Source organism: Callithrix jacchus, chromosome 11, assembly GCF_049354715.1.
Source record: "Callithrix jacchus isolate 240 chromosome 11, calJac240_pri, whole genome shotgun sequence".
NCBI classification, from domain to species: domain Eukaryota; kingdom Metazoa; phylum Chordata; class Mammalia; order Primates; family Cebidae; genus Callithrix; species Callithrix jacchus.
In genome coordinates, this window is record NC_133512.1 from 109,940,646 (window position 1) to 110,229,003 (window position 288,358).

At 37.4% G+C, this 288,358-nt stretch overlaps 1 protein-coding gene, 1 non-coding gene and 1 pseudogene across 9 annotated transcripts; 2 read left to right on the plus strand and 1 right to left on the minus strand.

Annotated features, from left to right (window-relative positions):
- Positions 1-1,327: 1,327 nt before the first annotated feature.
- LOC144578289 (keratin, type II cytoskeletal 8 pseudogene) lies at positions 1,328-26,478 on the plus strand (annotated as a pseudogene). 2 transcript variants are annotated; one of them, XR_013523773.1, is made up of 2 exons: positions 1,328-20,116; positions 20,508-26,478. The product of XR_013523773.1 is annotated as a keratin, type II cytoskeletal 8 pseudogene, transcript variant X1 (transcript). The 2 variants fall into 2 exon arrangements; XR_013523774.1 differs by having other exon boundaries at positions 21,821-26,478.
- A 12,812-nt stretch (positions 26,479-39,290) lies between these two features.
- Positions 39,291-151,216, plus strand: PTN (pleiotrophin). Of its 6 annotated transcripts, none has more exons than XM_054237664.2 (6): positions 39,291-39,478; positions 54,013-54,102; positions 124,988-125,103; positions 126,318-126,491; positions 128,559-128,720; positions 150,485-151,216. In XM_054237664.2, exons 2-6 carry the CDS (start codon positions 54,014-54,016, stop codon positions 150,538-150,540), a joined length of 597 nt encoding a protein of 198 aa, XP_054093639.1. In that variant the 5' UTR covers positions 39,291-39,478; position 54,013; the 3' UTR covers positions 150,541-151,216. The 6 variants fall into 6 exon arrangements, with proteins under 6 accessions (XP_054093639.1, XP_054093640.1, XP_078198243.1 ...); XM_054237665.2 differs by having other exon boundaries at positions 150,488-151,216; XM_078342117.1 differs by lacking the exon at positions 54,013-54,102 and adding an exon at positions 72,594-72,662.
- Positions 97,428-97,503, minus strand: LOC118143976 (small nucleolar RNA SNORD81). The gene has a single exon (XR_004728450.1). It is a non-coding gene; the product is annotated as a small nucleolar RNA SNORD81 (small nucleolar RNA).
- Positions 151,217-288,358: the final 137,142 nt, after the last annotated feature.

Genomic DNA, 288,358 nt, shown 5'->3' on the forward strand with positions numbered 1-288,358 from the left:
GTACAGAGTTTTGAAAACAGCAACAACAATAAAAAAAATGACTTGTCACATACAAAGGATCTTTAATGAGATTAATAGCTGATTTCTCATCAGAAACCATGGAGTCCAGAAGGCAGCAGGATGATAAAGTGCTGAGGAAACAACAACCAAGAGCCTGTCAACCAAGAAGTTTGTATCTGGCAAAGTTACTGTATCCTTTAAGAATGAGGGTAATATTAAGACAGTGCTAGATGCACAAAAGTTAAGAGGTTTTGTTACCAGTATACCTATCCTACAAGAAATCCTAAAGGCAGTCTTGCAGGCTGAAAATCAAGAACAACCAACAGTAACTCAAAGCTATATGAAGAAACAGAGAACACTAGTAAAAGTAAATATGTGGATAAATACAAAAGCTAGTATCATTGTACTTTGGGTTTATAATCCCTATTTTTTTTCCAATATGATTTAAGAGGCAAATGCATAAAACAACAATTATAAATCTATGTTAATGACCACACAATGTATAAATATGTAGTATGTGACAATTACAATATAAAGGGAGAAGGACACAGATGATAGAAGCAGAGTGTTTAAATACTATTGAAATATAGTTGGTATTATTCATTACTTTAATGATGGTTTCCTGAGTTATAAATATGTAAAAACTGATTAATTTCACCCTGTATTATGTGCAGATTTTTTGAATGTCAATTATGCCTTCATAAACTTGTTGTAAAAAATCAATTGACTTTGTGTTGAAATACAATAAATTTATTGGCATTACCCACTTTAGAGATGGCTTTGGTTTATGAAACAGAAACATCTTTTGTTGATAAGATTATAAACCACAGTCTGCCTTAGCAGCAATCCTGAAAAAGGCTGTCAACCCTCATACAAACAAGCAGTGAAGTTCAAGTAAGGAATAAGTGTTATCCAACATTAAACCATAATGCAACTCAGATTTGAGGAGAATACCTGGCCATCACATTTTAGACCTAATTAAATACCATAAAATAAATATAAATGTTCATTTATTAAGAGTGCAGAAAAGTTTGGAATCTGTTTCTTCATTTAATAATAACTTATCAAAAGGTTAATTCTAGGATCAAATAATAAAATTATCTTTTAAAAATCTTTTTTTTTTTTTTTTTTTGAGACGGAGTTTCGCTCTTGTTACCCAGGCTGGAGTGCAATGGCACAAACTTGGCTCACCGCAACCTCTGCCTCCTGGGTTCAGGCAATTCTCCTGCCTCAGCCTCCTGAGTAGCTGGGATTACAGGCACGTGCCACTATGCCCAGCTAATTTTTTGTATTTTTAGTAGGGATGGGGTTTCACCACGTTGACCAGGATGGTCTCGATCTCTTGACCTCATGATCCACCCGCCTCAGCCTCCCAAAGTGCTGGGATTACAGGCTTGAGCCACTGTGCCTGGCCTAAAAAATCTTTATGAGGGTCTGTAATCCCAGCACTTTGGGAGGCCAAGGCAGGGGGATCATGAGGTCAAGAGATCAAGACCATCCTGGTCAACGTGGTGAAACTCTGTCTCTACTAAAAATAAAAAAAATTAACTGGGCATGGTGGCGTGTGCCTGTAGTCCCAGCTACTCGGGAGGCTGAGACAGGAGAATTGCTCGAACCCAGGAGGTGGAGGTTGCGGTGAGCCAAGATTGCGCCATTGCACTCCAGCCTGGACAACAAGAATGAAAGTCCATCTCAAAAAAAAAAAAAAATTCTTATGAGAAGAAGAATGTTTCTCTTTAAATGGACCTTCATATAGTTAATGATTTTCTTGGCTCATACCAAAATTCATGCTTAGTGAGATTTTCCTTTGTATCTATATGATCAGGATTTGAAATCAGTGATGTGCTATTTTATTCTCAAAAATCATACACAAAGTCTTATTCAGATATCTTTACGCATTCAGTTAGGGAAATGGCTTGAGAATATAAAACATGCAATAAGTTACCTCTTCCAAAATGTAGACCCAAACTCCAGGTTGTAGGTGCTTAGAGAAAGAGCAGTGAGCAGTGCCATATTTTGGCCCTCACTTAAAATTAAAAATATATGTCCTTGACTAAAGTTTCTAAAGCTACACAAAAGAAGTAAAAATTACTTATTTAGGTAGAATAATTATTTGTTTCATATTTTCTTCCCAAGAACATTTAGATCACATTTTTAAAAAGTCTTGAGTTTCTTAAGTTGCAAAGTACTAAAGAATAGATCAGCAAAACAAACTTTATTTATATAGTGTTTGTGTGTACACACACATTTATATATTATTTCTATTTATGTATCTATAAACCCATATGGTTGCATGCGCACACACACACAAATGCAACCACATGTAAAAGGTCATCAACTATACTGAGTCCTACTGGATCTCTCCATGAAGCCTGGCTGCCCAATGGTTATTGGAAGGCTATGGAAATTTGAAGCTTGAAGAATTTTTCTCTCTTAAATGTCAGTCATATTAGGATTTAAATACTAAACTGGTTTATTTTAGGTTAATGTAGCCCCGTCTTTTAGAGACAGGAATCCTCCAGAAACTCATTTAGCAGAACGTGATTAAGCCACCCAGGCATTCCTTAGGTCAGAGATTTTTGAATGGGGTCTTGGGACTAGCAATATCAGCATCATCCGGGAATTAATAGAAATGTAGATTCTCTGGTCATATTCTAGACCTGCTGAATGAGATACCCTGGAAGTGAGCCCCAGCAATCTGTGTTATAACAAGTCTTCCAGGTAATTCTGATGGACTCTGAAGTTTGAGAACCTATATCTAAAACAAAGAAATGCAGATGAAATCGTTCAGTAGACCATTGAAAAATGTTAGCCTATTTCTAGTTAAAAAACTGATGTTATGGTCAGTATGATTCATTGGTAAAGACTCAGAAAACAAAGAGGTAAGAGAAGCCTGTGAATGAAGGCATGCACGTAGTCATGTCACCCCACTTTGATATTATGTGGTGCCTGCTTACTCCTGTTTGTTTCCCCATTATTTAATTCCTTTGGTACTACTTCATTTATAGCCCTACAATCTATGCAGACTCACAGACTTTTACTTATTAATCGATTATTACAATTTCTGTGTTGCATTTCCTCCACACTCTCTGTTCACAGAAGCAATCACTATGAAGGTTGTGTGTGAATCTTACTCTTAGAATAAAAAAAAAAAAAAATAGGGCCAGGCACAGTGCTACAGCTGGGAATAGTGCTACTTTGGGGCCCTTCAGTACTTTGGAAGGCCAAGGTGGGGTGGATCACCTGAAGCCATGAGTTGGAGAGCAGTCTGGCCAACGTGGTGAAACCCCATCTCTACTAAAAATACAAAAATTAGAAGGGCATGGTGGTGGGAACCTGTAATCTCAGCTACTTGGGAGGCTGAGGCAGGAGAATCACTTGAACCTGGGAGGCAGAGGTTGCAGTGAGCCAAGATTGCAACGCTGCCCTCCAGCCTGAGCTGGAGCAAAACGCTATCTCAAGAAAATAAATAAATAAATACATAAAACAAGTGACAACATGTAGAACTTTTAATATTGCTACCAAATAGATTAAAAATTTACAACTGTAACAAAGAATATAATTAATAGAAACTGTGCAGAAGGGAGAAGAGAAGATGAGGAGGAAATGCTGAACTGAAAATCAAGAACATGAAATTTCATTAGCATGGTATGTTAATAATGTATGGTGCAGAGCTAAGCAGTATGCTAAGATTACATCTTTTTTTTTCTGAAATATTTCAAGGCCATGACCCCAATGCAAAGGAAATGCAGTGTTCCTCTCATCCAGGTCAAATAATTTCTCTTACATTTTTTGATAGCTCTAAATTATATCATGTTATTGTTTCCTTTATATTTGAACTCTTTGATATTGTTTTTAATGAGTTTTTTCCTCTGGGTGTTTGTTATTGCCTCTTTGTTCTTGTTAAAAGTTAAAAAACACATATATGCAAACTTTTTTTTTTCTACACGTGACTGATACCATTTAGCTTCCTATTTATTTTTGGAATCAATTCCATTCTTTCTTCTGAAAGCACTGGCATATTGTTCTAATTTTGGTGAATTGTTTCATAGGGATGCTATATACTCATCACTCTAGGATTCTCTTATCACCTTTTGACTCACATATTTCTTAGCTTCTTTATTTGCTGGTGGATAGCCATAAATTACTTCTTAAAACTAGGCACTAGGGAAATAAATTTTCTGAGTTCTTTCATGTCTGAAAATGTCTCTTTTGCCCTTAGAGTTTGTCTGTCTTAAAATTATGGTTTCAACATCATTTTTTTTTTTATCAGCAAACCAGAGAATTTTAATGAAGGAAAAGAGGGCCCTTGTGCTTTGTGAAAAGTACAAGTAAATTCACAAATATATCAGATTAAAATCAAAGAGTCACATGTCATGGAGCAAAATGATTCTAAAAACCATGTTGTACAACTTCACGTTACAGAGGAGAAAACTGTGATTCAAAAAGATTAAGACATTTCCCACATTTCCCAAGACTACTCAGCCAGCGAGTGATAGGGAGACTTTACCAAAGCCCAAGGACTCCTCATCTGCACCTTGTATCATAATGCCGTGTTCAGATGCTTTGGATTCCACCTGAAGGCACTATTAAGATTAATCAAAGAGATATTTCTCATCAAAGAGAATACACTGAGCCAGAGGAAACCTGAATTTCAATTCCAACTCCACTCCTGGGAAGTTGGACATGTTTCTTCCTTTGCTTGGACCCAAATTGCCTTATGTGCAGAATAAGAAGATAGCTTTTTTTTTTTTTTTTTTGAGACAGAGTTTTGCTCTTGTTACCCAGACTGGAGTGCAATGGCACGATCTTGGCTCACCGCAACCTCCGCCTTCTGGGTTCAGGCAATTCTCCTGCCTCAGCCTCCTGAGTAGCTGGGACTACAGGCGCGCACCACCATGCCCAGCTAATTTTTGTATTCTTAGTGGAGACGGGGTTTCACCTTGTTGACCAGGATGGTCTCAATCTCTTGATCTTGTGATCTACCTGCCTCAGCCTCCCAAAGTGCTGGGATTATTGGTGTGAACCACCACGCCCAGCCTAAGAATGTGGCATTAATTGTCTCAGGAACTCTCTCTTCTCTCAAGTGGAGTTCTCTGAAGGGGCTCTTTTAATAGAAAACTCATTATGAAAAAGGGAAAACCTTTAAAATTATCTATATTCAAGGCCCTCTCTTTGGAAATCTCCACTAACACCACCCCTCAAAATGTATTGTTTGAATGATATTTGTCATAGCATTCATAATTGGTTGGAATTAAAAAGGCAAAATTAAAAAATAATATATCTACAGTGTACAAGGGTTAAAGCCCATAACACTTATAGACGGCAATCTGCTTGAGAATGTTTTTGTGTGTATTTATGTTCAGATATCAGCAGAGTCAGTCCCATGATGCTGGTTTATTGATTCTATAGGTGATCACTTCAAATGCTTAAAAATAATTACCTCAGTTTCATACAGATGGAAAGGACCAGAATTTACACAGAACACAGGTGCCTAATAACTGTTACGTATTACAACTACATTGAGGATTTCATAATGATAGGAGGAAAAAGGTTTCTCCTTCTCTAATCAGTCTAATTAGGTAGTGAATCAGTTTGGACAGACCTGGGTATGGCACCTGCATGGCTATTACTAACTGGGTGATCTTGGTGATGAAACATTCTTTTTCTCTCTGAGCCTCATTTTCATCATCTGGAATACAGAAAACAATAACACCAACCAAACGAAGTTGTAGACATGAAATATTAGCTAGAAAAATACTGAGAACAATGCTGAGCTCATAGTAAATGTCTGATAAATTGTAACTGTGAAAATATGCTGGAGATGACATTGAAAGGCTTATGATATTTCTAGAGCACTGTTCTTTATGCTGTGAAGAAGAGGACAGGCAAAAGGAGAGGGGCCTGAATGCTTTTGCCTTGGATGTCTTAGTTAGTTTACCTAATTCTGTTTGTTCTGATGTTGAAATCCTAACCTGCAGTTTGCCTCAATCTTTTCTTTCCCCTCTATCTTTTAAAAAGTCTTCAAAATGAAAGATGTATAGATTTTGACAGTAACAAATAAGGTACAATTCTGAAAATTTACATTGAGAGAAAATGTGGAATAAACGTACCCAAATTTTGAAAAGGAAATTGAAGAAAAAAAAATCATCAGTTTGTCCTTAACCTAGTTTCACATTATGTCAGTTTGTGGACATCGTCGCTTTAAAAGGAAACCACTGTGCTGTCTCTTTCAAAATGCAGGGACACACATTCCATGTTGACAATTTCGTTTTCAAGTCTTTGAATAGCTTTCTTATTCTAAATTTGCCTGTTTTAATGTTTACAATTTCAAGTCTTTGAATAGCTTTCTTATTCTAAATTTGCCTATTTTAAAACTATCTTCATTCTTCAGAGAACCATCAGATTTCTAAACTCAGATGGCCTACAGCCAAACTTCTGAAGATTGTTTTATAACATTAAAGCCTCTGACAATATTCAAGTTGTGGTGATATTGTTTAGGTACTCCAGATATCCCACAGGGTTCAGGTTCAGTTTCTGTCTTGTCACAGTACTTGAAACCTATCTTTACGTTTTCTCTATCCATCACTTTTCGTCTCAGCTCTAGAATTACATATGGCCTGTCTCCTCTGAATTTAGTTTCCTTGTACTTCCACAGAAAGAAAAATGCCTTCTTAGCCCAAAGCTAAAGTTTTAAAGGAGGGCTATGACATATTTACATGAAGTAAGACCCTTCCTCTGTCACTGATGATGGGTATGAAGTACAGGCTTTTATGGTGGTTTTCAATGATCTGTACAGAAAAATCAATGGCAGTATCTTGTGCTGGCTCAGTGAGCTGTTGGCTGACTGCAAGGAGAGGTTACAGATGTTCTGTCTCCCAATGACACCATCATTCCTCCAACAGAGGCCATTAGGAGTGAGCTTCTCAACTCCTTTGGCAGTTGCCTCTGTTAAAAAGTACATACTTAATCACCAAATGTGAGATGATTGTTTAGGTTGTCAAGAGAATGCTTATACTGAAAGAATGGAATCTTCTAACGATAACCCAAACTCAACTCATATCTTCCATTCTATTTATGAATGAACAATAATATTAACTATCATTAGAGTGTTCCATAGTAGTGCTAGTCATTTGATTTAATAAATCCACTCAAGAAAATGGATTTCTCTATTGTAAGTTTTATTTTCAAAGGACTAAACAAGCTGTAGTTGCCTGGGTCATAAGCTGGTTTAGTGTTCTCAGTGATATAAATTGTTTAAACTAGAAACCCCAAACGAGTGTCTCCGGTTCACTCTTATTTTATGCCTCCAGTGAATTCTGACCCTTGGTATTAATGTCCTACATAGTCCCCTCTCACACTGACTTTGATTTGTTGCTTTTGCTCGTCACTGGGACCTGTCCTTTGGGTATGCACCTTCTTATAACCCAGCACCATGATGAGAAAGCCCAAACTAGCCATATGGAGAGACGTGCAGAGAAAGATGCCCATAACTGGGCTGGCCATGGCATCACCAGACAGTTAATTGAAGATGCCATCTTGAATATCCCAGTCATAGCATGTAGGAGGGTAGAGCTGCCCTGACAAGTCCTGTCCAAACTGCAGAATCATAAACAAATAAATCACTACTGAATTCTAAAGCCACCAAGTTTTTGGTGATTTGTAATAGCAATAGATAATTGATTCAGAGTCTCAATATCTGAAAAGAGACAGCCCAATAGATTTGACCACTTGTGATCTATTCATTTACGTTAGAGGGTCAATTTATTCTGCATTGCCATAGTCCCTGTTTTGAAAATTAAAAGAACAAAAACAAAAGAAAACAACTAGAGACCAGACAAGTTAAGCTAGAAATAGAATTTAAGTCTCATAGTTCCTTTCAATATCTGCTTTATGTTAACTCTAGCGGTCTCTAACACTTTCATGGAAGTAGGTCATGATGAACAACATCTGAAACATAGTACATGCTAAGTTAGTATGAATTTATTATCATTACTTTTTCTTCTAATGTTCATACAGAGTCATCAGATCCATGATTATATCCACATCAGAGCACATAGTATGTGCTGATAAAGTCTTTGAGAAGAAAAGGGTGAGGGGAAGGACTGAAAATATATGAGTAGGTTGATGGCTTCAGACACTTTCTTTCCTCATCAAATCAACAACTGATGGAAATGAATAGTAAAATAACAACTTTTCCATCACAGCAACTTTTTATTATAAAAGGAAATTGCTGAAACTCAGTACAGAGGAAGTACTGAAATTCAGCATTAAGTAAAAAAACAGGCTGGGCGCGGTGGCTCAAGCCTGTAGTCCCAGCACTTTGGGAGGCTGAGGCGGGTGGATCACGAGGTCAAGAGATCGAGATTGTCCTGGTCAACATGGTAAAACCCTGTCTCTACTAAAAATACAAAAAATTATCTTGGTATGGTGGCACATGCCTGTAATCCCAGCTACTCAGGAGGCTGAGGCGGGAGAATTGCCTGAACCCAGGAGGCGGAGGTTGCGGTGAGCCGAGGTCATGCCATTGCACTCCAGCCTGGGTAACAAGAGCGAAAAACTCCATCTCAAAAAAAAAACTTCCAGTTGGTACCAAAGACTACTTGATTTTTTGGGGAAGAAATCATAAGATAATTACAATTTTTCCATCATACTGAAGGCAGAGATATCTGTATGTGCCATGCAATCATATAGCAGATGTGTTCGTTGGCTGCCCAAAGCCTTATTACATTCTCCAGCCCCATTCATTTGCCTGGCTCTCATTACAGAGGCTGAAACAAATTCTATCTTCAGTTTATTTAACTTTCTTTCCAGGTCAGCTCACATACAGAAGGAGGGTCTCCTAGGAGCTTTTGGGAGGATTTATCCTTTTTCCATTAGAAAGAGATACTCAAGAAGGAGCACTCTTCTTAGTACTATCTCCTGAGACACAGCCATCGTGAAACCCTAAGGAACAGAACAGCAGGGAACCGACACCAAATAAGCTGTGAAATCTTTGAGACACTGAGCCAATGCAGTGACCGCTTATTTCCAAAAGTCTTGCTATGTGAAGCATCATTGTTAGGTTTTTCTGTTATTTGAAGCTGAAAGTGTTTCTATTTCTGTAAGTAGAGGTCACATTTTAAAATGAAACTTACCATCTGAATTCCATCATGCCTTTTTTCTGTTTCAAAAGGTAGATAATCATAATGATTTATTTCCCATAGATCGAAATGTTACATGATACGGCAAATGTAATGAAAAATTGGGGAAGATGACTAAAACAAACTGGAGTATATTCTAGGTCTATCTGAACTCCAAGTTGACTTCTTCTAGCTGTTTGACCTTATCTGAAAGTTAGTAATAATAAGAGTCATTTGCATCATAGGATTATTGTGAGAATTACATGTGATATTTAAAAATTGCTAGCCCTCATGCCTGGGAGATTACAATGATTGCAACCTGTTATTTTATACCCTAGAATTAATTTTCAAAATAAATGTTCAATTTTATAGTCATTTTCTTTATATCAAATTGTATTTTTCCAGTTTTCCAGGAAGCCTTTATTTCCTTCTTAAATATGCTAATTTTCCCTTTCTTGACAAAATTTCCATTGGTGCCCCATTTTTTTCTGAGTAGTTACCAAATGCTTTAGAAACAATCATTGTGGTCTTTTTACCTCTCTCCAACTCACCTACCTAGGATGAGACCAAATTAGTATAAGGGAAGTGGGGTGAAGGGTGCGTGATGGGGATATAACTTAACTGGAGGCAGGTATCCAGCCCTGCATATGTAAAAACAATTCCAAAGAGATATCAAGTAGCTGGGTTGCGGAGATTTCAGCAGGGGTGTGAAAATGGAGCAGAAGTCAGCGCACCAGTGACCTTCTCACACATATAAACACAGGGCCAAAACAAAAACCAACCAATACACAGCACTGGAAAGGAACTGACATATGTAAGACAAAAAAAAAAAATACAAAGCAGAATTTGAGATTTGAGATATTGAAATTACTGGCCTAGGGCAATAGAAAAAATCTGCTGCATGCTAACTAAATATTCATTAGAAAAATTGTTAAGATGGTTTAGAGAAGGGCACAGACAGTGTAAGTGATAAGAGTGGAGAATGATTGGGGTGGGAAAAAGGATTAGTTAAGCTACCAACTTCATCACTTAAGTAAAGAAGATTTTTTGGTTAACAAAGACATGGCTTCCCTTTTCTCTAGTATACTTTGATGTAAGGAACCACCAAAATATGGTTACTTCCCAGAATGTGGGAGAAATTAAAGAATTAGCCATTAGTAAAGTTTCTCTTTTTCACTTTGGATGTAGAACAGAAGCATCAAAAAGCAACCCATTTAATATGGCAAACTCTAGTTTGGAAACATTTTTATTACGGAGTTGGGAGCTTCTTGTATGAATTGATTTAAAGAGGCATTATAAATGAGCTGACTAAATAAATTGGTTCATGGTTTTGGATCGTTCATTGGAAACACACATAAAAGTTGAATTTAAAATTGTTAATTTGTGCCATAGTATATACTTCTAAATTTTTCTGAAATACTGCCTTCTCCGCTTGGATCTCACACAAATCTCTGAACTCAACATTTCTAAAAGTGGACTCATTTCTAATTTTTCAATTCTGTTTCCTGGCTCAAAGGTTGGCACCCTCAGTCACAAAGCTGGAGTCACAGGGGTTATTCTTGATAATTTTGCTCTTTCAGCACTCATAGACAATCATTCACTGTTTCTTTTCAATTCCTTTCTCTCTCTTCTGTTGTCCCTCCATCAGCATTTCTGGTTTACTTATTTAGATCCCCATTATTTCCCACCTGGATTATTTCAACTGGCACCCATGAGATAAGAGGCTGGTGGGACTTGTTTCCTGGTCATGACCCCACTAATAGAAGCAGGATCTGGTCAAAACAGATGCAGTAAAGAAGTCAAGGCCGGGTACAGTGGCTCACACCTGTAATCCCAGCACTTTGGGAGGCTGAGGTGGGCAGATCACCTGAGGTCAGGAGTTTGAGACCAGCCTGGCCATTATGGTGAAACCCCATCTCTACTAAAAGTACAACAATTAGCTGGGTGTGGTGGCATGCACTTGTAGTCCCAGCTACTCAGGAGGCTGAGGCAAGAGAATCGCTTGAACCTGGGAGGTGCAGTTGCAGTGAGCCAAGACAGTGCCATTGTACACCCGCCTGGGTGACAGAGTGAGACTCCATCTCAAAAAAAAAAAAAAAAGTCAGCCAAAACAAGCAGATGGCGGTAATCTCTAGTTGTCATCACTGCTCATTAGGATAAAGACACTCCCACCAGTACCATGACAGTTTACTAATACCATGGCAGTGGCCTGGAAGTTACCTTATATGGTTCTGGAAACTCTCTGTTCCTTTTCCAGAAAGTTGTGAATAACCTGCCTCTTAATTAACATATGATTAAAAGTGGGTATAAATGTAGTGGCCAACAGCCCATACACTGACAATGCAGCCCACACTCCGTATGGGTTAGCTTTGCTCCATGAGTAGCAGTACTGGTACAAGAGTTGCTTTCTCTTACCACTGTCTAGCCCTTGAATTCTTTCCTTAGTGAAGCCAAAAACTCTTCTGGGCTAAGCCCCATTGCCTGCTCTGCATCATCATGCTGACAATGAAGGGAAGAGATGAGATGGCAAGGTGGCAGGACACCTATTGGTGATTGGAAAGTTGGTGAGACAGCGATCAGCAGTTGGCAGTCAGCAAGGAGACAAGATGGTAAGATGGTGATCAGTGATTTATGAAGCAACAAGTAGCCAGCAAGTGATGATGAGACAGTGAGTGTCTGGCAAGAGATGGCAAGGCCAATGACTGAAGCCGCAGAGCTCTAATATAGAGCCTGTAGCACTGCAGAGCTGTAATGCTACCCAAAGGCTTTTCTCAGAGCCATTGTCTTTTCTGGGAGGTGGTAGCAGCAGAGCAGAGTGAACAGGCAAGCAGCCACAGTGCTGCCTCACACCATATTCACCACTTTGGCCAGCTGATCATATGCCCTGGTTCCCTCACAGCAGCCAAACCTGTCCAAACCAAGGAAACCTGGGGAGGAGACTTTCACCTGAGCTCCACACTGGAGACTGGTGGAGCAATTTTGGCTCATGTGGATTAGTACATGACCCCTCTGCCCTTCCTTCAATATTGGGTGAGCCAGGAAATAAGACCTTGGACTAGGTAGTTAATTTGAAGCCACCTGCCATTTGGAGGCCCTGGACAGAAGCAAAACTAATCAGCTATGACAATTGATCATTTATCCTCTAATGCCATTTTATTTTTCCATAAGCTATTTTCCACCCTGAAATATATGTTTTGTTTCTAGTTTTTCTTTGGCTCCCTGGTCCTATGTTTGGACAGTTGTTTAAGACAGTATACTTGATTGTGAGAGTGTTCACTCTAGGATTGTGGGTTAGATGCCTACTTTGGGATTGTGGGTTAAAGGCCTACCTTCACTGTTGGCCACCTTGTACATGTTCTGAAGATTTTGGTGTTTTGAGTTAGAGACCTACTTTAAGGAGGCATTGTGCATTTGAGGATGTCCACACTAGAGGAATTTTTGTTCTTGCTTTTTTCTGTTTCCTGCCCTAAAGTCCAAAATGATTAATCCTGTCACTGTGTTTTTCTTTTCTCCTTCTATGTTTTGCTTAATAAAAATACTTCTTTTTCCATGTTTCATGGAGCACACTGTAGTATTCTACTTCCCACTCATATTTCATAATCCACTTTCTTAATGCTTTGTTATCTATATTTACACCTTCTGTACAGGAAGTGGGAATTTGAAACAGAAAATAATGAGAGCTCATTTATTTTCCTTTTCATTGGACTTAAAAAGCTTCTGTGTCTAGTAGAGATGCTTGTCAGACAAGGAAACAACAGTGAGCATCCTGAAGGACCCGTTGCTAGGATGCCTTTTAGACAACTGGAGAAATTTAAAATTAGAAGGTAATATGGTTTGCTCTTTGTTCCCACCCAAATCTCACCTTGAATTGGAATAATCCCTCTGTGTCAAGGGTGAGACTGGGTGGAGATAATTGAATTATGGGGGTGGTTTCCCCCATACTGTTGTCATGATAGTGAGTTCTCACAAGATCTGATGGCTTTATAAGGAATGGCCCTTTACCAGACAACTGTAGGATGTTTGGCTCATGTTATGTTCAGGTGACCCCCTCCTAGTTATTCCCCCTAGATGGCCCATGCTCCCCTGAAGCTTCTTCAGTCTCCAAATTCTAAGGGGAGGCCCACCAGTTTTCTAGTGTAGTATTCCACCACAAGGTAATCAGGCAGCCCTCCCCTATAGTTATCCAACTAGCCCCAGCATATACCTCTCTTTGCCTGAGGAAGTAAGCCCTACCAGTACCACCAGGAGGGGAACCCTATATCAGCCCCTAAAATCAAACCTGTGTCCATTGTGGGAGGTAGCTGATGAAGATGTCAGGGAGAGGGACAATCAGAATACATGTGTCTTTTTTTGTGTGTGATTTGGCTTTATGCAAGGAGAACTTTGGCCAGATTTTGGAGAATCAAGGGAAGTTCATTGAGGAGTTTGTTAAGTTGACCCTGTCTTTTGACTTAATTTCACATGATTTGCAAAAAATTATTGTCCATCTACTGTACCATAGATAAGAAACAGAGGGTTCTGAGTGTTGTCCATAAATATGCAAATGGAGTGACCACACATAACTTAGACCATGCCAGTTAACATGCGGAAGGAGATACAGTCCAGATATGGACCCTTGGTGGGATTACCAGAGGGCTTCCAAGATCTCACATGCAAAAATCACATGGTAAGTTGCTTAGTAAAAGAAGTGAAAAGATGTATAGTTAAGCCAGTTAATCATGACAAGATTAAAGAAGTAATACAAAGAAAGGTTGAAATTCCTGCTGTATTTCAAGGCCATTTGGTTGAGGCACTCAGGGAATATACCAATAAAGAATTCCCAAGAACAGCAAACTCTCCTGTGTATGGATTTTACTACTCAATCTGCCTCTGAAATTAGGAAGAAGATATAAAAGGCAGAAATGGGACCTCAAATCCTATGAGGCAATTCTTCAACATGGCCTTTAGAATTTACATTAGGGACAGGATAGAGGCAGAGGGAAAAATCAAAAGAAATAGCCAAAAAGTACAATTGTTAGTGGCTGTTTTAAGTCCCCTGACATCTCAGGATAAATCAATCCAAATAAGTGTCCCAAGATAGATATCTGCGATGTTCAGACAAGAACCCCTAACTCATCAGCCCTTCGGCCAGAATCAGTATTGTCTTCTGTAAACAAGAGGGCCATTGGAAAAGGGACTGCCCCAGTTTCCATAGGGAGCTTTGACTACCCAAACACATCATTTGCGAGAGAACAGAGGATTTACACAGCCCAATATCTCCCATGACTCCCATTAGATACCTTACCATCTCTACAGAGGAGCCTTGAGTAACTCTTGATGTGGCAGGCAAAAATACTAAGTTATGATGTACTCTTAAAGGTTAATTCAAATTATGGACTCAAGAAGGCAACTTATGAAATAAGAGAGAAAGTAACCAGTAAGTAGGAGAGAGATATATATGAAGATAGATAAGGATATGAAAGTGTATTTTTGGTAAAGAATGATATAAATGTAAAAGAATTTTGTATGAGAAAAGATCTTGTATGATAAATTATTGTCCTACCAAAAAGTTACTGCTTTTGTTATGAAAGAGGTGGTATAGGACTAGTCAGAAAATTCAAGCATGTTGTACATGGTCTGTGTAAGTCATGCTGAGGTACATGAAGAGGAATTTATGAAGAAATTTTGTGTATGATTAAGGTGGCTGTCATTCAAAGGGAATTGTTTATAATAGTCTTTCTAGAAGATGATCTCCTATGTTAAAATAAGGTTTTCTTAAGTTATAGATTTGCTGTTAATACAATTTCAAGAAATTTTGCTTTTCAATACTATAACCTTTCTTTTAATATTTCTCAGATTCATATCTCAGAAATTCAACTGTCATGTCTTACTATTCTCGGCAATTTTTTTCCTTTTGAGAAGGCCTAAAATAATAACTGTCTTTAGCTTTTTCATTGGCTTTTGTAATTTTTCTACTCCAGTTCTAACTGTTGTCATGTCTTGATGCTAAAATATTTTGTCTTAGAGGACTATGAAAGCAAAGTTTTCCTTCAGTATAACTTGATTCTATACTCTTGTTTTCTCTTAATATAGAACTTTATTTTTGGCTGTTGTTTTTTATTTATAATACTCAAAACAGTTTTAAGGGCAAATTAGTACCTGCCTATCTCCATTCCTGTTTGACCAAAAACATTTAATTGGTTATAAGAAACTTGAAAAATTAATTCAGTCTATGACAAGAAATAGTGTTGGACATTCCTAACTATGCCTCCCATTAGAATTTAGGTAAAGTTCAAAAATATTGCCCTTTCCCACAAAGGAAAAAATTAGCCCCTGCTCAACAAGGAGATCTAGTACCAATAAAAACCTGGAAAGAAGGATTTACTGAGGATCAATTACAACTAAAATGAAAGGGCCTATGTCAGGTGTTGTTAAACACCTCTACTGCTGTTAAACTTCAGAGAATCACTAGCTAGGTACACCTGTCCCAGATCAAGACTCTTTCCTATGAGTCTCCCCCACCAAGTTCAAGAGAAGGATCATGACCTACATTAATAAATGAATATCTGGGCATGGTGGCTTAAGCCTGTAATCCCAGCACTTTGGGAAGCCAAGGCAGGTGGGTCATCTGAGGTCAGGAGTTTGAAAACAGCCTGACCAACATGATGACACCCTGTCTCTAGTGAAAATACAAAAATTAACTTGGCATGGTGATGCCTGCCTGAACTCCCAGCACTTGGGAGGGTGAGGCAGGAGAATCACTTGAACCTGGGAGGTAGAGGCTATAGTGAGTCAAGATTGTGCCATTGCACTCCAGTCTGTGAGACAGAATGAAACTCACATCTAAAAATAAATAAATTAAAAAAATAATAACTGAACAAATAGATATTAACATTCAAAAAATATATGAACAAGCTTCCTGGATACGTAACTGAACAAATGGAGATTAACATTCAAAAAATATATGAACAAGCTTCCTGGATACATAGATATAACCAGGACACTGATCCCCACTATATCTGGTCAACTATCAAAATTGCCTTTCCATGTCTTACCTGGTTTTGACCTTTCCTAAGACCCTTGTTATCTATTGTGCTACTACTAATTTTTGGCCCTTGCTTGTTTAACCTCTTTGTAAAGTTTGTGTCTTCCAGATTACAACAATTCCATGTAAAGTCAAATCTGGCAAAAGGTTTCCAACCCATACCATCTTCTGACCTGGAAAAATGAAAACATTCTGCCTTTGGTCCCCTTAAGTCAGGTATCTAGAAATTTTTGCTCCTCCAACCTAGGCAGGGCCTATGCCCATGAAATAAGCAAGAAGCAGTTACAGAAGATGGACTTCTGTCCTTCTGAAACCCCCTAAATATTAAAGAAGAGTGTATAATTTCTGAGAGAAGGAATGAGATAGAAGGCTAGCAGGACTAGTTTTCTAGTCAAGACCCTACTGATGGAAGCAGATTCTGGTCAAAACAGATGCAGCGAAGAACCCAGCCCAAACCAGCAAATGGCAATGAAAGCAACCTCTAGTTGCCCCACTGGTCATTAGCATAAAGATACTCTTACAGGCACCATAACAGTTTACAAATGCCATGACTGTGGGCCATGGCAATGGCCTGGAAGTTATCTTATATAGTTCTGGAATCTCCTTTTCCAGAAAATTCTGAATAACCTGCACCTTAATCAACATATGATTAAAAGTGGGGATACCTTAGCCAATATTATACTGAATGGGCAAAAGATGGAAGCATTCCCCTTGAAAACCAGCACAAGACAAGGATACCCTCTCTCATCACTCCTATTCAACATAGTATTGGAAGTTCTGGCCAGGGCAAACAGTCAAGAAAAAGAAATAAAGGCTACTCAAACAAGAAGAGAGGAAGTCAAACTGTCTCTATTTGCAGATGACATGTTTCTATATCTAGTAAACACCATCATCACCAAGAAGTAGCTTCTCTGCTCCTTCTGGAATCTCTGCCTGGTTTAGCCCATCTGCCTCCACTCTTGCCTCCACCATGTCCATCAGGGTGATCCAGAAGTTCTACAAGGTGTTCACCTCTGGCCCCCAGGCCTTCAGTGACTGCTCCTATGCAAGTGGGCCTGGTGCCTGCATCAGCTCTTTGAGCTTCTACAGAGTGGCAAGCAGCATCTTCTGTGGTGGCCTGGGCAGAGGGTATGGTGGGGCCAGTGGCATAGGAGGCATCACTGCCATCATGGTCAACCAGAGCCTGCTGAGCCCCCTTAACCTGGAGGTGGATCCCAACATCCAGGCCATGCACACCCAGGAGAAGGAGCAGATCAAGACCCTAAACAATGAGTTTGCCTCCTTCATTGACAAGGTACAGTTCCTAGAGCAGCAGAACAAGATGCTGGGGACCAAATGGAGCCTCTTGCAGCAGCAGAAGATAGCTCAGAGTAACATGCACAACATGTTTGAGAGCTACATCAGAAACCTTAGGTGGCAACTAGAGACTCTAGGCCAGGAGAAGCTGAAGCCGGAGGTGGAGACTGGCAACATGCAGGGGCTGGTGGAGGAGTTCAAGAACATGAGGTTGAGATCAATAAGCATACAGAGATGGAGAATGAATTTGTCTTAATTAAGAAGGATGTGGATGAAGCTTACATGAACAAGGTAGAGCTGGAGTCTCATATGGAAGGGCTGACTGATGAGATCAACTTCCTCAGGCAGCTATATGAAGAGGAGATCCAGCAGCTGCAGTCTTAGATCTCAGACACAAGAGCTGCTCCCTGGACATGGACTGCATCACTGCTAAGGTCACAGCACAGTACGAGGAGATTGCCAACCACAGCAAGGCTGAGGCTCAGAGCATGTACCAGATCAAGTATGAGAAGCTGCAGATACTGGCTGCAGTACATAGCCACAGGCAATAATCTCATGATGAAAACATCAAAAGCAATTGCAATGAAAGTGAAGATTGACAAATGGGATCTAAGTAAACTAAAGAGCTTCTGCACAGCAAAATAAACTATCATGAGTCAACAGACGACCTATGGATTGGGAGAAAATTTGTGCAATCTATCCATCTGACAAAGGTCTAATACTGAGTCCACAAAAAACTTAAACTAATTTACAAGAAAACAAACAACTCCATCAAAAAGTGGGCAAAGGACACGAACAGACACTTCTCAAAAGAAGACATTTATGGTGGCCAAGAAACATGAAAAAAAAATCACTAATCATTAGAGAAATGCACATTAAAACCACAATGAGATACCATCTCACACTAGTCAGAAGGGTGATTATTAAAAAGTCAAGAAATAGCACATGCTGGTGAGGCTGTGAAGAAATAGGTATGCTTTACACTGTTGGTGGGAATGAAAATTAGGTCATCCATTGTGGAAGATAGTGTGGTGATTCCTCAAAGATCTAGAACCAGAACTATCATTTGTCCCAGCAATCCTATTACTGGCTATATGCCCAAAAGAATATAAATCATTCCGTTATAAAGATTCATGCACACATATGTTTATTGAAGCACTATCCACAGTAGCAAAGACATGGAATCAACCCAAATGCCCATCAATGATAGACTAAATAAAGAAAATGTGGTATGTACATATCATGGAATACTAGGCAGCCATAAAAAGGAATGAGATTATTTCTTTTGCAGAGACATGGATGGAGCTGGAAGCCATTATCCTCAGCAAACTAACACAGGAACAGAGAACCAAGCACCACATGTTCTCACTTAATGAATGCAGGGAGGGGAACAACACACATTGGAGCCTGTCCAGGGAGTGGGGGAGGGAGAGCATCAGGATAAATAGCTAATGCATGTGGGGCTTAATACCTAGGTGATGGTTTTATAGGTATGGCAAACCACCATGGCATACACTTACCTATGTAACAAACCTGTATGTCTTGCACATGTATTCTGGAACATTAAATAAAATAAAATAAAAGCCACCAATGGCCCATACGCTGTAGACTGTGGGCACACTGCCTCTGGGTTAGCCCTGGACCACAAGGAGCAGCACTGGTTCAATAAGTGTTGCTTTCTCTCAGCACTGGCTAGCCCTGAGTTTTTCCTGGGTGAAGTCAAGAACCCTCACTTGCTCTGCTTCATCTGGGCTTTATTGTTTCCTTCTACTTTATCTACACAGTGCAGCCAGAATGAGACTTTTTAAAAATGCAAATCTGATATAAAGATATCAAAGCATTCCTATAACTATAAAATTAAGTCTAACTTTTTAAATAATACTGGCAAGGTTATCCATGCTTATCTTTTCAGATTCATCCCCTACAGTCTCTTGCTATGCATGTTATATAATGGAAAAAAAAAATGGCAAATCTATAAGGAGTTAGTTGTCTTGTTTCATCTTTGACTGCTTTTTCACACATGCTAAGATAGAAAGGAATATATATGCCTGTATGTATACTGACTTCTTCTTTCAATTCATCCTTTTGTTTTCTTGACTAGATTTCCACTGTAATCTCTATCAGTGTCAGTTGAAGATGTCAATCCATTTCATATAAATCAATTAGTTGGCAAGTTAATATGAGTGCTAGGAATTTAACTTCTTATGACAATTATTATTCATTTGCAGCTTGAAAAAATGCAAAAATCTGAAAATTACATGCCAGAATATATTATGACAAGATTTAGACCTGAGAACAAGTTGTAATTAAATGAGGTATTTACAATACTTTAAACTTTTATTATACTAAGCTTTACTTTGCATACTGGATATGTACTATATTCATCCAAATTCTTTGAAAGCTTTATTCAAGCTATTCAGAATTAAGATAAACAAGTTTCAAATTGTGCATGCTCTGTTTTCAAGAGAAAAAAGCTTCAATACAAACTGAATGTGAGTGGTTACTGAAAGGTAACCCTCAGAAAGCAGCTGATTGGGGCACTCAGTTACCACTAAATAATTCAGCATCTCTAATGGAAATCAGATCCAATGTTTCCCCAGTGAAGGAACAGCCTTTCTTGGTTACCCAATACTCAGCTACTCAAGAGCTTTGGAGAACAACAATAAAGTAAAAGGTAAGAAATATTTTAATGGTGTTCACATTCTCTTGGGTGCTTTCTTGGCAAGAAATTCCCAGCTTCCTAGCAGCTGCTGCCATTATGGAGAGACAGAGAGAGTGAGAGAAAGAAATCAATATTTAAATCTGAAACAGCCAGAAAGTTCAAGGAGGGGTGCCGTATTAACTGGTTTGTATATGTGTTTGGCCTTTCAAAAAAACCCAGTCTTAAGAGGAGAGAAGACATTTTAAGTAAACAACTCATTAAGAATCACATAGAAAGGTTTGGTTAGCTCATTACAAACACATTTTAAGGAATAATATTCATGTGAGACTTTTGTCTAGAAATTTCAATAATAGAATGAACTGATGCATAATGTGCTTTTTTCTCTCTCTCTCTCTCAAAACAGGAAGAGAATATTGATTTCTCAGTCCTGTCCACCAGCCCCACCTATTCTCACTATAAGTATTGAGATGAATGAATTTGTCTCTAAAAGCACTAAGCAATCTTCAAGAGAGTACTGCTTTATAAATAAAAAAGCTTTAGTATTATTGGGTAGAAATGTTAGAGAGAAAGTTGGAACTCCTGTCAAAGGGTGTTGGTGCCCTGACATTTGCTGTCAGCTCTGAAAAGGTGGCTGTGAAACTCATTGTATCCAATCCTGGTTGGCTTGGGGCCCAGTATACAGTGGGATTTCTGGCCAATGGCCCTGTACAGTGGGATGGCTGGAGCCTGGCCCAGGGATTAGAGAGCTTTCATTTCTTTGTCTCATTGATATTAGTCACAGAATCTCCCTTTTCATTTACAACCCAAACCCCCATCCCATGCAGGCAAGGGACAGGGGCTGCAGAAGCAGAAATTGCTGTAAATTCTGAGCTTTTGTACCCCAAGAGAAAGAAGAAAATGTACACTTTCGACTCAGCTATCCAACATCTGTATGTATTTTGTTATGCACATTTACCAGGAAGTGGATAGTCTGATATGTCCTTGAAGGGAGAATTGCCCTAAAAATATAAGATATTGCAAGTTAACCTTAGATAAACAAGGTATGCAATATCTCAAGCCTTCTTTTTATTTCCCCCTTTCTCTTTTTTTCTCCTCTTTTTCCCTCTCTAATGAACTAATGACTATTTTGAAATTCCATCTGCAAGAACAATTTGGTGAACACAGTTTGTGGGCACGTTTTCTTCAATTCCTAGTTGTGTGTGTGTGTGTGTGTATGTGTGTGTGTGTGTGTGTGTGTGTGTCTACCCTTTAGAAAAAGCCATATATATCATTTGTTGTTAACTGTCCTTTGATTCTTTACATGTGCATGTGTAATTGTCTATTTATGTGCATGTATGTTGTGTATGCTTTGCAAAATCCATCAGTAATAATATGTCCTACAGCCACATTCCTCTTGAGTCTTAGAAAATGCTCTGCTGAGTTCTATAGGATAAACTTTGGTCTTGAATAATAATAATAATAATCTTGTCTTAGATATTTATACCCAGAAACTGAAAGTAATTTCCAAAATAAAACCAAGAAATGTATTGATAAATATCAACTGATCTTAAAATAAACCACAGAGCTCCAATATATCATAACAAAGTGACTGACCTTTTGTCTCTTTGCCTAATTCCCTTAAAAATCAATTTATATAAAAATAGAAATATTAATGTCTTAAAGAAGGTCTGAATTGAATACATGTGCATAACCTTGTTCCTTTTCATTATATTGCAGAGTTGCCATTAGTGAGAAACCAGTTAATCCCAGCTACAAAATATGCTCATTTTCTGGAACTAGCTGAGAGGTAGAATGAAAGAAGGTAAGAACCCTTAGATGATACATAAATGCCCTGATGAAAAGTTGTCACCCTCTTCATTAGAGGATTAAACTTCAGCTTCTTCAACTATGTAGCAGTGATAATGATATCTGTCCTTAAAGGGTTCATGATGTGCATTAAATGATACAACGTATGTGAAAGACATTGCAGAATTTACATTATTCAAGAAGGCATTGTTGTTGCAGTATTTGAAGATGTCAGTATCTAAGGGGGTGTGTTTCTGCGACTACATCTTTGAGGGCTTCTAAGTTCCTAAAATTGTAATGAAGTCTCTAGTTCCATACTTAGAACAGCAGGAATTTTAAATATTGCTTCTCTGTCATCTTTTAGCGATAAGAAAATGAAAGTCAAGAGCCATTAGTGATTTATCCACAGTCAGAAAACAACTTAACAGTAGATCAAGGGAATCCTACTTCACCTCATTTTTTTTTAACTCCAGATTCTTGTATCTACATTCCTTTCAAAGGACAACTCACTGTTTTCTTTTAATAAACAGTGAGCATTGAGAGAGGTAGCGCCATAGTGGGCAGCTCAGTATGGCCAAGTAATCCTAGAAAGGCTTTATAGTTTAGGGGGAACTTGACTGAAGGGTAGGGTTTATGTACATGTAGCAGATCAGGAAGATCCATACCTTATAGGTATGGAAAATAGCAGGAACCTTTGAGGCCTGCAAAAGCATGTTGTGAATAGAGGCCACTGGGGAGTTACCCGGCTGTGAGAAATAATGCACTGGAGATTGTACCAAAAAAACATGTGCATTATTAGTAAAGGCCAAATTTTAGATGATGCCTTTCTAGTAAGTTTTGCCTAATGCTATAAAAGTTTAGACTTTTGACAGAAAGACTGACAGGTTCTTAATGGATTTCTTTTCTTTTAGTCTGTCTCCATGCTTTATACATCTGCCAAATTAATCTTCCTAAATAGAATTTGCATTATGTTAGTCTGTTTCAGAACACTCCCATGTCACTGCAGTGTCTATAATAAAAGCAAATTCAAGATCTCCCACAAGGTAAACCTCCAGCCCGCCTCAGGTTTGCTTCTTGACCTGATACCTCTCTTTCAGCCAAAATATTCTATGAACCATTTCCAGAATTCCTCCTGGACTTCTGGGGCTTCCTAGTCTAGAATAATACCCATCCCTGACTCCACTCATCACATTTTTTCTAAACCCATTTTTCAAAACCCACTATAAACTATTCTATTTCTTTTGAGTCTTCTTTCATCTTCTCTAATCTGTACGGTGGAAGTTTTTTCTTTTGGACCAAGAAAACAACTTTTCACTGTAAATTCATATGCATTTGTCAGTAGTGCCTTGGACATAATCTCTTTGAGGACAGAGCACATGCTACCCTGGGTAAGCTAGTCTTGAAGCAGAACCTCAGAGGGCTGACTCACCAGGCACTTACACACTGCAGACATCCTTCTTGATTGACTACCAATTGAATATCTATTAATAATAAAAGTTCAGAATCTACTTTGAGAAATGAACAAATAAAATCTATTTCTTAAAAATGAAGAAGCTACTTTTGAAAGTCCCAGGATACAACTTCTCCTTAACAGAATGTATGTTTAAAGGATTTGTTATTGCACAATATGTATTTTTTTCCTCTCACATTAATGGAGTCCCAAGTTAATGCAATATCTGGTCAGAGTTTAATGTGGTATTTGTAAATATTCTTTGTTAATTTGATAGGTGATAATACAGTGTTTATTAATTACCAAGCAGCATTCTAAATGTGTTAGATGTTTAATTTTTGGCAAACTTACAAGACAAGGAGTGTTATTATTCTTTACAAATGCTAACCCAAAACACAGAGGGGTTAAGTAATGTACCAAAAGTCACACAGATAGTGTGAGTAAAAGGCTTAGGTTTTGAAATCAGGCAATCTTACTTCGTGGTCAATACTGTTAACCATTACACCATATTATCTCTTTATTTAATTAATTAATTATTTAAGAAACAGAGTCCTGCTATGTTGCCTAGGCTGGCCTTGAATACCTGGACTCAAGCAATCCTCCTACCTCAGTGTCCCCAGTGACTGGGACTATAGTCATAGGCCATAGTGCCCAGCTTATTTTATTTCTTAAATAAATTTTATTAAGATACAGTCAACAATTTTAGTTATACACAATAAAATGCACTCATTTTAAATGTGTGGTTTGATGACTTTGACAAGTGTATATTCCATGTAATCACCATATTAGAGTATTTGGTGGTTCCATCAACTTCTCTCCCTATCCCCAACTTGCAGTCCCAGGCAACCAATGACGTATGTTTTGCCAGTGTACATTAGATTTGCTTTTTTCTGGAAATTCATGTCATGAAATCGGCATATACAGTATGTGTTCCTAAGTGTCTGGCTGTTTTGCTCAGTGCAAGATTTTTGAATTTAATCCATCTTTTTTCATTTATCAGTAGTTTATTCTTTTATTGATGAATAGTATCTCATTGAATGGCTCTAGTAAATTTTATTAACATACTCATCAATTGATGGATTTCTAATTTGGAACTATTATGAAAGCTATGGGTGTCTATGTACAAACCTCTGTTTGGACCACATTTATCTAGAGCAAATATCCAAGAGTGAACAGTCTAAATATATCCAGGAAAGTCTAATCATATGGTAGGTGTATGTTTAATTTATAAGAAGCTGTCAAATGGTTTTCCAAAGTGGTTGTACTATTTTACATTTCTACCAACACTTGAGATTTTCAGTCTTTTTAATTTTAGCTCTTTGAGTACATGGGTAGGTAGCAGCTCATTGAGGTTTTAATTTGCTTTTGTTGGACAGGGCAAATGAAGGTAAACATTTCTCATATGCTGATTGGCATTTACATATTTTCTTTGCCTATTTTTTGTTGGATTGATTGGCTTTTGATTATTGGGTTATATGAGATCTTCAAATACCCCGAATCACAATTTTTGTCAGATATGTATTTTGAGAATATTTACTTGCATTCTCTGGATTGCTTTATTATCATTATTAATTAATTAATGCATTTTTTCCTTTTTTTTTTTTTTGACATGGGGTCTTGCTTTGTCCCTCAGATTGGAGTGCAGTGGTGTGATCATAGCTCGCTACAGCTTTGATGTCATTGGCTTCTTACCCTCCCACCACAGCCTTCCTAGCAGCTTGGACTACAGGCATCTATCAGAACACTTGGCTAATTTTTTTCAAAAAATTATTATTATTATTTTTTGTAGAGATGAGGTCTTGCTGTGTTGCCAAGGCTGGTCTCCAATTCTCAGTCTCAAATGGACTCCCAGAGTGCTGGGATTACAGGTGTGAGCCACTGTGCCTGGACTATTATGTTTAATGATGGCTTTCAAAGAGTAAATTTTAATTTTGATGAAGTCCAATTTATCAGTATTTTAATAACAGTTTGTACTTTTTACATGCTAGCTAAGAAATCTTTGTCTATCCCAAAATAACAAAGATTTTATCTCATTATGTCATAGAAATGTTACAGCATTTGCTTTTCTGTTTAGGCCTTTGATCCATTTTGAGTTAATTTTTCTCTATGGTCGCAGAGTTTATGTCTTTCAATATGGGTGTCTAGTTCTTTCAGCACTATTTGCTGGACAAGCTATCCTTTCCCCATTGAAAATTGTTTGATTCCATTTGTGAATTGACCATCGTTTCCCATTGTTCTATAAATCTATCTTTATGCCAGTACTGTACAATAATCTTGATTATTGTAGGTTTATAGTAAGACCAAGTAGAATCCTCTGTTTTTTTTTTTAATTTCACAAATAGTGTGGCTAGTCTATGTTCTTTGTACTTCCATACACATTTTGGTTTCAGATTGTCAATTTCTATAAAGGCACTTATTGGGATTTGGCTTTAATGATATTTAATCTATAGACAAATATAGAAAGAATATATGTCATAACAATCTTAAATTTTCAAATTGCTGAACATGATAAATCTCTCTATTTATTTAAGTGTTCTATAACTTGTCCTAGAAATGTTCTGTGGGTTTTCAATGAGTAAGTCTTGAAAATATTTTGCTAAAGTTATCCCTAAGTATTTTATATTTTATAATTGTTCATTGTTAGAAATTGAAATAAAATTGATCTGTAGTAATAACTTGTATCCAGCTAAAGTCACAAATTAGTTCTAGAAGATTTTCTATGCATTTTTTGATCAATGTCTATGCATATACTCCAGTTATCTAAAGCCAACTTCATCTCTCCTTTTCATTTTTTCTTCTTCAGGACTTTTATTGGCTAAGATTCTTATATAATATAGAATAAAAGTGGTAAATATGGCTATTCTTGCCTTTTTCTTGACTGTAGTTGGAAAGTGTTGACGTTTTCTATTAAGTACCCTTTAGCTGGAGGGGTTCTGTGGATACCTCTTATCCGAACAGGAGTAGTCATTCATATTCTCAAGCTGATGAACTTTTAAATTATGAATCGGTGTTGAATTTTGTCAGATGCTTTTCCTGTGTTTTAACGTATTCCCTTTTCTCCTTGCTTAATCTGTAAATATGACGAATTTAGATTTTTCATGTAAAACCAAACTTGCATTTCTGAAATAAATACCCAATATGATGCACAGTATTATACTTATTTATTTATTTATTTATTGCATTTTAGGTTTTGAAGTACATGTGCAGAACATGCAAGATAGTTGCATAGGTACACACACGGCAGTGTGTTTTGCTGCCTTCCTCCCCTTCACCCACATTTGGCATTTCTCCCCAGGCTATCCCTCCCCAGCTCCCCACCAGGCTGTCCCTCCCCTATTTCCCCCAATAGACCCCAGTGTGTAGTACACCCTTCCCCATGTCCATGTGTTCTCATTTTTCCTCACCCGCCTATGAGTGAGAATATGTGGTATTTCATTTTCTGTTCATGTGTCAGTTTGCTGAGAATGATATTCTCCAGGTTCATCCATGTCCCTAAAAGAACACGAACTCATCATTTTTGATTGCTGCATTATATTCCATGGTGTATATGTGCCACATTTTCCCTGTCCAGTCTATCATCGATGGGCATTTGGGTTGGTTCCAGGTCTTTGCTATTGTAAACAGTGCTGCAATGAACATTTGTGTGCATGTGTCCTTATAGTGGAATGATTTATAGTCCTTTGGATATATACCCAGTAATGGGATTGCTGGGTCAAATGGAATTTCTATTTCTAAGGCCTTGAGGAATCACCACACTGTCTTCCACAATGGTTGAACTAATTTACACTCCCACCAACAGTGTAAAAGTGTTCCTATTTCTCCACATCCTCTCCAGCATCTGCTGCCTCCAGATTTTTTAATGATCGCCATTCTGACTGATGTGAGATGGTATCTCAATGTGGTTTTGATTTGCATCTCTCTGATGACCAGTGATGATGAGCATTTTTTCATATGATTGTTGGCCTCATGTATGTCTTCTTTTGTAAAGTGTCTGTTCATAACCTTTGCCCATTTTTGAATGGGGTTGTTTGTTTTTTTCCTGTAAATCCGTTTGAGTTCTTTGTAAATTCTGCATATCAGCCCTTTGTCAGATGGGTAAACTGCAAAAATTTTTTCCCATTCTGTTGGTTGCAGATTTACTCTAATGACTGTTTCTTTTGCCGTGCAGAAGCTGTGGAGTTTGATTAGGTCCCATTTGTCTATTTTGGCTTTTGTTGCCAGTGCTTTTGATGTTTTGGTCATGAAGTCCTTGCCTACTCCTATGTCCTGGATAGTTTTGCCTAGATTTTCTTCTAGGGTTTTTATGGTGCCAGGTCTTATGTTTAAGTCTTTAATCCATCTGGAGTTAATTTTAGTGAAGGTGTCAGGAAGCGGTCCAGTTTCTGCTTTCTGCACATGGCTAGCCAGTTTTCCCAACACCATTTATTAAACAGGGAATCCTTTCCCCATTGCTTGTTTTTGTCAGATTTATTCAAGATTGTATGGCTGTAGATATGTAGTGTTGCCTCTGTTGCCTCTGTTTTGTTCCATTGGTCTACATCTCTGTTTTGGTACCAGGACCATGCTGTTTTGATTACTGTAGCCTTGTAGTATAGTTTGAAGTCCAATAGTGTGATGCCTCCCGCTGTGTTCTTTTTGCTTAGAATTGACTTGGCTATGTGGGCTCTCTTTTGGTTCCATATGAAGTTCATGGTGGTTTTTTCCAGTTCTGTGAAGAAAGTCAATGGTAGCTTGATGGGGATAACGTTGATTCTGTAAATTACTTTGGGCAGTATAGCCATTTTCACGATATTAATTCTTCCTAACCATGAACATGGACTGTTTCTCCATCTGCTTGTGTCCTCTCTTATTTCGTTGAGCAGTGGTTTGTAGTTTTCCTTGAAGAGGTCCCTTACGTTTTTTGTGAGTTGTATTCCTAGGTATTTTATTCTTTTCGTAGCAATTGTGAATGGCAGTTCATTCTTGATTTGGCTCTCTTTCAGTCTGTTATTGGTGTATAGGAATGCTTGTGATTTTTGCACATTGATTTTATATCCTGAGACTTTGCTGAAGTTGCTTATCAGTTTCAGGAGTTTTTGGGCTGAGGCGATGGGGTCTTCTAGGTATACTATCATGTCGTCTGCAAATAGAGCCAATTTGGCTTCCACCTTTCCTATTTGAATACACTTTATTTCTTTTTCTTGCCTGATTGCTCTGGCTAGAACTTCCAGTACTATATTGAATAGGAGTGGTGAGAGAGGGCAACCTTGTCTAGTGCTGGATTTCAAAGGGAATGCTTTCAGTTTTTGCCCATTCAGTATGATATTGGCTGTTGGTTTGTCATAAATAGCTTTTATTACTTTGAGATGAGTTCCATCAATACCGAGTTTATTGACGGTTTTTAGCATAAAGCGCTGTTGAATTTTGTCAAAGACCTTCTCTGCATCAATTGAGATAATCATGTGGTTTTTGTTTTTGGTTCTGTTTATGTGGTGAATTACGTTTATAGACTTGCGTATGTTGAACCAGCTTTGCATCCCGGGGATGAATCCTACTTGATCATGATGGATAAGTTTTTTGATGTGCTGTTGCAATCGGTTTGCCAGTATTTTATTGAAGATTTTTGCATCTATGTTCATCATGGATATTGGCCTGAAGTTTTCTTATCTTGTTGAGTCTCTGCCGGGTTTTGGTATCAGGATGATGTTGGTCTCATAAAATGATTTGGGAAGGATTCCCTCTTTTTGGATTATTTGGAATAGTTTCAGAAGGAATGGTACCAGCTCCTCTTTGTGTGTATGGTAGAATTTGGCTGTGAACCCATCTGGACCTGGGCTTTTTTTGTGTGGTAGGCTCTTAATTGCTGCCTCGACTTCTGACCTTGTTATTGGTCTATTCATAGTTTCAGCTTCCTCCTGGTTTAGGCTTGGGAGGACACAGGTGTCCAGAAATTTATCCATTTCTTCCAGGTTTACTAGTTTATGTGCATAAAGTTGTTTGTAGTATTCTCTGATGATGGTTTGAATTTCTGTGGAATCTGTGGTGATTTCCCCTTTATCATTTTTTATTGCATCTATTTGGTTGTTCTCTCTTTTCTTTTTTATCAGTCTGGCTAGTGGTCTATTTTCTTGATCTTTTCAAAAAACCAGCTCTTGGATTTATTTATTTTTTGAAGGGTTTTTCGTGTCTCTATCTCCTTCAGTTCTGCTCTGATTTTAGTTATTTCTTGTCTTCTGCTAGGGTTTGAGTTATTTTTTGATCTTGCTCTTCTAGCTCTTTTAATTTTGATGATAGGGTGTCAATTTTGGATCTCTCCGCTCTTCTTATGTGGGCACTTATTGCTATATATTTTCCTCTGGAGACTGCTTTAAATGTGTCCCAGAGATTCTGGTATGTTGTGTCTTCGTTCTCATTGGTTTCGAAGAACTTCTTTATTTCTGCCTTTATTTCATTGTTTATCCAATCAACATTCAAGAGCCAGTTGTTCAGTTTCCATGAAGCTGTGCAGTTCTGAGTTAATTTCTGAATTCTGGGTTATAACTTGATTGCACTATGGTCTGAGAGACTGTTTGTTATTATTTCAGTTGTTTTGCATTTGCTGAGGAGTGCTTTACTTCCAATTATGTGGTCGATTTTGGAGTAGGTGTGATGTGGTGCTGAGAAGAATGTATATTCTGTGGATTTGGGGTGGAGAGTTCTGTAGATGTCTATCAGGTTTACTTGTTCCAGATCTGAGTTCAAGCCCTGGATATCCTTGTTAATTTTCTGTCTCGTTGATCTGTCTAATAATGACAGTGGAGTGTTAAAGTCTCCCACTATTTTTGTTTTGGAGTCTACGTCTCTTTGTAAGTCATTAAGAACTTGCCTTATATATCTGGGTGCTTCTGTATTGGGTCCATATATATTTAGGATCGTTAGCTCTTCTTGTTGTATTGATCCTTTTATCCTTATGTAATGACCTTCTTCGTCTCTTTTGATCTTTGTTGCTTTAAAGTCTATTTTATCAGAGATGAGAATTGCAACTCCTGGTTTTTTTTTGCTCTCCATCTGCTTGGTAAATCTTCTTCCATCCCTTTATTTTGAGCCTTTGTGTATCCTTGCATGTGAGATGGGTTTCCTGGATACAGCACACTGATGGGTTTTGGTTTTTTATCCAATTTGCCAGTCTGTGTCTTTTGATTGGTGCATTTAGCCCATTTACATTTAGGGTTAATATTATTATATGTGAATTTGATACTGCCATTTTGATGCTAGCTGTCTGTTTTGCCCATTAGTTGATGCAGATTCTTCATTTTGGTGATGTTCTTTAGCATTTGGTATGTTTTTAGAGTGGCTGGTACTGGTTGTTCCTTTCTATGTATTGTGCCTCTTTCAGGAGCTCTTGTAAAGCAGGCCTGGTGGTGACAAAATATCTGAGGACCAGCTTGTTTGCGAAGAATTTTATTTTTCCTTCACTTATGAAGCTCAGTTTGGCTGGATATGAAATTCTGGGTTGAAATTTTTTTGTTTTAATGATGTTGAATATTGACCCCCACTCTCTTCTGGCTTGTAGAGTTTCTGCCAAGAGATCTGCTGTGAGTCTGATGGGCTTCCCTTTGTGGGTGACCCGACCTTTCTCTCTGGCTGCCCTTAGTATTCTCTCCATCATTTCAAACCTAGTGAATCTGGCAATTATGTGCCTTGGGGTTGCTCTTCTTGCGGAATATCTTTGTGGTGTTCTCTGTATTTCTTGGACTTGAATATTGGCCTGCCTTGCTAGGTTGGGCAAATTTTCCTGAATAATATCCTGAAGAGTATTTTCCAGCTTGGCTTCATTCTGTTCATCACATTCAGGTACACCTATCAAATGTAGGTTAGGTCTCTTCACATAGTCCCACATTTCTTGGAGACTTTGTTCATTTCTTTTTGCGCTTTTTTCTCTAATCTTGGCTTCTCGTTTTATTTCATTGAGTTGATCTTCAACGTCTGATATCCTTTTTTCTGCTTGGTCAATTCGGCTGATAAACTTGTGCATGCTTTGCGAAGTTCTCGTGTTGTGTTTTTCAGCTGCTTCAATTCATTCATATTCCTCTCTAAGTTATCCATTCTTGTTATCATTTCCTCGAATCTTTTTTCAAGGTTCTTAGTTTCTTTCCAATGATTTAGAACATGTTCTTTTAGCTCACGGAAGTTTCTCATTATCCACCTTCTGAAGTCTGATTCCGTCATTTCATCACACTCATTCTCCGTCCAGCTTTGCTCCCTTGTTGGTGAGGAGTTTTGGTCCTTTGTAGGAGGCGAGATGTTTTGGTTTCTGGTGTTTTCCTCCTTTTTGTGCTGGTTTCTTCCTATCTTTGTGGATTTATCAACCTGTCGTCTGAGTAGTTGCTGACTTTTTGATTGGATCTCTGAGTGGACACCCAGATTGTTGATGATGAAGTATTTCTGTTACTTAGTTTTCCTTCTAACAGTCTAGCCCTTCTCCTGTACAACTGCTGAGGTCCACTCCAGGCCCTGCTTGTCTGGGGTACACCTGTAGCAGCTGCAGAACAGTGAGGGATGCTACCAGTTTCTTCTTCTGCTATCTTTGTCCCAGATTGATGCCCGCTAAATGTCAGTCTGATCAGTTCTTTTTGAGGTGACTCTTTGGATATACAGGGGTCAGGGAGTTGCTTGAGGAGATGGACTGTACTTTATAGGAGCTCAAGTACTGAGCTGTGAGCTCCGTTGTTCATTCAGGGCTGTTAGGCAGGTGTGTTTAAGTCTGCTGCAGCAGAACTTATAAATCCCCCCTTTTTTTTTCCTCAGACGGTCTGTCTCGGGGAGTTAGGGCTTTCTTTATGAGTATCTGTTGCACTGTCCTCCCCAGCTAGGAGGCAGTCTAGTCACTATTTGCCTGCCGAGGCTCTGCCCTGCTACCGTGGGGTCCGCCCTGTTGCCGTGAGCTTTGCCCTGCTGCTGTGGGCTCCACCCTACCATCATGGGTTCCACCCTGTTGCCGTGCGCTCCACCCTACTGTCGTGGGCCTCGCTCTTTTGCTGTGGGCTCCGCCCTGCTGTTGTGGGCTCTGCCCTGTTGGCGGAGTCTCTCTGTTATGGTGTGTTGCCTCGGCAATGGCAGGCTGTGTCAGCAATGGGAGTGTACCTCAGTAGGTGTGGAATGCCTCAGTAGTGGCGGATGCCCCTCCCCCACTGAGCTGCACTGTCCTGGATTCAACTGTGCCCACAGTGAAACTCTCAACTCCGAGCGTTTCAAATAACTGTTTTGTTTTTCCCTGTCAGGGTGGGACCCGCCGAACCTGATCACCTGGCTCCCTACCTCAGAGCCCTTTCTCTCTCTCTCTTTTTTTTTAAGTTGAATGGTTGACTCTCTCTTAGGTGTTTTAGTCGCCTGCTGAAAGGGCACCAGGATGTGTGTGATTTTCCGTGCAGCGACCCACTGCACTGGCTCAAATGTCACTTCCGGGAATCTCCTGGTCTGGCTCTCTGTCCAAGTCCCGTTTAATCAGATGGATATGCTAATCTGCCCTCCCAAATCTCAGATTGCTGGTTTAACAGGGCACCCAGACCAGAGCGTTTTGTGCAGGGTGCCGCTGCGCTGCAGTGCTGGCCGAAACAGCATCGCAAGCTGAGAGGGCTGCGCTGGCGTCCCGTGTCTCTCCTACTCCTGGGAATTTCCCTGTTCTGTTGGCAACAAAGATCCGTCTGAAAATGCGTCTTCATTGAGAGCTGCAATCCTGAGTTGTTCCTACCGCACCATCTTGGAAATCCCCCCAGTATTATACTTTTTATACATTAATGGCATTGATATGATGATATTTGTTAGAGACTTTTGCATCCATGTTCATTTTATACTTTGCTCTGTATATTTTGTTTTCTTGTAATGTCTGATCACACTTCTTTGGCTATTTCATGTCTAATTTTCTGTGTAAGTCTGAGTGAGGTCATTGTCCATGACCTGCTCTTTCAGAACCTTGATTTTAGCAGTTCTTGACAAAAAACACAAGATTGAGGGGCTTAAGTCAAGCTCCTTAGATTCATAAGACACTGATAAAGTCCAAATTTATAATTTTTAGGGAGAAATTGAAGCAAGCATTGTTGTTTTCTTCCCAAATTCTGTTTGCCTCTTTCTTGTGCTGACATAGTCTGTGTGGCTATGTGACTAGAGATGCTGACCTATTGTGCACTAGAGTTTGGGTCTATTTTAAATTTTTTAAGCCAAATGTGCTTGAAGCTCCTTGTAACCATATTGAAGAGCATTGGGTTGCAAATTTGAAAATGCAGAGTCAAAAGATAGAAGGATTACAGTTCTTGAAGACTTTGAAGCATTGACTTTATCAACTTGTGTTGTTTGTGAGATAAATTCTTGAAACTTCTAAGCCATTTTTATTTGCTTTATGTTTTTTAATAAAAACATAATAATTATTACAAAAATATATCTAATATAGAAGTAAATTTTATAATCTTGCCACAGCAATAAAAAACAAAGTAAAAGGTTTGTTTTTATTGCCTTTCAAATATTTCAGAGAGGGAGAGAGATGTATTAATGGGGCTTCTGGCACACTGTGAAAGTTTGATGAATTGTCCTTTTACATTCTAGGGATATTGAGGAACCTGGAGTGGTAATCAAGAATCTAAACATCCTGTCAAGTAGGCAATCCAAGAGACAAGCTGACACATTTTTCATCAGGTTCCTTCACCTTTTTAAACTTCATGCTGATCACATTCTTGCATTTGTCACTGTAGAATCAGCAGCCTCATTTTCAAAATACTCTTAGGTCATGTTATAATTTCCATGATTTCAAATCACCTTGCATTAGTTAGATTTTGGCCTGGTAACACTCATGCAAGGGGCATGTTCATTACACCTGGAGAGGCTGAGAATTGGCATCAGTAAGCCAAAGTCACTGCTGACAGGAGTTTGTGTGGTCAGAAAAAGTGTTAAAGGGCAAGTTTGGAGTTAATTATTTTGCATAAGAAACAGGAACAAGGGAAAGACTTTTGGGGAGTAGGTTAGTGCAGTAGCCTCCTACTGAGTGCTCTGCTTCCACCCTCATCCTCCTGTCTATTCAACACTGCAGAAAGGACTTTATAAATCAGAGTCAGATTTAGTCACTCTTCTTGGCTTTCCACCTTATTCAGAGAAAAAGGGAATTCCTTACAATGGACAAAGGCCTTAGGTGATCTGGCTCCTTACTTCCCTTAATGCCTCTACCTCCTCTCACTTCCTGCCATAGTGGCCTCCTTTTCTTCCCCAAAAAGCTTGGCATGAGGTCAGAGCTCAGAGTTTTTGCCTTTGTTGATGCCTTTGCCTACAGGCTCTTCCCTCAAATATTTGCTTGGCCAGCATCCTCAATTCTTTAAAGTCTCTGTCAAATATCATCCCAAGAAAACTTTTCTCCTCCAAATTCACACTTTTTCTTCCATAATTGTCTTATTTTTTTAATTTTTAAATTAAATTTTTAATTAAAATTAAAATCTGTAAGCTGTTTTTTTAATAGAGAAGTGAGGTGATTACCAAAAGAAGCATAAAAATATATTACAATAGGATATGGTTTGGCTGGGCAAGTGAAGTGGAAATACAAGTTCAACTAGAAAAAAGAATAATATAAAACTTCCAATAATTTTATTATTATTATTTTTAAATTTATTTATTATACTTTAAGTTCTGGGGTACATGTGCAGAATGTGCAGGTTTGTTACACAGGTATATATGTGCCATGGTGGTTTGCTGCATCCATCACCCCGTCATCTACATTAGGTATTTGTCCTAATGCTAAACTTCCCCAATCCCCCCATCCTCTGCTATCCTTCCCCATGCCCCCCCTCGCAAGCCCCCACCTCCTGACAGGCCCTGGTGTGTGATGTTCCCTTCCCTGTGTCCATGTGTTCTCATTGTTCAACATTCACTTATGAGTGAGAACATGTGGTGTTTGGTTTTCTGTTCTTGTGTCAGTTTGCTGAGAATGATGGTTTCCAGATTCATCCATCTCCCTGCAAAGGACATGAAGTCATCCTGTTTTATGGTTGCAGAGTATTCCATGGCGTATATGTGCCACATTTTCTTTACCCAGTCTGTCATTGATGGGCATTTGGGTTGGTTCCAAGTCTTTGCTATTGTGAACCGTGCCACAATAAAAATATGTGTTCATATGTCTTTATAATAGAATGATTTATAGTCCTTTGGGTATGTACCCAGAAATGGGATTGGTGGATAAAATGGTATTTCTAGTTCTATATCCTTGAGGAATCACCACACTGTCTTCCACAATGGCTGAACTAATTTATACTCCCACCAATAGTATAAAAGCATTCCTATTTTTCCACATCCTCTCCAGCATCTCTTGTCTCCTGATTTTTTAATGATCACCATTGTAACTGGCATGAGATCATATCTCAATGTGGTTTTGATTTGAATCTCTTTAATGACCAGTGATGATGAGGTTTTTTTCATGTGTCTTCTTTTGAAAAGTGTCTGTTCATATCCTTTGCCCACTTTTGATGGGGTTATTTGTTTTTTTCTTATACATTTGTTTAAATTCTTTGTAGATTCTGGATATTAGCCCTTTGTCAGTTGGGTAGATTACAAAAATTTGTCACTTTTCACATCTATTAAAAACTTTTAATTGACTCATTAAGAACGACAACATAGGCTGTCTGAGAGTAGGAACTGTCAACAGTTTTTCTTCATGGCTCTATTAACCTAAAGACTTAAGTGTTTCAGTGCTTAAAGAGTATTAGCCTAATGAAGTAAATGACTCAGAATCTCGAATGGACAGACTCTTGACTATGCCCTAGGATGAAGTTTGGATTTGAGATTGAATATTTCAGTATGTATTAAAGAACGTACTCTACTTCAACTTTGAGGTAAATGCTGGATTGAACTAAATTGTGACTAATCTCTATCTCATAAAGTTATATTTATTAACAAAACAGGCTCTCTTTAATCTTTCTTTGCATTTTTAAAATGCCGTGGTAAAAACTCTTAGGTTTTCTTAACCTCAGCCCTGTTAACATTTTGGGCTAAATAATTCTTTGTTGTGGAAGTGTCAGAGCCCTTGAACCAGAACATCTCCATCTTGAATAGGGGCTGGGTAAATAAGGCTGAGTCCTACTGGGCTTCATTCCCAGGAGGTTAGGCATTCTAAGTCACAGGATCAGGTATGAGGTCATCACAAGATATGGCTCATAAAGAACTTGCTGATAAAACAGCTTGTTTTAAGGAAACCAGCCAAAACCCACCAAAAGAAAGATGGCCATGAGAATGACCTCTGGTCATCCTCACTGCTCATTATATGCTAATTATAACACATTAGCATGCCAAAAGTCACTCCCACCAGCACCATGATCATTTACAAATACCATGGCAATATCAGGAAGTTATCATATATGGTCTAAAAAGGGGAGGAACCCTCAGTTCTGGGAGCTGCCCACTCCTTTCCAGGAAAATTTATGAGTAATCTACCCTTTGTTTAACATATAATCAGAAAATGACCAGAAAAGTGGACAGCCAGCAGCCATTGGGGTTGCTTTACTTATGGAGTAACTGTTATCCCTTTACTTCTTGAACAAACTTGCTTTCACTTTGCTCTATAGACTTTCCCTGAATTCTTTCTTGCAACTGAGATCCAAGAACTCTCTCTTTGGTTCTGGACCAGGACCCCTTTCTGGTAACAAAGGCTGTCCTATTCATTGTAAGATGTTAAACAGCATCCCTGGCCTCTATGTACTAGATGCCAGAGCAACCCCTTCCCCCAAGCTGTGACAACTAAAACTACCTCCAGACATTATTCACTTTTCCTGGAGGGCAAAATTGCTCCCAATGGATAACCACTGATGTATGCAATTTTAGTATATCCCTATCTGAATAAAGGGTGATATTTCTGATATAACATATGTAATTGAGTAGAAATCATGGGAATCTCATGCTTACTTTGTCAACCCTATAGAGAGCACCTCAATCAAGTCAGCATTGTTCACCTAACTGGTAGCAGCAGTATGTTACATTTGTATATGTTAAGATAAAGCTGAAGAACAGAAAGAAAATGGATAACTCTTTGTTCAATGGCTTGGAAATTTTGCTCCTGTTAACAAAATGCTGAGACATCTTTTTCAGTAAAGGGACCGGGGAAAACGCTAATAAAAATGATAATGTGCATTCCTCCACACTTTATACAAATGAAATCTGATTAAAACAAACACTGCTTGCTTCATGGGGAAGTGGAATTACAAAAGGAAAATAGGTAACTTGAGGCCTGTGTGTAGGAGAAAGGAACACAGCTTCCTTATTTAGTTATTTCATTTGAGAATTGTTTATGGTATGTGTATGAAGAGTTTGGGAAGGGGGATAAGCTGTAAGTGTGTAAGTGCATGTCTGATGCCATTTCTTTTGAATAGTTTGACTACTTGATTAAATTTATAGAGCTACCTCTTTGGTTCCAGCTGACTCCTCCATGGGATATTTCTCCAGGTAGCAGTCAATATAAGATCCCCAAATCCCTAAAAACTACTTGCCACCACAATGCTTCTAATTTAGGGGTTTGGGGATAGCTCTAAGTAAATAAGTTGCTTAATAAATATTTGTCAAATTGAAACGAAGGGATGTAACCTCAGAACTATGAAAAATGCAAGTCTATTTTACTATCAATTTGGGAGGACACCATCAAATGATAAGCTGAGCGGTAAAAGTAAGTGAAAGGAACTAGCCAAGGAGCAGGAAAAGCTGGTAAGTAGCAGAAAATCTCGAGATTTACATTTTGAAAATGTTTGGGTAAATTTGTGTAATGCATCTTAATCTTAATACAATACTTGTATCTCATCTGTATCATGAATACTTACCTCTGCATTGACTTAGCATCTTTCCTCAACTGAATGAAATGAAAATTTCAGAGAGACACAAAGCCCAGCCTCCAACTTTTACAAACCTCAGCATTTGAGCTACATTGACACATCCTCTAAATTCTTGGGTGTCAAAGGCATGTTACTAAATAGGTCACTAAAGGCACCAAGGAAACCAAAAAAGGAGAGAGCTCTCCCTAAAGGTAAGTAGTACTTAATTGGGAGTTTTCAGACGTCTGTCACTCTTTGTGACAATCGAGAAAAAGTACTTTGTACATTTTGTGCTTTGCAGATGAGATGTGACTCACAGCTGGGTAACTGCCTCTGTGTATAGGGAGGGCTTTGGCGGGTGGGAAAGAAGAGGCTGGTTTGAAGAGAATGCTTTTTCTATTTTTTTTTTTTTTTTTTTTTTTTAGACAGACTTTCCCTCTTGTTACCCAGGCTGGAGTGCAATGGCGCGATCTCGGCTCACTGCAACCTCCACCTCCTGGGTTCAGTCAATTCTCCTGCCTCAGCCTCCTGAGTAGCTGGGATTACAGGCACGTGCCACCATGCCCAGCTAATTTGTTGTATTTTTAGTAGAGACGGGGTTTCACCATGTTGACCAGGATGGTCTCGATTTCTTGACCTTGTGATCCACCCGCCTCAGCCTCCCAAAGTGCTGGGATTACAGGCTTGAGCCACCGCGCCCAGCGAGAGTGCTTTTTCATCCTGAATATCATTAAAGAATTGTGTGGGGCCAAAACTGTAACCTAAAATGCAGTCAATTGTTCATTTAAAATATCCCAGTTGGCAAAGTGGCTTTGCACCATCTGAAGACTTGATAATGCATGGAGTTTGGAAGAGAAATACTGTGTTTGGTCTCTGCTAAAAACAAAACAAAATGCCATCTCCTGGCCTCTTAGTTCAAATCCCTTTTCTTGCTCCATGGGGAGAGACTGCCCCTGGAGTATTCTGCTTTTAATAAGCTTCCCAATCAGCTCTGGAGCGCAAAGCGCTCTCCCTCCCTCGCCCAGCCTGCGTCCTCCTGGCCCGCTCCTCTCATCACTCCCATTCTCCATTTCCCTTCCGTTCCCTCCCTGTTGGGGCGTAATTGAGTCAAAGGCAGGATCAGGTTCCCCGCCTTCCAGTCCAAAAATCCCGCCAAGAGAGCCCCAGAGCAGAGGAAAATCCAAAGTGGGGAGAGGGGAAGAAAGAGACCAGTGACTCATCCGTCCAGAAGGCGTGGAGAGCCGCAGCCACCCAGAGCTGCAGCGAGCCGCCCATACCTGGACTCGGCAGTAGCAACCTCGCCCCTCGCAACAAAGGCAGCCTGAGCGCCAGAGCGGACATTTGCAACTCAAAGTAAGTGAGAAGAACGCACGATTTCTCGGAGGGCTCTTCGAGTTTGCCTTCACCCTGTGCCACTTTTCTGGGTGCCAGCCGATGATGGTGGTAGGAGTGAGAGAGGCTGCCTGGTGTCGTTGCTGATAGGACCGCTTTCAAAACTGACTTGCTTCAGGGACGAAGGGAGGCATATTTTGGGGGAGTGAGGTTAGGTTCGTCAGGGAGTGCTTAGGTAAGTGTGAGAAGTTTTTGTGATGTTAAGCGTGCATTTGGACCCTGTTCCAGCTGCCAGCTGGAGAGCAGGCCAGGGCGGGAGAGTGCATCTTTGCTTTTTGTAAAACCGGGAGCTTTAGTAGGTGTGTCTGTGGCTGGGTAGTTGAAGAGAAAGTAAGGCAGCCTGAACAAGCAGCTCTCATTTTCCAATCCTCTCTCTGATTCTCTGATTGCCCCAGGGCCGGCCAGCCCATGACTCTTAGCTGGCATTTCTAGGTAAACTGTGGGGGCTTGTTCCTCCCAATGCTAGCTGACATGGAACGTCTCTCACAGAACCACTGGCACCCTTATTCCCACCTGACAGCCCAGGAATGGTTCCAGAAATGGTTAGACCCAAAGCTTAGAAGATGCCCCCTGAGTCCCATATAAAGAACTGCCCTGTACATAGACCCTTAAACTTTTAATTTGACCCATATGAACCTAGGGTGTATTTGTTACTAATCGACTAGATATTGAGAGTTTCTAAGTTGATGTTTCTAATAAGTTATGAAATTTTTTTGAGAGGAATATATTCAACTCCTTTCTTACTTAATAGACTGAACGTGAAGCCTTCTCTCTCTTCTCCATACACACACACACCCCTTTTTCCATGACATAACACGACACAACACACACGCGCTCATACAAGAACACATACATGCCGTATAGATCCGCTTTATTGTTAACTCACCCTTGTGTCTATTAAGAGCTGCTTTGTAAGTTTGGGAATACATTCAGAAAATAGGAGGGGTGGGGGTCCTAAGAGGAGAGAATAGTAAAGTTCCCATCCTTGAGCATTTTAAGAGTTATCAAGCATTTTGCTTTAGCAGCTTGAGAAAGGGGTGGGGTGTATGTGTGTGCGTGCGTGTCTGTATGTGTGTGTGTGCGCGTGCGCGCACTGGAGTAAGGGATCTGGGAGAAGACTTGGTAAATTACCAAAAAGAGCTTTTGAACTAATAACATAATGAAGCAATTTTATGATCCAAGGCAAACATGGAATTGATGAAACAGCAGAGCCCATTTTAGCCCCTTAATTATCTAGGAATGCATTGATATGTAGAAATATTAACAGGTAATGAGAATGAAACAAAAGAGAAGTCTCCCAACGCAGAAAATAAAGCTTGTATTTTCCATCTTCATTATGTTTCTTTTTAAGTAAATTATGCATTTTAAAGGCCAAATCATTAAGGAATATGTAGTCCAGTTAAATTCAGAGGAAATTAGAATGAATATTATCTTTTTTTTTTCTCCCTTTGGGACATGAGTTATTTCAGACTGGCAATATTTATACGTTTTCATTTAAATTAGATGAGATTTTTAAAAATTATATATTTTTTCAAAAATACTCTAATGCCATTCTTTTGTGCTTTAAGAAACTTGGGCCTTAAATTCTCTAATTGTGCTCTAAATACATAGAAGATGATCTTTTTTCCTGCCACTGCTCACTGATTCCCTTTGGGACATCTTTTTCTTCATTTAGTGAAAAGCCACTATAAGGAACTCCCATCTGAAGCCACATGTAACAGCATTATTAGTTGCTGTGTTCCAGCTGTTTGCTTCTGGATGCAAATGCATTATGTTCTCAAAGGTAGAGCTTGAGATATACACAAGTACTATTTAATACATGACTTTTAAATTATCTGACTTTAAATGAGATATTACAGAGAATTAGAGTAATAAAGTATACCTAACTATATTTATAGTCTAATGTATTGTATGTATTATATATAATTCTCTGTTTTTTTTAGACTTCTTTTCATGAGATCATGAGATTTGGAATCATGAACTTCCTAATTTATTGACATTTTCCATGTGCCTTATTTGGGCTTCACATATAGCAATGTGTAGCAAGACCTACATTTCTTTTTAATGAGCATTTTCATTTTTTGAAAGATTTCAGTAAAGCTAATGGCCCTTTTATAAATATAAAATTATAAAATTTTATAAATTTTAAACCTGAAACAACGGAAAACAACAGAGAGAAATAAGATTTCCAGATAGTTGAATCATTTTTATTCAATAAAATTAATCTTTGATGTCAAATATTTTAACTTTAAATCTTTTATTTTTTCTTTGACAATACCCTTGCTTTCTCACCTACATGACATCCTCACATGAATTCTAATCGTATTCCTATTTGTGACATTGTGTTTTCAATTACTATTCAAAAATATCCTAGGAAACTGAGTTTAGTTGGCTTGTTCATAATGATGTGATAAATTTAACAATAGATTGAGGGCCAGAAGTCAGAATTCAGATACGAATTCCCTTTCTCTAAACAATTATGTTTTTTAATATGGCGGTATAATGATAAGGGGAGTTGTTCTTGACTTCTCTCCTGAAGGAGGTGTCCAAACTGGACCACCCAATGTGATGAGAGTTCAGATGTGCTCCACACCTGAGTGCATCTCAGCCCAGTTTGAGGTCAACTTTTCTCAGGAGCATGAGGCTATGTGGGAACTCTCCAATGGTCTTTGTTCCGTGGCTTTGCTAGTGATGTTGAGTTGGGCTTCTCCAGAAGGGTGAGGAATGTTTTCTCCTCTGGCTTCTGTTCTAAATGAGTAATCGAAGAGATTTGTCTCCTTCTTACACAAGGTCATGTCGTTGCTGTTGGAGGGGAGGTAAAATAATACTCAGGTATGAACCTTCTTTTTATGAGCTGGGCTTGCTTTTTTCCATCCAGAGTCAATTGGCTTAAGTGGAATTTGGAGTATGGCCTCAAGGAAAGTTGTCTTTCGCTCTGGTGTTTATGGACAATTGAAGTTTCCACTCGCTGGGCTATTTTTCCATCCACTTTAAGCCAGCCTAGTATTTGGCATAGTTATCATGGTGTCATTACAATATTTCTAGACTGTAAAATATAACAAGCCTCCTTTTCTTTCTATTTTGGCATTTAGTAAATAAGAAATTAAAACAGAAGTTTAGAAGGGTAACTATGATGAAACATTATCAGAGGGTATTATAAATATGGTAATATTTTGGATTTAATTATGTAGATCACATTCAGCACAAATCCCTATTTCTTCAGGGTGGGCAGGGAATACAGTGACTCCTTCATGTTTGAGACACTTTTAGAAATAAAGTTTAATTCATTTTTTGGGCTTTATTTATTGAGCCTCTTTTTCATAGTGAGTTTAGATAAAGTGATATCTCAAATAGAAAAGACAATCATATCCTTTCTAAAAATAGAACTCTTAAATTTTTTTTCATACAGAGTATAACAAAAAATCAACTGATGTATATTAATCTTGAAAAAAGTGAGTCATAGTAACTAATAATCGGGCCCTTCATTTTAAGAATTGTTCTTAGCAAAAGCCAAAACATCATTTTAAAACACAAATAACATTCTGTGTCTCTAACCCTTTGTTCTCTTTTCTTCCTGCCTTTACATTTACCTGTTTCTCCCTTTTATCTCATTTATCTATTAATTTGGTTGACACTATCTCCATCCAATAGGTCCCAGAATGTGTTACCCAATTCCCTCTTCTTATGATAGCATACATTTCTCTATGAACAGACGTGCTAGGAATGTCTTCCCATATCTTGGCATTCTTGAAAACTTGGACCTTCCTAGCTGATATTTTGACATTCTTTTGGACCTGATCTGCTCCCAATCTGTTTTCAGTACCAATGCCCTCCCACTGATTCAATGGTATTTTCCTTTTTGTTGTTGTTGATTCAAGACCTTGGCTAAGGGTCAGCCAACACTTTCATCACTGCAATGTGTTGACCTCCTTCTCTTCTCAGCTTCCCAACATCAGTGTAAGGGCGCAGCTGGAGTTACATGTCTCTATCGCATCCTCCTGGGGTCTTACTCCAACAATACAATTTTTCTTGCTCCTATGGCCAGCCAGCTTAACGATATTTATTGTGTGTATGTTGCATGCCTAATACAACATTGTGCTAGACAATGTAGCATGTTTAAGAAATAGAACATGGTGTTTGTCTCTACGTTCTCACAACATATCTAATACTTTGTGTTTGGTAAGTGATGCAAACTTGTGAAATTCTTTATTATAAATGTCTTTAAAGAAGATTTCAATTAAAATCCATTATACCCTCACTCATCTCTGGACGAGATGCTTTAAGAGTCACAGGTTACTAATCCCAACCTTTTATGATCATCTTGTACTGTACCATACTTGATATGTTATCATCTTAGTATTTTCCTAATTTCTTTGGACACCCTCTTTTTCACTTTTTGTTTTGCTTTTTTTCCTCATCTTTTCCAAATGTTTCAGTCCCCCCCATCCTCCCTTTCTCTCTCCTCTCCAAATGCTTCAGTATCGTCCCAACTCTCTTTCAGCTTTAAGTCCAACTTTCACTAGGAACATTCTCAAACCTCTTCATTCTCCCTAATGAGATCTAGACTCAAATTTAAAATTTTTTTTTCAATGAATACCAAAGGAAATCATTTGGGCACAGTTCTATTTGGAGGAGGAGATTGAAGTAAAGGGCTTATTATTTTATTTTTATCCCTACCAGAATTTTATGGATCACGACTGCCCTACTTTATGGTAGATACTGTGATGAGGGACACAGGACAAATAAATATGTCTTCAAACAGCTAATGATCTACTCAATGTTTACATAAGAACATTAGAACACTAATTACTACAACACAAGTTAGAGTAAGGTATGTACGATTTTTGCCCTAAGCAGTTCCAACAACAAAGGGATCACATTTTTATGAGAAAAAGAAAAATGGAGCTCACAAAAGGCTAAATGGTACTCAACATCTATTTCAAAAGCGTGATGTCTGTTTGTTCCTTTAGTGCTTCTTATTCTGGAAGAGAAATTGAACTCCCAATTCCTTCATGTTTTCATTTTACATTTGCCACGTAACATGGCAGAAGCAGATTATTGGAAGTGTTTATCTTATGAAATCAAACTGAGTTTATTTAGAATCAATGTAATTTTTAAGACATGGCACTCACTCTGGATGTCCTTTTCAGGAAAATTTAAACCAGAAGAGAAGAGAGTCCTTTAATGAAAACATATATATGAAAGGAAAGAAGGCAAATCCTTATACTTTAGCTGTGAATTTGGGTGAAATCCTGAGTCAGAAATTGAAGGCACCGAAGGTTTTCCGAGCAAATGCCCCCTCTAGTGGAGCTGTACTTCTCCCCTTCTCTTTTCTTCAAAGTCTTCCCATCACCCCTTTCACTGTCTCACCAGTTGACACCAGCCCCACCCCACCCAACTTGTGCACCCTATTAAAGCAGAAACTCTCTAATTCTCTCAAGAACCTTAGCATATTTAGCATAGAACCATTGAAGATGGCAAATGACTGAGAAAATAGATAGCTCTAAATACCAGTCATCCTCTTTGCCCATGTTGATCCACTCACCTTGACCGTCTATGTTCCACGCCCAATCTTCCTTGCCTTACCAAACAACCTGGCACCAATTTGCCGTTTAAGCCCAGGCATTCCCATTCTCGACTTCGAACCTCCAGAAACCTCTCCCACTCTCTTTCCCTTACTCCCTTCATTCCACATGTCGTACTGGCCTGCCAGTTCTCCGGAGTGTCTTCCTAATCATATTTCACCTTGATAATTTTAAACTTTTCATAGTTTCTGACCCAAGACTACCTCCAGAATGGAGAAACACTCACCTCTTCTTTAACAAACCATATTACTAAAAGTGACGAAACTAGTCATTTGAAGCATTATTTTCAGTATAACTTCTATGTAGGTCTTTTTTTCGGAATATTTCACATTTATTTTTTCATTATATTTCTGCAACTCTACTCAGGTATATTGAGTGGGATTTTAAAAAATGATTCAGAATTGTAGGCATAGAGAAGTTAAGGGGACCACATTTAATGACATACAGATATGAAAACGAAAGTCTTAAAATTCCTAGCTTGAGTTTATTCCTCTGTAATATAATGCCCTCTCTTTCTTAGGCTAATAAATTACCCATCTGTGTCTCATGTCAAACCCCAAATCCAATGTATGTACTGTTAGCAGTCAAATAACCTAAAGCAGCAGTTCCCTGTCTTCAGTGTTTATCAGATTAACTAGAGTCATGTGTAGGTGCCAGATGCCTGGAGCCCATCTTCAGCAGTTCTGATTTAAGAGGTGGAATTGAGGAACCTGGACTTATGATAGGGCATGTGGATGCAGATGATACATTAAAAAACAGTAACCATAATGGCTCAACCTTTGAGCTCCAAGGTCCAAAATGTTGAGGTATAAATGACACTTCTTAGTAGCTCTGTGACGAGGAGCAAATATTGTGGTCTTCCTTACTTCAGTGTTCTTATCTCTAACATGGGAGCACAGACTTATATTTCAGGACTGACATATCAGGGTCAATTGAGAAAATCAGTGCGAAGTACTGAACATAGAGTCTGATTGCTGGGAGTGTTTGAGGAGGTGGTGAAAACAATGATCATGGTGAAGCAGCACCAGATGCAAGTCCCCACTTCTTCCTCCTCCTGAATTGCTTTTCTTTCTCATGCCAACTTGGCATCTGCAACAAACATTCAAGCAGAAACCTGGGTGGAATTACCTGCTTCTTGAAAGGCCTCACCCTTCCACATGCTCAGACCATTCTCTTCCTTCTCTCCAAATGCAGATTGAAAATCCCTTTCTTCTGGAAGGAAACATACTGAGCATATGATCATGATGAAGGCCTGGGAGTTTGGCATGCAAAGTGTCCAGTATAGACTCTTTGATCTGATCCTTTCCCATAAAGTCTAGGAGAGCATTTTGCAAACAGGAGACTTCCAATCCAAGAGACAGTTACCTTATTGCTGACCTTAGTGATGCTCACAACCACACCCTGTCTCACCCCTGTTGATGGAGGCTTCAGTCCAGGGAAGGAGTTAAGGTTTGGGTTCAGGAACCAGCATTTCACCACAGTCTGCCTATTGTTTGATATGGGCTGCTGCGTGTGTCACTGAATTTCCTGGAATCTTAGGTTTTTGAGCTCTAAGTGGGAAATGATGATGATATTACTTGGTTTGCCAACCCCACAGGTTGGTGGTAAAGGTCACTGGTCCTGATGGAACATCTGTAACCTCTAAACTGTTACACTGAACATGAACTTAATAAAGTCAGTGGGGCAAGTTCTGCCTTTCTGGTTCCCCAAGCCTGCTATTGTCATTTTCATTTTCTCAGGAGACCCAGAAATTGCCTAAGATGCCTGAAGGTAAGTTTGACAGACAAAGTGAGGAGGAGGTAAGATGTGTGACAGGAATGAAGAAAAAGAAATGAGTCATATTAAAAAAAAAGTGAGAAGACATCTTAAATGAGGCTAAACTGAAACAGGCATGGTTTCTTTTACTTCAGATTGTGTTATATTTTCTTCTGAAGTGTCTTAAAAGCTACATGTCACATTTTCTAAATTGGTTATTCTCACTAAATATAAGCCTTAGTAATTGGCTAGCAGCAGTGTATTTACAGGATGGCTGGGTAGCTGTGCTTCTCAAACTTTCATGTGCATACCAGTCACCCAAGGTTCTTGCCAAAATTCAGTAGGTCTCCAGTGAACTCTCAGAGTATGCTTTTCTACCCAGCTCCCAGGTGACAGCAGTGCTGCTAGCCTGGGGACCTCTTTCTGGGTAGCAAACCGCAATAGTTTCATTTAACAAACTTGAGGGAACAGGAGACAAATCAGAACTCTCCAGTCATGATGGCCATAGCTTAATAAAAATGATGAGGATCATTGTCAGTAGTGCTTCTTGCTATATGTAAAAACTTCTAAAACTTACATCTTTGTGACCAAATAATACTTACAATGTATGATTATTTATGAAAGAAAATTGCAGACACCACCTGATTTGCTACTGACCTGGCCAGATGTTGCCCTTGGGTCCTTACCAGTGCTTCTGCTGGGGTCCTTCTCTGGAAAAGGCATAAGTGATCCAAAAGTGGCCTGCTTCATTTGCCTTAAAAGCTAATGTGGCTGGCCAGGTGTGGTGGCTCACTCCTGTAAGCCAAAGTCTTTAGGAGGACTTTAGGAGGCTGAGGCAGATGGATCACGAGGTCAAGTGATTGAGACCATCCTGGCCAACATGGTGAAACCCCGTCTCTACTAAATGTACAAAAATTAGCTGGGCGTGGTTGTGTGTGCCTGTAGTCCCAGCTACTGAGGAGGCTGAGACAGGAGAATTGCTTGAACCTGGGAGGCAGATATTGCAGTAAGCCAAGATAGTGCCATTGCACTTCAGCCTGGCGAAAGAGTGAGACTCTGTCTCAAGAAATCTTGTTTGAATACTTCATTCTTAATATGAAAAAGATATACTGTAATATGTTTATTACAGTCTTCCCTTCTTTAGAGTTCTAACATCTGTAGCTGCATTAGACAGACTCTTTCCTTCCATACCATAATGAAACTAGAGCAGGAATCATCCATGTTTGTGACTTCCTCGAAAACACTGGGATGCCCAGAGAGAGCCGGCGCTTTTTGCTTTGGAGTCCAGATTTAATCAATAAGGAACATATTGTGGTAAGAGTCTTGGGTAACAGAGGAAAAATAGAAGCTGTCTAAGTCTGTTTTGTGTTGCTATAAAGGAATACCTAAGGCTGGGTAATTTATAAAGAAAAAGAGTTTATTTGGCTCATGATTCTGATGGCTGAAAGTTTCCAGACTGGGCGTCTAGTGAAGGCCTCTGACTGCATGTACCCATGGTGGAAGATGAAGGGGCACAGGCAAAACACAGGAGGAGAGGAAGCAAAAAAGACAGGAAGGTACCAGGCTCATTTTTAACAATCCATTCCCAGGGGAACTAAGAGTGGGAACTCCCTCACCCACCCTTCCAAACTCCAAGAGGGAGGGCGTGAATCTACTCATGAGGGATCCACTCCCATGACCCAGACGCTTCCCATTTGGCACCACCTCCAACACTGGGAAATCAAATTTCGACATAAGATTCGGTGGGGACAAACATCCAAACCTATAGCAGAAACTATACAAAACTTTAGAATGGTGTTTTCATGGCGGCTTTTCTATTTGATGTGCATATGGCATTTTTCAAGACCTAGCCATGGGATCATTGTACACAGTAGCGGAATTGTCTCTGAGGTTTTAACATATGGTGGCCTTCATTCATGAGCTTACGAACATCAGATCGTTGACTTAAAAAATATACCTTGCATCTTGAAAGAACCTGATTTCAAGGGTCAAGTTAGTGCCTCAATAAATATGTATTACAAAAAAATTGCCCTCTGTGTGCAAGGTATTTCTTTAGATATGTTTCAAGGGATTCAAATGAGCAAAACTGAAGCTACTAGAGGAGAGAAAACAGGTAGTTTATTAGATTATTTTTAAGAGGTATCTGTGCTGAAATCTTGAAACAATAAAATAAAGCCTTTCTTCCCATTCCCATTTAAAATAAAGTATTTTTATTTATAATATACTTTTTTATTGAACAATGTCTCTGGAATATGCAGAATCTCAAATACAGCACAATGCAGGTCAAATATTTGAAAAGTTTGGTTAATTTTAACCATGTGAAAAATAATGAAAGATTGTTTTTCTCCTTACGATGTTTCTTATTAGGAAAACACAAATGTACCTGAAGAAATAGATTATTTTTTCCCATTCTAGAAAAATATATGTTCGTGGTACAAGATATGCAAATTTTATGGAAAAAACTTACTTATAATTATTAAAACAGGAACCACTGTTAGCACTTTGATATACCTTTACAGTTTTTCTGATGTAACTTTTAAAAATACTTAGATGCATAATGGGGTTTCCTGCTTTCTATCAGTGTTATTGATGCATGCAATATTTTCTAACAGCTATGCACGTGTTAACATGTGCACTTGATTCTACCAAATGAGCCAATTAAGATGGAAATTCAATTTATTTAGCTTGATATGGGTAAATTAGAATCATAAAAAATGCTAAGTAAATTAATGTTATGAAGGCTTATAAAAGAGCCAGCGCTAGAAAAATGCAAACAAACAAACATCTCATAAAGCAAGCAAACAAATAAAGTCTTTGTCCTTGCAAAGGATGTGCTGTTTATATGGGAACAAATAATCCTGGGGAACTTAGTGTGTGCCAATTAAAGGTCAAGCTGAGTACACATTGTCTTTCATTCTTACCCTAAAGGACCCTTCCATATATCCAAGGGTAAAAGTCTCCCCAGGGAAGACACAGCTGCCTGGTCCCACCCAGGTTGGATCTAACCCCTTAGTGCTTCTCAAGAGCCTGAGAAACTTTGGAGTAGCTGTGGGGCCCAAGGGAGTGGGCCTGATGCACTGCAGGTGGGTAAACTGCAAGATCAGCAAATCTCTTTGATGCACGTCGCTCCAGGGCTTGGCATCCTTTAGGGAGTTACTTATTTGCTCTGCTATTATTTGGAATGACTAGAGAACCATTGGCTCGACTTTAAAGTGAGTCAGATCAAATTTGGGTCTGACTACCACATTCCCAATCGCAGACAAGGAGTGAAAGTCAAATGCATTTAGTATCTCTGTCAGTGTTGGGATCCCCACCAACTTTGGCCTGAAGTGATTTTTAGCCTTTTTAAATTGCGGCTTTATTCTGATGGCTTGGGAATTACAATTGGCCTTCTGATACTTGATATCTGGGGATTTGAAGATGTACTCAAGTCTGTCATAAATGAATTTGGTTTGGAGAAGTAGACTAAAAGCAATTCAGCAGGAATAAGTGGGTAGTGTGGATTTCTACCAAGTTTTCTCTAAACAGATCCACATTTCCTAAAAGCAGGCTAACTCTGTGGATTTCTAATGTCTCATCCAGTGACCTTTTTTCACAAGATATTAAATGGAAGCCCTTTTGTCAAAGGCAGCAAGACCAATAAGACAAAAGAAACAGCATTGGACTTGAACTGAGGCTGTAGAGAAAACATCGAAGAATCCCACAGATAGAAGGCCTATACCCGGCGAGAGGAACGTCAGACCTCATAGGAAATTCTATTAGATAGCATCGAGGCTTCTGCCGCTAAGGAGGAAGTACTGAGCATGCCATAGGGTCCTTACAGCCCATCTGGCTGTGATGGTGCTCCTGAGGAGATTCCTCTCGGGTGGATTTGCCTTGTTTGTTTTCCACATCTCCTTGGCTCCAGGTGCTTCTTGCCATAAAAGTCCCAGCACGTCACTCCAGCTCTGTGGAGCAAACCTGGCCCTCTTCTTGTTCTTCTCAGAGGAAGTGTTTGATGACAAAGCAGTATATGCTGTTCTAGTAAAGAGCTCCTTCCCAAAACCAGACCTGAGGAATCTTGGGTACAGAGCCTGGAGTTGGACAGTCTGGTCCCTGAAGCGAACTCTTCCATAGACCTGTCCTCTAACCCGTTATTTTCATTCATGTCCTCCCCACCTTTAGTGAGGGATCATGAAAGCAGGAGACTGAAATGTGCTTTTTGTAGGCTGGAGCACATCAGTGTTCCTTCAGCCAGGGCTTTGCTGCACACGTGCCTTCTAGATTTGAGGGCTGGTTTTCTGCCTTGATTGCTATTTGCTGTCATGTGTCATGTTCAACATTCTGTTTCAATTCAGAACAAGTTTAGGTTGGGTATTTCTTTTCTTCCTCTTCTCCTTCTTCTTCTTACTTTTTTTTTTTTTTTAGATAGGGTCTTTCTCTGTTGCCCAGGCTAATGTGCAAAGGCACGATTCTCTTGCTTCAGCCTCCCAAACAGCTGGGATTACAGGAGCACATCACCATGCTGTCTAATTTTTGTATTTTTAGTAGAGACAGGGTGTCAACATGTTGGCCAGGATGGTCTCAAACTCCTGACCCCCCAGGTGGTCCACCTGCCTCTGCCTCCCGAAGTGCTGGGATTACAGGTATGTCACTGCGCCTGGCCAAATGGCATTATTTTCATTTGGAGGTTTCCATAGGAAACTACTTCAATTGCTAATCTTGCATCACTGTCTTTTATATTTAAAGGATGTCACTATATTATGAGTTTCACGGGCTATGTTTCTTGTTGCTGAACCTCATTGTTTGTCCCTACAATTGTGTCTAGGTCTTTCACTTTATCGCTTCCTGAATGGGCATTGAGTATGAATATTCATGAACATGATCGAGTACCCACTATATGCCAGTTGTGTATAGTACTCCATCCATGCTTATTGTTGCATAGAATTGGAGTAACCTTTTACTAGTTTCTAGTCCTCTCTTGTCCCATGTCTGGATCTCCAAAAACTCTGGCAAGAATTAATAGTAATCGGCTGTGACATGAGTAATCATTTTCTTTGGCATCTCCAGCTTTTTTTTCTTCTCTGTCCTTTGCACTCATCAGTGCTCAGGTACCTGGAGCCCAGTTCCTGCTTTGTCTGAAGGCATACCTTGTCCTTACCTTCACCCTGAATGGTGGCATCCGTAACTTCCCTTCCTGTGCTCTGAGGACGCATGGCAATAAGTCAAAATCAAGACCTGCCAGCACCTCTAAGACGTTGTTCCTAGGAACTACCAAGAACAAGGAGACTTGCTCCCTTATCACCAGCTAGTTCTAGAAACCAAAGACCTTGCTTTCTGTTCTTATGATTTCTCATCACTTTTTTTATTTCTGAGCACAGTTCACCAGCATTAATAATACTGTAATAATAGCTGATACTTACTGAGTGCTTTTTATACAGTGGGGAGTTGAATACTAGAACTTTACATTCAGTGCTGGGTTAAATGCTCCCAAAAACCCTATGGGGTAAAGACAAGTTTTCTTGCTAAATGAGGGAACTGTGTCTCAGAACTAACTTATCCAAGATCAAAACATAGTCCAAAATAGAATTGATCATATAGTCCAAATAGTTCTAAGCACAAAATTCTTAAACGTCGTACTCTTCTAGCTCCATTCCCCTATTCAATGTCAAGGGCCCAGAGAGTATTTGAAAAGATATTTTGGTTCACTATTCCTTTCTTCCCTCTAGCCAGTATCCAGGAATGTTTATTCACCTTATGTCATTTGTTTCACCTCCTTATAATCAAGAGAGCCCTGTGCCTTGGATAAGGAATGTTGCCATTAGATTACCCTTCTTTTTTTTTTTTTTTTTTGAGACGGAGTTTTGCTGTTGTTACCCAGACTGGAGTGCAATGGCACGATCTCGGCTCACTGTAACCTCCACCTCCTGGGTTCAAGCAATTCTCCTGCCTCAGCCTCCCGAGTAGCTGGGACTACGGGAGCGCATCACCATGCCCTTCTTGATTGCATATGATTGCACATTGTTTCATTCCCATTGTTTTCTCAAACACCGATTTGCCCAGCATGGTGTTTCAACATGTCTGCGCTGAGGAAGGGGACGGGCAAGAGTACAAGCAGGAGGGTGTCTAGGAGCTGCTCAGTCTGTTTCTCCAGCCTGCCATCACCTGACTAAATTATTTGTTGGATTGCTATGTTCTCTCCCTGGGGGAGGCCACAGTGCCGGGTTTGTTTGTGTATGAGAGTCTCTGGCTTTGATTAGCAGCTAGCTCCAGTGCAGCTGAACATACAATAGGACCAAAGGATGGGGAAAAAAAATCCTGCTACAGTTTCCCATTGGAAAGCATTCACTGTCAAGCTTGGACATCCAGCAGTGGGACACAGATGAACAGAGGCTGGGAAAGGTTAGCTGATGGATTCTCCATGCCCTGCAGCCTGTTGTGTGTGATAGGTCATTCCTTTACATGAGCGTTGAGCCTCTATTTCTCTAAAATGTCTTTTATGATTCAGGTTTGAGATTGGTATTGTAGTTTGACAAGGGGCAAAACCTGGAAAGCTGCAAAGCATGAAGGGATGCTAGGATTCCAAGAGCTAGGGCAAAAGCAGTAAAAATGATGCATCTATCTTAAAGGGCTAGTTACACAGTAAACATTTTAAAAAAGGTCTTTAATCTGGCAGCATTGAAGAAGTTAAAGTAACTATAATTCTACAGCTGAAACAAGGAAGACATTTTTCTTTTATAATATAGTCAGTGATTTCCTTACCACACTTATAATTTTTATTTCTTCTCACTGAATTAAATATTAAATCTACAGCAAGTACCCACACCCATCATCTAGCAGCTGAATAACAAGGTGTCCACCTGAGGCCAAGAGCCTCCCATGTATCCTTAGAGGGCTGCTTCAGTTTCCAAGGATTTTTAATCAATAGACTATCTGTCTGAGACACTGCGCATATTCCAACAAGACACTGTTCATGATCCTGGCCTGTAGGGATCTTAGTTGCAGCCTCATAAAAGGGACAAAGCAGACTTAGAGCTAGAAAATCAAATATAAAATGAAATGATAAAAGAGTGGTTTGGTGGTTTTTTTTTCAGAGAAGGAAGACATTCTTGTGGTTTGGAGTGGAAAAGTGGGGCTGCATGGAGGTGATAGAATTTTCTTTTCTTTTTCTTTTAGTATGGGGTCTCGCTACGTTACCCAAGCTGGTCTTGAACTCCTGACTTCAAGCAGTCCTCCTCCTGTCGCATCCCAAAGTGCTGGGAAAGGGTAGGATTTTCAAAGGAGGCTTTGCATTGTGTATGGCAGAAATACATGGGGAAAGCATCCTAGGTAATGCCTGAAGAAAGAGGAAAGCCAAAGGGATGATCCAAGGCAAGACCTAAGAGGCAGAAAACAGAGGGGCTTGATTTGTACAGAGAGTAAGTGGCCAAGAGTGGAAGCGAGGATTAGAAGAAAAATGTTAGGAATGACAGCAAGACCCTTCAAGTGAAAGTTAACCTGCCTGAATCATATCGTGTTAGATAGTCAGGAATCAGTGAAAGTTCTCCACAACAGAGAAGAAAAGAATTGGTAAAAGTATGGCATAAAAAGATTGTTTTTAAAGAAGTCACAGATTAGAGATGGAGAGAATCAATTGGGTTTTGAAAAAGAATGCTTTGTGTACCACCCCTCACCCCAAGTCCTTGATGCATTCTGGAAATCCTGGGCACACTTCAATGCTTTGCTTAAATACTACCACCTCTGTGAAAATTTTATCTTTATTCCCCTAGTTAAAATGATTACTTGCCCCTTTCTCTGTTTCACAACTTCCTATGGTTTTCCTTTTATAGTCAATCATTCATTCATATATTGATTTAAAAATATGCAATGAAACAATGAGCTGGGCTCTATGTTAAGTATCAGGAATACAGAGATGAATATGACACAGACCGTGTTTTCAATTGGACAACCTAACTGGGAAGAGCAGGCAGGCACATAAATAGCTCATCAGTACAATTTCAGTGCAATGAACTAGATATGCATTTGTGAAAACCTACTGGAGAGACATTTTACCCAGGTGAAGGTGGATTCAGGGGAGGCTTCCAGGAGGTAGTGTTTCCTGACTTGTGTTTAAAGATTAGAAAATATAAAGAAGAAAGTGTGAGTTCCGGTAGAGGCAATGGTGTGAATGCTTGCTCATTCTTGTCATATAACAGTTAGTTTAAATAACGATCACTCCCCACTTCACTATAGATCTTTTAGCCAATAGTTTATACAATAACAAATGAATGAATAAACAAATGAATTGCTGATGCCTTGGCATAAGTAGATTGTTAAGATGAATTCTTTCTAGACACACCATGAGGTAAAATAAAGGCTGTCTGTAGTCTAGACATTATGATGGAAGGTGAATACATGAAGGGTGAGTAAAAAAATGAGACGTTGAAACTGATCAATTTGGGAGAATATTAGTGCCATTGATAGAAAGAGGAAATCTAGAAGAAGAGCTGATTTGGGGCAAGACAATGTTCCAGGCCTGAAGGGATTGTGGAGAAGCAGGATTATCCCAAGAACTGAGCATGAACAAGGTGCAGGCTCCTGAGGTCTCTGAATTGTGGACACCCTCAATGCCTGGGAGGCCTTTTAACAAGAAGTAGCCTCAGGCTTGTAGCAAGCACTTGGTAACTGGTGACTAGACGCCCAGCTAAGCTGTAAGTTTCTAGTCTCATGACTATACCTTCCTCCTCTTGAGCATTCACACCATACTTTCACTAGGAAATGCGGTGAGACCATAATTAACAATTTTATTTTCTGAGAACAATTTTTTATTACTTTACTTCTTACTTTAAATGATGCATTAGCTTTCAAGAAAATTCTATAATCATGTCTAGACATTTCACATGCACATGGAGTAGTTTGAGGCCATGTCTTCCAAAAGAGGCCCACTGGCCAAGGAGAGCCTTCTGTAATTTCAGTGACTGCATTTTAGATTCGCACTGATTTGCCCATGCAGAGATGCCAGCTCTTTTCTTGAAACAGCTCATTTTCCTATGCTCAAATGAATGACCTTCTGCCAATTGTGCATGGAGTCATTATTTTGGCAGCCAGTGGAAAAGGTAGTTACTCATGAAACTCAATGCCAGGGTGATAGTGAAAGCCAGATTGCTAAGGCTTGGTAAATATTGATTAAAATATGTGAAGAAAACCAAAATACTGGGCTGCTATCAGAGGCAGAAACAGTCTCTTATGCTCCTTGTTGAAAGCGCCCCTGTCCTGGGTGGGTGTTTTGTGATGGTGGCGTTGGTCCTGGGTGGGTGTTTTGTGATGGTGGCATTGCTTCTTGCTGTACATAGTCAGCACCTTTTCTTCCTCCACATGCCCTGATAGGATGTGAAGACACTCCCTTCCTTTTCTGTATTTTCTTTATCCCACTCCAGGGGTCCTTCTTCCTAGGGAGGGCAGAGTCAGGGGTAAATGGATCATTTTCAGTTTTCTTCCTTTAAATTATTTTTTCAGCTTTGCTAAAAGAAAAGAACACTCAGGAAGTAAATATTGTCTGGTTTCCAATCCCCAATTTAATTGTCAGTCAGAAGAGGCAGGAAATGTCCTAGGGACAGAGATCAGACAAGATCTTTTCTAAGAAAGTCATTTAACACAGGGCATATTATATTTAATGTTGTTCCAGATTCAGATTTAGTCAGCAATTCCTGGTCCAGATAATTTGGGGCCTGGGAGAGTAAAATCTTGCAATTTCACTGAGACTTTGCCTTATCTGTTTCACTTGGCCAATCAGGAAGCTTCTGCAGGATGAGCTTATTACAGTACAATTAAAACTCTTTTATCTGCAGATGTCCCAACTGATATTTCATACTCTGAAACAATTCATACTCTGTTTTAGCTTTCCATTAACAGCTAACATTCATGTAATATTTTACTACTCGCAAATTTCTTTCCTATATCTCATCTCGTTTTATCCTCTAAACAATTCCAGGAGATCCATTTTAGGATTATTACCCTCTCCATAGGTAAGAAGAAGGAGGCTTTCAGAATGGAGACTTCTCCAAGATTTCTTCAAAAAGGGAGTGTGACAGTTGCCTCATTGACCTTACAGGATCTTTGGAGGGAATTATCATAGCCTGTGAAAGCATTTTGCATATTTTTTTTAAGTTGCCATTTTGTTATTTTCTATGTATAGATCATTTGGCTTAAAACATCAACTTACCACTTTGGGAGGCCGAGGCGGGTGGATCATGAGGTCAAGAGATCGAGACCATCTTGGTCAACATGGTGAAACCCCGACTCTACTAAAAATACAAAAACTTAGCTGGGCCCGGTGGCGCGTGCCTGTAAGCCCAGCTACTCAGGAGGCTGAGGCAGGAGAATTGCCTGAACCCAGGAGGCGGAGGTTGCGGTGAGCCAAGATCGAGCCACTGCACTCCAGCCTGGGTAACAAGAGCGAAACTCTGTCTCAATAATAAAACAAACAAACAAAAAAACATCAACTTACACAATCGTTGAACATTCTCTCTTAAAGAACACTTTACCTGTTCTTTAGAATCTCATGGGGCTGTGGTCTCAAAGTGCACCATACTTCATCTATGATTCAGAATTTTTAGGTGAGGGCTTAGGAAGGTTATTTTTTTTCTGTTTTTTTTTTTTTTTTTCTTCTTTTCCTTTCCCTTTCTCCTTCCTTCCTTCCTTCCTTCCTTCCTTCCTTCCTTCCTTCCTTCCTTCCTTCCTTCCTTTCCACCCTCCCTCCTTCCTTCCTTCTCTTTCTTTCTCTCTTTCTTTCTTTTTGACATGGTCTCATTGTGCTGCCCAGGCTGGAGGGCAGTTGTTATTCACAGGCATAATCGTTGCACACTACAGTTTTGAACTCCTGGGCTCAAGCTATCCTGCTTTCTCCACCTCCCGAGTAGCTGAGACTATAGGCATGCACCACAGTGCCCAACTTAAGAATGTTAATTTTTAGCCAGGCCACAGGACTACTTTCAGACACACTAAAGTTTGGGAACCATTTGATGTGTGTGTAATGTATTTGGCATATATCTCTTGAAAATAGGACTGAGTATTGCACTAGCAGTCTTCCAGAATTTGTTGGAATATAATAGATTCTATGTTCTAGACCAGCCTCTATAACTGGCTAATTTTGTATTAAACCACCTGAATTTTTCAGGCTTCTATTTCTTCATTTGTAAACAAGGGACCTACCCTAAAGGATCTCTAAGATCCCACTAAACTCTTTGATTCAGTGTTGATGTGCTTTGAGATTATGATCTATGGATTCTCTTCTTCTCCCTATGGAATACTCTTCTGATTGTGTTTAAGTTGGTGGCTCTGCAGCATCAAGATCACCCAAGAACTCATTAGAAATGCAGATTCTCAGCTAGTACCCCAAACTCTGAGGGTGGGGCCAGCCATCTGGCCGTTTAGTAAGCCCTCCTTGTGATTCTAACACATGATAAAGTTTGAGACCATTGAGATAATCCTGATTAGTACATTCGAGCATATAACTACACAATTATAACATGTTGTTTTCTTAAACTTAGGCTATGGTTGTGACTAAAAATCTTCTGCTGTGTATCTTATAGGGAAAGACATTAAGAAAGCATAATCCTTCTCGGTTTTTAATATGTGACTTCCAAGGGTAAAAACTCAACTCTCCATGTTTTGAAAGGAGCTTCTCTCATACATGAAGGTATTCAGACATCATTTGAAAGTTTGGCAGAGAAATGAAGTTTTAAGTTACTGTCAGTCTTCACTTTACCACAGTAAAATTAATTCATATCAGTCCCCCAATGACATGAATCACTTGTATATTAACTGAAAGTATATATATAATACTTAAATGGCATAAATACAAATTTCACTGCTAGCTACTCTCTCTACAAGTCACCACATGTGTAACAAATGTGCTTTATAGTTAGTGCCTGGTTGCATCCCTTCTTTCATAGTCTATCTGTAACTGGTCACTGTGAATCTATTATTCACTTTAGGCACAGGCAGCAAAGCATGTACTTTTGTTGCCTCATCTCACAATGATAGATTCACAAGATATTTTTCAAAAATTGGTAATCCAAAGAAGAAATTGGCCAACAACGATGAAAGTACAGGCAAGAAATGAGAAATAATTTAACACTGAAAGTGAAACTCAAATCAAACATACGTGGAGTTACAGCAGTAACTGAAGGTGGGAACATTGATGCTGCTGCCACTTGACAGACTCTCCATGTGCAGCCAAAGGCACTTAGTAAAGGCAAATTAATAGTTATAAATAAGGAAATATAATATGACTAAGAGGATGAAGCTTTCCCGGGGGAATTGTTGTTGGCAGTAACTCACTTTAATGGATTCTTGGATTTATTTTATGACACTGAAAAAGTAAATAATAAAACATTGGAAGCTAATCTAAATCTAATAAGATGTGTGATGATTTGCCAAGGCTCACAAAAAAATGCTTATTCTGTATTGTAATGTGTAACACAAGAAAAGGAAAACAAGCTGTTCTAATGACTCTTGATAAGCATTTTACAAAAACAAAACACTTTACATCTCAAATTTATAATGATTTATGTGGCAATATTCTAAATAAATATCAATTTTACTATATTTTAATTTTTCTATAATTTATAAATAACAGTTTTTAATGATAGATCATAGGAAAAGCATAATTTTCCTATTGACAATTAAAGTTGATCTTAAAACAAGGTCCCTTTTATGGTTCTAAACTACTGTGAGTAGCAAGGACCGCTGGTGTATCTCAAGTTTCAAATAGAAACCCTTTGAAAGCAAGCGTTTGTGTTGCCCCAGAACTCATATGCTACTCCTGAAAAATAACTGTCTGAAATAACATGTTTTATATTTTTAAAATAGGCTATTGATGTCACCAGTTGAAAACATCCATCCATTTATTCCCTCAATTATATATTTATTGAATGCCCACATATTATTCTTCTAAGCCCTGAAAGCACAGGAGTGAACACCTATTAGGTGTCTGCTTTCATTCTCAGTTAATGAGAAGCAAATATGTGGCCAAAATTTCAGTAAGTAATAAGAAAATAAAAGAGGATAATGAGATGGAAAATGACTGTATGTGTGAAGGAAGGAGGGTGGTGTCAGCAGGCCTCTAAGTCTCAACCAAACATGTTTCTGTTGCTGGGCTGAGATAAAATAAGTGTTTCAGTGATTAAGTCCGAACTTCTTACTTTGTAATACAATGTATTTTTGAAAATTAGTTATCGATATTAAATATATTGTTTTACTTATCCTAGTCACATACAGCCTATTTTAAGTAAAACAAATTTAAAAACTAGTAATTAATTCATAAATAGAACATGAATTCTAGGCTATGATAACTTTCCACAATTTAAGCATTAAATAATATTTTATTTTTGCTGATTACATATGTTTAAATCTGGAACCACATATTTGAATTCCAAAGACTGTGTCCATAGCTCGATTATTAGTGTTGGGATAAGGAGAAGAAACTTTTTTCTGGTAGTGATTAAACAGGAGAAAAGCCACCCAATCTTTAATTAACATCAAGCAAAAGTCACATTGTTATAGAGTAATTATAAACCTACATATAAAATATCTCTGAGCATCTATCATCTAAGAACTTGGCATCAATGATAAACACTATTAATGCCAGCAGAAATATTGCCACTAATTTTGCAATTAGCACATGAGCATGAATAAAGACACTGAATTATCTTTTTTAGGTGATGAAATCCGAAATATGAACTGTGAGAGGGAGAAATCAATATAAAAGATGTGGTTAAAAATGATATTTTAAAGCCAAAGAAAGATCCAAACTTTGGTTTAAAGGATTTTATTCTTTTCAAAACAAGCATCTCTTTGATTCTTAGCCAAGCTGTGAGCAGGTATAAAGCCTTCCAGTAAGCCAGTCTGACAAATGATATTAACCTTAGAGTTCAGAGGAGAGAGAATGTGGTGGACAGGCAGGGTCTTTGCTTGTTTAGCTGTGCATGTGTTATATAATTCAGTACCACCCCGAGCATGAAAACAAGCTTGGCAATAGTAAGGGAGCCCTAATAGCTGTTGAGTCGTTTCCTTCACTGTCCATTAGCCTAGATGCTCTGAATGGGACACCTGTGGACACAAAGTACATTGTTGGATATTCATTGTAGAGCCACAGCACAGTTGACCTCAAAGCTTACTTTGAGTCTGTGAAAAATAAAGCCATAAGTTATAACACAGAGGGTTCTTCCAATCCCAGCTTGCGCTGCAGATGAATAACCACCATATGAAGATGTGTGAAGAGGAATGACACGGTGTCCTGTGGGGCAGGTTGACAATGAGCCGCAGGACCAGAGAAGGCAGAGCAGGTTTCCATCAGGCAACTGCTGTTAGGAATAAAATTCAATTGACAAGCCAGTGTCAGAAAATCAAGAGAAAGCATATAATGCAAACTTGGGGAAAAAAATCCCCAAAAACTATAGTGTTATAAAAGTTCATTTTTCTCAGCTGGGTGTGGTGGCTCACGCCTGTAATCCCAACACTTTGGGAGGCCCAGGCAGTCAGATTGCCTGATCTCAGGAGTTTGCAACCAGCCTGGACAACACCATGAAACTCTGTTTCTACTAAAACATAAAAAATTCGCTGGATGTGGTGGCGTGCGCTTGTAGTCCTGGCTACTTGGGAGGCTGAGGCAGGGGAATCGCTTGAACCTGGGAGGCAAAAGTTGCAGTGAGACCAGATTGCGCCATGGCACTCCAGTCTGGGTGACAGAGTGAAACTCCATCTAAAAAGAAAAAAAGCTCATTTTTCAGTATTTGGAACCCTTTTTGATAAAAATAACTCTAAATTTTGCTTTAGTTCTCTTTCTCCTATCTTAATCCGAGGGAATTTTTCCTGCTTTTTATTTCTGTCAAAAATAGCTTTAAATTTGCCATGGAGCAAAAGTGCTCCAATTTCTGTAATAAATACAAGTCACTATATATTTATTTGTGCAAGGAAGAGTATTAAACTCTAAGAGGAAAACACAGTGCTAAATCTCCTAGAAGTGTGAAATAATCCAGTTATAGTTGCGTTACAGAAGATAGACTAGTTAGAAAATGTAGTCTTCATTTTAAAGTTGACACCAAAGTGTTCTGCTTTGGAGAAAGATTATATAGTTCTATGTGTGGCTCTAATTCTTTTCATCGGGAAGGTAAGAAGTAAGTCTGAGCATTGGGAAGAGGGAGTGCATGTGAGTGTGTAGGTGAATTGTGGTGAAAGATGAGTAGAAACAGAAAAAAATTAGAAGACTGTTTTATTCTCCCATGTTATAAAGCTATAAGATAATAATCATACAATTGAGGATGCTCAATGACTGTCATTTAAATATAAACGCATACATTTATGACTTCCAAACGAGCAGATATATATCGTGCAAGGGAATTTTGGAGCTAAAGAGACAGAGATTTGTTTTCTGCCTCTTTTTTTGAGATGAAGTCTTGCTCTGTCACCCAGGGTGGAGTGCAATGGCATGATTTCTGCTCACTGCAACCTCTGCCTCTCAGGTTCAAGCGATTCTCCTGCCTCAGCCTCCTGAGTAGCTGGAATTACAGGCATGTGCCTGCACACCCAGTTAATTTTTGTATTTTTAGTGGAGACGGGGTTTCACCATGTTAGTCAGGCTGGTCTCAAACTCCTGACCTCGTGATCCTCCCGCCTCAGCCTCCCAAAGTACTGGGATTACAGGTATGGTTTTCTGCTTTTTTGAATGTCATGGGAACACAGACATGCAGACATGTGGCCTCTTAATTAGTGGAATATGTGTGGAAGGGACTACTTAGAAGTATTGAGTATGGACTGAAAAACTGACCTAGACCACGTAAGACACCCTTTGGTCTAGGGATGTTACTCTATAAGCTACTTGAATGCTGTCTTAAATGTACAAAACCATAATGTCAAGGAGTCCCTGCAAAGCTGTATGAAGCTGGAGTGCAGACACCCGCCCAGCCCATTCCGGCAAAAGTACACAGGTCTTGCCCCCCAGCTTCTGGGTCTCCAAGTCTTGCCAGTTTGTTCTGCTTCTCATCTGTATGGGTTTGCATACCCTTTGTGGACACAGAGGGATATTCTGAAATCCAGATGAAATGGAAAGGAGATATCCTGGGTTTTCCATTTTAATGATTTTAAGGGAAGCTGAGTGACCAAAAAAAGGTCTGCCAGCTGAACAAGGAGGACTGTGGTCTTGGTGAAAAGACAAAGAGATGTTTGCTTTCAGCTTCTTGGAGTACCTTGGTTCAATTTCAAGTTTTAAGGAATGACGCCCCAAAGAACTCTCTCAAAGAAAGGTTGTGGGTATTAAAGTAATGCCCTCTTTGGAGACTTAAGCTTTCTGAGAACAAATGGAAGAAAATAAAAGATAACTCTTTGTCATATCTCATGTTTTTCAAGCCAGAGACTGATAAATGCATTAGATGTATGACTCGATTAGTTGTCACAAGAATTCTGTAAAGCATGGAAACGAATTAATCCAATTTTATAGATGAGGAAATGGAGGCTGAGGGATGTTAAATAAACTGCAGAAGGCCTTTGGATTTCAAATACAAACCCTGTGAAAACAATGATTTCTTATTACTCCAGAACTCAAGTAGTCAGTCATTATGCAGTATCTGTTGCATTAGAGCTTAGGTCTTTTTAGGTGGAACTGATGGATAAAGTAGAGAGAAAGATAATGGATCAGCAAAAAAATATCCACATAGAAATTTAAAAAGGAAGAGACACGACAGTAGTCACTAAAATGCCAGAAAGCAGACAAAGAAACTCGGTGTTGGTGATGGTGGTGGTGGTGGATAGGGAGAGTTTATTCTACTTATTGAGGGCAATGCTTACTGCTTTTACATACCTTATCTCACTTGAGGTGCTACTATTCCATTATATGAATAAGGAAACTGAGGCCTCAGGCAGGTAAAGTAAATTTCTCAATGATTTCCGCCAGTAATTAGCAAAGGCTAGATTTGAACTGAGGTTGTCTGACTCCAAAATCAACGTTGTGTTTATGACTTTGCAGTGAATGAAGGCGGACACCCAGAATGATGGGGGAGAAGGATCACATCATTCAGATACGGCCTGTGGTCATTTGTTCATTCACTTATCCAAGCACACACATTTACTTGTCTCATCTTTCCAAGTCCTGGAGATAGAAAGTTAAATGAAACTTAGAGCCTGCCTTTGTTTTCTTCAAATTATATATGATGAGTACAAAGTATATAAAAAAGTTAATATTTAATGTGGAGTCACAGATGATAAAATGCTATATGCAAGAATCTATGGGATTCGACCTGACTTTTCTGCTCTTTGAAGTCTCTGGAATTGCTGGAGTTACAATTACGGCCAGCATGAAAAAGAGGAAGTGCTGAAATACTGAGTTCATTCATAGCCTTTTCTCCAATGCGGTCTCTGCCACCAGATTACTCTTTTATTTATTTATTTTTAAGATGAGTCTTACTTTGTTGCCCAGGCTGGAGTGCAGTGGTGTGATCTCAGCTCACTGCAACCTCTGCCTCCCAGGTTCAAGCTCCTGCTTCAGCCTTGCAAGTAGCTGGGATTACAGGCATGCACCACCATGCCTGGCTGATTTTTTTTTTTTTTTTTTGGCAGAGACAAGCTTTCATTATGTTGGTCAGGCTGGTCTTGAACTCCTGGCCTCAAGTGAACTGACCGCCTCAGCCTCCCAAAGTGCTGAGACTGTAGTCCTGAACCACTGTGGCTGGCTGTAATTACTATTGTGAAGAAAGTTTTAAGTCTATCTTGTCTAGAAAATCTTCTTCTAGCCCTCCAGCCTACCTGGCCACCCACTCCTTGAACTCTCAGGGCACATAGTCATCCTGACCATTTCTCACCTGTCCTTGATCACTCATGCCTCAGTTGATGCATCTTCCTGCAAAGCCTATAAACTGCAGTATTTGAGAGAGGGACGATACCTTCCCCCACCCCCTGAAAAAGAAAACCAAAGTCCTCTACAAAGCAGTGTTGTTTACATATTGAATGCCCTATGTATAATTATTATTTAAGTACAGAAATCTTTCCAGAAGGCCCTATGCAACTCAGAGACAGAAAGAAAATAAAGACATGATGACCCATCAAAACATTTGTTAATGTAGGACCAGAACATTTTACAGTTTCTGAGATGGAAAGGAACCAGTAAAGTTCCGAAGTCTATAGGATTTGCCAAAGATGGCATTCCCATATATGTGGTCAGGAGACGTGAGGTATGGGGGTTGCCACATGGGGGATCTCTGGGGTTCCTCCCACACTCTACCCACATACTCACTCACTTCTTGGTTAGAAAATTTAAAGAAGCCATTAGGATTTTGGAGGTGCTTGGGCATTTATAAAATTCTTGATATTAAAATTTAACTTTCACTAACCACATGGGGAAAGAAACCTAAAAATCACATTCTGATTTCTGCACCGAGGATACCAAAAGGTGGAATGAAGAAAGTCCCAATAGCTGGAGGCGACTCTCAGGAGCAGAGGAAGCAGAGTCTGAATCTGCATGGCCAGCCTCTGCTCTCCCTGACCCGCCCAGGCCGATTTTCATCAGGCCTGACATATGGAGTGATGGATTCACTAATGCAGCCTCAGAAACGCTTTAGGTGACTGATGCAGTTTCTGATTAAGATTGAATGTATTTGTAGAAGTGAGAGAGAGGGAGAGAAAGAGAGAGACCACCAACCTGAGAGGAACCCCACCTCCAATGGAGAGGCCAGGCTTCGGGACAGACAAAGCAGTTTATTGTGAGAAGTTCCACTAAGGGGCCTGGGAAACTCCAGCATTGACGGGTGGCTGTGACCCATTTGGCACTGGCGCCGCTGCCTTGCATATTTCCACATCCTAGACGGTCAAACACCTGGGTTACCTCTTGAGTGCAGCCCTGTTCTTAGAGATTTATGATGTTCACCAAACCTGGCTGCTGGCTAATGTGCTGGAAAGGTAATGCTCTGACAGCCCAGTCTGCAACCCAATGCTCCCCAGGAGGGCCTTCCTCTCCTGCTTATGCTCTTGCTGAATTGCCCAGCCATCTTCGGCAGAAAGGAAAATAATCTCCACTCTCTTTTGGGACTGCTTGAACCTCTGGTGTCTGACATGGGTCATTTTTGAAATCTGCCCCCTCCTGTTTGAAAGGCATGAGGCCCCTGTTATTAATGAAAGGTGACCTTGGCCTGCCTTTGTAAAAGTTCTATTCCATTACATCACTTGACAGATGTAATCATGAAAAATGCCCCACTCGGAATTTCTCAGGAACACTTGTTAGCCCTCCAGAGAGACTTTCTTGTAAGATTTGTGTTCCCCGAATATGGACAATGCCCTCAAGATCAAAATTCTAGAGGTAGAAAATGAGATGTAGGGGTTGCATCTTGCTCCAAGTTTGCACAGAAATGAATGGAGAGACTGAGAATGTTGCTGAAGCAGTTTGAGTTCAGGATCCTCAGAATTTCGATTTCTAACAAGTTCCCCGGTGACAGTGATACTGATCACCTGGGAAAAGTATTTCAGACCTGAAGAGAGAATCTTGGATCAGCTGCCATGAGAGTAACAAAGGTCTTAAGAGATTATTCTATTCAGAGGTTTACTGACTATATTCAACGTGGCCTGAGGATTCTGAAGAGGTGTCTTCGGGTAGATGCAGCAGGCAAGAGGAGATCCCCTAGCTAGCACAAGAAATGATAAGAGCAGATATTTTTTATCAGTTGTATATTTTGGAGTTTTAGATATGGTTTTATTTGACAGGAGGTTTTTAATCGAGCAGAGTTCATTTTATTTTCAGTATGCAAATGTAGAGACAGAGGCTGAGAGTTAGGATCACAGAACTGGCCATCCCAGCGTGTGTATCAGCTCTGCCATGGGATACTTTTACTGCATTCTCTTTTCTCGGCTTCAAAACCCCCTTCTATACTCTGCCCTGGAGCACTGGGAATGTGACCCTGTAGAGCACATTTCTGTTTCTCAGTTGGCTCCACAGCAGGCTGTCAGTAAGGCGTGTGAGAGGGAAACCCAGAGTCACTAGGTGGTTTAAGATCTTGGGTATTAGAATCCGGTTACATCTCCCCTTTCCACATTTCAGGAGCTCCCTTTCCAAATAACGTCCTAACTTGCGCAAGAGAGAACTAGTAAAACTGACTTCAACTTCATTTGTAATTCTGCAGCACACATGCTTAAATGCTGTGCTTGCTGTTCAATAATACCAGCCCACAGGTTAGAAGAGATGAGATTCATTTAAGGCTACCACATTAGTCCTCATCTGTGGTTTGTGATAAGAATTTAGACTGGAGCTTGCACATTTTGTAAGCATTCTGGGATATTCAGAAGAATCCATCCCTCACCACCGTCCTCATAGTCATCATTACTTCTGTAATGGTCAAGGACAGCAGCCATCTGGGCTCTCAAGGCACTTTCTTCAGCTGGTAATTTATCACAATCAACCACAGGTGTTCATTTGATTAATGGTGATACCGTTGCACGGCATAGTTATTAGCATCCTCTTTTGCATCGGCAAGGAGCCCATCACCATTCAAGCCCAAGAACAGAGCCAAACCAATCCCTCTATCCCATCTATGAGAGCCTGATTCCTGACCTTGTGCCAGCTACCAATTTCTAGGTGTCAGGTTCAGCCAAGAAATAAACCACATCAATTATTTTAACAGAGAGAATGAACATGAGTAATAGTTAACAATGTCTCAAGTTATTAATGATGCAGCTGAAATAAAACATGGAGGGATCATCTAGTATCACAAAGTGGCATGTAGAAGGCCGTGTTTGGACCTGAGAGATGATACCATAAAAAAAGACATAATGTATACTGCACATCTGTGTGTACAATTTCCCTTGACTTCGAAGCCCATCTGGTCTCCTGAGATTCTGTGTCGTTGCAGCACTTTTCACTTGCTTCTGCCATATAGACTTTGCTTGTGTTACACATATTTTTATATATGTCTACTCTCCATCAATTGCTGGTGCCTCATTGGTTATCTTATTCGTACATGGAAGAAAGTAGCTTAATACACACAGAAAAGAATAATGATCCATGATACTGCTAAAGCCACTTTAATGAATTGAATACTCAGTGCATGCCATGTTCTGGAGCGCCTGTCTTGGGGTTGTGTCTTTTAGGGTACTATATAGCCTCCTGGAAACGTTAGCAATGTTTCATTGTTTAACACCGAGCCACCAGTGACTCTAAAAATAGGTATTTGCTTCTGGCTTCTAATGAGATTTAGTCCCGCTCATCCCGCTCTATTATTCAGCAGCTGAATAATAGAATTATAGATGGAAATATAATAAATAATACATGATTAAAAATAAAATAAAGAAGGTGAGACTATCTTCTGCTTTTCAAATGTGATTTCTCAGACCCTTCTCATAAACCAGCACTTGATGAAAAAGGCTGAATAATAAACCTACGTCTGGTCCAGTCCAGTTGTCTGTGCATGGTGAACATCCAATTCTGAGGAAATATCAAATTCCAAGAAGGTATAGGTTCTTTTGAATTCCTAAGTGGCTTAAATGAAGCTTATCAGTACAACAGATAGGATATCTGTAGTACATTCACTTTTATAACCTTGTAGGAGATAAGAGAGGACCTTGCCTCATGATTTTCAGATTAGTTACTCATGTGAACTGAATGTTAAAAATCTTAGTGTGAATTTATTTATTTAATCCTTTGATAGTTTTGCAAGCGTTGGCTGAGAGCAGAATTTGACAATAAGGGAAACAATGAGTATAGGTCAATTTTTTAAAGTTGCAAACAATAAAATTTCCTCTAGCTGTGATAGTTTATACAGTGAGAGATTGATTAAGGGGGAGAGCTGAATGAATACATTCAAAGCTGGACTTCTGAGAACAAAAACACACTGCAGAGCCACAGTCCTCACCTGCAAACCAGATGCCACACACCATACCTCTCTCCCCTCATGACTCAGGTCTCTTATGAACGCATCTGATGGGCAATTCCCTAAGTCGTCTCCAAAATAGTTGTGAGTTAGGCTGGGAAATGTAGTTGTTACTGCTTTTTAAAGGTTTGTTTTATTCTGTTTTCTGCTTTTTGCTTTTCCATTTCTGCTTGCTGGAAAAGAGTTGGAATGGATATTGAGCAAGACAAGACATGATGTGATGTATACTTGGAGGCAGGGAAGTCAGATTGGCTCTCAGTGAAATGTCTCTTTGGAGACACATGTGGGGAGTGAGGGCCGCCAGCAGGGGTCAGTTTCAACAAGATGACTGAGGGAGGGGGAACTCAAAGGGAGATAAAAAAGTCTACGAAAAAACTTGTGGGAAGCACCCAGAAGTACTTTGTAACAATATCACATTATAAATAACACCTGGCAGAGTATATAAAATATTAAATATCACAGCACAAAATTATTTTACAGTTTTCATTATATTCAGTCCTCTTTCTTTTTCATTTATCCCAAGAATACTATGTAGCAGGTAAAGAGTAATAAATTGGTTTGGATTAGGTTTAATAGCACCTGATTCATTCACTACCCAATTTTTATGTTTTACACATTTGTTGTATAGGTAAGTTATTTTACACTGGAGTGTAACTTCATCAGAAATTTAAGAGTTTTCATTTTTTTTAATTTTAAAAAGTGGCATTTTCTAACATTTTTATTATTTTACTTTTTTGTCTGCTCTTGGACCAGGTGTTGAAAATCTCTCCAGTTGTTAATAGCTTCACATTTTTCAATAAATATGATAGAGGGGTGGAGGAGTGGTTAAAAAAAATTAAATGGCAACAATTTTACAAAAGATAGATATTTAGGCTGAATTTGAAAGCTGAGAAAGTGTGGCTCAGAACCTGTGGAGACTGCAAGTAAGCATCAGGTGAAGGAAGTGAACAGCCAGAATAAACCACCCAGGCAAAATGTCAGCAGGCATAGTGCGTCTTTGAGCATCTTCTATTTTTCATCTTACTAGACACCTGCTGCCTAGTTCCCTGTCTCTTTTACCTGCTGTCTGTCACTGGTAGGAAAGCAAGTAAAGCGCCCTTAAGCAAAGCTGTTCTAAGAAATGTGTACTGTGGAAACTCCCAAAAGAGAAATGGATGGATTCATTTGACTGCCTCATTGCTGCTGCACAGCCTAATTTATATTCATTTGCACTGGAGAATGATTACAACTGTATAATTAAAAAATTGGCTTTGCTATTGGCACTCAAAATTGACAACAATTAATATCTTGTTATTTAAATGGGGAGACATCACAGTTCTCTAATTGGCAATGTCAGGTAGGATTTATGGATTCATTAGAGATTAGGAGTTGACACTTGTATTTTAAAACCAAGTCTATCTACCTTTGTATGACATGGCGCATTGATGATACATAGGCATACCTCATTCTGTTGGGCTTTGCTTAATTGTGCTTCTCAGATATTGCATATTTTACAAATGGAAGATTTGTGGTAACCCTGAATTCGACAAGTCTATCAGCACTGTTTTCCAATAGCGTGTGCTCACTTTGTGTCTCTCTGTGTCATATTTTCATAATTTATACTATATTTTGAATTTTACAATCATTTTTATTATTATTATGTCCTTCTGTGTGATCAGTGATCTTTGATGTTACTGTTGTAATTGTTTTGGGGTATCATTAACTGCACCCATATAAGATGGCAAACTTCAAAGAGATAAATGTTCGCCCGTGTTCTGACTGTTCTGATGATAGATCATTTCCCTGTCTGTCTTCCTCTTATTGGGCCCCCTTATTTGCTGAGAGACAATAATACTGAAATTAGGCCAACTATACTAAAAAAAAAAAAATTACGCAAACTAGTAACCCGACAATGAGACAATGGCCTCCAAGTGTTCAAATAAAAGGAAGAGTTGAATGTCTCTCCTTTTAAATTAAAAGCCAGAAATGACTATTCCTAGTAAGGAAGGGCATATCAAAAGCCAAGATAGACCAAAAGCAAGGCCTTCTGTGCCAAACAGCCAAATTATGAATGCAAAGGAAAGATGCTTGAAGGAGATTTAAAGTGCTACTCCAGGAAATACACGAATGAAAGCAAAATAGCCTAATTGCTGATATGGAGAAAGTTTGAATGGTCTGGATACAAGATCAAACCAATCAGAACATTGTTTTAATTCAAAGCCTAATACAGAGAAAGGAACATTGTTTTAATCCAAAGCCTAATTCAGAGAAAGGCCTTACCTCTCTTCAATTCTTTTTTCGAAATGGAATCTCCCTCTGTCGCCCAGGCTGAAGTGCAGAGGTGCAATCTCAGCTCACTGCAACCTCCACCTCCCAGGGTCAAGCAATTCTTCTGCCTCAGCCTCCTGCATAGCTGGGATTACAGGTGTGCACTATGACACCCAGCTAATTTTTGTATTTTTAGTAGAGAGGTTTTGCCATATTGGCCAGTTTGTTTTCAAACTTCTGATGTCAAGTGATCCACCCACCTTGGCCTCCCAAGGTGCTGGGATTACAGGCATGAGACACTGTGCCTGACCTTTTCAATTTTATGAAGGCAAAGAGAAAAGAGAAGAAGCTGCAGAAAAAAAGTTTTAAGCCAGGAGAGAGTGGTTTATGAGGTTTAAGGAAAGTAACCATCTCCCTAATATAAAAGTGTATGGTGCAACAGCAAATGCTGATGTAGAAGCTGCAGCAGGTTATCCAGAAGCTCCAGCTAAGATCATTGATAAAGGTGGCTACACTAAATAACACATTTCCTGTGCAGATGAAACAGACTTCTGTTAGATCTCATCTAGCACTTTTATAGCTAGAGAGCAGTCAATGCCTGGCTTTAAAGCTTCAAAGGACAGGCTGACTCTCCTGTTAGGGGCTAATGCAGCTGGTAACTTGAAGTTGAAGCCAATGCTCACTGACCTGAGTGAGTGAAATATACTGAAATATTACTAGGGCCCTTAAGAATTATGCTGAACCTACTCTGCCTGTGCTCTATCAAGGGAACAATAAGGCCTGAATGACCGCACATCTGTTTACAGCATGGTTTACCGAATATTTTTAACTTACTGTTGAGATACACTACTCAGAAAAAAATATCCCTATCAAAATATTATTACTCATTGACAATGCACCTGGTCACCCAAGAGCTCTGATGGAGGTGTATCAGGATTTTATTAATGTTTCCATGCCTGCCAATACAACATTCATTCTGAAGCCCATGGATCAAAGGGTCATTTCAACTTTCAAATTATATATAAGAAATACATTTTGTAAGGCTATAGCTGCCATAGATAGTGATTCCTCTGATGGATCTGGGCCAAGTAAATTTAAAACCTTCTGGAAGGCATTCATCATTCTCGATGCCATTAAAAACATTCATGATTCATAGGAGGAGGTCAAAATAACATTAGCAAAACGTTGGAAGAAGTGGATTCCAAACCTCGGGAATAACTTTAAGGGGCTTAGGGCTTCAGTAGAGGAAGCAACTGCAGATGTGGTGGAGATAACAAGAGAACCAGAATTGGAAGTGAAGCCTGAAAATATTGAATTGCTGCAATCTCACCATCAAACTTGAACAGATGAGGAGTTGCTTCCTATGGATAAGCAAAGAATGTGGTTTCTTGAGATGGAATCTACTCTTGGTGGCAATGTGAACATTGTTAAAATGACAACAAAGTATTTAGAACATTCATAAACCTAGCTGATAAAGGCAGTGGCAGGGTTTGAGAGAAGTGGCTTGGATTTTGAAGGAAGTTCTCCTGTGGGTAAAATGTTATCAAACACCATCGCATTCTACAGAGAAATCATTCATGAAAGACTCAATTGATGTGACAAACTTTATTGTTGTCTTATTTTAAGAAATTGCCACAGCCACCCCAGACTTCAGCCACCAACTGCCCGGATCACTTAGCAGCCATCAACATCTAGGTAAGACCCTCTACTAGCAAAATAATCATGTCTCAGTGAAGGCTCAGATTATAATCAGCATATATTAGCAATACAATATTTAAAAATTAAGATAAATACTTTTTAAAGATATACTGCTATTGCACACTTAATAGGCTACAGTGTAGTATAAACATAAATTTTGTATGCACTGGGAACCAAAAAAAGTTGTATGACTTGCTTTATTGTGACAGTCACTTTAATTGCAGTGGTCTGGAACCCAACATGAACCCAACATGCAATATCTCCAAGTTATGATGGTAAATCAGTTTCCTCAGCCATTCCAATCCTGCAGGTCACAGAGAAATTGTATCTAACCCTCACTCTTTACTCTTTACTTTGGATCCTGTCTTTTTTATTTTTTCTTTCAGTTCCAGCATCAAATGATCATTTAAATTGGTAGAATAAGTGAACCACTTAGGTTTAGAGGTAAATTAATTTTCATCTGGGTCTGGCAGGTGTCAAAATGTCAGTCTCAGACAATTTAGGGAAACCAAGTAAGATCAGGGTTATCTGATTGATTCTAATCTTTCTGTCCCTGGTTAATCTTTACAATCCATAGAATAGTGTTTATACCCTGGGGAACTTAATGAGAGCCAATGTGATGGGGACAGATGGACAGATGAAGGCTGGATGAGGAGCATCTTGTCCTTGGTCATCATCTGCCTGTCATAAGGTTTAATCCTCACCACATCTAAGGATATAGACTGTGATTATTACCAGATCACCCTACCAGGATATTAATGTCTATCACTAAAATTCACCTTATCAAGATCTGAACCCCAACACCCACTAGCAGCCTGGTGGAGTCTACCATAAAAAAGAAATAAGGTAGATGGATAATCCCTCAAGTGGTTTGAAAAGGTTTTAGTCATCCAAACTGAGAAACTAGTTACCACTGTAATTTGTATATATGAATGTATGTATGTATATTTGTATTTCTGTGACATAGTGATGTTAAAAAGCAGAATTTATTCTGCACTGATTTTTCCTTTTTTAAAAATTTATTTATTATACTTTAGGTACTGGGGTACATGTGCAGATCATGCAGGTTTCTTACATAGATATACACGTGCCATGGTGGTGGTTTGCTGCATCCATTGCCTTGTCATCTACATTAGGTATTTCTCCTAATGCTATCCCTCCCCAATCCCCCCACCCCATGCTATTCCTTCCCTAGCCCTCCACTACCCAGCCGTCGTATGATGTTTTCCTTCCTGTGTCCATATGTTCTCATTGTTCAACACCCATTTATGAGTGAGGACCTGATGTGTTGGGTTTTCTGTTCTTGCATCAGTTTGTTGAGAATGATAGTTGCCAGTTTCATCCATGTTCCTGCAAAGGATGTGAACTAATCCTTTTTTATGGCTGCATAGTATTCCATGGTGTATGCCACACTTTCTTTATCCAGTCTATCACTGATAGGCAGCTGGGTTGGTTCCAAGTCTTTGCTATTGTGAATAGTGCTACAATAAACACACATGCGCCTGTGTCTTTACAATAGAATGATTTATAATCCTTTGGGTATATACCCAGTAATGAGATTGCTGGGTCAAATGGTATTTCTATTTCTAGATCCTTGAGTAATCACCACACTGTCTTCCACAATGGTTGAACTAATTTACATTCCCACCAACAGTGTAAAAGCATTCCTATTTCTCCACATCCTCTCCAGCATCTGTTGTCTCCTGATTTTTTATGATCGCCATTCTAACTGGTGTGAGGTGGTATCTCATTGTTTTGATTAGCATTTCTCTAATAACCAGTGATGATGAGCTTTTTTTTCATATGTTTTTTGGCTGCATAAATGTCTTCTTTTGAAAAGTATCTGTTCATATCCTTTGCTCACTTTTTGATGAGTTTTCTTTTCTTGTCAAGTTGTTTAAGTTCTCCGTAGATTCTGGATATTAGCCCTTTGTCAGATGGGTTGATTGCAAAATTTTTTCCCATTTTGTTGGTTGCCAGTACACTCTATTGATAGTTTATTTTGCTTTGCAGAAGCTCTTAAGTTTAATTAGATCCTATTTGTCTATTTTAGCTTTTATTGCCATTGCTTTTGTGTTTTAGTCATGAAGTCCTTGCCCATGCCTATGTCCTGAATGGTATTGCCTAGATTTTCTTCTAGAGTTTTTATGGTGTTGGGCCTCATGTTTAAATCTTTAATCCATCTAGAGTTAATTTTTGTATAAGGTGTAAGGAAGGGATCCAGTTTCAGCTTTCTGCATATGGCTAGCCAGTTTTCCCAACACCATTTATTAAATAGTGAATCCTTTCCCCATTGCTCGTTTTTGTCAGGTTTGTCAAAGATCAGATGGTTGTAGTTGAGTGCGATTCTCTCTGAGACCTCTGTTCTGTTCCATTGGTCTGTATTCCTGTTTTGGTACCAGTGCCATGCTGTTTTGATTACAGTAGCCTTGAAATATAGTTTGAAGTCTTTCTTTTCTTATTAGTAAGTCCAGTTTTCCTATAATCTTTCTTCCTCTGGATGGCTAAATAAAACCATAATTTAGTCCTAAAGAGAGGGCAGAACACAGGAAAAGAAAATAAAATTCATGACTGTTGAGTAACAATTCATTACTTTTCAGAGCATGAAATCCATAATGATAATAAACAATGAATTGGCTCAGTGAGAAGTAGTTCTTCCTTCCTCTGGACTAAAGATACAGGCTGTAAGAAAACAAGTCAGAAAGAGTAAGATTGCAAAGACATAGGTGTGTCCCTCAGTAGGGATCCTGTATCCTTCCCTTTGAATAAAAGAGGACAGAAAATATAATCCTAGGTGCTTTAGAGAGTTCACGAACAGATGAAGCTGTTTCTCCCTTCCAAAGAACACAGAAAATCTTATAATACCCTTTCCCTTCAACTCATGGCATTAAGCATGGAATAAGGGCAGGAATAGAAGCAGCTGTAGGGGGGTTTGGAAGAGGAGTTCAAGGGTACATTCTGCCTCTGGCTCTGCCCTTTATCAGTGACTTTGTGCAAATTACTTAATCTACCTTTCTATTGGGCAGGGTTGTTGGTATTGGTTTGTGTTTGTTAAAGCACACTATCAACTCAAATCTCAGAATTATAAGCCATATTACATACAGTAAATACCAAAATGGATTACTCACATTAAATATATATATATATATATATATACACACACACATATATGTGTGTGTGTATTTGTGAATGTAATGTATATTTTATATATATACACAGAGAGAGAGAGAGAGAGTTGTAGACATATTTAGTCTGAGTTCTTAATTACAGACTGAATTTTAATGAGCTGGTTGTGGTCAGAAATAAAAATTACAAAAAATGGATTGCTGGAATAGAAATCAATGTGACTAAATCACCTCTTCATCCAACTAGAGGCATTCTTAAATCAAGTGCAGGTGGCATTTTCATTCAAAAATTTGTGTCATCATTTCTTCTATCATAGCAAACATATATTGAATTACTCCCAGGTACCAGGTTTGGAAACTCAGTAAATGGTAACTTTACAAGTACAACATGAATAAGTACCTTTCCTGAGTTGCCCTAAAAAGAAACTTAGATTGTCAGGAACTGAACAGCTGTCAGATGCTGTGCTTCAGTGGGCCAAGCATGATGAGGCACCAATGAGGAGGGACAAGAATAAGATAGCCTACGGAAACTGAGGCTACCCAGAGAGAAGATAAAATGTCAACATGAACCAAAGCCCGAACCTTAAATTTGATATTCAGAGTAGCTGCCACTTATGCCACTTATACCTCATTGAGTTTCAGTTTTTCAAGGGACCACTGACTGCTTGTGGCATGTATGGAAAATTGGCACACCTCAAAGGGTTGCTAGTGAACCTCAAACCCATTATTTGCATATGATGAATCTGAGCCACTGGCAGGTGAAGTGACCACCCAGACTGTGTGCCAGGGAATAGTAAAGCCAGAACTAAAAGTGGACATCCCTGTTTCTAATGCAGTGATTTTTCCACCAGTTTTAGCCCTGGCTACCTACTAATGGGTTTCTCTCATGACATACTAACATGAATGTGATCTTACTAAAACAGTAAGTCAGATTTTATTTTGAAGATCTATTTAGCTCAAGGGTTGTCATATTTAGTGATGCAAAGTAATGATAAATAAATTCCAGGGAGGAGGTAAATAAATTGTGAATACATTTCCAAATCTGCTGGAAGATGAAAACTCAGCTATTTTTGTTATCCTTGGTTCAGACTTTTCTGCTCCTACAAAAAAAATTGGTGAGTTGAGCTGTACTGGCTTTGGCATTTTTTCAAAGGGGTTCTTTCATTTTGCAGAAGACCTCATTTATTCCTAGCTCTCACTGCTCCCAGGGGGTTGGAAACTCAGCCAGGGCATTTGATTTATATAATTAGCCTTTCGTGAGTATGGATGGCCTCTCGCTCCAGCATGAAGTGAGGTGAATTTGAGGAAAAACACTCTTCCTTTATCCTTCTTTCTGCTCTCCCTCCCAACTCTTGTTCTCATTTGTAACCCGATTTACCAGGGAAAGCAATGATTCTGCAATCCAATGTGATCTCACCCTGTCAGAGCTTTCAGCCAGAAAGACTTAGAGCCCATCAATTTCATAATAATGGGTGAATAATGATGGTCTCTTTGGTATTGCTCTCACCCAAATCCCCATTTAAAGAGGGCGACTGGAAGGACAAAGGCTAGTGTTTCAGGAAGGGCAGATTTAGGATAGATCAGCCATGGAAATCAGCATTGGCTCACATGTCCAGGACCTAATGAGAATCTGGCAGCGGCCCAAAAGTAGTTGAATCCACTTTGCCTCTGCATTCTAGTCCTTATTTGGGTTCTTTTCATGAGACTCTGTAATATTATAAGGGGAGGAGGTGAGGAAGCAGTGCAGGGAGAGGGCAATCTCAAGACTATTTGCTACAGATTCATCTCCAGTGTCCTTGTTACAGTGACAATGGATAGAATCTCTGATTCTTCTACAAGGAATTCTTCCCCACTTTTCTATGTCCTATTTTGTAAGTTTTGGAGATGCCCAATTTCCCTGCTTCAGGTGGTGGCAACTCTGTGTACTTGAAGTCCATGAGGTTGCCAGTTGATTTGAGATCATTTGAATTTGCCAATTTGATTGTCAGCCTCTTTATCTTTTTCCAATCATAATACATCATCTTCTTCATGCATATTCTCATATTCTTGAAATCTGACATTCCTAGAAGATGTAGTCAGAGAGTGTCAGTAGAGATGAAATAAGAGGAAAAGTGCAAAAAGACACTTAGCTGCATATCCTGATGAAATAATTTAAAAACCTATTTGAAAGTAGCTAGAATGTATATGTCAGTGAGGAGGTAGGGAACTTATTTTCCGCAGGAGCAATCTGTGTCCAGCCATAATGGTGTAGACGTCCTTCTGGTAAAAGGAGAATAGTCCAAAAGGTGATAGAAACAGCTTCTTGCCCAACCATATTTGATCTGAAGCATGTGGTGATTACTCTGATTCATATGCAATGAAAACGCTTTGGAGTACTAATCTCAGAGCCAGGCTTCATATGATGAAAACGAAACAGGTTTTCAGATATGATTAATTAAAGAATGTTTACATCTTGTGGGGGAGGGGGAAAGATGTTGAATGCTATAGAATTATTGAGTTCTACTTAGTTTTGAGGTTGATCTGTATTTAGTGCTGAGTTTTGTATTTTAATCTCTAACATTCTCAAACTGAGTGGGTATACTCTGTGTGTGTCAGCCTCTGTGTTGTTATCAAGTTGGTTGAACCTGAGGACATTGGCCAGTCTGATTTGAGTCACTTATGTTGTACTTTGGTTCTGAGCACAGTGAATTGCTCAACCATGCTTGTTAAAATACAGACGGTCTACAGGAATGGTCTAAATGTGGCCACTATCACTTTCTCTCTCATATATAAAATAATTTCCTTTAGATGAGTATTGGGCTTTATGAAAGTTCTCAGTTCCCAGCTCTTAGCAAGTGTCCTTTTTCTGTCAGCTCCCAAACAGTGTCACCAGGAGGTTAAAGAAGACAAGCTCAGAGGTTCTGTGGCTTTTCCCTTTTGCTGCTCCTCTAGGTGCATACCTTGGTTTTAAGAAGATGTAAAACAGGTAACAGGCATTCCTTTTGGAAACTATTAGCCCCCTTATACATAGTTTGGAGAGATGTGCAATGCTGCTTTTCATCTTATGCATTGTTATTTTTGAGAACTTGCAACTTGCATTCCACATGAACTTCCTCACTCCTCTCCATTTTTTTCCTTGGCATTCCTTCTCTTTTGCCCTCCCTGTTTTTCAGTTCTCTTTTTAGGCAATAAAGCTTTCTTCTTCATCTCCTGCGTATTGATGAATGAGTTTCATTCATCTTTTTTTCTCTCTTTTTTTTTTTGATGGGGAGGGGGAGCGGGTGGTCTATGAATAGCTATAGACTTTGCCTGCTCCCATTTTTCCACTTGGCTATTCAGTTCCATGGAGACAGAAAGTGGAAGAGAGCAGCAGGGTGGGAGGCACCGGGGTCAGAGGTCAAGAGTGGCCACCTTTTGAATTAAAGCTTCTGATTTCTACTGTGGATAACATATTGTAACCCAAAGTAACTGTGCAAGTACTTGGCTGTCAGAAGGCTCAAAGCAAAGGGAAGGAGGAGAAAAAGAAGAGAAGATCAGAGAAAGGGAGAAGAATGCAAATCCTGGGTCAGTTAATATTTGCAGTGTTTTTTAAGATTGTGTTTAGTGACTACATATGGGAGTCATTATTCTTTGAACCACGCTGCATAACTTCTCAGGCATTGGACTGAAATACATTGTGCAATCTAGGTACAGAAGATTGCAGCTTTTCCACCTTATACACAACTTTATTTAAAACAATTTAATCATGTGGCAAACTATTATACAACATCAAATCTTTTTTGTTGGGGAGAATGCTACATACGCAATTTATTGTCACTTCTTACAGACTTTGCAGGACCAGCACTGAAGAGGCTATGTGTATCCTGTTGGGCATTACATATGAACTTAAGCTTAGCTGGTTTAGTATTGTAGTAATTGTCTCATAAACTGCCAGAAATTCTATAGAAACAGTCAATGAATGAAATTGGTTTGCCTTTTCAAACTAATTTGTGCTGTTTAACACCCTAAATATAATTTTGATGAGAAATGGATTAACAACAGAATCAAATTATAATTTTTCTACTGATTTTTAAGGGCTGACTCTCTATTTTATTTGTCTTTATGGCAATTACACAGACATCTACAGTTTTAATAACTATGTAGAAATGGTAAATCATGAGGAGAGATAATGTGATAATTTTTTTTTATATCTTAAGCACTTTTATATGCTAGGATAGTACTTGGTTTATATCAAATAACCTCAATACAAATTGGGAGTCATCCTAAGAGAAGTCTCATGTGATTAGGCTTCCAGTTTTGTCTGCGGAAGGATTCCATAATAATAGTAATTAAAATCTGACTGAATCCTAAAATACAGTGATTCGACCTGAGTCTACAATAGAATAAAAGGACGTTGCATAGAAGATCTTTTCAAATTGTGTAGCTCATCAGAATTACTTGGGACATAAATATTTTTCTTGCTGGGTCTCATAACTGGTGATTCAGATGTGAAACTTATTTGTAAACTACGGTCACAGGGAATAAATCTTGCAAGTAAAGTCTTCAAGTCTGAAGCACATAGTGGAATTTAGAGCCATATACAATAAAATTCCATTATGACATCAACAACAACGAAAAATACAGTGAGAATGTTGTAAAACAAAACATTTTCATGTCTCATGCAGCTGACCCATAGAAACAGTGCCTTATTGATATGATTACAATAAATACTATACAATGAACAAACATGAACATCAAGTGCTTTCTTTTTGAGACCCTACAAGTAATAGTTATTGTTTGATGAAGGAACTAAGTTGCATACAGCTTACGTTGAGAATAGGGAAAGCAGAGCGGAACTGATACACTTTTGAATTATTTTGAGCAATTTAGGCAACTCTGTCCTACCATGAAATGGCACATTCTATATGTTCCAATCACTTCCCTACACAAGGAAATGAGATAATTCAAGTGTAAATGCCTTAAAATTATAAAAGCAGCAGATAAGTATAAGATGGAGTCCACTATTACATTGTTCTGAACAAAATTTCACTACAATGACAGCATTGGACATCTCCTGACATTCCTTGTCTAAAATATCAACCTGGAAAACATGCCCAGAGAGTGGAGAGAAGGGCACTGATAGTCCCACAAAACTCCTTGTGATATTTGGAGTATAAGTTGGTAATAAACCCAATTCTTTTGCATCCATTTCTGATTTCCTTTCTTCCTTGCCTTATCTAATCTTTCCTTCTGATTTTTTTTTGTTGTTGTTGTTCCTTGAATTTTGGCTGATTGCTAGAACTGCTTATTTTTATTTTAAAAGCAACCACATTCTTCCTTTTACCAGTAGTTAAATATTATGTTATGACAACATTCATGCAATTTGGCAACTAGGACTTAGAGGACATGGTATGTTGCCTCTGTTTTGTTTCTTACTAGCTGTGTCGAATGTTTGATGGCATTTAGCTTCTCTGAGGATGGTTTCATGTCTGGGAGATGGGGACAAGCTCCTCTGCATACTTCACAAAACAGTTGGGATCACATATCATAATATGCATAACATCTTTGTAAGTCATGAATTACTATATAAATATAGAGGGCTTACTTTATTTCTTTACTAAACTGATTTATTTTAAATCTCCAGATAATTTTTATTTTATATGGCAATAACTGTTAATGCTATTGATTTCTTGAAAAGAGTGCTTTTTAAGATTTATTATTGAAAAACAGTAACAAAAATAGTTACTAGAAACCTTAAGGAACATAAACCAACACTTAAATTACTAACCTGAATTTTTGACAGGCAAGAGTAAAGAGGTTCACAGTTACCTCTACTTAGCTAGATCTTAGTCTTCAAATGATAAGATATATTTTTAAATTTTTACATTAATTAAAAAGCAAACAGAACAGAATAAAACATACTTTTTGTACTGAGTTCAGCAAACAAACTATTAGCATGTTTGAGTTTTTGTTTGTTTTAATCTGAGTTCGCAGAGTCCTGCTCATTCTACATCTATACATGAGCTCATTGGTGCTTTCCATGAGAATCCAACATTTAAGCTTCTGGTCTGCATGGTGTTCTGGACTGGGTAGCTTTGCTCTACTTTTTTTTTTTGACTTCAGATATACAATTTCTCAGCTTGTCTTGTCATCCTAGGGCAAAGCTATGGACCCTTTCAGTTGTTACTACACTCTCTGAATTGACCAAATATGGCTCATTATTCCTCTCTCTTAAAACATCTGGTCCAATCTTTCCATGAGCAGATTCACCTGTCATAGTTGTTCACGATGACAACTCTCACTGCTGTCTCCTTCCTGATGGATTTGTGAGCATTTACACTAAATGTGCTGTGGGCAGCCTACTCTGTCTACCCCATCCAGTGGTCTTTACAGTGCCCTTTGGTTGTTCCTTGCCACTTGGGGACCTCCCTTTTGTGCATTCTCACCACGTCAGTCTTCCCTATAGTCCTGCTTTAGTTTCTGATGCAACTCCATTCCCCACATTGCCTGTTTTATTTTTCGCTGTAACACATATTCCAAATTGCTTAGGAGACTCTAGTCATGTAAGGATGTTGTTTGCAGAAGCTGCATTTTACTAAATACTGTACTACACTCTTTGTACGTTTTCTCTAGAACCTAGGTCTGACTTCTTTGTAATTATCGAAACTATCCTTTAAGAGCCTAGTTGGAAAACATTAAGAATGGGGAATGAATGAGAATTCAGATTCAGGTACAGGTGAAGGATTAAAACATAAAAGAGCTGATCCCCAAGAAGATGGCAAGAGTAGGTTGAGTGAACTTTATACCATATCCAGAATGAGATTTCGAAAATGGAAACTTCAGCTGGTCAAGGTAATACTCAGAAATTGCAGCTAATGGTTCTTTCGGGCTGAAGCAGGGTGGAGTCAGAGAAAAATCAAAGCCCTGTGAAGAGAATTTGAGATATAGAGGAGATATGTCTTGATAAATATCCATAAAAATAAATTCATGAAGAACTAATCAAAGCTGTGTGAGGATCATTTGAGACATACAGGAGATATGCCTTTGTGTTGTTACTAGGGGAGTTTGTTCTGCAAACTCCCATAGCCCCTCCTTATTGTTTGGGAGACTCTGTGCTGAGTAGGTCTGCCAGTTGCAAGAACATTTTTATCTCTACTGTTAGATTAGCTAGTATCTGCTCATGTCTTCCAAATTCAGTAGGCTTCACCGTCTCTGAAGAACTCCTTAATTCACCCCTGACTCCCAAGGAAGAGTTAGGTTCTTGCTTCTGTCTCTTTCCATCATGCCCCAATATCCTCTCTGTTATTGTCAGCTTGTTTGTCAGTTTCTTCTGCCAGGCTGCGATATTTGAGGGCAGGCACCACACCGTGTTTTGCTAGGTCTCTGATCCCTAGTGCCTGGGCTGACACCTACAAAGCACTTGATAAATATCCATAAGAATGAATGCATGAAGAACTAAGGAAAAATTAAGTTCATATGAAATAGCTGATGAATTTTTATGCTCCTCAAATTATGCTGGTAGAATCAACCACCTGTGCCTTAGGTCCTAAGGCCACTCTGATTGTCAAAATTCTGACTCAAGTTCAGTAAAAGATATAAAAATGTTTACATTGTGAATTTTAATGTAATACCAGTGTTCCATCCACCTACCTGTTCATCTATTTATCATCTATCTACCTACTGAGAAAGAGAGGTTAGTGTTCTAAAGAGGGAAGCAACATTGCTCCTGTGGAGGGTCAGCAACTCATCTTGGGCTTTTCTTCCTTGTGTGCTTAGCCCAGAGGCTTGGGATAAAAGGCCATGGCTCTCCATGAAAGAATTTTACACCTAGAGCCAGTGAAGTGGACTTCTGAGTATTTGGCAGGAGGAGGATTTGGGTCTTCCCTGGTTTTTTAAATGAGTGATGCCTATTACTTGGGGGCTACCATGATTCTATGGTCAGGACAGGGTCTCTGGCAGACTTAGATTTTAATTATTCAGGGCTGATTCTCAGGCACAGAAGTAAAAACCAGGAGTGTACAATCAGAAGAGATAAAGATGTTTGTCTCTTTCACAAGGGCAGGCAGAGGGGTGAGGAGTCAGGGAAGGTTGTGTTGAAGGTTAAAGCTTGTACATCTGAGAGAAGTGTGTCTTTCATACCAGAGCATGGCTTTTAGTAATACTGGCACTTTCTGCCTCCTCTTTGGAAATAACTGCCCATCGTATTTGGTGATGTCATCAGGAAGACTTCTTTTTACTCTGCACTGTGCCATTAAATGTCCTCAAAGGGGGTTACCATGGGGACCTTATGGTGAGTAGCACAGCGCTGCCTACTTCAATCCCTAGCTCTGTTCCTGATGATAAACCTGGCTTAATGACTGGATCTTTCTAAAACTCACTTTTCCCATTTGTAAAATGGAAACTAAGTCATCCCCTAATGGAGTGCTTATAAAGTTAACTGAGATACAAGGATGTAAAACATTTGCCCAAAGCCAAAAAGAGTAACCACCACCATGGACAACAACAAAATCCAGTTAATGTTAGCTACGATCGTTGGGAGTTTTGTTATAGTGAGACAGCATTCATTTTAGGCACTGGATGTCTAAAGACCAGGCAGGAAAAGGCCAGGGAAGACCCAAATCCTCATACTTGCCAAATACTCAAAAGTCCCCTTCATTGGATTTAGGTTTAAGATTCTTTCATGGCGATCCCATGGCCTTTTATCCCAAGTCTTTAGGCTAAGCACATGAGGAAGAAAAGCTCAAGATGCAGTGGCTGCCCCTCCATGGCAGCAATGTGGCTTCTTAAAGAACATGACCCTGGGAACTCCCAAAAGCTGGAGGTAGGGCTAGGCATATTAAGGATGAACAGTATTCTGACTGTGAATACGAAATGCCCACAGAGGTATAGCATGGATCCATGGAGGGAGTATGTGGGAATGCTCAGTGCCATTTTTCATTAAACTCCAGGGGTAATGAATATTTTCTTTGCTATTGGTACTTAATAAAGCACTCTTCAGTGTGTTCAGTTGCTTTCAGTTAGTCCAAAGCTCACCAAGTCTTTCCTGGAACTGATTCTCACAATGAATCTAGACCCAGCTTGGTGCTATTAACCAGGCCTAAAGCCATATGATTTCTCCAAATCCCTGGCTATATTATAGATCTTACTCTATTTTTTTTTTTTTTTTTTCCGCTCGCAAGTTGAATTTTGGATGAGAAACCAAAACAGAGTTACTTTTTTGAAATTCCTGGCAGGAAACCTTAACCCCTGCAGAGAGGTGGTGCCAAGAGCAAAGGGAGTTGACAGAGTCGGATGCTTCCTGCTATTCTGGGCAGGAAGGCAGGAAATAGTCCTGCTTTACAATAATTATAGGCAACAGAGCTAGGAATAAAGCAGAGCCTCTATGGAAACAATCTGTTCTCAATATGGTGTGCTGAGCCACCAAGAGTGTGCGCAGAATTTTGACCAGATCTCACTGTGTCTCAGTGACCAGCCTCCCAGTGCCCATGCATTTTTTAACGTGAATTATAAGAGGTTTATAACTCTTTAGTTATTTATATGTTAAAACCTGTGGAAGGATTAGAAGATTTGAAAAAAAATAAATGTTCACATTAGAGAAAATACTATATTAAATAGCTGGGACTCATTTTTCTGTTTAATATTTAATCAGAAACTCAGTCAACTTTTGGACAGTTTCAGGTCAATATTTGGCTAAGTTAAAAGAAGAAGAAAATCTAGAGCATATTTACTGAACTAATGAATACAGAGTTGAGGATTAGTTCAATCAGAATTTAATAAAAATTTGGATTAACACAAACCTCAGGATGGACAAAAATTCAAGATTAGAAACAATAATGTTTTTTTACTTAAGAATGCTGGCCAGACTCGGTGGCTCACGCCTGTAATCCCAGCACTTTGGGAAGCTGAGGCGGGTGGATCACGAGGTCAACAGATCGAGACCATCCTGGTCAACATGGTGAAACCCCGTCTCTACTAAAAATACAAAAAATTAGCTGGGCACGGTGGTGCGTGCCTGTAATCCCAGCTACTCAGGAGGCTGAGGCAGGAGAATTGCCTGAACCCAGGAGGCGGAGGTTGCAGTGAGCCGGGATCGCACCATTGCACTCCAGCCTGGGTAACAAGAGCGAAACTCCGTCTCAAAAAAAAAAAAAAAAAAAAGAATGCTTACAGGCTCTTAAAGTTGCGTGTAGATCTGTGTCTTATCAATTCTTGCTCCTTAATCCTTGACCCAGGTGCTTTATGTTAGAACTCAGTAGGACAGCATCTCGTCACCATGTTTGCAGAGTGAGCTATTTCTGTCATGTGGACAATAAGAGATAGATACAGCACACACTTGTGACAGGGTTAGTGGGTGCACACAGTAATCAGTGCCTGTAAACATTCTCCTTTCTGGCCCCTCATGGAAAGCTTCTAGCCCCTTGGATATCCTCTTGATCTAACTTACCAGCTCTTCTGGACATCTACTATGTGCACCTCCAGCTCCACTCTCCTGCCTTTATTCTCTGACTACCAGAAGGCTGACCTTCATGGAAAATCAATGGTGGCTTCTGCTTTGCTTTAGCCCATGGAGGAACCGTCGTGAATTCGAAGTGTTGGATAAGAACACGCCTGGGCAGCTTATTTCTCTCCCTCACTGCCTGATTTTGTTGTTGCTGTTGTTGTTGTTTTGTGTATTTAGAGGTTATTCCTCAGGCTGCTCTCTCCTTCTCACTGTAGGTTCTGACAGTGACCCCTTCTAGTTTCCACCTCCGATCTAAAGGTGTAAACCTTTTTTTGTTGCTCATCTCAGTGTGTTCCAACATCTCTCCTTGGTGTTCCTTAAACTCCTCTCTTGCAATTTTAAATAATGCATTCATGAAATTGTCCTCAGTGCATCCATTTGAGTATGCCATCTGCTTCCTGCTGAGACTCTTCTTCCAGTGCTGCTATTTAAAACCTCCATTCCATTTAGACAGGTTTACTCACGGTGTCTTAGATATCCACAGTGGCTTCCCCACCTCCACATATGTAATGCCCTACACCCCTTTATCCCACAGACTATAACCAAACGAAATCTAACTATGCTTAGGTGACTTAAATGGTGGTACAGTTTCTTTGGAAAAAAGTGCTATTTTATAACATGTCTTATTTTTAAAAGTATTTTAGTCAGCATTATTTTATCTGTCCATACCTTATGCAAGCTTCTTTGGGTAAAGTCTGTTTCTTTCCATTTTATGCATTTTTCTGTGGCATCAACCTCTTTGCCATGCACATTGGAACATGTATTTGCTGATTTAAATTAGCTCTGATTTGGAATACTTTTTGAATCTTTTGTGCATTCAAGTAAGCATAAAATAGCTCAACTTTCCACAATATAACAAATTTCCCAGACAACTACAAGCATAACCTACATCTACATAGAACTTCTTAGGCCATCCAATCTGCCCTGATTTTGGGGGTTTGGTGGAGAGCCAGGAATGTTAGGATCAGCTCTGATCCTCAGAAAAATAATGGAGCCTCTGTGTTTCACTAGTGTGCAATTATGGACTAAGTGGTGTGGTGCCTGGTATTGCTAAGCCAGAAATTGTACAGAGTCCCCTCTGTTTCAACAAGCTTCAACTTATGCAGTGTGAAATCAGAGTTCTACTCTCCACCCCTGCCACCACAGAAATCCCCAAACAATTGGCCACAATATAAATAGGGTGAGGGATTTATTTTTAATCAGTAGTTTTTAAATGGAGCCTAGAAGAGAATACTCATTGGAAAGGCAAAAAATATCAAAGTGACCTCCTGGCATCTGGCAATTGGCAGAGATGTGAGCTCCAAAACCAAGTTGTCTGTGCTCTTTCTCCTGCCTTCTCTCTAGTTCCCCACTCCTTTAACTCTCTTCTTCTTTTGTCAACCTTTCTATTTATACATGAGTAGTTTAATATTTCTATTTGGGATTTTTTTGGTTTTGGAATTTCCCAGGAGTATGGTATTTTAATCTTAACTCATAATTTTTCTTGATTGCTTACGGAAGCATTTATTATCGTGATTATTATAAGCGATGATAATGGCGGTATGGTTTACAGCTTATCAGATAATTTCACATATGTTTATCTCACTTGCTACAATTCTATCTGAAATAGAGAGGACAGATTCTTTTTTTTATACTTAAAGAGATGGAGATTCTGCAAGATCTGGTGATTTGCTTTGGATTTTTCATTAAGTAAGTGAGAAAGAACTCTGAGACCAGAGAAATGATATTTGCCAATTAAACTCTACTGCCTCTCTGTGGCATCATGCTACCTAGGCTTTTGGATCTTGTTCACTAATCACTCAAGGTACTACTCACACTTCAAGTGACGCTTCTTTTCTGCTTCTATTCAAGCAGAAAAGAGGTGAGAGCAGGGGCGGAGGCAGCTGTTAGTTCACTAGCTAGGTTCAAGTTCCTTCATCAGTTTGCTCTATAGCTTTCTGGAGGGCAAAGCTCCATGTAATGTACTTATTGGCACTGGTGAAGTGGAAAAAATTAGTATAATGAAGTACTGGCCAGCACAAATATAATGTGAGCAACATACGTAATCTTAATTCTTTTATAACTACATAAAAAAAGGAAAAGTAAACAGATGAAATTAATTCTAAGATTTTATTTAATCCAATATGTACAAAATATTTCACTGTGTAAATTAATATAAACTTATGCATGATATACCTTATATTCCTTTTTTTCCTACTTGTTTTGAAATTCAGTGTGTTTTTCACACTTACATCATCTCTCCATTCAGACTAGCCACATTTTAAGTAATCGTCAGTCACATGGGACTAGTGCCTATTTGATTGAAAAATGAGGCTCTAGAAGAGATGGAAAATTGCATCTTGGCCAGGTAGCAATTGGTAAACTACTCCTAGTTCACATCCCAGTCTTTGATATTTCAGCAGAGCTACAATGGTGTCTGCCTTGAGAATGTCAGATAGCTAATCAAAATATTTATCTGAAAGTCCAAGCAATAAAAAAAGAAAATTTTGAATAGTACCTACTATATTTAAGTTCCACGAAGACCAGGACTGAGCCTGTGTTACTTATTGTTCTATGTGTGATAACTGATTGAATATTTGAAACATTTTTACATTCATTTTTGTTCACAGTCTCTAAAATCTGATGTGTATTTCACACTTACAGTACATTTCCAGTTTGACTACTTACATTTCGTGGGCTTAATAGCTGCAAATGGCTAGTGACCACTGTGTTAGACAGGAGAGGTCTAGATCATTGGGATACAGGATTGACTCTGTCATCAACATAAGTCAGCAGATGAGTGACCCAGAGCAAACTATTTTATTTCTTTTTTACTGTTTACCAAACTCTCTGAAAGCATGAATTCCAGCTTAAAATCCTGTGCATCACCTTATATGAAAAAAGAAAAACAAAACAGCAGTGATATCTGATGCCCATACCTAATCCCATACCCACCTAATCAAAACAGCCATCTTTGCCCCTATTTCAAATAATTTGGCTAATGGAAATGGCAGACATCTTTATTTGTGTTCCACGTCTTCCTCCAAAATGCACAAATACACATGCTACAAGGATACATTGCTAGAAGCCCTGAGAGGAGTTCAAGACACAATATACACTGGGCTTTTTAGTAACTACAACTTGGCCTGTTTTCTGGTGGCTGAGGTGGATGGCAGAGAAACTTGCTTCCAGGCCAGACTCTCTTGGTGGGGCATGAGATGGTCTGGTAGGGAGTTGGTGATTCTAATTTGGCTTCTGACTAGATACTTGACTGCCAAGCAAAGCAGACAGAGTCTAAGTTTAAAAAGGAAACTTAAGAGTCAGGACCAAGGCTGTTGTACATCATGATGCAAACTGTGCTCTGCACAAAGCTGCCCAAGCCAGAGAGAGAGTTTGGAGGAAAATACATGCCCAGTGTCCACTTCTGTGAGCTTGTGTTCACCTGGAGGAAGAGGTGTCTTCTTAAATTTTGTTCAGGCAGTTCATAGGCCATCCACAGCCCTATTAAGGACCTAAGAAGACTGTATTAGCAGCTTAGATGGATGGAAGAACTCCCCGTCCAGCTAGGCTGAAAAAAAAATAACAACCACAACAACAATAATAATAAAAAAAATCAGTTTGAAACTAAGGTCTTAAATATGGAAGCCTTAATATATCTACATTTTTGCCTAAATAAGTATTATTTTTTTTTCTAGGAAGTAAAATAAAAGGGGAAGAAAGATGGTGAAACTGTAAATACATGTATAAGAACAGACTCAAGATACAGTTGTAATGCTCCATCAGCAGTTTTTGTTTGCACAATATATCAAAACTTTTTTCCCTTCAATTTTAAATTATTCAATTTAAAGAGGAAGGTCATAGCACAGAGAGTGTTTAGGGCAGTGGAACGTCTCTGTATGATGCTATAATGGTGGATACATTCTACATTTGTCCAAATGCATAGAATGTATGACACCAAGAATGAACCCTAATGTAAGTATGGATTTTGAGTGATGACTTGTCAACGTAAGTTTATTAATTATAACGTACGTATCACTCTGAGGGAGATGCTGATTATGGCGGAGGTTAGACGTGTGGGGGCAGGGTGTGCGCAGGCAATCTCTATTTCCCTCTCTGTTTTGCAGTGAACCTAAAACTGTGCTAGAAACAAAGTCTATTTTTAAAAAAAGTAAAGTCAGGACATGAGTTTGCCATCTTTATGATGCTGAGTATGGTAGAATCATCCACAGCTTCACATTTCAAGATGAAATATTTCTGTCTTCCTCAGCACCCCGAACAAGAAACTCCACTCTAATTACTACCATTTCAAGTATGCTAGCCCAGAAATTTTATCAATCATATGAGGAATAACTTCTAAAGATATTTAGGGGTGTGTGCTTTTTAAATTCTTCCTCAGTATGGTGATACAGCTTGCGAGGTGGAAGGATGGCTGCCCCATATGCACATACACTAGCTTCAGTAACCTGTGTCTCATCACATCCGTCAGGAACTAGGAGCTAGTTCCACTCCATCTGTTTACGGATCTTACCTTTTCTCTTTCATCTCTCAACTTCACTGTTAAGCAGTTTTAGGCCTAAGCCAATTCAGGTGTTCAGCTCCATCACAAGACCCATCTTATGTTAACCCATTTAGAAGACCAGGAGAGCCTTATATCTTGTTACATTTTGAGAAGAATGCAAAATGGTTAAGTGTCGTGACATGGCAACTATGTAAAAATGAATGAACATATATATGGGTAAAGGAAAGAAGATAATTAGGAATTAACAATTTTGATAGAGTGTTAGGACTAAAGATTTAGTTATTTTCTTTTTCAAGTTTTTAAAATATTGCGCTATTCGACATTTTGATTACTTTTTTTTCCATTTAGAAAATGACCCCACCAACATGCCAAAACTCACCCATCCACTTGACCCTGAATGGAACACAGCCCTCCCTTTCTGTGGGTTCCACATGTGGGGACTTAGTCAACCCAGAATTGAAAATATTCGGGAGAGGAAAATAGATGGTTGCATCTGTACTGAACATGTACAGACTTTTGTTCTTGTCATTATTCCCAAACAATACAGTACAGCAGCTATTTACATAGCATTTACATTGTATTGGGCATTTGTATTATTAGTCTGTTCTCACACCGCCAATAAAAATGTAGCCAAGATGGGGTAATTTATAAGAAAAGAGGTTTAAGGGACTCACAGTGCCACATGGCTGGGGAAGTCTCACAAACATGGCAGAAGATGAAAGAAGAACAGCGGGACGTCTTACATGGTATCAGGCAACAGGGCATATGCAGGGGAACTCTCCATTATAAACATCAGATCTCATGAGACTTGTTCACTAGGCAAATTTATTTTTACTTTTTCCTCTCCTCTTCTCAAGCTGAAGAAAGGAGACCATCCTAGAGCTGTGAGTTGCGTGAGTTGCATTCCCTGGGTTTGGGGAGGGCTAATGCCACCAGTCTTTTGGCCACCCTGGCTGGTGCACCCCATGTCCACTGACTGTAAGCCCAACACACCAGCAGTACTTGCCCAGAAATTGCAGTTCTTGCAGCCTAGACTGTCCTTTAAGTTTATTTAGGATCCCAGAGCACTTTACTCTGTGACTTACGAGTTCTGGGCTGGCCAACTGTGGTTCTGAACACTGGGATAGAGGATTCCCCTCTGAGTAGGCCTGGTCTACTTCCTACTTACATAGGACGCACGTATTTCTCCTCTGGAAATATGTTTCTAGTAACTATTTTGAATACAAAGCAGTTCTAAAAGTTTTGAATTTTGACACAATTACTGTTAATAACTGTTTATTTTAAATATGTCAATAAATAGTAGTTTTTTCTAATATAAAAAGAGTAGATTAGTTGATTTTGATTCTTTAATATCATAGCAAAGTATTAAATGTAATAAAACCAGTTGGATTTTTCTATAATAAATTTGAGCACCTAGTCACCTAAAAAAATCATTGTTTATTGCTGTTCTTTTAAATTTTAATATTTCTGAAAGTTAAATGAAGGCTTTTTGCCTGATACAACAGATTTTTTTCCCACAGCAGGGCAAAATTTTGAGAAATCTGGGCGCATGATTAGACATCACAATCCTTCTCATACATCAGGTACGAATGGTTAAATTGTCTTCATGACTATGAGATTATGCATGCAAAATAAACAAATTTAAATGTGTATACAGTTTCCTGTAATCTGGAAATAAAGTACATGTTGCTAATGAACTGTAATTATTTGTTTTCACACTAAGAGATTTTTGTGTGGTAACTGATGTCTCCTATTAGAAGCGGTCCATGAATTGCCATTACTGAAACTCACCAGTTGTATGGTAAATGGCAAAAGACCTTTTTCTGTTCTTAAGAATTTTAAGGTTTTGAAATCTATTTTTCTCAACACAACCTGCAGAGACTTGATTTTATGGGCAATTCAGATAAACTTTATTCAATCATAGAAATTATACTAACTTAGAAAGCATGTTGTATTTCTCATAATTTTCTATCATTATTTACCTCTTCAATAGTAAAGACTTCCAACCAACTACTAATGAGTTTCTTTCAATGCTAATATTTTGGCTATTCTGAGAGAAGTTTCTCTAGTGATAATATAATTTAAAATATAATTTTTGCACTCAAATATTTACTTTCTTTTCTTGAACTGTTGAGTGTTCATGAGAAGCTCATAGAATCTTTTGTTTCATGGGCCATAAATAAACCCCAATCCACCACTTCAGCACATTCCTTATTGTAATGCACTGTGTAATGTTACAGGCCATTATACGTATGTTTTCTGTTATTGTAAGGTGGCAGACAGCAACATTGAAATGTTTGTTTGTTTTAGAGAGATGGTATGAACTAAATCTTGACTCTTAATGTAATCATTTTTTAACTATAGAAACCTAAATGTCTTCAAGCATGTTTGCCCTTCGAGTTAGCTGATCTATTTAAATTTTTCAGTGTAACAACTCAGTGAAAGATATGATCTTGTTTTTCTTAATTTTACACAAATGAAAAGGTAAGAATATTTCTCTGATTTGTACTTCACTGTGTATCTTTTCTGATGAGATTTGACAATTGATATCAAGCACACTGTGTATATAGGAAGTTCCTAAGTTACATTCTTTGGGTTTATGAGTATTAACAATGCTACTCTCTTTTTCAATGTAATAAAACTAGAATCTAAATTTGTTAGTTTTTTGTTTCAGTATATGATTGTAGTCCTCTTTATGTGGAATGGATGAATCCTAAGTACAGATGGCGGTATCTCCATTTAAACAACATGGTGCACAATTTTGTTTCAAGACTAACATTTTCCTTAAGAAGGGAAGTTGCTTAGATCTGAATTTTTTTGCCTAAAGATTCAAATGTTGGATGTGAGTAATCTACTTTTTGTAGGATGGAGAAAGAATCAGACTCACTTTAAAGCCAAAATATACTGGCTATTAACTTTGTTCCAAAATTAAAATGTTCCCCAAAAAAGAATATAGACAACACTAAGAAGTCCAAGGAAACTCTATGTCGAATGTTTTCATCTGTAACAATAATATTGATGACATTGTAATATTGCTAAGCTTCAGAAATGATGCTGAATGCTTTGTAGATACCACTTCACTGAATCCTCAAAACAACATGAAGTAGCAACTTACATTTATTCAACATTTATTTAGGTATTTTATTTTAATTATAGGATTTAATCCTCAAAATACATTCAGTATAGTTCTGTTATTTTCTATCTACTGATGAGAAAACTGAATAGTTGTATAATTTATCAAAGATCTTTGTAGTGGTTTTCTACAGCCACATAACAAGTGACTGCAAACTTAGTTGCTTATAACAGTGCCCATTTATTAGTTCCCAGTTCCGTTGATCACAATTCTAAACACAACATGGCTGGTTTCTCTGCTCAGGGTCTCACAAGACCAAAATTGAGGTGTCATTTAGACTGAGTACTTGTCCAGAAGTTCTGCAGTAGAATCGACTTCCATGCTTATCAGGTTCTTAGCAAAATTCCCTGTGAACAGCCCAGGAAATGTCATTCATTCCCCATGATTCACTTACCTCCCACCAGGTCCTTCCCATGACATGGGAATTACTATAATTCAAGGTGAGATTTGTGTGGGGACACAGGGCCAAACCATATCAGTATTATAAATAATCTAGAAATGATTGAAATATACAGATGATGTGTGTAGGTTATATGCAAATACTGTACTGGTTTATATCAGGAACTTGAATATTCATGGATTTTGGTTTCCCTAAGGGTGTGGGAACCAATCCTCCACCAATACCAAGGGATGGCGGTATTTTACATCCGTGGTAATGAACATAAAGCAACAAAATTCATGTGCATTTTTATTAGTTCAGGGCAGGCAAAGACTGATGGCTTCTCACACTTTATCAGAATTCTAATTTTATTCTGCAGACGTAAGGGAACACAGAGACTAAATGCCATTGGATTACTAGAGGAGGAGGCCAAAGGATGTAATTCCAATAAGAGTGGGAGGTTGAAACCTGGGACAAGTTACATCTACTTCTGAAGTATGTGAAAAGAATCCACTGTCATTCTAATCTCACTGCCTCTGGCTAGAAATTTAAGTTTCAGCAATTCAGATAGGACATTCAATTTAGAGTATGGCGTTTTCATAGTCCATGAAGTAGAAAGTAAAGTAAGATAGTTTCCCTCAACTTGTTTTATTAGGAGCTTTGAAAAAATGGAGTCAGCGCTTACATCAGAGGACATAAGTATTCCCTCAGGCTCACTTGGGTACTCTGAGGGTCTGACCAGATCTGGGATGCTGTTGGGGATGTCAGTTGGCACTTCATACTTGAGACAAAACTGGTGGTCAAGGACAATGAGAGACCCGTAGGCAGTGGTCACTAAAGCTGTAAATGCCCAGCCTATGAGGTACAGGTGCCCAGCTGCCTTCATGTGAACAAAGAGTGATCTGATGAAGATGTGAGCCTTGCTCTACATTTAATTCTCAACCCTCATAAAGACTCTTGGATATTTAATAATAATCGTGTTGCTTTGATACAACTACACTGAGGCACAGTTTCCATCAGATTATTTTGGGAAATGAAAATGACTATAGTTCCATTTTTCTGATAGTAAACATATACTATAAAATATAGTATTTACAAAAAGTAGAAAATTTTGAAAAGTATTTTTTAAATGCCCCACATTCCACAGATAACTTCTTTCAAAAATTTGGCATATTGCATGTATGTGTGTGAATGTGTGTATGCATACGTACTTTTTTAAACAAAATGGGTTTGTAATATAAAGACAGAATCAACTTCTCATGGGAATAAATGTATATCACAATTTTTTGTGCATAAGTCACATTTTATAGAGGTATTTAATAAATCACATATTGGTTATTGAGAATTTTTCATCATTCAGCTTCAATCATTTTGAAACTACAGTTCAAATTTTTAAAAAACAGTTTGAATATTGCTTAAATATATCTTTAAAATGTTCCACATTGTGTAATGAATAGAAATGTTTGATGTGGGAAAAAAAACCACTTATTTCAAGTAAAAATCTTGCTTTTACCACTTCCTGTATGAGATGAGTGACATGCTGAACCTGTTTGATTCTGTCTTCCATCTGTAAATGGTGATAATACTACCTACTTTGCAAGATGATTGTGACTATTAAATAAGAATATGTGTGCGTATAAACACATCTTATTATAGCACCTGTATGTATATGCAAAATAGTAATCTCAACATTGCTTCAGTGGGAGGTTTATATTACTATACAGCGTGGAGGCTTTCATTATTATCTGATTTGAAATATTTTATTCTCTTGGCATTTTAAAATTAAATCCACCATCCAGCAGAAGGTATGGTTCTGCTCCTTTTGTAGTTTACTGAAAGCATTTTCCCATAATATTATTATTCATAAATATATTATGTATAACTTTAGTTTTCTTGAGGAATAATAGGTCCAAACTTCCAAACTTCAAATGAAAGGTTTCCTCCCCAAATAAATGTTTATTTCCATCTCTGCACTTGGTTTTAGTCAAAAGGCTGAGAAGTAATTTTTTTTCTTTCCATCTCTATGCAAATATGCATTCTTTGATTTTAAGGTCCCAATGCTAAATTAAAAAAACACGTTCAGCTTTAGATAAAATTAAGTAAATACATCTGATGATAAAAATCTGTGCTATTTTCATTGGAGGCCACTGGAATGTGGTCAGATATCTTTTAAAGTATAGAAAATAATTACAAGTCACATTTAACATATTGAAGAACTGGGTGGGCAAGGTGTGCTTCATGTCACCTGAGACCTGAGGGACAAAATCGAGATGAAAGCCAGGAAGAGCTCCTGAGTTACTCTTATTATTTTAGGAAATGTTTGGCCAGGAAAATGAGACCATATAACCAATTCATAACTTTGTTACATCATAAAATTTTTGAAAGCCAATGTAGCAAAAAAAATTGACTCAGCTGAGTAAATTTTTCAGGGTAACGGCTTATTTTTTATTTTTTTTTTGAGACTGAGTTTCACTATTGTTGCCCAAGCTGGTGTGCAGTGACATGATCTCAGCTCATGGCAACCTCCACCTCCTGGGTTCAAGCGATTCTCCTGCCTCAGCTTCCCAAGTAGCTGGGGTTACAGGCACACGACACCGTACCTGGCTAATTTTTGGTAGAGACGGGGTTTCTCCATGTTGGTCAGGCTGGCCTCGAACTCCCAACCTCGGGTAATCTGCCCGCCTTGGCCTCTCAAAGTGCTTGGATTACAGGCGTGAACAGCTTGTTTATTAAACAATTCATTTATGAAAACTCACTGTAAGATCTTTACCTCACTAAACTATTATAATATGAACTTTGTTGAATCCTAATCAATTCCCTGCTTTCCAAGATTCAACTTACATCACTTGAGACCTGACCCCAAAGCCCTGGAAATATCCTCTTTCACCTAGTCCTCCTGAGACACTAAGATGTAGTCAAGGTTATCCTATTTGTTGCTGTGGTAAGTTTAATAATATTAGCTTTGCTTAGTCAATAGATTTTTCTGGTTGGTTTTCTAGGGGAACTCAACTGTTGAAAGTAATTATCATATATGTCTTTTATAATCTGGAAAAAACATTATTGAAGAAAATAAGTCATTTAATAGGCCCCACTGGCTTCAGAATGAACTGTACTATAGACATTTTTGAGCACATAAAATGTAAGCCTTTTTTTTCTATCCATTTTTGACACTATATCAGATCTTTTATTGTCATCAAATAATCAGTGAGAGAGTTCAAACTGAGATGAGATCATCATGTATTTGTAAGACTTTTAATTGCATGGAACATTTTGTCATATTGAATATAGGCATTATCACATTTTTATGAAAACCTTCAAGTTTCAGTTTAAGTTCTTTATGGATGAGGGTCATATAGTATATTTTATATGTCCACAGAATCTTGTATATAACAGAAGTAAACAAATTCTGCTCGTTGGATTAGGAGTTTAAGGACCAATTTAAGACCACTCCCCTTTTTAAAATTCTCTGGAAAAAAATGCATATTTTGTTTTACTTATTTCTCATCTTGGGTGACCCTAAGCAGAATGGAACTCCATGTCATACCAATCATAGCCGACAAGCTTTAAATATGCATAGTAGTGATCAGGTTTGGGCCACTTATATTACTTTTTAAAGGTCCTCTGGAAATAAAAGTTATTTGAAAGAAGCACTAAAAGGAGAGGTGACAGCTAATTGTTTATAAATTATGCATATGAAATGCCAAAGGAGGCAATAGAAACATTTTTATGAACCAAACAGCAAATATCACATCATTTGGGGAACAAGCCTCATTTATTCAATGTGCTGCTTTGTAAACATAGCACAGAGATTTTAATCTATAAAACGGGATAGCTGATGATTACTTTCTTGAAACACGAATGAGAGTTATTACATAATAAACGGAAAAATTAAGACTCAAATCAAGTTAACTTCTTATATGGCTTCAGTATTAACCATCTGTGTGGCTGGGAGTAAGTTATGTAATCTATTAAATCTTCAATTTTACAGTCTATTAACTGCAAATTAACAATGCCTGCCATGTTTATCTCACGGTGATTTTGTAGAATTGAGCAAGATCGAATCATACCATTTGGGGGCTGAAAAGTAGTTAAGGCTTATTTAGTCCAACTAAGTATGGAAATATCCTTTGAAGAAGAAAGTTTAGTACCATATATATGGTACCTTCTGATTTTTAACTCATTCTGAAATTAATCTTCGAAATATTTATGTACTTTCCCAAGAGATGTGCTTATCTCTACATTTGCATCACCCAGCCTGGTACCTGGTATTTATTTTGCATTGGCACTATAAATTTGTTCAGTCTAAATGAATAATTAAGTAAAAATAAATTCTTTCTTCTTTGATGAGTAGACTGGCTCACTTTTCTCCTGTTTTACTCTTCTCTGTGTTAATTTGCTTGACATATCCATAAGTTGGATATGATGATCTTATTCTACCACTCTGAGGTATTATGATAACTTATGGTGAAAATGGGAATTGATCATAAGAAAGGTCTCTTGCTGGAAGATGGTAACATGAGTTGCTATTGAGGTTTTCTAAAAGTTTAGTAAAACAGGAGGCCAGAGGGAGCAAGTAACCGTGAATAGTGGGGTTTGTTTAGAGAGCTGAGGGCTCATACCTTTATGCAGTAAGTTTTCCAACTAACAAATTTTGTAGGTACAGTTTTAAAAAGGTACTGCAATACTTTCCAATATTGCTGATTACATACCTTATGACTATACCTCAATGACTTTATCTACCTTAATTAATATCAATATTGTAAACTCTGTGGGTGCTTTTATTAGGGTAAACTGAGTTATTGGGAGTTACTTGACTCCTCCCTAAATGACTCTAAAGTAGGTGCATAGGAGCCTTAAAAAATAATTTCCCCATGTTTTCCTTTATTTTTATTGGATGCCAATACATTTGGCTGTAGCATGTATTTTCCATTTTCTACAGACTTGAAAACCAGATAACCAAGACTGTAGCAGCAAAATTCAAAAGATAATGATTGATATTCTAAGAGTATCAACCACATGATGTTGTTTTGTTGGGTTTGGCTGGTCAGTCTTTTAAAATTCATTCACTTATTCACCATTTGCCACGTACCTAGGCACTTTACTGGAGACAGGGGTAGAAAGATGATATAGGACACATATTTCTAGATACATGAAGTAGCAGGATTTATACTCCAATTAAAAAAGATGATGTATGGTCTAAAGGAAATACTGTAACCTAGGTTAGCAACTACTTTATTTTTATTTTTGAGATAGTGTCTGACTCTATCTCCAGGCTAGAGTGCAGTGGTACCATCTTGGTTCACTGCAACCTCCACCTACCAGGTTCAAGTGATTCTCCTGCTTCAGCCTCTTGAGTAGTTGGGACTACAGCGACATGCCACCAAGTCTGGTTAATTTTTGTGTTTTTAGTAGAGACAGGGTTTTACCAAGTTGGCCAGGTTGGTCTTGAACTCCTGACTCCAAATAATCTGCCCACCTTGGCCTCTCAAAGTGCTGGGATTACAGGCATGAGCTACCATGCCTGGCCTAGGTTAGCAACTACTTAAAATTCAGTTAAAATTTACAACGGCAAAGTAATATTTTCTAATCTATTTGAATGTTAGTTCCTGATATCATAGTCATATCAGGTTCATTACAATCAGAGTTAATTCTGTATCCTGTTATCTACGAATGAGTTGATAGAAATTCAACCTCATTTCTCACTGAGAAAAATTAAATGTAATTTAGTGTATAGGATCCAGCTCAATATCAGGAAGAACTTTCTAACAATTTGAACTTCTCAAAAATGGAATGTACTTGTTTGCTCATGAGCTTTGCTTTCTTACTATTTATATATATTAAGCTTGTAGTCAAGTAATACCTTCAGTGTAAGCTATGAACCAATGTGAAACCAGTTGTTTTCTAATACTTATTTAAGCTGTTGATTTAAATGCATTCAAATACAGGATTTTAAAATTATTGTTAGATGTTAATTTATTTTAGGTCGATATTTATTTCATTGAGAATATAGTTAATATTGATTCTATCACCAATGCAGTTCCACATTTATTCCAGTTTAACATTCCTGCTTGAACTAGAATCCTTTCCATGTTTTTATTCTAATTACTAAGTCTTTGCAGAACAGATGAAGGAGGGAATCTTCTATCAGTTTCCTGTAGGCACCTCTCCAAGTTGACTTCTCCAGAATGTAGTCACCTAACAGTGTATCTACCTCATAATGTTATTGTCTAACTAAACACCACTATCTTAGTGGTATATTTTCAGAGTATTTGCCACATCATTTCCTGAAACCAAGATACTCGAAGGCAATAAAATCACTATCATCCACCACTTTCTTGTAGAACTAAATGAGGTTTCTTTGGCATGACCAAACCATTTTGATCTTTTAGTTTACTCTTTGATGAATTTCCACAGTAGTTTTAGCCTTTAGGCTAATTATTTCTGAGAAGGAGAGAGGTCAGTGAGTGGGAGCATTTGATGCATCTGAGGAAAGAGAGTTAAAAAAAAAAGACCTTCCTCTTTGACATGGTAACTGTGCAGAACTTCAGAAGACCCCTGAAGGTTCAGGAAGCAATTGACTTGTACATACCATTATAAAATCTTAGGCTCATTTTCACATTCATTTACCAACACTGCATGCACTGAATCATTAGGTAAAAGGAGATTGAGGAGGACTATTTGTATGAGGGAGGAGGATGGTGTAAATGAAGTCCAAAAGTCCATGTTAGAAAGAAAGAAAAGTGGGCTTTTAGAGGACACAGTGAGTGATCAGAATCAGCACCCCTGACTTTTACGTTTCCAGTTTCTAATAAGTCACATTTCTTTCTTTCTTTTGGCATATTTTTAGTAGCAAACCTTTCATCATTGTTAAAAGTATGATGAAGAATGCAAAGAATGTAGCAGAGTGGATGGGGATGGGTATCCTTATCAAACTATAAGTCCACTAGAAGTTTTAAACTAACCTCATGAAATGTTCTAGTTTTGGAAGATGTCACTAGGTCTCTAATGAAATAAGTTTGCCAGGCTTCTAACAAGATTTTTCTCTTTCCCAAAGCACCACTCTGAATAATCAATGAAGCCTTTCCTTGATTTCTTTTCTTGTTTTTTTCCTTTTTTTCAGTTCTTCTTTATTTTTTTAGTCAATGAGCTCAGCCCTAAATGAAAGCTGGAGTTGTATGAACTGAATCAGCTGGAAATAGTAGCTGAAAGGCGTGCAAATCAAAGCTGGCAAGTTCAGCTCTTCCGTTCTTGAAGGAGAAGCTAACTTCAATCCAAATGGCTTCCTGGGCAATTGTTTGATTATTCTAGGGTTTTGTTCCTGGTATGGAACCAGGCGTTAATAACCTAGTTTTTGCCAGCTAAACCAAGAAAACACACATCTCATCTTTACCTTGCAGTGCCTTAGTACCCATGTGGACACTTCCTAGCAGTGTGGGAACTGTGTGGGAAGGGATTTTACATCATTTGTGGAGTGGAGGTGGGAGTGGAGAGGGTAGCCTTCTGGCTCTTTGATATTTCCTGCTCTGCTCTAGCCTAGCCCACAGTGGAGAAACTAGGAGCTCTGGAAGTCAAGCACCCTCATCCTCATTACTTTGGTACCTATGCTAGGGCCAGGACTTCTAATATTTTTACTGGAGATATATATGTCTCCATACACACCCACATTTTCTGGAGTAGAAATTATTTGTTTTTGATTAATTTATTTTTAGATCATCACAAGGTATATTGAAAAAACCTTGCAAAGAGAGAAAATCTAATCTAAAGACTACTTTTAAATATAGCAAACTTTCTGATTGTTAAATATTATACTTTATTAAATTAATGTAATGCTTTGTTATATAGCCATTATTAATCACATCGTTAATTCAGTGGTTGGTTTTTTCTTGTCTTAGTTACGTTATTATTTTTTCTTCATATCTCGAATATTTTTAAAGGCCTCCAAACACCTAAGGTGCTGGATACTCTGACTCTCATGGCTGATGGATAAAGTGGACATGATGAGGAAGCGAGTTCCTGACTCTGTTCTGCTTCTGTGCTACTGCTTGTCCACCTACCTCCTCATTTTCTAGTTCAGACTAATAAATTATCAGTCATATATTTAAAGTTTGTTTAAGATTATGCGACAGCATTAAAAACTCTCTGGATGTATTTTATACACACATTAGCTAAGAAACAGAACCTTAAAGCTATGGTATGCATTTCATTTTGTTGAGGTTTTACATAGCTCACACACTTTTGTAAGAATACACAGCTTCTCTAAAAACCAAAGTGATAGCTCTCTTCTATCACGCAATTAATGCTATGATGGAAGACAATTAAATACAGACTTTCTGAATGTTGTAATCACTGATATTTTCTCGTCACATGAGTTTCTAGAAAGTTTAAAGCCAAATGTAAGGTAAGTCATGATAAATAAATATATTTGAGAACCTAACAGGCACTTTATCTTTCGACCTTATTTTGAATTATGTGATTAAGAGCACAGGTGTAGTTAGGTGTTGAGCAGGCCTGAGTTCAAACCCTGCTTCTAGCACTTTGTAATCTTAGGCAAGTTACTTACATTCTCCAACTCACAGTTTCCTCAGTTGTAAAACTGAAATGATATTGATTATCTTCTAAAGTTATTGTGAAAACAAAAGTTGGATATAAAGCTCTTAGCACAGGCAAAGTCTTTAATACATGCTGGTTATTAAACGTTCCTATTCTTCTTACTACCCTTGGCCTTCAACTTTTTTTTTAACTTTTAAATTGTTCTAAAGTGCATATGTCTTTAAAAGGTGTCTTAAACACTTACTGGAAGAAGTTGGGCTGTAAAAAAATTAAATAAGTCAACCAGCAAATAATTACCAAATATTTACATTTTTTATTTTCAAAGAAATTGTGGTTTAGAAGAGTTTCTCAAACTTTCATGTGCAGAAATAAGAATTCACCTGGTGATCTTAATCTCATTAAAATGGAGATTGTCATTCAAAAGTTCTGAAGTAAGGCTTGAGAGTCTGCATTTCTGACGAGCACCTGAGTGAGGCCCACACTGCTAGCCCTGAGAGTGGCCTTGCATAACAAGGGGTTCTGAAGAGAGGTATGGATATCGTCCTTAGAGCTTTATAAAAGCACATAGTAGCTGGTTCTATTTCTTCAACTCCTTGAATCATAAATGAAAGCTATGAGATGGTCTCTTATTTATTACTCTTTTTTTATTAAAAATTTTTTATATGTGTATATATATATTTTTTATTGCATTTTAGGTTGTGGGGTACATGTGAAGAACATGCAGGATTGTTGCATAGGTACATACATGGCAATGTGGTTTGCTGCCTTCCTCCCCATCACCTATATCTGGCATTTCTCCCCATGTTATCCCTCCCCAACTCCACACCCACCGCTGTCCCTCCCCTAGAACGCCCCCACCACAGACCTCAGTGTGTGATGCTCCCCTTCCTGTGTCCATGTGTTCTCATTGTTCAACACCCGCCTATGAGTGAGAACATGAGGTGTTTGATTTTTTGTTCTTGTATCAGTTTGCTGAGAATAATGGTTTCCAGGTTCATCCATGTCCCTACAAAGGACACGAACTCATCATTTTTTATGGCTGCAAAATCTGAAAGAATCACATAGGATGCTGTTTCTAAGTGTCATGTTTTTTTTTCTGTTCTTTTGAGTGATACCAGCCCCTTTGGTTGGCAGTTGGCCCCTTGGACAGTCTTTTCCCTTATATTCTATGAACTTTGGAGGACTTTCATTAGGTCACATGGCATATTTATTAGGCTCTTCTACTATAACTTGGCTGAATCACATAGGCTATCCAGTAGCCAAGAAATAGTCTCTAAACCAATGTTATCTTAAACAAATGATTATTTCTCAGACAGCTATATAATCTTTTAACTTCATAATTTCATTAAAACGCCTCTCATTAAGGTTATTAGTGACTTTATATTGCTAATCCCTATGGGAACCACTCTGTAGAATTTGGCTTTGGTCATCATTCATATTTTTTGAAAATTTCCTTTTTTTTTTTCTTTTTTTGAGACGAAGTCTTGCCCTGTCACCCCGGCTGGAGTACAGTGGGATGATCTTGGCTCACTGCAGCCTCCGCTTCCTGGGTTTAACAGATTCTCCTGCCTCAGCCTCCCAAGTAGCCACCACACCTGGCTAATTTTTTTTGTATTTTTAGTAGTGACAGGGTTTTGCCATGTTGGTCAGGCTGGTCTTGAACCCCTGGCCTCAAGTAATCCACCTGCCTCGGGCTACCAAACTGCTGGGATTACAGGCATGAGCTACCATGTGCAGCCCCAGTTTGTGTGGTTTATGTTTGCTCTCTTTCCTTGTCTCTTATTACTCTTCTGGCTGCTACCCCTAATTCCCCTAAATCACTAATATAAGAATTAGAATTCTCGCCTCTTGCTTACTTCTTCAGTCCTTGCTCTATGTCTTCTTATTTTATGGTCTCCTCGGGCAATACCAAATCCTCCTACTTATTCAAATATATTTTTGCAATGCTTTAATTTCTATCTCAAGACTAGAGCTCTCTTCCAGGTCCATATCTACCAATTATTTCAACCCAGATGTCCTACTGGCACCTTAAATTCATTATATCCAAACAGAACCTTACTACTTTTCCTTAACTTTACTTACTTATTTAAGCCATAATTATTCATATTAAAAGTGGAGAGAGTAAAAGAACATAAGTAACTAAATATTATAATAATTAAGTCACATTTAACAGATGTCAGATGCTTAGACTATTTTCCTTAGGACAGATCATAGCATGCATTACTTAGGGAACTACTTATGAACTCATATTGTGTCTGTTGACAACTTATCTCTGGATTGAGGATCAGAAATCTGGGAGATAGCCTAGGTTTCTCCTTTCATCAAATAATCAATTAATTTTATAAATCCAATACATTTATCTCCTAAAAAATTAACTTTTCTTCTCAGCACACTTATTTTTCAGAGTCACAGTTTAAGTCTGTAATGTGTGACCCATACTATGTCAAGTGGCCGTCTGTCAGCCTCTCTGGCTTTAGCCTCACTGGCCTCCACTCACTCTGCTTATTTATTGCCTGCTGAGTGTTCTCTCAGAAATTCAGATCTAATAGTAGCCTTCCTTTGTTCAAAATTCTTCATAGATCCATATTTCTTAAAATATAGCATCACCAAACTTTTTACATAACTCTCGTATATGACAAGCAAGAAATGTAAGCTTAGTCTTTTCTATCTCTATATAGAAAATATTTCATATTTTCCATTTTCCTCATGGATGTTCCAGCAATATTTAACTAATTACTGACTTCTGAAATAGATTACACTTACTCAAATCTATAACTTTTCCTGAAGGTTCTTTCTCTTCTAACTTAATTTGCAATTTTAGACTAAACTCAAAATTATGCTCCTCTGGAAGCTTTTCTTAAATTCTATGAAAATACTTGGGTAAACATTCAATTCCCACTTAAAAGAGAATTTCAGTGCATCAGTTTTCTAATTTTAGTGCATCTTAATTTCATCAGGAAATAATATTGAGTTTGATCAAATATTTTTATTGTAACAATTAGATGACCATGTGACTTTTCTCCATTATTCCAGTGTTATATTAAGGTGGTAAAATACATGGACATTCAATTGTTGAGTTCACCTTGTGACCTAGAGTAAAGATCACTAGTTATGATTTATTAGCTTTAGTTTTGTATTTGTTGAACTTGGTTTAATAATATTTTAAAAAGATTTTCATGTTCATGTTTATTAGGATATTGGTATACAATTTCTTGTAGTGTCTTTTCAGGTTTTGGTGTCAGGTCAAGTTCATTCATACTGAGTTTTTTCTACTCATGTGAATTTCTCTGTTTTTGGACTTCAGATTATGATCCTGGATTGGTCTGTTTCTTTATTTAATTCTTTTTTTTTTTTTTTTTGAGACAGAGTCTCACTCTGTCCTCCATGTTGGAGTGCAGTGGTGTGATCTCGGCTCACTGCAACCTCTGCTTCCTGGGTTCGAGGAATTCTCCTGCCTCAGCCTCCTGAGTAGCTGGGATTACAGGCGTGTGCCACCATGCCAGGCTAATTTTTTTTGTAATTTCAGTAGAGATGGAGTTTCACTATGTTGGCCAGGCTGGTTTTGAGCTCCTGACCTCAAGTGATTCACCTGCTTCCGCCTCCCAAAGTGCTGGGATTACCGGTGTGAGCCACTGCACCTGTCAAGTTAATCCTTGTATTTTGAAAGTTTGTTATTTGCAAATCCATTTGGTATTGTTAGGTTTTTCAGATCAATGTAAACCTTTCTAATTATAAAATAGCCCTCTTTATTTTGTTAATTCTATTTTGAAGTCTTAATTGGCTATTACTGCTATAGCCACACCATCTTTCTTATGGTGACTATTTCTGAGATTATTTCTCCCATCCTTTCAAATACAACCTTTTAGAAAATACATGTTTAAAATACATCTCTTCTAAATAGCATACAATTGAGTCTTGCTTGTTTATCTAATTTGACAGTTTGGCTTTCTAATGTATTTATTCTACTTATATTTAATGTAATTATTCATACATTTTTTATTTAAACAAAGAATATTTAATTCTTTCTTGCTATTTGTTTATTTTGGTTTAAAAGGTCAACATATTGCTCTTGCTTTAAACAGTTACCTATTTAAAAAATTAAAAGTTTATAATTTACGTATTTGCATGTTTTTCTTTGTTTTCTGCACCTTTTATTCTATTTTGTAGATTTGTTTTCATATATATATAAAAATATGGATATATATTACATATTATACATATTAATATTATAAGGTGTATAATACATATACAGCAATGGATATATAATACAGCATGTAATATTTTCTTTCAGTCTGAATAAATTTATTTAGGATTTATTGTAAAGAAAATTTGCTGATATAAAATGCTTTCAGCCACTTTTTCCCGGGAATATATTTATTTATCCTACACTTCTGAAATATATGAATTATAGTTTGCTATTTGTCCTTCTGTCAGATGTTCTATTGTTTTTTACCATCCATTGTTTTAATTGGAAGTAAGCAGACACTCTTATTGTTATTCTACTCTATGTATCTCCTTCCCTGGGTGCTTTTAAGATTGTTTCGTTTCTTTGTTTTCTTTTTATTTGCTTTTCAACAGTTTGAATATGAAGCATCTATGTGAGGTCTGTTGGTATTTATTATGCTTGAGAGTTGCTGAGTTTCTTGGTTTTGTAGATTGGTGGTTTTATCAAATTTTAGAAGTGTTGGATCACGAGGTCAAGATATTGAGACCGACCATCCTGGTCAACATGGTGAAACTCTGTCTCTACTAAAAATACAAAATATTAGCTGGGCATGGTGGCATGTGCCTGTAATCCCAGCTACTCAGGAGGCTGAGGCAGGAGAACTGCCTGAACACAGGAGGCGGAGGTTGTGGTGAGCCGAGATTGCGCCATTGTACTCCAGACTGGGTAACAAGAGCGAAACTCTGTCTCAAAGAAAAAAAAAAAAAAAGAAGTGTTCAACTATTATTTCTTCAAACACTTTTGATGTCACAGTCTCCTTTTTCTCCACTTTGGAATTCCCAACTGGAGTATGGTAGACTGTTTAATACTGTCCCAGAAGTCACTGAAGTACTATTCATTTTTATAAAAATGAATTTATTGATGATAGGCATGTTGTTGCATGTCTATCATCTATCTATGTATCTATCTAACTATATATTTTGGATGGGCATGGTGGCTCATGCTTGTAATCTAAGCACTTTGTGGGGGCTGAGGCAGAAGGATCACTTGAACCCAAGAGTCTGAGACTAGCTTTGGCAGCATGATAGTACTCTGTCTATACAAAAAATAAAAAAATTAGCCAAGTGTCATGACATGTGCCTGTACTCACAGCTACTCAAAAGGCTGAGGTGGGAGGACTATTTGAATCTGGGAGGTTAAGGCTGCAGTGAGCCATGATCATGCCACTCCACTCCATTCTGGGTGCCAGAGTGACCCCTTGTCTCAAATTTCTTTTTTCTTGCTTGGGATAACATTGTATGACTATACTACAGTTTATTCATCAATTTACCTGTTGATAAACATTTTTGTTATTACCCGTTTTGGCTATTACAAATAAAGCAAGCTTCTATAAACATTTGTGTATGCCTTAGTGTAGACCTAAATTTTTATTTTTTCTTGGGAATGGTGGCTGGGTTGTTTGATAGGTGTATTTTAATATTCTTAAAAAACTTCTAAAATGTTTTTAATAGTGGTTGCAATGATTTTATAGTCTACCAGTAAAGTATGAAGGTTAAAGTTCCACATTTTTGCCGACACTTGGTTCTATGAGTCTGTAAATTTTGGTTAGGTGGGTGGGCTACATAGTGGTGTCATGTTGATGTTTTCCCAGTAGCGGTAGGTGTCTTTTCATCTGCTCATTTGCCATCTGTGGATGTTCTTTGATAAAGTGTTCAGTTTTATTTGCCCATAATTTTTATTAAGTGTTCTTATTACTATTGAGCTGTAAATATTTTTTATGTATTATAGATAAAATTCATTTGATAGATACATATTTTGCAAGTATATAGTTATATAATTTATATATGCGCACTCACCTTGAATCCTGTAACATTACTAAACACGCTTATCAATTCTAGTAGTTTTTTGAGTGATTCTATTGAATTGTAAATATAATACTATTTCTTTAAGGTCCTTTGGTAATTGTAAGTATCAGATTGAGAACACTGGTACAGCTTTTCACACACAATCACACTTTACTGTGTAAATATTTTCTGTGATTTTTTTTCTGTCAAAAGCAATAATTATGAAGCAAATTCACTGTGCACTGGTATACATCCTAGAAAACTCTAAACACTTCACCCATACTGTGCCCCAGTATCAATCAACTTGCATGAGTCTGGTGAAACAAAACACTCAAACAAGTGAAGCAAACAACTGTATTACTCACGGATAGGCAGTAAGGGACAATAGAAGCCTGGAATCAATGGTAGGCCAGGCCCCCAACCTCATGAAAACTGCCCAAGACAGATAAGTCTGTGTACATGTGCACCATATTATATACTGCAGCTGAGGGGCCCTCAAAACCCATTTCACCCTGGTTTTATATCCAGGGGTAACTGGAATTTCTGAGCTAAAGCACTGCAGGACATCCTCCTCTTCTAGGAGGAAAGGGAAGAGAGCCTGGACTGTTCTACTAGTTTCTCTTTATCTCAGGATGCTGCATTCCCAGCACATTCTGCAGTTGTCCTTGAACTACATTAGAGAAAGGAGGAAGAGCTGGGTCTCTAGGGTCATCCAGGGACTTGTCTTGCAATAATCAATTCCTTTCCTGGCACAAATTTAATAGCCTGTAACAAATCAATCAACACATTTAGATCCATCTTCAAAATTCTCACTTCCCAGATGGGCACTTTTATTAGGTGTTTGACCTTTGTAGAAGAGGTTTTTCTCTGAGTCGGGGCTTGATGCTGCCCTGGGACATTTGTGCCTCACACACACAACCAAGATCAGCCATCCAATAATTATTTGCTACTTCCTCCCAAGTATATAATAATGTGGGACACTCTTCATTTGCTTAGTTGTATGGCAATGAATCTGAAAATCTGCATGCTGTTTTGTTAATTGTGTTTTTAATTGAGTCACTTCATCTGAACAAATAAAGCCACCAGTTAGAAATGCCATCTGAACTCCGTAGCTAATAAAGCTGTACTGAGGTGTTTCAGAAGTGTATGAAAATATGGTAGAATTATGATAGAAAAACCTTTCAATTTGAAGCTGAGATCTATATATTTTTAAATGTGGTTTCCTACTGATTTAGGATGAATGAGTATGGATTTATGTTTTTAGTCAACATAGGGCATTTATTTTCAACTTGTCAATACTAGAGAGTCTTGCTTTGAGAACCTAATTCAGTTTGCCAATACGGGCAATTTATTTTTTAAAAAAAGATTGACTGCCAAAAGTTGAGAAGTGTCCTTTTGATTTCCCACAAGAGATTTTGGTAAGAATATTATCATAAACACTTTGCTTTTAGTTACAGTGTTTTTATATCTTGTGCACAGTTGTGGTATATAATCTTAGCATCTCAATTCTCTTAAGCCTGTAATCTTGTAGGATTTCTAGTATCACATATAATTTCCATCTGTGTCTCCCTCATAACTTGGGATATTATCTTGCATGTAGCAGGTGATCTATGAAATCATTGCTGATACTAATTATAATTCCAGGGCTTCAGCCTATCTATACCATATTTTCTTCTTTTATTACTAAACTGACCTATATACTTCAAATTGGTCTTTTGATTTCTCACCTGAAACTTTGACTTACTCTATTTCTTCCATTGGAAATGCTTTCCATTCTAGATTTACTTATCGAAGTCCGAACCATCTTAAAAGGCCGCATTACCACCCTCTGTGCAAAGCTGCCTCTGACATTTTTGGGGGAGATATACACTTCTTAACCTCCCGTTTCTTCCTCTAAGAACCACGAGGGAGAGAACCAGTGATGGAGAGCCTAATATGTGTCTCACAGGATGCCAGGCATTTTATATGTTATCTCACTGTACACTTCAAACAAATTATGAGGGTGCATGTTAAAACTCTAAGTTTCCATAGATGAGGGTATTGACAATAAAAGAAATGGACTACTTTGCCTAGATATAAGAAGCGATGAAACCGGTGTGAAAAATTCTGACTTCAAAACCTTTTCTTTTCCACCATGTTAAAATATGCCTCTAATGCCTGATGATTTTTTGTCATAAATTCTTCATGGTTATAATCATCCTTGTTAGGCTATGTGTTTGATCCTTGATGAAAAGATGAAATCATTTCAGACTTTATGAAGTATAGAATAATTAGATGTAAAATTTATATTTTAAAATATAATTTCACAAATATTTGTTGAGTACCTAATGTGAGCAAGGTATCTTTTATACTAATAATAGATTTCATATTTACGTCACTATCTGTGAGGCATTTTTCCTATCCTACCTTTTTAAAAAATATTGTTCTGTGTCGCTGTTGTATCTTCTAACTAGATAGACCTTGATATTGGCTAGACCAGTGGCTTTTAAATGTATTTTCCTTTCTTGACCAATGGAATTTTACAAGGAAGTCAGTGAGTAAAGCCGTGAAGGAGGAGCGGCTCTAGGCAAAGCTGAGGTAAGGTGGGTACTACAGGGTGTGGTGGTAGATCAGGGCACCTTCTCAGGCCCCTCTTAATGCCTTGCTGCAGCCCTCTGAGCTTCCTGTGGAAACAACAGTGCTCTGTTTTCTAATGAAAATAAGAGGCAATGTGTGTGTGTGTGTGTGTGTGTGTGTGTGTGTGTTTCTGAAATTTTGGGGCCTTAGTGCTTATTCTGGAGTCCAAATTATAGTATTCTTGTAATAAATAAATAAGCAAAAGTGAACTGAAGTACCTAAAACACCCACAAAACTAATACAAATAAAGACAAAGCCAGGACAATAACCATAGAACTATGCGAAGGATATCTTGAGGAATTCTTGAATATGGCAGCTGACCCCTTGGTGGTAACTGAGGGTTTTAGTCGTATTCATACAGCACAGGCTTTTCTTACTCCGCGGTCTTTCCTTGTCGCTTCTCCAGACTACTTAACGACTCTCCCCCTCCCAGCTCCCAGGATTAACTCCTTTCCACTTTCTTCTTTTCAGGTCCATCCACTGTTCTTTGTTACTGTTGTTACTGTGTGCTCTAGACTCCACACATTTGTCACTGAATATTTTATGAATGCCACCTACACACATTTGCCTACGTGGTCCTTCTACTTGAAGCTTGCTTGAAGTTTCATTCCTTTCTTTCCTTCTTAACATAGAACACCTCAACTAGCTTTTATTTTCAAAAAGGAGATAAAATATTCCCCAAACCTCTACCATGCTTAGCCCTATTAAGCAAAAATGTCTCTTGGGTTTAAGTTCTCTGATAGCACTGTATGTATAATTTTTCATATTTATCACAGTGCTTCCTGATAGTCATTTATTTATTGTTTCTCCCAATTAGACAGAGTGCTTTTAGGGAGAGAGCTGTATTATATTCATTTCTCATTTTTTTTTTAAGAGACAGAGTCTCACTCTCTCGCCCTGTCCAGAGTGTAGTGGCGCGATCTCCACTTACCACAACTTCCGCCTCGTGGGTTCAAGCAACTCTCCTGCCTTAGTCTCCTGTGTAGCTGAGATTACAGGTGCGCACCACCAAGCCAAGCTAATTTTTTTTTTTTTAATTTTGGTAGAGGCTCGGTTTCACTGTGTTGGTCAGGCCGGTCTCAAATTCCTAACATTGTGATCCACCCGCCTCAGCCTCCCAAAGTGCTGGGATTACAGGCATGAGCTACGCACCCAGCTATATTCATTTCTCATATTCCCCCTCCCTAGCACAGGCCAAGCCTGTCCTTGGTATTCTAAAAATTGGTGAATAAATATTTAAGAAAAGTATAATTTCTCCAGCAAGTACCACCATGCCATGGAAATATTTCAGCCAGAAAGTTCTCTTTTTTGGCATAGAGTCATATAAAATTAAGTTAATGTCTTACTTGATTCGTCTAATTGACATGCACTTAGTGAAAATAAGTGAATTTCATTCAGTACATATTAATTAGATATGCATGGTTGAATTTATTTCTGTGTAGTGAATAGGGTGTGCCTGAGGTTGTGGATGCATGTACTGGGGACACATTATTTTCATGACTTAGTGTTTAAATAGTTAGAAGGCCAAAGTGAGTTGTCATTTAGCAAGATTCCATCATAACTATACTGCCTGCTTATAAGATACTGTAGGTATCTACAGGCAATTGTCAAGCCATTTGACAATAAATCCGTATGAGGTTTTTGTGATTTAACAAAGAGTTAATGAACATAAAGAAAGAAAAGTGACAGGAGATAGAAGAAATAATCCATTTTAAGTAAATTTATAAAGTAGAAAGATAAAATGAAAATGGAATATTGCCTAATAAAATTTTGGCTTGTAAGCTCAGAAGAAAACTACTTCCAACAGTAGTTTTAAAAATGAGCTACTCTAAAATCAAAGCTCTTTAACTTAAAAAAAATTAGAATTAAAATATATGATTGTTCATATAGCAGATAATGCCCAGTGCTCTGCAGATCTCTTGGGATGTCTTTTTATATTTCTGTGTGCTTCCCCACCTCTAGTCCTAAATTTTATTGTAATGACCAGCACCTGCGGCTGTTCTTTAAAGGCCTGCCCTCAAGGGGAAGATAGACAATTAACAATAATAAAAAAAAAAACACAACATAATATATCTGGTATAGTGTGGCTGTGTCCCCATCCAAAATCTCATCTTTAAATTGCAATCCTCATAATCCCCATAATCCTCGTGTGTCAAGGGTGGGACCAGGTGGAGGTAATTGGATCGTGGGGGCAGTTTCTCCCATGCTGTTCTTGTGATAGTGAGTTTTCCTGAGATCTGATGGTTTCATAAGTATTTGGTAGTTCCTCCTGCGATCATTCTCCTTCCTGCTGCATTGTGAAGGAGATGCCTTGATGTCCCTTTGACTTCTGCCACGATGGTAAATTTTCTGAGCCATGCTGAACTGTGAGTCAATTAAACCTCTTTCCTTTATAAATTACGCAGACTCAGGCAGTTCTTTATAGCAGTACGAAAACAGACTAATACAACATCCAACGTTAATTCATGCTAAGGAATAAGTAAAGCCCAATAAGGGAACAGAGATGTGTAGGTGAGTGTTATTTTAGATACTATGATCAGTTATTACCTTGGCTGCCAAGGCTATTTTTCTTCTTCTTTATCTTATTCATTTATTTAACAAATATTTAGATGAAATCTATGTGTCAACACTGTTCTAAACCTTAGAAATAAATAACAGAGAGATAATGTTCTCTCCCTTAAAGGATATATTGATTACTGAAGGAAGATGAATGTAAGTGTTTGTATATACACACACACTATTATGTATACACATATACATTGTGATGTGACACAATCACAATCACTTATTCATGCACAGAAAATTACATTATTATCCAAAGGCTTTCGATAGAACTTCATCAGTAGACAGTATTCTAAATGTCAGTTATTCTAATAGGACCTCAAACACCCATGACTTGTGTTGCTGGTAGTTTCTCTCAGATGAGAATTTACTTATTGGCTAATGTGTGTGAAACGATTAATCAGCTAGTAATAAACTCTAATGGAATTTTAGTATCTGCCTTTCAGGAGAGCTTTGTTATTCTCTACCTCCTTTATGTATCACAATTATAATGTGGGACTTTGTTTTATTTTATTTTTAGTTTTTTTAGAGAGAAATAGCTCTTTAAAAGAGAGTCAGTTGATGGTATTGATAATCAAAGAAGACAAATTGAAGAGGTCTAAGGCATAATGGTTACTAAATATAATGGTCTAGATGGCTCATGTCACTTCCTTTTCAGTTTTACACGCCACATTTTATGCAGTCAATGATTTGCCATGTGCACATTAAAGGTTGTGAATAAGGAGGGTCTGTGGAATAGAAGTGGCACAATGTGCTCCGGAGACACAGAGATACTCTTTTCTTGGCAAAGGCTTTGTTGAGGGTGAATGCCTTGCGCTAAATCTTGGACAATGCTGAGGATTTGCCAGGTAAATGGGTTTGGGAAAGAACTTCTAATCACACAGGATATCATGAGCAAAAGACCAGTTGATTAAAACGTTTCTGGGTTTAAACAATTATAAGTACTTCTCTCTGGCTAAAGATATATAGATTGGGTGCAGAAGGGGAGAAGACAGATTGAAAGAGTGCCTCCAAGAAGGAAAGTTTCTAAGATAGTCTAGACATCTTTGTCTCAGCAGATTGTTGTTTAGAAGGAAATAAGAAAGGCAACAGGAAGATGAATTAGGAAGATAGTACAATAATCTGGTAAAAGGAGGAATTGGATTGCTATTTTTACCCAGTGAACATGCAATGTTTTGCATGCAGGCATAGGGAAATTTTATCCCGTGTCCATTTATTGACTTTGTACAATTAAAGATGAAGGGGCAAGGAGGCTGCAAAGGAAGTTAGAAAAGCTTATCGAGAAAAGATCTTGTGTGTCTGCTATGTGCCAGAAACTGTGTTGCTTAATTTTCGTATGTAATCTCTAATTCCAAAACTTTGTGGGGAAGATATTATACCCATGTCTGTTGCTAAGAAAAATAAGTTTCACAGAAATTAAATGTATTGCTTCTGATTCCCTAGCCATAGTTGGGATTCTCACTCAGGTCTGACTTGGTCTAAAACTGTTATTTGCTTCCCTATACCACATTGCAGCATATAGACATGGAAAGGATTAGGAGAAAATGAAGCAGTTCCATAATTCTCAAAGTCAGTCTTCAATTCCTTTCAGTTATAATAAATTAAAGCAGTAAAAGAATAATACCACCAAACAAGTACTCTTTGAACTCATTTGGCTTCCCAGAATAATTGAACAAAGATACCTTTACTATCACAGTTATATTATAAAGAGAAAACCCAATGCATTTCCTTTGAATACTTGTTTTCGTTGATATTTGTTCCTTTCTTATGCCTGCGTGCTTCTGTATAATTAGAGATAAATTTGTAGTAGAAGACTGTTTTCATGAAACCTACTCATCCTTGTAATGATTAATAGGGAGCAGAGGTGAAAAGACTCCATGCTTTTAGTCAAAATGGATTTTTTAGTGTATAGAAAATTAGAACACATGAGAAAAGAACACTCTGTGATATCATGTTTAAATTTTAAAAGAGTCATTATTTAAAAGAGTCATTATTTTTCTTGGGAAATGTAAAAATTTCTTCAAACTATGATTTGTTTGTTTTTATTTCTGAAATCATATTATATATTAATACAGACTATGAATTGGCATGATTTCAGGTTTGATCAGGTTGCCTACTAGTGAGTCAATAAGAGTGAGAAATTGTTTGATGTTGGTCATAGCTAGGAAGATTATGTGGCTGCAGAGCCTGCAGTAGAGTGGGGAGAACAATGTCAATCAGGAGAAACGGATGGCTAACTATTGAATTCCAGAAGAATGTTAAAAGCTTGGAGGCCTTCTAGTCTCAGAAGAGAATAACAAGGAAGGAAAAGTGATAATTGGGAATCCATGATGCCAAATATTATCAGTAGAGATACCATGCTTCACTGGCTCTCTCTTAGCCATAGGTATGAAGCTACGTATAACCCCTGCCTAAATCATCCTCCTTTAGTCACTCTTTATGATATCATTTAAAATTTTATTTTAACACATTTACCACAATTAGAAATTACGTTGTTTATGAATCTCTTTACTCGTCTATTTGTTTACACGTTATTTTCTAGCTTGCCCACTAAATATAAGCATTGTGTGGTCAGAAATCCTGTTTGTGTTATTCAACTCTTTATGTTTATTGCCTAGAATAATGTATGCCACAAAGGATGCAACTCTTACAAATGCATAATTGTTGAGTAATTTAGCAAATGGCGACCCTATTTGTAATGATCCAAATATCAGTTAATATTACCATGAGTCTATATTTGTAAACTGCTTAAAACAGATCCTTGAATATGGTACTATAAATAAATTTGTTAACTAAATGAATACTGTACTTTCTTAACCTAAATTAAAATTATTTCTGGTGAGTAAGAAAAGACAGACATTTGATTGTATGACTAAAATAATCAGGACATTTATTAATAGTTAATACCTTATAAAAGAACTTCTAACTATAAGTGGATTTGTTCACTTTATAGGGTACTTCAGGGAGATTAAATCTTTGGCCTTAACTGAATTCCTGTCTTAAAATTAATTCACAATCCAAAAAGGGAAATGCAAAATAATTGCCCTTCCTTATATTTCATGACATTCTGTACTTCTTATGAGAGGACAGTGAATTTTAATTGGCTATTTACTTGTCACTGATGCTTTATTGGAGTGCACGCTTCATGAGAACAAGCTAAAACATCTGTCTTATCACTTGTCACTGTTGTGTCTTGAGAACACCAAGCAGTGGCTGACGTAGGGTAGGTGCCCCAAAATGTTTAATGAAAGAACATGTTAATTTGGGGTGGAAAAAGGTGACAAGATAGTTTTGGAAACTTCCTGAATCTTCACATAAAATAGATGGAGCAGCTTTGACAGATAATAAGATCAAAACCCATGGTCAAGATTTAAAACAAAAATCAGGGTAGATTTTCTCTCACAAACCTGAAAATAAAAGTGAATGGGAGCAAACCACTAGTAACCACAAGACTTGCATGCTATTGGTGTTTGGAAAAACAAGACAGGGAGAAGCAACAAAACATCAGACAGATCTGACCAGGGGAGAACCCCAAACAGCCCACACAAGTGCAGGGCAGATCATGGTGAGCCAATGTGAGAATAAAAGCTGACCCACCAGGACTCCCTTCTGGGACAGGAACCCACTGTAAGAATAAACTGCTGTGAATACAATCAAAATTGATCAAGAAAGCAACAATAGAAACAATATAGAAAGAGAAAGAGCAGATAAAAAGTAAGAAGAGAACAGAACCTGAAAATCTCAGAAAGAGAGATACCATATTTTTGCCATTATATGAAATAACAGAAGAACAGATTTTGTGAAATTAGGAAAGTTATGTGAACACACATATGAACAAGAGGAAGATATTGAGGTCAAATCTTATACAAAGTAACTTAAAAGGAGAAAATGAACAGAAAAGGGGGCGGACCATTATCCACTTGGGCAATGCAAGAATTTCTTAAGGTGCTCAAGAAACAGAACAACAACAAAAAACTTTGTATCCAGCTGTTTCCAAATGAGCTAGAAAACATTAAGAAATTATATAAAATGTGAAAGGGCATCACAAATCATGATTAGAAAAACTCAGCAATGAAGTGACAAAACTAGGAAAGAATTAGAATGATAATCTATTTTGGACATTAAGTCTAAACTAGAAGGAACGCAAGATTGAATAAACACAAGTAATACCTTAAGATAAGTTGAAGATTAAAAAAGGCAATTTCTTTTAAATAAAAAATATAAACAGGATTTGAGATAAAATGACAAATACTGAAAATAGGCAAAGCAAAGATCCTCAGATTCTCAGATCACTGACTGAGAATATTTACCCAAAATGAAAATTAGCTAGTTATTTTTCAGGAAAATTGTGCTTTAAAGAAAAAAATCTTTTGAGTGTCTCAGCTAAAATAATATTATATTTATAAGGAAAAGTAAAATAGATGGTGACTAGTCATGGAAACTCTTCCATAAGGCATGTCATTCCCCAAAGCCAGCCGTAAAACCTGAAGATCCTACTCTAACCTCCCTAAACCTTTCTGCATAATAACTGGCCATAAAGGAATTATCTGACCTACCTTGTTTGAGGATAAGTCATAAGATCTCCATTCCAGAGAGGGACCTGCCCCACATGAGGAGAAAAGAAGGGTACACAGAGAGACCAAGAAGAATCTAAACAGGCAGGCCTTGCTGGGTTTCCTCATTCAGCCTGCTGTTAGCACTAGATGACACCTTTTGCCCAATCGTACTTATAACAGCTGTCCATATTTGTTGAGCCTAGGCATAAAAATAGTTTTTCTCCTGAATCTTTGGGTCTTTGTTCTGAATACTCCCATGTCACATAGAAATATGATCAAATAAATTTATACACCTTTTGTCCTATTCATTTACCTTTCCTCAGTGATTTTTAAGTAACCTTCAGAGGGCAAAGAGGAATATTTCTCTTGACCCTGTAAGTATGTAATGACTAAAACGTCTGATTACATAGATGTCAAGCAACTATAAAAATCAAGGCCAAAAGGAGATCACCTGTGTAAAATCATTTTAACTGCTTTTAAAATTCATAATTGGTGGGTTTAGTATTATTCTCATGAGACTAACGTAATGTAAGATAATCAAATCATTAATTTATATTCAGTTCTATCATTTCCTTTGTCCTTTCCACACTCTGCTCACAGAAAATGGCCTGGAAATAAAGACCAACTCATCGAAGCTGAACATCCTTAGTGCCCAGATTTTGGTCTCGAAACATAATTTATGATTATAGAAATGAATAAACAAGTATTCTTGAAGGACAGACCTGGAAAATCTTGATATACCAGATAGCAAGTAACTTATCAAAGATTATAAAGCTAGTGTTAAAATAATTCACAAGACAACTTAATTTAGTGAAGCTTACATAGGCCAAAGATGGGACAATTAGAACTTCAATAAAGATGAAAAGAATGCGATGGCTTAAAACCTGTCAGATATAAATAAATGCATGAATTTATAATAACATTAAAAAAGAAAAGTGATTGGCTGTATTTTAATGATGGTAGAGAGCAAATTCATAATCTTGAAAGCATCCTTTCCAGCATCCTTTCTCTGTATTTACTTTAGATATTACCATCTTGAAAATTCTAGATCTCATTAAAATGCCAAGGAAAAGGGGAACTCTCTTTTTCTAATCAGTTAGAAAAGAGATTGGGATTTAATCGATAAACACATTCCCCTAGAGTTGGTTTCTTTAATGTCATTTAATCATTCATTGAGATCACAATAATTTTCAGGAACCAGCATCCAAATATGGTATTCTTCAATCTAATTGTTACTATGCAATTAAGTCTATTGGGGCAAGTACAAGAATGGTGGCAGTAGAAAAGGAGGGTAAGAAATAAGTAAATTATTCAAAAGAATGGAGCCAATTTAGTAAGATTTTATTGTTGCACTACTTTATTTTTCCCAGTGTAAAAAAACATGTCATCATCCTGATCACTTCCTTTGGATCCATGTTTTTGCCTCTGTTCTCATGGCACTCAGTCTGCTAAAGAACAAGTAGGGTCAGGCTTCATACAGGAAGGGTTTTTGCCCTCACTTGGTGCTAAGGACAAATAAACAATCGACTGTGCAAACATCACAAGCAAGTGGAACTGTTATCTACCCATATACTAATTACTCAAGTATTTGCTATAACAGCAAGGCACCAGCAGGCGAATTGGATATTGTTTTGGGCATATTTGAATTTTTGGATAAATTTAATCATTCCATTTCTAAAACTCCTTACTTTCTTCTTTTAAATAAACTTTTTTCATTTTCTCTACCCAGAAATATCTAAGCTCTGAAAATATAGGCGTAAGTAGAATGATGGGCAAAATAGAAGGAAGGGGAGAAGAGTTTGAGAAGAACAGTCTTCTCCAATTTAAAGTTATTGTTGAACACATATTGTACACAGGCGACTCACTGTACACATGGACGTGTGTGCATTTCTTTCTTAGAAGATTTAAGTGCTGGAATCCACCATTTACTCAATTCTTAATATTCCTAATTATTCTAAGTTAACATCAGAGGTCGATAGAGTGCATTTTCATTCCATCTCTCCAGTTCTCATTCAGTACCTATCTTTGCTTCTTCCCAGTAAGCTCATATTTCAGTTATAATGACTTGTTTAGTAGACCATTCTATACTAAAAAATTTATTTGATTTGGAAATTCTAGCCAGTGTGTTTTTTTTCCCTTGAAATAAGTGAATAGAACTGGATTAAGAGAAATCTTTTTTTTTTCAATTTTTTATTGGATTTTAGGTTTTGGGGTACATGAGCAGAGCATGCAAGACAGTTGCGTAGGAACACACATGGCAGTGTGCTTTTCTTTCCTTCTCCCCTTCACCCACATTTGGCATTTCTCCCCAGGATATCCCTCCCCACCTCCCCCTCCCACTGGCCCTCCCCTTTTCCCCCCAATAGACCCCAGTATCTAGTACTCCCCTTTCTGTGTCCATGTGTTCTCATTTTTCATCACCCGCCTATGAGTGAGAATATGCGGTGTTTCATTTTCTGTTCTTGTGTCAGTTTGCTGAGGATGACGTTCTCCAGATTCATCCATGTCCCTACAAACGACACAAACTCATCATTTCTGATTGCTGCATAATATTCCATGGTGTATATGTGCCACATTTTTCCAATCCAGTCTATTATCAATGGGATCTTTTTGAAAATAATGATGAAAACAAGAGTTTAACAGTATAAAACTAGAAATGCAGAGGTTAAAACTTGCCAGTGATAGCAGCTTGGCATTAATAACTCTGTGTGTACATGTGTGTGTATATATGTGTTATTGTATTATTTATGGAAGATAGAGTCTTTCTATTTCTGCCAGGTAATCATGCTTCTCCAGTGGGCTCTGAGGTGCTTCTGACCTCTCTTCCTGCTGTAGGTGTTAGAGGACTATAGGGGATCATTCTGTGGCTTGGGCAGAAATTTCTCTCAAGAGCTTTGCTTTCTCCATGGGAATTTTAAATTCTCACAGTAATTCACAACCACCTAAATACTTCAGACATTTGTAAGTTATTGTTGAAAATACAGATAAATTCTAAATTGGAAAGAAATACATTATAATTTTAAAGTTCTGAATCAAAAATTAATTTGTCCTTTAAAAATATTGAAATGAAAAGATTCTGCCAAAGTGGCAGAAAGAAGGCTCTCGGACAGACTCTGGGGAAAGCTCGAAGACTTCCACTTTGCTTTACTTTACACTGAATAATTTTAAATGACATTTGAATATATTATGAAAAGATACAGTAGTACAGATGTACCAGAGTGCCCAACTCAGAGAACTCTGACAAGCCTTGCAAACCGGTGAGTCTAGATTGGCTTCTTTTATCATTCACGTGCAATTAAAAGCACAGAAAAAGTCTCAGAATCAGTAGAAACTTTGCTGTGTGACCATTCATGAGGTATTAGGTTGGTGCAAAAGTAACTGTAGTTACACTCTGCAAAAAGAATATATATATATAATATATATATTATATATATTATAAATATAATATTATAAATATTATATATAATATATATTTTATATATGTTATAAATATATATAATATATGTATATTATATATATATATATATTTTTGAGACAGAGTCTTCCTCTGTCAGTAAGGCTGGAGTGCAATGGCACAATCTCTTCTCACTGCAACCTCTGCCTCCTGGGTTCAAGGGATTCTCCTACCTCACCCTCCCGAGTAGCTGGGATTACAGGCATGTACCACACCTGGGTAATTTTTGTATCTCTGATAAAGGTGGGGTTTCACCATGTTGGCCAGGCTGGTCTTGAACTCCTGATCTCATAATTTGCCTGCCTCAGCCTCCCAAAGTGCTGGGACTATGGGTGTGAGCCACTTTAAGGGCAAAAACCATGATTACTTTTGTACCAATCTAAAATAAGAATTTAGCCCCAAGAGAAAGAACAAGCAACTGATCTTATGTTGCAGAAAGTGCCGGAACTAATGAGTAGCTAATTTAGACTTCTGATTCAGGGAAAAAACTAAAGGAACAAAATATTAATTTCAATTGATAAGTGAAATATACTACATCCATATGTTGGAATTGAAAATCATCAATTTTATAAAACAATGCTAATTTACATTTCCACCAACAGTGTAAAAGCTTTTCTATGTCTCCACAGCCTTGCCAGTATCTATTGTTTCTTGACTTTTTAATAATTGCCATTCTGATTGATGTGAGATGGTCTCTCATTGTGGTTTTGATTTGCATTTCTCTAATGATCAGTGATGTTGAGCTTTTTGTCATATGTTTGTTGGCTGAATAAATGTCTTCTTTAGAAAGGTGTCTGTTCATATCCTTTGCCCACTTTTTGATGGGGTTGTTTGTTTTTTTCTTATAAGTTTAAGTTCCTTTTTTAAGTTCCTGGAAATTAGTTCAACCATTGTGGAAGACAGTATGGTGATTCCTCAAAGATCCAGAACCAGAAATACCGTTTGATCCAGCCATCCCATTTCTGGGTATATACCCAAAGGAATATAAATTATTCTATTATAAAGACACATGCACATGTATGTTTACTACAGCACTATTTACAATAGCAAAGTCATGGAACCAGCCCAAATACCCATCTGGATAAAGAAAATGTGGTATATATACACCATGGAATACTAGGCAATCATAACAAGGAATGAGATCATGTCCTTTGCAGGGACATAGGTGAAACTGGAAGCCATCATTCTCAGCAAACTAACACGGGAACAGGAAACCAAATACCACATGTTCTCACTCACAACTTGGAGTTGAACAATGAGAACACATGGACACAGGGAGGGGAACATCACATACCAAGACCCGTTGGGTGGTGGGGTGGGGGGAGCGAAGGGAACTTAGAGGATGGGTTATTAGGTGTAGCAAACCACCATTGCACACATATACCTATGTAACAAACCTGCAAGTTCCACACATGTATCCTGGAACTTAAAGTAAAATTAAAAATAAATAAATAACACTAATAAGAGACAGGTTGACCAATGCCACAGAAAAGGAGAAAATTCACTGGCAAGGATATCTTTCATAGATATATTTGAATGAGAAAAAGAAATTAGAGAACAGAATAATCTCAATTCCTTATATACGTGCAAGTTTTATTGTTCACACTAAAGAGAATGTTAAAACACCTAAACTGATCTGTTACCACTTCTGGGAAAAAAAAAAGTATCAGCTGATGATCATAGGTCATTACTATAATTTTTATATGAAGTATAAAACGCCGCTAGCACAGCAGATGGAGCTCAATAACTGCCAGGCCAGGCCAGGCGCAGTGGCTCAAGCCTGTAATCCCAGCACTTTGGGAGGCCAAGGCGGGTGGATCACGAGGTCAACAGATCGAGACCATTCTGGTCAACATGGTGAAATCCTGTCTCTACTAAAAATACAAAAAAAAAAAAAAAAAAATTAGCTGGGCATGGTGGTGCGTGCCTGTAATTCCAGCTACTCAGGAGGCTGACGCAGGAGAATTGCCTGAACCCAGGAGGCGGAGGTTGCGGTGAGCCGAGATCATGCCATTGCACTCCAGCCTGGGTAACAAGAGCGAAACTCCATCTCAAAAAATAAAATAAAATAAAATAACTGCCAGGCCAATCGCTGCAGTCATGATTTGGTGTAGCCATTGGAAAGTGTGTTGTCCTGGAGCTTGGGCTGAGACTTTCTCAAGGGTGTTTCAACCAAATGACACTAGGCTGCCATAGGTGGCTTCAAGGTCTAGAAGAGTCTTTCTAATGATATCTTAGGGTTTTGATTCACATCAAATGTGAGCATTTCCTATTATAAGCAAGTGTAAATACTTCACCATATCCCAGGATTAGAGGATCTTTAACACATGTGAGTTTGTAAGTGTCTTTGATATGTATCACAGGTGTGCCAGCTCTACTTCTGGGATTCACTCTTTGGTAGATCAATAAATAATGGAAAAATGATAAGATAATAGTAATGATTGTGACAATGATTTTAAAAAGGTCAGAATATTGGTTTTTATGTATCCATCTAGATAGAAAGAGTAAACATGTACTTGTATAGATAATTCATTCATTGTGTCTACTCAAATTGGTCTTGTGTACTGTAATGCCATTGCCGTGGTTGCTTCTAAGATTGTCAGAATTTTGAAGATGGCTATAGTTGTTGGTATTACCAAATGATGCTATCAGCAAGACTGTAGGAGTGTGTTCAAGTGCATGCCTTCAAAGTTCTTTTGCTTCCTTAATTTCTGAGTCATACTGAGCAAATGGTTGTGAAGTCTTATGTGGAGAATGGTTGCGTTTTGTCGGTGAATATGTGATTGATTGCAGAAGAGCACTTATTTCAGTGGCTGTTGTTGAGAAAAGATAAAATTCTACCCAAGATAATTGATATGAATCTTCCTGAATCTGACATTCCAGAAATGAAAAGTGGAGCCTTTCATCAAGGGGTTCAAAGAGTCTTCCTCTCTGGCTTAGGTTAATGCCACCTTCTTCTCTCTCTCTCTGTTTATTCCTAGAATGCAGGCTCAACAGTACCAGCAGCAGCGTCGAAAATTTGCAGCTGTCTTCTTGGCATTCATTTTCATACTGGCAGCTGTGGATAATGCTGAAGCAGGGAAAAAAGAGAAACCAGGTAAGCAGTAGGGTCCTGAAGGCAAGAGGCTTCATCGATTGATGTCCATCTAGCCCAATTACCTGCTTTTCCTTCCTCTTTCTTACTCTGTCTCCCTCCCTTTCTATCCCTCTATTCCTTCCATCTTCCCTTTTTTTTTCTAATTATTTAGAGGAACCTAAGAAATATCTTGTCTTATTTTTCTCCCATTGTAAGTCCTGGATTGTGTAACCATGATGATCATTAATATAATGATCAAATTAGCAGCTACTGTGTACAGAACACTGATGAGCAATCAGGTCCTTTACTTATATTACCTCTATTCCTTAAAAAATGCACTCCAACTTGTTTTTCTTCTTAATCTCAGATTTACAGAGGAGGAAGCGAAGGCACAGAGAAGATAAAGCACCTTCTCTATGCCACTCCCAAAGTCATAAGCAGGCTGTGGAACTGGAAGTCTGTTTAAATTTGCGATTCACCATATTTGTATGATGTCATTCCTTCCACAAGACAGAGAAAGGAATAGTAACTTGCATTGAAATGGCTCATTTGACAACTGTTATTTCTTTTTTTTTTTTGAGATGGAGTCTCGCTCTGTTGACAGGCTGGAGTGCAGTGGCACAATCTCAACCCACTGCAGTCTCTGATTCCCGTGTTCAAGCAATTCTCCTGCCACAGCCTCCTGAGTAGCTGGGATTAAAGGCATGCACCACCATGCCCAGCTAATTTTTTTGTTATTTTGAGTAGAAATGGGGTTTCACCATGTTGGTCAGGCTGTACTTGAACTCCTGTCCTCGTTATCTGCCTGCCTCAGCCTACCAAAGTGCTGGGATTACAGGTGTGAGCCACCATGCCTGGTTGACAACTATTATTTTTAATAGAATATTTTCTCGGTTTTTAGGCTTGACTATTTTTTACCATCTCTTCTTTTATGGAAATGTTTGCTTCTAAAAGGAGATGCCACTAAATCACTTAACACAGATCTGGCACATAGTAAGAGAGAATTAAATTAATATTAGTTTTAGCTCTTTTTTCGTTTTCTTTCTCTTTCTCTTGATCGTTCATTGATTCAATCATTTGGTTAATATCTATGATGTTTCTCTTATTCACTAGACAATAAAGATAGAGATAAAAAGCACAGATCCTGCAATTAAGGTGTTCAGGAATGAACTTGGTTATATCTATAAGTTAAGGAGTTTTCTGTGTGTTGATTAGGTTTTCTCCCTTTCATTCAGAAAAAAAAGTGAAGAAGTCTGACTGTGGAGAATGGCAGTGGAGTGTGTGTGTGCCCACCAGTGGAGACTGTGGGCTGGGCACGCGGGAGGGCACTCGGACTGGTGCTGAGTGCAAGCAAACCATGAAGACCCAGAGATGTAAGATCCCCTGCAACTGGAAAAAGCAATTTGGAGGTAAGCTTCAAGTTACTGAGTTAATCTCCTACTCTGAGATAATTCTCAATTGTTTCCACCAATCTTTTTAAGGTTGGGATTTTATTTTAAATAACTTTATCTTATCAGATACAAAGTGACTAGACATCTTTCCCAGCCCCAAAGTTTCTCAACTTTGGCACTGGTGCCCTTTCAGGCCAGGCAATTCTTTGTTGTAGAGGCTGTCTTGTGGATTTTAGGGTATTTAGTAGCATCCCTGGCTTCTACTTACTAGTTCCCAGGAGGATCCCTCACCCACTCCAGAAGTCAAAACTAAAACATCTCCAACTATCTATGGCCAAATGTCCCCTGTGGTCAAAATCATCCTTGGTTGAAAAACCATTGCCTTTCCAAAGGGACATAAAATATATCCTTGATTTCTCCTAATAATGTTCATTGATCTATCTTCTCTCTCCTTTATTCTAAGTTCCTTTGATTTTCCTTTCCCCTTTTCTTATTTATTCTCCTCTTTCTCCATGTCTCTCCCTGTCACTTTCAGGCCTTCTCTCTCATTTGATCCCTCCTCACCCTCCACACAGGTTCACAGATTCACTTACTGAGTCCAGCAGGGATGCTTATGATCACTTTTCATAGATCCTTCTCCCACTGCCACTGACTAGAGTCATTCTTATGCTGGCCTGATCTATCTATCTGAGACAGAATTGCTCAACACTTTCAACTTTATATCCAGTATTGAACCCTCAAATAACCTCTTTCATCCACAATCCAGACTTTTTGTCTTTCTTAGCCATGGTGGGACATGATGCCTGAAATATTCTCCCTGTGTTCTGTGGAAATGCACTGCGGCCCATAGGCAAGAGGAAGGACAGTGGGTGTATGCATGTATATCTTTTTCTCCCTCTATAATCTTTGGGTTATTTTTATTTGAATGGAGATAGATAAATTCTATAAAAGTGTGATGGAGATCAGGTACATTTGGTCTTAAATTGTATATGGGCACCTTAAAAATCCACTTACAAGAAGTTAAAAAGGTCTATCTTAAAGGACTTATATTGAGAATGTTAAAGAACTCTCAAACTCAACAGTAAACAAACAGACAAAAACACAAAACAAAACAAACAAAATTTAACGGTTCAATAAGAAAGTGGGGCAAAGACACTAACAGCATTTTACCGGAGAGGATATATAGGCAACAGATAAACTCCTGAAAATATATTCAACATCTCTTCCTTATTATGGAATAGAAATGGAAACCATAATGGATATCACTCTACATCTATCAAAGTGACTAGAATAAAAAATAGTGACAATACCAAATGCTAGTGAGGATGCAGGGAAACTGGGTCCCTCATATGTTGCCAATAGAGATTGTAAGGTGATACAGCCACAGTAGAAAAAAAGGATTGCAGTTTTCTACAAAATAAAACATGCATTTACCATGCAGTTCCTTGGTCATTTATCCCAGAGAAATGAAAACGTATGTTTTCACAAAAACCTATACATGAATTTATATAGTAGTTTTATTTGTAATAACCCAAAGCTGGAAACAACTTGGATGTCCCTAAACTGACGAATGCTTAAACAAACTGGGGTACATTGGTACCATGGAATACTACTCAGAAACAGGAAGCAACAGACTATTAATACACACGACTTGGATGGATCTTCAGAGAATGATGCTAAGTAAAAATGAAAGCCAAAAGTTTACATATTGTAGAATTCCATTTATGCAACATTTTTAAGCTAGAAAAGTGGTAGAGCTAGAGAACAGATTAGGAGCTGCCAGGGATTAAGTTAAGGAGGTGGAGAAGGAGGAAGGTGGCTGGGCCATGGCTATGAAGAATGACCCACTGCTGTGTTGGGACTGTCCTATAAATTAATGGTGATGGTGATTATATGCATCTACGCATGTGATAGAATTAAACAGCTCTCAATACACATGCATTCATTCTGTATTATTTCTTATGGTTTCACATGCATCCATGATTATTTCAATGCAAAATGTTACAAACAAAAGTGTGCCTTTATTATTCTGGAAGTGCAATAGGATCTTTCAAGGATTTCTGTTTGGTTCAACCCTGACTTTAGCGGAGTGCAAATACCAGTTCCAGGCCTGGGGAGAGTGTGACCTGAACACGGCCCTAAAGACCAGAACTGGAAGTCTGAAGCGAGCTCTGCACAATGCTGAATGCCAGAAGACGGTCACCATCTCCAAGCCCTGCGGCAAACTGACCAAGCCCAAGCCTCAAGGTAAGTTCTTTCCATTATACCGCAATTTCAATGAATCAATGGACTCCGACAAGATGTGGAAAACCCCCATTTTCCAGAAGGAAATGTTACGTGAATTACCTGAAGGAAGTGACTGAGGAAGTGCTCTATACTGAGAATCACAAAAATACTTTTAAGCAGGCAGTCTGTGAGTTCAAACTGAAGTCCTCTGCATAGATGAGGAGACTGGTACAGTCTCCTAACCCAAATAAATAATATAGCAAAAGAAGCCAGCTAAGACAGTTGTTGTATGATGATGACCATATATTCCAAACTCTTCATTGGAACTGTATCCTGACAAAAAAAACAAACTCAGAATATTCATGAAGGAGATGATTTTAAATCAAACTTCCCCCAGATTATCTGAAATACAGTTTTCACAAAATCAGGAAAATTATTTTACATTTTCCTTTTATTCACTGCATAATGTAATGGGCTCTGTACTTCTTTTCAGAGCCTTTATATATTTTTTGAGTTCAATTTGATTACCAACTACATTCATCACAGAATTTTTAAATAACACTCAGAAAGTCACGCTCTGCTCTCTTGCTGGAGAGGGTAAAAAGTTTATTCATTATGGCCGTGGATTCATACATACAAGGATCCCAATCAAGGGAAATAATCTCTTTTATTTCATAGATGTTATGGTCTGAGTTGTGATTCCCCAAATTCAGATGCTGAAGGTTTAACCCCCAGTACCTCAGAATGTCACTGTATTGGGGTCAGAGTCTTTAATTAAGGTAGAATGCAGTCACAAGGATAGGCCCTAATCCAGTGTGGCTGGTGTCTTTGTAAGAGGAGGTTAGAACACAACAATACACAGAGGGAAGACTGTGTGAAGATAGAGGGAGAAGAATGCCATGTATGAGCCACAGAGAGAGCCAGAAGACATCAGCCCTACAGATGCCTTGATCTTAGGCTTGTAGCCTCCAGAACTGCAAGACAATCAATCAATCCATCAATTTCTGTTGTTTAAGCCACCAACTCTGTGCTGCTTTAATCTGGCAGCTGTAGCCAACTAACACAATAGGCCTCCATGAACTCTAAATTCAAATACCTTCTTGGGCTGTAGTCACATATTTTAACTCTAAGATGGTCCTGAACATTCAAACTGCCAGAGAAATTATAAGGAGACATTCACAAAAATAACCATGTAAGAATTGTTCATAATGAACAAAAACAGGAAAGCAAAATTTACAGAAGCTAAGGGAGATTGGCTGGTTTACTGCTGGTAGCCAGAAAGGACGCTATTTTTCATAGGCCTGGCTTTTTGGCCTCTCCTGGAGTTGTCCATAGAAATGATTACCTGCAGGTTTAGGATGGCCAGGTACAGGCTGGAGCTGCAGATGGTGAATCTGGGATTCAGGCTGCCCTTTCCAGATCATGGAAATCTCTGCTGTTGACGTGTGGTTTTTGGAAGGCATAAAGCAGGGCTGGGGTGACTGCAGTGAGTACTTGTGCCAACTTCCCAAATATCACGTGTCCAGAGACAACCACATAAATCTAAGCAAAATCAGTGCCGTATCTACTAAGGGAAACATTTCCAAAAATGGAAGAATTCAGAGTTACTGTCATCAAAATAATTTATTTTTAATCCAGCTGTAGAACCAAACTATTCAGCATAAATACAGAATTGAAAGGAAAAGAAACTAAAGAAGCTAACTTAAGAACTAACCATTCTAGCCCAGTGGTGCTCAACTTGGGCTGCACATTAGAAGATTCCGTGGGAACTTGCAAAATTCCCAGTGCCCAAGCATAAAACAGACTAACCAAATCAGCATCAGTAGTTTAAAAATTTTAAATACATCTCAGAAGGTTTTAGGATGCAGCCAAAATTGAGAGCTACTGCTCTAGTATAGAATCCATTGACAAGAGATCACACACACATGCATACGCATGTAACATGCACACACACACAAACACACATGCACTGTCTTGTTATTTCCTATGGGAAAGAGAAAATTCAACTTAATAATGGGGGGGATGTGTGGACATGATTAGGTGGAAGATGGCGGGGCTGGGTGATCACAGAAAATGTTGAAAAGTTTGGAATAAATGGGACAAAGCAGAGGACATGATTAAGAAAGAACTCTAAAGGATATTTGGTAAATAAGTGAATTGGTTTTTTTAAATACTTGAACTGGTGTGTAATTAATCTTTTTACAGTACCTCATCTAATAACATGTAATGAAGGTTTAGTTTGTTTCAGGCTTTCAGCTTGAAAAAAATGACAGTAAAAGTATTTCAAATGGATAGATATTCTGTAATATTTATATGTAAATAAATTATAATATAGAATGAATTGAAAATGTGATTACTCTGAGTGAGTTCTATGTTTCAAACTACCAGTTATGCAATTTATAAGTCATTAAAATTCATCCTTCCCTTTGTGTATGACATACCTTTGTTAAAACTAACCAGTCTTTTCCATCTCAATAGTGGAGAGTTTTATAAATGCTGTTCTGGCACTTAGGCACTCTGCAAAAAGAATAATACTCTCTTTTCTTTTTGAGGCGGAGTCTCGCTCTGTCGCCCAGGCTGAAGTGCAGTGGCATGATTTTGGTTCACTGCGACCTTCACCTCTTGGGCTCAAGTGATTCTCTTGCCTCAGCTTCCCAATTAGCTGCGATTACAGGCATGTGCCACCACCCTCGGTTATTTTTTTTTTTTGTCTTTTTAGTAGAAATGGGGTTTCACCATGTTGGTCCGGCTGGTCTTGCACTCCTGACCTCAAATGAGCCACCTGACTCAGCCTCCCAAAGTGCTGGGATTACAGGTGTGAGCGCTATGCTTGTCAAAAAGAATATTCTTATTGTAGGAGTTGAGCCAGGAATATGTGTCAGATAGAAAATTTTCTTAGGGGACACACACACACTCACACACACATACACATTCCATGGCATATTTTACGAGTGGCGTATGTAAGTTGTATATGTTTTTGTACTGTTTTTCTCAAATAATCTGGGATAGATACTGTAGCTTTTCCTTTGCAAGTCTCTAACTTTAAGTTAGATCACATTCTTCTGATCAGTGGGAAAGCAAATAATAATGAATGGAATCTATACTATGGTTATCATTATTCCATTTCTACTGCTATGCATTGCTCTAGGTGTTTTCCATATAGTAACTTATAGAGTCCCCTATATTCTTGCAGGTGGGTATTATAAAAAGGAAACTGAGGAACACTGTTTCATTTATTTGACCAGGGGTATATCTCTAATAAACAACAGTGCTAAGATTTGGCCAACTCTAAATACATATTATCTTTTAATTTGTATTCTGCTGATTTCTCACCTAAATCACAAATAGGTATAAACTAACCTCCATGGGTTTTAATTTCCTTTGAAATAGGAGAAGGTGAACTTTATCTTTTTTCTTTTTAATTTTTCTGGATATATGTTGCTTATATATTTATGGGATGCATGAGATGTTTTGATACAGGCCTGCAATGTGAAATAAGTACACTATGGAGAATGCAGTATCCATCCCCTCAAGCATTTATCCTTTTAGTAACAATCTAATGACACTCTTTAAGTTATTTTAAAATGTACAATTAAGTTATTGTTGACTATAGTCACCCTTCTGTTCTATCAAATAGTAGGTCTTATTCTTTCTTTCTATTTCTCATACCCAGTAACCATCCCAACCCCTGCTCACTCCCCTTCCCAGCCTCTGAGAGCCATCCTTCTACTCTCTATGTCCTTGAGTTTGTTTTGATTTCAGACCCCACAAATAAGTGAGGATATGCAATGTTTCTCTTTCTGTGCCTGTCTTGTTTTACTTAACCTAATGACCTCCATTTCTATCTATGTTGCTGCAAATGACTGAATCTCCTTATTTTTTATGGCTGAATTGTACTCCATTCTGTATATGTGCCACATTTTCTTTACCTGTTCCTCCGTTGATAGACCCTTAGGTTGCTTCTAAATCTTAGCTATCGCAAACAGTGCCGCAGGAAACATAGGGGTACAGACATCTTTTCAATATACTGATTTCCTTTTTTTTGGGTGGAAACTAGAGTAGTCATTTGAACTTTTCTCAAAATGATGAATTTATAAATTATTTTCTTCCCCCAGGAAAGAGGACATCATCAACATTTTTTCTTACTTTAATTCGCTATGAGAAGGAGATAGAAGTAGGGGACTCACTGATTTTGAATTGGGCACTGGGGTTAGTGCCTGGTCATTTAATTTAAGCCTTAAAGAAACTCTAAGCATACATTTTATTTATCCTGCTTTATATGTGAAAAAGCATAGGCTCAGAAATGTTAAGTGACTCACACAAGGTTTCACAGGTTGTAAGCGGTGCAACTGGATTCAGATTCAAAGTCAGACTGACACCAAAGACCCACTGCCTTTTTCATTGCACAATGCTGCCCGTTGGTATTATAAACTCATGAAACTCTGTCATATTCATTAGATGAATCTTTATGTCTAGAAGTTTTAAATGGTAGAGCTCCTGGGAACCTTGCCTAATGTCTGAGCTTATACCCATGTAACAAATGAGGACAGAGAAAATCAATGACTTACCCATGTTCATCCTATTTTTCTGTAGTAGAATCAGTTCCCGGTTTTGTTCTCTGTTGGTGTCATTTTTTCTGCCTTATTTCAAACATGAGAGTGGTAGGAAAGGGACTTTTTATAGTGATTATTAAAGGGCATTATAGTCATGAGGAAAATCAGTAATTGTCAAAATATGAGTTTAATTGCAATCATGTGTCACTTAACAACAGGGATATGTTCTGAGAAATATATCCTTAGGTGATTTCATTCTCGTGTGAACATCGTAGGGTGCACTTATACAAAGTGCTGTAAGGTGTAGTCTATTGCTCCTAGGCTGCAAATCTATACAGCTTGTTATTGTACTGACTACTGTAGGTTACTGTAACACAATAGGTATTCCTGTATCTAAACACGTCCAAACATTGAAAAGGTATAGTAAAAATATGGTGTAAAAGAAAAAATGGTACATCTCTGCAGGACATTTACCATGAACAGAGCGTGCAGGACTGAAAGCTGCTCTGTGTGACTCACTGCATGAACAGGGAGTGAATGTGAAGGCGCAGGGCATCAGTGTGCAATACTATAAACACTATACACTTGAGCTACATGAAATGTATGAGAAGATAGTTTTCTTTCTCCAACAATAAATGAACCTCAATTTACGGTAACTTTTTTAGTTTATAAACTTTTTTTTAACTTTTGACTCTTTTAAAATAGCACTTAAAATTCAAACACATCGTATAGCTATACCAAATATTTTCTTCATATCTTTATTCCATACACATTTTTAATTTTTTAAAACTTTTTAAAGTTTTTGTTAATAAAAGACATGAACACACATTAACCTAGGCCTACACAGGGTCAGAATCATCAACATCACTGTCTTCTGCCTCTGCGCCTTGTCCCACTGGCAGGTCTTCAGGAAGAGTAACATGTCATCTCCTATGATAACAATGCCTTCTTCTGAAATACCTCCTGAAGGACTTGCCTGAGGCTTTTTAGAGTTAACTTTATTTTTATTTTTTAGTAAGTAGAGGAGTACACTCTAAAATAATGATTAAAAGTATAGTATAGTGAATACACAAGCCAGTAACACAGTCACTGTCAAGTATTATGCACATAATCGTCTGTGTTACACTTTAGTAAGACTGGCAGTGCAGTAAGTCTATTTACATCCGCATCACCACGGACATGTGGGTAATGTGCTGCCTTCCAATATTAATAAGTGATAGGAATTTCTGAGCTCCACTGTACCCTAATGGAACCACAGTTCTCTATGTGATCTGTCATTGGTTGAAACGTTGCTATGTGGTGCGTGACTATATTTCCTGTAATCTAGTCACTCAGCTCATCGTCAGAAAGTGCCCTCTTTTTCTGTCTTATTATTCTGATTAAACATGTGATCAGGATCTGTTTTTATTTGTTTGATTTTTGTTTCTTTTCCATTTTAGAGAGCTTCTTTGCTTAGTTTCTGACCTCTTCTGGTGGTGGGGGCGGGGGAAATGGCCATGGATTAATATGCAAACTGCTTGGTTTTCAGTGCAAAAATCACACTCTTTAAATTTTTGAATGACATAAAGATGTTAGCAAGTCTGCGAATATCCAGCATTAAATTGAGAAAGGCTGGAGAATATCTTGGCTACTCTATTTGTAATAAAAAGGCTAAGAGATTAAGTGACTTGATTAGGAGGTATCGGGAGGCTTAATATCAAGAGTTGCTATCCAAACACCAGGGAATTACTAAATATCCCGCTGACTTTGGTTAGAAATTGCCCTAAAATTCATCGTAGTCCATTGTAACAGCATTACTTCTTGAGGTATAGAAGCAATCCTTCCTAGTGCTCTGTTGATGTCATACAAATTCCACACTCTAGCCTCAGTCTGCAATTTCAATTATACTAGATGTGAATTTGGAAACCCTTGTTTGAAGATTCCCTTGGGCTGGAATCCTTAATCTGAGGAGACCTTGTAGCTATCTACTTCAGTATTCTATACTGAGAAGCAAAGAGAATATTGATGCTCTTATGCAGAAATAAAAATTGAGAGGAACACATCTGGAATTTAGCGCTCCCAGGGATGGAGGCACCATTACTCTGGGAAAGGATCCTTCTTGACTGAAAGATTGTAGCTGGAATTTGCCTTAAGATTATTAGAGTCTGGCAGGGATAAATGGGTGAATGATTGTGTTGGACACTTGAGATTTTAATTTCTGAGGAAAAGAGATTGAGTTTAATTAATATAGATTAATTAAATTAGTTAAAACATTTTATCTGTGAAGAGCTTTTAGATATACTCTAGCTTATTAAGCAAAAGAGGTCTATTCAAGGGTATTATATAGTTCAAAGACTCTCTGGGAGGGCCAAGGATCTGGCTTGGATGCTGAAAGACCAGGAATAAATGTAGCCAAAGTCAACAGATCCAGGAGAAATATCTACTCACACCACATGTCATGATCTATCAGAAACCCTCTGCTGCATTTACTGTCTGCTCAGCACATATAATGCTTAGAACTGAACGCTGGAAAGTCCACCACAGGTGTCCCTCAAAAACCAGATACTTCTGCCCCCTTTCTTGTGGGACTACCCAGTCTCCCCACATTTGGCCCCTGCTTCTAGTTGGTCACTTCTACCTCCACATCTCATTTAAGCAAGCCTGCTTGATAGAAACTTGGTCATGTGGAAAATCCTGCTACAAAAAAGTCTGGAAAATGGGTGTTTAACTTTCTAGATTCTACCTCTGAATACAAGAAGGGAAGCTTCAAAGGTCTTGCATGGCATGTAGTGAGCAAACCTACCACAATGTGCAGGAATGTCAGAATGCGATGGGGTATTATCCTTAGACTTTCCCCTCTCTCCTATGGGGCTAGATGACGCATTGATGCTACTCTATGGGGCAAAAAGTTGCCGAGGGTAATCTAACATTAGGACTGTTGACTACACCGTTGTTCAGAAAGTCTGGTCTCTCCTCACTGAAATTAACAGTCACTTTTTTTTCTGCAGGAATAATTGATCTGCAAACAATGAGGAAAGTTGGAAATGAGAGTCTCTCTCTGCTGACAGCTTTGTCTAAAATGTCAGAGCAGAGAACTCTTCAGAGGGCAAATAACTCTTCTCCAAGCCACACGTGTTTTTCAGTGGTCCCCTTATATGATGGCTCACTGTGGAATTAGAAGATGGCAAGGATAAGCATCTCTGCCAGGATGGACCCCTCTGTGGGGGTGCTGTGGCTCTATAGGCAGTTGTCTGTGTGGGTCAGGGGGATGGTGCAGCCTGTGGAGCAGGCTTCTGATATTTGTCACTGGAGTGCAGAGCAAAGCTGAGGCAGGGGCTGAGGCTTGTGTGGGAGGCTCCAGTGGGAGCTGAGGGGTTCCTTCGGGCCACAGATGATACTGCCTAATGATCATCTTGGAGCATTCTAGTATCTTCAGTTATTGTTCAACTGGCAATTGTTAGTTGTTGCTTTTTAAATCAGATGCATAAATGAGGGGTGTTATGAAGCCCTGTTTAGTACAGATAAACCAGTCTTCAAGTTTGTCTGGAAAAGGGGAATTCTAAAATTGTTTCTGGGATGAGCAGAGATGGGAACACATGGAGAGATATCTGTGCTATAAGCGAGTCAGGGAATAAATGTCAGTTCCTCCTGCTGTCCATACCAAGCCACATTCTGCAGTTACCAGATCCTTGTTCAATTTCCCTGCTTTCGATAACCTCAATTCCTTTTCTTTCTTCCCAGTGATTTCTAAAAGTTTTGCCATCTTGCTGCTCTTTTTTGGAAAGCTGCCTAGCACTCTCTTGTGTTTGACAATTCATCTTTAAAGATCAAAAGCACAGAAACTGTTTAAGTGCAAGACTCAACTGTGTGCAGGACACAGCTTTTGGCAGCTGATTATTAAATGGGAAAAAAAGGGGTCAGGAAAGTGATATTCCCAGCATTCTCAATTCTCTCCATTGCTAAATAGATTCTTTTGTCAGTTCTTTTAAAGATAAAAGAAGCTCCCCCAACATCTCTGTCTATGTTCTGGGCTCTGGCATCCCTTAGGAGTGAGCATGGTAACACTGTATGGATGGGCTTTGCTAGGCTGGGAGACTTTTAACTGTGTTGAGACAGGTGAGGGGGCAGAATCCCACCACAGGCTGGCCTGGGACTGGCTCCGTCCCCTCCGAGGCCCCCTGACGAGGTTGATGATTACTGCCCTTGTACTTGGCAAGAAGAGGCAGCATGGGGTGCCCTGTGGGAATTCTGTTCCTCTTGATCCGAAGAAAACACTTGTACTGCGTTTGGTCTCAAGTTTTTATTTCTTTTTCATTCTGCTTGTGAAAACATCTTTCAACACCTATGTTTTATTTTCCATTCGTGATACTGTACTTGAAATCAGGAGATCTAATTCTGCCCTTTTCTTATTGGAGTGATACCTATTTGTCTTCTCTAAATTAGAATTGACAGCGAATACACCATAGCATTGTTATAAAGATAAAATGAAGCACCATAGGCAAGAATGCTTGGTAAATACACAGTATTTGAAAGACAATTTCCTTTCTTCCAAATGAATTTCTTCAAGTTGATATTTTTCCCTTAACACCTTTTCAGACAAAAGGAGAATTATGACTGCAACAGATAGTGATTATAGTTTTTATTTATGGAGAGCCTGGTGTGTTTTCAGTAAGGTTTAGTGCATTGCTCACACAGGGTGTCACTTAATATTCACAAGATTCTGTGAAATAGTTACTGTTATATCCAATTTTACATACAAGGAAACTGAGGCTATGGAGAATTTAGACAATGATATGGTTTGGCTCTGTGTCTTCACGCAAATCTCATCTCCAATTGTACCCCTAGATATTGAAGGAGGGACCTTGTGGGAGGTGATTGGATCATGGGGGTGGTTAAAGCTCTTTTGTTTACACATTACCCAGTCTCGGGTAGTATCTTTATAGTGGTGTGAAAATGGACTAATACATAGACCTAGCATATGGTTATGCCACTGATAAGCAGAGGACTTAAATGCAAGGCAGTCGACTCTAGAGCTCCTGCAGCATGCACAACTCCTTCCTTTGTGTCAATTTCATACAAGTATCTAAGTTTCTTATTTAAGAAAGCGAATGCATTTTAGACCTGTCCCGACTCCTTAGGGGGATGTCTGGCCTATGTATCTTCCTGGCTGGGCACTTGCCTGATCCTTTCCCTAGATATTGCTTACAAGCTCTGTCCCAGCCATACCAAACTCCCAAACTCCCAAACTCCAGGTGATGGCTGACTGGGCCATGATTTCTTATGTGCCTATTTCTTTGCATCTGTAGTTCTCAAAACCTGGAACTGTTTTCCTTCTTCTATTCTTTCATACATTTCTACTGTTCATTCAGCAAATATTTTAGCGAGCAAGTGCTATGTGCTCTAGTTAACACCAGGGATAAATCCATGATCTTACTGGTCTTACGGTGTAGTAGAAGAAGCAGAGGGATAAATTCCAATGTACCACACAAAGTGGCAAATGCTATGAGAGAGAGAAATGGAGAGTCCTTTGGCGTTATTTCTAATGTATTCATGTTTTTATATAATCTGTTAAGAGCCTGCAATAGAGCACACAGTATGTTAAGTGCTAGGGATACTAGACAAACGTGGATCCTTCCCTCTGACTGCCATGTTCTAGTGGTGGTGGTTGTGGGTAGACAATGAAGGAAAAAGAGAAATAAATAATAACTAAAACAGTAAATGCATCTTGGAATAAGTGACCTTAAAAAGTAAATAGTCAAGTGACACAGTGATGGGAAAGGAGTAGAAAGAGAGTAATCAGGGAAAGTCTCTTGGACAAGGAAGCTTTTGAATTTGGTTTGGAAGAGAGAGAAGGGGCTGGCCATACTACTGTTCTAAATAAAACAAGAGGAAGTTCAAAATTCTTTAGGTCAAAAAGAGGTTGTTTTGCTCAATGACTAGAAAAGGGATCAGTGTTAAAACTTGCCAGACTTCCCTTCCCAAACGTTAAATCACTATCTCCTCTGAGAGGTGTCACTCCAGTGATAAGGCCTCCATTATGCTGTACTGAGGGCATGTTTGCCTCTCTTAACAGGCAAACTCTCTGTATACCATATTTTATTCACCTTTGAAAAATACATCTCATAGTCCCTTGTCCATGAGAAAAACTCAAGGAAGAATACTGACTTGAATGAATGCATGAATGAATGAATGAATGACGTATCCAACTATATTGTCCTGGTCTAGCTATCTAGGCTACATCATTCACACTGCTTCAAAAATATATAGAGAAATCACTGTGAAGACACAATGAGCTCACCTGGAATCAGAGTCGTTTGTGTGTTTTACTCCCCTCCTTATTAAAGAATTTTTTGTCCTAATTGCTGGGGCAGAAATGAGAACCAGGAGCTATAAATATTTTTAGGTTTACTTCACACTGTGTGTCTGCTTTCATCTCCCTGAGTACATTCCATGCTCAGAGGATCATTAGCTGTGTACTCACAGAACAGCTATAGAATAATTAGTACTAAGGAAAGCTGCATATTAGTTACTGGGTTTAGGGACCTCCTTTTTCCTTCCTGAAGCTTTTGCCTTTCTCTAACTTCCAAATTGAGACTTTCTACTTGTATTTTAAGTTGTACCTCTTGTTATTTATTGAGTATTGTAAAATATATCCTATTTATTGTCTCTTTATGATATGACAGGCATTATACTAAGCCCTTAGCATGCCTTGTCTCACTTCCGCCTCATGGCAGCCTAAATTAATTTTATTCATATTTTATAAACCAACACACTATTGCAACTTGCACAAAGTTACCCAGGCAGTAAATGATCAGGCTTGATCTTGAAGTCAGGACAATCTATTTCCAGACTTCTTTTCCACTGTACGAGTACTTCTCAAACCAAGTGATCACTGTGGGATCTCTTTGGGTATTCTAAAAGAAATTAATAATTTGTTTTTTGTTTCCTGGATAATTCTAAACATTCATATAAGCATATTCAGTTATTTATGATTGATTGAGTCTTTTCAGATAATTTCTGGCCTGAGCTTGTCATAGTATAAAAATTACTCTGAAAACATATGATCACTTTTAATGCTGTATTTTCAAGCTGGGGTTCTTTAAAGCAGCTATGTTCCTTGAGAGTAAGTGTGAACAGTGCGAGGGGCCTTGTTAACCCAGAGCTCTCCCTGGCTGGGCTCTGCCCTGGATTCATGATTGTCTTCCCTGTGCTATGAGATTCATAGCAATTCTCATGCTTCACCATGATCCAAGGGATGGCTGTCCTGGTAACTGGCACTGCTCGTGAGGATACTTGGCACACTCCCAGTCCGCTCTGCTTCTCACTGATGCAAACCTACAGGGAAATCAGAGCAGGCTGGTTGTTGCTCAGTGCACAGAGGCCATGAAAATAAAATAAGAAAGACGTTTTCAAGAGGGGAAAGCAATATTTGTAGAAGAAATCATCAGGAATCCAAAGAGCAAGAAGGAAGTAAAATAGTTCTAGTGTCCTAGTGTTCACACATGCAGACAGCAAGGCCCATAGATATTGATGGCAAGACACATTCATGGCCCTCTGTCTTGCTAGGCTTTCAAAAGTTATCTTTACTCTTACAGAAAATAGAAAAAAAAATTTTCAGATCTTCACCTAGATATAATAAATTAAGCTTCTCTGAAGGCTGCTGTCTAACAAATGTAAAGTATAGAGAAAGATCTTCAGATTTACCTTTTGCTGCTGCTTGCTATAGACAGATTGCTGGGTCTCTTGGGGCAGAAAAAAAATCATGTGTTGGGGAAATAGCTCACCTGCTTAGAGCTAGGAGGACATGTTTGAAGGGGAGTGAAAGAATTAATGCAGTAAGATTTGTGAAATCACTGATGAGCATAAAACCTTATATTGCTTAGTACCTAAGTTACATGGTTAAATGACATAAAATTTAAAAATAAATTTAATTCTGGAGGACACATTTAAAAATAACAATAAACTAACTTCCTAGTTTGCACTTCTACAGCTAATGAGGATACTCTTAAGGATATACAAAAACGAAATATAGTCTGAAATCTAATTTACAGGTGCATTAGTCTGCTAGGGCTGTCATGACAAAGTACCATAGACTCAGTGGATTAAATATAACTTTATTTTCTCATAGTTCTGGTGTCTGATAGTCTAAGATCACGGTATTGCCAAGGTTGGTGCCCTCTGAGGCCCTTCTCCCTGGTTTATAGATGGCTGTCTTTTCCTTCTGTTCTCACTATGTGTGTCTGTGTTCAATTTCCTCTTCTTGTAAATGCACCAGTCATATTGGATTAGGGTCTATCTGAATGCCCTCATTTAACTTAATTGCTTCTGTAGAGGCTCTATCTCTAAAATATGTTCTCACTCTGAGATACGAGGGTTAGGACTTCAGCATGAATTTTCAAGAGGCATGCAATTCTGGCCATAACAACTGATTTTATTTACCTATATCTGTGTCTATAATTTGTTGAACCAAAAGAAATATTTATTTGGTAGTGAATAGAAAAAAAGATGTATGGAACTGTACCTACTAAAAATTTACATATACTAGATTTCAAACTTTGCCCTTTTTTTCCACAAATTATAATTTGATTTCCTAGTGGCACTGCCTATATTATATTAGACATTATATATGATCATATAAAATAGTGATATGCTAAGTAGGAACTACTTATTACTGTTTATAATACTACATTTCATTTCTGAGGGAGGCTACCAATATAATTTATAATACTTTATAATAAGGCAAATTTTCCACCTGTGCCCTCATTACTGCAGAAATAAACTCTTAAATGTTTGAATGTCATATCAGAGATAAATCGTTCTTTTGTATATAGAATTCAGTGTATCTGTATGGAGTGGGAAGGTCACTGTCAAGAAGTGTAACATCTTGAAAGTGGTCTACAGATTGAGGAAGGGCAGAGGCTTTTGCTAAACAAAAGTAACTCAGCATTAATTCCACATCTGTTGTTTTCTGTGTGTGCGTGTGTGTGTGCGCGCGCATGTGCGTAAATAACAAATAAATAAGGATGATATAGACGTTTTGAGCTAAAAATAGAAGTTAATTGACAGTTTTCTACTTCATATACATGTGCATATGGGTCAGATCAGGGACAGATCCCAACATGCTCATGTGTGGCTAATTCTCTCACCCCTGACTCTACTGTATTAAGAAAGTGCATCTTAAAGAGGCACTTTATGATTTAGAGCTTCTTATAAAGAAGGGGAAATGCAGAGACCAGAGTGGGAAGAGGTTGAAAAGATGGTAGAGAGGAGTGTTTTGGTGAAGGGAGATGGATTAGTCTACTGATCCAATTGGTTTGTTGATTTGAAAAATAAATGACATGTTGGGGACTTTTATTAATTCTGTTCTGCGTGGTTGATGAAGTAATTTCATTGTCTCCACTAGACTTTCTATTAAATCTGCTTTATTCACTAGCGCTTTCATAGCTAAACTTTCGATTTTGAGGAGAGGCAGTTAAATATTGAGCCACCTCCCAAAGTGAGTGGGGACAAAAAGGGTTCCTGAACGTATCTAGACATGGTTTAGTCTGCATCTAGACACAAATATGTGTACTGCTGTTTATTCCCATATACTTGATATCAGAAAGCAAATGAGTGCAGAAGGACAGATAGTTGAGCAGGTGGGGAAGGTATTGCTATGAAATAGAGTTGATGAATGAAGAGGAAGGTGGACAGTGAGGAAAAGAACAGATGTGGAGGAAGGAAAGTATCAGCGTTTGGGTAGCACTGAGGGGAGTATACCTGTACACACATATTCCACACATACCATAGAAGTAAATGCATTGAGTCATAAAAGAGGAAATTAAGCAAGTGTTACAATAAAATAAGAAATCAAAGAAGAAACAACAAAATTATTACATAGGCCTTGTACTGAACTATATCTGAGAATAATATATTAAGCAAATGTTTAAAAGATTATCTTCTGATTTTTAACAGAAATACCTTTCTGTATTGTGCCACTTCATTTATGCTACACCGATTTAAAGTGAAATATATGGAAATTGAATGAATAGTTGCATGTTAGGCAGCCTAGCCAAGCAGTACTGGATTTTAGTTCCTGAATCACTGAGTTGTGTGTTCACAAGCAGTACTGGATTTTAGTTCCTGAATCACTGAGTTGTGTGTTCACAATTGGACAAGTCTTGTTATCAGTTCTAGGTGACTAGACGTAATTCTTAAGCACAGGTGAGTTACTTTAAATAGGTTCACAAAGCGTTAAAAGGCTCTTGGTGATATCCAGGCTTTTGAATGTATTTACTTTATGATAGTACTGTTTGACAGGGATATGATCCTTTTGCTGTAATGAGTTCTCGTGATTTATTGAACAAGCCTCCAGAAGTGAACTTTTAGTGCTCTCTATGGCGCGCCTCCAGCTCTTCCTTTCCAGCTACCTCTCTTGACCTCTGCCGTGTGCACTTCTGAATGATTTTAGCTTCTTTTAGCTAATGTGAATTCTGTCTCTTAGAAGGTGCAAATTTTGTATTTCCATTCTAATCAATACTTCCTCCCACTGCTTTAATGACCCAAAGACACTGTTTAAGTCAGCAGCAAACAGAGGCTGACTCACTTAGTTAAAATCTGGGCTCCCCTCAATCTGAAGTCATTTTGATCTCCTAATTTCCTTTTAGTTTTTCTGTATACACAGAAGGCCATCTGAAAATAAGTAATCAAAGCAAGACCTTTTATTGAGAAAACGAGATAAGCTTATTTCAGAATTCTCAACTTTCTTGCTTCTTGAAAAACATCTCCCCTTAAGGTCTTTGAAAAATCTTTAAGTAGATGTCTTTCCCTTAAGGCCCACTTCCAATCTGATTTCTCCCAGATTTTCTTAATAATGAAAATGAGGAATTGATGTTTACTTGTACCAACCACATGGCAATTCTATTTCCAAAGGGCCTGTGAAAAGATGGAAAAGAGATGATGCATGTCGTTTGATTATTTGCCTTTCAAGAGTAACTTTGCTGTGATAGATTCTCATATAAATTGCTGATAAGAATTTAAATTACTACTTCCTTTAAAAATATAAATTTGCCAATACATATCTAGAGTTTTAAAAATGTCCTGCCCTTGGATCCAGTAAATCCTTTTCTAATAATCTGTAATAAAGCAAAATGTAAGCATTCAGTGATTTGTGAACAAAATTAGCACAGCACCCATTATTTATAATAACAAGAGGTCGGAACTATCCAACTGACCTATAAAAGATGAAAGGTTACAAAATATCTGGAGTAGGATGATGTAGAGGAGTATTACTTGATCACATTCCAAAGTATATGCAATGGCATGAAAATAAATGCAAATGAATTTTTAGTATAAAATACTACGTCAGCTGTAAATCTATTCCTAAGTAAAATCATAGAAAGAAAACAAAAATAGAATTCATTATTAAAAGTATTGTTTCTATATTATGAAGTTATGAGTAATATATTTCTCTCTATGTGTATATGTGTGTATGTGTGTGTTTCTATAGTTTTCATGAGTCTGTAATAATTTTTAAATGAGACAAGTAATTAACATTTTTTAAAAAGAATGAAATAACCCTGTAAAGAGAAACCTTCCTTTTCCTTCAGGGAAAATCTGCTGTAGGTCTATTCTTTTTTTCTAGTAATGGCTGCTTTATTTTTCACAACACATGTCTCAAGATTGTAGTAGTAAATTAGCAGCAAGAAAAATAGGTCTCAAAACCATAAAAATAGCTGCCACATACCCATAATCTTTAATATAAATATGTACTTTAAAGCACTTTACAATTTTGAAAGACTCTCCCATAAAGCCACCTTGAAAGCGTTATTTGTAGTGTCAACTCTGTGAAGGCAGAGTTTTGTCTTGCTCACCTTTATACCCTAGCATCTAAAACAGTGGAGATGGAGTATATATTTGCTGAATCAATAAATTAATGTGTTTTGAACAGTAGTGTTAAGATGAGATTGTAGAGGACATAATCTCACATGATACTAACAATGGCCCTCTGAGGAGGATATAGGTTTTATTATTTCTAGTTTATAGGAAACAGAAGCAGACTGATAGATTTGCACAAGATCATAGAGCTGGTAAACGGCAAACATCTATTTGAACAAATTCTCTGGATTAGGACTTAGTTCTTAGTGTTATTCTAATGACATTTCATGATTTTCTCATTGTCTCAGTGTACCTAAAGGCTATGGCGTCACTTAATACATTAGCATTTATCAATATTTTGTTTTCTATTCAGCATAGAAAAAAACATATGGATTTAGAACTTATTGTAACATGGCTCATGTTAATCTCTATGCATTCTTCTCACTGCATTTACTGTATTAGTCCATTCTCATGCTGCTATGAAGAAATACCCAGCACTGGGTAATTTATAAAGAAAAGAGTTTTAATTGCCCCACAGTTCCACATACCTGGGAGACCCAGGAAACTTACAATCATGGCAGAAGGTACTGCTTCACAGGGTGGCAGGACAGAGAATGAGTGCAAGCAGGGAAAATGTCAGATACTTATAAAACCATCAGTTCTCATAAGACTCACTCATGATCACAGAACAGCATGGGGGAAACTGCACCCATGATCCAATTAACTCCACCTGGCCCCACCCTTGACACATGGGGATTATGGGGATAAAAATTCAAGGTGAGATTTGGGTGGGGACACATATCAAACCATATCATTGCCTATCTTCTTTCTTGTCAGGAGTTCCTATGTTTTGAAAGAATTTCCTTGGATAAATTCTAAGTTTTCTAGATAGAATACGGTGAACATGGCCCTTTGGATCCTATGATTCACAGCAATGCAAGAAGCCTGAATCCTTTCTAGAGCACCTTTTCTTAGGAAAGCCTTAGGACTTTCTGAACACTTTCAAACATATCTTAAACAAAACAATGTATTTCTATTTAAGAAATATAAAGTTTACAAACCTGCTATTTTTTCTCATCTCTGTATCCCAGTTACTACGTGTGCTAGCGCCTATCAATTCAAAAACTGGCCAAAGAAAGGATGAAAGTTTGAAAACCTAGAAAGTTAAAATGTACCCAGGGCACTGCTGTGAGATTCCAGTGCAGTGATGTCCTGGTAGGAATGGAACAAGTCACCTTTCAGGCAGGTGCCCTTAACTTTCACATGTTCACAATGGCTCATTCTCTGTTGGCATCCATTTCTGCTTTGCAGCCTGAATCCAGTCAGGGACAAGAGACTGTGGCCTGGGGTGTCGTTTGATGTGTGGTGTGTGTATACTTCCTTCTTTTGATTTGGCTCTGTTCGATGTGAACTAAAGTGCCCTACTGTTCACATCAGGGTAGGGATCCTATTGGCTATTAGAATCCGTGAGAGTAACCATTGTATGACTTCAATAAAAAGCACTTGGCTTTAACTAATTATAGCCCTGCTCCAGGCTAATTTGTGACCCACATCTCACAGTAAATATTTCTCTAACTCTAACCAGGAAAGACAACTAAACTGGGACAGTTTTACCCACGGAGTTTAATCAGATCTCTAAAGATAAGACAAAGTGTTAAGAAGTCTGGATAAATTTCATATATGTATTTTTGTAAACTTTCTTCTTCATAAAGTGTTTATCTGTAAAGATAGACTGAAATAGGACAAGATTCTGATTGGATTTACGCTCCTTATTTTCCTTGAATTACTCTTTCCCGTGTAGCAACGGGTTGACTACTTCCCATTCAAACATTCATTGATCCACTCTGCATGCAACGAGTATTTCATGAGTACTTGTTATGTCACAGGCACAGAACATACAGATGCAAAATGCAGATAGGGCCTCTACTATCATAGAAAGGGAAAACATACGCTAAATAATTAGAGACAAAATTAATAGTTCAATTCTAATTGTGGAAAAAAATCAATGAGAGACACGACGAGAGTGTGTGTGTGGAACCTGCTTATCTGAGAGCTCTTGGAGGGCTTCCCTGAGAAAATGAAGCTGAGGCTAAGATTTTAAGGATGACTAGGTGTTGAGCAGGTAAATTGGGGTAGTAGGAGAAGGAACACTCAGGCTGAGAGAAAATAATGTGAAAAAACTAAGATGGAAAGAAGCAAAAACAAATTCAAAGAACCTTCATAAGGAAAATGGGTGAGACATATTATCACCATGTTATGGATTCATTTATTTTCACTAAAACTTTACTAACCAGCTTTTATACACAAGGCTCTGGGCTATGGACTGGAGGTACAACAGAGAGTAGAAACAGCTTGTATTTTGCTGGCGATTACAATGCTAGAGATAGGTGCTCTAACAAGAGCAGGAAAGATAAATACCTTCTAACTCAGACTGAGTGATCAGCAAACTAGAAGTGTTGTCAAAGCTGGTACCTGAAGAATGGGAGGCATTAATGAGGCAAATATGGCAGTGGAAATGTGGGGTTGATGAAATCAAGAGTGAATCAAAGGCCAGAGACTAGAGAGAAAGAGAGAGACAGAAACAGCAAAGATGTGTTTGGGAAACTAAAATAAGCACAGGTATGAAGATGGAAGTAAAGAGAGGCAATGTGAATGTTTCAGTTTCTTCGTCTATTACATAAGGGAGTTGGACCACATTCTTTCTAGATCATAAATTACGATACTATTTTAAACCCCTCATGTATGCTAGGTAAAGAATCAGAGGTTTTAATAAGTTTTTGAGAGCACAGAGATAAACAGTGACGAAGCACATTTAGGGTGACAGTTGAGCATAAATAAAAGACAAAAAACTTCTTTTGATTGGAAGTAATATTACTGACCTGATTTTTTTCACAAATATTTGAACATTTTGTTATGTAAGAAGCTAAACTGACCTTATTACAAACACAAATTTTTCCCTACTTTTTACCGAGGATGCCTTATTTTTCTCTTTAGATTGAGCCCATAATGGGCTCAAGGTCTTCCGGGTGTCCAGGCAGTGCCATGATGACTTGCCACTTGTGTCAGAAGGATAAGTCGATTGACATTGTGCAGATTTGATAAGCACGTGGTTGATCTCCTGGCATTCAGAGAGTTGTGAATTAATGAATAAAACACAAATGTCAGGTTCAGGTAACAGAGAAAGTGTGCTCTTGCCTTTGCCAAGAAGAATGTGGTGACAGATTATTAATACCAGAAATGTTCTTTGAAATGGACAACCTTACATCAGCAGATAAAATAGTGTCCAATGTTCAGGATAATTTTAAGTTTTGTGAAACTTTTATACAAAAACCTGATTAGTATGTTATCAACTCAGACTTTATGTATGAAATAGAAACATGTTAGCTAAAATAGGAAAATTGCTACTCAGACATTCACTCTACTGGAGATCTAGAAGATAACAAATTCCTGAGGGTTTCCCAGGAAGGGACACGAGGAAACAAAGACAAGGAAAACCAGAGTTAGGTCTCAGTTGAACTACTACCTTGTTATCTGAAGATACCATCCTAATGTACAGCTGTTACCTAAAATGTTGACCAAAAACTGGAAATTGTCAAATTTGCAGGGATTGAATATTTTTTCAGAAATTACACAGAATATCTCTTTTGACCTAAAAGATATCTTTCACTTGGAAATTCTGGTCATTATACCACTCATAGGGTGAAAGGAAGATATTTGAGAAAACAAACAAAACTAGAGAGAGTGAAAGTTTAAATTTCTTTCGTATTTTTGGACAAACTTAGCAAGGCATGAATGGAATGTATACAGTTATGGGCAACAATTTAGCCTGGGTTTAGAAGATGCTGACCCAATTGCATACGGTGTACCCTTAACGTTTGGGTAAAGGAAGATTAGGACAATTACCGTTGAACAAAAATACTACTAGTATGTAACAGACTTTGGAACCCACCTGAAGAGGTCATGGAGATAGTACATAGAAATGGAAAAGTTTCCAGCTCTACTCCAGTATGAGCTGAAAAACACCAATATTTCTGGTTGGCATCATATCACATCTTCTGTCATCATAAGTTTTATGTTCCTCTTGGACACAGGCTGTATGCTCCAGTGAACAATGACCTAATAACCCCTGCTGGTCATTGTTTATGTCCCAGTGGCCCTATGTTGCTTAGCACATTTACTGACCTGCTCAATCAATAAGTCTTGATGATTATTAAGGATTTAAATTATACAGGGTAATGATTTCTTGTTCTTGGTCTAATATCACTTTAATGATAATTGCTAACCTTTAATGAGCACATGCTATTATATCGTGTTCTGTTCTCAGTGGATTTTATGCAACATGTTGAATTTGGATATAAACCCTATGGTTACCATCATATGCTATGGTACTATTCATATGCCTATTTAAAGATGAGTAGTTAATTCATCTTCTCTGAGTCTCACAGTAACTTAATGATGTGGCCAGGATTTAAACTTCAGCAGTCTGACTCCAGAGCCTGTACTTAACCAGCGTGTGTCTACCACGACTGTAGACCAAATTGGGGAAGTGGCTCAGAAATATTTAGCAACATCCCCTGACTTGCCAGCCCAGTGATTCTGGCCATTTTTTGTCTTTGTAGCCAAATTAGATGTGTTCTATTCTATATTGCATTCTCCCATTAGGAAAAGAGAAGTAGAAAGCTGATTGAATGGAAAAGAATGGAGTCTTTCGATTTAAATCCTCAATGTTTTACTTTCCTAGAGCCCATGTTGACACATTCCATTTGTTTTACCCCAAGCTAAGAGTTGCTGTAGGCAAGGTCCAGATAGAGTACATGTGGTTTATTGCTGTTCCTTCTTATACAGGTAGCTGGCCAGATGTATAATAAGCAGAGGGCTGAAATGGAGTGGAAGCACTTTGGAATTGTTTGCTCAGAAAATATACTACTAAAGAGTCCCACAGACAGGGAATGGGGGAAATGAGGTGCCAAGCAGGGCTCTCATATCTTTCCATTGAACAGTGACAAGGATCACAGTAATAAGATGTAAAATGATAATTTGGGTAATTTACTAAGAGATGTATGCTGTATTTCCATTTTCTAAGCAGGACCCCAAGTCAGTATCTTGCATATCAAACAAAGGCAATCAGTAAGATAAGAGGCATTAATGGAATTCACACAGAAGCTGGCGATGTTCCTCCTGCTCAGTCTCACGGGCACTCCCTTGGCAAGATCAGACAGACACACACACATGCACACACACATAGTTTTTCTCAATTTATCAAGAGAACTACCAAGAGCAAGCAACTTGTGTATCAATCTGATTTTTTCATTCCTGGTCAATTATAAGAAATGTGGCTATTTCTTTCCTGCAACTTAATAACTTGACATTTTTTCTCCGTTCTTTTTTTAATTACAGCAGAATCTAAGAAAAAGAAAAAGGAAGGCAAGAAACAGGAGAAGATGCTGGATTAAAAGATGTCACCTGTGGAAAATAAAAAGGACATCAGCAAACAGGATCAGTTAACTATTGCATTTATATCTACCGTAGGCCTTTTATTCAAAAAGTATCTATAGCTAAGTATACAATAAGCAAAAACAAAAAGAAAAGAAAATTTTTGTAGTAGTGTTTTTTAAATGTATACTATAGTACCACTAGGGGCTTATAATAAAGGACTGTAATCTTATTTAGGAAGTTGACTTATAGTACATGATAAGTGATAGAAAATTGAGGTAAGGTTTTTGAAGTTATGTGGCATTTTACGTTAAATTTTTTTTTTTTTTACATTTTTTGGCAGCAATTTAAATGTTGTGACCATGTAAACTACTTTTCCTGTTAGGTATTTTTTTTCACCTAGACTTTTTTCCCAATTGAGAAAAATGTATACTAAACAAAATAGCAATAAAACATAATCACTCTATTGGAAGAAAATATCTTGTTTTCTGCCAATACATTTTTTTAAAAATGTAGTCAGCAAAATGGGGGTGGGGAGGCAGAGCATGCCCTGGTTCAATGTTGACTTTTTTTAAGAAAAGCATTAAAACATGAAATTCTTTCACTCTGGCAGAAGCATTTGTTTTCTTGATGAAATTATTTTTCCATCTGAGGAAAAAAAGACTAGGAAAATAAATCAAGGTGATGCTGAAAAAATGTTCCTGTTGTGTTGAATAATTTGATTTTGTAACCCCACTCCTTTAGTCATGTATACTCCCCCCCGTCAACTTATTAGCATTGAGAAATCGTCGTCCAACCTAGCTAAGTCACTCTTGGGCACAAATGTACTTTCTATCAGTAATTAACAGGTTAAATTGGTATTACTGAATCCAACAAAAGTTTCACAGTAGTCTAGTAGTTTGGTGGAGCAGGAAAATGCTCTTATAGTGGGTAAGTTTATGCTAGCACCAGTCCAAATCAGGATCACAGTAATAACATGGAAAATGATAATTTGGGCTTAGTTTCCATTAACCAAAAGTTTTCACTTTGTTAAATGCCATGAGTGTCAAAGGCTATCTGTTCAACTCTTTATCTGTTGGCCTCTAAGCACAATTTTTAAGTAAATGAGTCTGTTCTCCTATTATTCAGTAATAGAAAGTTATCTGGGATTATCTTTAAAGTATTTATCGACATACTCTTTAATTCTAAAGTGATAAGACTCAATAAACAAACACCTGTCTACCAAGATAATTGCTAGGTCCATTTTGGAAAATGATTATTTCAGCCTACCCTGGGCTAACTATAAAATAGATAATTACATGCTGGTCTAATGGTGCAGCCAAAGGTCTTGGCAGCTAAACTACTTTTGCCGTCTAGCCTAAGTTTCTACTTGAGCGAGGACTATTGAGCAGATTCATTTCTCCCCTCTACATCAAAGCCAACTGTCAGTGGGGAGTAGAAAAAAAGGATGAACTTCCAGGCATTTTATGGACTGGTGCTTAATAAAAAGAGTACCTTGTAAAGTGCAAATGACAGAAACATGACTAGTAAATGTAGTCCTTTTACAAGCAGACCTTAATTGGAAAAAGTACTATGGGGATGGATGGAAGAGAAGAAAGAAAGGCAGAGTCTTGAGTGAATATTTTGACAGCAAAATTCCAGTAGGATAGGATGATGGAAGAGCCTGTTGCAAATGTTGCTAGCCTCTCAGCTAACATTGCTCCTTCAACACATTTAGCCAAAAACAGCAGCCCATGAATCAGTAATGAGTTAAGGTGAAGTAGAACTAAATCTCTCAAGGGAAAAATAGTTCTGTAAATCCTGTAAATGACTGTGGCATACTCCTTTATTCACAGGGCATGGCAGGAGGCCAAAAGTGAAAGGTTTCTCTGCTGTGTCAACTATGATGCTTAGCAAGCCCTAGAATAACTCCCTGATTCTCCCCTAAAGCAAAGATTGGTATGCTAAGCTCCCTTATATAGAGTGTGAAATTCAACATCCCTTAAGTCTCAAGAATTATTCTACCCCAACCTCAGCTTTAAACATCTTGTTAAGTCAGACTGAAGTGTTGAAACATAAATGTAAAAAGACAAGCTGTCCAAATCTCTGATTCTCACAAGTAGGAAAAAATAGACCGTCATCAGGTGCTTCACAGTGTTCCCAAGCAAGCTCTCTGTTCTGGGCTTTGTAAACTTCACCCTAAAGTTCATTAAGCCTTGAAGAAGGGAAGGAAAACATAAAGACGTCATCTGTGTTCCTTTAAATGGCCTTAAGGGGACGATAAACTTTCTGTTCAATAATTGAGAGGGTAAAAAGCAACTTTACCAACACTAAGGCAAAAACAAACCTTCCCTGATGAGAAAGTGTCCTTATTCAGCTAAAGGTTGATATCCCCTCACACTTGTTCTCTGATAGACTTTCTAATTTATCCAGCATATATGAATACGGTCACATTCTCCTATATATAAGTTGTGAAGAAGAGGATCTTGGATAGACATTTTGACTTCATATACTCCTGGAATGACATATTAACATCTTGTTAATTTAGTAGAAGTGTAACGCAACCAGAGTTTAATACTCTGAATATTTTTAAGAGAAGTTCTCCTAAATTGGGGGGATGGGAAGATGTAGGTATAAAAAAATTGAATAATTATACTTGACTGTGAGAAATCTTATTGAAAAAAAAAAGGCTATAGTTCTTTCTATTGAGGAGACAGATATTTCTTTAAAAATAAGAGATACAGATCTTTTTTTCCATAACATATATTAATTCCATAATTCTGGAAGTCTTAAATTAATTATTTTATAATTTTCTTAATTGAAGAACAGAGGTAAATAGGCTGTAGAAAACACTGAAAGAGGAAATAGAAAATACTGTCTTTTGCAAATTGAATTATTTTTAAATGGTTTTCAAACATAAAAATTAGAACTTTACGTACATCGAGTCATGGAATTTTCTAATAGAGTGAAGCAAAGGGACTTGCTTTTCATTAACATTCTCCAAAAATAATAAGGCAGATCAGTATCCTTGGATATAGAATATCAAAGCATGCAAGCTACTTTTTAAACAGCGATGAGACCCTTGGAATACATTAATATAAAAAGAAAAGGGCATAATGTTATTCCAAGCATCCGTCAAGTAATGCCTGCTTCAAAATTTGCAGACTCTAATTCTACCAGAAATAAAAGACATGGAGCATTTTTACTCAGAGGAAAACGTGTCTTACTCTTAGAAATTCACCTGTCCTGTATTGTTTCTGTTCTTCCCAATCCTTTGTTCTTCTAAGCAGAGAAACAAAAGGATGGTGGAAAAGCTTCATCCTGTTGGGGTCACAAGTAAAATAGTGTAATTCATAAATATTTCAGGATGAATGAGAAAAGCAGACCTAGTTTTAAAACTATTATCATTGAAAAAGACAAAGTATAATTAGCTCCCAATATTTAATTTTTATAAAGTGATTTTTTTTCAAAAGAACAAAACCATAACAGGCAGAACATTGATGTATTTCTTACACATTTAAATATTACAATGATTGTACTAAGTTACTCATAGGGTTGGCTAAAGAGGTTTGTATGCAGATTATCACTATGTATTTTCTTTTGTTCTTTGAAAATGTTCATGGAAACCACATTATATCTTATTAGAGGTGAAAACATGGCCAAGCCGACCATCCTATCCCTCAACTCCTGGGATGACTTGACTACATATAGAGATTGTAACCACACATTCAACTTGCTCTCAGTGGAGATCGAGACATTACATAAAATAAATAATCACAGAGAATATTTTCTCCCTCTTTTGATTGTTTGACTGTCAGATCCATCAAACACAGGGCAAAGCTTCAAGTATCTTTGTTGATGAGATTCTTGGATAATTACATGGATGCATCCCTTACTGTGAATAATCAACAGATTGAAATAGTTGCAATGAATGACACAAATTTTAGACTTCTAAGTCCTAAAAGTTGCATGCTTTTTTTTTTTGAGACGGAGTTTCGCTCTTGTTACCCAGGATAGAGTGCAATGGCGCGATCTCGGCTCACCGCAACCTCCGCCTCCTGGGTTCAGGCAATTCTCCTGCCTCAGCCTCCCGAGTAGCTGGGATTACAGGCACGCGCCACCGTGCCCAGCTAATTTTTTGTATCTTTAGTAGAGACGGGGTTTCGCCATTTTGACCAGGATGGTCTCGATCTGTTGACCTCGTGATCCACCTGCCTCAGCCTCCCAAAGTGCTGGGATTACAGGCGTGAGCCACCGCGCCCGGCCAAGGTTGCATGCTTTTAAGACAATCAGTTTTGCCTGATGATCTTTCTGTTAAAAAAAAGGTACCACACTATTTTTTAAAGAACATGATAAATGTAAATTAAGCTGCTCTTGAAGACTTGTTCCTGTCACCATGAAAATTAGGCGATTATTTTTTGTTTTTATGGCAGCTATAGTTGTAAATACTTTCTAATGTGTTGCTCATGAATCACAGGATTGAATGAATACTGCACCAGGATATAACCCTGTGCTCGATTTGAGGGAGAACAAAACTAGCAACAAGACTCTTGAGAACTAATGGACTTTCTTTTAAATTTTGTCTCTTAATAAAGATAGAATGAAGTGTATACTATTCTCTGAGCTATTGGATAATATTATGTGATGACCTTTATAAAGAAATGTACAATTAAATTTTAGTACTAAGCAAACTTTATTTTTCCTTGGCTTTTAGAAAAATTCATCTTTGCTGTCCTTATCCTTGGACTTGTCAAATATAGTCAGGCATTACCTATTATTTCTATGTCAGTACCCTCTGGTATTATGAGCAATCTTTACCTTTTTCAACCTACTTTTTACCTCACTTGTATTTCATGTGTGGATATGCAGGAGCACTACTAAGCATTGACCATGTTGAAAACATATAGAAATTATTATTAGTCATCATAATAAAACTGCTCTAAAAGAAAAATATACCATCATTGTTTGTAAATTAACACTTTTGTTTTAATGCCATACTATTGAAAAATGAACATTTTTTAGTACCATAGAGCTAGAAAGTCCATATATAACCTACAAAATGGGGAAACTTCCTTGTAAAAACTCATTTGTGATAATACACCCTATTTTGAAAAATATTCTTTATAAGGCTAGATCCATTGTACTATGATAACATTAAAAAGAAGATAAAGGTAAAAATAGTAAAATGGCCTGACCAATCCTTCTGCTTATTAATTATCTTAACGATATAATCAACATATTCAGTTGAATTACAATTATGTTAATAATGTGATGTTAGGGACTCTGGGAGGTGGAGAACAAATACAATTTAGAATTCCTAGGTCCCAAACTCATTTATTTGTAGATTCTGAATACATAAAGATTTTTTTAATAAAAAAAGAGTTTTAATGTAAAATAATAGAAATATAAGATTAGTAATGATAAAGATTGGGCAAGACCTAAGAATTTCAGAGAAATCACCAGGCTGGAGTAGTTGAGAAAATTTATTAAGAATTGAGGATTGATATTTCCTTTGAACGATGAACTAGAATTGATCTAGGATAAAAAGGGGCATTTTAAGAGTAAAGTTATGAAAAAGATGCAGTTCTGAATAGTAGCAGCATACATATATTTAGTATAGCTAAGCAATTTACTTAAAGTTTAAGGTAGTGTCTTGATAACATTTTCTACTGTCATGTAAAATTGAATTTGTCATTGTCAGGCAGCATTCCTACAAAACACACACACATACATACACACACACACACAATTTAGTAATTAAATACAAGTTTCAGAAAATAATATTTATCAATACTATGCCCTGTGTACACTGACATTTTTTCTGTCTTGTATTTCATTTTCTTAGTTGTTTACAATCCATCAAATTTAATTTATTATCGACATATGGATGGAAATCTATACTTGAGTTGTTTTTTTTTACAGACACTTGACTTTTAGCTAGACTTTATCTCCTATGCAACAATTGGTGTAGATTCTGATTTCAAACCTTTCCTTTAGGGAAAGAAATATACTGGTGCAACCTGTGCCACTGGAAGGACTTTTCTTTTCCACTGCTTTACGGAATCATCCCTTGTGAAACCAAGCTATGTGGACAAGAACCTAGAGTTGATCTTTCCTTGTCCATTGGGCAAAAGGAATCCCCAAAGGGGCCATAGAAGTGGGAGAGAGGAGAACAGCAGTCCAGCAGAAATTGATCATTCCTCTTAAGTCTTCTAAGGCTGCTTGTGGCCACATATAAATACATTATGTATTTATTTATTCTAGTGGATGGGTGTTGCTAGACATATCGTAAACATGGCCAGAGGGCTCATCATTTACTAAAATAATGTTGGCCAAATCAGATCACATGGTTATCTGACGTCCTGTGGACAGTAACTCAGATTCCAGGCTTAAAAGCAGTCAGGAGATGTTCATCAAAAAAAGAATAGTTATTAGAGTGATGTCCTTAAATGCCTTCCATCTGCCCATACAGGTCCACTCTGCACCATCTACATTCTGCTGCAGGTCCTCTGACCCAGGTGAATTTCATCAAGGGGTTCCCTTGCCCTCTACTTCCAGCTGGGTCTAGCAAATGAGGAGTATCACAAGGAAACAGAAGAAAAGAGGGAAGAGAGCCAGTGGTGTCAGGGTATTTACATTCCCCCAATGCCCTCTGCGTTGGGTTCCATAGCTGTATCTCTTGATTAAGTTCTAGGTAACTATGAAGAAAAGACTCCTCTCCTCTCCTCTCCCCTCCCCTCCCCCATCCCCTCTCCTCTCCTCACCTCTCCTCCCACCTTCCTCTCCCCTCCCCTTCCCTCTTCCTTTCCCTTCCCTTCCCTTCCCCTCCCCTCCTCTCTTCCTCTCCTCTTCCTCTCCTCTCCTCTCTTCCTCTCCTCTCCTCTCCTCTCCTCTCCTGTCCTCTCTCTCCTCTCCTCTCTCTCCTCTCCTCTCCTCTCCTCTCCTCTCCTCTCCTCTCCTCTCCTCTCCTCTCCTCTCCTCTCCTCTTCTCTCTTCTCTCCTCCCTCCCCTCCCCTCCCCTCCCAACTTCCTCTCCCCTCCTATCAGGGAGAGACTCCTCTCCTCTCCTCCCCTCCCTTCCCCTCTTCTTCTCCCCTCCCCCTCCCTCTTCCTTTCCCTTCCCTTCCCCTCCCCTCCCCTCTTCCTCTCCTCTTCCTCTCCTCTCCTTTCTTCCTCTCCTCTCCTCTCTTCCTCTCCTCTCCTCTCTTCCTCTCCTCTCCTCTCTTCTCCTCTCTTCCCCTCCCCTCCCCTCCCAACTTCCTCTCCCTTCCTATCAAGAAGAGACTACTCTCCTCTCCTCTTCTCCTCTCCTCTTCTTCCCTCACCTTCCCTCTTCCTCTCCCCTCCCCTTTTCTTTTCCCCCCCCTTCCTTCTTCCTTTCCCTTCCCTTCTCCTCCCCTCCCCACTTCCTCTCCTCTCCTCTCCTCTCCTCTCCTCCCCTCCCCTCCTCTCCTCTCCTCTCCTCCCATCCCCTCCCGACTTCCTCTCCCCTCCTATCAAGAAGAGACTCCTCTCCTCTCCTCTCCTCTCCCCTCCTCTCCCCTCTCCTCTCCTCTCCTCCTCTCCTCTCCCCTTTCCCCTCCCCTCCTCCTATCCCCTCCCCTCTTTTTCTCCCCTCCCCTTCCCTTTTCCTTTCCCTTTCCTTCCCCTCCCCTCCCCTTCCCTCTTCTTCTCCTCTCCTCTTCCCCCCTCTCTCTCTCTCTCACTGTCTCTCTCTCTCCCCACCACCAACCTGATTGTATTTCTGGTATCTTCTCCCTCCTTACACTTCTTTATACAAAGAAGAAGTAAAGATCACTCCTGGTTACTGCAGTTTCTGGGCAGCATAACCATATATTTATAAATAGCCCTTTGATTAAGCTCTTTATTTGAGCATGCCGTCTATTACCTGCTGTCATTGTGACTGAAATAGGAGTATGATTTACTTTGAAACACTAAAGTGTTCTGTTCATTATCTTCTATTGGGGCTTTCCTGGCATGTACATTTCCTGCATCATTGGATCTGCCACATCACACAACACAAGTGGAAAATCTACTTTTATAAACTGGAGTCCCTGCTTCTGATTTGGGACTCATTCAAATGTGTAGCCTTTCAGATAAAGGTAAGTAGGGCAGTTAAGATCCCCAAATATTGCAAATGTTGCCTCCAAAATCCAAAGGGGCCTATGCAATGTGCTTCCTTTCCAGTGTGGTTTGTGAAGTCCATAAGTAATTCTTCATTTCAAAGGGAATATCTTCACAGGTGCCCGCTTGTTGCACCCAGGAAAATTCACTATGGTGACTGGTATTATGAATAAGAGCACAAACTTTGAATATACAAATGATACTCTTTGAGTTAAAGGAACTGAATTGCAGGAAGATAAGAGAATAACTCTCACCATTAAGGGGCTAGGGAATACCATGCCCTACTTCTTTAACACCCAGTCCCACAAAGTGTATATTACATCTGCGTTTAATACCAGATATCCTCCTGGATTCACCTTGTGGTCAGCAGGGAATGAAGACATGTGTGACAGTTAAGGAGGATTAGATGAGGAAGATGCATAATTATAAATTAGCATACTTCAGAAATGCTCTTTGAAAAGGGTAGTATAAGTATATGAGAAAGGACCTACTGGCAAAATATTTAGAATTTATAAAGAGGCTTCAGTCTTCATCTAGGGGAAGAAAACATTAAAGATCTATAACAGAACCATGTTTGTCCTGGAGAGAAAATTACTATGACTCTCTTCACTTTTGGCATGTTACATTTGCTGTTACTTAAAGAAATGTCAAAAACCAAATAGGAAGTTCTGTTGACTATTGTCAAGCAGTCTTCATTTATAACAAGCTTCTTTATTTTTGCAAGATTTGTCTCCTGCCCTTTGCACATTATCTTACCATTACATCTGGGATATTTATTCTTTCCAACTTAAGTCCTATCAGCATGTTGCTGAAAAAGCTGTAAAACTTTATACTATCTGGAGGTATGTTGAGGGAGCTGATGAATTAGATTGTGACACTGAGTCAAAACATTGGTGTTTTCTGTGCCTATGGCAAAAGTGAAGTACCCTGCCCATGAAACTAAAGAAATCCTTCCTCATGTGGTGTGATTTTAAGATTAGCAAGCCCACATAAACTCAGAAATTAACTGCCTCCTTCTGGCCTGATTAGCAGAGTTTCTCCACTTCCTGCTAGGATAAAAGAGCTTATTTTGATGGAAATTTCAGTTGAATTTCTAGCATTCTAGATTTCAAGCTTTCCAGACCAAAAGAGAATAACAAATAATTGAAATTCTTTCTGATTCATTTAGAGAATCATCACTCTATTGTCTCATAGCAAAGACGAAGGGAGAGATCCTGAGACATACTCGAGAAGAACGGGCAAGATGTGATTCATTGCTCTTACCTAGCGTTCCTGAAATCTTTGACTGCCTTCCCCTATATTAAGATTAAATCTATCTGGCCATCTAGGGTAATTTTTTAGCAATATTTGGGTTAGGTTTTCATTAAGTGAGGAAACTTGACTAGAGGTGGAAAATTGAATTCAGACTTTCTGGTGAAGTCATCCTTATTAACAAATTTAAACATATCCCAAATAAGATTCCATCCTCTTAGAAATTCTCTTCTTCAAAGTCTACTTGAACAAATACAAGTCTATGTTAATTACTTAGATTACGGTGATTAACTCCTGAAAATCTCTTTGGGTATATTTCCTTTTCCGAATTCTGAGTATTCATTTCACCCCATAGACTACTACTAGTTTAAATGCATTAACCAATCCATGCATTCCTTTGGTCAACATGTTTATTAAATGCTCAGCACTTTCGAGGTTCTGAAAACGCAGCCTGAAAAGCCACACCTTAGGAGTAAGTCAGTGCAGGTGGTGCTTTCTTCTCCCCCAGCTGTTTCCAAGTTCCTCTAGATAGCCTCTTCCCATGCAGACCTAGAGGAGGAGCTACCTCCCACTTCTGGAGAGGCTCCGCTCTTCCCCAGCTCTGAGGACAGACACACCTGGGAGCCCAGCCATCCCAAGCTACAGAATCAGAAGGCACCTGCCTTGCCCTGGGGCTGAGGGAGAGCTCTAGGAGTTGTCTTGAGAAGCAGGGAGTTTACTTGTTTGGAGACTCCAAGCCCTGACTCAGGCCTCTACCGGAGGACTCCAAGCAAGGAAATTGGGAAAGTTCTGCAGGCGCTTGGGAAAACCTGGCTGGCCAGCTTTCCGGGAAAAATGGACAAAAATTCATGTTCATGGAAATTACATTTCTGTGGGGGACGCAGAAGTAAGTAATGCTTTGTTTATCTACCGCTGCATAACAAACCACCGAGTAGTTTAAAACAACAATCACCTTGTTACTGCCTGATTCTCCTAGTGGTTTGGTCAGACTCTCTGGGGTGGTTCTTTTGCTTTATAAAATGTCAGCTTGAGCGGCTGGGATGTTTTCATCACATTTCTAGGTTTTTTTCGTGGAAATAATTGAAAATTGGACTCAGGTGGGATACTGGATGCTAGGTCTCTTTCTTTCTCCATGTAGTCCCAAAGCTTCACTCTTTTTATTTTATTTTATTTTTTTTTTGAGACGGAGTTTCGCTCTTGTTACCCAGGCTGGAGTACAATGGCACGATCTCAGCTCACCGCAACCTCCGCCTCCTGGGTTCAGGCAATTCTCCTGCCTCAACCTCCTGAGTAGCTGGGAATACAGGCACGCGCCACCGTGTCCAGCTAATTTTTTTAGTAGAGACGGGGTTTCACCATGTTGACCAGGATGGTCTCGATCTGTTGACCTCGTGATCCACCCGCCTTGGCCTCCCAAAGTGCTGGGATTACAGGCGTGAGCCACCGCGCCCGGCCAAAGCTTCACTCTTTCTATGTAGCATCGTCTCTCTCTCTCTCCATGGTCTATCTGTCAGGGTAACCAACCATTTTATGTGGCAGCACAGAACTCTTCAAAGCACACAATTAGCAGCCACCAAGCCTTCTTAAGGCTTAGGCCAGGAACTGACGCCCACACTACTTCTGCCACATTTTAATAATTAAATGGAGTCCCAGGTCCAGCCTAGATTTTAAGAGAGGCAACTACACAAGAAAGTGAATCTTGGGAGGTATCGTTAATTACAGGACAAGTTTGGGAACAAAGTATATGAAAACGTAAAACATGTTAGATGGTGGTGAGTACAATCCAAAGACAGCAGTGAAGAGCGATGCATGGTGTTGGGCAAGGGTTGGAGTTTTAAATACAGTCACCAAGCAAAGCCTCCCGGAAAAGATGACATACCAGTGACAAAAAGCCTGGGGGAGGCAAGGCAGCCAGTCATGTGGTTACCTGGGGAGAAGAGCATTTTAGGCAGGGAGAGCCATAGGGTAGTGAGTGCAAAAGCCCTGAGATGGATGTTTTTGGAAAATTCCAGGAATAACAAGGAGCTAATGGATGAAGTAAAAAGAGCAAAGGAAAAAAAGGAGGAAGAGATCATCAGAGTAATGAGAAATGAGGCCCCACTGAGGTTTGTGTGCTAGAAGAATCATTTTATTTTTTTGTGAGAAATACTGCTTCCTTATGCCAGGGAGGCAAAGTAGGGATGTTGATAAGAGGTTTGGTGGTTCAGGTTTTCTGGTTCCTAAAATCCTTACTAATAAAACTGTTAAACAGTTTATATCCCATTATTATCTTCAAGATTCATGTAAGGTATGTGTCAGAGTTCTCAATTCACCTTATCAAATTTAACAAGCGACATGATTTATGTTTGAGTTTGGTTTTCATCAACCTTCATTCTCCTGACAGGTGTCAATAGAGATGCTTAGGGCATGGTGACAGGAAGGCTGTGGATTTTAGTCCATGCCTCAAGTTGAAAATTTCAACATTGAGGTCATCATTTTCTCAGTTTAATTTGTCCATCTATTGCAACTACTACTAGTTCTGAAGGATTTCATCCTTAGTATCCCAGGCAGTCTTGTCGATAATGTTATTTACCAGCTCTCTACCATATGTCAATAGACTCTTAATTTCCCAGCTTAAAATATTGATATCAGTTCTGTGGCTTTTTATAACATTTTAGCTCAATAATTCCATTCTCCACCCTTATGCTTTTGTACTCAGTGTTTTTTTGATTGCAGGCAATAGAAACAATTACTCCCAAACTGAAATGTATGTGTGTGTATGTGTGTAAAGAATTTTCCTAAAAAGATATTAGGTGGCTCATAGAATTGAGTAGAGAGCTGAGGGAGGGATACAAGCTCAGGAGCACTGAGAAAGATAAAAGACACAAGTACTCCGAGCATCTTAGCATGACTCCGTTCCAATCAATTTTGGTCCCTGTGTGTCTTTGCATGCTTGGAATATTCCTTCTGGGAAAGCAACTCTGGCAAGCTTAACTTGGACTATGTGGCACCCCTGTTGTCAAAACTTGCTGGTCTTCAGATTGGCAGCTGTATTAGTCTGTCCTCAAGCAGTTAAAAAATACATACCTGAGAGTGGTAATTAATAAAGGAAAGACATTTAATGAACTCACACCACATTGTGAGGCTGGGGAAGCCTCACAATCATGGCAGAAGGCAAAGGAGAAGTAAAGGTACATCTTACATGGCAGGAGGCAAGAAAGCAGATGCAAGGGAACTCTGTTTAATGAAACCATCAGAGCTCATGAAACTTATTCACTATCATGAGAACAGCATGGGAAAAACCCAGCCCCATGATTCAATTACCTACCACTAGGTCCCTCCCATAATACATGGGGATTATTACAATTAAAGGTTATATTTGGGTGTGGACACAGAGTCAAAACAATCAGCAGCCCAACAGAATCAGACAGAAATGAAGGAGGGTCATTATTCAAAGAAAGGCACACTTGTAGAAATAAAAAGGAAATATTAAAAATGAAGTATTACCATATTAAACATTTAAATTATTTTAAACATTCAATATAAAAATATTGAACAATAAGAAATAGTGGGAAGTACACATTGACAGGAGTCAGTATCTGTCCTATACAGAAATGTGAATGCAAAGAAAAGGAGCTTATTAGACAATGAAGAGTTATTAGTATTTCAACTAAGAGTGAAGTTTTTACTTGAAGACAGTGTTTACACTTGAAGAATGTTAGTCTGTCACTTGGAAGTGGCTTATGATACAAATTTGAGTAGTGAAGCACTTAAGGTGGGAAGACAATTTAAGAAGTTATTGGAATTTTCCAACTGAGAAATAATGAAGGCCATTTGGATCTGTCATAGATTTTGCCTAGGGCCACCCAATTATTTTCTCACTCAATTATTGCTTTTCCTCTGCTTCCATCATTGCTTCTGAACTATTTTCTTTTTGATCCAAGGAGATCTGACTTAATAAAACATTTTGCTTCATGCACTGGGGGCCTAATGTCATAGAAAGTCGATATTGCTTAGAGAGTGAAGCCGATTTCCAGAGCTGACAAGTTGTCATAAACTTCCATATCCTGGTGTCCTGCTTCCATATCCCTCCATTCCCATTAACATAAATCAGGACTAACAGACTCAGTTATAATGTGAACTTGGTGAACCATCATCTCCTCAGTTATTTAAATTGATTTGATTTAACAGGAAATTCAGCATCAAGCCAGTCTTACTTCCGTGCTGCTCACATTGTGCCCCAGGTGTAAGAATTAGGATCATGTTTTATACCTGAGAGAGTTCCTAGCTTATTACCCTTTTCTATTCTGTCTTTAATTAACTTTCTTATAGTCAGCCCAGTGTTTGAATCCTTATAGGACTGAATTCTGTTTTTTCTTTTAATTCCCCCTGCCCTCCGGTATCATCACCATCTCAGGGGCCGGCTTGCTCTGAATCCCTTACCAGGTCCGGACAGACTGGTGTGATGCAAATAATCTCCAGGTTAAGGTAAATCTCTGCTGTGTTTTGCCTGATCTTAGAACACCTGATGCCATGTCCTCTGGGCTGCATTTTACTTCTTGATGGACTTCCTTGATATCAGCCACTGGCCAACTTCTTGATGGACTTTCTTGATATCAGCCTCTGGCCAACCTCTGGCTACTCCACCTGTGTCTTCCAGTGCTGTGTTCTGTGTTCTGTCTGCTCTGCTGGTCTTTCCTCCTGCAGTACTTTCTGAAACTCTGTCTCCTCCTTCCTAACCCATCTTTCTTTTCCTTCCCTTTGACAACTTTCATCCTTTTGTGGGGCTCCCTACTTTCAGATGTAAGCTGTTCTGAATCTTCCCTAACTTCTTGAAGTTATCTCTTCAAGATATAACTGAGATAGGGAATTTATTTCAATGGAATTAAAATGAACAAAATAGAGAGTAAGGGAAAAAAATAGAAAAACGGGATGTAAAAATTATTAATCTTGTCCATACATACAACAATAGGAACCAGTTACCTAAGAATCCTAGAGATAGATAATCCTAATTAATAGCTGGAGCTCAATGGAGACTTTTGGAGAACTAATTTTTTTTTTTTTTTGAGATGGAGTTTCGCTCTTGTCACCCAGGCTGGAGTGCAATGGTGTGATCTCGGCTCACCGCAACCTCCGCCTCCTGGGTTCAGGCAATTCTCCTTCCTCAGTCTCCTGAGTAGCTGGGATTACAGGCACGCACCACCATGCCCGGCTAATTTTTTGTATTTTTAGTAGAGACAGGGTTTCACCATGTTGACCAGAATGGTCTCGATGTCTTGACCTCGTGATCCACCCACCTCAGCCTCCCAAAGTACTGGGATTACAGGCTTGAGCCACCGCGCCCAGCTGGAGAACTAATTTAATAGAGAGAGAGGTGGGAGTTACTAAATCCAAAATGCTAGTTCTAATGTACAAGTTCTGAGCAATTTTTGCTCTGTGACCCACTTTGGCAGTCTGGAGAAACCTACATACCCCTTCACGGAATAGTTTTTTTTAAATGCTTGAGATAAATTATATGGGATTCTAAATTATTTCAATGACATCAAAATATAGTTGTCACTATATTAAGAAAACACATTTTTGAAATGGAAATATTTTTCTTCACTATTAACACATTAAATGACAGGGTCTAGAGTTAGGCCAATAATTACTGAAAGTAGTGATACATATAAATGGCACTTTTATATATATTTGTGACAACTGTAACATGATAATCTGCAACTTCTATGTATGACAAAAATCAAAAACAGTATTAATACTGTTGTGGTTTATTATCCACATTTCCAGTGGAAGAAAATGTTGAATTTCAGTTTAGTTAGAGATGAGTGAAAATAAGCATGACCTCCCCCCCGTCCCCCCCAGCTTAAGTCATGTGCCCCAAATGACTTCAGATACCCATTAGTTTCTTTTCTTTTTTTACTTTAAGGTCTAAGGTATATGTGCAGATCTTGCAGGATTGTTACATAGGTATACACATGCCATGGTGGTTTGCTGCCTCTATCCCCTCATCACCTACATAAGGTTTTTCTCCTAATGTTATCCCTCTCCAATCTCCCCACACCCTGCTATCCCTCCTGTAGTCCCCCACCCCCCAACAGACCCCAGTGTGTGCTGTTCCACTCCCTGTGTCCATGTGTTCTCATTGTTCAACGTCCACTTATGAGTGAGAACAAACAGTGTTTTCTGTTCTTGTGTCAGTTTGCTAAGAATGATGGTTTCCAGATTCATCCACATCCCTCCAAAGGAGATGACTTCATCCTTTTTATGGCTGCATAGTATTCCATGGTGTATATGTGCCACATTTTCTTTATCCAGTCTATCATTGATGGGCATTTGGGTTGGTTCCAAGTCTTTGCTATTGTGAACAGTAACATAATGAACATACATGTGCATATGTCTTTATAATAGATCGATTTGTAATCCTTTGGGTATATACCCAGTAATGGGATTGCTGGGTCAAATGGTATTTCTATTTCTAGATCCTTGAAGAATCACCACACTGTCTTCCACAATGGTTGAACTAGGTACCCATTAGTTAAGACCCCTGTTCTAATGAAGGCCACAAGCATAGGGAAGACTAGAGAGCTGTAATGCATCTATGTCAATTGCACTTTGTAGGGGGCCTATTCACTACTTTTTAGACTGGGGTCTGCCTTTTTTTCCTAAACGCTACCCTGTCTTCCATGCCAGGCCCCAAATACACCACTTTCTCTTCTCTCTAGTGACCTTATTTCTTTGTTTCTTCTGTCCTCTTTGCAATAAATTAACCATGGTGTTTTGTTCCAATTCTTTCTCTCTTTCTTTCTCTTTCTCTCTTCTTTCTTTCTCTTTCTTTCTTTCTTTCTTTCTTTCTTTCTTTCTTTCTTTCTTTCTTTCTTTCTTTCTCTCTTTCCCTCTCTCTTTCCTTCCTTCCTTCTTCCTTCCTCTTTATTTACTTTCTTCTTTCTTTTCTTTCTTCTCTCTCCTCCTCCTCCTCCTCCTCCTCCTCCTCCTTCTTCTTCTTCTCCTCTCTTTCTCTCTCTCTCTCTCTCTCTCTCTCTCTCTCTCTCTCTCTCTCTCCCCCCCCCCTTCTCTCTTTCTTTCTTGATGGGGTCTTGCTCTGTTGCTCAGGCTGGAGTGCTATGGCGGCACAATCTCAGCTCACTGCAACATCCACCTCCTGAGTTCAAGTGATTATCCTGACTCAGGCTTCCGATTAGCTGGGATTACAGGTGTGTGCTGCCACACCTGGATAAGTTTTGTACTTTTAGTAGAGATGGGTTTCACCATGGTCAACAGGCTGATCTTGAACTCCTGGCCCCAAGTGTTTTGCCCACCTTGGCCTCCCAAAGTGCTGGGATTACAGGCTGTTCTAATTCTTTAACCACCTTCCTTTTTACTCATTATTTTGTCTTATATATTGATTTAGTTGTTAACAATTTTGTGCTCTAAAAAGGTACATTAAAATCTCCATTCAGACTAGATTTCATAATCCGATCCCCATCTGACAATTCTTACACTTTACCATTGAATTGCTTAATTCTCAATTCTAATAACATTTCCCATGTTCAACCTTTTAAATGTATATAAAGTTAGTTAAACTTATATATTATGCATATTTGCAGATGTGACACCTTCTGGTGGGTAGACATTAATAATAGTAAATAATAATATTATTTTAAAATGCTTTTCCTACAAATCAAATTCTATAATGAATTTCAAAAATGTACAACACTTTGAGAGCAATAATAATAACAACTTTATTGAGTGCCTACTATGTTCAAAATTCTGTTAAAATTACTCATTGTGGATTATCTCCTTAATTCTAATAATAATTCTCAGAGATAAGGGCTATTAACAGCTTCATTTTATAGTTAAGAAAACTAACATGTAGAGTGATTAGCTAACTTGTCAGAAGATACTCAGAACTGAAGAACGTAGGAATTGTATCAATAATGTCTTAGTCGCTTTTCTGCCCACCATTATGTGAAATATAAATTATATAAGCTGAAAATTATATAAATACATACTATAGTATTTAGCCATATTTAAATAAAGACCACTGGATTCCATTCTGCTATTTATATATAAATTACTGCTGCAAATTATTAGGTTGAATCACAGCTATAAAATACAAAATAAGAAAAGGAACCTTCCAATGCCCTTTAGTAGGTAATATGTACAGATATCATCCTGCAATTGTACCTGGTACTTACTTCCACATTAATATACCTTAATGCATATAATATATTAATAGCAGCTATGAATTTTGCCATATTATATTTTCTGTTGTATTAAGACTTTGTACTTATAAACATGTTTATGTTCTACTTTTTAAATATAAAGGGATTGTCTGCACTTCAGTGATAAGGCAAGAATTATGAATTGTTTTACAATAAAATAATAATGATTATTTGTTTTATTAGGTTAATTCAAGAATTGTATTCTAGGGAAACAAGAAAAAGAAAACTACCTACAAATTATAAATGAGATACTATATTCTTAGTGGAAGTTCTCCCCTTGTTTCTTGCTCTTTTTTAAAAAATTTCTTTCTTTTTAATGAATCTATCAAATTGAAAATATGTTAGGAAAAATTAATAACTCCTTGATATTTTCTTGAGGTAATGTTAACATTTTTATACACATAAAAATTTTTTATTCTTCCAAAATATTCTCCACATAAACATATATTGAGGGGCCCTGAAGTATGCAGCCAACTCAGATTGGAACAGGACATTTTGCAAGATCCAGCCAAGTCATCATTGTTCACATTGCTTCACATCTTAAATATGAATTTATCTTCTCTCATTATGCAAGGGCTCATAGCGTTCCAGGTTTACTGACAATCCTTGTAATATTGCCTCAAACAAGGGACCCAATTATCAACAAAAAACAACAGGCACCACAATAGGTAAATCGCCACAGGATTCAATGGTCCTAACATATATAGCATTGTCTGAAGCTGTTCATCCAATGAAAGCTTGTAATTACTTTTTAAAAGCTTAGCTAAGGAGTTTCAGCACTGGATTCTAGGACATGTAAGGTTCCAGGTTTAGCAAATAAAATACAGGATGCCCACTTGAATTTCAATGTCGGATAGATAGTGAATGAATGTTTCAGTATAAATACATCCCCACTGTTGCCTGGAACATACTTATACTAAAAAAGTTTTATTAATCGATTACCTAAAATGTAAACTTAACTGTGCATCCTGCATTTGCCTGGCAACCATAGGATATTGTGTATAAATGGAAACGATGGTCTTTTATGGTGTTGTGCCTCTGTGGTGGCTGAGAGAAGGTACTGCTCAGATACTCTGCTAAGGGTGGATGTGATATAATACTGGATAAGCAAGATGTCAACGACTTGGCAGGAACTTTCATGGGACAAAGGGTTTAAGACCCTGGCAAGAATCCCAGGAACGAAACTCACTGATAGCATGGCGCTTAGAAGCCTGTAGAAAGCAAGGATTCAGTTCGCAATGAATGAAGCAAAAATGTCCGAGGTTTCAAGGCAGATAATAAAGAAAAATATTGAGAAGCTTAGAGAAGTGCAAAGCTGAGATCAATATGATATGTGATACCAGACAAGCCACAGAGGATCATGTTACACTTTGGGCCCAGGGGATGTGCCATTCACCAAGGCCATCATGAATGCACTGGTAAGAGGAAGCAGCCTCACTGAAAAATTCAGTGACAGCTCATGCTTCAAAGCCAACAGCCAAGAGAATGCAATTACCTAATGTTGAGGGCAGCCCAGGGGAAAGCCAATTGGACTTCACCTGCAGAGAATTTAGGAAATGGTTAATGGAACCTGGTGTGCTTAGCAACAAAATTGTAAGGTAAGCCAGGTGATATCAGTGACAATGTTTACAACCAGGAAAAGTTACGAATAGAGCTGGGGGTGCTTGTCTCTCAAAATAGTTGTGATTCCTTGTTCAGTTCCTAAATCTGAGCTAATTTTTATATTTGGAGCCCAGTGACTGAAAACATATTCAGGCCACTTGACTCACTTGAAGGAAATTCTTTGCAACACTGTGGCAAGAAAAGACCAGGATGATTCCCTTAGTTCTTCCTGCAGTGGATCAATGGGCACTAAAAAGGGTGACTCTGCACTGGAGAAAGGAGATTGCACAGGCGTTTTGAGAAATATCGAACAAAACATTTGACCTGGCAGTGATATCCCAAAGCATCATTACAGCCCATTGGTTGAGTTGGGGCTTACAGGAACAAGTAAAAACTGGCACCCTGGATAGAGTCTTGGTCTGCAGATGGGCCATTCCATCTGCAGACCCACCCAGTGGTCATTTTCTGAGTCCAAATGGAGACTTGAAACGGATATCCTTAGTGGTCAGAGTAATCCCTACACTGAGTTCTTGGGCTCAAGTAAACAGGAAACCTCTGAGACTGCCCTCCCACCACCATGACTTTGAACAATTATTGCAGAAGACTGCAAGAAGCCCAAATTGAAGCTGCAGTGTCAGACCTAGGGTCATTGTAGAGCAGATGAGTAAGGCCTTACATACACTGCAGGCAGTCATTGATTTGACAAAACGTGTTCATTTTGATTCCAATTAGGAAACAGATTAGAAAGAGTTTGGATTTGTGAAACACATACTATTCATTTATAGTTTCGCTGCAGGACTATATAAATTCTCTCATTCTCTGTCATAGTCTGAAGGAGATTTGGACTCCCTGGACATCCCACAGAATATCAAGCCAATCTAATATATCAGTGATATTGAGGAAACTAGGCAGGATGAACAGGAGGTGGCTACTGTGTGGGAAACCTTGCTAAGACACTTATATCCAGAGAGTTGGAGATACACCCTATGAAAATTCAAGGAACTGAAACGTCGGGGATCCAATAGTAAGGGGCTTGCCAGGATACCCATCAGTCTAAAGTGAAACAAATTATTTCATCTTGCATCTAATGCCACACAAAAAAGAGGAAGACATTGTAGCCCTCTTGGGTTATGAAAATTACACATATTTCACCTCACAGTTACTGCTCTGGTCTATCTATCTAAGCTCTATTTATAAGAAAAGGGCTTAGTAACAGGTCCAGCAGTAATGCACATGGCCCTGAAGCTTGGGCGTTATAATCTCGCAGATGCTGTGGCAGTGCGATGTATGTCCACAGTGAGAAGAGATGCAGTAAGCACCTGTGGAAAACTCTGGGGAAAGAATTACAAGACAGGTCCTTGCAATTCTGAAGCAAGGAAATTCTTGCAGATTTGTCATATAAAAATTACATTCTCAGATAAAGTATGGAAGTTTCCATTACTCCTTTTTTTGTCAATGCTTGGTGTTGTCACACTTTTAAATTTTCTTAGGATATGAATATAAACATGATGGTTTTATATATTATTCTATACTATTCACATGGAAAAATGGGAAATAAAATTTTTATCCAAACATCTTTGTCTCTTTAGATGGCAGTCTTTTATTAGATAGAGGAAATGTAGCTAAGATCCAAGATTCCTTTCACTAAATTAATATGTTTTTTTTTAAATGAGGGAAATATGTTTTTATAACATGGAAGGAAAGAAACTTCGGAAGTTTTTATGACCCTTACACTAATTGATACTTTAAATTGCCTATTTTCCTATAGCGTATGATTATTCCTAACCCAGATTCCTTGAAATATACAATATCCCAATTCTTGAGATTAGTTGCTAGGTAGTAAAATGGAAAAGAAAAGAAAAGAAAAAGAGAAGGAAGAGAGGAAGGAAGGGAATGAGGGAGGGAGGAAAAGGAAAGGAAAAGAAAAGGAAAGAAAGGAAGGGAGAGAAAGAAAGGAAAGAGAAAGGAAGGAAGGAAAATAAAGAGAAAAGAAAGAAAAAGAGAAGGAAGGATGGAAGGAAGGAAGGAAAGAAGGAAAAGAAAGACAGAAAAAAAAGAAAAGGAAGGGAGAGAGAAAAAAAGGGAGTAAGGAAAGAAAGGGAAAAAAGAAAGAAAAAGAGAGGAAGGAAGGAAGGATATGAATGAGAGTGAGGAAAGAAAGAAAAGTGAAGAAAGGGAGAGAAAGAGAAAAATAAAGGAAGGAAAGGAAGAAAGAAAAGAAAAGAAGGAAGGAAGGAAAGAGAGAGAAAAAAACTCAGCTTAGGTATCTGAGTTTGGCATTCAAGGTATTCAGGCCTACTGAGGATTACTTGCCCCATGCTCTTGTTTGGCTATGTCTATGAGAGATGTAAGTCTAGAGGATGCTAAAACATCAGAAAAAAAGTAAAAATTCTATTCATATGTTAAATAAAATAATAGATAAATGGCCATATTCTTTACCTTTCCTCTTAATGCCTGTTTTTATATTTAACATCTATCATTTGTGGCTGAGATTCTTCCACATAGCAGGAATCCCTCTTCTCTCAAACACAAGTCATAGACATTGCCCAGGCTCTCATGGACCATGTTTCCTGTGAGACTTTAAATAAGAAGCACACAGATTCTAAGTGTGGGAAAAGATGAGTTTATTCTGAGGAAGTAGATGTTAATCTCTACATAAGACAAAATGAATTTCACATCAAAGTCATTATTCTTGCTTGCAACATCATTATTTTTTCATTACAAAATAATACTAGTTTGGGAAAATTGTTTATCACATTGATTTATCACTTTTTATACTCTACTGTCTTTTGTTTAGTGTTGGTAACATGTCTATGGTTCTCAAAAAAAGTCATATCATCCACAAGAGTCATGAAGATGTTTTGACATCCACCTTGAATTCAGCTTCTTTATTGGCTGTCAAGAACACTGCTTTATAATTCATAAATGTTTCTCTTTTCAGATTTATTTTATGCTATCAGATTTAAATTTCAAAATCTGTTCAACTAGGTAAATTTGTTTTTTGCCTATTGTCAATAGTTAGATTCTGAAGAGAGGCAGTCTCCAAGAATTGGAAAGTATATTTTAAAAGAAATAGATTATTTTTTGAAAGTTAATCTACGAAGTCAGGGCTCAGTAAGTCACGTGCAAATGCCACTTAAAAGGAAGAATGGCTGTTAGATTAAGGAATTGAATGGCATAAGATTGACACCACAATGTTGTCAAACAGGGATGTTCCAATTAGAACTAGGAGAGAGGAGGGTGTGAGAGGGAGGTGAGAAGCATGGTTAGCAGCACAGGGATAGGGGAGCAGGTAGCCCACATTGCAAGGCAAGCATGAGGAGGGGCAGGAGAGGGAGACCCTTCAGTCAAACACCTACCACATTCATATCCATGGACATGTCAGAACCAATTTCAAGGAGAATATATCCATACCGCATTTAGGAAGAAAATCAGTACCATGTCAAAGTTAGTATGACAGCCCAAGACACAGCTATTTTTATCATAATTAATACATGAAGATCATGATTTTCTTAAATCAGCACTGCAACATGGTTCATGAGAGCCAACACTGCCATATGTGCTCAATATTAGCATGCTGATAATTCAGTCTTTGAGCTAGCTGGGTCAGTTCTTGAGCCATGGAAGAGGTGCCAATGTAATGCCATCCCATAGGTTGATTTCTAATGTGTAGCATGCTTTTTCCAAGTAACAATTATAAGTCATGCAACTGTTTTTGGAATTTCTACAGTAGATATACATTATTAAAATGACCAGACTAGAAAGTGCTCTATATTAAATCATTTAAGATATATCATCAACTTTATGGTAATATAGTTCATATTAATAGAAATATGTACCTCTTTATTCTGATAGATGAATAGAATGACACCCAAATGAGGAAACACATCCAATTTAAATCACAAGGAAATCTCATTCCCTGTGAGTGGCCTACAAAAGAGACTTCAATCATCTGCTCAAAGAAGTCTCTTCTCATATTTTATGGGAGTAGAGAGAAAAGAGAAATTTCAAGATAAATAAGGAGAGAACAGTTCTTACATACAAGAAAAATATTCAAGACTGAAATGGCACTTCTCATAGTATTCATATGAACTGCATAAAGGTTCATAGAAAATGTGTGAATGGATTGTGTCATTACCACAGTGTTAGGCTATGTTCTGGCTACTTAAGAGATCAGTTTGAGAAGGCAGATTCAATAGAAGAGAGATGGGGAACATGTAGCAAAGGAAGACTTATTTTCCTTCTGCCATCCTGTTCCATAATGGGTTAATTTTTAGTGATCCCCAGTACAAACTAAGCACAGTAATTATTGTTAAGGAATAAAATATCTGGGCAGTGAAAAGATATGACACATGGTATTTCTATCAATATCTTGACCAGTTGGATAAAATCTACAGTAAAGTGTATTAGCCCTCTGGGCTTTTGCAGCAAAATCTCTCACATATTTTTCTTATCCAAGAACACAAATTGAACTGTTCTATTTTATTTCTGCAAATTATTATTTATTTTAATAATATTTCAACATATTGGAAATGAGTGCCTACACACACACACACACACACACACACACACACACACACACACACACACTTGGCTGCCTCAAAGAACAAAGCATGACCTATATTGCTGTCTCAGTCAGCTCAGGCTGTTACAACAAATTGCCATAGACTGAGTGGTTTAAGCAGCAAATGTTTGTTTCTGATTGTTCTGGAGGCAGGAAAGTGCAAGATAAAGATTCTGGTGGAGTTTTGCTGTATCACTAATATCTCTCTTCTGCAACTGCTTTTTAATGTTAATTGCAGGTTGTTTTGAACCCCATAATATCATTACTATAGGAATTACTCCCTTACCTGAAGTAGTTGAGAACGGTGTTTGTGCAACTGTGGTTCAGTTAAACTCTCAGCTTCATTTGGTAATTGTGGTGATTGTAGTCGGTGTCTTTTCACTGAACCTGGATTTCTCTTTATACACATTAAGTGAAACTTCAGTAGGATGTCCATGTGTAAATATATACGAGTTCTAGGGATACCAGGAACACCTAGCCAATACCAAAATTTTCCACCAACAGAACTCTTCCTATTATGGATATTGTCTCTGCTTCTCATGCCAGGATTCATCTCCTTCTTGTTTTGGGTAACTTCGTGCCTCCATGTGGCTCATGACACCCAGGAACCACATTAGCCTTACTGAAATCAGACTATACCGTCCGAGAGCAGCGACTTCCCACCACCAAACCTGGCCTATAGAGAATAGCCACAACAGTATACCAAGACTCCTCTCACGGATGTATTTTATACACCCCCAGGTGGCTTATGATTTGACCAAATCCAAACATGTTTTAATTGTGTAGTCCAGTTTTATAAAGGATCAAATTTTCAAGGATGAATCTGATTAATTAGTTTTCCCGTTTGTCATTTTCATGTACCACATACTAGGCACTTTTCTAGGTCCTGAGGATAAAGCACTGAACAAAACATAAAATAGACTTGTAAAACTTATTCTAGGGGATTCTAACACGTTACATCTTAGGGTGTAATGTGGTTTCTGTGGTGGAAAGAAGAGACAATGATAGGTAACACCAGGGTTCTTTTAAATGGTGATAATTAGTGTTAAGTTATTAAAGTAGAAATCTAGATCCCAGTAATTCATTCAGAAGACCAGTCATTTATGTAGAAGATAATTGAGGATCTACAATAATAAAATCTACATTTTCCCAACAGAAATCTTCACACCTCAAAATCAGAATCATGCTTAATTGAAGTTTAGATCTTTCTCTTCATTTTCTTTTTTAGGCTATTTAAAAGAAAGAAAATGCATAACATGATTTTTGTTATAAAATAGAAAGTACTTCACACACACAAAAACATATCCACGTTCTCTTCTCCCTGCTGATCTTGGCATATAGAAATCCTATTTATAATCAGTTTTATTCATAATATTTTTTCTCCAGATTTAAGAGTGTTTATATTTGTGTCTTTTCAGCTCCCATTAAAAATTCACTTCTTTTTTACCCAATCCATTTGTCTCAATATTAGTTTCTCTTATTCTCCTCTCATTGCATCATTGCCAAAACATGAAATTGAGGAAACTAGAGTATTAAAAAGACTTTTCTACTTTTGATGTGCTTCAGCCCCAAATAACTACAAATAATTTAGCTCCATCAAATATGAATAGTTAGGGGAAAAGAGTAATTATTAAGTGGTCCTGGGAGACTCGATTTACTATTTTGAAAGAAACAAAAGATTGTTAAAGTTATCTCCCCATCTCATAACTTATAATAAATATTAGATTAATTGGAATCTTAAACCAGAATGATGTAGAGAGGACGGGGATAAATGAAAAAAGTGCATTTACTAGAAAAGTAATATCTGAAATTTTCCTCAATATTGTTTATTCTGCTAGTGTAAATCTCTCATGTTTCTACTTTAAAAGCTCAGTATTCAGCCAATTATACTGCCATTATGAATGCTTCGGGACCTCTGGAATAAGTGGGTAAATGAATAAACAAGTAGATAAGTGATTTTTTTGAGACAGAGTCTCACTCTGTCACCCAGGTTGGAGTGGAGTGGGGTGATCTCAGCTCACGGCAACCTCTGCCTCCTGGGTGAATGCTTTGACTGGGCGGATAAATATATGCATAGATTTGTAGGGGTGTAGGTGTATACTGTAGGAATATAGATGACAAAATGTGGCTGAGTTTACATTCTAAATTCTAATACTATGGAACAGTGAAGTATTTACAGAAGCAGGAGCTGGAGAGAGGGAACCTCACAACTATGAGCTTGGGAAATAATTCTTGATAAATGTTTTCTCATTTGTACTTTATCCCCATGATAGCTGCAGCAAATTCCCATAAAACTGCTGGCTTAAAACAACACATTTGGCCAGGCGTGATGCTCACGCCTGTTATCCCAGCACTTTGTGAGGTCGAGGCTGGTGGATCACAAGCTCAGGAGTTCGAGATCAGCCTGGCTCCACATGGTGAAACCTCGTCTCTACTAAAACAAAATACAAAAATTAGCCAGGCATGGTGGCATGCTCTTGTAATCCCATCTACTCAGGAGGCTGAGGTAGGAGAATTGCTTGAACCTGGGAGGTTGCAGTGAGCAGAGATCATGCCACTGCACTCCAGACTGGGTAACAGATTGAGACTCCCTCTCAAAACAAAACAAAACAAAACAAACAAACAAACAAATACACACACATTTATTCACTCTCAGTTCCAGAAGTCCCAAATCAGTCTTACTGGCTTTAAATCACAGTGTCACCAGTGTTATGTCTCTTCTGGAGTATCTTTGTTTGAATCAAAATTTGGGCCAGGGATGGTAGGTCACACCTGTAACTCCAGCATTTTGGAAGGCTGAGGCGGGGGGATCACTTGAGGTCAGGAATTTGAGACCAGCCTGGCCACATGGTAAAACCTCATCTCTACTAAAAATATAAAAATTAGCTTGGCATGATGATGGGCACGTATAATCCCAGCTGCTTGGGAGGCTGAGGCAGGAGAATCACTTGAACCTGGGAGGTGGAAGGTGCAGAGAGCCAAGATCATGCCACTGCACTCCAGCCTGGGTGACAGAGTGAGACCCTGTCTCAAAAAAATATTGTTTTTCCACAATTCTGGAGGCTGAGATATCCAAAACAAGGCACCAACAGATTCAGTGTCTGGTGAGGGCTGCTCTCTGCTTCCACAACGCATTTTCATGGTGTGGAAGGCAGAAGGGCCAAAAGGACTCAAGGGAAATAGCTAGTCATGGAGCCCTCATGACTTATTGCCTCCTAAGGGCCCTACCTCTTAAAACTATTACATTGGGTCTTATGTTCCAACATATGAATTTTGAGGGAACACATACATTCAACCATAGTGTGAAGGCATATAGGGCTATCTGTTCCTTGCCTTTTCTGGCTTCGAGGGGATGCCTGCAGCCCTTGACTTATGGCTACCTTCCAGCAATTGCATCACTAGCTTCTGCTTTCATTGTCAAAGCTCCTCTCCTGACTCTGAAGCTGCTGCCTCCCTCTTTCACTTATAAGAACCTTTATGATGAACCCGAGTCTATCCAGTTAATCTAGAATAACCTCACTGTCTCAAGATCCTTGACTTAATCAAGTTTGTCAAGTCCCTTTTGCCATGTAAGAAATGTATACAGGTTCTGAGGATTAGGATGTGAACATCTTTAAGGGGGTGATTATTTTGACAACAGCACAAATTAAACACAGAAAGAAATATAGTAAATATAATCTCATGCACACATTGATCATAATATAATATGACAAAATATAGATCAAATTTACCAGAAACTTCAATAAAAAGAAATTTTTTTTAATATACTTTCTTTCTTTTTTTTTTTTAATTGCATTTTAGGTTTTAGGTTACATGTAAAGAACAGGCAAGATAGTTGCATAGGTACATACGTGGCAGTGTGATTTGCTGCCTTCCTCCGCTTCACCTATATCTGGCATTTCTTCCCATGCTGTCTCTCCCCAACTCCCACCCCTCACTGTCCCTCCCCTGTTCCCCCCAACAGACCCCAGTGTGTAGTGCTCCCCTCCCAGTGTCCATGTGTTCTCATTGTTCAACACCCGCCTATGAGTGAGAACATGCGGTATTTCATTTTCTGTTCTTGTGTCAGTTTGCTGAGAATGATGTTCTCCAGGTTCATCCATGTCCCTACAAAGGAAACGAATTCATCGTTTTTGATGACTGCATAATATTCCATGGTGTATATGTGCCACATTTTCCCTGTCCAGTCTATCATCAATGAGCATTTGAGTTGATTCCAGGTCTTTGCTATTGTAAACAGTGCTGCATTGAACATTTGTGTGCATGTGTCCTTATAGTGGAAAGATTATATATTTAAATATATAAGACCTTTATTAATTTTAAGTAAAACTATACAGTTTACTCATTTAAAGTGTATAATTCAATGTTGTGGGGTTATTTTTTTTGCATATTCACAGGGTTGTGAAATCGCTAATACAATACATTTTAGAACATTTTTATCTGCCAGGAGCAGTGGCTCACACCTGTAATCCTAGCACTTTGGAGGCCAAGCCCGGTAGACCACCTGAGGTCAGGAGTTCAAGACCAGCCTGGCCAACATGGTGAAACCCTGTCTCTACTAAAAATACAAAAATTAGCTGGATGTGGTGGCAGGTGCCTATAATCCCAGCTACTTGGGAGGCTGAGGGAGGAGAATTGCTTTAACCTGGGGGCGTAAGTTGCAGTGAGCCAAGATTGGGCCACTTCACTCCAGCCTGGGTGACAGAGTGAGGCTCTGTCTCAAAAAAAAAAAAAAAAAAAAAGAACATTCTTGTCACCCCAAAATAATGAAACCACATACCTATTAGCAGGCATTTCTCAATGACCCCAAATATCCCACCCTCCCACCATGAATAATCACTAATTAAATTTATTATCTGTAGATTTGCCTACTTGGGATATTTTATATTAAAATGGAATCCTATAACATAGAAATTAACATATAGAAAATATGATTTTTAAAAGATAAAGGTGTGGATATTACAAATTTCCCTCCAAGCCCTGCTTTTGCTCTGTTCCATAAGTTTTGATATGAGGTGTTTTCATTTTCATTCTTTCAAGAGTATTTTCTAATTTTCCTTGTGATTTATTTGACACATCGGTTATTCAGGAGTGTTATTTAAGTTTCACCTATTGGTAAATTCCCTGAATTTCTTTTTGATATTGATTTTTTATTTAATTCCATTGAATGAAGAGAACATATTTCGTATGATTTCAGTGCTGTTAAATTCATTGAGGGTCGCTTTATGGCCTGGTAGATGGTCTGTCTCGGAGAAAGTCTATCTTAAGTGCACATAAGATGATGTTCTGCTGTTGTCGAATGAACGTTCTATAGAACTTGTTTAAGGTTAGTTGGTTCATAGTGTTATTTGGTCTTCTATTTCTTATTCATTTTCTGTCTAGTTTTTCTATCCATTATTGAAAGTAGAGTATTGAAATTTCCATTTATTACTGTTGAATTATTTATTTTCCACTCCAGTCCTGTCAGTTTTGCTTCATATATTTGGAAGCACTGTTGGTCAGTATGCATGTGTTCATAACTGTTATAGCTTCCTGATGGATAGATCCTTTTATTGCTATACACAATATCTCTTTTCTCTAATAACATTTTGCTTTTGAAAATCTATTTTTTCTGGTATTGGTATAGTTGCTTCAGGGTTGCTATGATTGGTCTTTGTATGAATTTACTATATCCATTTCCATCCTTTTGCTTTCAAATATTCGTACCTTTGGACTGAAAGTGTGTTTCCTGCAGGCAATGTATAGTTGGATTTTGTTTCTTTAATCAGACATTTGCTGCCTTATTGGATTGTTTAATCTAATCACATTTAATGTTATTGATAAAGTTGGATTTATGTCTCTCATTTTACTTTTTGTTTTCTATGTGTCTTACTTTTTGTTCCTCTATCCCTCCTTTACTTCTTTCTTTCACACTAAGGGAATATTTTCTTGTGTAATTTTTAAATTTCCTTAATGATTTTTAAGCTATATTTTAAAAGTCATTTTCTTTATTGTTACTTTAGGGCTTATCACATACATCTTAGCTTATCAGAATTTACTCTCAGATTTATACCATCTTAATTCCAGTTAGATACAGAAACATTACTGCTACATATCTCTATTCCATTTCACAATTTTTTGTGGTGTTATTGTTGTGTCTAGAACAGCTTTATAGTTTACAAATCCCAAAATATATTGCTTTAAGTATTACTTTGTCCAATTTTATATCATTTAAGAAAGGCAAAAGAAGGAAGAAGAGCAAATATATATGTATGGGCTTTTTAATACCAGCCTTCTAATTTACTGTTTGTTGTTTTATTTATTTATTTGGCCTTATGGATTCAAATTACTATTTTGTTTTATTAATTTCTTCAGTACAGCTTAGTACCCATAGACTAATTTTGTGCTGTCAACTACATTACATTTCTATTTGCATCATTCTCCACAATACAAACATACAAATGCACTTCTATGCAATGCTTTAGTAAACTCAAGTAAACTCAACAAATATTTATAGAGTTCTCCATTTTAAATGCACAAAATATTGATCGGCCATTATTAATACCCATTTTTAGAATGAAGCAATATTCCTGTTCTCTCTCCCTCTTTTTCTTCCTCTTTCTTCCTCTCCTTCTCTTCTTTTTTTACTTTTCAACATCCTAGTTCCTCACCTCTACTCAATATATTCCTCTGAACACCTGATTCCTTGTGATTCTCCTGTCCCACTGAAACCTCCAATCCATTAAAAAAAAAAAATGCACTTCTATGCAATTGCTTTTTAAATCAGTGAAGAGATAAAATGCAATAAAAAGAAAAAACAAAAACAAAAAAAAATAAATAAAATAGAAAAAAAAAAATCCCTGTGGGGGGGGGGGAAGATACCTCTGCATTTAATGCTGCCTTTTAAGTTACATAATCATCTTTACCAGTTCTGTTTTTTTTTCCTGTGGATTTGAATTACTTTCCTGTGTCATATGCTTTCAGCTTGAGAAATTTCCATTAGTATTTATTAAAAGATATGTCTGCTAGAAACAAATTCTCTCCATTGTTTATCCAAGATTATCTTTATTTTGCTTTCATTTGTGATAGTTTTGCTAGCTATAAGATTGTTGGTTGACAAGTTTTTCTTTTAGTATTTTAAGTATGATTTCCTACTGCCTTTTGTTATCTATTGTTTCTGATGCTAATTTTTTTTGGGTTCCTTGTATGTAACAAGTCATTTTTCTTTTGTTGCTTTCAGGATTTTCTCTTTGACTTTTGACAATTTTTATGTCTGGGTGTGAATTTCTTTGTGTTTATCTTCTTTTTAATATCTAGAATTTTTAAAAGTCAACAGTCAAAAAGCAAACGATCTGATTAGACAATGGGCAAAAGAAGTGAATAAACATTTCACTGAAAAGGATGGAACATCAGCACATAAAAATATTCAGCATCACTAGCCATTAGTGAAATCTGAATGAAAAATTCAATGATATATCACTGCACATATCAGAATGGCTAAAATAAAAATAGTTGTAATCCTAAATGCTAGTTTAATGCAGAGAAACTGGATCACTCATACATTGTTGATGAGAATTTAAAATATTACAGCCACTCTGGAAAACAGTTACGTAGTTGGTTAAAACCTAGACATGCAGCTACCATTCAATGCAGCTATTGTATTTCTAGGTATTTATTACAGGGAAATGAATATTTAGATCCATACAAAAACCTGTATGTAAATGTTCAAAGGTGCTTCATTTGTAATAGCCCAAACTGGAAACAATCCGGAGGTTCTTCAACAGGCGAATGGTTAAACAAACCGTTGTATTCACATACCACAAAACACTGTTCAGCAATAAGGAATAATGAACTATTCCTACCTGCAACAACCTGCATGAATCTCCAGAGAGTTATGCCGGGGGAAAATGTCAGTGCCAAAAGTTTATATACCATGTAAGTTTATTTATATAACATTCCAGAAAAGACAAAAATTATAGCAAAAGAAAGCAGATTACAGTATGAATGGATATGGAGAGGGTTGGGCAAGACTATAGAAGGGTAACATAAGGAATCCTGTTGTGATAGAAATATTTTCCATTTTTACTGTTAATGTCAATATGTTGTTTGCTCTATTCTACTATGGATTTGCAATATATTACCATTTGGTAAACCAACGTAAATGGTGCATGGGACTTCCTTGTATAATTTCTTAAAACTTCATGCAAACCTAAAATTATATCAAAATAAAAGTTCTGTTTAATAAAAAGCATTTCTTTCTTTTTTCTTTTTCTTTTTACAAAAATAGAAGGTGGGCCAGTTATGTGGAGCAAAATAAAGGAGTAAATACAGAAATTTAACAACAGCTAAATCTGGGTTAAGTGTCATGTCAATGCTCTTAGTACTCTTGCTACTTTTCTAAGGCTTTATAATTATTTCTCAACTTAAAAGTAAAAAATAGCAGAATGAAAAAACAAACTAGGAGAGCAAAGAGGTGTTGCTGAAGTAAAAACTAGCTCCATACGTAAGCTCATTGTCAGGACACAGAATTATGCCGAGGAGAGATAGAGAATTGCATTAGAAAAGATTTTGAGAGACTGTGCAGTGTTTTGACGTGAGGACTGAGGAGCTCTCAGGCACTAAGCAGTAGAATGCTATTAAATAATGTTAAGCGTGTTAATGACATAATCAAAGTGGGACTTTGAGAAACATTGGTCTGGCAGTGATATGCAACGGAAGAAATATCAGGTTGGAGAAAATGCAAACTGCCTATCAGTTTAGTCAGAGGCAAGAATTATGTGAGTAAACCTATAAACAAATAGAAAAGCTTTAATTTTCTGTAAAAATCAATTTCATGTGTAAAAAAAAATAGGAGAGAAACTAGCTGTAACAGCTATGGATATAAAAGTAAATAATTAAAACCCTAGGAATTTTAAATTAAAACAAGTTCAATATGAACCAGGAATATCAAGAGTCCTAAAAATCCAATACCAGAGTCTTTGTTGATTCTAGTAGAAATGCATTGTCTGCAAAAGGATAAAATTCCACCATATTTATCTTAGTCAGACAAAAAATAAAATAAAAAATTCCTGCAGCACATTTCAAAGAAGTATTTTTATTGCTTTTACTTTGTAGTTTTGAGTTCATGAAAGAAATATAGGGCATTGGGAAATCACGACCTGGCTTTTAACAAGCATTACAAACACGACTTTCACATTCTGAGGTCAAAGAGTGGAGAGACAGAAAGAGAAGACTGAATGGCACTAACAAGCGATTGAGTCTACTTGGGATTGCAGGTGTGTGTTAAGGAAGCTCTGAGATAAGGTTGACAGATGAAGAAGATGTCTTATGTATTTTCATGATGAAATTATTCCTGTAAATGCCCCCACAAGGAAGTTATTTTCTTGAAAAATTTTATCCATTTTGGGAAGCCACTGCTTAGACAGTCATCCCAGCACTTTGTCTGTCAATCGTCTGTGGGAGACACAACTTCCATGTATGAGTGATGGGCTGTCCTACTCATCTTTTTTTTTGCTTTCTGTCTTCCTCAACTTATTTGATGAATGGTACTGTTTATCAGTTTAGATAATTTTCTTCTGGCAATAGCTTTGCCAGCCACTTATATTTTAACCTCAGAACATTCCTGGATAATGTCTTCTCTGCTACCATCTTAAGTTCTGTATAATATATACATACTGAATAATACAAATAACTTACAATAAAATTATGTTTTCATAGAAATCATAAACCAAAGTGTGTCATTGTATAATTTAGTGCATGTAAGGAGAAAACCATTAAAGGTGGTTTTTCTTAAAACAACATACATGTCTGTGATCATTGTATTCCTATACTCCAGGAATTCAGGCTCAAATTTCAGTGGCATGTATCATTTATCCTTTTTCCTCATCATCCCTTTTTTCATGAAATTTGTGGTAATTAATTTTTATAAGATTTAAAACATACAAGCTCTCTCATCATCAAAAATTTGATTTTTGGGAGCTTGCTTACTTACTCGAGGGACACTTACCTGCTTATAATATAGGTAAAATTTTATTAATTTGTAGTTTACAACTTTAAAAACTGGCATAAGAGTGAGGATCAATAGAGTCTGGGTTCTTCAATGGTTGGTTGGTTAACATGGAAAAGTCAACAAAAGAAATTAGTTGGTAAAAAAGATGAACAGGAATATTTCAATTCCAGTTAGATGGTTATCAAAGACCATGATGAAGGCTGCTTGTTGTGGCTCACTCCTGTAATTCCAGCACTTTGGGAGGCTGAGGCCAGCGGATCACCTGAGGTCAGGAGTTTGAGACCAGCCTAGCCAACATGGCGAAACACCATCTCTAAGCAAAAGTACAAAAATTAGCCAGGCATTGAATCAGTAGATTGCTTTGGGTAATATGGATATTTTAACAATACTGATGCTTCCAATCCATGAATATGAAACATCTTTCCATTTCTTGTGTCCTCTTCAATTTCTTTCTTTTACTTCTTTGGTGACATTACTTGCCAGATATTTAACCTTATGTGTGGTTATTTTAAATGAGGTTACTTTTAATTCTTTCATTATGTTTACTGTTGGTATATAGAAATGCTATTGATTTTCTATATTAATTTTATATTCTGCAACTTGGCTAAATTTATGAATTCAAATAGGTTTTCTTTGACATCTTTAGATTTTTCCAAGTAGAAGATTATATAGTCTGCAAACAAAGATAATTTGACTTCTTTCATTTAAATTTGGATACTCTTTATTTATTTATCTTTCCTGATTGCTCTAGCTGGACTTCCAGTACTATGTTAAATAACAGTAACGACAGTGGTCATCTCGTCATGTTGCAGATCTTAAAGGAAAGACTTGCAATTTTTTCCCTCATTCAGTATGATACTATCTATGGCTCTGTCATATATGCTTTTTATTATGTCGAGGTATGCTCCTTCTATAGCTTTTTTTAAAGAGGTTTTATCATGAAGAATGTTGAATTTTATCACATACTTTTCAGCATTAATTGAAATAATCATATAGATTTTATCCTTCATTCTGTTGATATGATATACAATATTGATTGATTTGTGTATGTTGAACCATCCTCGCATCCCAGGTATAAATCCCACTTGGTCATGATGAATGATCTTTCTAAAGCATTGTTGAATTTGGTTTGTTCATATTTTGTTGAGGATTTCTGCATCAATATTCTTCAGATGTATTGGCCTGGAATTTTTTTTTTTTTGATGTGTATTTTTCTGGCTTTGGTATCAAGGTAATACTGACCTTGCAGAATGAGTTTGGAAGTCTTACCTTCTCTATTTTTCAGAATAGTTTGAGTAGGATTGGTTTTATTTCCTCTTTAAATGTTTGGTAGAATTCAGCAGTGAAGCCATCAAGTCTTGGGCTTTTCTTTACTGGGAGACTTTTTATTATGGCTTCAATTTACTTACTTATTACTGATCTCTTCAGGTTTGGGATTTCTTCCTGGTTCAGTCTTGGTAGGCTGTATGGGTTTAGGAATTTGTCTATTACTTCTAGATTTTCCAATTTATTGGCATATTGTTGCTCAGAGTATCTGCTAATGATCCTTTGAATTTCTGCAGTATTAGTTGTAATGCCTCTTTTTGCATTTCTGATCTTATTTATTTCAATTTTCTCTCTTTTTTATCTTAGCTGCTCTGGCTAAAGTTCTATCAATTTTGTTTAACTTTTCAAAAAAAAGCTTTTTGTTCATTGATTTTTTTTTATTATTTTCTTTACTTCATTGTCATTTGTTTCTGCTCTTTATTATTCATTTTCTTCTATATTTTTGAATTTGGTTTGTTCTTGCTTTTTTAGTCCTTTAAGTTTCATTGTTAGAATTTTATTTGAAGTTTCTCCTCTTTTTTAATGTAGGCTCTTAGAGCTATAAACTTACAGATTCTCCTGGAAAGCTGGGAAACCAAGTTAACGAAACAGGCAGGAACAGAGAAGCAAGTTTCCTGGGACCCAGCTAAAATTACCTCCTCTGCCTCTAAACACCAAAACCTCCAGCACTGTTGCAGACACTGGTCCTTAATATTGTCAGGGTCCCTGCTTTATTATGTCACTCAGTCCTGATTCAAGTCCAAGTCAGGGGTCAGTGCCTTTTGGCCCAGGACAAGTCCAAAAATGCCATCCAAGAATCAAGTCCTGGAATAAGTTACCCCAAAGGCCCACTGTGATCAACCTAGCAGTTGAAGCCAGCAAGTCTTTGAGGGGCACCCAAGACCGCTGGTGTAGAACCTGGATACTGCTGCTTTTATTCAAGGCCCAAGGGCTCCTCAGTTAGCAGGTGATAGATATTGCCAAGACTGCGTATTTCCCTTCAAGGCAATAGCTTTCCTTATGGCCCAGGATATATCTAGTAATGTCATATGAGAGGGAAGGCTTGGAACAGGGGCCTCACAACTCTGGCCAGTGCCCTATTCTGCTGTGGCTGATCTGGTATCCAAAATGCAAGACAAAGTCCTCCCCACTCCTCCTTCTACTCTTCTAAAGCAGAAAAATGGGGTCTTTTTGGAGCCACAAGTTGTGCAGTTAGGGTTAAGGGAGGGGTAACACCAGAATGCCCTTAGTTGCTCTAGCTCATGTCTCAGTAGGTCATGTGCCCCCACCCACAGTCCGCTGTCTCAGGGACCAGTTTAGACCTAGGACTCACCTACGAGTTGCAGTCATTGTGGCCTAGACCACCTTTTAAGTTTACTTAGAAGCCCAGAGCCCTTTGGCCCTTGGTGGCGATGTTTGTGGTAACCTAAGTTTGGACCACTCGGATCAGCAATTCCTCTCTGGCCAAGGCTGGTTTAAATGTGCCCTCATGGAGAGGTCATCAGCTGGATTTGGTCTAGTTTTTCTTTCTGGTCTAATGTTAATAGGATAGCACTGAGTTCAATCCTCATATTGCTGTGCTCTCCCTCCCCCAGCACCCAGAGACAGTCTGGCACCACCCACGATTGCCAGGGGTTGTGTCAGCGACTCAAGACGGTTTTTTCTGCTCTTCAGTGCCTTTTTCAGAGATACAAAGTTAAAAGCTGTTATTGCTTTCAGCTTGATCGTTTCTTATGAAGGTGCTTTGCTTATTTAGATAATTGTTAAACTGGCATCCTTTTGGGGGGATAATGGGTGGAGCCTTCTGTTCTGGCTATCTTGACTCCATCTGTCCAAGTTTGAGCATAATCTTGATCAAATTATGCTGAGGAATGCTATTATGTAGTTATCTTTTTTTCTTTTAAAAATATTGTTTATGGATTAAGTATTAGGAAACATGTATCCTCCAATATCTTCAGATATCTATAAATCTTAGGTGTGTTTTTAAAAATATTATTATCTGTTATACTAAACAGCTTGGATTTCTATAGAAAGATGTACGCAGTTAATTCTTGTTATTTGTTATATTTATGTGCTATAAAGGTGCCATGGACACCAAATTAGTGGATACTAAACCATTGCTCCCAGAGGAAATATGGAGGCATGTTACTGTGAGCCTCTGTTCACAATATTTTCATGAATCAATCTATAAATAAACTTGTTTTATGTTTGTTTCTGTTTGAAGACACCTTCTTCAATATAGTTTGTTATTCATTAACATTGAACTCAGATTCAATGAGCACTATAGCTCATGCTTGAACAAAGCATATCTAACACACATATTTTCTCCAGAATGCACATCAAAACTTCTTGTGCTTAAGAACACTAGACAGCAGTTCAGCACTATACTAGGGAACCATTTAAACAGTAAAATTACCAAGAAAAAACACAATCAGGTGAAAAATGAAGCATTAAATATGCTGTGAAAAGGATACATTTTTATTGGAAGAGCTAAAACAGGAAAGTGAAGTGTCACCTTTTTCTACCAGTTAGGAAATTTATGTGGGGCCACCCAAACTTTTCACTGCATTGAGCATGCACATCTATCAATGACTGTGAAAGTTCTGCAATTATATTTTTGGGGTTACAAATAGATTTTAGGGGGTAGACAAATGCACACATACAGAATTCGTGAATGAGGATCGACCATATATATGCTCAGTTTGCCCTGTAAACTGTAGATCCTCAAGCAATAGAATATTAGTTTCTATCTAAATAACCTTAAAATATATTATTCCTTATTGTCTTCACCTGCAGTCTTTAAACATCACAGCATGTTATGATTACCTAGAGAACAAAAACCAAGCAAACATTTCAAACAAAAAAATAATGATGTCAGAATGTATGCTTGAACAATTGAATCAGAACAATGTGGCGTTAAGCCAGGAATTAGTAGCTGCAAGTGCAATTTTGTTACTTAAAATATTGGTTTAGAACAAATGGGGTTTTGTCCTCATTCAGGGATGTTGGGCAGGCATACTGATTGAGCAAGCATCTAACTATATAAGCACACATAGCAATTAGCAAAATAGACATAAGCCCATAAGCACTATGGTCAAAGAATATCACCCTGTCCCTATGTATTGTATACTGAAAATAAAAAGTGCAATTCCCTTGGGAAACATTTGTCTTCCATGCAGTTGCTTTGTTCTATCCCAGTTTATGAAGCAGAGTTTGAAGAATATACATGATAAAATGAATTATGCCTGGAATAACCAATGTCCTCTCAATTGAGTGCACTATTGCTGTCTTAGACATTATAGCCACTTTAGTTTGGAGAGTGTTACTATTAAACTTGTTCTAGAATGTTCTACTATTGTCTATTTACCAGGATTCAGTACTGAATATGTTTGCCTTCCTTGCCAAGGTTCCTGGACCAGCCTGCATTGTATAATTTTCCCTTCTTGAAACAAAATAATGCTAACACAGGAATATACGTACAGAAAGGGAAGAATAAAATAATAAAAACTATGTTGGTTTAACATCTTTGTCTTTAGATGAAAGTTGTGGGACACATACATATTGTAAAGTGGCATTTGGTTTTATGAACTATAATTTGGAAGTAACTCAACTCCTGAAAAATATATGCAAAAAATGACAATAAGTTCTTTTTCTTCCATTCTTTGTGAGGTCAATATCATTACTTCACAAGGTAAGGAAGCTTTTGTTCTGATCCTTGGTGAGCTCCATGTTGGATGATTAATATGCTTTATTTTTATAAAGCCAGGCAAATGTATTTTCTTTGTACAGTCTTCAGTGGATTTGGGAAGAGTGACACAAGAACACTTGCATTACCATCCCAGTTCTTGTAATTCTTGTGTGACTTTGAACTTAACCTCAATGAACCTAAGTTTTCCTATAAGGAAAAATCGTGACAATAATATTACTTCTCCTAAACAATTCCTGTGAAATAATCTATGCAAAGCAGTTAGCACTACTTGTAATACCTATTAGGTGTTTAAAAATGTATTAGTATAGTTATTATTAGCTTTTTATTATTATATATTTTTTCTGGATTTAAAAACTATGCATTTCAACAGTGAAGATAGTATTCTAGATGTCCTTCATCTGGTAATCCTCTGGATAAAGAGCATTTTGTGTGTGTGTGAGAGAGACTGCACTCATCTATGGAGGCAGAGACTGTGTTGCTTTTCTGCTTTATCCTTAACATCTGACACATGTGAAGTAGGCACCCATATTGTGAATGGCCAGGTAAGGTAATTATTGGATCAAAATATAAATCAATAGAAATCAACTGAATGGAATATAAATCAATTTATAGAGATTTAACAGAAAAGTATAAATATTTAGCAGAATTAAATTGAAGTTCTGCTAAATATTTTCAATTTAATTCTGCTAACTATTTATACTTTCCTATTAAACTCTGTTTTTTCTAATGAATTCTAGCACCTCTTCTTCAGATGATACTTAGAAATGCCCAACTACCCCGTCAAGTCTGTCGGGTATTTTGAATTCATGCATTTTGCTTCTTCAGGGACTTCCTTCTTAAGAAAACATGTTACATGAGGCTTCATCAGCTTCAAAATGTACAAAAGATGTATTTAAGTAATGGAGAGAAGGGCTTGGTGGCTCTCCAATCTAAAGTGTGTCCAACATATGTGATTTTATAATTATGGAATAATAAAATATTAAGAAGATATTCCATGTAATTTTCATAGTTACATATCAACCTCTTATACCACAGGGTGAATTGATTTTCATTTACACTCTGAAACACTAGAACAACTCTGGAATACAGCTGAAGGTGGCAACCTTCAGTTCACTCTTGTTCAACCCTTATCTTGATAGGTCCCTAATAATCATGTTCCTTTCACATCAGTTTCTTCAGGCAACAGAGTAGTTCCCTACATAGATATCACTCCTACTTCATTGGTAAAGCTATAGGAGAGGAAGGAAAAAAGAAAGAAAAAATGTGGAGCAACATATCAATCAACCGGTATTTACTAAATTAACATATCTGTAGAGGGAACCATAAATAAATGATAAAGCTTTCTCCACATTATTCTGATGGTCAGTCATGATGATGAAGTTTTCTTTGGGAGACTTCTAAAATGTATCTATTCTAGAGCGACATCGAAATCTCCAACATTTCCTGAAAATTCAGATTCTGGGATAAATCTGATAACTATGCTGAGGAATTGAGAGATTTCATGAGAAAAATACTGCAAAGGAATATAAGAATTCTCAGTGGTTAGTAAACATCAAGCCTTCTTCTAGACAAGCTCAGTTCAACAGAAATATAATGTGAGCCACCAAAGCAGGTCAACTACAATTTAAAAATTTCTAGTAGTCACTTTTAAAAACCTAACAACAGGTGAAATCAATTCTAGTAATATATTTAACCCAATACACCTGGCGTATTATTTTTTTATATTGAAGTATAGATTTTGCATAATCTTTTTCATATTTAGTGTTTGAAATTTCATGTGTATTTTACACTTACTGCTGATCTCAATTCAGACTAGATCTTAAGTACTCAGGAGCAACATATGGCTTGTTGGCTGTATTGGAAAGCACAGCTCCAGAGACAGGTAAGTGATTATAAGTAAAGCCTAATAAGCAAAGTATAGAATACAGCATTATTTAAATTTTCACTATGCACCTCAATACTCCATTCTTCAAATTTGAATTGTGTTAGGAAAATATTCTACAGAAAAGTTGAAATCAAACATACTTGAGTAAATTAGAATTTGAAAATGTTCAGACAGTCCCACTGCTCTTCAGCACGCCTATATCTCTCACAGTCCCTGTGTCTCAGCCACAGGTGTTGGATGTAGCCCAAGTTGAGAATCCCAGCTGTTTCACAGGGGCTCTGGCAAATTGACAGCTGCTTTATTACCAGAGCTTGAAATTGAGGCCAATAAGCTTAGCACAGAGGGACCTAAAGTCCATTTTGCGGAGACAAGGCCACCATCATGTGGAACCTGACGGAACTGCAATAAGATTCACATTCCCATCGCATGGCGAAGACTCAAGTCATCAGTGCATCCCCACTGGGACAGCACTTCAAGAATGTCTAATTAACATACCTACGAAATGTGCAACAAACTTGGAGCTCCAGAGAAGGTTCAGAGAAGGCCAATTCCTATTTCAAGAGAAACAAAAGACAGACTGAAATAGCTAAATCATGCATGGTCAAAAACAATAAAATCATAAAATGTAAAATGGGGACTTACATACACAAATCTGCCTGCTGAAATCAAGGCCTACTGGGTAAGAGTTCAAATATAATATTGGGTTAAATCTATGATTTTGATCAGAAAACTTTTTAAAAATCCTTATTGTAAGAGGAGATAGATTTTAAAATAAAGTACTATAGGATGATGAGTTTATCTTTTTGAAGAATAAGCCAGTATAGTGAATTATTAGGAAGGTTTGAAATGACAAGACGTCTTTTGAATGGCAAATCGTTTTGGCAGTACTAAGGAATTTAGGCTGTTTCTATGACGGTTCTATATGGTCTGTCTTCTGGTTTCCTAACACTGTTACATTGTACATGTGTAAGATAGTTGCAAAATATTCAAACATATAAAACATAGGCACATATTACTGTGAAGTTGATGATATGTTCAGGGTGTGTCTGTTGATGAAAATGTAAGACCATCATGTAATACGGAAAAACATGGTACCAGGCAGGGTGCGGTGGCTCAAGCCTGTAATCCCAACACTTTGGGAGGCCGAGGCGGGTGGATCACGAGGTCAACAGATCGAGACTATCCTGGCCAACATGGTGAAACCCCGTCTCTATTAAAAATACAAAAAATTAGCTGGGCATGGTGGCGCGTGCCTGTAATCCCAGCTACTCAGGAGGCTGAGGCAGGAGAAGTGCCTGAACCTAGGAGGCGGAGGTTGCGGTGAGCCGAGATCGCGCCCTTGCACTCCAGCCTGGGTAACAAGAGCGAAACTCCGTCTCAAAAAAAAAACAAAAACAAAAAAACATGGTACCAAAACGAATATTAGCATGTTTTCACTACATCTACCACTGAAAGACCCATGTTTTCCTTTTCCAAAAATAAGATCTCCAAGCACATGATATTTGCTCCCTGGAAACTTCAGGGTGTATTATTAACCCTATGCTTTCTGAGCCTGTAGAAAAAATGATGTGATCAGGAGCCAATGTAGGTTTATTAAGAATATGTCAGAACAAGTTATTCTGTTTCGAAAGGATTGACATGCAGGGTCTGATGATTTCTACACAGCATTTAACTAAAGGTTACTCTTGTTTCTTGGCTAATAATATGGTGAAATGTTGTTTGGATTGTTGTCCTACAAATTTGAACAATTTTTTCGAGAAGTTTAGTTCTTTTTGTATTTAGCAGCATTTCTAATAGAATATTTGTAACCTCTCTGATTTATGTTGTCCTTTTACTATTGTAGCAATGACATGACTTAATGCTTAGAAAACATGGTTATCAAATTTGCAGATGACATAAAATTTGGACACAAGCTAATATGATAGATGTCACAATCAAGTTTTAAAATGATTGTGTAGGCTTAATTCAAAATGATGACATTTAACAAAAATAAATATTCTTGATTTTAGTTAAAACAGTAAATTTTATAACTGGATTGGGAAGGCCTTTCTTTGAAAAAATTTATATAAAAATAATCTGAAACTTTTGTTTATCACAAAATACAAGTATGGTAACACCCACACAATTTTAGTTTACTAAAATGGATTTTTTGGATCCAAATTAAATTTGGTAATAATCCCCCTGAACTCTGTCTTTAATTGACAACCCTGTGTTAATTTCAGGGCTGCATACTGAGAGAGAAACTGACAATTCAATGGTATACGGAGAAAGAGTTTCGAGATTGATAGTGCTATAGAAGCCACTTATAAAAAGATGTTTTTAAAGAAAATGTTATTTTGAGGACAACATAGTGATTATGTTAGTTTTGAAATAAAAGAGACGTGAGCTTAAGTACCAGAATAGCCATTAACCCTGGCGATCTGACCTTGGGCAAGTTATTTAATGTTTTTCAGCCTCAGTTTCTGCATCTGTAAATTGTAGCTAATAATGATGACAAAGAGGATACATGCTAGCAGAAGTTAGATTTAAAGAGAGATTGCACAGTAGACATATTACATTTAGCTTTGTATGATAAAACCACTGGAGGAAAGGGAACTTTGTTTGGTCTAGTGTAATAATTTGAATTACCCAATTGAATACTTAAGTTAACCCATTAAATTACCCAAAAATCCAAATTAACCCAAATTGTTTTTATAGGTAAAAAGCTCTTGGCCACTGAAGCTATTCAAAGGTGTTTGAGTTATGAGCTCTCAGAGCATTTCTGCTGTTAGTTGGGGGTTTGACGATATATATGACAATTTATAGGACCACTAAATGTCATCAGGAAGTTGCACAAACAAGAGAAAACCAGGCGACCCACCTCTGAGTCTCATGAAAATCGACACTCACATTCAAACAATTACATAACAATGGATTTAAAAAACAAGTTTGGAGGCTAAAACAGAACAAAAGAAGAGCACCTGTGATAGCCACGGTTCATCTGTCTGGTAGGATTTCTGTAGCTCCATTGCTCATCTTTATCTTTATTTAAATGCCACCCTTTAGAATGAAAACAACAGAAAACCTTCAAAGTATTTATTGTCCTGCAACACATTCTCTTCTCCCAAATCCCATTCTAGTAACCTATACATTTATTTCTCCCCAAGCCCTTCCTGCACTCTTCCTCTTTAAGTTTTCGTATCTCATATTCATAAAGAAGTAGAAGGGACAACAAAAATGGGAAAATTCTTCTTTGCATCCTGTTTTCTCTCAGGATCTTCATTTTTTCTTAATAGACCAAATGTCATTGTTTGCTTAGGAATAGGAAAGAACCATCTTGGACCCATAAGAGAGATCTCAAGTCTTCTCTTTTGCCAACAGGTTTTTTCTAGTTATGTGATGTTAATATAGTTTTATTTTCCTGGCTGATTTCTGAGCTTGCATTTTTGACTGGACTTGAGTGTTCTAAACTGCTTCACTTTTTTTTTTTGGAGAAAACACAACCAGTTCTCTAGCTTTATTCCCAGGTTGTATGGGTATCCAATCCTATCCTTTCTCTCCAGCTGCTACTCCTCTGGGTGTTCAGTCATAGGCACCACCCCATAATATCCCATTTTGGAAGGAACAGAGGGAAAATATCTATTTATCTTAATATAACCATTTTATTTATTGTTTTGGGGGGGATATTTGCGAAGAGGGGTGACTTGGCTGCTGATATCTCTCTCTGCAAAAACAACAACAACAACAAAAAAAAAAACCGGTATTTCTAGTATTTGAGACTACTTTGCATTTGCATGTGAAAGAAGAAAGCTCACCTCCTCGTACAGCCAAATGGGATTGCTATAGACTTAGGGTACTGCTGCTTAAAATGGATTTTTACCTAAGCTGTATCATATCTTGTTTTCCACTTTTTCCTTTGACTGCTGAATCCATTCCACCTTCAGGGCACAGACTGACTCAGTAATAAAGATAGATAATCAATTACTAAACTGGCAGAGAGACAAGGAAGACATCCCAGCAGAGCCATCTGATCCCTGAGGAGAGAAGGATATATGGGGACTGGTGGCTGGCCAGAAGGAAATATTCCCTTGAGTGTGAAATAGGAAGGGGAGAAGAAAAGAAAGCACACTGCCATGTGTGTACCTACGCAACTGTCTTGCATGCTCTGCTCATGTACCCCAAAACCTATAATCCAATAAAAAATAAAAAAAAAAAAGAAATAGGAACATTTTTCTTTTTGTGCAGTTGATATCATCAGTTTACATTTGAATCCTTGGAGTATTACAGAAGTTCCTGTGCAGCAATTTACCTTCTAGATGTTTTGGTTATTTTTGTTTAATTTCTAGATTTATTCCTTATCAAAGCTTATTGCATGATAATTTCCGTATTTTGCCATTTATTGAAGCCATTTTTTTGAGCAAAAGGGATATGATTTTTTGTATGATCCATCTTTGCCAACATACCAAGGACTCTTAAATAAGTGTTCCTTCATTTTCATTACTTAATATGACTAAAGGAGATGGGTAGTGAGGAGAGGAATTGTGTAATTTTAAGCCATGGCTAACACAAAAACTATAGCTAAATCGAATGATTCGGTAGGCGCTTTAACCAGTTTACAAAATAATGTAACTGAAACAGTATAAACCTGGGGAAGCCATCCTACAGCCCTTTTACTTCTGAATTCTCCGTGTTTCTCTGGTAAAGTTCCTGTTAATTCACCTGCAGGTTTATGCATCCGAATGGCTGCTGAGTTTGCTTCGTCGTTCCTCAGACTATAGCAGTAGTGCAAGGAAAATCAGATTTTGTTATTTGAACATAAACAAATTTTCTATTTTTAACATTTTCTGTTTTGTGTGTTATTATTTTTTCCCTTCAGTACATATAGGATTTTCTTTTTGCCTTTGTAACTAAAAGAAAAAAGTTATATAGATTTAAATGTGAATTTCTTTTCACTGAGTTGTCTGGCATATGACGATCCAACTTCAGTCTTACATTCATTTTTTAAATGTTTTATTTTTAATTATGGGTACGTAGTAGGCATATATGTTTACATGGTACATGTGATGTTTTCATACAGGCACACAATGTGTAATAATCACATCAGGGTAATTGGGGCAACCAACACCTCAAGTATTTATCATTTTTTTGTGATAGAAAGATTCTGGTTCTACCCTTTTAGTTATTTGAAAATATATAGTAAATTACTGTTGACTTTAATCACTCTGCTGTGCTACCAAATACTGTCTAACTATAGTTTTGCACTCAGTTACTAACCCCACTCCCTGAACCCTCTCCCCCTACTGCCCTTCCCAGCCTTTGGTAACCATCATTCTACTCTCTATCTCCATGAATTAAATTGTTTTAATCTTTAGCTCCCACAGATGAGTGAGAACATGAGAAGTTTGTCGTTCTCTGACTTGCTTGTTTCACTTCACATAACGCCCTCTAGCCTCATCCATGTTGTTGCAAATAACAGGATTTCATTCTGCTTATTGCTGAATAATATTCCATTGTGGATAAATACTACATTTTGTTTATTCATTCATCTGTTGGTGGACGCTTAAGTTCATTCTGAATCTTGGCTATTGTGAAGAGTGTTGCAATGAACGTGAGAGTGCAGATATCTGTTCAATATATTGATTTTATTTTGGAGGGGCATAGACCTGGAAGTTAGAATCCTGGATGAACTGATAGTTCTAATTTAGCTGTTTTGAGGAACCTCCATAGTGTTCTCCACAGAGAACATTGATGTTTTTCTTGAGACAGAGTTTCACTCTATCACACAGGCTGGAGTGTAATGGCGTGATCTCGGCTCACTGCAATGTCCGCCCCCTCGGGTTCAAGCGATTCTCCAGCCTCAGCCTTCCAAGTTGCTGGGATTATAGGTGCCTGACACCATGCCTGGCTAAATTTTGAATTTTTAGTAGAGACAGGGTTTCACTATGTCGGCCAGGATGGTCTTGAACTTCTGACCTTAGGTCATCCACCCACCTCCACTTCCCAAAGTGCTGAGATTACAGGCATGAGCCACTGTGCCTGGCCACATTTACTTTTTTCTAATTGTTTGTTTGATAAGGAAATATCAGTTGTTTTTTTTTTAATTATTGCTTTAGATTTGATTTTTTTGTTGTTGTATATTGAGGAAGAACTGTTGTTAGTTTGCATCTTTCTTATTTCTTCTCATTATCTATTGTGTTCTTCATTGTTTTCTCTGTCCCTCTGCCTTATGGAAAACTTGTCCAATTTGACCAATATGTTACCACACTAAATATTCTACAATGCCAATCATGCTACTTATTGCTGCCAAAGATTAACATTTGTCTTTTCAGCTGTGTTTTCAATTTCTATGAAATTATTTATTATCCCACCTGTCTCTGATCCATGGTATCTTGTTATAACCTTGAACGAGCCTTTGCTCTCTTTTTGGTTTCCTTGTTTCATTATTTTTATTTAATTTCAAAGAAGTAGACTGCTTTGTAGTTGTGTGTGTGTGTGTGTGTGTGTGTGTGTATGTGTGTCAGGCTGCACATAAATTTGTAGAGGTTATTCTTTCTCTAAGTTTATGTTGAAATTCATTTTTTAAAACCTCAATATTTTATAGACTCCATGCAATAGTTGATATTTAAAGTTTCCATTCCTTCATTTAGAAATAAGAGTCATTTTCCAGATACATTTTTTTTCTGGGTACAAAATGCCTTCTCCCTATCCTATCTCCAAAAGGCATTTTTTTTTTTTTTGCTTTATAGTTGGAAGCCTGAAGTTTCAAACTCTGTTCCAAGTGCCTAGCAGAATTTTATAACAAAAGCTAACATAGACATAGTATTCACCATATTCCAGACACTGCTCCAACAGCTTTACATATTTTCATTCATTTGACCCTCCCCAAAGCCCTATTAGGTGGTTACTAATATTGTCCCTATTTTACAGATAAGAAAATTTAGGAAAAAGTATGCCACATGGCTAGTAAGTGGGAGGGCCAGGATCTTAACACAGGAAGTTTTGGCCTTAGACTCTACCTCCTATAACTTATCTACTGTAGCTTATATTCTTGTATGTGTGTGTTTTCCATATTAGCGTTTCCGCAACTTTTTGGATCTCAGTCATCTCAATAAAAAAACAAAGTACTCATTAGCGTGGCTTCAAAATATTGCATACAGTCTTACACAATCTTGTATACCATAAATCTCTGTTCCCCCTGAGTTTAGATTCTCTGCTCAAATGGATCAAGTGCAGAGTATACTATCTTTGGAACACTCCAATGCCAGGGCTGTTCCTGATACGCTTGAAGATTCCTCAAAATATGTCATCCATATTCCCCTTACATCCTGCCTGTTTTCTGGAAACTATATCCCACTAACTGAAAGAGAGATCTAGGCTGGAAAACATGGGCAATGACAGTCAAATAGCCTAAAAACAACGTACTCATGAGACAACGAAATTTGTTGACTCACTTTCTGCGGATTATTGATTCAAGGGGATAAACAAGGTTACAGCATATTAAGGTTCTCCCAGATTACTCAGAATATCTTGTATTCTTTCTAGTAACTTTGTGGCAGTCTGTAATGAGTCATATTTTTCATTAACTACAAGAAGAGTGCAAAAAAATCTGTGGTTTCAGTTTTACTGTGTTGTGAATGTGTACACTGTTTCTCATGATCTCATAAACATATTAGTAGAAATGAAGGCAATCACTGCTCACAAGGAAGAATCCAGATTTTAAGGGGACTAGAGCTTTTGCAATCTTAAGGATCATTTTGAATACTAAATTACGAGTATTACTTAGGTACAAAAGTGAATGTTTATTTAGAAAGAGAAATGAATCCCAGCAATTAAGCATTAAAAAGCTGACAATAATTGATTAAATAATCATGGGTATTCATTACGGAGGTTGATGTCAGCCTTCTGCTTCTCAGTTTTTGATGTTTCTAGTTAAGTGAGTTGTGTGACATCTATGTTCACTGCTCATTTGTCTTGCAGGTAGGAACATTGTAGATAGATGTTTGTATACATACCATATATCAGCTAGACATTCACAGGGGATAAATATAATGCAAATTATTTTTTCCCTTTGTACTAAGCAAAGAACCATATGTAGCGACAAAGCCACTTTTTTCCATAGAACTATATGATCATAAAATTTTAGAGCAAAGATGAATATAATAGAGTCCATATATCAGTGAAGTTTTTTATTTCAGTATGACCGAGAGAATGTTAAACACTGACATCAAAAGGAAAAGTGGGTTGCAAAATCCTGTTTAGTATCAAAATTAGGCTAAGTTAGAAATCAAATAATTGAATACAAGTTTATTGGTATAAGATGGACTTCTCAATTTGTTTGTTTAGTTTTAAAGTAATTTTAACATATGCATTATGATGAGAATTTTTGCTTATTTAAAGCTATGACCTTACTTGATTTATATTTTAAAATATCCTATTTACTATCAAAGTACTTGAAGATGTTATTTCTTTTAATTATAGTCAAACTAAATATCAAATGTTCAAGATAAAATTTTGAAAAGACAGGTGTTTCACAGAGCACAAATATATTTCTGATTTGTGGAACTAGTGAGTTTTACAGCTGTCTTCCAGCCTTTTTCTATGTAAAACTTGTCAGACAAACAAATTTAAATTCTAAAATAAAAAATGCAGTAAAATATAGGCACACCCAAGCCTTTATTTTGGCTTTGTTTCTGCATATTTTTCCATATTAATATTTTCTTTCCTCTATTTTCTATAAAATAAATAAAATCTGGTGTATGGAGAAAACAGAAGTCAAGCATTCAATACTACAAGAAAATTCAGCTACATCTTTCTTCTATCAGTTAAACAAATTTCTTCTTGTCATCATTTTCAAAGCACTGACAGTAGGTACAGGACAAAAAAATGTGGTCATTCTGACACTTTAGAAACAGTTTTTGTTATTTCAGTATCTCTTCCCATTAAAACTACCATAATTCTCAACTATTCTACAGCTAAACAACAAAAGGTGGCAGTAGTTTAAAGCAGGTTTAGAAGATTTAGTAGTAATTGGTATTTAGCAATTGGTCTCACACTGGTCTTTGAAATGCCAAAAGAAAAGCTTCAAGAAAATAAATAATTCCTTCTGTTTTTCAAATGAATAATTATTTATTGAGAATCTTAGCGATGTTGTGGGAAATTTAAAAGAAATATTATGGGTGTTTAGAGGCTCATTAGAAAAAAGACACATAGGAAACCAAAGTTAACAATTCAAAATTTTAATAGGATGCAGTGGTTTATGCCTTTAATTCCAGTACCTTGGGAGGCCAAGGCACGTGGATTGCTTGAGGTCAGGAGTTCAGGATTAGCCTGGCCAACATGGTGAAATCCTTTCTCTACTAAAAATACAATAAAAGTACAAAAATTAGCTGGGCATGGTGGAGCACACCTGTAGTCTCAGCTACTCTGGAGGCTGAGGCAGGAGAATCACTTGAGCCCAGGAGGTGGAGATTGCAGTGAGTAGAGATTGCCCCACTGCACTCCAGCCTGGGTAACAGTGGGAGATTTCATTCAAAAGAATAAATAAATAAATTCCAAGATTTCATTCATCAAATGTGTATTTTATGAGGGACACTGTACAGGGTTGGGAACACATGATGGAAAAAACAAATCAATCATCAGCCCTTGAATCTCGTGGTCTGATGGAGATTGATAAAGAGCCTGACCTAAAGGTGGGGCTGGGAGTAAGCAGGGATAGGTCAAGAGCTCTATTTACATTTGGGTTACTTGGGAGTGAAATGAGTGTGCAGCAGGAGTGGTAAGAATTAGGTCTTCAAAGCAGGAATTTCTGCTGAGACTTTGAAATGTCTAAGAGACATGTTTGGTATAGCTTGATGATGGAACTTTCAATGCCAGAATAGAGTCTGGATTTGAGCTGATAATGAGGACCTTTTCCGGTTTTAAGTGGAGGAGAATGACATTAAGATATTGAGGACATATATTTTGATACTACAAAATCCATTAAAACACATTAGGTGAATATGGAAAGTTATATCATCAAAAAATTCTTTTACTTGAAGTTTTTTGATAGCAGAATTACACTTCACAAAGGGAAAAGGCTTAAAAGCTTACAAAATAGAATTTATATCTTTAAGGTCAATAATTTGACATTCAAGCAGTCAACTAAAATTTGAGACTACTATCTTAGGCACTTGCCAGCACATGGTAGTAAACAAAATAAACTGGGGGGGAGGGTTCTCTCATGGAGCTCAGGAGTCTAGTAAAGTTAACACTATTTGTGTGCTATACTAAGCAACTGATAATGCATTTTAATTACCACTGAGGGTAAAGTACCATTATTTCTGTTTTACACAAGAGATTAAGAAGCTTGCCTATGGTCTTACAGCTAGAGACAAAAGTAGAGATTTTGGATAATATGGACTGCTGTCTACAGCAGAGCTGTGGCTTCAGAAACTTACTAGTACACATTTACTTCCCATTAACTGAGTTGTTTTTAAAGGATACTTAAAAGCAGAAAATTGTTAGCCATGGCTTCTCTTCCAGCAGTGTCATGGGAAGGGGGAGCATGGTTTATGGAGGAATTTTCGAATATATTACATACACACACACACACACACATATATGGATAAATTTCAAAACTGTGTCTTTTGAGAGTTTGATTATGTCTTAGTGAACATATCTTTAATATATTTGGGGTTCTCTGGGCCTCATGGAATCAGATATTAATTTCTCCAGATTTGGAAAGTTTTCTTTAAATAAACTTTCTGCCTCTTTCTGTGTTCTTTCTGAAATATCCAAAATATGTATATAGGTTCTCTTGATAGTGTCTTATAGTTCCTATTTCTTCATTATTTTTAGCTTTTGTTCTTCTTATTGGATAATCCTCAAATGACCTGTCTCAAGTTCATTGATTCTTTGAGAATCTATTGTTGAAGCTCTTAATGGAATTTTTTAGTTTACCTATTGTGTTCTCTAGCTCCAGAATTAAATGATTTCTATCTCTTTAACTTCTCATTTTGTTTATGTATTGCTTTTCTGATTTCATATAGTTCTATATAGTGCATAAGCTTTTTCAATAAGATTATTTTGAATTATTTGTCAGGCAATCCATACATCTCCATTTTTAGAGTTGGTTACTGATGCTTTGTTATGTTCCTTTGATGGTGTTACATTTAGTTGATCATTCATGATCCTCATGGTTATGGATTACTCTCTGTACATCTGAAAAAGTGGGTACTTATTCCAGTCTTTACAGATTGCCTTCAGTAGAGAATACCCTTCACCAGTCAGCTTATACAGAGATTCTGTTCACACAATATGGTGTGATCAATGGTTAGCATGTCACCTAGTCTGTAGCAGTGGACCTAGAGCCTATATGAAAGACCCAGCCTGAAGTGAAGATTTACAGGTGCTTGAGCCTGACCTGGATGGAGCCTAAGTCTTCAGATACCATCCTGGAGTATGAGGCTGTGGGGTCTGACTGTTACTGGGTTTTACTGAGGTGGGGCTTGTGTTGGGGTAAGAGGAAAATCTGGTTCTCATTTCATTCTTCTTTCCTATGCAATAGGTATCTGAGCCATGCTGCCCGGGATGAGTGAAAGAGTAATGTGAGTAATGAGAAACTGCTTTTGTTCCCTTCAATCCATCTTTTCTTATTTCTTAGTTACACCCAGATATTGTAATCTTCCATTTGTTTTTTTTAGCTCTTGTGAAGGTATTATTTTGTGTTGACAGTTGTTCAAATTGCTATCTTCGTGAAGTGCTGAGCCCTGGACTATCCTATTCTATCACCTTGCTGACATCATTACTTATCTTGGCACCACATAGCACTATCAGACATCTGAGGTCCTGATAGAGGCAAGTTTCTCATTCAGGTGAAGGTATCTGAAAACTCCTTATGCAGACGTTGCCTGCCACTATTTTCTATCTTCAGATGGGTTCAGGGTTCTCTACTTTCAAATCATCCTGGAGTTGCATCTGCCACAGCTGGCCCCTTCACATATATTCGATACTCCACAGGGTATACCAGCCTAGGCAGAGGCCACAGGGGAAAAACCAATCCGCTCCTGGAGGAAATACTTGGTAGCTTTAATTCTGGAACTGTCCTCTATGTATGTATGTTATGTATGCATGTTATGTATGTATCTATTCACCCATCCCTTATATGCCTCCTTACTAAATATTAGTAATAACATTAATTTTGAAATATAATAAGCCTTTGTATCTTTTCATAAAATATAACATTTTATATTGAAACTAAATGTATTTTAACTTGCAGAGTTTACTAATGGCCACAAAGAAATTTGTTTAACTTACTATTTTTTTAATATTACCTGATTTACCAGATATCTGCAAGTTCATGACCTGCTTTCCTTCCCAAATAAAAACAGGTTCATTGTATTTATTATGACATGTTTATTGTAAAAGTTCAAACTATAAAAATATGAGTAAAAAATTGCCTGAAGCCCACCAGTTATTAGTTTATGATAGTAATAAATATTTGATAGATGAGTGTGCATACACAATTATATGTATTTAAAAATATAGTAGTTATATTTTGTAAACTGTTTTATGCACCTTCTCTTTAATTCAAAACTATGTTACATTAAATATTTAATATCAGATGATACAGGTTTACATTGTCATTTTCATTGACTATAGAGAAAGATATTGCTTAAAATATCTAAATAAACTGAACTTATGCTTTAATTTTCAAAATGAAACAACTTGAGAGTGAAAGGAAACCCTATTTACAATCGTGATGGAAGAAGAACCATGGACTAGAACTGTCCTAGGAAAATCAGGATACATGACTGCACTCTATTTAACCAATTCAATAATGCTGGAGATTCAAATTGTTTCTAGTTCTTGAAACAATGTGAATGTATTGAGTTATCTGCATATTATATGTATATTTGCATGCTTATCTCATCAGCAACTTAGAAAATGTTCCTGTATGGGACTTCTAAGTCAGGATATGCACAACTAAAACATTGGTAAATGTTTCCAAAATACTTTCCAAAAGTTTAGGCATATTTATACTCCCATAAATACCAGGGGGCATATTTCCCTCCCTTTATGTTCCAAATAGATAAAGTCAGTCTTCTTAATCTTTGCCAAACTCATAGGTAAAAAGTAATATCTTGTTTCTAATTTTTATGTTTTGTTTTTGACTCGCAAATATTTTTGTTTTTATTTTTATTTTACTATTTAGTGCCAATTTGTATGTATACGGCAATTATGAGTGATAAGTGGTTAAAAGAGAGTGAAAGAGAAGGTGTCATCTGTTTTTATACTTTACCCATTTTTCTTTGTGACATCCATTTTATTGGTTTTCATTGATGTGTAGGAATTTTCATGTAAATGGATATTTATCCTTTAATGATTTAGTATTATAGTTTCTATGTACATAGGCTTTGGAATCAATCCAAGCTTAGTGCAAACTGTGGTGCTAGAACTGCTAGCTCTAGGACTTTGAGCAACCTCACTGAGATTTTTATATCTTTTATTTGTAAAATGGGAATACACGGTTATTGAAATAATTAAATTAAATGATGCCTATAAAATGATAAAAAAACACTTAAATTAATAATGATGATAAGGTAACTTCTAAATTCACTGTTATCAAAATTACGTTGCAGGTATATATTTCCGTTTTATCAGTAGCACTGATAAAATTTTTTAAGCTACTTATGTCATTCAAAATTTCTTGCTCTTCTTTTAAAAGTCAGCAAAATGTTCAACATTTTTCTTTATATTTTCTTACCTTAGATGTTATGTCCTATAAAGGACACTACTAATAAGAAAATCATTACCTATATTTTCTTCTAAAAATTTCATGGTATCATTTTTGTGTGCGGAGTCACCTGAAATTTAATTTGCTATTTTAAGTAAGATAGAGCTACAGTTTTTTCTTTTCTTTTGGCTCCAAATAACCACCCACTTGCACCAGCCACTATCGAAAAGTCAGTTGCCTTTTTCATATTTGAACTAACAGTTTTGCCATATGCTAAATTATATTTGAGTCAATTTCTGAACTCTCTGCCCATCAATTTATCAACTTCCGTTCAATTGCCATATATTCTCCATCTCATTCTAATGCTCTTACTGCAGTCAACCTCTCTCCACACTTCCATATGCTTTCCAACTGTACCAGACTCTAATTTCCTAAACATGTCTTTCTCTTTTCTTTAGAGACAGGATTTCACCATGTTGGCCAGGATGGTCTCAATCTCTTGTCATTGTAATCCACCCACCTCGGCCTCCCAAAGTGCTGGGATTACAGGTGTGAGCCACAGCGCCCGGCTGAAATATGTCTTTCTATATTTCACACTTTTATACCTAATACTGTCATTCAATTTGCCTTAAGAATGCCCTACTGCCTTGCAACACACATACTATCATGTAGCTCTTTCGCCCCTCAAAGCCTCAGTTCAAGCATCACTTCTACCAGGCAGTCTTTCTTTAGAATCTAGTCACATTTTGTTACCCTTTTTTCTGTACTCTCACGGAACCATATCAATATTTCTACCAGGGTAATTTTCACATGGCAATCCTTGATTTACATACATTAATTTTATGTCTCCTCCTCTAGAAAGTGTCCAACTAATGTGTATTCCCAGTGCCCGAAGTATAGGAGATACTCAATAAATATATTTTTGTTAATGAGTAAGTTTGGTCTATTAAATGTTGTAAAATATTCAGTGAAAGAAAAACATGTTGTTCCCTTTAATAATTCAAAGCAGTTTCACTACATAGTAAATTAGAGAAACAAGAGAAGTGAGCAAAACTTCCAGTTTTGTTAAATTTGCTACAGTTGGAAGAAGTGGGTGATTTCATGGTAACATCTTTCTAACAAGGAACCAACATATATATGAATGAGATATATTCAGGGGAAAAGAGTAGGCATGAGGTGCATTTGTCGACTTTATTTTACTTTTTCGTGTTTGTTATTGGCCCTGAAAACAAAATTCAGATACTGGAGCAAAAAATATAAATTTGATGGAAAATTTCCTATTATTTTAATAGTGAACAAATGGAATAATTTGTTTCCCATTAAGGAACGCAGAGGGACATTTGATTTCAGAAGCAGAAGTATGGCATTGTTGAGCAGAACAAGCTCGTCATGCCCTTGGTGATGGAATGAAGTAGACAAGATATGAAGGCTCTTACACTATAACAATTTCTAGGAATAGAGAAGCCTTCACAGCCAAACAAAACAGAACAAAAATCAAAAGACTGTGTCAAGTCAAAGAAGTTATAACCCCAAATTATTTCTGATTCTGAGTATATAATTCTTTCTTTCAACAAATATTTAAATTCATATTACCTACCCCATACTGAAAATACCGTAAAGAGCTCAGCAAGGTCCCTACCCTCATTGAGAATACAGAGTTCCTCGTGTTTAGTCTGATAAGGAGACATGTGTCCAAGGTGGTTTAAATTAAAAATGAGTTTAGGTGTAGGATAAATGATGTGTATTTTATATTTTTCCCTTGGTACTTCTATACTATAATGAACAAGTTATTAAATGACTTTTACTTCAATGATTACTTATTTTCCAAAAAGATATATTATTACTGTTTTCTTCCCATTTTATATCGCATCCTGTATGGTACTTGTTCACTCCCTGTTAATGGCTACTGATATTATAGATCTGGCTACTCAGAGAGACCAGGAGCCTTCTCTAAACTGGTTCTTAAACCTTGATATAGATAAAAATATGTTATGGGGTTTTGAAAATGGGCTTCTCCCCTGAGTATTCTAATGCAGTAGGTCTGAAATGGAATTATGTCTTCTAAGGGTATCCCCAAGTTGAGAACCACCACTCTTTGGAATTGAAGAAGTATATTTAGTGATTATAGATGACATGATTACTCACAAAATGAGGTGGTGGTGTTTGAAGAAAAGTACTTTTATATTGCCTCTGCATTTTATATACAGTACATATAATTTTGACCATCACCAGCTAGTAATAGATATGATCCCTAAGTAGTCAGACCTACAAATGACTGGCATCTAGTTCAATAGCTATATTTTGAGGTCTGATCCATCAGACTATATGCGGTATGCTGAGTTTCATATATGTTCCACTCTCCATCCTATTTAAAGACCCATTAAATCATTAACAACCAAATGAATCATGCCAACGATGTCATGCCTTTTCCCACATGATGTGTGTATACCTTTACTCTTGCCTGACTGGTAAATCTTTCCTCTCTCCCCACCTTCCCCCGCCCCCGCCTCTCTCTCTCTCTCTCTCTCTCTCTCACACACACACACACACACACACACACACACACACCAATATGCTCATGCATACTCACACAGACACCAAAATATCATGTCTTTAGATTTTTGTTGGACTCTTCTCTTTTGTAAAACAATCAGCTAACAACTGAAAAAAGAATTTGAAAGAAAGAAATATTTTTCTTCCTCTTCTCCTCTCTGGCTCCGTCCCAGCAAACTAAGCTATGCAGTTCTGGATTCTGTCTGACACATCTTAACTAGTGACATTTAGCAGATGCTTCTCCAAGAAATGGGGGAGGGTGAAGGTGAAGCAGGGGTGTGATATAAGTAATTAGACTAACGATGTCTCAATTATCAAGATGTTCCCACAGTGTCCCCTTCTGTTAGCAAATCTGGAACAGGAAGACTGTCTTTAGGAAAGGAAAGGTTGAGTAAAAAGATACATTCATTTGGATCTACAATAGGATAATGCCAGATAGTTACAAGTTACGAGTTTAGTTTCTATACCCCCCAAAGGGCAGATAATTGCAACCTGTAATCTATACAAGATCACTAAACTGGTAAAAATAAAGTCAGTTTTATAATAGCCCCCTAACCTCCAGCCCTTTGCCATGGCTGAGAGGACAATGTGATCGTCTCCACTGATGTTAATGTTAACTGACTCACCTCCTTCTTTCTCCGTGGGTCTCACTAAGCAGTTATTCTTTGGTAGAGCACAGAAGAAGTCTTCGTTGTGCTGCCCGGGCAAAAATTTCACGTATTCTGTTCATTTAAGAATAACTGTACCCTTAGGGTTGGGTTGCATCACTGTAACACAGAAATTACAAATGTTGGCTGGCCGTTTCAACATATCATGTATAAGCTTGAGAGCAGTTAGTTCCTTATCATTATCCACTATTTGGATTTGGAAAGAGAGAAAATAAATACTCAGCAAGAGAGACCACGCATATAAAAAGCCAAAGTGGAGACAAAATATATTTTAAATTCAATAAGGCATGTCAGTACAGGCCTGTTCCTGGAGTCTTGCTGAACCTTTTCCTTGTTGTCTAGGAAATGTTTCTATATACGTGGGCAAGATTTTGAAATGTGCATAAGAGATTGCTGGACATCATTTCAATGAAATGCTGAAGGCTCCAAGGACTGTCTGATCCTGTCGAGGTGTCTGCTTTCATTTTAGTCTGGTTTTTACTAGGCTATTTCACAATGCTGACGAGGAGTTAACTTGTAGAAATCTAATAGCAATGCAAATTATCCCTGTCGATTGATATCCAAATTGTGTCTGGTGGAATGCAACTGATTATCAATCTGTGGACATTAGATATGAAACAGTTTTATTAGTTTTTGCACCCATTATAAATGTTTCAGCATTTCTAATACGACTATGAGTGTGTGATATTTTGAGTGGCTTTTTGAACTAGTTACAGCATCTACGATTTCCTTTATTAATGAGTTAAATCAAATCTCCAATGTGTTTAAATCTGTATGTCATGTTTATATCTCTCTTTAAGAATGGTCCTTTGTCATTTTTTTGTGTGAATACCATTTATTTGGTTAGAAATGTGTTCATTGCAGCACCCAAGGGTTCTAACTATTGCAGAGTACCTTTTTTTCTTGCTTTGTTTGTTTGTCTGTTTTTTTTTCTTTTATTAAGACTATCTACTTGACAAACCATCATGGGAGTTTGTTTAGGAAGCTTAGAATAAACTGAAGTGTGTCTATTTGAAAGTACTATATAAATGTTAGTGCCTATTGCTAATGAACCGAACTGAATGGTATTAAGAGAAAAATTGTTAAGCTTCAGTGATACTCCTTCATATTGGATGTAACACCACAGGTATTGATTTCTTTTTTTAAGTCAATGATTTTGAGTTTCTTTGTCTTTAAATAGTACTGGAGACTACAGAACTTTAATTTTTGATGACTTCTTCTCCAGCATTTTTTAATCCGTGTTTAAAGCTCCTGTTATAACATTATCTCGTGGCAGAACTATTACGATTTCTAAGATTGTAGTTTATTCCATTTTATCTTGGTTTTTGGTGCCTTCATTTCTAAAGTAAATTATCTCAAAAACCCCACTGCAAGATATGTTACAGATGCTGTCATGCATTGTACTGTGTCCATTTTGTTAGTTTCAAAGTCTGACTTCTGACCTTATCCTAAGATTATGTGCTCTATTCCATTTACAGTCCCTTAGTCCCATAACTACTGGATGTAATGAGTATAATTCCAGCAATCTGGCAGTGCTACATTGAGGAGTCTGTATCAGATGTATGAAGGCTCTAGAGACTCTGTTGTTTTGGCATTTTAAGATCAAAATGCCTCTTAAGACAGATGATTCTTCCTTCTGTGAAATTGAGGGCAGAGCCTGGAATACAATCAGCCAATTTCAACGTAGATGAAATGTGACACATTTTAATTAGTAGTTTTATGAGGCAAACTTTTTAAAGAGAGTATCAAGAAAAGTCCGTAGAGCAATGCATTTTCCTTGTGTCTTTTTATCAAGCGTTGACCTCTGTGGTAGTGAGAATTCTAAAATGCACCCTAAATTCTCATCTGAACATACATACCAGGTATAATACTCTTGGCTTCACTGTTGTTGGGACCAACAAACATGACAGGATATCAGTCCATTAATTAGGCTATTATTAATCAGTTAACTTTGAGCTAATGAAAAGAGAAATTGTCCTGGGTGGGCCTGACCTGATCAGGTGATCCTTTTAAAAGAAGATCACACAATGGAATCCCTGTACCATCCTTTGGAAGAAAACAAATGTGGTAAACTGCCTCGGGTGAGGTCCATGTGACTAAGATGTGCAGCAGCTTCTAGGAGCTAAGTGCACTCCTAGGCTGACAGCAAGAAAACAGGGGCTTCTATCCTACAACCACAAGTAATTGAATTCTGCCAGCAACCTGCATGAGTTGGAAGAGCGCCTTGAACTCCAGATGAAAACGCCGTCCTACCAACATTTCTATTTCAGCCTTGCGAGACACTGAGCAGAGGACTCAGTTATGTATCCAGCCTTCTGACCTATAAAAACTGTAAGATTGTAGATGAGTGTTGCTTTAAGCCAGTGAGCTTGGGCTAACTTTTTAAACAGCAAGAGGAAACTAATGCAACCTCTCTTCGGAAGTTATCATTACAGACCTTGAAGGATATATTTGTGTAAACTCAGATTTCCTCAGAAAACAATGCGTAGGGGCCCTTCACGGGAAGTTAATTCAGTGGAGTGGAATGTGGCTTGCTAAGGACGCCTTGAGGAATTTGAACACAGATGCACTCTCTGGCTAGACAGGGTGAGACTCCCCTGAAGTGTAGTTTCTCACACATGCCAAACTGGGAGAGGAACCATTTTCTTCCCTCAATTTGTTGTGGGCTGCTCCTTTTGTAAAATACAATAAACAGAAATGAATAGAAAATTTAAAAGTTTTTAAAAAGGACATTCAAAATATAAACTCCAATTTTTTGTTATTCAACAGATACAAATTTACTCTCTGAAGTTGCCATGCAACATTCCAAATGCTTACTCTCTGTGTTGGCACTTATTTTCTTTGAGACCAGTTACGGACAGCAGACCTACCCAATATGTGAACCGCATTCTGAGGAGCATTGCTTGGAGAGGCACCAAGTTCCACCGATGCCCTTTCTGTGTCTGTGCCTGGAATGTACATTTAGTGTTCAGCAAAGATACCTTGGTATGTTCAGAGAGGACCGTGCCTACTTGTAGGTATTCTCTATTTTAGAGCTAGCTGGTCATTTTTTAGTTTAGTGTAGATACTCCCCCACACTTATAATAAAAAATATAAATGGTAGCTCCAAATCCACTTTTTAATAACCAGGTTATTAATGCTTCCTAAACCTCCTTTTTAAATTTGTAAAATGGCAATCATATTAGTAATATGTTTCTTATGTTTGTGAAGATTAATGAGGTAGCAGGTATGCATGTGTTTTTCAAGCTGTTAAGCACTTTACATATGCATGAATTAATAGTACATCTATTCTTAGAGTTTCCCTCAATAACTTACTCCAGCATGCTCTGCACAGAGGATGGGAAATGAGAGAAATCTGGCCATGCGCTCTAAACAACTTGATTTTACTGTTACTAACATTTTCTGGGAATCACTGGGAACTATCTGTCTGTGTAAATGGGAGATACGGAAAGATCTCTTTGTTACATTAATAACAGGCTCCTCTGAAACTCTTGTTTATGTGTAGAATGTTTCTAATTAATAACACAAGCAGGATTAATGGTCATTGAATTCCGCCCTCTAATCATGGCTTCCATGTTGCAGCTATTCTCAGTGGTATGTGAGACAGGCAAGACTTGTATTCAAAGAACATCTGCAATCCTCTGTCTAGGCATCCCAGGCATTACAGCATCTTAACATTACAACTTCCAGAAATGGAATAGGGAAAGGAAGACAGCCACATTCAGGCTTACTACAGGAATCCCGGCTCTGCCTGTCAGTAACAGGAATTTGCATGGTCCGATCGCTCCAGCAATGCATTCATTTTATACATAAACGCAAAAACCATTTTAGATTATTACTCATAAGGTTAAAATACTTTATTCTCTGTGATTATCCTCTACTTTTTACCTTTAAAAGGCTTACTTTAAAATAGATTTATTATATGATTGTCTCATTTCACTTAGAGAATTCAAAGGTAGAGACAATATTATGATCTCCTAGCTGTTTTTTTTTTTTTTTTTGCCACTGGATAGAAATTGAATTATCTTTTCAAAATATATTTTCCAGTTCGCCATCCCATTGCCTATGTGTCTTTTTTATCTTTATGAGTGAACCTTCAAAAGAAAAATCCCTCAGATAGGAGGCAAATTTCTGTGGCTAACACTCCCTGAGTCACTTTGAATATTTATTATGACCTTAGTATCTTACCATGTCCATGCCTTCTGTATTATCTAAACCTTGTCTTACAGAGTCATTAAGAAAATTGAGTATGTTTTGAGTGTGGGGGAGACCAAGAAATAATATATTTTGTTTAATGAGAAAGCACATTCCTTAGACACAGTGGCTGCAATTTGTGAGACCGACAGTTCATTAAACAGTCCAAGTGGGCACATTCCTATGCAAAGACCAGTGGAATGTTTCTCATTGGTCAGGTCAGCTGAATTTCTGCTGTTGATGGTGACGTCTTTCAGAATACATCTGCAAGTAAATGTCCTTCTAAATTACAACCTAGAAGCCAGTAAATTCTATAGTAAGACTAAGTGTAAACAGCATTCAGGAAAATGGTGAAATAGAAAAAAATATTAATGATAAGAAAAAAGTGAGAGATGGAATTTTAAGGGTAGATTTCCGTGTATGTTGCGTGGTGAGAGGGAAGAACAAAAACCCAGAGATTATCTAGCTTTTCTTAGCTTTTCTGAACTCTATGCATCTTCCTCAAATTAGAACTTCTCTTTCCGCCCTAACTCAAATTACTTTATTTTGCTCAGGATTTCATTTTATTCAAATGATAACTCTTTTCAGAACAAATGGGACAAAGGTTTAGATTTCTAAAGACTATTATTTTACTCTTTGTTTTCTATTTATTACATCTGAACTTTGTTTACTTTTCATTTTTTCTTGATTTGAGTGGATTATATGAATGTATTATTCCATTTTATCTCTTTAATTGGTTTCTTAGCTATAATTTATTTTGCTTTTTTTAGTGTCCGTAGTTTATATCTTTGACTTACCACAATCTATCTTCAAACAATATTCATGTGTTGTGTCAGAACATAGAGTAATACACTCCAACTTCTCCCTTCCTGATCTTTGTGCTCTTATCGCCATGTACTAAACCAAACACTACGTTGTTATTCTTTTTTTCTCCTCTTTTTTGACTGTTATTTAGGTTTAGGAGTTACATTTCAGGCTTGTTATGTGAATAAACTGCTTGATGCTGTTAGAAATTATTCCATCACCAAGGTTGTGAGCACGGTACTTGATAAGCAGTTTTTCAACCCATGCTCCTCTTCTACCCCTTCCTCAAGTCATTCCCAGTGTCTATCGCACCCATCTTCACGTCCTTTTGCACTCAATGTTTAACTCCTGCTGATAAGTGAAAACATGTGGTATTTGGTTTTCTGTTCCTGCATTTGTTTACTGAGGACAATAACTTCCAGCTGCAGCCATGTTGCTGCAAAGGAGGTGATTTATTTTTAATGACTGTGTGGCATAGGTACCACATTTTATTTATCCAGTTCACTGTTGCTGGGCATCTGGGTAGATTCCATGTCTTTGCTGTGGTGAACAATATTGCCATGAACATATGAGTGCATATGTCTTTTTGGTAGAACAATTTATTTTCCTTTGAGTATATACTCAGTAGTGGTATTGCTGGGTCAAATGGTGTTTCTGTTTTAAGTTCTTTGAGAAATTGCCATACTGCTTTCCACAGTGGCTGAACTAACTTACATCTTAATCAACAGTATATGAGTATTCCCTTCTCTCCACAACTCCACCAGCATCTGCTATTTTTTTAGTTTTCTGTAATAGACATTCTGATTTATGTGTGAGATAGTAGTTTACTGTGGTTCTGATTTGCATTTCTCTAATGATTAGTGATGTTAAGCTTTTTTTTTTTTTTTTCATTTTTTTTAATACTTGTTGGCTGCATGTATGCCTTCTTTTGGGACATGTGTGTTCATGTACTTTGCCCGTTTTTAAAATATTTTTTTTCTTGTTGAATTTTTTAAGTTCCCTATAGTTTCTAGGTATTAGACCTTTGTCAAATGCATAGTTTGTGAATATTTTCTCCCATTCTGTAGGTTGTCTGTTTACTCTGTTGTTAGTTTCTTTTGCTATAGAAAAAGCTCTTTAGTTTAAATTGCATTTGTCAATTTTTGTTTTTGTTACAATTGTTTTTGAAGACTTACTTATAATTATTTGCCAAGGTTGATGTCCACAATGGCATTTCCTAGGCTTTCTTATAGGGTTTTTATAGTTTTAGGTTTCACGTCTAAGTCTTTAATCTATCTTGAGTTAATTTTTGTATATGGTGAAAGGAAGGGGTCTAGTTTCAATCTTCTGCATATGGCTTGTCAGTTATCCTAGAAACATTTATTGAATAGAGTCCTTTCCTCGTTGCTTGTTTTTGTCAGCTTTGTTGAAGATTAGATGGCTATAGGTATGCAGCCTTATTTTGTGGCTCTCTGTTTTGTTACCTTGGTCTATGTATCTGTTTTTTTGTACCAGTACCATGCTGTTTTAATTACTGTAGCCTTGTTGTATAGTTTGAAGATGGGTAACATGATAACTCCAGATATGTTCTTTTTGCTTAGGATTGCTTTGACTATTCAGGCTCTTTTTTTTTCAGTTGCATATGATTTAAAAATAGTCTTTTTCTAGTTCTGTGAAGAATATCATTGGTAGTTTGATAGGAATAGCACTGAATCTGTAAATTGCTTTGGTCAGTCTAGCCATTTCAATGAAATTGATTCTTCCAATCCATAAGAATGGAATGTTTTTCCATTTGTTTGTGTCAACTCTGAGTATTTTGAGCAGTGCTTTGGAATTCTCATTGTAGATATCTTTTACCTCCCTGATTCCCTATATGCCTAGATGAATTCTCATTGTAGATATCTTTTACCTCCCTGATTCCCTATATGCCTAGATATTTTATTCTTTTTGTGGCAATTGTGAATAGAATTGTGTTCCTGGTTTGGCTTTTTGTTTGGCTGTTGTTGGTGTATAGGGATGCTAGTGATTTGTGTATGTTGATTTTGTATCCTGAAACTTTGCTGAAGTTGTTTATCAGCTGAAGGAGTTTTTGGGTGAACACTGTGAGATTTTCTAGATATAGAATTATGCTGTCTGCAAACAGGAATAGTTTGACTTCCTCTTTTTCTATTTGGATGTCCTTTATTTCTTTCTCTTGCCTGATTGTTCTGACCAGGACTTGCTATATGGAATACTATATGGAATAGAAGTAGTGAGAAAGGGCATCCTTCTCTTGTGCTAGTTTTCAAGAGGAATGTTTCCAGATTTTGACCATTCAGTGTGATGCTGGCTGTGGGTTTGTCACAGATGGCTCTCATTATTTTGAGGTATGTTCATTCAATACTTAGCTTATTAAAAGTTTTTAACATGAAGGGATGTTGAATTTTATCAAAAGCCTTTTTGCATCTATTGAGATAATCATGTTGTCTTTGTCTTTAGTTTTGTTTATGTGATAGATCACATTTATTCATTTTCATATGTTAAGCCAACCTTCTATCACAGGGATAAAGCCAACTTGATTGTAGTGGATTCACTTTTTGATGTGCTACTGGATTCAATTTGCCAGCATTTTGTTGAGTCTTTTCGCATCAATATTCCTACAAAATATTGGCCTGAAATTTTCTTTTTATTGTGTTTCTGCCAGGCTTTTGTTTCAGGACAAGGCTGGCCTCATAGAATGAGTTGGATAGGAGTCCCTTCTTCTCAATTTTTGAAATAGTTTCAGTAGGAATGGTACAAATTCCTCTTTGTATGTCTGATGGAATTCAGCTGTGAATACATCATTTACTGAGCTTTTCTTTCATTAGGTATTTATTACTAATTTTCTTTCGTTAGGTATTTATTACTGATTTAATTTCAGAGCTTATTATTGGTTTGTTCATAGAGTCAATTTCTTGTTTCAGTCTTGGGAGGGTGTATACATCCAGGAATTTAATCATCTCTACTAGGTTTTCTAATTTATGTGTATACATGTATTCATAAGCTGACTTGATGGTTGTTTGTATCTCTGGGATCAGTGGTAATATTCCCTTTGTCATTTATTTGGATCTTCTCTCTTTTCTTCTTTATTGGTCTAGCTAGCACCCTATTTATCTGATTAATATTTTTTTAAAAAGCGACTCCTGGATTCATTCGAATGCTTTTTCATATCTCAAGCTCCTTCAGTTTCCGCTCTGATTTTGGTTATTTCTTGTTTTCTGCTAGCTTTGGAGTTGATATGCTCTCACTTCTCTCGTTCTTTTAGTTGTGATGTTATGTTTTTAATTTGAGAACTTTCTAACTTTTTGATGTGAACATTTAGTGTTATAAATTTTTCTTTTAACACTGCCTCACCTGTGTCCCAGAGATTCTGGTATATTATATCTTTGTTCTTGTTAGTTTCTAAGAACTTGCTGATATTGGGCTCAATTTCATTATTTACACAAAAGTCATTCAGGAGCAAGTTATTTAATTTCCAAGTAGAAGCATGGTTTTGAGCAACTTTTAAGTCTTGATTTCTATTTTTATTGTGCTGTGGTCCAAGAGTGTGTTTGGTATGATTTTGGTTATTTTGCATTGGCTCAGGATTATTTTATGTCTCATTGTGCGGTCAATTTCTGACCACATGTGCCACGTGGAGATAAAAAGAAAGCATATTCTGTTGCTTTTGGGTGGAGGGTTCTGTAGAAGTCTATCAGATTTATTTGGCCCAATGTTGAGTTCAGGTACTGAGTATCTTTGTTAATTTTCAACCTCTGATCTGTCTCATACTGGCAATGGCATGTTGAAGTCTTCTGGTAAAGCTGTGTGGACATCTAATTATCCTTTTAGGTCTCTTAGAGCTTGCTTTATGAATCTGGTTGCTCCTTTGTTGGGTGCATGTATATTTAGGATATCTAGATCTTGTTTAATTGAATCCTTTACCATTATGTAATATTCTTTGTCTTTTAAAAAAATCTTTCTTGGTTTAAAGCCTATTTTGTCTGAAATTAGTATTGCAACTCCTGCTTTTGCTGATTTCCATTTGCTTGGTAGATTTTCCTCCATCCCTTTATTTTGAGCCTATGGGTGTCATTTAATGTGAGATGGGTCTCTTGAAGGCAGAATACCACTGGGCCTTTTTTTTTTCCTAGCTTGCCACTCTGTGCCTTTAAAATGGGACATTTAGCATGTTTACTTTCAAGGTTAGTATTGATATGTTTCAATTTGATCCTGTCATTGTGTTGTTTGTATGGTTTCTTTATAGTGTCCCTGGTCTGTGTACTTAAGTGTGCTTTTGTATTGACTAATAATATCTTTCCTTTCCATTTTTAGTGTTCTTTTCAAGATCTTTTGAAAGGCTGCTCTGGTGGCAGTAAACTCAGCATTTGTTTGTCTGAATTGGATCTTATTTTCCTTTGTTTCAGAAGGCTAGTTTGGCTGAAAATGAATTTCTTGGTGGATTTTTTTTAAAATTTAACAATGTTGAATAGGGAATCCCCAATCTCTTCTGGCTGTAGGGTTTCTGCTGAGAGGTCTGCTATTAGTTCTATGGGGTTCCCTTTGTAGGTTAGCCACCCTTTCTCTCTAGCTGCTTTTAACATTCTTTCATTTTGGCCTTGGAAAATCTGACGTTATGCATCTTGAAGATAATCTCGGAGGAGTTCTCTGTATTTTCTGAATTTGAATCTTGACCTCTCTAGCAAGTTCGGGGAAGTTTCCATAGGTGATATCTTGAAATGTATTTTCCAAGTTGTTTGCTTTCTCCTCATCCTTTCAGATAAGCCAGTGATTGTAGGTTTGGCGTTTTTACCTAATCCCGTATTTCTTTGAGTTTTGTTCATTTCTTTTCATTCTTTTTTTTCTTATTTTGTCTGTCTTATTTCAGAGAGCCAGTATTTAAGTCTGAGACCCTTTCCTCAGCTTGATCTATTCTGCTGTTAATGCTTGTGATTGCATTGTGGAATTCTTATAACGTGTTTTTCAGCTCTATCAGATCAGTTAGATTTTTAAAAATATACTGGCTGTTTTATATGTCCACTCCTGTATCATTTCATTATGATTATTAGTTTCCTTGGATTAAGATTTTTCATTCTCCTGAATCTCTATGTTCTTTGTTCCTATTCATATTCTGAATTCTGTTTGTGTCCTTTAGCCAATTCAGCCTGGTAAAGAACCCTTACTGGAGAGCTAGTGCAGTTGTTTTAAGGAATCTCTATGTTATTTGTTCCTATTCATATTCTCAATTGTTTGTGTCATTTCAGCTAGTTCAGCCTGGTTAAGAACCCTTATTGGATTTTAAGAACATAAGGCACTCTGGCCATTTGAGTTGTAGAAATTCTTGTGTTGGTTCTTTCTCATCTCTGCATGTGCCTCTAATTTTGACCACCATTAAAATGATCAGGTAGGGGCAGCATGATTGTGCTGGAGTCCCAGATGGGATGGTCCTGCCCAGTGAGGAGAAGTGAGGACTGGGACCTGATGGAGAACAATCCAGCCACATTGCCATGAGGTGTGTGCTCTGTGCTGAGGGTCTGGACAAGCCTCAGGTCCCAGTGGACTATCCAGAGCCTGGAGACAGCAAGGGCAAAGACTACAAGACAGAAAAATGGCAACCTACCCCTTCCACTGGGAGCTGTGTCCTAGGGTGTTACAGATTGCTACTGGCTTGACAGCCTCAAAGGTGGTGGCTGGAGTCACAGGCCAGGAGGAGCTGCCCAGTGAAGAGGTACAGGATGGGGAGCCCACATAACAAACAGTCTTGTCACTTTCATAGTGGTGCTACAGTATGCTGGGGTCCATTCCAGTTTGTAGTCATCTTGGATTTTTCAACACCTGAAGGTATCAACAGTGAAGGCTGCAAAACAGCAAAGATGGTATCCTGTTCCTCCCTCTGGAGCTTCATCCCAGGGAAGTCCGACACTGCTGCAAGCTGGAAAACACCCGTGTGGGTGGCTGGATACCCTGGTTGGAAGCTCCCACTCAGTGAGGAGGAATAGATAGGGGACCTGTGTAGCAAAGCATTCTGGCCACTTTTTCCATAGGGTGGCTGCATTGGAGGCAGCAATGGCGAAGGCTGGGAGCTCCGTCGCAGGGAGGTATAATGCTGCCACCAGTAGCTGGCTGGAGTTGCATGCCAGTGGGTCTTATTCTGTGAAATGCTATGGAAGCAAAACCTGAGACCCTCGCTGCTCAACCCCCTCGATCCAACCGCTTGCCTAAGTATATGCACAGGGGTCTAACCTCCCGCTTTGCTGGAGTTGCATCCACTTTTGTTGTGAAGCTTTAAAGTTAGAAAACTTCTGGGGCTCTGCATGTGCCTGATTAGCTGCTCAGTCAAAACTCCATAGAGCTCTGTATATCAGATTGCAGGTCCTGGTGGAGTGGGTTTACGAGGGGATCTCCTGACCCAAGGGTAGTGAATATCCATGGGAGAATTATGTATACCTGAGATTGCTCACTCACTCATCACTTCCCTAGGCAGGGAGGCTCTCCTGGCTCCATGTTACTGCTGGGTAGGTGGTCATTTTGCCTTGCTTTTCTATGTTTTCTGTGGGTAGAGTTGTTTGCTTGATGCAGTCCAATGCATGTGCCTGGATGTTTCAGTTGAAAGTGTTGTATTTACTCACCACTTCTAGTTCTCTCTGTAAGAATGGTGCACACCAGCTGCTCTAGTCAGCCATTTTGGCCCAGCCCCATGTCTAACCTTTTACTTTTATCCAGTGTGTTTTTTACTTATACATTGTAGTTTCATCTTTAAGAGTTTGATCTGTGGGGTATTTTTCTATCTTTTATGTCTAAAATTTTTTGAACACATTGTAGTTTTTATCTCTAACAGGCAGTTTAATTATAATGCCAGTAGTAGTGATAATAATTCTTTTAATATACTGATCTGTTAATTCTAACATCTGTTTGAGCTGTTTTTGTCTCAATTAATTGATTTATATCCTTGATCTATGTAATATTTCCTTGTTTTCTTGCATGCCTGGTAATTTTTGCTTGGAGGAAAATGTTGAGAATTTTACCTTATTCAGTGCTAGGCATTTTGGTGTTTCCACAAATATTATTAATGATTAGCTTCATTCTGGAATGCAGTTAAGTTACTTGCAGATAGTTTGATCCTTTTGGTTATAACCTTTACTATTTGTTAAATCAGACCACAGCAAGGCCTCCTTAATGAGAAAAGTACCTTTGTGTATGCCACACAATGGCTTATAAAGCATAATATTTCAGTTTGTCTGGAAGGGACAAGCACTATTCCCTGCCCTGTATGAACACGGAACACTCTTACCCCTTATGCTTTTGAGAGTGGTTCTTTCCTTGGTTTCAGTTATTTTACCACATGCATGTGTTGATCAGTATTCAGTAGAATAGTCCGAGGAGACCCTCTATAGATTTCCAGAGTTATCTCTGTACCACTCTCTTTTCTCTGTTACTCTGTCCTGAAATATCTTCCTAGATTCTGAGTTCTGCCTTGTCCAACTTGGCAAGTCTGTTAGAATTTTTCTGTGCTCCTCCTCTCTGTTCCAAAGCCTGGGAATTCTCTCAATCACTGGGCTCACAATATTTGTTCCATTTCTCTGGAAGCTGTCCTTTTTTGCCTGATAATCTAGTTTCTTTCAAAACATAATTTTATGTATTTTGTCCATTTTTTGCTTGCGTCCAGTGGGGGATTGGAATCCAGTCTTTTTACTACATTTTGACCAGGTACACATATGCAAACTTCATGGAACCTCTGACTGGATAGTCCTTCTGGCTCGGATTGGTAGATTTTCTGGATGAGCCAGAATATGAAGTTGGAGAGAGAAAAAAAACAAGAGAGGGCCAAGAATTCTATGCATTTAAAGTGGAAAAATAAAAGAACATGAGAGGTAGAGATATGTGCTATAAAATCACAAATCAACAGAACCCAAGAAGTGTTTTGCTGATGTGTAGATAATTTAATTTAGCACTTGCAGCATTGTTTTCCAAACAGAAGGAATCACAAATGTGACTTGTAATTTGAATCTGGAAGATAATTTCTTGGATAACTGATGAGAAAATGCATCAAGGTATTTCCAAGGTGGAGATAGTACAAAATAAGAAACTGATATACTTGATTTCTGAGATACCAATCTTTTGAAAAGCTCTTCATGGAGAGGGCACTTAATTTATCTGGCTCTAAACTTAAGGCAGGGTGGGTGGAAGGGATAAACTTGATGATTGACTGTCAGATAGCCTGTATATCTGTTTTCTATAACTCTAAGATAAGCTGCACTTTATATGCAGTGTGATTGAAAATAACTATTTATTTTTATTAATTATGCAAATAAACAGTCTACAGATTTTTAAATATTTCACTGGTTGATTATGAGTTGGCTAAAATAGATTTATTGGAGCCATAATTGACATAATCAGCAGAATTGGAACTAAGCTACCTGTGAGCTTGTGTAAGCAATGTGATGCGCCTTTTACTCTTCATATTTTAGTTTTGAGTCAATGTAAACATGTAAAGGAGAAACCAAACCTGGAAAATCCTTCTGATTATAGAAATGCCCCACTATGGCAATTAGCTGCTGTTATACGTCCCAGGGTCCAAATTAACCATGCTCACTCTGTCTTTAATCAAAATTATTGTTGACTCATGTCTAAAGATTACGGCTATTAGGAGTCCAACTTCAACTTTTGCAAAACAAAAATTTGCATTTAAATGCCCAAAGTATGATACATTTTCAATAATAAGTTGCACTTTAAAATTTTATTATTATCTTCTATTTCTTAGGTAACTAAAGATTATTTGGGTTAATTCTTAAGCCTATATATTCACAGTATTATGTAACATAACATAAAAAGAAAATTAAATATTTTTCCGCTTATTAGCACTTCATTTGACTATTACATGTAATGTCAAGTCCATTTGTACATTTTTATGTAAGTAAAACTCTTGAGAATATGTGTTTAAGCTGTTTAAAATATATCATTACAATTGATCGTTATATTACATATTGTTTTATTTCCCATGCTGTTGCATACTGTTGCAACTCCTTGTAATGTAACTTTTGATGAATAATATAGCAGGTAGTTGATATGCTACTCTCAGTTACATGATCATCTGCCTATATTTAGCATAGATTTATTTTCAACATTGGATAAAACATTATGAGTAATATTATGTATCTTTATGTCATTTAATTATTTCCTTGAGATTAGTTTTCTGTGCTTCCTGTTCTTTGTCCAGTAATGTAGTTTAACCTCAACAACATTATTACTTTTCTTTTTTTTTTTTTTTGAGACAGAGTCTCACTCTGTTGCCAGGTGTCAGGCTAGAGTGCAGTGGCATAATCTTGGCTCACTGCAACCTCCGCCTCCTGGGTTCAAGCAATTCTCCTGCCTCAGCCTCCCGAGTAGCTGGGACTACAGGCATGCACCACCATGCCCAGCTAATTTTTGTATTTTTTAGTAGAGACAGGGTTTCACCATGTTGGCCAGGATGGTCTCTATCTCTTGACCTCGTGATCTGCCCCCCTCGGCCTCCCAAAGTGCTGGGATTACAGGCTTGAGCCACCACGCCCGGCCCAATATTACTTTTCATTATACATGTGATCTTTACAAAATGTCCCTAGTTGACCTTATCAACCTTGTCTTCTGGATTTCTCTCCCTTGACCTTCTTTCTCAGTCACATGAAACTCTTCCTTGCTCCATGATTATAGCTCTGTACCTGGTAAAACACACATGTGATACCATGCCGTAGTATAAAATAAGATCTGTCTATCATCTCTCTATCCATTTAATGCAAAAGAAAGATAATGTTGAAACAAAAAAATAAATGATTTCAAACATTTATATCTTAATACCATTTACATAAATTAAACACCACTTACAGATTGCTTTTTAATCACTAGGAAAGACTGTTAAGAAAAATTATTGTAAACTTAGAAATAAGGCAAAAAGATGACAGCATGACCTTCATTGTCATGCTGTGCTAATAAACATGCTAAGAATCTACTTGCTCTAGGGACATATGCTTTTGTTGGACTTACCACTGATTAGCAGCAAACAAATTACAATTCTTTAGAGTTAGATGTTGATTTGTAGGAAGCTGATTACATGGCAATAATTTTTCCCAGAAAAGAAAATAAAATCTAAAGATTTTAAATTTTGTGTCTGTAAGATGAACTAGTTTGGGATTTAGTTGAGTAATCTTTCTTCAGCATTGTTTGTTTTTGCTTTCCCTGAATGGATATAATATATATTCTGTTTATTGTGTTTTCTTGAACCAGGCTTGTCATCCTCCTAATTTCCTCATTAAATGATTAATAAGTTAAATGCAATTTTAGCATACGTTCATTTTGACATACAAAAATGTACATAAACTATGCACAAAAATAGCCTCACCAATAAATGTATGAAATATGTATTTAACTTTAGAATATGCATATTTATTAAGTATATAAAATATTACAGTATGGTTCTCTTAGGGGATGGAAATAGAAAACATTTAAAAAAATATTATTCTATAGGCTATTAACTCTACAAAAGATTTCCACAGAGTAATAATCCCAAAAGGTAACATATCAAGTTACCAAGGTCAAAAATGATTGCTATTTTATGGCACTTGTTTGAGTTTATAAAATAAGTTTTGTGTCAAAGGAATAAGTGTGTGGAATATAACTGTATTAAAACAGCTGTCTAATTTTGTGTCAAAGGACACTTTTTAAATAACTTAGTTCAAGACTTTTTTGTTTTAACATTTCTTTAAATATCTTTTTTTAGGGATCATATGTTAAGAACCAATGCAATGATTAATCATTTAATCATTTTAGATTGATAGTAATATGATATTTAGTTTCAAAATATAAATTTTTAATATGTATTAGATATTATATTTCCAGCAATGAAGAAGTGCTTGAATCATAGTAATACACCTGCAGGAAACAAGTATAAGTTTTTGTCAAAATATTTTATCTAACTATTAATAGGCAAGCATAGCATAAAAGCAGGCAGGAACAAGAGAGGAGTCAACTGTGAAAAAAAAAGTACTACATCAGGTGATATTCACAGGTAAATGACTTTTTGTCTAAGGGCATTTCCAACTGCCTTAGAAAGAGGTAACTAGAACTCAAAGAGCAAACCATAGCCTTACTGGCTTGAAGATTTGGGAAGGCATAGTTTGTGGCTTCCAGAGCCACCGGAAAATTAGAAGAAAAATCTGGAAAAGGAGAGAGCCACATTAAATCTGTGTAAATATTCCACCCCCCCCCCTTTTTTTTTTTTTGGTGCATTCATGGGGGAAAACACCAACAGTAAACAGCAACAGCTAGAAATCTGAAGAACTAACTGAATAGAGATTTCAGCCACTGCCTACTGTAGAGCAACCACATAGAGGGGTCTGAGTTTAGCTAAGTTAACTGGCTATAAAACTAAAACAAAAGTCAACATTTTTCAAAGACAGCAAACAAACTCAAATCCAGAGTTTCTACAATGTATTATCCATAGTGTACTGTAGCCAATAAAAAAATTACTAAATATTTAAAGAAACAGAAGAAAATATATAACCTATATTACAAAGAAAACATAGTTTGTAGTAATCAAAGATGAGACAACACAGATAATAGAATAGGAGACAAAGATTTGAATGCAACTATTATAAAGGTTATGAGGACTTAAAATTTAAAAAGGTCTTAACAAAAATATATTGTATATTTCAAAATAACTAACAGAGCAGAATTGGAATGTGCCTAACACAAAGAAATGATAATTGCTTGAGGGGATGCTTACCCCAATTACCCTGACTTGATCCTTACACATTGTATGCTTTTATCAAACTACCACATGGATCCCATAAATAATACAACTAGTATGTATCCATAATTATGCAAATAAAAAAATTTTAAAATGAAAATGATCTTAATGAATAAAAAATGGAAAACTCAGCAATGAAAAGAAAACTGTCTGAAACAAACAGATGAAAATTATAGATCTTAAAATTATAATATCGAAAATAAATCTCTACTATATAGGAGTTAAAGCAATTAGAGATTTCGGATGTCTGTCTTGCTAATTGGTGATTGGTAAGAAATTGCATATGGTATCTTAAAAGGAAGAAAAAAATGAGGAGAAATAGGTTTTGGAGCACATAGTATCATTTGATTCTGTATATTGAGGAGACATCGCTAATTAGAAAATCTGAATTGTGGAGTCTGGAGCTCAGGAAGAAGCCCAGCATTTGAATTACAGGTTGACTCGTTCATCATTTAGTATGCAAATTGTATTTGAATTCATACAACTGAATACAATCACCTAAATAATGTTTGTCGTCTAAATATAGAAAAGATCGGAGATAATCAGTTGAATAACACCAAATGTATGTCCATATACTTCTTAAAACATTATTCATATGCTTTATAAAAAATCATTTGTTGTTAATCCACTGACATATTCAAAGTGACAGGATTTCTTTTTGCTATATATTTTTATATTCTCATAATTAATATATTTGTTTTTTGTTACTGTAACAAATTTCTCTGCAATTATAGCCTTGATTTTACATTTAAATGTGTTCAGTGTTCACCAACAATTACTTCTTACCATAGTTTCTATATGGAATTTATTCTTAAATTATTCTAGAGGGTATTTTTGTTTCTTTGTTTTCTGTATACATACATACATATGTTGCATTCTATTACTTGAATGTGTCCCACAAATTTCTCATGTTGGCTACTTAATCTGCAATGTGGCAGTATTTAAAGATGGGATTTTAAGAGGTGATTGAATCATGAAGACTACTTTAATGGATAGACTAATACACTCATGGATTAATGAGTTAATGGGTTAATGGAATAATGATGGGTTGTGGGAGTGGAACTGGGGCTTATCAGAAGAAGATGGGAGACCTGAGCTAGCACACTAAATCCCCTCTCAATGCAATGCTCTGCACAGCCTCAGGACTCTGCAGAGCCTCCACCAATAAGAAGGCTTTCACTAGATGAGGTCCCTCAATCTTGGACTTCTCAGCCTCTATCTCTGTAAGAAATTCTTTTTCTTTATATATTACCCAGTTTGCGCCACTCTGTTATTATCAACAGAAAACAAACCAAAACATTGAATTTGTTTAGTCCCTGTATTTTTTAGAATGTCTGCTTAATGCTTTTCTAGTTCAGTGATAGCTGGATGGAGATCAAACACTTGGTGTTTTGATGTTGAGAGGCGTGTGTTGCCCTGAATGTTCTCTGTTTAGAAATTACTGGACATTTTGCCAGAAAACCTATTAATATCTTTCCATCTTTTAGGGACAAAGTATTATTTCCAGTCTATAACTTCTTAAGGATCTTTCTCTATTAAAGTTTTCCTGGCACCTCCTGGGATCTTTCATTGGTAGAGTAAGTTTTATTTTATTTCAAGAAATTAAATAATTAATTATACTTTTTTTTCCTTTTTACTAGTTCTGTTATCTTCAGGGACACTGGATATATTTTCTGTTGTCCCTTCTTTTTGTACTCCCTTATGATCCTGCTTTTTTTTTTTTTTTTTTTAAGACAGAGTTTCTCTCGTTACCCAGGCTAGAGTGCAATGGCGCGATCTTGGCTCACCACAACCTCCGCCTCCTGGGTTCAGGCAATTCTCCGGCCTCAGCCTCCTGAGTAGCTGGGATTACAGGCACGCGCCACCATGCCCAGCTATTTTTTTTTTTTTTTTTTGTATTTTTAGTAGAGACGGGGTTTCACCACGGGCGCGGTGGATCCTGCTTTTTAATTCATCTCTTTTCCTTTTTATTTTCCCATTATTTTCTTCATGCTGTTTTCTATATATTCTTGATTATGGCTTCAGTAATGTCTCTTTTTTTTTTCCTCCTAATGTGATTCCATTTCTGTAACAAGTACAGATTATCTTTTATTTCCCAACTCCCCAAGCTTTGGAAACTAAATGTTTATCTACTTTTTGCATCTCTTATTTGAGAGCCTGCATGAGTGACTTGAGTCCTTTTCTCCCTTAGGCAATGGTTTTTCATTTCTTAATTTTTAACTTTTTTTCTAAAATGTCATTATTTCAAGTAAATTTTTTTAATTTACAAAAAACAAGTGGCACTTTTCAGATGACTAGAAACATACTTCATTTGGGGGATATATTTCCTTTTTTCTTTTTACCTGGAGTGTTTCAGGCCTATAATAATCTATTTCTGGTTTTTACTCATCTCTAAATGGAAACTGCTCTTGATGGAGAGTAGACATAGTAATTCATTGGTAGAAACGGAAAGACATGAGCATCTTCGATCTTCCTTGATTGCCTTTGAACGTTCTTTCATTCATGTTGCTGCAGATGTAAGTCCTCCCTCAGGCTAGAAAGAATTCCTCCAGGCTCACAGTGAAGCCTTTCATATGATAGCTATTTTGCATGGTTATATAGCACCAATCTGTCATTGACTGACCAAGATTGGAAACCTCAAAATGTCCTGACTCTCACTGACTGTCTTACATTTTGTCACGGTTATTAGCCTACTTTTTATAAAGATATTATGTCTGCAGGTTTAGTGTTTGTTTCTCTGCTTTTCTGCCAGTGTGGAATCAAGAACTGGCCTGCTCTTTTAATAAAGGAATAAATGACTTAGCATTTATTCCTATAGCATTCATTCAATAAATATTTATTAAGCATAGAATGTCACTTTTATGGTACTAAAATGGCACAGCGACTTGCTGACAGTAGTCAGAATTTTCTCATTCTGGACCCCCAAATCCCCACCTCCTGCTCAGCTTTGTAATCAAGCTGAAAGATTTGGTGAGAATGAACTCCCAACAGACATTATAAACAATTCAAAATCCATGAGATTGAGCTTGTTGTGTATAAAAATCAGCAAAAAAATCTAACAAGACAGGGACAATTCAGTGTGTTCTACACTAGTTGAAATTGGCTGAGACCTGTTCTGTGTCCTAGCTTGGCTTCTTCCAACAGCCAAGTCTGATTTTCACTGTCCTCAGCAACTCTGCATTGTGGTTTATACTAGTATCTGTTTTCTGACTTCCTTTTTTGTTAAAAGCTGCAGTCTCTGATCTGGTGCCCAGCTTTTCCCCTGCAAGCAGGTGCTGCTACCTGATTCTGATCCAAACACAATATGAAGCTCCTTTCTTCCATGAATCCTTTTTCACTCTACATCTTTTGAAGAAAAGAAGAAATACAAGATTTCATTGGTGTTGTTTGTTTTTGTTTTTCAGAAAAACTGTTTCATGTGGTTCCCAGGAAAGGGTAAAATGTCAAGTTGATCCCCTGCCTGTAGATTTTCTAGCAGTCATTTACCTTGGAAATTGTCACATTTCTGAGTTTGATTGTGTCAGTGTAGCAGAGCTGGTCATATTTGGTGATGCTGACTCATGCTAGCAAATGTCACACAAAATACAAAAGTTGAATGATGATTTACTAAATTTCACTGGAAATTATGGCTGTAAAGAGATATAATGTTTATATCTCCCTAGTTGGTGCATTTTTTTTTCTTTTGAGCAGGCTACATATGAAGACAACTTATTAGAAAGTAATATGGTGAGCATGAATCAGAATAAAATTATTCAGTATGATGTCAAGAATTTTTAGTGGCATCAGACCTAATGTCTTGGGCTTCCATCTCTATCATAGGGCACCATCTGCCAGGAAGACAGAATGCTTACAATATCCTGAGTCTTCTAGCACCATCAGAGCTGAAACAATCTTAGCCAACAATTGCATCTAATTCTTTTCCCCATGATTCTTCAATAGGAAAAAGAACTAAAACTGTTTTTATTTTGTTCATCTAGTAGGGATCATTATAATTTCTCATATTCTTTGTTTCCTTCTTCCAGGCATGTGGCATGATTGGACTTTCTCATCTTGATGAAAGTTAGGTATTATTATGTGATTTGCTTTGGTCAGTTAGTTGAGAGTGGAAGCCATTAAGAGCCAGCATGTGGTTTACAGCATTCTTTTTATCTTGCCAAAGTGATTAGAGAAGTTTCCATTAACCTGTTTCTCTAAGTGAGGATTAGCTGGAGAAGAGCCACCATCAACCCGAAATTATAAGCAACACATAAAACTTTGTATTTTTAAATCACCAGCATTTGGGGACTATTCGCTACCATGGCAAAGTCTGGCTTGTGCTGACTGATGGAGCTCCTAGTACCCTGATACAGGGAGTGCTGTGAAACAATCTTCAATATGTGGTATCAACTTAATGGGTTAAATGGTAGATAGTAAAGACAATTTATTACAGACTAAAAGGATAGGAGTCCTTGTTATGCAATGGCTAAATACTTGGTAAAAGGGACAACAACAGAAACTTAGCAGGCAGTATGAGGCATTCATATATGCTCTAGGCCTATAGTTAAGTTGAGAAAGAGAGAGAGGCAAGGGGAAGAGAAAGCAGAAAATATTCAAAGTGAGAATTGTGACTCAAAAGAAATGGGTGTGGTCATTGCTCATAGAGCCAACTGCAATAAAATAGAGAAGCCAAAAATATGTTTGAGAGAATTATGCTGTCAAAAGAATCAACATTCGAAACTAAAATAGACCACGACTGAGATTTAAAAAGATCCTGGGGCTCCCAACTATCTCCAGGCAAGAAGTGAGCTGAGGGAATTGCTCAGGTTCCAAGAAGAACATCTTGCTGATGTCCGATTCAGATATAGCCAAGGAGGCTTATGTAAAAAGAGAAGAATCCAAAGAGAAATAGCTTGTGAATCCAGAGAGAAAATTCGACAAGTCAGTGATTCCCAAAGAGGAGAATCGGGGACGATTCAAAAATTGTATCCTACCAACTTATGGGGGAAATCCTCAAAATGTCTTTCAGAAGTGTTTCAGGATTTCTATACATAAGTCTCTGTTATGTGGGACCAGTGTGTGCTATGTGGCTCCCATTCTTCTTCTAGACTTTTAGTCTAGAAGTCTTCTAGAATATTTACTACACTTGTCTGTCACTGTTTTCTTATTATATTTTGGATTTTTGAAGGGTCCATAGGTCTTAAAATCAAAAAGATTCACATCAAGAATTAATATCAAGGTATTTCACAAGTCTATCCTCATTCTTTAGATATCCTGGGTTGTAAAATTGATGCCGTGACTGGAAAGACGTTTGGATTGCTTAGTAGAGGCAGAGAACATATTTTATATATAAGAAAAATAGAGAGCTGAATGTTTTCTTACCAGAAATATGGACAGTGGTAGTTATTAGAACTATTTACAGAACTTTTAGTTCTCCCCTTTCTGCAACTCTGAGAGGATTGGAATTCTATCTTTGATGATAGCCATGGCCATTAGACTTGTTTTTGGTTAATGAATTATGAGTAGATATAATTTGTATAACTTTGAGAAAAAGTCTTTAGCAGTAAGTACATATTTTGTTATGTTCCTCTCTCCCTTGTAACTGGCAAAGTCCCAGATGGTGGAAGCTCTGCCATCTTGAATTCCAGTGTGACTGAAGTAAGATGAGTTTGTTGTATAATCAGTAAGTAAAATAGCAATGCTTTAGCCACTTTAATTTTGGAAGAGTTTTTACTGTGGCTCAACGTAATACATCCTGAGTGCTATAACTTCAAACTAGATAGAATCAAATAAAATAAATATTGTAGCACATTTTTCTCATGATTTCTAGAATCCTAAACAAAATATTAGCAAAGGAAACTCAGTATTTTCCAAAAATGCACTATAAACAAGTTAGATGAATCTTAGGAATGCAGTGATGTTTTAATATAAGAAAATGTATAAATTTATTTCACTGGATTAATATATCACTTGAAAAAAACCATTGCCCCATCTCAATAGACACAGAATAAGTAAGTGATAAAACTCAATACCCATTCACAGTAAAACTCTCAATAAACAAGAAATAGAAGGAAACTAACTTAATCTGATACAAGAAAACAAAAAATTCTACAAAATGCACAATTATAAATGGGAGAAACACCAATGATTTTCTTTAGATTTAGAAGTAAGACAGGGATTCCCACTTTTAGTACTTCTATTTTTTCCTGTATTAAAAGTCTTAGAATTTGGAGTGAGATATTTATTCAAAATATTTATCTAAGATAAATATAAATCAATTAATATTATTTTATAAAATATAAACTAAGGGCATAAGAAGAAAGGAAGAAATAAAAGTGTCATTTGCATATATAATATTTTAATAAAAAATTTAAAAGTACCTAGAGATGAGTACATAGAATTTAACCAAGCTTGCTAGATGTAAGATAAACACACACAAATATCAATTCATATCTAGTCACCAGCAACAATTAGAAAGCATAACAACAAATAAAAAACAAACTACCATTTATAACAACAATAAAAACGACAGACTAAGAAGAAATCCACCAAACGATGTTTAAGATGTGTGCACTAAAATTACAAAATGTGATGGAAGAGCATTAAAAATACTTAAATGGAAGGAGTGATATTATATGTTAATGAATAACAAAATTAGTATTGTAGTGACAGTAGCTCCTTCAAAGTAATCTATAGATTAAATACACTTTCAGTGAAAATCCCAACAAAAACATTTTATGAAAATTGACCATTTGATTATAAAATGTTTATGGTGCACAGGGGACCTCAATAGTTAAGATAATCTGGAAAATGTGAAGAGGGAAAACAGATATAAAGACATAAAAATATAGGGAGCAAGAGACTGAAATATTAGGACATGGATAGGATTGTTGATGAATATAACTGAAAAAGCAATGTCAGACCCAATCACAATTGTAAATGAGGTATATTTCAGAGATATATTGCCAACCAAAGGATAAATGTAGGCTTAGTTAATGGGTGTGGTGTCTATCCACATGGAAAAAAGTAAAAACAGATACTGCAGTATGGCATGCTGAAACATTAACCTCAAAAAGACAAACATTTAATATCAAAACCATAACACATCTAGAAGAAAACACATGTAGCAAGAATACAAAACTGTATTAAATAAAATATAAAAAGTATTAGCTTTAAGTGAAAAAAAATGGATAACTTAGACTATATTGAAATGAAGGGATTATCTTTATAAAAAGGCATCTTAAAGAAAGGTGGACATCTAAGCTATAAGTTAAGAAAAGCTATTGTCATATATAAAGTTGATACAAAATTAGTATCTTTATCATTATTGATAACAGAGATATTCAGAATAAAGAGAAGAAAATGAGTAACACTAGAAATATTGACAATGGCCATGAGTAAATATACGAAGAAAAACTTGTATATTCAATAAATTGAGAAGTTTATTACCTCTGGAAATTCAGTAATCTAAAATACAAATCACAATTTTATAACAAATAGTTATAAAATATTATTTTATTACAAATGAATAAGATAATATTTTATAACTATTTGTTGTCAAAAATCAAGATGTCTAAAAATCTCATGAATTAAAAAGGATATGAATGAATGAAATCTTAGATATTATGGTGAGAGTGTCAATTGTTATGACCCACTTTGACTGACTAGTTTACACTACCTTTTGGAGTTGAACATTTGCATATCCTGTGGTGCAGAACTTCTACTCCTCTGTGTCATCCAAGAGAGGTTTAGCATATATGTTCCAGCATATGTGTATAAGAATTCATAATTTCCATGTTTATAATAAGAAAACTCTGGTAAAAGAAGTGATAATTGAGATAAATGAATATAAATTCATATAGTCACCCAAATGGAATATTACACAGCATTTGAAATGAATGAACTCCATTATATATAACGACAGAGAAATTTTAGTTCTATAATGCTAAGTGAATAAAAGCAAGCATTAAGAACATGTAAAGATCCAAGATGGCCGATCGCTAACATCTCGGGATTGCAGCTCTCAGTGAAAACGCAGAGAACTAGAGGACCACACTTTCAGACAAATTCTGGTCGCTCACGGAGCAGAAGATCCCCAGTGGAGGAGTCACACGGGTCGCCAGCGTGACTCTTGTGGCTGGCGCAGCAGTTTCGCTGGCACCTCAGCGCGGCAGCTCTCGGAGCAGAGTAAACAGGGCTGGCTCCCCTTCTGACCGAGGTTTGGAGGACACACACGGGTCCCCAGAATGACTCCTGAGGCTGGCACAGCAGCTGTGACAGCACCTTGGCGTGTCAGCTCTCGGCGCAGAGTAAAGGAGACTGGTTCCCCTTCTGACTGAGGTTTGGAGCCCTGGGAAGGCAGAGTCGCCTATTACGGACACAAGAAGAAAGCCAGATAGGAGAATCCTGGGCAGAAAAGCACCATCTATCTTAACGCCACTGTTCTGGCCCTGGGAACTAACAACTTGAATGTCCACTCAAAAGACCTAATCTGAAAGTTGGTAATTTCAAAGATGACAGGCAGATAAATTTACAATGATGGGAAGAAACCAGCGTAAAAAGGCTGAGAATACTCAAAATCAGAATGCCTCTCCTTCTAGAGATGATCACAGTTCCACATCAACAATGGAACAAGGCTTGATGGAGAACGAGCGCATCCCATTAACAGAATCAGGCTTCAGAAGATGGATAATAAGAAACTTCTGTGAGTTAAAAGAACATGTTGTATCCCAATGTAAAGAAACTAAGAACTTTGAAAAAAGGTTTGATGAAATCCTAATGAGAATAGACAACTTAGAGAGGAATATAAGTGAATTAATGGAACTGAAGAATACAATACAGGAAATCCAAGAAGTATGCACAGGTTTAAACACTGGAATTGTTCAAGCAGAAGAAAGGATATCAGAGGTCAAAGTCCAACTTAATGAAATAAAACAAGAAGACAAGATTAGAGAACAAAGGATAAAAAGGAATGAGCAAAGTCTACAAGAAATGTGGGACTATGTGAAAAGACCAAATTTATGTTTGATAGGTGTACCTGAATGTGACGGAGAGAATGAATCCAAGCTGGAAAATACACTTTAGGATATTATTCAGGAAAGTTTTCCTAACCTAGCAAAGCAGGTCAATATTCAACCCCAGGTAATACAGAGAACACCGCAAAGATATTCCTCAAGAAGAGCAACCCCAAGGCACATAATCATTAGATTCACCAGGGTTGAAACGAAGGAGAAAATACTAAGGGCAGCCAGAGAGAAAGGTCAGGTTACCCACAAAGGCAAGCCTATCAGACTTACAGCAGATCTCTCAGCAGAAACTCTACAAGCCAGAAGAGAGTGGGGGCCAATATTCAACATCCTCAAAGAACAGAACTTTCAGCCCAGAATTTCATATCCAGCCAAACTAAGCTTCACAACGGAAGGAAAAATAAAATCTTTTATGAACAAGCAAGTACTCAGAGATTTTATTACCACCAGGCCTGCTTTACAAGAGCTTTTGAAAGAAGCATTATACATAGAAAGAAACAACCAGTATTAGCCTTTCTAAAAGTATACCAAAAAGTAAAGAGCATCAACATAAAGAAGAATTTACATCAATGAATGGATAAAACAGCCAGTTAACATCAAATGGCAGTAACCCTAAATTTAAATCAACTAAATCCCCCAATCAAAAGACACAGCCAAAACCCAACGGCATGTTACATCCAGACCTGTTTCACATGCAAGGATACACAAAGACTCAAAACAAAGGGATGGAGAAAGATTTACCAACCAAATGGAGAGCAAAAGTAAATAAAAAATAAATAAAAAGCAGGAGTTGCAATTCTCGTATCGGATAAAATAGATTTTAAAGCAACAAAGATATAGTGGTAAAAGGATCACTGCAACAACAAGAGCTAACAATCCTAACACCCAGATACATAGAGACTTATATTCAATGAGACAGAAAATTAATATGGATATCAAGGACTCGAACTCAGATCTGGAACAAGTAAACTTAAGTATAGAGCTCTCCGTTTCAAATACACAAAATATACATTCTTGTCAATACCACATCACACCTACTCATAAGTGTAAATGAAACATTGATTGGCCATTATTAATACCCAATTTTTTTCAGAATAAAGCAATATTTCCATTCACCCTCCCTCTTTCTCTTCCTCTCTTTTTACCTCTCCTTTGCTCATTTTTTTTCTTTCCTTCTCTCAAAAAAAAAAAGAAAAAAAAAAAAAAAGAAAGAAATCAACTTGTAAACCTCTAGATCCAGGTTGGCAATGTCTCTCTCATTGCTTGATTTCCTTTCTTCCCTTCCCACCCTTCCTTCCTTCCTTCATCCCTTCCTTCCTCCCTCCCTTCCTCCTTCTCTCCCTTCCTGCCTTCCTGCCTTCCTCCCTTCCTCCAAAAAAATAAAATAAAATAAAATAAAAAAGAGAAGGGTAAAAAAAAAAGAACATGTAATATGATGTTGTTTATGTAAAGTTCCAAGACTAGCAATAAAACAAGATATATATGTAAATTATGATGTTTTAAAAAGTCCAAAACATAATAAATTCAAAATTTAGGATGAGGATATGAGATGTGTTATGGGAGGAGTAAATAGGTAGATAGGTATGATATTAATAACACTTTAGTGTTTAGTTTCAGCTATGTATTTGTAGATATTTATTATTAATAAGTAAAACTTTTAAAAATCCAAATAAAATCAAGTGGTCTACGAATGGACCATTAACAATAGATTGGAACAAGGACTGTATTTACTATATTTGACCTAATTCTGTACATCTGTTGTATATTCAGGATTAAAAAATAATTACAAATATTTTATACACACACACACACATACATAAAATTCAATTCCTGCTAGCCTTAAAACAGTAAGGTCTTAGCCAATTCTCCTGACTCTTCTTTCAGCCATCCAATTACCCAAAAGCAATGCTGTTTCTTTTTTGAAAAGTCTTTTTTTTAAATTATTCATCTTCTTTCCTGCTCGCAAAATTGTGTTGCAGTCTCTATTGTTTACCTCTCCTTTCATTCCCTTTATCCTGTGGGTTAACACTTTTAAAAAAAAGTCCTTGGCTGGGCGCGGTGGCTCAAGTCTGTAATCCCAGCACTTTGGGAGGCCGAGGCGGGTGGATCACGAGGTCAAGAGATCAAGACCATCCTGGTCAACATGGTGAGACCCCGACTCTACTAAAGATACAAAAAATTAGCTGGGCCTGGTGGCGCGTGCCTGTAATCCCAGCTACTCGGGAGGCTGAGGCAGGAGAATTGCCTGAACCCAGGAGGTGGAGGTTGCGGTGAGCCGAGATCGCACCATTGCACTCCAGCCTGGGTAACGAGCGAAACTCCATCTCAAAAAAAAGTCCTTCTACTATTGTTTTATTGGGATTTTTGGAAGGTGACATACTATTTCTATTCAGTGATTTTTAACCATGTAAGTCTAAAACATGTTCAGGCAACTCCAAACCAGTCTCTGCTTTAGAGGAGCTTGGAACATATTCTTCATAGAGTTTTCTTATCCTGTGTGAGAGCAAGTGTGTGTGTGTGTGTGTGTGTGTGTGTGTGTGTGTGTGTGTGTGTGTAGGTAGAATCATAAAACAAATACAATAAAATATAAATGATGACATAAATGAGAAAGTAATGTTTATTTTATAAGGTGAAAAAGGAAACTGATGAATTATCTAGCATGTTTTAGACACATTGAGGTTTACACTTCTGTCTGACTTTGAGGTTGTATTAGAAATAGGTACACAAATGCTGCATAAATAGGGGAATAGAAATCCATACAATAAAAAGATGAAAGAAATAATAAACTGCCTGGCTTAAATATGGAAAACATTAGCATGCTTTTTAATATGAAAAGACTATAAGTGAGTATTTTGATAAAAGCATATTTTTGAAATAGAGTCACTGTGGGTATGGGCTTAGTGGTTGATATAAAAGAAATAAGTTCTTATTTTCTATTGCAGGAAATAAATGGAAAATCAGACATAGTAATGTGGCTTATTTGAAAATAAGGCTATAAATACTAGAAGCTCCTATACGCTCCCTCAAGAGGCAGAATATTTGAGCATGTGGGGAAAACAGGAGAAAACTGGAATTCATTTTAGGATCTCATATATTTTTAGGTATATTTTATTAAAATATTTGCTTATGTCTTGCAATGGCTTGAGAACCGGAGTTCCTTTTAGAGGTATTTGTAGCTCTCAGGAAGTCCCTCTTTCCGATGATTTGGAAAAGCTTTGTCACTAACATAAGGTCTATAGTGCTCATGCCTTTACTTCTTGAATACATACAGCAATTTCAAAAGTTATTTATTAATCAATTAGGAACAAGCAACAGTGCAAAGTATACATTTTGAAATATGGATATAAAATGGATATGAGATGTGGAACTATAGGTGTAGGTAAAGACCAAATAAATCCAGATGTAATCAACTGGCCATGGATACAGAGGAAAAAATGCATGACAAACTATGATGTAAACAGCTAAATGTTATAAATGTTACAAAACATAAAGTCTTTTTACTTTTTATGTGCAACTGTATATTACCTTATACAGGTGTACTAATGTAAAGAGAAGCTTTAAAAACCACAAAGAACTTAAATACACATGTATATGTGTATATTTTACACATACGTGCACACATATACAGAGTAAGAAAGAACCATTTCTAGCCATAAACATTCATATCCGTGTGTGTATATATACATATATATACATGTTTTACATGCATTGATAGTCAAATATAATGGGGGAAAGAGAGTTATTTCATAGTACATATAAATGTATTGTTAAACTCAGACTTGCAGGCAGATGGACAGACACTCATTTTAAATCCCACATATGGCTTGAATATATTTATAAATATCACAGGCTAACAGACACACATACATAGGTACAGAAATTAAAAAAGTGATCTGCCTTTAAAACTATTAAAATATGAATACTTACAGATAAGCAATGATTACTAGACATGAGTGACTTGATCAATAGATGGAATGAGGAAATGTCTACACATAAAAGCAGTAGGATAGGAGAGAATAAAATTAAAAAGATGTGTAAAAAATAATAGTGACATTAAAATATTTAAGATACCATCAGAAATTAGAACTGTTCTGTGTACAAACTAATCTTATATCTCTAGATATATGGAAGTATTTTTTGTCTGTTTACTTTTTTCAGCTTATAAAAATGTGTGACCCCCAAATGTGTGGGAAGTTGTGAAATAACAATCAAGAATAATATTTGGTGTCAGAATGGTGTTGTCCAGCACTGGGATTTCCTTTAAAGAATTAACCTAACAGTGTAGAACTTAGCAAAACCGAAGTGAGGATTTTCAGTACCAGAAGGTCAAAGTCTAGGATTGAAGATTTAAGGCAGAAATAATCAGAAATCTCCAGGGAACACTTTTTGTTGTTGTCATTTACAGTTCATTTTCACGGATTCTTATCAACATATTGCTCCTCTGTCCTTTCTGCTCTCTTGACAGAGAATATCTGCAATTGCTTATAATATAGGCATTTCCCAGTATACATGATGTAACTTAACATGTGTACACTGAGGAATAAAAGTTGTGTATCCATCATCCTGTTGTATAGTCTCAAAATAACAATTTTGCTTTGCTTCTTAATCCATAATATTGAGGACCTTAAAAAGTGCCTTTTAAATTCAGTGTTAAAAATTTCACAAGGTATTGGTGTCCTGAAGTATCTAGATTACTTTCTTCTGAAACTCTTTGAGTGGGAAGATAGATAGAAATGAAATTAACATCCATGCTTTGAATCATGATGTGTTCTCACCAGGAACTGGTGTGTAGTTGAAAGTTATTTACATGAAGCTGGTATGTGAACTTCCCAAATATCAGCAGTTTTTAATGGGGATAACATCAGTTCTTAAAGGATATTTTGTTGGAGTAATCATGGTTGTCACAATATTTTAGGTGCTACTGCTATTTGGAAGGGCTTAGGAATATTAGACTGTTAGATGTTTAAATAGGTAAAAAAAAAAAAAAAAAGAAAACTTGCTGTTAGCAGAAGCTCCATGTAAATAGAAATTTACAAGATTGTTCACTATTTTAGAAAAACAGTATTACTTACAGAAATATCATTTATAATATTTGGTTCACTAATACACACCCCGTATCACTCAACATTTTTAACCAGATAATTCAGTGACTTGACATATAAATTATCTCTGACTTCTTCATTACGTTTTTCTGTGTAGTTCATCCTAATTTTACATCATGAAATACAAATTGTTTTATGATAAATTACTTTCCTTTGGCTATACTCCAATTATCCAACTACTTTAGAAAATAATTTAAAATTTTCAAATTTAATTAATTAAATTTTGGGCTTTAATTTGATTAATCAAATTAAAATTTTTTGTTAAATTTAATTAAACTCATCAAATATGTTCAAATCCAAAATTAAAAGCCCTGAACTTCCAAAAGCATTGTTAAAAATTTGAAAAGGCAAACCACAGACATATTATATACCATAATATGTATATCTGACTTGTATCCAGAATACAAAAAGAATTTTACTTCTCAATAAGGAGAATAAACACACCAATGAAAAAAAATTAAACAAAGATATGCACAGATACTTCACTAAAGAGGATAGCCAACAGGCAAAATATGTTTAACATCCCTAGTCCTTAGATAAATACAAGTTAAAATTGCAACAAAGTAAAATGACACAGTAAAATGGCTATCATTGAAAAGACTGACAAGGTCAAGAGTTAGTGAGGAACTAGTGCTCCTGAAACTTTTAACAGTTGTTGGTGGGAATGCAAAATGGTATAGCCATTATGGAAAACTGGTTGGGAGTTTCTTATAAAGTTAAGAATATTCTTTTCATACAACCTCAAAATCTTACACCCAAACATTTTCCCCAGTGAAATACATCATGTGTTCTCACGACTTGTACACAAACATTCATAGCAGCTTTAATAATTGTAACGCCAATGTGGGGAAAAAAACAAACAAACTCAAATTCCCATAACAGGTAAATTATATAATATTATTCAACAATGGATGGTATTTGAACCAAGAAAATGGGACACGTTACTACAACAATCACATGGCTGAATTTCAAAACGTTACACTCTGTTGTAAAAGCTGGACACAAAAAGAGTTCAAATTATTTCTGTGAATATGAAATAATTGAAAATACAAAACTCATTTACAGTGACAGGAAGTGGGGTTGTGGTTACCTCCAGCTGTTTATGGAGATGGCGATTAGCTTAAGGGCGCAAGAAGAAACGTTTTGAGCATCAATATATTTGATTTTAAAATAATTTAACTTTAAAACTATTAAAGCAGAATATAGTTAAGCTTCTTTTTTTCTAGAAATCGCAAATAAGTTGTAACTGGAGAGTACCGAAAGCTTGCTGCTGCTGACTTGCATTTTGTCCTCATATACAACATGTATTATCATCAAAATTACTTCAAAGTTTATGGCTTTATTTTTTGTTGCACACATTATTTCCATATATTGACATGGTCTTTGCCTTCACAATTACCAACACATGGTCAACCATAGAGCTCTGAAATCTGACTTGAAACTCATCTCCTCTCAAAAGATTTCTTCAATTAACCACTCCTTCTGGAGCCTTTATTCAACATGACCCAGGATTTAAGAAATAATCCATAATTTATGCTGTAGTATTTTAACATACCTGCTGATTTTTTAATGTTACGTCTTGGACTTGTGTTTTCCTTTGTCACTATTATCTATAATATTAGGACTCAATAAACAATTACCTACTCAATTATTGAAAAACAGTATATCTCTACCAGAAATGGTGTGTGCATACACACACAGACACACACACACACACACACACACACACCATTTCTGTAATATATGTGTACATATGTAGGTACTATTTCTGATATATATACACATACAATTTCTGAAATATGTGTATATATAATACTTCTGTTGCATATATATTTGTGTGTGTGTGTCCGTGTGTGTGTATATATATGTGTATATATGTGTGTGTGTGTGTGTGTGTGTGTGTGTATATGTATATAGTTTGAAACTATATATATCTTTCTTGGAAATAGTTAGCATACCTTTTTATCTTCTATGTCCTTGAAACTGTATGCTATTAAACTGTATGTTTTGCTAAACCCAGACTATAACTAGATAGATTTCTTCTGCAACATTGTCTAATTTTCTTTTCTCTCTTTGTCACCTCTTGATTGGTGATAGATAGCTGGGTTTCGCTTTCTTAAATCCCAAATCCCAACAGAAGGTATTCCTTCACTACACTGTCAAGTGTCTCAGTGTCTCAATGCCATTATAAATATTTCATAACTTCCTAGGTTTACACTTACTTTTATTCCATGTCTTATATTTAGTAACCTCTAAAGTATCTGCATGATTCTCTTTGGGGCAATTTCTCTCCCATTTTCAATTTCCTTTCTACTCTCTACTTATGTACTATGAGAATTCCTCCACTAGACTTCTCCCCACCCAGAAAATTGCTTCTGTGTAGAAGATCCTGCTATCTCGGGTAAAATGGTCAGAAAGTACAAACTGCAATCTGGTCCTTTCTAAACGGAGATCTAATTACCCAGCTGGCTCTAGAGAATACAAACATTTTCACTCTGGACAGTACTTATCTGTTTTTTGCAAGTACATCAGTTTGGAAAGCTACTTGCTCAGCTAATCTGTAACTGTCATGGAAATGTAATTTTCCCTCCTCCAAACCAGTAACAGGCACCTGGTAAGACTGCCTTATGCACCCAGGCATTCAAGTCTAACCGTTTCCATGGAAACCTTTAAAATCCCATGCAAGGTTCCCAGCATCTTGCCATATTTCCCTTTTCTTTATGCTGCTCTCTCTATCCATTTCTTTAGTGTCCTTGCATGCGATTACAGCACTCAGCCACTACTATGTAATATGTTTCTTTTCTATTCTTGCCCTTGTCAGTGATTCATTCTTGCTGTGTTAGAAGGCAGAGACTAGGGCTTATTCAGATGTGTAGCCTCTTCAGTACTTAGTCCAGCATCTTAGACTTACTGGGCATGCAAAACATATTTGTTGAGCTGCATTAGATTAAGAGCTTATTGTCTTAATCAGTTTTACTTTTGTGGTATCTAAAACATGCTCATTAAGAACTTCTTCAGCAGAATGATTGGAAAGATAAAATGAGCCTACCGACTGAATATAGTCTTTAAACCACCAATTTAGATATTTCCAAACTAAATTTAAATTTTCAGTTATCCCTCAAATCTTCAAAATTTTTAAAGTCTATACAATTTAGAAATGAAAGAAAGCAAATTAATATTGATTGAGCAGCTATTAAATATTATTTTAATTTCCATTTCTCTGTGAATTAAGTATTGTTATCCACAACTTACAGATAATAAACTCAAGGTCAGAGAATTGAATAACTTTTGAGAGAAACCACACAACCAGTAAATGACAGAGTGCTTTTTCATCTAACATATTGGGTGTTCCTCTTGTTTTCTTTTTGACATACTTTTATGAATTTAAACATAGGGATCTTCAACCTGAAAATAACGCAGGTCAATTGTAATAACATAGCACCTCCCTGTGAGTTATACAGTGAGAACTCACAGTTATGCAAAATATTGTCTAAGAAGCATAATTTAAAGGCAAAGCAATCAAACAATTTTAAAAAACCCACTAAAACCCTTAGTCACAACAAAAAAAGGCAGTTCCGATGTCGGTAAGGATATGGAGAAAAGGGAACTTTTATACACTATTGGTGTGCAGATAAATGAGTACAACCTGTGTGGAAAATAGTATGGGCATTTCTCAAAGAATTTAAAATAGAACTACCATTTGACCCAGCAATCCCACCAATGGGTTATCACCTAAAGGAAAATAAATTACTATATTTAAAAAAAGCACCTTCTCACTACAACACTGTTCACAATGGTAAAGTCATGGAAACAGCCTAAGTGTCCATCAACAGATGATTGGATAAAGAAAATGTGGTACTATACATATATGCACCATGGAATACTAATCAACCATAAAAAAGATGAAATTACATCTTTTACAGTGACATGCATGGAACTGGAGGCCAATATGCTAGGTGAAATAACTCAGAAACAGAAAGCAGAAAGTGAAATTCCGTATGATCTCACTTACAATTGGAAACTAAACAATATATACAAGGACATACAGAGTGGAATAATAGATCTTAGAGCCCCCCAGAATAAGAAGGTGGGAGGGGGTGAACGATGAGAAATTACCTATTGAATACAATGTAACAGTGTACCCTATCTGTACATTGTGCCCAGAATGTACCCATCACACTAAAAGCCTAGACTTCACCACTATGCTATATATCCATTTAACAAAACTGTACTTGTACTTTCTATATCTATAAAAATAATAGGCAGCTAAAAGTAGAGAAGTCAGGAGGTATAGTAAAAGCTGACTAAAGAATTAGGAATATACACTCTCCTAGACACGTTAGATTAGGGAAGAAGTGCTTTAAATGGTTCAAAAATCTTAAAAGTCATAATCTCATTACAATAAAACATAAGCAATATTTATAATAATTGTTCTGAATCATTTTAAAAATGGACAACCAAAATGCAAAAAATGATGAATAAAACAAGAAAGTATTATGGGACAATAAAGTTTTCAATAGCGGATTCCTTCCTTCATTTTGTGTCAACTAACTATTTTTTTTTTTTTTTGAGATGGAGTTTCACTCTTGTTACCCAGGCTGGAGTGCAATGGTGCAATCTCGGTTCACCACAACCTCCGCCTCCTGGGTTCAGGCAATTCTCCTGCCTCAGCCTCCTGAGTAGCGGGATTACAGGCCCGTGCCACCATGCCCAGCTAATTTTTTTTTGTATCTTTAGTAGAGACGGGGTTTCACCATGTTGACCAGGATGGTCTCGAAATCTTGACCTCGTGATCCACCCACCTCGGTCTCCCAAAGTGCTGGGATTACAGGCTTGAGCCACCGTGCCCGGCCGTCAACTAACTATTATGTCCATAGTGAGGTTGGCACTTGGGGCAGGCACTGGGAACATTATAGTGAATGTACAGAGGTTAGACTTGTAATGGAGAAAACAGATATTGCAGAATATATCTCTAAAATATATAGAAAATTACAATACCTTCCATGAAGGGAAAACGGAGGATATTATAATAGACAATACATTAGTGGGGTTTTTTTTTTTTTTTTGTAAAATGTGTAGGTACTCTGACCAGACCTCTTACTAGATATTACCTTATAAAACCATAATTTTTAATGCTTCAGTTAGCTAGAACATTTATGAGAAGCCAAAAAAAGTTAGAGCAAGAACCTGTTGATTAAGCAAAGAACAGAAAATTGCATTTATCTTCAAAGCATATGCCCTGTCTTGTGAACTTGGGTTTTTGTTGTTATAATCCTAAGTTACTGGGGAGCAAAGGACAAATTCATAGCATGTCTCAGGTGGATGCTCTAGCAGTTAAACCTCCAAAATAGAACTGAAATTTCAAAGGGCTATACCCTCGGAGTAAATGTAAAATAACTTGACTCTTCAGAGACTACAGTGAAAATAAATGCAAAAATTCTTGGCAGTTAGTGGAGTAGAAAATATTTTATCCCTGCAAACTCATAACCATGTAGGTTTTCAGCTAGAATTCCCACTATCTATAGTGTTTGAAAAATTGTGGTTCTTGAAGTCAAGAGTTTAGTTTAGATAAAAATTTTCTCTGAACAAAGTTACCTGAGCCTCAAACTATTCCTCAAAATATGTTCTGAAAAATACATTCATATAGTAAAACACACACACACACACACACACACACACACACGCACACACCACTTAAGAAAAATGTGACATAGGCAAAATCCAGGAGAAACAATAGACTGAGAAGTCAGGTAGCAAATTGGAATATTCAGACAAAATATCACATACAGGTGCTTAAAGTGTTTAGTGTAAAGGGTTTCAAGATTCAAGTATCAAGAGGTTGTAAACTTTTAAAAAACGGGTTAAGAACAAAATTCCTAGAACTAAAAATAAAGCATAATCATTAAAAGTAAAAAAAAAAATCTCAGAACATGTTTTTTTTTTGTATAGTGTATTATATATTTGGTATTATATATATATATAATTGTACTTTAGATTCTGGGGTGCATGTGCAGAACATGCAGGATTGCTGCATAGGTACATACATGGCAATGTGGTTTGCTGCCTCCATTCTTTTCACCTATATCTGGCATTTCTCCCTATGTTATCCCTCCCCAACTCTCTAACTGCTACTGTTTTTCCCCTAATTCCCCCCAACAGACCCCAGTGTGTGATGCTCCTCTCCCTGTGTCCATGTGTCCCCATTGTTCAACAATATAATAGATACAACTAAAGACAGAAGTAGAAGATCGGTATAAAGGAGCCCAGAAAGAAAGCGAGATGGAAAGTAAGAATTGAAAATAATAAGGTGACAGGGATATAGTAAGGTCTAATATGTCCTTTAATCAGTGTTCAAGAAAAGAAGACAAAGAATTTGCTGAGGCAGTATTTGAAGATCAAACTTTTACGAAAGATGTGAAACTACATATTTAAGATACAAAGTAATTCTCAAGCCACATAAATTAAAAAACAATTTTTAACCTATAAAGTACAGTAAAATGAAGATTATTGATAAACAATCTCAAAAACAGTCACAAGTGATAACTTTTTAAAGAATAGCAATTAGTTAAATAGCTAACTTTAAATAAGAGCAGTAGAAGTCAGAAGAGAGTAGTATAAAACAATATGAAATTATTACCTATGAATATCTCTAGTGAGAAAAGAAAACCCTATTCCTGGAATCGTGTACTAACTGAAGAAAAGAAAGTTTTAGCCAGGAAAACTGTGAATGTGCTACTAGAAGACCAATACTGAAGGCAAGAAGGAAACAGAAAACAAAACAGAACATCGAAAACACACTCACCGAAAACGAAGTGATAGAAAGAAATCCTGATATACCAGTTATTTACAATAAATACAGGTGGGCTAAATTCCCTTTCTTCATTTCGCATTACACATTGCATTTCTGTAAAGAGTGGGAATTATGGGAGCTACAAGTCAAGATGAGGTTTGGGTGGGGACACAGTCAAAGCCTATCAATATTGAAAAGGAAAAAGGAAAAAATATGTCTATTCCCAGATGACATAATTTTTTTTCTTTCCAATATTTATTTTAGGCTCAGGTATACATGTGCTAGTTTGTTACAGAGATAAATTGCATGTCATAGGGGTTTGGTGTACAGATTATTTCATTACCCATGTGATGAATATAATACCTGATAGGTAGCTTTTCAGTCCTCAACATCCTCCCATCATCTTGCCTCAAGTAGGTCCCAGTGTTTTTTGTTCCCCTTTTTGCATCTATGTGTGCTCAATGTTTAGCCTCATTGATTTGACAATATGTTGTATTTGATTTTCGGTTCCTGTGTTAGTTTACTTAAGATAATAGACTCCAGCTCCACCCATGTTTCTGCAAGAGACATGATTTTATTTTTTTTTTATTGCTGTCAAATATTGCATGTTGTGTCTGTACAATAGTGTCTTTATCCTGTCCACTGTTATTGAAAATTTAAGTTGATTCCAGGTCTTTGCTATTGTCAATAGTGCAGCAATAAACATAGTCATGCATGTGACTTTATGGTAAAATAATATGTATTCATTTGGGCATATACCCAGTATACCATATTGCTGGGTCAAATGATAGTTTTATCTTAATACTTTGAGAAATTTCTACACTAAAACTTTCCACAGCAGCTGAGCTAATTTACATTCCCACCAGTAGTGTATAAGTATTCCCTTTTTTCTGCAACTCCAACAGCATCTGCTATTTTTTAACATTTTATTAATTGCCATTGTGAATGGCGTGAGATGCTATCTCATTCTGGTTTTGATTTGCATTTCTCTGGTGATTGGTGTTGTTGAGCATTTTTTTATATGCTTGTTGGTTTTGTGTATATCTTCTTTTGAGAAGTGTCTATTCATGTTATTTGCCCATATTTTGATGGAGTTATTTATTTTTTGCTTGTTAATTTGTTTAAGATCCTTATATCAGGATATTAGACCTTTGTCAGATGCATGGTTTGCAAATATTTTCTCCCATTCTATGGGTTGTCTGTTCTGTCCACTCTTAATAGTTTCTTTGTTTTGTTTTGTTTTCTGTGCAGAAACTCATGGGTTTAATTAGTTGCCATTTCTGAATTTTTGTTTTTGTTGCAATTGCTTTTGGAGTCTTTATCATAAAATCTCTGCCATGGACTAAGTCCAGAATGATTACTCATAAGGTTTTGATTTTTTTTTTAATTTTTTATTGGATTATAGGTTTTGGGGTACATGAGCAGAGCATGCAAGACAGTTGCGTAGGTACACACATGGCAGTGTGCTTTGCTTTTCTTCTCCCCTTCACCCACATTTGGCATTTCTCCCCAGGCTATCCCTCCCCACCTCCCCCTCCCACTGGCCCTCCCCTTTTCCCCCCAATAGACCCCAGTGTTTAGTACTCCCCTTTCTGTGTCCATGTGTTCTCATCTTCCATCACCCACCTATGAGTGAGAATATGCGGTGTTTCATTTTCTGTTCTTGTGTCAGTTTGCTGAGGATGATGTTCTCCAGATTCATCCATGTCCCTACAAACGACACAAACTCATCATTTCTGATTGCTGCATAATATTCCATGGTGTATATTTCCTATCCAGTCTATTATCAATGGGCATTTGGGTTGATTCCAGGTCTTTGCTATTGTAAACAGTGCTGCAATGAACATTCGTGTGCATGTGTCCTTATAGTAGAACGATTTATAGTCTTTTGGATATATACCCAGTAATGGGATTGCTGGGTCAAATGGAATTTCTATTCCTAAGGCCTTGAGGAATCGCCACACTGTCTTCCACAATGGTTGAACTAATTTACACTCCCACCAACAGTGTAAAATGTTCCTTTTTCTCCACATCCTCTCCAGCATCTGTTGTCTCCAGATTTTTTAATGATCGCCATTCTAACTGGCGTGAGATGGTATCTCAATGTGGTTTTGATTTGCATCTCTCTGATGACCAGTGACGATGAGCATTTTTTCATATGATTGTTGGCCTCATATATGTCTTCTTTCGTAAAGTATCTGTTCATATCCTTTGCCCACTTTTGTATGGGCTTGTTTGCTTTTTTCCTGTAAATCTGTTTGAGTTCTTTGTAAATTATGGATATCAGCCATTTGTCAGATGGGTAGACTGCAAAAATTTTTTCCCATTCTGTTGGTTGCCGATCCACTCTAGTGACTGTTTCTTTTGCCGTGCAGAAGCTGTGGAGTTTCATTAGGTCCCATTTGTCTATTTTGGCTTTTGTTGCCAATGCTTTTGGTGTTTTGTTCATGAAGTCTTTGCCTACTCCTATGTCCTGGATAGTTTTGCCTAGATTTTCTTCTAGGGTTTTTATGGTGCCAGGTCTTATGTTTAAGTCTTTAATCCATCTGGAGTTAATTTTAGTGTAAGGTGTCAGGAAGGGGTCCAGTTTCTGCTTTCTGCACATGGCTAGCCAGTTTTCCCAACACCATTTGTTAAACATGGAATCCTTTCCCCATTGCTTGTTTTTGTCAGGTTTATCAAATATTGTATGGTTGTAGATATGTTGTGTTTCCTCCGGTGCCTCTGTTTTGTTCCATTGGTCTATATCTCTGTTTTGGTACCAGTACCATGCTGTTTTGATTACTGTAGCCTTGTAGTATAGTTTGAAATCCGGTAGTGTGATGCCCCCCGCTGTGTTCTTTTTGCTTAGAATTGACTTGGCTATGCGGGCTCTCTTTTGGTTCCATATGAAGTTCATGGTGGTTTTTTCCAGTTCTGTGAAGAAAGTCAATGGTAGCTTGATGGGGATAGCGTTGATTCCGTAAATTACTTTGGGCAGTATAGCCATTTTCACGATATTAATTCTTCCTAACCATGAACATGGAATGTTTCTCCATCTGTTTGTGTCCTCTCTGATTTCGTTGAGCAGTGGTTTGTAGTTCTCCTTGAAGAGGTCTCTTACGTTCCTTGTGAGTTGTATTCCAAGGTATTTTATTCTTTTTGTAGCAATTGCGAATGGCAGTTCGCTCTTGATTTGGCTTTCTTTAAGTCTGTTATTGGTGTAGACGAATGCTTGTGATATTTGCACATTGATTTTATATCCTGAGACTTTGCTGAAGTTGCTTATCAGTTTCAGGAGTTTTTGGGCTGAGGCAATGGGGTCTTCTAGGTATACTATCATGTCGTCTGCAAATAGAGACAATTTGGCTTCCACCTTTCCTATTTGAATACCCTTTATTTCTTTTTCTTGCCTGATTGCTCTGGCTAGAACTTCCAGTACTATATTGAATAGGAGTGGTGAGAGAGGGCATCCTTGTCTAGTGCCAGATTTTAAAGGGAATGCTTCCAGTTTTTGCCCATTCAGTATGATATTGGCTGTTGGTTTGTCATAAATAGCTTTTATTACTTTGAGATACGTTCCATCGATCCCGAGTTTATTGAGGGTTTTTAGCATAAAGGGCTGTTGAATTTTGTCAAATGCCTTCTCTGCGTCAATTGAGATAATCATGTGGTTTTTGTTTTTGGTTCTGTTTATGTGGTGAATTACGTTGATAGACTTGCATATGTTGAACCAGCCTTGCATCCCTGGGATGAATCCTACTTGATCATGATGAATAAGTTTTTTGATTTGCCGTTGCAATCGGCTTGCCAATATTTTATTGACTATTTTTGCATCTATGTTCATCATGGATATTGGCCTGAAGTTTTCTTTTCTCGTTGGGTCTCTGCTGGGTTTTGGTATCAGGATGATGTTGGTCTCATAAAATGATTTGGGAAGGATTCCCTCTTTTTGGATTGTTTGAAATAGTTTTAGAAGGAATGGTACCAGCTCCTCCTTGTGTGTCTGGTAGAATTCGGCTGTGAACCCGTCTGGACCTGGGCTTTTTTTGTGTGGTAGGCTCTTAATTGCTGCCTCAACTTCAGACCTTGTTATTGGTCTATTCATAGTTTCAGCTTCCTCCTGGTTTAGGCTTGGGAGGACACAGGTGTCCAGGAATTTATCCATTTCTTCCAGGTTTACTAGTTTATGCACATAGAGTTGTTTGTAATATTCTCTGTTGATGGTTTGAATTTCTGTGGAATCTGTGGTGATTTCCCCTTTATCATTTTTTATTGCATCTATTTGGTTGTTCTCTCTTTTATTTTTAATCAATCTGGCTAGTGGTCTGTCTATTTTGTTGATCTTTTCAAAAAACCAGCTCTTGGATTTGTTGATTTTTTGAAGGGTTTTTCGTGTCTCAATCTCTTTCAGCTCAGCTCTGATCTTAGTTATTTCTTGTCTTCTGCTGGGTTTTGAGTTTTTTTGATCTTGCTCCTCTAGCTCTTTCAATTTTGATGATAGGGTGTCAATTTTGGATCTCTCCATTCTCCTCATATGGGCACTTATTGCTATATACTTTCCTCTAGAGACTGCTTTAAATGTGTCCCAGAGGTTCTGGCACGTTGTGTCTTCATTCTCATTGGTTTCAAAGAACTTCTTTATTTCTGCCTTCATTTCGTTGTTTACCCAGTCAACATTCAAGAGCCAGTTGTTCAGTTTCCATGAAGCTGTGCGGTTCTGGATCGGTTTCTGAATTCTGAGTTCAAATTGATTGCACTATGGTCTGAGAGGCTGTTTGTTATGATTTCAGTTGTTTTGCATTTGTTGAGCAGTGCTTTACTTCCAATTATGTGGTCAATTTTAGAGTAGGTGTGATGTGGTGCTGAGAAGAATGTGTATTCTGTGGATTTGGGGTGGAGAGTTCTGTAAATGTCCACCAGGTTTGCTTGCTCCAGGTCTGAGTTCAAGCCCTGGATATCCTTGTTGATTTTCTGTCTGGTTGATCTGTCTAGTATTGATAGTGGAGTGTTAAAGTCTCCCACTATTATTGTGTGGGAGTCTAAGTCCTTTTGTAAGTCCTTAAGAACTTGCCTTATGTATCTGGGTGCTCCTGCATTGGGTCCATATATGTTTAGGATCGTTAGCTCTTCTTGTTGTATTGATCCTTTTACCATTATGTAATGGCCTTCTTTGTCTCTTTTGATCTTTGTTGCTTTAAAATCTATTTTATCAGAGATAAGAATTGCAACTCCTGCTTTTTTTTGCTTTCCATTAGCTTGGTAAATCTTCCTCCATCCCTTTATTTTGAGCCTTTGTGTATCCTTGCATGTGAGATGGGTTTCCTGAATACAGCACACTGATGGGTTTTGGATTTTTATCCAATTTGCCAGTCTGTGTCTTTTGATTGGTGCATTTAGTCCATTTACATTTAGGGTTAATATTGTTATGTGTGAATTTGATACTGCCATTTTGATGCTAAGTGGCTGTTTTGCCTGTTAGTTGTTGTAGATTCTTCATTATGTTGAAGCTCTTTAGCATTCAGTGTGATTTTGGAATGGCTGGTACTGGTTGATCCTTTCTATGTGTAGTGCCTCTTTTAGGAGCTCTTGTAAAGCAGGCCTGGTGGTGACAAAATCTCTGAGTACTTGCTTGTTCACAAAGGATTTTATTTTTCCTTCACTTCTGAAGCTCAGTTTGGCTGGATATGAAATTCTGGGCTGAAAGTTCTTTTCTTTAAGAATGTTGAATATTGGCCCCCACTCTCTTCTGGCTTGTAGTGTTTCTGCCGAGAGATCTGCTGTGAGTCTGATGGGCTTCCCTTTGTGGGTGACCCGACCTTTCTCTCTGGCTGCCCTTAGTATTCTCTCCTTTATTTCAACCCTGTTGAATTTGACGATTATGTGCCTTGGGGTTGCTCTTCTTGCAGAATATCTTTGTGGTGTTCTCTGTATTTCCTGCAGTTGAGTGTTGGCCTGTCTTGCTAGGTGGGGGAAATTTTCCTGGATGATGTCCTGAAGAGTATTTTCCAGCTTGGATTCATTCTCTTCGTCCCCTTCTGCTACACCTATCAAACGTAGGTTAGGTCTTTTCACATAGTCCCACATTTCTTGGAGACTTTGTTCATTCCTTTTTGCGCTTTTTTCTCTGATCTTGGTTTCTCGTTTTATTTCATTGAGTTGGTCTTCGACTTCAGATATTCTTTCTTCTGCTTGGTCAATTCGGCTATTGAAACTTGTGTTTGCTTCACGAAGTTCTCGTATTTTGTTTTTCAGCTCCTTTAATTCATTCATATTCCTCTCTAAGTTATCCATTCTTGTTATCATTTCCTCGAATCTTTTTTCAAATCTTTTTTCAAGGTTCTTAGTTTCTTTGCATTGATTTAATACATGATTTTTAGCTCACAAAAGTTTCTCATTATCCATCTTCTGAAGTCTAATTCCGTCATTTCGTCACAGTCATTTTCTGTCCAGCTTTGTTCCCTTGCTGGTGACGAGTTTTGGTCCTTTCTAGGAGGCGAGGTGTTCTGATTTCGGGTGTTTTCCTCCTTTTTGCGCTGGTTTCTTCCCATCTTTGTGGATTTGTTCGCTGGTCGTCTGCGTAGTTTCTGACTTTTCGATTGGGTCTCTGAGTGGACACCCAGAATGTTGATGATGAAGTATTTCTGTTGCTTGGTTTTCCTTCTACCAATCTAGCCCCTTCACTGTACGACTGCTGAGGTCCACTCCAGACCCTGCTTGTCTGGGGTGCACCTCTAGCAGCTGTGGCACAGCGAGGGATGCTACCAGTTACTTTTTCTGCTATCTTTGTCCCAGGATGATGCCTGCCTAATGTCAGTCTTTTGGATATAGAGGGGTCAGGGAGCTGCTTGAGGAGACAGTTTGTACTTTATATGGGCTTAATTGCTGAGCTGTGCGCTCTGTTGTTCATTCAGGGCTGTTAGGCTGCTATGTTTGATTCTGCTGCAACAGAGCTCATTAAAAGACCCTTTTTTTTTTTTTTCTCAAATGCTCTGTGTTGAGGGGTTTGGGCTTTATTTTTGGATGTTCGATGAGGTGTCCTGCCCAGCTAGAAGGCAGACTAGCCACTGTTTGACTGCCGAGGCTCCTCCCTGCTGTTGTGTGATTTGCCCTGTTCCTGCAGGCTCTGCTGTGGTCTCCGCCACGCCCTGCGGCAGAGTCTCTTCGTTGTAGCTGTTGCCTCAGCAACGGCTGGCTGCGTCAGCAGTGGGCGTGTATCTCAGTTGGGGCGGGTTGCCTCGGCAACGGCTGGCTGCTTCAGGAGTGGGCAGTGTATCTCAGTTGGGGCGGGTTGCCTCGGTAGTGGTGGACGCCCCTACCCCACAGAGCGTCTCGGACCGTCTGCTCGGGATAGTTTGAAATTGCGGTTTTGTTCATCCCACTGGGTATCCCAAACGATCTGTCCCTGCAATCCCCTGGGCTGGGCTACTGTCCAAGTCTCATTCAGTCTCAAGTCCAGCCCTCTCAAGTCTCAGGTTGCCGGTTCAACAAGGCACCCGGACAAGCACGCCCTGTGGGGATTGCTGGGTAGGGCTGGCCGCCGCCGCCCCAGCTGCCGGCTTCGCCTGGCAGACCTACTGCCTGGCGTCCCGTGTCTTTTTATACTTGGGAGTTTCCCCGTTCTGTGGGCAACAAAGATCAGTCTGGAAATGCAGCCCTGACTCACCGTTTGCGGATTCAACACGAGCTCCAATCCTGGGTTGTTCTCACAGCGCCATCTTGAGTCCTCCCTCATAAGTTTTCTTCTAAGGTTTACATAGTTTTAGGTTTTATATCTGATTTTAAAATCCATCTGGAGTTATTTGTGTATCTGGTGAAAGGGAGGAGTCCAGTTTTGATCTTCTACATATGGCTAGCCAGTTATCACAGCACTATTTATTGTACAGAGAGTCCTTTTCCCATTACATTTTTTCTCGATGTCATTGAAGATCAGAAGATCATAAGTGTGTAGCCTTATTTATGGGTTCTCTAACCTCTTCCATTGGTCTATGTGTCTGTTTTCATACCATTACAATGCTGTTTTTGTTACTGGAGCCTTGTAGTATAGTTTGAAGTTAGGTAATGTGATGATTCCATCTTTGTTCTTTTTGCTTAGGATTGCTTTGACTATTTGGGCTCCTTTTTGGTTTCACATAAGTTTTAGAATACTTTTTTTTCTAATTCTGTGAAGAATTCCACTGGTAGTTAGATAGAAATAGTGTTGTATCTTTAAATTGCTTTGGACATTGTGGCCATTTTAACATTGAGTCTTTCTACCAGGGATTTTTCTTTTACATTTGTTTTGTTTCTTTCTCATTATAAAGATCTTCACAAACCTGGTTAACTGTATTCCTAGGTATTTTGTTTGGTGTAGCTATTGTGAATGTGATTGCATTCTTGATTTTGCTCTCAGCTTGAATGCTGTTGGTGTACAGAAATTCTACTAATTTTTGTACATTCATTTTGTATCCTGAAACATTGCTGACATTGTTTATCAGAGATAGGGGCCTTTGGAAAGAGACTATGGGGTTTTCTAGATATAAAATCATATCATCAGTAAAGATAAATAGTTTTATTTCTTCTTTTTACGATTTGGATGCATTTCATTTATTTCTCTTGCCTGATTGCTCTGGCTACAACTTCCAGTATTATGTTGAATAAGGGTGGTGAGAATGGGCATTCTTGTCTTATTCAGCTTCTCAAGGAGAATGCTTCCAGATTTAGCTTACTCAGAATGATGTTGGCTGTGGTTTTATCATAGATGGCTCTTATGATTTTGAGGCATGGTTCTTCAATGCCTAGCTTGTTGAAGGTTTTTAACATGACAGAATGTTGAATTTTATCAAAAGCCTTTTCAACCTTCAGATGATCATGAGGTTTTTTATTTTAGTTCTGTTTATGTGATAAATTGAATTTATTGATTTGCATATGGTGAACCAACCTTGCATCCCAGAAATAAATCCTACTTGATTGTGGCGGATTAGCTTTTTGATGTGATGCTAGATTTGGTTTGCTAGTATTTTGTCAAGGATTTCTGTAACTGCATTCATCAAGGATATTGGCCTGAAGATTTTTTGTTGTTGTGCCTTTGTCAGGTTTTGATATCAGGATGATGCTGGCCTCATCAAGTGAGTTAGGGAAGAATCCTTTTTCCTCATTTTTTTGGAGTAGTTTCAGTAGGAGTGGTACCAGCACCTATTTATACAGCTGTGAATCCATCTGATGCAGGAGTTTTTTTCTGGCTAATAGAATTGTATTACTGATTCAATTTCAGAACTTGCCGTTGGTCTGTTCTGGGTTTCCATTTCTTCCTAGTTCAATTTTGGGAGGCTGTATGTTTCCAGGAATTTACTCATTATTCTACATTTTCTAGTTTATATGCACAGAGGCTTTTATAATAATCTCTGAGGTTTATTTTATTTCCATGAGGTCAGCAATATTGTTCCCTTTGTCATTTCCAATGTATTTATTTGAATCTTCTCTCATTTTTGTTATGCTATCTAGCAGTCTATCTTACTTATTTATTCTTTTTTATTTATTTTTATTTATTCAATCTTATTCTTTTAATGAATCAGTTTTTGTCTCATTGATCTTTTGTACTGCTTTTTGCATCTCTTTCTTTCATTTAAACTCTGATTTTGCTTATTCCTCTTTCTGCCCATTTTGTGGTTGGTTTACTCTTGTTTTTCTAGTTTTTGTAGATGTGATCTTAGGTTGTGAATCAGAGATCTTTGTAACTTTTTGATGTGTGTATTTAGTGTTAAAAAATCTCTTAACACTGCTTTAGCTGTGTCTCAGAGATTCTGGTATGTTGTATTTTTGTTTTCATTATTTTCCACAAATTTCTTGATTTCTGCCTTAATTTCATTGTTTACCCAAAATTCATTCAGAGGCAGCTTATTTAATTTCTATATAACTGTATGGTTTTGAGATCTTAGTATTGATTTCTATTTTCATTGCACTGTGGTCCTAAATTGTGGTTGGTATGATTTGGATTTTTAAAAAATTTGTTGAGAATTATTTTATGTGGTCAGTTTTAGAGTAGGTTCCATCGACAGATGAGAAGAATGTATATTCTGTTTTTGTTGGGTAGAGTGTTCTGTAGATGTCTGTTAGGTTCATTTGGTAAAGTTTCAAGTTTAGCTCTCTAATATCTTTGTTAGTTTTCTGCTTCAATGACCTGCCTGCCTAATACAGCGAAGGGGTGACAAAGTTCATTATTATTCTGTGGTCGTTTAAGTCTCTCTTTTTTCTGTTTTTGAGACGGAGTGTCACCCTGTCACCCAGGCTGGAGTGCAATGGTATGATCTCAGCTCTCTGCAATCTCTGCCTCCCGTGTTCAAGCAAGTCTCCTCCCTCAGCCTCTCAAGTGCTGGGATTACAGGTGCATGCCATAATGCCTGGCTACATTTTTGATAGACTGCTATCTTTAGTAGAGACAAGGTTTCACCATGTTGGCCAGGCTGGTCTCGAACTCCTGACCTCATCATCCACCCACCTCAGCCTCCCAAAGTGCTGGGATTACATAAATTGTATGAGCCTCCATGCCCAGCCTATCTAAGTCTCTTTCTAGACCTTTACAAACTTGTTTATGAAACTGAGTGCTCCATTGTTGAGTGTATAAATAGTTATAAATGTTTATAATAGTTATATCCTCTTATTGAATTGAACTCATTATCATGCCTTCCTTTTTCTTTTTTGATTGTTGTTGGTTTAAAGTCTATTTTGAATGAAATTAGACTAGCAAGCCTTACTCTTTTTATTTTCCATTTGCTTGGTAGCTATTTCTCCCTTTTTATACTTTGACCCTATGGGTGTCATTGCATGTGAGTTGGGTCTCTTCAAGATAGCAGACAGTTGGATTTTGCTTCTTTACCAACTTGCCACTCTGTGCCTTTTAAGTGAGGGCACTTAGCTCATTTATGTTCAAGGTTAATATTGATATATGTAGATTTGATCTTGTTATTGTGTTGTTAGCTGGTTGTTATAAAGACTTGATTGTGTAACAGCTTTATAGTGTCAGCGGCCCATGTGCTTAAGTGTGCTTTTGTGGTGGCTGCTAACAGTCTTTCATTTCCATGTTTAACACTCCCTTAAGAACCTCTCTAAGGCAGGTCTTGTGGTAACAAATTCCTTTAGCATCTGCTTATCTGAAGAGAATTTTATTCCACCTTCACTTATGAAGCATAGTCTGGCTGGATATGAAGTTCTTCATTGGGATTTTTTCCCTTTAAGAATGCTGAATATGTACTGCTAATATCTTGTGACTCACAGGGTTTCTGCTGTTAGCCTGATGGAGTCCCTTTGTAGGTGACTTTCCCCCTCTCTTTAGCCACATTTAATATTTTTTTTCTTTCCATTGACTTTGGAGAATCTGATAAATATGTTATCTTGCAGATGGCCATCTTGTATAGTATCTCACAGGGGTTCTCTGAATGTCCTGAATTTGAATGTTGACCTCTCTATTGAGGTTGAGGTAATTTTCATAGACAGTATCTTCTAATCTGTTTTCTGTGTTGCTTGTTCTCTCTCCTCTTTCACAGACACCAGTGAGTCATAGGTTTGATCTCTTTACATAATCCCATATTTCTTGGAGGTTTTGCTCATTCTTTTTTCTTTATTTTTGTCTGAGTTGATCTACAGAACCAGTCTTTGAGCTCTGAGGTTATTCTGAATTCTTTGTCATTTCAGTCATTTAAGTCTGGTTAACAACCATTGCCAGTGAACTTGTGTGGTCATTTGGAGGTAAGGAGACACTGTTTTTTTGAGTTGCCAGAGTTCTTGCACTGGTTCTTTCTCATCTTTGTGGGCCGATATTTCTTTAATGTTTGATATTGTTGTCCTTTGGATGGAGCATTTTGCTTTTATATTATTTGATTCTCTTGAGGGTTTGACTGTGGTGTTCTGTCATCTGGCTTTATTTATGAATAATTTCATGGGGCCAATACTTAGCTTAGCACTCCTGAGCTGCATGTTGTAACACTGGATGGCTGGAACCATACCCATGACTTTGTTCTCTGGCCCTTTAAGGTTAAGCACCTGCTGTGTTATAGGGGTAGAGGTGTTTCTGGTCCCCTAGCAACAAAACTCCAGTGAGGAGTGTTGGTCATGTCAGGGCACAGCACTTTGGTCAGGGAAGTGGCAATGGGGCCCTCGTGTGTGCTTGGTGGCAGGATGGCAACATGGTGGGTCTGCACTTTTGCTGGTTGTGGCAGGGCCGTGGGGTGCACACATACCAATGAGGGTGGGGTGGTGACATCCACACATGTGCATGTGCTGGTGGCAGTGGGGTGGCAGCATGGTGGTGTCATGCATGTGTATCAGTGATGACAGGGCAATGAGATCTATGCACACAAGCAAAGTGGTATGGGGAAGCTATTGGCAAGTGGGCACCACCAAAGTGTTCGGGGGAGGCTGTAGGAAGGTGTACATCAGTGGGAACCCATCTATTAAAGTTCTCTGACAGTTAGGTGGGGTGTGCTGGCAAAAAAGCTATGGCAGCGGCTGCCAGGAAATGCTCCAGTTGGGCATCAGAGGCTGTGCTGCAAGTGAATGTGGCCAGGCAGTGACTCTGGGAGAGGCTGGCAGATGGGGGAGCTCAAATCAGATTGGTCCTAAAGTACAGGCAGGACAGCTTGGCTTTGTCCAGGTCTGACAGTCAATAAAAACTAAAACTACTTCGAGAAGCATGGCAAGCCTCGTGGGATGGGTGTCCCTGGCTGTGCTCCACTGCACCTGTTCTGGCACCAAACTCTCTGTGCTCCACACAGGCTGGAGTCCTGTCCCTTCCATTTGTCCAGGCAGCTCTTTTTGTCAGCTCATACGTCCATTGGGTTATTGGGTCTCCTGCAGCTAGGATGCTGGAGGTCCATAGTGAGACTTGATCACCTCTTGCTTAGTTAACTCATCACTTCCTCAGGAGCTGCTGTTTTCCAGGAATGAGTCCTGGTACAGGGTTCCCAGCTTCCTTCCACTTTATCCTTCCCTCTGTCTGCTCTTCCTTCTGAAGATCTGCTTGGAGTGCCAGTCTTCTGGATGTTCTGGTCTCTCAGTGGGAGATGCCCTCCTTGGCTGTACCTAATTAGCCACTGCGTTTTACAGAGAAGTCTGATGGAATTACTGTTTACAGAGAAGTCTGATGGAATATACAAAAAAAATTCTGCTACAACTAATAAGCAAGTTTAGCAAGGATACAGGATATAAATTTAATACACTAAAATCAATAGCATTTATACAAATGTCAAAAAATATAGAAATTGAATATAAAATAACTTTCAAAATAACAGCAAAAATATGAAATAAGAGTTAATCAAACAAAAGATATGAAAGACCTGTGCACAGGACATTACAACATGCTGCTGAGAGATATTAGGGGAGATCTTACAAAATACTATGTTCATGAGTCAGAAGATTCAATTATTATTAACATATAAATTATCTCCACATTGATTTATAGATTCAATGCAAATACCAACCAAAAAAATTAGCAGGCTTTTTGTAGACATTAACACACATTCTGAAATTACATGGAAATGTAAAAGACCTAGAATATTTTTTAAAATTGAGAAATTAGAGCGTGATTTCAACATGTAAGCTGTGGGCAACAAGGCCATGTGTTACTGGTGCAAACAGAAAAATGGAAAAAAGAAAAATAAAGAGCCAAGAAATATATGAAAACACAAAAATGTCAAGATAATTCAGTAAAAAAGAATATTTGTTTCAACAAATGTTGCTAGAATGATTGGATACTCATATGAGTAAAAATAACTCCTATTTATACCACTTACCATGTACAAAAATTAACTGACATTGGATCATGGACCTAAATGTAAAATCTAAAACAATAAAACTTATAAATAAAGTATAGAAAAAAACCATCTTCTTTGGATTAGAAAACACTTTGTTAGACATAACTTCCAAAGCACACCATGTAAAAGAAAAAATTCAGTGAACTGCATACAATATAAACACTGCTACTCTTCAAATGACATTGTTAAGAGAATAAAAAGTACATTTACAGACTGGAAGAAAATATTTGCAATCATACAGTTGATAACGGACTTGTATTTAAGGTATAGAAAAACTCCTCAGCACTCAAAAATAGACTTCTGCTTTCAGGAAGATGGAGTAGGCATAATTTTCCTTATTCCTCCCATTATGTATAGCTAAAACCATAGACACACTTGTATAAAACAAGCATAGTACTCTGAAAATAGACAAACCAGATAAAGACCTTGGAACCTGTGGAATGACAGTGTGAGTCCCTTGGGTTTTCTTTTTGCCTCCAGTAAACCTTATGATAGGAACAAATGCAGTTTCCCTACCTCTCCACTGTATTTGTAAAGACCACGTGGTGGGGAGCCTGAACTTCCACCTGTACCCAGCATTAAAAGGTACCTCATTTTCCATATCAATGGGTGTCAGAGGAGGCCTAGGGGATAGTAAGTACTTATGCCCCACTCAGCAACAACAAGCCACATCCCCCAAGAGGAGTCAGCAGAGATCATATGAGGAGGCCAGACTCTCACCCTATCTGGGCATAATAAGGAGTCTTTCACTTTCCCAGTAAGAGGGTTATCAGAGGAGACATAGTAGAGCATCAAGACTTTCATTACTACTTCTCAACATAATAAGGACACCTCCATAGTTTGGTGGAAGCCAGGTGGGAATAGCAATAAGGCAACCCTCCTAGGCAGACTGGTGTCAGCGAAAGTCTGGAGTCAAGCCTGAACTCCTACACCCATGCAGCAGTAACAAGGAGTCTCTCCCCTTTATATGCCAGCCTCTGTGGGCACCTAGAGAGGAGAGGCTTCTTGTTGCTGAGATGAGACCTGGACTTCCATCCCTACCTGGAAGTAATGAGGTTGTGACCCCTTTCTTCAACCATAGAAGCAATGTTAGAGGAGGTATCCTGAAAAAGAACATTTAATAAACCCAGAGTCTTACAACATCCTACCCAAAATGATGGTATTAATTGAAATTGTTTGTTATTCCAAGAATCAGGACAATCTCTAACTGAATGAGAAAAGATGATCAATAGATACCAACACTGAAATGACAGATGTTAGATTTGTCTAATGGGAATTTTAAAGCACCGTCACAATAATATTTCAACAAGCAACACAAACATATTTGGGACAGATGAAGAAAAAAGATAGTCTCAGAAAGAAAATAGAAGGTATATTTAAAAAAACTAAATGACTATCTTATAACTAAAAATGTCTGAAATTAAAAACTGACCATACCCAGTGTTGGCAAGGAAGTAGTGAACACAGACTTCTTGTGGGAATATAAAATGATACAACCATTTTGCAAAATGATTTGTCAGTTTCTAAAAAAGTTAAACATACACCTACCATATGATCCAACAATTCCCTTCCTAGATATTTACCAAGAGAAAAAGATTTGCACATGAATGTTCTCAGTGGCCTTACCTGTATCAGCCAATACTTAGAAATAATGTAAATGCCCATCAATATGTGAATGGATAAACAAACTGTCCTATGTCCAAAATGGTGTAATATTACTCAGAAATAAAAATGAAATATTGATATACACTATAACTTAATACAAACATAAGATGATTTGGTAAAGTGCAAGAAGCTATACAAAGGTCAACACATAATTACGTTTTTATTTATATACAGTTTAGCAAATGCCACTTAATATACAATGACAGAAAGCAGATCAAAGATTATCTGCTTCGGAGGGAGAGTGTAATTATAAAGTGGCATAAGGAAACTTTGTGCAGTTGATGAATATATTCAGTATCTTAATTGTGGTAATAGTTTCAGGGATGTATACCTATACCAAAATATCAAATTGTACAACTTAAATACATGTAGCTTATTATATGTCTATTCTACCTTAATAAAGCTGTTGAGTTTCAAAAAAATATGTCTATTAAAACTTCTAATTTAAAAACTTAATTTAATTTTGATGACATACATTTATGTTTTTTTCATATAGCTTTAGCAAAACATCTCAAGAAACTTTGATATAGAATTAATCTGTATTTTAGACTTCTGTGCTCCAGTCAAGGAAAGGTAATTGTTTTTTATTCTGGAAAATATTTTTTCATTTCTACTCTAAGTCTCCACTTAGATGTAACACTTTTGATTTATAACCATAGTCAAATGTTCCTAAAAAGAGCCATTGAAAATGAATATCATCTTTGATCTTGAAATTTTGTTTGTACATATTAAAAACTATTATGGCTGTAATGAGAAAACTTTTTTTTAAAAAGCTTGAGTTTGAAGAGGGAAAAAGGGGGACTCTGATCTTTAAGATTAGAGGAATCCACATTCAAACATAACAAAAACAAGCACAGATTCTATTTATGAATGGAAGGACAAAATACTAATAACTGACTACTCCCAAATTTCCAAATTTTCAAAGTAACAGAAACATCAAACTAACATAGACAGAGACTACATTTTTACAAACCCAAATTCCTAACAACTGTCATATGACAGAGACCAAACCCCTGTTGTCTGCTAGAAATTTCTAGATGGTCAAACTATAAAATCAAAGGACAGATTACTTCACTTTTGCTGTATGTAAGAACAACTGTGCACAAATCAGCATTATAACCAGAAACAAACATAAATAAAAATACTTGTTTAGCATGTTAGAGCTGAAGTATTGAATTCCTACTACAAATGAGACTTACCAGAGGAACCAAGATAAATTGATTATCTGAAAGAGTACAATTTAGACTTTAGGGTAAAAATTGTATGGGCTACAATTGTAGAACTCTGTCCAATAATGAATCAATAAAACCTCTAGAAATAAATTATCAAAAGGCAATTCAGAAATACCAAGTTAGTTATAGCCTGTTAATAATTTATCCACATTCATGAAAAACAAAGACAAAAACAGACTAATAAGAGAAAGTAGAAACAAGGGGGAGAAAGTTTGGAAGAGTAAATTTTGTTCTTATACATTTCAAGCTAGGAAAGAAGCCAGCTGTGGTAGGGTATCTTGAGGGTCAAAAGGAAGCAATTTTGTTTCTTTGTGAATTCTTCAGAAAGGCTTGAAAGTTTATCTGACATATACAGAAGATGGGTGAAGATACATTTGTATCTATCTTGAGTGGTTGGAAGATGAGAGCCATTTTTTTTCTACTACATTTTATTTGCTTAATGAAATGTAGAACAGAATTATCAGCTGAAAGTTGGGTTGTCAGGTGAATGTCGTGAGTGCAGCATAGTCAAGATATTTGAAGAAATCTGGTTAGCAAAAGGAGGATATGTAACGATTATCTTACAAAGCTTCAGCTTTGTATTACCTACAGAAATATGGTAGGATTCAAGAAAATTTCCAAATAAAGAAAAGTATTTTTTTTTAATCCAAGTAACATTTTGGTTTTTTAACCCCTAATTTAACTATGAAATCTGTATTTTCCCCAAGTTAGGTTAATTTCAGAAGTCTTTCTTTTTGAATCCCAAATACATATATTATGCAATTGTCACTATTCAGGATGTTTTATTTCACATGGTACCAATTTCCTCTTAGGTTTTATCCCTTCATCTCATAAATCCTTCTTTGTATGGTCCTTATTCTATAAACCTCCTACTTTAAGTGTCTGTGGTCATCATGGGTAATTTCTCCCTCACCTTCCTTTATATTGATCCTTTTATTATTTAGTATTATTTTGAAGCACAATCTCATTCTGTCACCCAGGTTGGAGTACAGGGGTGTGATCTTGGCTCACTCCAGTCTCCCCCTCCCAAGTTCAAGCAATGCCTCAACCTCCCAAGTAGCTGGGATTACAGGCATGTGCCACCATACCTGGCTAATTTTTGCATTTTTAGTAGAGATGAGGTTTCACCATGTTGCCCAGGCTGGTCTTGAATTCCTGACTTCAAGTGATCTGCCTACCTCGGCCTCCCAAACTGCTGGGATTACAGATGTAAGCCACCACACTTGGTTATGTTAATTCTTTTAAATAAATATTACATAATATTATAATGACAGGAGATGAATGGCAACAGGTATGAACGAACTACAGTTGAACTTGATGCTATACTGATGCACTCTGGCCAAGAACAATAGAGGGATGCAAATTCCAGGAAACATAATCTAAGTTAGGTTAGTTAACAGTATAAAACTACCATAGACATTCAGAGACACAGTAAAAACAAAAATCATTAATGCAAAGAAAGTATATTGAAATAAAGTATTTATATTAAATCTTCAAAATTGATGTGTACTTAACATTTATCTCAATTTGACCTACTCACATTTCAATCCTCAGTAGCCACATATGGCTAATAGGAACTATAATAGCCCACAAAAGAATTTGTTTTAGAGACTTTAGACAAACAAAAATCTTATGACAGAGTTTTATAATTCAATGGAATATTTATATATTTTAGATGTAGAACTCTTCAACAAAATGAAATAAAAAGACAAAGTAAAGAAAAATGAGGGAAAAAATAAGGCATTTATAGAATCAAGGTAAGATAATGAAACAATATATTTTCAAGAGAAAAAGGAAAGAAAATTGACAAAAGAAATTCTTTGGTCTTCAGAGAAAAGAGCCGCTGAATACATACCAACTACACTGATGTTCAAAGCTTTAATTCCTCTGCAGACACAGGGAGATTTAAGTATAAGAAATCTGAGAAATTTTAGAAATGCGGCATATATTCTCATTTAGGGCAACCTCATAAAAGTTATGAGTCCTAACTTTTGTCAGCTTTTTCCTTGACCCAGAAGATATAGTCATCTAGTATGAATACTTCCCTTCATGAAGACAGGCAGCATAATAGTTAATTAAAATGTTAGAGTCATGATATGTGTGGTAGCAGAGATTAAACTCAGAAATAGAGAAAAACACAGACATTTAGTCATTTGTGTAAACCCATCAGGACTCTTTGCTCTGGACCACTTATGAACTCCTGCCCTGCGCTAGCCTCAGCATCTGTTAGGATTCCTGCCACCTGCAACATTCCATGCATTTCACAGCCACCACCTAGTTTTGGTTCCAGTGTTCTTAAAGTATATTCATTGTAGGTGGTATTTTTCCAGGCTAACTTCCCAATCTGTATCCTCCTGCAGGCTCCTTACAGCTCCACCACTATGCCAGTGAAGCTGGCCTCTCTCAGTTCCCAGAGCATGTGAGGACAGGTTCACTTTAGGAACTGACCCCTTGAGTCATTGTTAGAGTTTTATGTGACCTCTTGGTACTGAGAGTTACCTGTCAGAATTTAGGATATGTAACTCATCAAATCCATATCAGAATTCTTATGGTTTGTCATATATGTTAATGGCTACTAAATACTGGTCTGTTGGTCAATGGAGAAGATATCAGGGGTTTCAAGGGAAATTGAAACAATAAGGATATTTAATTCTTTTTTTTAATAAAACTAAGTATAATTTTTAAACTTATAAATTTAATTTCAATAATTTAAAAATTCTAAAATAATACTGATATGGTTTGTCTGTGTTTCCACCCAAATCTCATCTTGAAATGTAGTTCCCATAATCCCCACATGTGGTGAAAGGGACCCAGTGGAAAGTAATTGGATCACGGGGGTGGCTTACTCCATGCTAGTCTCATAGTAGTGAGTAAATTCTCACAAGATCTGATGGTTTTATAGGGGGCTTCCCCTTTGGCTCAGCTGTCGTTCTTCTCCTTCCTGTCATCATGTGAAGAAGGATATATTTGCTTTCCCCTTGTGCCATGATTGTTAGTTTCCTAAGGCCTCCCCGGCCCTGTAGAATTGTGAGTCAGTTAAAACTCTCTCCTTTATAATTTACCCAGTCTCAGGTAGTTCTTTATAGCATCATGAGAATGGTCTAATACAAATACCATTCCCAATTTTGTTGTAAATTTATCCTTCATTTTATGAAATGATAGAAGTGGTAATTGGTTATTTTATTTGAAATTACCTTATTTGGCCAAATAAGAATTTGACTGCCAAGGAGAAAAAATAAATGAGGCACCATACATTGTTTTTCAAATATTGAATTGAAAATTAGCCTTCATTTTATGAAATGATAGAAGTGGTAATTGGCAGTTTTATTTGAAATTACCTTATTTGGCCAAATAATAATTTGACTGCCAAGGAAAAAAAAATAAATTAGACACCATATAGTGTTCTTCAAACATTGAATCGAACATTCTAGTGACATTTGATCCAACTCACCATGACAGGAATAGCCAACTCTCTATAAATGCATTGCAAAGCTGACAGTATTTATTTTCAAAATTATATTAATTAATTCTAAATGTAAATCAAAGTCTGAAGTGTGATTAATTGCAAAAGTATCTGTAAAACAACCAGGATTTTGATAGAACTTCTCACTTTTAGCTTAAAAAAATCTCTAAATATTTTTATCTTAATTAACAGGTTATATTTTGTCTTTTGAGTTACATGTCTGAAAGGAAGGATAGTCACACAGAAATTCAGCTGTTAAGATCTGGCTCTGCTCTTCACTGGTCGTGTATCATTGACAATCTTTCCCATACTCAAGAAGAAACAATGACATGGGATTCCTTTCAGCATTCTTGAATATCCCAATATCTGTCCCACTTTAAGGTCTTCACAGTTTTCAAAATTGTACTCACACTTTTGAGCAGCTTTTCTGCTTCATGGAAGTCACAAATATTTCTTAAATGAATAAATTAATTTGTAGTATATGTCAATATAAAACAGAGGCAACTGATAAGAGGAAAAGAATTGCATTTCAACAGTATAAAATAGCATGAGATAAAACAGAATTATTTATCTGGGTAAATAAGCATACAAGATATTATTTACTCTTGACTAATATAGCTATTACTATATTTAGATAATTGCGAGATATCCCAGCAGATGGACTATTTCCTCCATATTTACATATTCTGCCCAGAACTCTTTTAGCTTGTTGGAATTTCTTTAAAGAATTCCAGTTTTCCAGCAGTGATTTTCCAAGCCCACAGTTTCTACTCACACACGTTATAAATACTTTTAATGCCAACTTCCAACTCCAGAGCTGGATGACAATTTTACATCTCTAATTCTGAGTCAGATGGAGGCATTTCACACGCCTGTGTGGCAGCAGTGGGTGTCCAAGCTGTTTAGCTTGCTGATCCTTCAGCATTTATTGTCTTATGGAAATTTTGAAAAGCATAAAAATGCTGAAAATGCTAACCTTTAGGTCTAGCATGGTGATTTCTAACCCCAGATCTGACAGTCATTCATAGGAAAGATTATGGTATGAATTGCAAGAGGCTTTAAAAAGACCCAAAACTTGAGGAGTCCCTCAACCTTTTTCCTGGTTTCACGATGAGAAAGACAAGAGGGCAGGTTTCCAGGAGAAATTTCACAGCACCCCGAAAGAGCCAATGCTTTAATTAGAACAATATTTCAAGTGTCAGTGGATAAGACTACTAAATAAAACTGGGGGATAAGCTGGTGGAGGTGAGAAAGTCCTTGAAGGCCCTTTAAGCTCTCTGGAGAATAGAGCAATGTGTAATAAACATCCTAGAAGAATAATAATTCAATATAATTTAGGCCTCCAGATCTCAGCATAATCAAATGTCCTCTTATTTTTCTCACTAATGGACTTGTGTTTTGTTTTCAATTATTATGTTGATGATGCATTACATTTCTTTACAGACAGTGAAATGTTTAACTTCTCTTTTTCAAGTTACCACTGTCTCTACTATATTTTATGCTGAATTTAGATCTAGTTTATAGGCATGGCAGAAATATGCTGTTTGCTCTATCTGGGATACCCTTTCCTCTTTCCTCACTGCTGTTTCACAAGAGTAAGTCTCGTGTATTCTTTGGGACTTGGCTGAAATTTCCTTCACAAAGTCTTTTTATAATCTAAGAATACTGAAATCGCTGTCCTACCTCAAAATACTGTTACCCCTCTCTTTCTTCCTGTCCTACCACTTTATGCATTGTCTCTTTATTTATTCCTGGGTTTGCACCAGGAAGTTATAAACCTCTATATTGTTGTAGTTAAAAACTTGGACTCTTGAGTCACAACAACCAGTACTGTTAGCTTTGCAGCTAACTAGCTTTGTAGCCTTGGGAAAGTTCTTTAACGTCTCTGGGCATTCATTTTGGATCTGTGAAATGGAAATGACCCCAGCTAGTTCCATAGGGCTGCCATGATGATAATATTAGGTAATGCATATAAAGAACTTAGCATGGCGTCTGGCTGAGTAAACAGTCCAAAATGGTTTTTACTATTTTTAATATCATTGTTTTCTGGGATGATAGGAAATTGTGATTTATAGTAGAGACTGAAGAATATTTAATCAATAATTAAGAAACATTTCTTGTTTCTCTATTCAGGAATCAAGAACGTCATTTTATTTGTTGTTTTAAGGAAGTTATTTAAAATTTAAAACTACACTCTTAATAAACTAAAAGTGTCAAAACAAAACTCTTCTGCCCCTCATAAATGGGAGAGTAAAATACATAATATCTTCAGAGAAGGAAGATACCGGAGTTAAAGATACATATTTTGGGTTAACCTCAATGTAACAAAGACCATTTTCAGTAGAAAATTGTAACAAAAGACTTTGATAGTAGAGGTTTGTTTTTATGTCATCACATGCAGTATCTGTCTTTGGTTTGAATTACTGGTGCTTTCTAAAATATTACGTATGCCCACATTAAAATATGTAGATGACATTTTAAAGTATTTGATATTTTAGATTTTTCATGTTTTGTTTTTGTTGCATGAATAAATCATCTCTCCCTACTATGAGAATCTGCCTGTCTATGATAAACAGGAAATCTAGTAAGTTCTGTGAGTCATTACCTTAGAAGATGTTTGTATTCAGTTGGTGCAAAAATAATTGTGGTTTTTGTTATTAAAAGTAACGGCAAATCCACAATTACTTTTGTACCAATCGGGCAATCACTGAATGCTCTCCTAAACAGTCATACCTATTTGGAAGGAAAATTTTCAACCAGCAAAACAGAAACAAAAAGAAGATAAGATTCCTTATAGTCTTATTTGTTAGTATTTTAGGTTTCCTATTGGGGATTGCCTTAAGTGTCAAGTTCACCACCTGGCTTTCAAAGCCACGATGATAATAAAAATTATTATACCTGGCATTTACATCCTGCTGCAGTTTGTAAATTGCTTTAACAGCAACAATTCATTATTCCTTGTGCTTTCTATTCTGGATGAAGACAAATCAGCAGAGAGCTGTGAACCTTGTGTGGATTACTGAATCTTCCAGGATGGCTTTGAATGTATCACAATATAGCAAAGTTGGGCTCTGAAAATGTTACTAAGTTGTTGAGAAGGGTATGTTGTTCACTATAACAGGCAGTGTTCTATTTTGGAAGGCTCACAAGATAAACTTCCTACTACCATAATCTAGGGACTACCTGTGCTTCTCTTTAGCAATTTAATCATATGGACATTGGCACTATGGAACTTATTTGAAATCTTCATATATTGACTGATAAAATTATCAAATCTGATTTTGCTGAAAAGCAAGAGCACGGACACAGGACTTACATTAGCCTCATTCTTGGCTATCTTAAATGTCTCTGGGCTTTTTTTCTTCTTCATCTATTTCAAATTTATGGTATCTTGCCATATTTATGTGTCACCATAAACTACTTCAAGCTCTTTTTTTAAATAGGAAAGGCATGCATTATTAAAGTGTTTTCACATATAACATTCTATTTGAATCTCCTATGAGCCCTCTATAAAAGGCATATTACTAACCCAATTTTAACTATCCACCTGTATTTCTCACCCTTTTCCCCCAAAACAGTTAGACACTTTCTGCAAAGTTTGAGGCTGGCAAAGAACTGTGACTGTGATTCTGTGCTCTGTAATCCTGAATCCTGCTTTGTATAATAGATCCCAAGTGCAGGCTTATGCAAGCAGACAGCCTGGAATCCATGCCAGCACTGTGTCTCTCCAGCACTGATTAATTTCTGTGCCTAAAAGCCATGTGTTCATTGTGGATGATAAGCTTGTTGCACAAACACAAGCTAACCACACTGAGTAAGTTTGGCATTAGTTCTGCATGAACCCCAGTGAGAAGGATATTTGCCAAAAAGAAGAAAAAAATTCCTGCCAATTTAGGCATGAATGAAATGTTTTGAGGCATCTGTAGACTTTTACATACTAATAAGAAAATGGCATATGTTTTACAAAGCTGATTTGTAATATATTTAACCAAGCAGGTTGCACTGAGGAACTCCAGATCCCAGACTTTGGAAGTAGTCTAGACATGTCCCTAGCAATGGAGGCACATGAAGACAAATAAATATAAAGTCACCAATAATCAAAACATGCTATTGTATTAACTTTGATGCAGATACTTAACATACAAAGAAAGTAACGACACTGTTTTGTGGTGTACCAAAATGTGATTTCTGTGTATGTAATTATAGAAGCTTGAAAATGTCCAGATCAGTCTCCTGCTCCTCCTCCTCCTCCATAAAAAAAAGGCAAGCAAAGAATGAAGAAAAGGAAAGAAAAAGGGAGAAATAAAATCTGTGCAGGAGCACCACCACATGAACGAGAAATACCATCATAGAGCAGATCACCTTGAGAATCATGCTCGGTTTTCGTTTTCCTTTTTGTTTTAATATAGAAAAAAATTTTAATATAGAAAAATATAGAAAAAGTTCCACCTTTTTATTGTTCTAAAATAATTATTTTCATATTGGTAAAAGAGAAAGGTGAAGGGAAGCCATATGTATGTGGTCCAATTAGAAACATAGGCTTTTAGAGCTGGAGGGAAACCTGAGGATCATTTACTGGATTCTCCACCTGGTGCAGGACGTCTTTCTGCTGCATCTCTGACAGATGGTCAGCGAGCCTTTGCTGGGAAACCCCAGCCATGAGAAACCTAGCACACGCCCACTGCCACCATCACTATGGGGAAGAAGGCTTCTTCAACCGTACAGGCATCCTTACCAACTTCTTTTTGTGTGTTCTTGCTTTATGGAACATTAAAGGACAGGCACATCCTTTCTACTACATGACAACCCTTCAAATAAATGTAAGAGCTTTTATTATTGTCCTATTATGATTCTAAGTTAAACCCATGCATTTTCCTCATCTGCTCAACATGTAGCTTTGCCTTCAGAATCTTCACTAGTCTGGCCACTCTCCTCTGAATAGAATTAACCTGTTCATGTTTGCCCTAAAATGTGATTACCAAGGAAGGGATCACTTAGTTTGGGCTGCAGTGGGACTATGACTTCCTGAGTTGAAATTACAAAGTACTTTTATTGGCCTGGTCTAAGATTGCATTGCTTTTTAAGGGAACATTATTTGCTTTTGTAAGGGTTAGAGTTACATAAACTCTCTAAGCATCTAAATTTTTCCATTTAACATGATTTTAGCCCATAATAGTTTTTTAACCACATACTTAATGGTAAGATATATGCTAAATCTACTACAATTTATCAGAATTCACAAATTCTGATTGTCCCAGTACTTTGGGAGACCTAGGTGGGGGGATTACTTAAGCCCAGAAGTTTGAGAACAGCTTTATCAACATAGTGAGACCCCCCCCATCTCTACAAAAAATGTAAAAATGAAAAGAAAAACATGGCCAGGTGCGGTGTCTTATGCCTGTAATCCCAACTACTCAGGAGAATCGCTTAAGCTTGGGAGGCTGAGGTTGCAGTGAGCTAAGATTGCGCCACTGTACTCTGGTCTGGGCCACAGGGTGAGACCCTGTCTAAAGAAGAAAAAAAAAAAAAGGAAAAGAAAACCATTTTTGGGCATGGTGGCACACACCTTTAGTTCAGTTGTTCTGGAGGCTAAAGTGAGATGATTTCTGGAGCCTGGGAAGTTGAGGCTTCAGTGAGCCATAATCTTGCCACTGTACTCTAGCCTGGGAAGGACAGAAAGACCCTGTTTCAAAACAAAAAATCAGAATTACATGTAAACCAACTTCCTCCCAAATTCTTGATTTTTGTGCTACAGATACATTATCCAAACTTTCTTGTAAATAAGTCTTATTTTGGATCATCTGTGTGGGTAACCTAATTTTTATTTTCTTTTTAAGACAAGAGTGTTGTTTTGTCAGCTTTGCTGGAGTGCAGTGGCAGGATCACAGCTCATTTTAGCCTCAACATCCTAGGCTCAAGTGATCCTCCAGCCTTAGCCTCCTGAAAATCTGGGGCTACAGGCCTAAGTATTTCTATGTAATTGGAAAATCTGGAACTGGTACCTTATACGTGGTAGGAATAGTCATGCTTGACTGTATTATGTGCCTAACCAGGATACTGAGCAGGGATGCTAAGATGAAGATGTATCTTTATATTTTTTCTCATTTTTTAAAAACTTATTTTAACAAATAATTTTTTCCATCCTTAACAACCCACTGGCAGCTTCTGTACTCTTCCTGCCAGTTTTAATTAATATAAATTCAATTTAAAGCACCTTTCACATACCCACTTAAATGTCATCTTTTCTCCCACTAGTTCCAGGTAGGACTCGGCTTGAGAGACTTGGAGTGGGCAGGATGCTCTTTCAGTCTCCTTCAATCCTTGGGAGGGGAAAAAGAAGGTTGCAAGTCTCGAGGAGGTTTGCTGTGGCTTGGGACCCCAATTATCTTCCCATAGCGATGTGCAACTCCACTGGTCTTGAGGGTTGTAATTGGCAAGAGTGGAGGAGAAGTGATGCCACTTGCATGATTTCTCATAGTTGCCATCCCTCTGCCTGACACTGAGTGCCACTTCATGGTCTTAGGAAGCAAAGCACCCTGTCTCTCATTGTACTTTGTTAAGAAACACACATGTCCAGTGCTTCTCATTTCATGGTCTTAGGAAGCATTCATTCCAGGCTGAATCTTGCATGGAGCACTGCACAGTTCTCTCATGTCCTGTGGGAGGTCTCTATCTGGCTAGACCCATAGCACCATTTCAACCTCAGAGATCTCAACACTGGCAGAATGTCCCTGGCCCTCTTATTAATTGGCAATTGAGTCTTATAGTCTTGGACTTGTAGTCTCGACAAGTGATATTTTTGAAATCTCTTTTCTTTGGTTTGGGGAAGGGAAAAGACCCTTCCATTTCCTTATTTGAAATGGAGAGAATTATGTCTTAGCACAAGCACTGGACATGTCCTAAGGACTGTCATCTCATGCTTCTCTCTTCTGCTTCTCTCATGTCGTCTACATACAGAGTGAAGGCAATTTATTGGGGTAATGGAGGTTCTTCTAATTCTTAGTGAGTCGTGTGTGTGTGTGTGTGTGTGTGTGTGCCCCCACATACATGTAGAGTGGTCTCCTTTAATAAAAGGAATTTGTTGGGGTTGTAAGTAATACCTCTTGATCTACATCTGTTAGTTCCCTTGATAATTTTAGGGAAATAAAAATAAGAAAACAGAAGTCAACCACATCTGTCTGGTTTCCTTTTTCAGTTTAGATGGATCATAAGAATCTTTCCTTGTACTTTGTTAAGAAACATACATTTCCAGTGATTCTGATTTCATGGTTCAGAGTGGGTCCCAGGAATATATACAGACTCCTGCTTGCACTCTCAGCATCATACCAGTTATGGGGTAATCTGAGGAACTGTCCTAACATCATCCATTTCTATGCTACGTCTTAGGGTTCTTGTTAGATGCAGGGTTGCTCTACTGCCTTCCATCTCCTTTGCTATATTCTGAGAATCCAGGCAAATATATTTTTTGCTTTAGAAGTTCTTCAGTCTTTCTCAGAGTACTATTGGTGTTCCACTCGTATCTCTCTTCTTGGACTCCTAGAGGAGTAAATCTAGTTTCTCTGGTTGAGATGCCTTGAGGGCAGTGAATGTTGAAAGCCCCTTCAGCTGCTTGCTCTTTTAGTGAGACGAAATAGAAGGATTAGAGTAAAATAAGATAAGCAGCAATAACAACAATGGAAATGTGGAATTAATAAATGTAATAACAATGAAAATGTCTCCCAAATGAAAATTTGTAAATAATGAAAACTTCCCCAATGCTGTCTAACCTCTTCCACCATGATGGGACCTCACTCTCTCCACATATAAATGCATCCCAAATATATATAGGATTAGATAGATGCTTATTGTGAACGTTTGTATAGAAGAGAGTTTTCCTGGTCTAATTCAATTAATGCAGATATCTATAATATTGATATTAATATTGATGTATTCATACCGCAAATTTTATTATTTCTGCTTTTACTAGTAGCTTTTTCTTCTTTTCGAAACCTTTTTACAGGAAGGCATGTGCTTTGATAAAAGTGGCAATGAGTAATTCTATTAATTGTAAATTATTAAGTAAACTTATCAAGCATAAAAGCAGGAATGGGATGGGATGTTAGCATAAAAACAGGTTTGACAGTATAAACTTATGAACTAATTGTCATCTACTTAGTTTAAACACATTCACTTTTAAGGCTGATTCTTTGGGAAGTAAACACATGTCACAGCATACAAAATATTTGATTGATCAGCCTTGGATAAGTCTAAGTCAAAAAGAAACATACATAAGTCAGGGAAGAAAATTGTATTTTGAACCAGGAATGCACAGTCTTATAGAGTGTAACTATATTTAACAATACCTTGAAGGGCACTTCTTGGTTTCATCTGGTCTGTTTTGTGTAGGGTTAGGCTGTCAACAAGTCAGACATTTAGGTAGAACTGTTTTTTCCTAACTCTTCAATTACATAGTTGGTATATCATGAACTTCTTTTTGATCCTTTATGTTTGTTTTAAAACACTACTAGATCTGAAGCTTTGTGTATGGTTAGGCTCTTTAAAAGTGGATTTTCAGGTATTGTGCCTGAAGTTATAGATAACAGAAATAACAAGGCACAATTGGACAGATGAAAGCCAGGCTTATGATATGATTATCTAAAGGATTCAGATGGTGGGTACAATTCAATTAAGTGAGACTGTTCATGGAGATTATAAATAAAGATGCAAGGAAAAGGATCAAAACACTTGCTTTTAGATTCAGGATGTAAAGAAACATTTGTTGGCAAAGACAGCAGAATTGTCTGATGCCCATTGGTGGACATGAGAGAAACAGACTTGGCTGTACCATCAGATAGGGGAAATAATTTCCTTTTATAATAGGTATCCTGTGCTAGTTTCTTTGTCTATTTGATTCTCTTTCACTGGAACAGAACCTGTTCCTTGACCAGGACTCTCTCACCACCAGAACCAGGAAGCAGTACACTCCCCCTCAGAAAGAGAAGTTTCCTTGGGTAACTGCCATGTACACACACACGAGGTGCCTTTCATTGAACTCTGTCTTCTTTGGTCAAATCCTTTCCATTGATTGATTGATTGATTGATTGATTGATTGATTTTGTAGTCCCACTTGGCTTGGCTTGAGTCCAAGATCCTTGATTTGAATCTAGGCATTGATTTTTGATATTCTGATCATTCCAGGAAGCCATCACCTTCCTTCTAGCTGGATAAGATGTCTTTCTCTCTCTCACATATACACACGCTCTCTCCCTCTCTCTAAGAAGAATCCCAAACTATCAGGAGGATAGTAAACTTCCATTAGAGTAAATGATCATTTCCTCCAGAACCTCACAACTTTGAAATAGATTTAGTCTTTGAGGAAAATTCGCTTGAAGAAATCCAGTAATTGCTGAGACATTTGGGTAGACTCATTTTTAGCTCTTCAATTGCAGAGTTCCTACGAACTTCTTTTTGATCTTTTAGTTTGTTTAAAAATACTACTAGATCCAAAGCTTTGGGTCTAACAGTATCATATAATTAATTTTATGTCTATTGCCTTATAAGAAAATAAGTGTAAAAAGTAATAACTTTTAATTTGAGCCCCAAACTACCTTTATTTTAAGTTGAGTCCAAGACCCTGTTGAAATACAACTAACATGTATTCTGAATGAAATGTTCAGACTGCTTAGTGAATATAAACAGAACACCTATAAAATCATAATATGGGCATTAGATCTAGAGCTTCCTAACTTCATAAAAATGCTGATCCTGAACTAAAAGGAAATTAAACTTAACAAATATTTAAAATAAATAATCAGTTTATTTTGTTGCTTAGAAGAAGGTGTTATTTAGTGAAGGTCAGTTACAGAGTTGATTGTTAACTTTAGCTTGTGGCTCAGGTAAACACAAACACTAAATAATGTAGGGTATCAGCTCATTCATACCAAAAGTTCATTTCGCTGTCTAACTGAAGCAAATTTTATCCAAGAAAGGTCAAAATTCCATATGCAATGGGAATTCTTTATTTTTTTTAAATCTAATGGACTATATGGCATTCCTTCAAACTAACTTCATTTTTCCCCATCTATCCTTGGTGAGTGAAAGGGAAGGCAGTTTAACTCTATTCTTTTCTGAATCTATAATCATTTAAAAAGGCAAAAGTGCTGTTTCTAATAATTGTGTAATGAAATGCGATTCCTGTATTTGCCAGCACGGCCTAGGGTACTATGGATAATTGACTGAACAATAGTTCTCTACTTCTGCCCGCTTTCTCAGAAATGTGCAATTTGGTGAAACGTCCTTTTGAATTCAACTGCCACCCTCAGAGTTGTTATAAGCACCCTACCCTATCATCTCTTTGCATTTAGTCATTTTAGAAGGAGAAGAAACTTATTCTTATTGATGAGAGTCCAGACTCCTGGGCTTTGTACATCTCATTTATTCCTGAGTACTTAGCAGGCCTGTTAGGGTGTGAATACCTTGTATTCCAGTTTTGATTTCTTGAGAGGAACTTACAAGATATGCCACATTCTCCAATATTATTTGGTTCACCTGTTCTGGGAAATATAGATGATGACTGGAAATGTCAGTATGCCCTATTGCCTTGAGTCTAGAACTGGTAAGCAGCTTGAACTCTGACTCCAGGATCTTTGCCTTGGTCTTTCTGAGCCTCCCAGAACCAAAGATTCTAGAAAAAGAAAGAAGAAACTCTTAGTCTCATTTCCAAAATGGATTGGTTCTCCAAGGGGCTTCAAAGATGTTTATAGAAATGTCCAAGGCACAAAGGTCACATACTTTCCATAATCCCTCGCTTCATACTTTTAATGAAGATCCTGCTCCAGGTTTGTGACCTTGTAATCCCTGGCAAGAAGGAAAAGAATGAAAGCTTTCTTGGTGCCATTGCAACTTTCTCTTCCTCTTTGGCTCTTTCCATCCTTCTCAGCTATGGTGTAGATGGTATAAAGGTAGCACAAGGATATGTACACAGTACGTATCATCTGATGTCTAATAAAGAGAAATTGAGGAGTCATTTGTGATCATTTGCTGAATTCCTTAACTGCAGAATCCTATCTAGTATGAAGTAAATACTGAATTTTGAAAAATGAGTTAAGTAAACTTTGTTTTAATGACTCAGAGATAAAACCCTGTAACATTTATAAGCTATGAGCCACCAGCAACACTTTATCTCTCAAGAATTCTTTCTTTATTAGGAACACACAAACTACACAGTGGAAATATGTTGCCCTTAACCTTGAAAGTAAATAGAACACTTCTAATTTGTTTTTAAAGTTTCTTGTTCAGATCTGCTGCAAATAGTACATTTGCAAAAACTCACAATAATGACTTATAATTTCTTAAATTTCATCAAGACAACAAACAGAAGAAAAATACAAACAAAAATGCTTTAAAAATCTTTTGTATTTTCCTCTCACTTGTTCGCATCTAATTGCCCATTGTCATAGACAGCTAAAGATGTATAATAGTGGCCCAATAATCACTATATAAAAAACCATTTTTGGCCCACAAAACCTGCTAAAGGCAAAAGTGGTTTTAACCTCATGCTTAGTTGATTTGTAAACAGATAAAAACTGAAGTTTTCTGTAGAAATAGTAATCAATGACTCATAGGCCATTTTGCATGTGTGTAGTTTAACTCTCTAGTGTGTTTGAGACCAAATCCTACCATTTAGTAAATATTCAAAATGATTAGGTACTGCCATTTTGTTAAGTGGAAAGGACTTTGAAGAAAATACATGTTCCACCCCTTCACATTCATGTGCTGCTTTTATCTAATGCTTCCTGTACCAGATGGGAGTAGGCATAACCATCCATGGATTTGTCCTCTCTTTTTAAGTTGGGATAATGAGGCCTCTATGTATTGTTTGGCATTTCCCAAGGGGCCCAGATTGAACTGAGGAGTTCATTGAAACCCATAGGTCCTGGGACAAATGAGGCATTACCATTTTGGTGGCTGTTGCTGTTTCTAAACTAGATATTACCATTTTCTAAATTCCGGAATAGAAAGGAGGAGAGGCAGGGAGGTGTGTAAGATGAATCTTTTGCCTCAACACTGAGATAGGCTTTTGTACTCTCCACACTAATATTGGAAACCTTTTTGGTTTTGAGTTGTCAGAAACCCAGGAATATGTGATGTCTTGGAACCTCATTGACTGCATGAGTCCTGTGTCCTCAAGTCTTTTCCAGCTCATTTCTCAAGCTGGCTCCCAGCTTAGGGCAAAGAGAATCCCATGATATGCTGACTCCTAGCTTGCCAGAGACACAATTCTACTCCAGAGTGAGCCTGGCATAGTAATGTTGTTAGGTAAGACATATAAGTTTGAGGTCATAAAAAGAAGCAAAATAGCAGATACCATTTCAGGATCACCAGACCAGAAAGTAACCAACCTGGCAGGGGGCTCAGTAATGGCAGCAGTGCCAGAAGAGTAAGAGATTCTTGGGAAATGCTTTCAGAACCTGTCTTTTTGTCCTTTTATTTCAGCTGAAATACAACACTTTTTCCTCAGTGATAGGAAGTGGGAGAGTATAGGAAGTGGGAGGAAGACATTGTATTAGTCAGCTCAAGTCAATATAACAAAATACCACAAAGTGGGTGGCTTGAGCAACAGAAATTTATTTTCTCACAGTTCTGGGGGCTGAAGGTCTGAGATGAGGGTGCCAGCATGGCCAAGCTCTGGTGAGAGCTCTCTTTCTGGTTTGCAGATGACTGACTTCTCTCTGTGTCTCACATGGCACTTCCCCAGTGTGTGGTGTGTTGCAGGGCAGGAGTGAGGAGAGAGACAGAGACTGCAAGAGAGAGAGATCTTCCTCTCCTTATAAGCCACCAATCCTGTCAATTAAGGACCCTCCCTTATGATTTCATTTAACCTTAATTATTCCCTAAAGGCCCTATCTCCAAATCCAGCCACATAGTTCAATTATGGTCCTAAAGACCCTATTATCCAAATACAAAGTTAGGGCTTCACATTTAAATTTGGGAGGGGTGGTAAAATTCAGTCCATAGCAGACATAAAGATTGTGTTAAATGAAAGTGGTGGAAGAAGATATTTTCTATCCAGTGGAGAATAAGAATAAGAAAATAAAATCAACTGAATGAAGTAAGAAATAAGACCTACTCTAATATAGTAAAGGTATAATTGCAAATGGATTCACTCAACAAACTGAGAACCTCAGAACTGATAAAAACAAACAAAAAAATTTCTATGTGACACCTCATGCAGATACACACACATATACACACATACACACACACACAGTTGATAACAGAAGGAAGAGAACAGATATACCAAAGAAATATAAACAAGAAGAAATCTGAAGTAGCAATATTGATCTCTGACAAAATAAAGATTTCATTCAGCAAATAAGTAACAAAAAAAGATGTTCTGTATTAGTTCACAAAGCAATCAGAAAATAATTGTATTCAATAAAAATGAATATTCATGTATTCATCTAACAGTATAGCTTAAAAATATGTAAAGCACGATTGACTTTCCTGAAAATTCAATTTTAATGCAAAGTTTTATTAAGAAAGACTGTTAAGTCTATAAAATTCCATAACTTCTACTGATATAATCATTTTTAAAATATATTTTATTAATTTTTGAAATTCACTGTGATTCCTCAACTAGGCATTCTTTGTTGGTTTTGGCTTATCATAGTTTTGATTTGTGCTGAATTCTTTCTGCTAATATCATAAGTAGCTTGTATGCATATATATTTGAAAATAATATTTTTCTTAAAAACACTTTATACCATCCTTATCAAGTTTTAATTAAAATATGCTACCCTCATAAAATAAATTAATAAAGATTGTCGTCTTTTTCTATGGTCTATTTTATTAGAATTACCTGATTACCAATAGCTACCAATAGCTTAGATGTGGAGCCCTTTGTTTGTGATGCTTTCTTGTTATATATCTATGTCTCATAAACCTTCTATGGTATTAATATCTTTTTGTTTTCTTGCTTTTTTTTTTTTAGATGTACTCTCACTCTGTTGCCCAGGCTGGAGTGAAGTGGTATGATCTTAGCTCACAGCAGTGCTTCCTGAGTTCAACAAATTCTCCTGCCTCAGCCTCCCCAGTAGCTGGAATTACAGGTCACACAACCACACCCAGCTAATTTTTTATTTGTATTTATTTTTTATTTTATATATATATTTTTGAGACAGAGTCTCACTCTTGTCACTCAGGCTGGAGTGCAGTGGCATGACCTCAGTTCACTGAAACCTCTGCCTCCCGGATTCAAGTAATTCTCCTGCCTCAGCCTCCTGAGTAGCTGGGATTACAGGTGTCTGCCACCACTCCTGGCTAATTTTTGTACTTTTAGTAGAGATGGGGTTTTGCCATGCTGGCCAGGCTAGTCTTAAACTCCTGACCTCAGATGATTGCCTGCCTTGGCCTCCCAAAGTGCTGGCATTACCGGTGTGAGCCACCAGGCACAGCCTCTTGCTTCATTTTGAGTCAGATTAAGAAAAAATGTATTTTGCTAAGAAATTATTCTTTTCTTTAACTTACAGCTTGTTTGCCAAAAAGTTTGCATATAGTATTCTTTTACACTTTTAAATTTTCTTCTGTATTTCATGTGGCTCTCCATTCTTATACCTAGTCTTTAATACTTTTGCATTCTCTCTCTCTCTTTTTCTTCTCCCTTTCCTCTTTCCTCCTTATTTAGATGTGCTGTGTTGTCGGGATAGGACAGTGGTTTAGAAAGTTTCCTGCCTGGCCTGAGGGAGCCTTGGGATTAGCTGTTCTTCCTCCTAGTACTTGTCTATCAGGGAATCACAGGGATGGGGCCCAGGAGCATCTGGGGCTGTGTGGGGTTCAGCACATGAGATTTTGGTGCTCATGGCCTTTAGTTACATACTTAAAGTCATAGACCTATTTAGTCTGTCTAGTCCAGCCTTATTCATATTAGCCTTTCTATACAGTGAATTCCTCATTGCATCATTATTTTATTCATTTAATAGTTGACAGGTTTCATCCCTGTTTCTGACTGCCTAGTTTCCCACATACAGGAATATGGAAGGACATGTCTGTGAACATCTTTTTGGGTTGTGCCATATGAATAGCAATTCAGCAGTGTAGAGATTTCTTATACACCCTAAAAAGTTTGTAGACTGCCTCATTTTTCTCTAACACCTAGTAGTCTGATTTTCAGAGATGTCTAGTATTTCTCCTCTGGCAAGAGAGCCCTTCTCTGTTTAAATTCCAGTAAGTCTGACCAGAAATTGAAGACATCAACATAATGACTCTTAGTAATAAGAAAAGATACATAGCCTTATATAGAGAAGTTGTATGTTTAATCGCAAATAAAAATACTACATGCAATTCTGTTATAACTGTTATGAAAACTGAAAGGTAATAATACTTTTCTAAGAAAATATCACTTACCAAATTGATCCAGGTAGAAATAGAAAGCTTAAATAGATCTATTTCAGACAAGAGATTAGAAAGAAGATTATGATTTAGATATCCATACAAAATAGACTTCCTGCAAGGACTATCTTCCGGAAAGTGAAAATTATTTACATGGACTCTTGATGCAATAAAACTCAATGCTTTTGTACACTGAGGATCTTTGCAATGAAACATCCAGGATTTCAGAATCCTGATGGCTTTCTGTGTATGTTAGCATAGAAATATTTAGACAAAGAAAGAAATTGATAAAACCAATATTTAGGGGCTTTACATTCTCAAGTTTAAGTAACAATACAAGAAAATATGCTCAATATTCCCTTTTTTGAAATTTTCAAGGAAAAAGAAAAAATTAGGAGTGTTTACAGTTTAGGACTAGTGAGAAATTGTTAGTTGGCATTATTACTTCTACAAGCTTTTTCAATATATTTTTGCTTTTTAATAAAGCCTACTGACATTAAATTTAATTGTTTTAATAAATATTAAAGAATAAAGTTCAGAAGAAGATGGCACGGTAGGAGCAACTCAGGATTGCAGCTCTCAGTGAAGGTGCAGAGGGTGAGTGCAAGCCGCATTTCCAGATGGATCTTTGTTGCCCACAGGACGGGGAAATTCCCAGGTGTAGGAGAGACACAGGATGCCAATGCAGCTGTTTTGGCTGGCGCAGCCATTTCAGCTGGTGCCACAGCGCAGCAGCACTCCACAGAAAACGCACTGGTCTGGGTGCCCTGTTAAATTGGTAATCTGAGATGTGGGAGGGCAGATTAGCATATCCATCTGATTAAACAGGACTTGGACAGTGAGCCAGACCAGGAGATTCCTGGGAAGTGACATTTAAGCTGGTGTAGTGGGTCACTGCAAGGGAAATCACACAGATCCTGGTTCCCTATCAGCAGGCAACTGAAACATCTGGGAGAGAGTCAACCGTTCAACTTAAAAAAAAAAAAGAGGACTCTGAGGCAGGGAGCCAGGTGATCAGGCTTGGTGGGTCCCATCCCCACAGGGACAAACAAAACGGCGATTCGAAATGCTTGGGGTTGAGAGTATCACTGCAGGCACGGCTGAACCCAGGATGGTGCAGCACGGTGAGGGAGGGCCGTCAACCATTACCGAGGCATTCCGCCCCTGAGGTACACTCCCATTGCTGATGCAGCCTGCGTTGCTGAGGCAACTCACCATAACAGAGAGATTCTGCCAATACAGAGGCGGGCCACCATCACCACAGCAGTTTTAACCACACCCATATAAACAGGACTACAGGGAATTACACTTGGCAGCAGGGTGGAGCCCACAGCAACAGGGTGGAGCCCATGACAGCAGGGTGGAGCCCATGGCAACAGGGCAGAGCCCATGGCAACAGGGCAGAGCCCATGACAGTAGGGTAGAGCTCATGGCAGCAGGGCGGAGCCCATGGCAGCAGGGTGGAGCCTCGACAGGCAAATAGTGACTAGGCTGCCGCCTAGCTGGGCAGGACAGTGCAACAGATACTCATAAAGAAAGCCCTAACTCCCCGAGACAGAGCAACTGAGAAAAAAGGGGTTTTATGAGTTCTGCTGGAGCAGACTTAAACATACCTGCCTAACAGCCCTGAATGAACAACGGAGCTCACAGCTCAGCACTTGAGCTCCTATAAAGTACAGACCATCTCCTTGAGCAGCTCTCTGACCCCTGTATATCAAAAGAGTCACCGCAAAAGGACTGATCAGACAGACATTTGGCGGGCATCATTCTGGGACAAAGATAGTAGAAGAAGAAACTGGTAGCATCCCTCACTGTTCCGCAGCTGCTACAGGTGTACCCAAGACAAGCAGGGCCTGGAGTGGACCTCAGCAGTCATACAGCAGAGGGGCTAGACTGTTAGAAGGAAAACCAAGTAACAGAAATACTTCATCATCAACAATCTGGGCGTTCACTCAGAGACCCAGTCAAAAAGTCAGCAACTACTCAGATGACAGATAGATAAACCCACAAAGATGGGAAGAAACCAGTGCAAAAAGGAGGAAAACACCCAAAACCAAAACACCTCACCTCCTACAAAGGATCAAAACTCCTCACCAGCAAGGGAACAAAGCTGGACGGAGAATGAGTGTGATAAAATGACAGAATCAGGCTTCAGAAGGTGGGTAATGAGAAACTTCCGTGAGCTAAAAGAACATGTTCTAAATCAATGCAAAGAAACTAAGAACCTTGAAAAAAGATTGAGGAAATGATAACAAGAATGGACAACTTAGAGAGGAATATGAATGAATTGAAGGAGCTGAAAAACACAATACGAGAACTTTGCAAAGCATGCACAAGTTTCAACAGCTGAATTGACCAAGAAGAAGAAGGAATATCAGAAGTCGAAGATCAACTCAATGAAATAAAACAAGAAACCAAGATTAGAGAAAAAAAGAGCAAAAAGGAATGAACAAAGTCTTCAAGAAATGTGGGACTGTGTGAAGAGACCTAACCTACGTTTAATAGGTGTACCAGAATGTGACGAAGAATCCAAGCTGGAAAATACTCTTCATAATATTATCCAGGAAAATTTCCCCAACCTATCAAGGCAGGCCAATATTCAAGTCCAGGAAATACAGAGAACACCACAAAGATATTCTGCAAGAAGAGCAACCCCAAGGCACATAATTGTCAGATTCAGCAGGGTTGAAATGAAGGAGAAAATACTAAGGGCAGCCAGAGAGAAAGGTCGGGTCACCCACAAAGGGAAGCCCATCAGACTCACAGCAGATCTCTTGGCAGAAGCACTACAAGCCAGAAGAGAGTGGGGGCCAATATCCAACATCCTTAAAGAAAAGAACTTTCAACCCAGATATTCATATCCAGCCAAACTGAGCTTCAGAAGTGAAGGAAAAATAAAATCCTTTGTGAACAAGCAAGTACTCAGAGATTTTGTCACCACCAGGCCTGCTTTACAAGAGCTCCTGAAAGAGGGACTACACATAGAAAGGAACAACCAGTACCAGCCATTCCAAAAACATACCAAATGCTAAAGGGCATCAACAAAATGAAGAATCTGCATCAACTAATGGGCAAAACAGCCAGCTGGAATCAAAATGGCAGTATCAAATTCACACATAACAATATTAACCCTAAATGTAAATGGGCTAAATGCACCAATCAAAAGACACAGACTGGCAAATTGGATAAAAAACCAAAACCCATCGGTGTGCTGTATCCAGGAAACCCATCTCATATGCAAGGATACACAAGACTCAAAATGAAGGGATAGAGGAAGATTTACCAAACAAATGGAGAGCAAAAAAAAAAAAAAAAAAAAAAAGCAGGAGTTGCAATTCTCATCTCTGATAAAATAGACTTTAAAGCAACAAAGATCAAAAGAGACAAAGAAGGTCATTACATAATTGTAAAAGGATCAATACAACAAAAAGTGCTAACGATCCTAAATATATATGGACCCAATAGAGGAGTACCCAGATATATAAGGCACATTTTTAAAGACTTAAAAAGAGACTTAGACTCCCACACAATAATAGTGGGAGACTTTAACACTCCACTATCAATATTGGAAAGATCAACCAGACAGAAAATTAACAAGGATATCCAGGGCTTGAACTCAGACCTGGAACAAGTAAACCTGATAGACATCTACAGAACTCTCCACCCCAAATCCACAGAATATACATTCTTCTCAGCACCACATCGCACCTACTCTAAAATTGACCACATAATTGGAAGTAAAGCACTCCTCAGCAAATGCAAAACAACTGGCATAATAACAAACAGTCTCTCAGACCATAGTGCAATCAAGTTAGAACTCAGAATTCAGAAACTAACTCAGAACCGCACAGCTTCATGGAAACTGAACAACTGGCTCTTGAATGTTGACTGGATAAACAACGAAATGAAGGCAGAAATAAAGAAGTTCTTCGAAACCAGCGAGAATGAAGACAAAACATACCAGAATCTCTGGGACACATTTAAAGCAGTCTCCAGAGGAAAATATATAGCAATAAGTGCCCACATGAGAAGAGTGGAGAGATCCAAAATTGACACCCTATCATCAAAATTGAAAGAGCTAAAGGAGCAAGATCAGAAAAACTCAAAACCTGGCAGAAGACAAGAAATAACTAAGATCAGAGCAGAACTGAAGGAGATAGAGACACGAAAAATCCTTCAAAAAATAAATAAATCCAAGAGCTGGTTTTTTGAAAAGATCAAGAAAATAGGCAGACCACTAGCCAGACTGATAAAAAAGAAAAGAGAGAACAACCAAATAGATGCAATAAAAAATGATAAAGGGGAAATCACCACAGATTCCACAGAAATTCAAACCATCATCAGAGAATATTACAAACAACTCTATGCACATAAACTAGTAAACCTGGAAGAAATGGATAAATTCCTGGACACCTGTGTCCTCCCAATCCTAAACCAGGAGGAAGCCGAAACTATGAATAGACCAATAACAAGGTCAGAAGTCGAGGCAGCAATTAAGAGCCTACCACACAAAAAAATCCCAGGTACAGATGGGTTCACAGCCGAATTCTACCAGACACACAAAGAGGAGCTGGTACCATTCCTTCTCAAACTATTCCAAATAATCCAAAAAGAGGGAAACCTTCCCAAATCATTTTATGAAACCAACATCATCCTTATACCAAAATCCGGCAGAGACTGAACAAGAAAAGAAAACTTCAGGCCAATATCCATGATGAACATTGATGCAAAAATCCTCAATAAAATACTGGCAAGTGGATTGCAACACCACATCAAAAAAACTTATCCATCAATATCAAGTATGATTCATCGGCAACCAACAGAACGGGAAAAAATTTTTGCAGTTTACCCATCTGACAAAGGGCTGATATTCAGAATTTATAAAGAACTCAAACAGATTTACAGGAAAAAACAAAGAAGCCCATTCAAAAATGGGCAAAGGATATGAACAGACACTTTACAAAAGAAGACATACATGAGGCCAACAAACATATGAAAAAATGCTCATCATCACTGGTCATTAGAGAGATGCAAATCAAAACCACATTGAGATACCATCTCGCCAGTTAGAATGGTGATCATTAAAAAATCTGGAGACAGCAGATGCTGGAGAGGTGGAGAAATAGGAACACTTTTACACTGTTGGTGGGAGTGTAAATTAGTTCAACCATTGTGGAAGACAGTGTGGTGATTCCTCAAGGCCTTAGAAATAGAAATTCCATTTGACCCAGCAATCCCATTACTGGGTATATATCCAAAGGACTATAAATCATTCTACTATAAGGACACATGCACACAAATGTTTATTGTAGCACTGTTTACAATAGCAAAGACCTGGAACCAACCAAAATGCCCATCAATGATAGAATGGACTGGGAAAATGTGGCACATATACACCATGGAATATTATGCAGCAATCAAAAATGATGAGTTCGTGTCTTTTGTAGGGACATGGATGAATCTGGAGAACATTATTCTCAGCAAACTGACACATGAACAGAAAATGAAGTACCACATATTCTCACTCATAGGCAGGAGATGAAAAATGAGAACACATGGACACAGGGAAGGGAGTACTACACACTGGGGTCTATTGGGGGAATAGACAGTGAGGGGGGGAACTGGGGAGGGATAGCCTGGGGAGAAATGCAAAATGTGGGTGAAGGGTAGGAAGGCAGCAAAACACACTGCCATGTGTGTACCTATGCAACTATCTTGCATGTTCTGCACATGTACCCCAAAACCTAAAATGCAATTAAAGAAAAATAAAAGAATAAAGTTCAATGATTTTGCATATTCCTGAAAGTAGTAATTTCCTTTGGACATACTACACCACTTTGCTTCAGAGGGTTGCACAGAGGGATAAAAAATAGAGTATGTGCGTTTATTGAGCTATAATTTTCCATGCTAAGCTAAGTGTGTGAATCAGTTTCACTGTTCACTAGTTACCAATTTGTCTGAATCCAGTGAGACCAAACATCCATGCCTACAACAAGTTATATGAAGTGGTTTGTGACTTACAGATATGCAGCAAGGAACCACGAAAGCCTGGGATTCATTGTCAGCTAATCCCCAAGGCTCAGAAAACCTGCCTAGGGTGGATGGAGTCCCAACTATTTTTGCCCCCCTTGTACCGGCTGAGGGACCCACAAAAGCAATCCAATTTCAGGTTATTGCATTCCCAGCATAGTATACAATTATTCTTGAACACTATTACCAAGCAAAAGTGAGAGACCTAGGTCGGTGCCAGGCCACCTAGAGAATAGACAGCAGAACGAAAGTAACTTGGTAGAAAAGCTTGGGACACCTTTAAGTTGCCCTTTAATGGGAAGCTAGTCTTATCTAAGTGGCTTACTTTTGCAGACTAAACTCTAAGCCATTTGTGAAATGCTTGACATTATCACAACTAGGCTACTAAGTCATCTCTGCCTGGAAACTCCTGCAGAAGCACAGCAAGATAAAGCCATTTGGGACCTCAGTATTAATCGAGACCAGATTTGCACTCTACCTATGCAGAGCAACTTTAAGGCTAGTTTGCTCAGTCAGCAACCGAACAAGAGTTATTAGCAGCTTTACCCTTGTGGATCTCTTCTGTTTTTATAATAAATCTGTGTGCAAGGTGAGGTATCAATAAAAAAAAATCCAATGGAAAACATACCACTTATCCTAGCAAAAAAATTACAAAATATCTATAAATTAAAGTGGCAAAAATTTGATAATTCATTGATAAATCAATATATCAAAATAGTATAGCTTATAAAAGACAACTTGTTTGCAGTAATAAATAACTCTCCTGAGAAAACTCAATATTCTAAAGATAAAATTTAGACTCAGATTTATATATACATACATGCAATCCTAATCAAAATATACATAGGCTTTGGGGGAGGGCATCTATTGCAAAATGATACTAAATATTATGATTAGGTGTAAATAAATAAAAAGAACCAAGAAAAATCTGAAAAAGAAGAATGAAGTGGTATGTGCCCTGCTAGGCATTAACATATGTTATGTTGGCAGAATAAATAAAATCACATGATGTAAGAGAGGACAGGTTAATGGAGCAAATATAGAGGAAAATCAATGTGTATTATGCTAGGTCCTTTTCATCTAGAAATACATTTTTCAACCCAGGGGAGTTTGCTTGAATTATTTTGTTAATAATTTTATC

What these genes read in the sequence shown, in the direction of transcription:
- PTN (XM_054237664.2), top strand. Translation starts at nt 54,014, where the DNA reads ATGGGGTCTCGCTACGTTACCCAAGCTGGTCTTGAACTCCTGACTTCA. An exon ending in CTGGAAAAAGCAATTTGGAG is followed by an intron (nt 126,492 to 128,558) that starts GTAAGCTTCAAG and finishes CCCTGACTTTAG; the next exon opens with CGGAGTGCAAATACCAGTTC. An exon ending in GACCAAGCCCAAGCCTCAAG is followed by an intron (nt 128,721 to 150,484) that starts GTAAGTTCTTTC and finishes TTTTAATTACAG; the next exon opens with CAGAATCTAAGAAAAAGAAA.